The 288,358-nt window shown below is 32.1% G+C and overlaps 3 protein-coding genes across 12 annotated transcripts; 2 read left to right on the top strand and 1 right to left on the bottom strand.

Moving 5' to 3' along the window:
• Positions 1-74,931: 74,931 nt before the first annotated feature.
• On the top strand, positions 74,932-188,137 carry LOC118182087 (fasciclin-2-like). 5 transcript variants are annotated; one of them, XM_035351372.2, is made up of 19 exons: positions 74,932-75,244; positions 135,354-135,525; positions 139,406-139,557; positions 142,935-143,204; positions 146,217-146,332; positions 147,371-147,530; positions 151,929-152,068; positions 152,589-152,745; positions 154,516-154,700; positions 159,124-159,229; positions 159,329-159,502; positions 161,553-161,809; positions 161,895-162,084; positions 162,903-162,947; positions 165,253-165,490; positions 173,657-173,722; positions 178,810-178,866; positions 179,448-179,543; positions 186,156-188,137. In XM_035351372.2, the coding sequence occupies exons 1-19, from the start codon at positions 75,196-75,198 to the stop codon at positions 186,253-186,255; spliced, it is 2,730 nt and encodes a 909-aa protein (XP_035207263.1). In that variant the 5' UTR covers positions 74,932-75,195; the 3' UTR covers positions 186,256-188,137. The 5 variants fall into 5 exon arrangements, with proteins under 5 accessions (XP_035207263.1, XP_035207266.1, XP_035207264.1 ...); XM_035351375.2 differs by lacking the exon at positions 179,448-179,543; XM_035351373.2 differs by lacking the exon at positions 162,903-162,947 and having other exon boundaries at positions 74,933-75,244.
• A 23,821-nt stretch (positions 188,138-211,958) lies between these two features.
• LOC118188220 (uncharacterized) lies at positions 211,959-227,705 on the top strand. 3 transcript variants are annotated; one of them, XM_035358612.2, is made up of 2 exons: positions 211,959-212,113; positions 214,058-227,705. In XM_035358612.2, the coding sequence occupies exon 2, from the start codon at positions 214,065-214,067 to the stop codon at positions 214,992-214,994; it is 930 nt and encodes a 309-aa protein (XP_035214503.1). In that variant the 5' UTR covers positions 211,959-212,113; positions 214,058-214,064; the 3' UTR covers positions 214,995-227,705. The 3 variants fall into 3 exon arrangements, with proteins under 3 accessions (XP_035214503.1, XP_035214508.1, XP_035214515.1); XM_035358617.2 differs by lacking the exon at positions 211,959-212,113 and adding an exon at positions 212,123-212,390; XM_035358624.2 differs by lacking the exon at positions 211,959-212,113 and adding an exon at positions 212,624-212,773.
• Positions 227,706-235,576: 7,871 nt separating this feature from the next.
• On the bottom strand, positions 235,577-263,455 carry LOC118188236 (NADH dehydrogenase [ubiquinone] 1 alpha subcomplex assembly factor 3). Of its 4 annotated transcripts, XM_035358648.2 has the most exons (5): positions 263,328-263,455; positions 259,874-259,980; positions 249,039-249,130; positions 237,699-237,773; positions 235,577-237,533 (listed from the first exon to the last, which is right to left on the bottom strand). In XM_035358648.2, the coding sequence occupies exon 5, from the start codon at positions 237,530-237,532 to the stop codon at positions 236,924-236,926; it is 609 nt and encodes a 202-aa protein (XP_035214539.1). In that variant the 5' UTR covers position 237,533; positions 237,699-237,773; positions 249,039-249,130; positions 259,874-259,980; positions 263,328-263,455; the 3' UTR covers positions 235,577-236,923. The 4 variants fall into 4 exon arrangements, with proteins under 4 accessions (XP_035214539.1, XP_035214544.1, XP_035214525.1 ...); XM_035358653.2 differs by lacking the exon at positions 237,699-237,773 and having other exon boundaries at positions 235,577-237,563; XM_035358634.2 differs by lacking the exon at positions 237,699-237,773.
• Between the last annotated feature and the right edge of the window lie 24,903 nt (positions 263,456-288,358).

The raw sequence follows: 288,358 nt of genomic DNA, 5'->3' as shown, positions 1-288,358 counted from the left end.
TATTCTTTCATAACATATGATTAATTGCAATAAAATTCGTACAACAACAACTTTGTTTAGCTTTATTATTAAGCATTATTTTATCACAGCGACAAAGACTTCATTCTGTTCCATAATGTTTTGTGATACACTGATGACGGCTATTATCTAATACCTGTTCCAATCCACAAATGGCGGATCACATTTTGTCCTTAGAGCCCACTGAAGGTACCCGCATCTTATAATCTGAAAATGAATTGAAAGGATGGTTGACGGCTTAATGCCAATTCACCCCGCTGAAGGGGTCGAATTCAGTAATTTTTATTTGCAACTCAGCCGGTTACAGCTTTATTTCATCAGTCTGCAATTTTAGATTTTTTAAAAAAGGATAAACCGATAGAGTCAGTGCTATTACCAACTCAGCATTTTCTCAATATGATTAAAATCTTTTTAGCATATATTGTGCATGAAAATAATACCACGTAAGAATTTGGGTATCATTTTTTTTTTTGTGTTATTTTAAAAAGCGTTTTAAGCCTCATTTTACTCGTTTTCAAAATGTGCTAGAAAAAGATAGCCCTTTACCATCTTTCAAAACGTTTACGCATAAATATTATATTGCTATAATTTTAGAGTTATAAAATAGCTTCCTTTAATTTCCTCTTTTTCGAAGTTCATCTTTGAAATCTCCCGTTTGAAAAATATTTCTGTGTAAGAAATCTGTTGCTATAATAAAAAATCTGGCATTTTTTCTTGCATTTCATTTAAACTTATTGGATTGAATTAAATCTACTTCGCCGACAGCGCATAAACCACAATGGAATAAATGCATTCTTTAAAATTCACTCTAGTATTTGTTTACCATAGCGACACTCTGGCGCTAGATTCACTTAACAGTATTATATTTCGTTCATATTATAACTCAGAATGCACAAAATTTATATCATTTAAAGAATAGAATTATCTAATCGTTGCCACATGTTCTATTCAAATACTGAAATAAAGCTAGAATGATGTATAAAAGAAATTAAGCAAACAAAACAAAAAAGAAACAGTTTTTCACAGACGATTGAGTATTTCTCATTCAATTAATTCAGTTCTCACTTCGCGAGAAGGCAAAAATACATAAAAACTTAAAATATCTATATTAAAAATTACGAAGTATATCTTAAACACTTATTTCCTTGAAAAAATTCCAGAAAGAATAAACATGATTTAATTGGCAATAATAAACGAAGGCGTTTTCTTTGTTGTTGCGAAGCTAAGTTTTTCTAAACTGGCAACAAATCCACTAGTCTGCTGTTTCAAATGTAAACAATCAATGGCCGCCATAAAAAAAAAAAAAAAAAAAAGCTTAGCGGCACGTAAACAACTTTAAAATTGTTGATAATTCTAAAAATATTGCATACAGATTTACTAAACGCATGAAACCTTTAGAAAATAATTTCATGTCTCTGCTTTTTTTTCAAGTATCTTGATTTAAGTGTAAAATAATAAATTAATAATAATAATAAAAAAGAAACCTGAAAGGTTTCAGATTTTATTGGTTGCTCAAGAGGGTTTGTTAGGGTCTTTTATGCTCTGGTTCAGCTCACTGTCTTCCAGTCTGCTTTTGCACTCACTTCTGCTAACCCCCCTCTTTTAGCCCAAAGAGGCAATTTGCCCAGAAGGGCTATTCATTTCGTTTTGGAATTTTGCGTGGTCCCCTATAAAATATCCTTTCACTTCTCAAATTAGAGCCCTGCATTATATTTAAAGAAATTAAGAAGAATCTGCATGAATGTATGTATGTTTCTCACACTGTGAAAAAACAACCGTACTTAGAGACATCAAATTTTGAATAACGTAGTCCTCCACTCGAATATGGGCATCTGGAAGCTCAAATTTGGAATTTGTTTTATTATCTATTTCATATTTTTAAAACATTAACGAATTTTAACAAACACAGTGATTTCAAATCGAGATATGGCAACACTGTACGAAAAAAAAACATTTTTATCTCCAGCGCGCGAGACTGTGCATCGGAAATTCTAAAGATATGATCTTTTTAAATTATATTGTGATATTGCTGTTGAACTAAATTACATGGTTTAAGTGCGAAAAACATGATATTTAATAAATAAAGGGGACACACAAAACGTTTAAAAAAAACGCCCCTTTGGCCATAATATGAAAGCTGAAAGCTTTCAAATATTTTACTTTTTTAGCTTTATTATTAAGTATCAATTTCTTAGCACATACGCAACCTACAGTTCAGGAACAAAATCAGAAAAACTTTTACAAGCTCCATAGTATCATATGTTTAGAATTTCCGATGCAGTGTTAACCGTTTTGTGTTTGATGTGTAACCTTTTTTGTGTTTTGCTAAAAAAACATAGTGTTTTTCAGTCTTTTCTCAGTTCATCCTATCAATATTTAGTTTTCTTAGTTACGATGGCTAACAAAAAATTTGTCCTTTTATTAACTTTTTATGTGTTAACATTTTATTGAGTGTATTTATTATCATCATTATTATTTTCAATATTATTTACTCAATAATATGATTATCATATCATTATTGAGTTAGTGCAAAGTGTCACTAACGCCACGTAAAATTCAACAGAAAAAAAAAAAAAAAAAAAAAATTAAAAACAGTCTATGTTTAGAGTTCCCGAGAGAGTGTTAAAGGCTACCATATATATTTTTATATTCGCTTTATTATTGCTTAAAAACAAACAGTTGCGCGCACGGTCAGCCACCTAAAATATTATCACAGAAAAGAGAAAGGAAGTGAGGATTTTAATGACACCAGATAGCATAATTTCTTAAAAATATTGAATATTTCTAATTAACCATCTCAGGTCTTTAATGCATGTTTACTTAAATCAATCACTTAAAAAAGTTGAAAAAACATTTTTAAGAACCGTGTTTATTGCTTTTAAGTCACTTAGTTCATTACTCGGTAATCTTCCGTATTAAACTGTAAAGTATTTTAGAAAGGCAAAACGCTGGCGCGTGGAACATAAAAGTATTTTATTTCCGGCTGCGATAACATGATGCTTTCATAAAGACAAGTTTGTTAATTAAAACTGAAAAATAAATAGCCTACATTTTTCCAAATGGTAACAGTCTCGCGTGCTGGAGATAAAAACGTTTTATTTGAACAGTGTTGCCACTCCTCGATTTCAAATCTTTGAGTTTGTTAATCAAAAATTCATTTTTACAAAATATCAAATTACAAAAATCTGATGTGGACACCATATGACTTCCTTATACGGCCTATTTGACCTGTACAAAATTTTTGCTACATTTAATTTAAACTTATTTCCTCGAATTTCATTAGAGATATATTTATCATGCAATTAATTCAGTTCTCACTTCGCGGTAAGACAAAACTATATAAAAAATCGAAACATCTTCATTAAAAATTGTAGACTACAGAAAAATATGAAACACCAAAAACAGTTAAAAAGAGTTAATTTTTTAAAACTAAAATTAGAATTTTTAGGCAGAAACAAACAATTCGGCCAAGCTGCAAGAAGACAGATTTTTTTCGGTGCACAAAACTGAAAGTTTACTTTTGGTCGCCCTCGCCAAAAACACAATGAAGTTGGTGAAGCAAATGATTTAAATCACTATTCTACTAAGAGTTTCAAATGTAAATAATTGGCGGCTTCGTTAAGCTGAGTAGCACTTAGACAACTTTTAAATTGTCGGTAGTTCTACAACTATTGCATGCAGATTAATTAAAGGCCATAAGAACCTTAACCGGAACATAAGAACAACATAATTCAACCACTTTTAAAGATGGAAATGCACAGTTTACTAACATATAAGAATAAAAAAAACTGAGCTTACTGATCCGGGTAGCAGAGTGGGTCTTATATATACCCCACTTTCGAGACTTATAGTCCCTTTTGGGCTAATAATATTAGTAATAATAAGAAGAAGAAATGAAAACAGAAAAGCATATTAAGAAAAGATTTATTCACAGAAATCTGACTAAATTTAAAAGGCCATAACTGATAATTTCATAAGGTAACTAGTTTCCCATTCCATCATCAGTCTTTTAGTCGCTCATATTACTTGAGCAGTACATTATCTAATAACACGCCTTTCACTCGTTTTATCATTCATTTCACTTGATAAATTGCCAACTCTGCACACTGTTGCTATTATACAAAGAATAAAATTTTAACTTACCTTTCAAGATATACGCTGTAAGATTTTGAGATGTACCGCTTGTAGCAAATTAGTCGATATAAAAATAATATATGCACTTAATAATATTACTAAGGTTAATAGCATTGGTAAAATAATAAATATTAATTTCAGTATATTATATCATTATTATAAATTATAAATAATCTGTGGAATGTTGAATAGGTACTCTTCGAAATCGCTGTGATATTTATTAAATTCAATAAAACGAATTGAAAAAACTAGCTGAATGCTTATATCAAGCTCATACTTTTTCCTAACAAATATGCTTTGGATTAAATAATAAATGCAGTTTATTAGGAACAATACAATAATACTATATATATTATATTTTTGTTTTTAACAGATATTAAATCTACATATGGCTCTTTTGAGGCATATTTTTATAGAGCGTTGGGCCAAGCACTATGTAGCCTCGTTTAGATATCAAATATTTTTAAGTTCATCTTGATAGCAAAACTTTAAGGTATTATTAATAATATGACCTAACATTTTTACTTTACCTAATTTAACAATTAAGCTTTTAGCAATTTAATTTGCATTTAAAGTATTGTTGGTATCTCCAAGAAATATGTATAGTATCTAGTAAGAAAGTGTAAATAATATCTCTTCAATCTTACATTTAATTTTTTCGAAATTTTGAAACGAATAAACTCTTTTAATGACATTGGCAAGAACTAATTAGCTTTAACTTAATTACAAAATTTTATTGTGGGTGAAAGAATGTATTTTAGCAACGCTATTGTTCTAAAGCTCTTATTATTTTTAATTAATAATTAATTAAAATGCAGATATCTTTAATAATTCTAAACTTAGAAATTCGAATAGCGTATTTTAAATGTCATTAGAGCACATTTTAAATAATTAGATTTAAAACTGCATACAAGACTAATGAGTCTTATGAACTTCAGTTAATTAAGGTATAAATTATTTTCGTTTGTATTTCAAAAGTAAGAAAATATTTCCTTTATTTTTTACGCGTTTTTCTTTATTTAGACAGTAAAAACTTAAATAATTAAAACAAAAATTAACAATTTTATGCTGACATTACTAACAGTTCTTTTATTTTATGAAAAGGGAATCAGACTCCTTGTGATAATAAATATGGTTTCTACAACTATACGATCGGAACAAAAAGTGTAACATTTTAAATTTTTTTTCTATTCCTAAACAGAGACAATTTTTAGGATATAAATATGAATTAAATTTATTCTATATAGGAACATTTATCTCATTATTAAATAGTTTTTCATTTACAAATAAACTGTGAAGAAAAGTTAAAGGAACAACAAGAAACAAATACATTAAGGTTTCACGAAAAGTTTCCCCGCCATCGCAAATTTCGTCTGAGCAAACCGTTCGCATTGGCGTGTTTAATCATATTTTGTCAAACGATTTTTGGCATTTGAAAGAAAGAGACTTGCTTTAGAACACTGTCTTGCGAAATCTGTAAAAAAAAAATATCATTACGTACAAAGTTAATTACAAACATATCATTAAGTGTCTGAAATGGAACTATCACGCTACCAGATTAGAAAGGTCATTTACTTCGAGTTCAGCTGCAAAAGGCCGTCACCAAATCATGTGTACAGCTTTAGGTACTAATGTCGTGTCATATGACACTGTGGAGATTTGGTACCGAAAGTTAAAAACAAGGACTATGAGATGCAGAGCGCTCTGGCCGGTCTACTGATATTTGATGAGGCCAGCATGCGAGAATTAGTGGAAGAAGATCAGTATGCAAACACTCGAAAGCTTGCTAAGGTGTTAGACGTAAGTGCCATGTCCATTAGTCTCGCTTTGCATCGCATAAACTTGACGTACAAGTTCAGTCGCTGGATCCGTATGAGCTGATTCAAGCAGATAAGGACAGGCGTGTTTGGGCCTGCACTAATCTGCTCGAATATCAAAGCAAGGACAAACGTCTGGATCGGATTATCACTTATGATGAAAGTGGATTTACTTCAACAGCACAGACCGAAAAGGAGGTTGGTTTTCGCCCGACATCCCGTCGGCAGCGTCTCAAAGCGCAGTTTGGTTAACAAAAAGATCATCCTTTGTACCTGGTGGAATTGCCGTGGTATTATCCACAAAGATTATCGGGAAAAATTTTAAATCCTTGACAGTAAGGTGTACAGCGAGATGCTAGTCCGCTGCTATAAAGGGAAAACATCGAACTGAGTTCCGGCGGAAAAGGGTAATGTTCTATCGAGATTACCATATGTCTGCATTCACCGGGTAGACTCTGTACGGTCTCGAATGGGATAACACCTGCAGCTACATCTTGCTGGTGCTATCTTTCATTCTGCACAAGACGTTCGAAATGAGTTTGTTCTGTTTTTGGACTCGCAGCTATCAAGTTTCTGGGCCGAAGGTTTTGGAAATCTACCAAGACGGTGGCAGATAATCATAGATTTGGGTGCTGATCACTACCCGCACTGCTTTCATGTTTTTTCCTAACTTTATTAAGATCGTTTTCTTGGGTAAAACTTTCGTTACCACCAGATAATTTGTTTTATTTTGAAGATAATAAAACGAAATTTTGACCAGGCTTTTTATTTTAGTATATCTGACATACCTTCAAAGCATAACTTCTTATTTTGAACATAAACTATTTTTAAATATTCAAAATTACAATAATAAACTGATAAAACAAATATTTAGATAAACAATGTTTTCCAGATTTGTGAATAGTTTTATTAGGGTATAGAGGCATCCTTATCGAAATGTAAACTTGCTTCAAGTTTTTTTGCTTTTGATTAGATTACGGAGAAGGGCTTCCAGAAACAAAGCGTACTCATGTTGAAATGCGTTCTGAAAGTCCTGCTAAAGATCAGATAAGCACTGCAGTGATGCAACTTGCTATCTCATACACATCGATTAGAATGAAGTTTTCACGCGCTGTTCCGCTAAAAATCTTCAATCAAGAATGAAGAACATCATCTAGATATATTTCAGACCTTACAGTTCCACCGGTGAAAATGTGCGATGGTTTTTCTGATTCGTACTACGCGATTTCATCTTGTGGACAAAATCGTGGTGATTCATCGGCTGGTTCCCCACCCCACCACATCGGTAATTTCCGCTGACAAAATACTTCCCATCTCATACTCTTTTCAAAAAGTTATTGTTGAAAGAGTTGTTTATTAAAAGAGTGAACTTACCTTAGAATTCTCATTAGTTTGCTATACACTTAACGATCTGAGCACCAAATGCAATAAAGTAATTTTAGAACGATGCACAAGCATTAAATGCAAACCTGTTTTGATCTACATGCCATTATTCAAAATTTGCCTAAATTGTTTATGCCAGTTAAAGTTTCATGCCAGTTTTAAATTCGGTATCTTTAAGTATGTTTAAAACATGAATATGAGTTTATAGAAACTTATTGAAACCAAACGCGGTCATCCAACTCTAATATTCGAAACAGATCATGTACATTGAAAAGAACTATGCAAAACACAAAATATATATTTAAAAAAATTGTGAAATATATAATATATTTATAAAAAAACTATAAAACAATGAAAATATGTTGAAAAGAAATTCTTAAAATAAATGGTTGAAAAATATTGCTTAAATATTAGAGATCAAATGCTAAGTCAGGTGAAAGCAGTAAAACTCAATTCGTCTAAATATCTTTAATTTATGCTTACATATCTCAGAAACTGTCTTTTCGAAAAGAATATGAAACAGTAACGAGTGAATGGATGGGTAAAGGCAGTAGATGAATTGGCATGATTTGAGCGGCGATGTGACGCTTGCGTCTGTGGCAAATCGACCAAAGTGGCATTTGCGCATATCCATCCGTATTGGAGTATGAAATTTTATAACAGGGGTGTAATCAATATGAACAAAAAATGACGTTTCCGCCAAACCTGTCTGAAATAATCCATTAGCCTTCTGATTTATCGACCGGATTTTTCTTAATGAGTACCATTCCTGCTCTGATGGCCATTCAGAATGTTTCTTGTTTATTATTAATTTTTCTAGAATTCTTTTTAGAACATATGCGTAAAGTGCATTTCACCCTTTGAAACATCTTGTAAAGTATTAATTTATTTTTATCAACCAGTTATTTTATGTTAATGATTTTCATTGTCTTTCTTACTTTCCATTTTTCTGCCAGAATGCTAATTTCTAGTCACCTCTTATTGAAATGAGGTAGAAAAAGATACTATTTAAAGGAAAGTTCTTTAGATTCACCTTTTCATATTTTTGTCCCTATGGATTGTACTTTCAGGGTTTATACAGCATGAAGAACCGGAGGGCCACACCTCTTTTGAGCTGCTAAAATTGCACTTCGCGCAATAGTCCGGCAATAATGTATTTTGTTATATTCGCATTTATATTCGAAGGTTTTAGATGATAGAATCAGAGCGTGTTCCACCTGCTGAAGGCCATGTTACTAGTTTATTCTCTTGAGTTCAGTTCTATGGGAAACTGGTTCAGATACACGTTACACATGGGGAAAAGCACGAAAACGCCCATGCAGCCAGCCCGTTCGCGGGATTCGAAGATCTAACTACTCAGATCTAACTACCACTGTTCAGCAACTTTACCGCTTGGCCGCTGTTTGGCCCTTCAAAACACCTATCGAATACTTTTGGTGACACGATTTCTATAGAATACTTTTTGTACTTTTTTTGATACGATCTTTATCGAATACTTTTGATACTTTTTGACATACTTTTGATACTTTTTGACATACATTTGATTTCTTACATCAGTTGGTCGAGGTCAAATTATTCGATTCTCATGTTTAAGAAGAAATTATTCGCAATTCACATATTTTATATGGTAAGCGTATTATATGTGGGAAAGAAACCCTGGCTTCAATACCCAAGCAAGAACTAAATCTTTTTGTATGCTAATCACCAGGTTACAAAATTAAAAATAATACTTTGATTTCAAATAGACTTCGTTGGGAACAGTATTGCACAATAAATTGTTAACACATTGAATTTAGTGAATCATTTAAAAAAAAATCAAACTTAATAGTTACTGATGAACTGTTTAAAATTTAGTAAGTTTCTTCAATATATTTTCCGATCTTTTCTGGTAAACATGTAGAGCCATTAGGTTATTTTTGAAGCAGAAAAGATGTGAAAAATGTGCAGTGCTCTAGCCGGGACTCGAACCTGAGCCTCTCGAATACTCGCCGAATGTGCTACCGTCACACCATGGAGGCTTGCTGGAAGGAAGGAGAATATACCTTATATACTGGTCCTTTTAAAGGGCGACTGGGAGTTAGGGTCCCAATCACCAAATCCTAATCATTCCAATCAAAAGGTGGTGAAGAATTATCTTTCACCATCTTTTAGTTCGGGCGCCGCTGTAGAGTCATTAGGCTATTTTTGAAGCGGGAAAGATGTGAAAAACGTGCAATGAACTCACCGGGATCCGAACCATGACCTCTCGTATACGCGCCGAGTGTGTTACCGTTATACCTTGAAAGCATGCTGGAAGAAGGGAGAAAATACCTTATAAACATGCGTGGCCTGTTATGACCATAAAACCAACATGTTTGGTTAGGTGGGTCGGCCTGCGCCCACTTCAGGTACCTTATAAACATATAATCAGCATTCTTGTGTGGTCCACTCGATGGGGGATAGGGAGGGAAAAAACCGTCTTCATTTCCACCATTTGCGCTTTTAAAATTGAATTTCAATAATATTCTCGTTCCTTACTCACGTTGAAAGCTTTTATCATCAAAGCCTCACTTGAAGCAAGCATAAACTCTTAGACAACTTTTTATTTAATTAAGTCTAAGTAAGTTCACTTACCATGAATTCATAGGTACACTTATCTTCACTAAGACCGGGGAATTGTAATGTAACATGTAAATGTAACTTAAATAAGAAGCAAACATAATTGCTAATGCAGCAGAAAGCCTTTCCTTTATGTGCAGATTTTATAAAAGTGCCATTTTATAAAGAAACGATACATAATGGAACAGTTCCCCTTTAAGTAATAAGGCAAATAGCAAACACATTAGTGAGTTATACATCTTTAATTCGTCTGGGGAATGTAGCGCAAGTAAGAAAGAAAACTCTCTTAACAATACCGCATTAAGGAATTACACAAAAGACGTAATTTTATGGTAAACTGCATCTTCTTTCTATGGTTGTAGTTCCATATAATAGCTATTATTGCTATGAAAATGCAGTCACTTGATTCAGTAAAAATTAAAACTCGTATTATATTTTCCTTGTATGTGTATACAAATAAACGAATTTCATATTTAACTGAACGAATGCTATAGTTTTATTTAATGCTTTTGGTTTCAAAATATTTGGTCATTCTGAATTAGCTGAAATTATTCTGAATTAGAAATCAAAATTAGCTGTATTTTCGAAGAATTAAAATTAGTTATTTTGATACAGTTCCCATTTCTTTACAGTATTGTATTCAAATACAACACAATAGTTATATTAATGAATTAAAAAAAATATTGATCCCAATAACGAGCAATTTGTTAACTCAAAACTCATTTTTTCCGTTTAATTCTCGAAATTTAGTTCCAGTATTATTTGGGTGCAATCTCAGGATAATATTTAAATGCTATTTATCGAATAATTATATATGAAAATATATTTAGCAGTAACTCGCCAAATTCAGTTGTAGTTACAATTTTACAACTTTTTAGCTCAAAGGGCAATTAGTCTCAAAATGGCACTTTGCATCGTTTCACATTGTGCGTTGATTCACTTTTCAAACTGGTGCCACCAAATGTTATCGCCATATATTATATTTAAACAAACTAAATAATGAACAATCTGCATGAATGCATGAATGTTTCTAGCACTGGGAAAAAAACAACGGTACCTAGAACTATCAAATTTTGAATAACGCAGTCCTCCAACCGAACATGTGAACTTGAAAGCCCGAATTTTGAATTTCTGATATGTTTTAACATCTATTTCAAACTTTGTAAAACTTTAATGAATTTTTAATTAACAAATTCAGCGATTTCAAAGCGATCAATAGCAACACTGTACGGAAAAAACATTTTTATCTCCAGCGAGCGAAACTGGGTATCGGAAGCTCTAAAGATACGCTATTTTTGTATTTTTTTAACATTTTGAGATATTGCTGCTGAATTGAATTTTATGTGGTTTAAGTGCGAAAAACGTGATATTTAATAAATAAAGGTTGTAGCGTTGCGCGCCTCCAACTTGCACGCAACCAAGAGGTGACTGTTGAAACTGGATAAAAGACAGAGTCTTGTTAAGGGTTTAAGTCCCTTTTTATTCAACGTAATAAATTACAAGTGCGTGCTCTTGACGCTCACAAACTACGCCAACTCGGCGGTCAAATAAAAATAATAACCTGAAAAGAAACTAAAGACAAGACTCTAACTACGAGGCTCTCTAAAAGTAACTAACCTTACCGCGTTTTACAATACCGCTGCTAATTCAGCAAACTTGAAGATCACTTGAACGATTAACAATTCTTCCAGGCAAGCACACAGGCCGAAACGCGGGGTTCTTCAATTTCTGGCTAACTACCTCCGCGCTCGTGAAGTAAGAACAGCACACCTCGAACTCGTTTCCTTTCTATTTAACTCAGAATACTTCCGCTGATAATTTGAATCCTTGCGCGTTCTACTAAAATTTACATACTCTGGCATTGGCAGTTCCAGGGGAAAGTAAGGCTTGACAGGAAAGATAGTTTAAACTTAAAATAAATGTTAGTTAAAATAAATATAAACCCTACAAGGTAACACACAAAAACTTTAAAAAAATCCCTTTTGGTCGGAATATAAAATCTGAAAGCTTTCGGATTTTTTTAAATCTTATCATACAACTATAAAAAAGAATTATATGCACACTGGCCAATCAATTAGAAATCCAAGATCAATGTTTTATTGGAACACCTTTTGCACGGATAACTGCTCTGATTCGTTTGGGCACCGAATCTGCATGCTTCTGGAGTGCATTTACGTCCATAGAACGCATGGCAATGCAGCTTTTTAGATCTTGCAAATTAGATGGAAGAGGAGAGTACTGTCGGATGCGTCTTTCCACCATATCTCACATATTTTCTACGGGGTTATGATCCGGGCTATGCAGTGGCCAGGGAAGGTGATGGAAGTCAAACTGATGTTCAAGCCAACCAATTTTGAAGATTTCTGGCATGACTTCATTAATTGTGAAAAGCACTCTTACACCTTACTCATACTAGCATTCTAACTACGTGTAACTCACATCATAAAAATTTTGCATACTTCATTCCTAGCACACATTCAAATGAAAATCTCAAAGGTTTCTAATTCATTGGCCAGTATGTGTAAGCTAATTATTATGAAAACTTCGACAGAATTCTTTTTTTGGGGCGCGAACTTTTTATTTGGTACAATTTAATTCACACTTACTATTTCTCTGAAGAACATAACGCTACCAATGAAAAACCTGACTTCTAGAACACTAAATTACCAAATAATTTTATGTTAAATTTTGGAATTAATTGTGTTTTTCCTGTGCGTCTACGTTAAGATATTTAAAAGGAATCTCAAACAAACAACAAACTCTATCTAGAATAAGTGATGATGTAATACTTTCTTACTGAAGTAAAGCATTTGTAAAAGTTATTTCGTGAAATCCGAAAAGTTATTCAGTGAAATAAGTTTAAAAATCTATTTCGAGCTTTTGATGAGGAGTTCTATGTTTTTGAGGAATCGCTCGATATTCTACCATTATATGATACAACGACTAGAATTGTTTGCTTCTGTAAAACTGGTAAATTCGTTTACCTTTGTCCAAGACGGCTTTCGTAGCCTATTTAGACAAAAAGATAAGTAAGTTTTGTGAAAAAATTAGTTTCCGTCTCGTCCATATCCCAAGAGCTGTTATATTCGAAAGGCATTAACATGGAAAATGTTTCGAGCTCAACAACAAAAAAAATCAACTTCGTTAGATTCCATAACCTAAATCGGCGACAATTTTCTGCTTACCTGAAAATGTGGAAACGCTTGACTATAAGGAGCATATAAAAATGTTGATACTATGAAATATTTGTCAGATTTGAATTTGAAACTGTAAGGAAAAGGTATAAATTTTAGGAACATAAATGATTAAGTAAAAACATTCGAATGTGGTTGCTGTGGTTGAAACTATTTAAGAACAAAGACTTAACACACTTCCCAACTTGTTGTCAAGTACAAAACAGGTTTAAAGGAGTCTATTTTATATAAAACATACGCTGAGAAGCTTCAGTGTTCGAAGACTGAATTCTAAGAACGATGTCTAAACTTGAAGAGAAAAATTTCGGTGAAGTTGGGCGTCCGCGAATTTTATAAATTTTTGCCTGCGCGTTTCCTAAAAAGTCGCAACTCCGTATCGTATGCTATTTCCATGTTCGATAGTGCGTATCAACATGAACAACTTTCCTCACTTACCAAAGGAACAAGTTCCCAACGAAATCCAGCTTAACAGACATTCATCCTGACCTCTATTCTGAAAATCGGTTGTACAAGAGGCTGTCTCCAGACATCCGAAAGCTGGTTGCAGGAAAATGATCCCGGATCAGGGAATAAACAATAGATATCCATCTACTGGATTTTTTTACGTTCCTTCTATTTTTGAAGAACTGCAATGTTAGGTAAGATTTTATGTATTTATTCTTTTTTTAAATACATCATTAAGTATGGAAATGGCCTTTTTTTCTTCTTTTGAAGCGCACTTCAGTATACTAATGTCTATTTTGTCCATTTCAGGTAGAGTTTGAGATGCTTGCTGCAAAGATTGCAAGATTGCTTCTGTGGAAGCTTTGGTGAATGTTTAGCTAGCGATTTGGAAATCCAGAATTCGATTAACGGGGAGAACACAGGTTTTTGTTTTTAGCCCAAAGAGCGTTAGCCCAGAAGGGCTATTAATTTCGTTTTGGCATTTTGCGTCGGTTCGCCACAAATGTCGGTTCACTTTTCACATAGTAGCCGCCAAATATTAGACCTCGGCATTATATTTAAAAAAAATTAAATAATGAAGAATCTGCATGAATGTAAGAATGTTTCTCGCACTGTGAAAAAACAACGGTACCCAGAGACATCAAATTTTGAATAACGTCGTTCTCCATTCGAATATGGGCATGTGGAAGCCCAAATTTGAAATTTGGAATTTGTTTTACTATCTGTTTCATATTTTGTCAAAGATTAAAGAATTTTTGATTAACAAACTCGACGATTGCAAAGCGAGCAATGGCAAAACGGTACAGGGAAAAAAAATCTCCAGCAAGCGAGACTGTATTGGTTTCTAAAGATATGCTCTTTTAAATATTTTGTGATATTGCTGTTGAATTGAATTTTATGGTTTAAATGCGAAGAACATGATATTTTATAAGTGAAGGTAACACACAAAACGTTATAAAACGCCCCTTTGGGCGTAATATAAAATCCCAGCTTTCAGATTTTATTTATTTGTTATTTATTTTTTTTTTAATATTCCTAGTTCACAGTAGGCAAATGCTCAAGAATATTGCTTAGAAAGTACTAAAATTGTACGTCATTATGTTATAATGTTCTGATATGAAGAACCGAATTTGCCCTCTGAAATTTGTAACAATGTTGCGTTTACAGCATGAGATGTGTACTTAGATCAAAATACGCGAAATGTGTAGTACTGGGTTCTTAGAGCAAAATTTGTTTTTCGATACGCTTAAAATCATGTTAACCCATGAAAAAATAATTAGCAAATGACATATTCCAAATAAAAAATATCGAATTAAAGCATCCATTGAGCTCTTAAGCAAAATTGCTAAAATCAAAGTGGTTTCCTGTAATACTTGCATAAAAAGTTATGTAAGAACGAATAAATTGTGGACAATGTAGTTCACCACTGAACAGACGACTAATCCACCTGTAGCATATATTAACATCTAGTAAATGAAGCGTAATTGTTTCTTCCTGTCGAGCCAATATCTGTGAGCTATGATGAATCGGAAAGGCGTAACAAAGAAAGGGGAAAGGAGAACTAAAGCCAGACGTTCGTTATAATACAGTCTGGTGATAAGTGCTTCTACTGATCGAAATCCCGAAAAAAAATTTATCCTATCTGCAGCATCATTAAAGTTTGCGAAATAAAGAGAAAAATATCAGTGGATCTATTTAATTGGAATTCTGTTATTTATAATAATGATTTTGAACATCAACAGCAGTGAATTTGTTATTGTCTACTACGTGTTAGCAAAATTATTATGTTTCATCCTAGTTTAATCTTTCATTTTATTTAGAGAAGGTTCACATATATTCAGATGTGATTAAAAAGTAACTGAACAATTTAATATATTCATACTATCATGGTGTGGAACTCTTCTGAATTCTGCCATCCGACAGTTGACGGAAGATGGAGACATCATCATTCTGCCAAAAGATTAAGTGGTATTGTCCTACACATTTAGTATTAAGAGATATATCAATTGACATTGCAAGATTTGTTGCCGTTATGGCTCAGTACATAACTGCATATACAGCAGAACATACACTTCGAATAATACACATTACAAATACACTTTACAAAGACAACGCTTAACAAACTTTACAGAATTTTAAAAACGTATATTAAGGAACATCCAAATACAGTAGCAGTACAGAGAGTTAAACTTCTTGAGACAAACTGAGTGAATATTAAATTCTTACTCTAGGCACTGTTTCTATTTTTTAAAAGATGCAAAATAAAATAACATTTAATTAAAAAAAAAAATTATACAGTGAGGCACAGGTCGGCGCCGAGAGATAATCTGGGCGATCCTTACAACCAGACGACGTTGTTTTACCATAAACTTGCAGAAGGCTTGTGCATTGTTACTGGAAATTTTAAGTTAGTGTTCTTTGGTAAGTGGACAGATGGAAAGATATTAGTCCGTGGTACCGATTTCTCCACAGGCACAGAGGTCGGTGCTGCTGACGCCGTGTCAATTAAAATATTCGGGGAAAAGACTATGTCCTGTAATAAATCTTGTTAACTGAGAGCAAGTGATATTGCGTTTGTCGTCTACTTGTATAAACAAAACCGAAAGAGCAGGAATATCGTCGCCGGTTTTATTCTCAATTTTATTGTTTTATTGTCGCTAGTTATAGATTGAAACAGTTGAATACAGTGGTTATAGAATACACTGGTTATAGAATACAGAGTTTACAACGGACTGCCGGATACACCGCTACCGATACCGTGGAATTATACGGAATACAGGTTAATTCTGACACTGAATGTGGTCTTTAACAACGTGATTTCTTCCTTTTGAATTGTTGAGTCATTCATTTTACAATAGGTGCCTTTTCATTATTTATTAAAAACAATAACAAACATGATTTAAACAAATATTAAATACCTTAAGCGGCACACAGCCGGATCAATCTATACATCCCTTCATAACATCATTCCATTCTTCCATTCTGTTCTAAATATATTTTTCATCCGTCGCGGGAAAAGTCAAAAGCAGTTTATCCCTTTGGGGAATTTTAGTTGGAACATCTTGTATGTTTGCAATAGTATATGCGGCGGCCTTGTTCACACTCATGCCACTCTATTTGCCATTTGATTTGTGCCTTGCGTTGAGCTGTTTCTCGAAGTATGAGCGTAGCCAGATTTCTGGTTGTGGATAATGAATACTTCCTGATGTTGTCTCCTGATCTGTCGGCAGTTTCATTTCAACTCACCCCAGCATGCGCTTACACCCAGCAGAAGCGTGATGTTATGCTGCATGTTGTTGATGTTTCCGTAAGTCTCTCTGGATTTGTGTAACTATATGAGATGTGTGGCCATGGTTGAGTATGGACAGAGTTCTGGAAATTAAGAGTTTCAAAGCTAACTCCCTCCCTCTAAAAACTGAACACATTTTTTATCATGTATTTAAATTTTATGCAAATATCTCCGCCTGATTTTAATAATTTAAAATCGTGAAAAAGAGAAAACTGAAGCCAGGTTGCCTGGAGGCAACATGTATGGAGGATGAGACAGAGAGTCAATTGGCCTCTGACGCAGAACATTAGAGTTAATGAAAAGTTCTGTTTAAAAAAATATTTACTTCGATGGAGAAATTTTGACTATGGATACCAGCATTGCAAAATACATAAGGAATATTAAAAATATTTTATAACAAAATCCTTTTTGATCAATAGTCAGTATAAATATAATTTTACTTTATGCTAGAAAAATAACAATTGCTAAATTAATTCTCCTTGAGACTAACGCATACTCTTTTCTTCAGAATAAATCAACAATGAATAATTACTGACATTATAATATTAAGTGACCATTGAATATAATTGAAAATATTTCAAATTGTTATGCTCCTCTTAGAAAATGAAAGATGCATTCACAGAATTTGAAACGTGTAATTGATATTGATAAGTCTAATAAATAACGAATCAATTCACAAGCACTTACGATATAAATCAAAGTCTGTGCTTCTGTTTCAGTAGTGGAATTCAGTTTCAATGGGAAATAGTAAAACACATTTATTGCTGAGGCATTTGAAAACAATACCTTATTTTCCCATCATTAAGTTATTTCAGGAGTTTTTAAACAAAGTATTTCAAGTAAGCAAATGGCAACATTGTGTTCAGCTGAATGTGTTTCTGTTTCTCTACTTCAGAAACAGATGCTTGTAACAGCTAAGAATACGTAATGTTTGCTTAACCTTACTTAAGGAGGAAGGGAAAAACAAGCCAGAAAAATAAGTAAACTACATTTAACATGCTGCCAGACATTACACGTTTTGGGTGGTCGACGCACCAGCTCGCTCAGACAGTGCGAATTTTTTTGCTCATTCTGTTTTGCTGACTTTTTATTGCTAACTTTACTTTTTTTTTAACTTACCGAATGAAGAAAGAAAGCTTTAACTCTTCAAAGATTTTATGGTAAAGAGATTTTGTATTTTACAAATTAGGGTTGTCCTTCCAATGATAACAAGTGAATAAAATCAGTACTTGGTTCGAGATGCTTGTTTTTTATATCGATAAAGCACTGCCGTGTTATCAAAATATCGATATTTATATGCAAGTAGATATGATTAATGATCCACAGTTAATCTTAAGTCAAATTTTATTTTTGGGCTCAATCTTTATTTTTTTATTATAATTTTCTTAAGAATTAGAAATAATCCTTTCGAAATTCATATTATCATGCGATCCAAGAGATTTTCCCTTTTCAGGTAATAATATGATACCCTTGTGTTTAACGAAAAATATTAATAAGGGAGTAATCAATTCAATAATGAGTTTTGCGCGACTGAAACTGAATTGCCCTGAAAACAATCCGTTCGAGCTAGCTGCATGGGATCTTCATGGTTTTCCATAAGTGAAACGAGAATGTAGGCTAGCCCCCCCCCAAAAAAAAAAAACCCTCTACGAAGGATAATTGTTTGGCAAATATCCTGGAATTCTTTTCTGTAATTAATAAGCAACTACACTAAACGGGGGCAATACTTCTACCGGTATTTGTTTTTCATAGGTCCATCAATAATCGAATGGATAAGACAACTAAACTAATTTATAAGTCGTGCCGGTTCAGCTCCCAACCACTGAACGGGCTGTTGCAGAGATTTTCGAATTTTTTCTCATGTCTAATGCAAACAAATTGGTTCATGAGCGAATTTTGTCTTCTTGAATGATGAACGGAAAATATCTTGAAAGACAAACGATGTCTCGAGATACGAAAAAGTAAGCTAGAAACAGATGATACTCCCAAATGCAGTTTTAATGTCAGTAAAGGAAATTTCTTCAAAGAAGATCGCAAGAGGAAAGATGTTCTAGCTATTTGATCTACAAAATTTTTACGATACGGGGAAATGTGCAAACTTCCATTTAACTTTATCACACTGTTAAAGCAGCAGTAAGTCGCAGCATAAAGATTTGCATTGAAAATACTATATTTAGGCCCACCAGCGACCGAGCGGTAAAGTCGCTGAACACTAGTAGTTCGGTTCGAGATTCGAATCCCGCAAACGAGCTGGCTGCGTGGGCGTTTTTGTGGTTTTTTCCCATGTTTAATGTGTATACGAGCCAGTTTTCCTTAGAAAGTCCTCCTAGAAAGCATCCTTTCCCTTAGGCAGATAGCTCTCGAGGCTTTGCCGTAATCACATAAACCAAACCAATACCATATTTTGCTTTAGGAACCTTTTAACACATGGAAACAAATCGCAGCGGACCAAATTTTAGGTGAGAGAGGTGTTTTTAGAAGTTAAGAGAAAAAGGAAAGAAAAAACTGCAGAAAGTCAGTAGATACCTTTTATTTTTAAGAACAAAGAGTCCCTTTCAAACAATAATATTCTGGCTTCTTCATCGTTTTCTATTTACGCGACCAACTTTCCTTCATAGAGATACGATAAAATTTAATTAAAGTTTCTCTATTTTTTACGTGTTTAGTATTTTTTTTAATATTGCGTATATGTTAATAGGGACTTATGTTAGATTTATTGAATTCCATTGGGTCTCTATTACCAACTTACATTCAAAGCACTCTTTTTCAAACTTCATTTGGGATTCTACAACGGATTGATTCATTTTTAATTCCTATGAGTAAAATTGTTACGCTTTACGAATACTTCAGCTGACGAGCTATCTTTATGAACGAATTAAATTCTTGAACCAAAGTTTCACTGGATTTACGTGAAGGATTTAACATTAATTATATAACACTAATTATGCAACATTAATTAATAACATTAATTACGTATTTACTGACAAATAAAAACAGTATAAAACATTCTTTTCTACAGAAAATTTAGCTGTGTTTATTGGTGAATGAGACACAAGCAATATATTAGATTTACTGCTTCAGTTATTTCAATTATCCGACTGAACTTACATAAAAGTAAAAATTTCTGTTACTTCAACAGTATTCTTCACTTGCTGGCTTCATTCATTTGAAATACCCTCTTTTATTTTCCTTCTGTTATCCCTTGCTGACGAGAAGTTAATTTTTTATACTCATTAACTTTAGTTTCCTTCGGTTTGTTCCGCTTATTTTCAGCTAAAAGTATTTACCATCGCTTCCCAGTACTCTGGAAGATAATTTGAACCTGTCTTTCTTTCCTAAATATTCTTCAAAGAGACTGAAATGCCGAGAAGGAAAATTCATTAGATAGATTTAAAGGCTTCCATTATCCTTTCCTTTTTTTTGTTTAGGGATCTTAGACATTTCGGTTTGTTCCTGTTTCTTCCAATTTTTCCGTTCTGTAGCGTAGGGAAGATACTGAGTGATCAGCAGTTTTGTATTATTGTGGAGCTAAGAGGAAATAAAGTGAGTTCTCTGAGCATCTTAAAGTTGCATTCTTACTTAGTAAGCAAATCATTTGAAGAAGTATGTAAATAGTTTAAAATTTTGCAACCTGGTAAGTAGGATGTGCAAAGTTTTGCTGTTAAAAATTACTAATAGCTTGTTTTAATTACATAATTATATATACCCACAAATCATTTATATGATAATAATAACGGAATATGGGGCATGAGTCAAACAAGCGTTAATCTGATGCTATACTGAGTTTTGCTTTAGACCCTGCTGTTGAAAACTCCTTTAAAAAACCAAGAGTTAATATATTTTAACATTTTATAAGCATATTTCTTAATTTCTTAAAAAAAATTTTAATCACTAAATTTGGTTTGACTATAGAATTTTTAATGGTGAATTTTCGTCATTTGAAAGGAATTTATAGCAATTACGCAGCCAGTCGTTAGATTTTATACTTCCGATGAAAGTCTCTGAGCAATTCCGGTAAAAGTTTTAATTCATTAATATTTATTTATTATATTTTGATTTTTCACATGTCTTATTGTTTTCCTAAAAGGAGTTCTTCGTTTTCCTTTTTTTGGCAAACTCAGATAGGAGAAATAGAGTATGTAACTGCATTTAGAATTAGTCATAAGCCTTTATGTCAGATATGAAAAGAAGTGCTACAATTAATTTTTTTTTTCGGTTTTGTTTGCGACAGTAACAGTGTTACTGCAAGAAATTTGTGCTTTAAAAGTAAGAAGTTCACAAGAAGTTTATTAAAATATCTTTGCGCGCAAAAATGTGTACCTAAGATAAACAACTCTGAATTTTAAAATATAGTTCTATTTCAATAACTATGTATAAGAAACGAATTGGAACTGAATGTTCTTTGTATCTAAGCCTACGATCACGATTAAATGGTAAAAAAAAAAAAAAAAATGTGTAAGAAATCTCAGCCAGGCCAGTGAAATGATTCAAAATGTAGAATGATTGCATATTTGGGAGTGTATCATATTTCGAAGAACGATTCCCCCCCCCACACACACACACAAACACACACTCTGCAATGCTTCTTTTCCAATGTTCTCGAAATGGTTTTATTCCTTCTTCAAAAAAGGCATTTGATTGGGCATGTATTCTACCCCTGAACTGGTGTGATCACGCTAGGGAATACTAAAATTCATATCTAGACCATAGTAGAGTTATGACAGCACGTTCCAGCTGCCAGTATTTTTTTTTTATTGTCTGCGAATGCAGACAATATAAAAAAGGGTAAAATTTGGAAACTTTAGACCCCCTCCTCAATAAAAAAAATTTAAAGCTAATCCTTTGTTTTATGGTCCGAAGTAGTTCTTGTTTACGTTATAAGGTATTTTCTCCCTCCTTCCTGCATACCTTCGTGGTGTAATAGTAGTACACTCGGCGCGTATTCGAGAGGTCAGGTTCGAATCCCGGCGAGGGCATTGCACATTTTTCATGTCACCAGCATTCATTTTTCATATCTCCTGCTTCAAAATAACCTAATGACCCAGAGCCCGAACTAAAGGTGATGGATGATGATTCTTCACCACCAGGATTTGGCGATTGGGTCCCCAAGTTCCAAGTTCCGCTTCATACGCCGCTGATTAACTTGAAGAATTGCAAGTCTTATTCCAGCTGTTTGAGTTAGTTGCTAGGAAGCTGCAAGTAGGAGAATGAGGGAGACCGTCAGTCAGGATTGCAGATGCTGGGAGGACGTGACTACCTTGCCACGTGAGGTGTGAAACAGTCGTTGATACGTTGTGAGATTTCAGGTTAGAAATGTTGAAGAAAACATTGAATATATAAAATTACAGTAATAAATACATGAAAGGAAATTTTTCTAGTAATCTTCAGAGTAACTTATGGAATAAAACAAATTTCATCGTTAATACAATCTAAAAGTCCTGTATATTGTTGAGAAGTTCGAAGTCCGTGGTACTGTGATGGAAGTGGTGTAAACAGAATCATGTTTACATTATTACGTTCGAGGACATTTCAGGAAAAATAACAGAATGAATGCAGAACAAAATAAATGCTAACACAAGATACATATATACAAGTCCAAGATGTGTATCCCGGAGCACACTTAGAAAAAGTATTCACTTGTCACGTGAGCGAATCAAGCATTCTGATTCGGTTACCGTATACTAGTCCAGAAATGATGAATAGAGTAAAATAATTGGCTGATCTTTACAATATGGTAACTGGTAGTTTGGCGACATTTTGGAGGCGATAAAGGTTACTACCTGGGACTTTGGTAATAATGTGAGCAGTACTCAGTTCTGATTACGCATTATTTTGTGTGAGGGAAATGAGAGATCATGTGATATGTCATGTGATATTAATGGACGAATTACGGTTCTTTAATCCGAAAAGGGGGGAAATCGGGAAAAAATCTGGAAATTTTGTATTTGCCTTTATTCTGTGTTGTGTGAAACAGTGTTCGTTAATTTTTGGATCCTATGGCCCTAACTAAAGTGAATTCGAAATGGGTATTTAGTGGGAGTGAAAGGGGTAATAAGTGTTTCTTTAAGGTTGTGCGAGATAGAAGTAAAGATGTTTTATTAAGTTATTTATTTTACCTGGTACCTTGGTGTGAACTATAAGTATCATTTTAAAGATCCTGAAACAGAAATAAGAGAAGTTTATCACACGTAATCAAGATTCTGAAGAAGAATAGGTAAGTTAGTATTTTTAATTATTTGAGGATATTATTTTTATGCATTGTTCTAAATGTAAGGTGGAAGTAAAGTAATTTGCGTAAACGTGCATGGAAATAATTTAAATATTTGACACTAAGTATTTGTAACCATTTGTAATGAAGTAAAGGTATGAATTAGTTAGTGACGTTTGTAATATAATAGATAATGTAGAGGTAAAAGTTTTTGGATATTTTATTTATTTTATACAGGGAAATGTTCATATTTGGAAAGGGTATGTACTTTTTCGCGATCAGGTAATTTCATATATGTTCTTTTTACCGGGTTTAAAGATTCAGAAAATTGTTATGCATTTTCGTGAAATTTTTCTAATTTATGAGAAAAAAGCAGTGTACATGGATATAGTGAAGAGTGTGCGCAATGCCATTTTTGTGCAATTCTGGGATTTTTTTTAAGTAAAAATAAGTCGACGTGTACATGGTTTAGTGATATTTTAATTAAATGATAGTTATTTTGTGAATTTTATGTTTGTAGGAATTTGGTATACGTTTAAGTTGAAGTAAACGTGCATGGAAATAATTTAAATATTTGACACTAAGTATTTGTAATGTTTGCGGTATGAATTCGTTGGTGACGGGTATAATATAATAGATGATTAAGAGGTAAAAGTTTTTGGATATTTTATTTATTTTATATGTGGAAATGTTCATATTTGGAAAGGGTATAAACTTTTTCGCGATCAGGTAATTTCATATATGTTCTTTTTACCGGGTTTAAAGATTCAGAAAATTGTCCTGTATTTTCGTGAAATTTTTCTAATTTATGAGAAAAAAGCAGTGTACATGGATATAGTGAAAAGTGTGCGCAATGCCATTTTTGTGTAATTCTGGGATGTTTTTTTAAGTAAAAATAAGTCGGCGTGTACATGGTTTATGTGTATGTGTTATTTTGAAAAACGCGTAAGGAGTATGGTATTGTGCACTTTTTCCCAATTTTGCAGTGAATATTTGTCATGATTAAGCAGTTTTGTTAGATAAAATTTCTAGCATAAGTGTAATTCGGGTAGTAGATTGTTGGAAGAAGTGTTCAGTAGATAAAAAGAAAAGAAACATATCTTTACTTCGTGAAGACAAAATGGCGGCGGGGAAAAAAAAAAAAATAGAGGGTTGCTGTAGGAGAGTTAATCGCCAAATTTTCGCCAAATTTTCGCCAAAAAAACGCCAAGTTACCATAATGTAAAGATTAACCAAATAATTAAATAACGGGCTGCAATGAAGAAAAATTGCCATTTCTTTCCATTTTCTTCAATACAATAATCATAAGGAACATCAGAAGTTTCGGTCCTAAAAATGCAGAAAGTCCTATAATAAGGCTGGGGAAAAACACACACACACACACAAGTCCGTAGGTCACCCTCTTAGTTGCTGGCTTTTTGAAATGCTTCTTGAGTACTGAAGAAACATAATAATTTGGAGTAAAGTAAAAAGGGTAAAAATAAGAATAGCTCCAGTCGCTCTTTAAAAGGAGAAGTACTTAAAAGGAGGAGTATTTTCTCCATCTTTTCTGCATGCCTTCGTGGTGTAACGGTAGCACATTCGGCTTGTATTCGAGAGGTCCAGGTTCCAGTCCCAGCGAGGTCATTGAACATTTTTCATATATCTGTTTCAAAATAACCTTATGTACAAAGTGGTACTCTCACAAGTGCCATGCGCGATTAAAAACATCAAGCTTCCACTATAATATACTACTTAAACGATGACATGGATCACTTATGTAGTCGCAAAAAGCATGGCACAAAATATTGAGCAACCTTGATGATTATTTATTTCTGATTACAAAAAGAACATTCAAGTCATCTTTTGAAATAAATATGTAGTTGCATAAATATTCAAAGAAGTGATAAGATAAATAAGAAATTTCTAATGTTCCTGCAGGTGAATACCAAACTTTATGAAAGTTCATTTGGAAAAAACTGGCGAAACGTTTTTTTTATCCAAATTTTCAATTTCATTTCCTTCCTCATCTTGTGCTTTTTTCGTTGACAGCCATTTCTTGCTCTTTACCCAAACCGACTTTTCTTCGACCTTTCTATTTCAGGTCTCCTACGCCTCTTCCCTAAAATTTTTGCGTGAAAAACTTTGAAGAAATGGTTTTGAATTCTACAATGATGAAAAGTCGATTTCATCATTGTAGAATTACAATCATGAAAAGTTAAAAGGAGTCGCATATAAAAAATATTAGTTATTTTCCTAACTTGTGTAAACAGATACGTTATATTATTGCTCATAAATTCCTTTAAATATTAGGTAAAGTTTTAATTTGTGATATGTTTAACTAAATGCATATTGAAATATACAATTTTAATATGCTTTGAAATATTATGCAGATTTTTTAAATTCCTAGAATAGCAACGGAACCTATGTTTAGAGATTACTTATAGGCTTGAGACGCGAACTCTTTTATATATTCGGTTATTTATTTATTTATTTATTCATTTAATACCTCATACTCCCGAGATCAAAGATTCGTGATTTTTATATATTCGGTTATTTATTTATTTATTTATTCATTTAATACCTCATACTCCCGAGATCAAAGATTCGTGATCTCCACTTTTATTATGTAAGATGTTGTTGTTGATTCAAATGGCCGAACACGTGCAAATCAATGCATTGTTTGGGAATGGACAAATCCATCAATCATTTAGCCTTCTCATAGCTAAAAAAATTTTCTCAGAGTGCACCTTACAGGACGAACGAATTATAATCGAGAGAAAAAGGAAGATTTGTGCCAATTTTATTTGAGAACATCTTAGGGGAGGCAATCGAACGCCTCCACGCCTCTTTCTTTACAAACGAGATGATTTTCGTTTCGACAGTATTTTAAGTGTCCCATACCGGCGAAGCACTACACATTTACAAACATTCATGTCTTCTCCAGCATTAGAACATGGGTTCAAGCTATGGTAGCAAGCTGCCTTACCACCATGAAAACAGGAAGGCATTTTGTAAGATACAATAAACAGAAGTTCCAACTAATGCAATAAACTACTCAAACTTCCATTATATTTTGACAGTTTATGCAGTATTTTCTTTTGCTCAAATTTTAACACATAACTTACTGATTTATTTTACAATGTTAAAATTTATATAATTAAATTAATTAACTATAACGGATCTGAAATTAAATGCCAGTAAAAACTAATCAATTATAGTAATATCTTTAGAAGGATATCACTTACAACTAGTTAAGCGCTTAAAATCTTTTGCTCGAACTCGAACATCACAGTCCATTGAAATACCAAAATTATTGCTATTTCTATATTATTTCATATTCTGAAAGCATTAATATCTACAGATTTTTGATTAAACTCTAAGATAAATCAAGAGATTTAATGAAACTGAATTTTAACATTTAACATACTAAGTTATTAGGATGTAATGCAAAATGCTTAGGTATACTGTATCAGTTTAAAACTGACATTGCTTATAACATGTTCTGATTCATTTTTCTTATATAGCTATTAGTAAAGAACATCATGTTTCCCTGGCCTAAAAGAACAGCTGAGAAGATATCACCATAGCAACTAAGCATTGTTTTATCTTAATGAGATGTCTATTTTTAACAAATTTGAGTATCCAGCAGATTTTGAAAAATAGCGTATAAGGCTGGATCTTTCTAAGCGTTACGCTTTCTACCTGTGTTTTCCAAACTAGTATGATATTAGTAAAAATCCTTTCCTCATTTCAATATAATGGATATTGAACCTTGTAGGAAGAACAAAGCTAAATTTTCAGAATGAAAAAAATACTTTTATTTGAATTTTAAAACAGAACAAAAAAAAAAAAATAAAAAATAAAAAAAAAATAAATAAATGCTGCAGCTCTTAACTATCAAAATTTTAAACTCTTAACTACTACAGTTAAAACTCTTACAACTATTAAAAAAGTAAAAATTAAACTCTCTAAACGAAATATATAAAAATCTTCCGAATCTTCTTCTTTTTGCCCCACCGTAAAATGCAATTTCTTGTCCTATTATTTATATTTCACGTTCTCTTTAAGTCACGATCTTTACAAGTCATGATCTTTACAAGTCACGATCTTTACAATATTTACATGCTATTAATGTTTTTACTTATTAATATATTTAATTAATATATATTTATATTAATAAGGTAAAAAGGAAATTCTTTATGCTATTGCTTTAAAGCAAATGTGATACTGTGGTTCCCGTGAATAATTTTTAACACTAAACTAAAATTAATTGCAATTAAAAGTTTAAATACAAGAAAAATGAAAAAATTCGTCAAAGTTTTAAAAAATAGGAACAAATTTCAAATTTGGTCTTCCACATGCTCATATTCGTTGGAGGATTACGTTATTCAAAATTCGATGACTCTATGTACCGTTGTTTTATCACAATACGAGAAATATACATACATTTATGCAGATTTTTCATTATTTAATTTCTTCAAATGTAATGCAGGACTCTAACATTTTGTGGCAACAGTTTGAAAAGTGAACCGACATTTATGAGTCCGACGCAAAATGCCAAAACGAAACTAATAGTCCTTCGGGATTCAAATCCCTTTGGACTAATTATAACAAGCAAACTGACAAATAAAAAGTGAATGTAAAACTCAAAATAAAATTTTAATGTTAAAAAATGTTGATTAAAGCTTTCTTAAATTAATTTATATTAATATCTATTTTTATGCGTTTTAGTATGCTTAATTTATTTTTCTAAAATTAAATAGCAAAAAGGGACAAATAATATTAAATTCTAAATTTTTATTCACGCTAAGCTTCCTAAAAACACCCAGATAATGCTCCACGCTAATATTTAAATATGAAGATCTTAAAAAAGATTTAATGAATTTGACATAACAATCGTTTTAACTTCCAACAATAAACTGTGTAACTTGTAATGACTGAGCGAAGAATGATAGAAAAACTTTATTTATTTATTTATTTTGAGAGTTTGTTTCATTTTTTTCTCTAGTGAGATAAAAGTATTTTAATTATTAAAATTTTATCATGCAATTTTATCATGATTGTTATTATAATTAATGCTGTCTTTTTTATTATCCACTGGAAAATAATCATTTGATCAATATTTGAAAGAAAGAATTTAATTTTCAGTAAAAGCAAGCGCCTTTACTGGCCTTTACTGAAAATTAAATTCTTTCTTTCATCATGATAATTTCATTTATTTTTTTCGCTATTTAACCACGGTTAGAATCCCAAGTAATATTTGATGTTTGTGATCATAATTCATGATTATTCTAAATCAGGATGCATAAAATCTGTCAGTAATTAAGTCCTCTCGTTTAGACAGTGGCTATAAATTCTTCGAATGCGTGCTACTTTGCTGCTCTCATTCAAAATAAGAATAGTATGTTCATTAACTGTAAACACTATAGTGTTTTAATTGTTACACTATAGTGTTAACCTATGGGTAAACATTATAGTGTTTACCCATAGGTTAACATGCATGTTAATCTCCAGTACAGATCTTGCGCGTTTATCTTTCCTGTGCTTTTATTTATCGCCTAACAAATTATCCTTTATAACTCCTAATTTAAGTTTTCTTTTCAAATATAGCTGAACGAACAGATATACTTTCTCACAAATCTCTAGGATCTTTCCATTTTTACTCGAGATGTAATGTATTATTGAGTGGGTATGGGTTTGTAATGGACTGAATGCATACAGAACCGATGATCACTTCATAAAATTTATTTTACCAAAAGAAAGATTTTACAGTTCTGTAACTTTCCAAAAAATTATTCGTACAAATCTTCTTAGAAACACAGAGCATCATCAGTAGTTGCCTTCAAACTAGTAAGAACGTTAAACACAACGAAGGGTAAAGCGCTTCTAAAAGGTGAAGCTCTCACGGATATCTCAATACTCCGAATTCAGCTCTCAACTAAACGAGAGCTCCGGTTAGTTCTCTCCGGTCTTGAACAGTTTCAATCCGGTCGCCGAGAAATCTCTTGCACCTTCTAACTCTCGAAATTACTGAAAAGCATATACGGTTAAAGTTACATCTAAGGACTGGATACTGTTACAGTTACATGCAGCTACTAATTACTGTATCAATTAGGTATACAGGCACCAAACCGAAATGTTGCTGAATGGTAGCCAAGTTTGACGACTTTCGGCGATTTTTCGTCCAATTTGGCTGCAAAAATTAGTCGCAAAAACTGCCGCCAGCTTGACAATATCTCGCCAATTTAGCGAGATAGCTATTTATTCAATGTTAAAAAGACTTGCCCCTGTATTCGAATTTTTCCGGAGAGCATTTATCTTTTTCAAGTATTTCATGTTTCTTTATACAAAAAATACAACATTTTTACATATAATTTCCATAAAATTATTTATGTATGTACAAAATTCTTAATAGTATTTTAAAATCCAAATTTTTTGTTAAACTCGAAATTCAACTATGCAGATGAATGCAGTAACATTGTATCTGTTTTAGTTTTCGATTGCTTGGTGGATGCAGTTGCTCTGGCGAGATCAAAGACCTTCAAATAGCATTCAGATGCTTAAATCTACATATTATTAACTTCTCTTACAGAGATATTTTTTTACATAAAAAGTTTGGTTTATTTATGAACAAATCTTATATGAATTCTGAGATAATTTGCAAATCATTGTCTATGCCTCTTCAAAAGAATTATCCGGGTATCATATTTCAACGAAAATATCCATTTTGACCACTATCGAACGCAATTTAACGATGTTTTTGCGTGACATCTGTTCGTAAGACAGAATAAAGCACTAACGAATTATAAAACTAATTTTAAATGGATTCAAAAGAGATTTTTTTCGTGGTGTCCGTATACATATGTGCGTATGTATGTATCTCGCATAACTCAAAAACGAGTAGCCTCAAAACGTTGAAATTTTGTTTATAGGACTGCTATAACACGTATATGTGCACCTCACTTTTTGGTTGCAGTCGGCTGCACCAAAAGTATATATATAAACTTAAAGCATATAAAGTTAAAATTAAATTGGAATCATATATATATATATATATATACACCCACTCTGTTACTCGGCACCGTGAGGTCAGTTTTTTTATTCTTATAAGTTGGTAAATTGTGCATTTTTTGCTTTTAAAAAATATGTTGTTCTTATCTTCCGTTTAAGGTTTTATGCCTTTGTCAATCTGCATGCAATATTTGTAGAATTGTCAACAATTTAAAAGTTTAAAGTTTTTTAAATGTTTAAAGTGCGGCTAAGCCTAATTTTTCTTACCATAGCAGCCATATTTGTTTACATTTGAACAGGGAAGCAGAATAGTGAATTAAGTCTTTATGCACCTTCAGTGTCTTTTTGCCAGTGTTTTTTCAGTGATTGGGAACAAAAGAAAACGTTTGTGCACCGAAAAATCTGCCTTCTTGCCTGTGACCGAATTGCTTATTTTTGCGTAGAAACTGTAATTCTGATTGTAAGAAAAAAAATTTTTTTTTATTGTTTTAACTTCATTTGGTGTTTTATGTTTTTCTCTAGCTTTCAATTTTTAATGAAAATATTTTGAGTTTTTATGTATTTTTGCCTTGCCGCGAAATGAGAACTGGATTAATTGAGAAATAAATCTCTAACGAAATTCGAGAAATAAGTTTAAATGAAATGCAGGAAAAAATGCGTATAGTTTAATATTCCGTACAAGGAAGTCATGTGGTATATGCATCAAATATTTTAAAAATAGCTAGTTGATAATGTACTTTTCCCTGCGGTTCTGGAAAGGCACTTTACAAAGTTATAATTGATGTTTGATGATTCTTTCCACCGTTTCTCATCTTAGAAGTAATACACAATATTAAGCACTAACAGCAATAAGCAGTAAGTCTTAAAGCACTTTCACTTTTAATTTCTATTTTTGATTTACAAAACATTATCCGAAAAAACTTCTCAGACTAAAAATTAACGTCTGAAATCAAATCAAATTTTTCGTTTCTTACTGATAAGACTAAATATAAGCAAATAATAATTACTCGTATAAGTAATAATAAAAGATAAAAGCATAATAAATTATTATCTCATACAGATTTTAAAATCTTCAGGAGTAAAAAAAAAAGAAAACAAGAATTATAATATCAATTTGTTTTTTCAAACTGAAGTGAATACGATAATCCCAAATTGAGGTTTTTTTAATGAAAAATAGCAAATAGTATTTCCAATTTAAAGCATGAGAAGTTTTCCTATTTTTTAGTTTATTTGATAACAGATGTGTTTCAGAGTAAGCTGTTTATTTTCAATTAGTTCCATTTGTCTTATATCTATTGAAATAAAATTCGCAATGCAATACGAAATCTGAGAGCTCAAAATCAAATTTAACAAGTCTTATTAAATTAAAGGCTGCAAATTAGCATATTAAATTCTCAATGCCTGTCTAAATTAGTACGAATTATTATGTTTTGGTGTAAGTGAAAAGAGAATGAACATCTAATAACTAACTAACTTATTTCACAAAGTACTGCAAACGGTGAAACAAGTAGAAATAAAGAAAGTTGTTTAAATTCCTTTTAGAAACAAAAATGTTAAACGAAATTTGTTAGTCATTTGTTGAAAGCAAAATTTGTTTTGACTTTCGTTATAAAGCTGAGAATGAAAGTTTTGAACGCAATTTTCTCTTATCATATCCAGTAATTCGAAAAATTTTTTTTTTGATATTTTCCTATAAAGGATGGTAGTAAATATTTGTCTTTTAGAGACAGACTATTATTTATCCGAATTTTATTTAATTGTAACTTTCGTATATTCTGGTGTATGACACGCACTTTTAATGTAAAAAATACGATCGAAATTTACGGGTACGCATTATAGGCCAGATATAAAAATGATACATTTAAAAATAAGGAAAAGAACATATATTATATTTCATATACATACGTATATTATATTTCTACACGATACCTAAATGTTTTTTGTGTAAAAGAAATGATACAACTCATGAACATAAAAATTTTCATTATCGTACAATTTCCTTTACGTAAAGCATATTAATTATTGTGCTTTCATTCATTCGAAGAAAGCATCTGACTCTTAATTCCGCGAAATCATTCGAGTCAGAAGTGCATTTTTACCCGAAATTATGTCTCGCTTTTCTCGAAGCTGTAGAATAACATTCTTGTGCACACCTGCATTGAATACCACCTTTGCGGAATTATTTACTCACTCAAGCATTTCCCCACAAACATATTGTTCCCTTATCGCTTATCGATTCAGCATACTATTGTTCAACAGTCTGGGAAAAATCTTCAAATGAATGACTTTAAAAGGTAAGAGCATCGTATATGTATCTCTGGGGTGTCTTCTTAAAGAAATGGGTTCGCGTTATACGGCGAATGTACCTAAACATTTGAAAATGTAGTTTGAAATTATAGATGAGCGTTATCACCGGAATGTAGGATAAATTCTTTATATTTTTGGAAATAGCTGATATTTCATGTTATTTCATTAATCTTTAGTAAGTAAAAATTAAAATTTTGCTATCAATAGCTGCATCAAATTCTTAGTGTGTTACTAAAGTCTTATTTAACGTATTACTATAACGAACTTCAAGGGACCGGCAGTTTGGTTCGCTATAACCGTTGGTTCGTTATAACTGATTCTATAAAAAAGTGGATCATCTCACAAATTACGATGTATAAAGGTAGTGAAGAATAAGGGTTATAAATAGAACAGTTAAAACATAAAAATTTTAGTTAAAATATTTCTGTGATTGCAACGAAAATCGTCTAAAAAATGTGCCAGCAGCTACTGTATTGGATTAATACATATTTGAAAGATAATTAAAATACTTAGTAGAAGCAATTATGCTAAAGGAGGGATAAAATACCTTATACCATTATTTTTTTGGGGAAAAAAAGGTGTATTTTATATCGTTTTATGGGTGAAAATTATTTCATTTTTCAACTATATAAATTTATAACCGTTGTTAAAATATAAAAAATAACGAAAATATAAAACTCCTGTCACTCTAAAAATAAGTTTTTGTTTGTCCTACAGTAAAAGGCAGCACGATTATTCAGAGTTTTCAAATACTTCGAATGACGCTCCAGGAACTGGCTTTCTGCTATATACGCGTATTCATTTTTTATAGAGAGGCAATAATGAAGTCTTTATAAAGATGCCTGGAATTTAGTTTTTAAAAAAAGACAGATCTATCTGGCTTTCTTTTTCATTCATGTTTAATTTGCTATCTTCAGTGTTTGCTGAAAATGAATCCCTATTGTCCACATATTTCATGCCTAGGATCTTCTAGCTTTAGGTAATAAAAACCAAAACATTCTGTCAGTGACTGGAAGTGCTGTTGAATAATGGATACCTCTTGTTGGTTGAGATCGTTCTCTCCCATAATTTGATTAAAATTTATAAGCATTCGTAGATTTCCTTCTACAGCGTTTGCCACGGTCATATTTTTTTAAAAGTATCTATTTTACTCGTCAGTAAACAAGTGCTTAAATTGTCCTTGCATATGTTTAGTTCGGTTAACAAAGGAAAACCATCTGCCAGGTAAGCAAGCTTGGCTACCTACTCAAAGCGGCGGACAAGAGTTCTTGAAATTCCGGATTATTTTGCTGCTGAAAAATAATTTTATTTCATCGCTCAGGACGAACAGTTATGTCAGTATTTTGCTTTGCTCCTCGAAAGCCATTTCACCTCAGTGTGAAGAAGAAGGTGAACCCATTTCTTCAGTTTCAAATAGTTGAGAATTAGCACTTTACGTCGAATTTCATTTGTGATATTAATAACATCTGATAATACTTGGTGTAGTTCTGGGGACATTTTTTCCACCACAAAATGCTGTGTGTAATGCATTGTGTAGACAGAAAGTCTGGGTGGCTAACATTTTTCATCTTTGCAACAACTTCTGAGCGATGTCCAGTCATGTTTAGTCACTTCTTCAATTTTGGGCTTTAACAGTGTTAGCAGACTTATTACTTTCAATTAAGAAAACTACTTTCAGTTTCTGTACAGCTTTTTTTCACAAAACCTCTTCACAGGCTTGCAAATTCTTCTCCTATCGTATATGGCCTTTTGTTTTTCTGTATTTGAAGTGTTATCAGATAGAAAGCCTTTGATAGGGACTTATCTTAAACAATCACATTTTTAAGGTACCTACTTATTTTTGCATATTTTCTTCTTAGCTAAATCTGGGTGTTTTGATTTCAAGTGTCTTTCGAGTTTTGAAGGTTTCATGGCATTATTAGATAAACTCTGAGAACAGATAATACCAAAAGACCGGGGTTATGGCTAACTACCGGATTCTGGAATAAATCCAAATTTCAGTTAGTCTGAATCACATTTTCTTCTTCTTCTTCTTCTTCTTATTATTTTTCTTTGCACTTCCAGTTTGAACTTTCTTTCTAATGCTGTCTGACCGTGATGAGGAATGTGGAGGTTTTGATTCATTGATCATCTCACTGTTAAATGAAGTAATACTAATTCATTAGTTATTCTAACTTTAGTTTTACTAAAGAAATACAGAATATTCGCTTGCTTTTTCTCATTCATTATGCGTCTATTATCTATTTTGTTTAAATAGATAATAGACGCATAATGAAAACCATACAAAAATTTAAAGAAAATTATTAATGAGGGAAAAATGTCCGCAAAAAATTCATAAATTATGTCCTAATTTTTCTGCGGACCATCAAAAATTTTTTACGGACCACCGATTTACGACCGCGACTTTAAAGAATCAATGTTTTATAATATGCAAATTCATTTAGCACAGTGAAATTTTTAAATTGCTTTGTGAAAGATTCCTTTCTTAATTTTCCTAAGATTTTCAAATATGATTGCAGAAATAAACATTCTTTCATTGCTCATTCTGCAAATGATACATCAAAGCAAAACTAGATGTGATTACGTTAGATAATAGAATTTCTAAATTTCTGTAAGCAAAATAAAGTATCTTGTTCGCAGAAGTGGAAGAAATTCATCTAAAATAAAATTATTATTTCGGATAAAGCTCGCCAGCGCGGATTAAATATGCATTTCGATTTATAACAGCTTTTATTATATTTATAAAATTTTGTACAAAGGGTTCAATTCTGTTAAATTAACAATTTCAAATTCAAATTCCTTATAAAATGAAGTAACTTGTATTTTGGCGTACGAATTAATAATAATTTACACTTCTATCATAGGTGAGATTTTAACTTGTATAAGTAATGTTGAAATGTAATTTCATACTGTTCTCGCTTAAATAATTAATGTATCCATTTAAAAATTTAATATTACTATAATTATATTCCCTTAATTTCTCAAATAAGAAAGGCTTTTGCAATGTTGATTTTTGTGGTTTTCATGAGTTGAATAAAGTTTCGTAAGGTGAATACGAGCCAGTTTCCTTAAAAAAGTCCTCCACAAAGGCATCCTTCCTCTTAGATAGCCCTTGCACGTTTCGTAATATTCAAATAACCTAACTAAGAAATATTTTTCTGTGACTGAATTCCTTAATGAAGGAATTGGGTTACTTCAACAACACAACTTATATATATATTACATATAAGGTCACACAGCCTTTGTTTAGAAAAAAAAAGGGAGGGGAAGATAACTAAGGGTTTTTCCCTGTAAGGATGGAATGCGGATCCTAGTATTTTAAATGAGATTAAATTCAACGATTATTAATTTTTTAAACTTACAGAAATTCCAATAAAAATATGAAAAATACAAAATATTTTTTACTCGAAGATATCTACACAATTCTTTACATCTGATTTTTACTCTTGGAAGTTCGCTATAACAGTATAAAATAAATCCGCATTAAGTGTATATTCGCATTAAGTGTGTTATAGGGTTACGCTTGATTTAGAAATGCTATTTTAGTGCTATAACCCTAACAGGAGTGAAGCGAGTTACCGCGTCATCTGAGATAAACGAGAAAGTCTTAAGAAGGTCGCAATAACCTTTTCATTTCAACAGAACGTGGAAAATAAGGCTCCATTCAGACAGTGGTATAAATGTCATAACTGATTTAAGCTGAGTTTCGTAGCTAGGCAACCAGACCTTGCTATGTCACAAAAAATGATGTAGAATTCTGGCATAAAATTCGAAGTTTTCAGCTTTATGCCGACCTAGTAAGAGTCGACCAATCACAGCGAACGCAGGAAACCTATTGAGCGGGAAAGCTGTAGACACATCCACGCATCCGCGAATTTAGCTTCTCTAATTGGCTATGCCTTAGACCCTATCTCGCAGGTGTGAACGGAACTCCCGCATTTTATGCCTTATGACTATGCCTCTATGACATTAAGCCACTGTCTGAACGGAGCCTAAGGGCATGTGCTGGTTTATTTACATCACTACTCATAGTGATGTAAATAAACGGAAGAATCAAATTTAAATTAAATGCTAACCAGTACGCTAGGGAGAAGGGGCTCTAAGACTTAGAGAAGTCCTTACACGATTATCATGCCCTAATTCCTAAAGGAGATCCGAGAACGCATAGCCCTCCCGGTCAACTCAGGAAGCAATTTTGACTCTGGTAATAAGAACGCAAGTCAGTGGTGGACGGCAGGCATCCAGAACAAAGAGGACATAGATACGTCGTAGATTCTCCCCCACTGTTGACCAAGGGGAGCCAAACCCCAAGGATAACCTTCGATATCTATCCATGCAACGTCCCTACAAAGAAGGGGGAGACAAAAGGATACCAGTACGGTCCCTGCCGAACCTGAACCTACCACCGAATAAACGATGGTTCTAGTCACTGTGAAGACTGATTATTTACTGCAGAAGTCGAGTCTGTTCAGGTACAGGTCTCAATAATTCTGTGGGCGCATCCGAATTAAAGTATCGGCGGCGAAAGGACCTCAGAGCCGAATAATACAACTGTTAGAGATAGCAAAGTGCCAGAAACACTCTCTGTCTCAAAGCCGAAAACCTCAGTTTAAATACTCATAATAATTTGAATTCTCATGAGGATAATGGAAAGGAGAAGTTGTAATAAAAATTGAAATTATATTAACTAGATAGCCTACAGTATAGAGATCCCTAGAGTAAAATAGGTACTAAATGGAGCTGGAATGAGCTTATTCCATACGGAAACACCACAGAGGCATCATTTCCCTTACGCAGGTAGCCCTTGATTGCTTTTCCTAATTCAGTTTTTACCTGTCTTTATAACATGAAAATAAGCCATTTCCCTATGAAGCTTCCCCACGATGCTATCAATTTCCTTAGATAAGTAGGCCTCCAGTATTTTAATAAATTTGTATCGTCAAAAAATTATTAATGCTACACATAAGTAATTCTGTTGTTATTATTGTTAACGAAATTCATTGCAGATTCACGTTCTGCATACATACAACATGATTATCTCAGTTAGCACAAAAATTTATTTTTCCAACCAGAAATACCTGCATAAGAAATTTCATACGGTATGAACAATAAAATTATTCAAGAGCAATTAAAGCTGTTAATTAAAAACCTAACTGAAAATAAAGCTTGAAGCCTTAAGAGAAGTTATTGCACTCCCTTTGCTTAGTTATAATGCAACTGTATAATTACCTCATTTAGTCATGCATATCTCTACATATCATAATATATTTTGTTCATGTGGGATTGAAGTTGAAATTGTCATAAGCTGAAAAAAATTTAAAATGTCATGCCCTGATTCTACTATGTTCAATATAATTTGTAAAAAGACGATGCATGAAGTATTTCCAGCAAGATTTGTGACCGTATACATTATGCAATACTCCTTCATCACAAGCAGGTTTAAAAAACAAAACTGCTTAGAAAAATTATTACTTTCTTACATCAGTTTTATCATTAAAAACGAAGAATATAGAATATTTTTTCTTTGCTTATACAATTTTACGTTCGATTCCAAGAAAAATTGGTGAAGTTTGTATCGTAGTATATCCCTCTGTTGTAAACTGAGCAGTTTTAGTTTTAAATTAAACAGAATGCTAGTCTTACACCTGCTTTCAATTACTTAAATTGCTATTTTAGAACCACTTCAACGTTGTTGGCCGTTGTAAAAGAAAGGTAGAATCTTCCAATTTTTCTAAATATACAATTAAAAAAGAATTGCGAAGCAGTAGTAGGTAAAAGAAGGAAAAAGAAGATGATAATATGATAGTTAAAGACACGTGCGGTAAAAAAGACAATGATAGGGACGTTCACAGCCTTTTGTCATTCTTTGAATATTCTTAAAAGTATCTGAAAAGATTGCTAAAATGTACTTTCATAGTTTATTAGATAATCTATAAAAGAAACAGAAACATATAATTATCATTGTTTCCTTTGGATTTCTCAAATGACTCTATTCATTCAGAAACTAAAAACATAAAAATGAATATAGAAAAATATCTATATAAATTATCAAATAAGTATAGAGAAGCAAATTGACACTATTATTTTGTGTCGAACTACGTATAATGTATGATGTTTCATGAAGTATGTTACATATAACATAAAACATTTTACATTATATATGTAAGCTAATATGATTTATGATATTTTATCCACATCTTTTACGACATATCGAGGTACTTAATGTGTGGTGTTTGTAATACATTTTGAAATTGTATTGATTACAATAACAGTACAAAGGCTTATGGAAATTATCATTTACAAATTTTATCAGTTATATATGCCATTAAAAATAAAATTGAAGATTTAAATTATTAAATAATGCATTTGTTGCTTTTGAATTACTCAGTTTGTTACAGAGCTATAGTTACTATCTGAAAAATTAATTAAAAATTTTATGCCATGTCGAATAACAGCTCTCCAGAAATTGGCTATTTGCCATGCTGCGTGGATGATAAATGGTAGCATAACATAACGTACCGTGATGTAGATATTTCTCATGTAGAAACTGTAATGTGGTTGATGCAACCCAAAGTGGGAAATGGCTTATCAATTATTTATTGGTTGATTAGACTGATCTTGCCTCTACTACCAGTAGATGTATAAAGTAATGATATATTGAATTAAATCTTACAATTAAACAATTAGTTAAGCGGGATGCTATTTTAATTTAATCTTTAGATTTTGTTAAAACATTCTCTTAGACTTAGTTTTACTAAAAATCTATTAGATGAAATTAATGATGAAAGGAAAATTTTAGTACGATGGTTAAAATGGTAGTGGGGGTGATGCAAGAGATTTGGAGATTATGAAATTCATTCTTCATCTAAGTCGATGATGACTAAATGCTTTTACTTTTATGGAAAGGCAACGAAGTGTTCCGACACAGGGAATAAAAAAAGGTTAGAAAAGATTTTTTTAGAAAGACAGAGAGAGATTGTAAGAGAAGATGTGACAAAAAAAAAAAAAAAAAAAAAAAAAAAAAAAACAGTTTTTATAACACGGTGACCAGTGTGCAAAGTTGGATTTTGCTTGGACAGCTGTTTCAGTCTATTGCATGCATGTATGTTGTTTTACAGATCTTTAAAATTTCATGTTAATTGAAAATGAAATTCTTTATTTATTTGTTTGCTTCTAAGTAGACTCAATTTGTATTCCTACATCATCCAATTCGTTCAGAATATCAGACATTAAAAGATTAAAATATAAATAGATAAGAGATTAAAATACAGGAAGAATTCTTCTTCTTTTTCTTTAGTTCTCTTTTGATATAAATTCAATAGTAATGAAATTTGTTAACTATCTCGGGCTATTACTTTGCATTACTCTACTTTGCCATTTATCACCCATACGTGTTCCAAGTGTTGACATTGAAAGATTCACGAAAATTTTCATTCATCTTTCTTCCTACCTGGCAAATAGCACTTTCCAACGTGTTGATGGTCGATAGAATATGAGATCTTCAGTTTATATTTAAATTGTAATCGCATTGCTTAACAAACGCATCGTTTAAAAATAATCCAACACATTTTTCAATGATTGAAATAATTATTACATTTTTTTGATAATATAAGTAAATGGTAAAGTGTAAAATACATTTTATTTATTGTATACTCATCGAGAATTATAAGTATTTGAAGCATAATTGTATTTAAAGAAAGCTATTTCTAGACCAATTGGTTCTCAACTTTTTTTGCCCCATGCATCCCTTTCGCCATTGCTCGAAGATCATTTTCCCCTCCCTTTCCCAAACTTGAAAAATAAATGTACATTTATTTAGATTTTGTTAATTTTTAACAGCACAGCAAGAACTATGTGGAATCAGGCTGGCCGCATTTCTCTCCCACTGAAACTATGAAATTCCCCTACGGGGAATCCTAGGCCTGGTTGAAAACATCTAGACGATACTTTACACATAGGTACAGAATCGTTTGTTTACCTTAAAGAAGAAGTATTTAAAAAACGAAGGATTAAACGATAAACACTATCGAAGAGGTGTTTGTTGTCTTCAGGCGATGGATTTCATGTCTTTGCATAGTAAAAAAGTATTTTCACTTGAAGGAAAATTTTGTTAGCAAGCCTCGCATACAAGCAATCGAATCAAATAAATGCACTGCTACATCTTCAACAGTTCAATCTTTTATTTATTAACAAGTACAAAGTATGTGACATTGATTTATAACGAAATAATACTGTTACGAACTTTGTATAAATGTAAATAATTTTAGTGAAATTATACGTAAAATTATGGTATCTTGTATAATGTAACATAAAATGACTTGAGAAAGCGAAGCTTTGCCGAAAATATAAGATTCAGAGAAAAGTCTATTTTACATTGAAGTAAATAACTGGCTCGCCAAGCTGGCCATAATTTTGGCGACTAATTTTTATCGTCAAATTTGTCATGAAATCGCCAGAAATCACCAAACTTGGCGACATTTTAGTCCAGTCAACTTTAACCGTATGTATCTTCTAGTAATTTCAAGAAATGGAAGTTAGTAGAGATTTCTCAGCGGTCGGAAGAAAGGTATAAGCCTAGAGACAGCATCAGTTCTCAATTTTTTAGTTTAGAATCGAATTCGGAGTACTGAGATATCTCCGTACGAGCTTCGCTCTTTAGGGACCCTTTGCATTGCGTTGTGTTTAACGTTCTTAGTAGTCTGAAGTGGTGACTACTGACTGTGCTGTATCACACTGAGAAGAGCTTTAAGAATATTTTTGTAGAAAGTTCCAGAACTGTAACGATTCTTTTGGGAAAATAAATTTTATTAAGCTATCGTGGGTTCCTTGTGCATTCAATTCATTACGAACAAGTACGCACGTAACAATACCATAGCAATTTTTGTTCTTATAATTTGGTGTTGCCATCTTGAACAGTTCATTTTAAATATGAAATTTTTTGCTGTAAGCTTTATTCTGAGAATTAAACTAGTAGGCCTAATGTAACTGTACTAATGTAAGTAGTAATTATTTTAAATTTTAAACTGAAATCTGCAAACCTAGATCGGACTGAAATTATTTTTTACTTTTATGATTTTATTTTCTTGATTTTTATATGTATTTTTAAATATATTTTGAAACTTTTTAAATATATTTCCAAACTTGGCGACTCTCAGACTCCAGGTGGTTCGTTTACATATTTTGACTGCTTACTCACTTCCCGCCTGGAACGCGTGTGTGACTCGATTATATTATATATAGATAAATTTATTGAGGATTTAGAATGTAATCTGAAGTTTTCAGACTGCAAATTATTTATTTATTTATTTGTAAGGTATTTGGTATGTTTCTCTATTGTAACTTGTGACCTAAGCTCAATACACCTTAAACGGAAAGTCTTTAAAGTACTACAGAGGCTTAAGAAGGGTGAAAATTGCACTTTATTTTTCAAGTAAACTAGAGGAACAGAAGGCAAACATTGTGCCTACAAATCGGCCAGCATTTATGGTAAGAACTGAAATTAGAAATTCAAACGTAAAACTAAATCTAGATATTTAATATCTAAAGGATATGCAGAGTAAATTAATCGCGAAGTTGGCTCTAAGACTTTCTCTGCAAATATAAATACACTGCCGAAGACAGAAACTGTTATGTTAGAATAACAATTACAGCAACGTAGCCTTCTGTGGACAGAACACTCTTTGATTTCACAATTTCGAACTTCAGATTAAATACTCGCGAGCTAATTTGCATTCTGGTGGGACAAACGAAAAGAACGAAGTGTCAGTAAAGATTTTGAACATAAAATAACTGGTTAAACAAATTAAATAAACCATACATATTTATTTTTTAAATTGAAGAACTTTCTCATTGTTAGCATTTGGTTCGCTGATTCTTTATTTTTTTAAAAGAAAGCATTGCTCCAAAGCGTTCCGAAATACAGGTAGTTAAATGTTTATCTAGTTAATAATTATGAAATCAATTTAGAAAATTCGTTAATGCATTTTATTCATGCCAGTTTACAGATTCCTCTTTGGAGAATCACAGTTCCTTGACCTACTATTTGCTATGCTTAATCTAACTTATTTGCTCAATTTCTGCTCCAAAACTCAACATTCACCTGCTTACAATTACCTTTCTACATCAAAAACTGTACATTCCTTACTTTGCGACTCTCAGACTCCAGGTGGTTCGTTTACATATTTTGACTGCTTACTCACTTCCCACCTGGAACGCGTGTGTGACTCAATTATTAAGTTTTGTGCATAGAAGATTCAGATGTGGCTGTCACATAATGTCCTAGAGCCGCAACGTCTAGCGCAGAAGGAATCGATTTCCGTTTACTGGCAAATAACATCGCCTTTCGCGGAAAAAAAGTAAAAACATTTAAATGGAATCATGTCAGCGTCAGCGTGATTCCCTGCAAATCAAATACGTTACTGTTAAATATTTATCATTCTACTTAAAGTTAAAAATCTTGTTTTTTTTTTTTTTTTTTTTCCCAGAACTTTCTTTCTTCTCAGCTTCGTATAGAAAAGTTAACCATTGGATTGAGAAGCTAATGCAGTAATCTTTCACTTTATTTTAGAATTGCTGACTATTTCTAAGTTAAAAAGGAATATTTGTGACTCATCTTAGTATCCGTAACTGTTACTATACATCAAAGGAAGATAACACAGAATATTGCGTAGAAGATTTAAAAAAAAAAAAAAAAAGACATTCGAAGTCAAGCAATATTTTATATCATATTGAAATATTCGCCGATTTCTGGAGAAAATTTGAAACACTAATATTTGTTAGTGGAATTTTTATGCACGCAGCTATGAATCCAGTTTAAAAAATTAATTTAATAAGATAGCCCTTTCAGACAAACTGTAGGCAAATATTTCTAAAAACAACTACGCATGCTGAATTTTCGAATGCAAATTCCTAAAATATATTCTTTATTCAAGAACAGGTTAGTAAAGATGCGTGGGTTTGAAATTTTCATTTATAGCATATCTAAATTTCAAAATGTTATGCAAAAAAATTCAGCAATTTTATAGTCTCCCAAATCATTAGTTTCTCAATAAAATCAGTGAAAGTCATAAAATTTTGAAATATTTCTAAGGCCAGTTTTTCAAAATATTCTATAAGCTATTTTCTCCCTCTTTTCTGCATACCTTTGTGGTGTAACGGTAGCATACTCTCCGCATATTCGAGAGGTCCAAGTTCGAGTCCCGGTGAGGGCATTGCTCTCATTTCATGTCTTCTGCTTCAAAAATAACCTAATAAATCCACAGTGACGTCCCAACTAAAATATGGTGGATGATGTTTTTTCACCACTTCGGGTCCCCCAATCCTCAGTCGCCCTTTAAAAGGGGAAGTATGTAAGGTACATTCTTCCTCCTTTTTGCATACCTTCGTAGTGCAATGGTATCCTAATCTGCGCTCATTCAAGAGGTCTAGGTTCGAGTCCCATTGCTCATTTTTCATGTCTCCAGCATCAAAAATAACCCAATGACTCTAAAGTGGCCCCGAAGTAAAAGGTGGTGGATAATGATTCTTCATCACCAGGATTGGACGATTGGGTCCAGTCGCCCAGTCGCCGTTTAAAAGGGGGAGTATAGAAGATATTCTCTCCCTTCTTTCTGCATGCTTTCGTGGTGTAACGGTAACACACTCGGCGAGTATTCGAGAGGTCCAGCTTCGAGTCCTAGAGAGGGCATTGCTCATTTTTTGCGTTTCCTACTTCAAAAAATCCTAATGACTTTACAATAGGAGCAGGTTTTCTTCTAAAAGACATTGCGTAAGATAAGAGAAAACTTAGTAATTAGGATTTTCTTTTTAGTTAGCTCTCATAAAAACATGACTTTTTTTTACGTATATTTTTCTGCGACCAAGTTTCTGCTAATCAGATAACCTACTTTATTTGATTAGTTTTGTAGTATGGGAATTAGGGGCCTACAGAGGATATTTGATCTTGTTATAATTTCAATTACTCTGTGTAATCGTTAAATCTGACACTGTGATGTACTTTTACTAAGGAGCATGAATATTATTCATATCAACTAGTGTGTTTGAAAGAAGTCTGTAACGGCTTGACAACACATGAAGCACTATTATGTAGTATTTAGCATTTATATAATAGGTACTTATTGGTACAACTAACTTATTGCATATAGGTATATAATAGGTACTTATCGCTACAACTACTTATTGCATATAGGTATATAATAGGTACTTATTGTTTAAAGTAAAGCAAAAAGAACAAACGATAAAAGACCCATGAGGTCAAAGGTACCTATAGGTACTTATTGTATATAGGTACTTATTGCTACAACTTCAGCTGCTTCTTACCTTCACAATTTTTGTAGGTAATTTTGAGACCTCTATGCCTTTCCCTTTCAAACCATTACGGTGAAAAAAGAAAGCTTAACTGGAGGGACAGCTTAGATAAGAAGTTTTAATGAACGTGACAAATTCTCCTCCAGCATATTTCCAATTGTCTGCTTCACTTCATAACTCAAAATTCTGGGACAACGTCCGTAAATAAAATTGAAACATTCTACTGTTGTAAAACAACAACCTGATGCCCACTGCATAGCCTGCAGTTGTGACAGAGTACATGTCCATTTCCATTTCTGAGATTTTCAAGGAGTTTTCCATGTCTTGTAAGACATCAGAACAGCCATCCTCAGAACAGGATGTAACCTAACAATCAAGAATTTCACTGAGTTTTACTATCATCACAGAGCAACAAGGTGCGTTTCAAAACCAGAACACTCCAAAATGTTTGAGCAAAAAGCAAGAGCACAGCTTCAAGAGAAGTAGAGAGATTTTCATTACCAAATCTCTCTAAATCAAGAACTGAAACTAACATAACGGTAGCTCGGGAAGCCATTTCCTTGCATGCGAACCTTTTCGTGATTTTATTTTTTCTTCTCGGAGAACAAGCCCAAACGTGGCAATTTGATACTCATAAGTCTTTTACACCTCCAACTTCTTCTTGTCCCAAAAGAAATTCCTCTGTCAGCAAAAACAGAGAATTAATGAAAAAAACCAACAATTTAATACTAGAAATACTTAATGTACATAATCTAGAAAATTATCAAATAAAAAATAAAAAAGGGGCTATTCCCCCCTCTTTTTTTTTCTCTTTTCCCTTTTTTTCGTGACACTATACGAGATACATAGTTTGAATTTAAACAGCTACCAAAACCTCCAAATTTGTATTCTAAATGTAATAATTCTAAAATACCAAATAAGAAATGTTAATTATGAGACAAATTATTCTCCAATAGTTATCTTATTTCATTTGAGCCCTCTAAAAGTTAAAACTATATTAGCTCTGATTCGGCCCTCGATCCCATAAGAACGAATGGAATAGCTGCTTGGAGAACCTAAAATCACATTTTACACTCTAAAGAAAAGAAAGATTGTGAAAAAGAAAGATTCTCCAGAAAAAAAGAAGAGAAAGATTTTCCAGGTGGAATCACATATATTCTTAGTATCCTAGGTCAGTTTCCAAAATTCATAAATCATCTATGAAATTATTTGATTAAGTCATTGTTCTAAGCAGCAAATACAGAGCATGCATTCTAAATACATGCAAACTTGTGGACACTTTCATTCATTCAGGGTCTTCATAATCATAGTATCACCGATCTTCATAATCATAGTACAGCAGATTCCAAATCGTTTCAGCGTGGATTCAGTGATTCAAAATTAAATTGATCAAGTATTTAAAACATGAAGATATTCAGAAATTTTGCCATTCCATCACCTTAACGGTAACGTGATAATACTTTCATAATAAAATAGACTCGCTTTAAGCGACCTGTTCATGCCTTCGTTTCACAACTCTCTCTGTCTTTTAATTATTGAATCTCTCTCAGGAGATACACGAACTCTCTCTTTTGGTTTGCTAATGGCTTAGAGATTAAAAAATTATTTAATCCTACAACGAGTTTAAATTTAGAGAGGAAACTTCATGGGTAGTTTCATATACATAATTCTTACATTTAATGGGTATCACTTATGCCTTTGATGTCAATAAATTACGATTCGTAATATCTTTTGTTGATACGGGGCAGGAATGAATGCAAGGGACTTTTCATAGCTTCTTAAACCATACTTTGTTTCATGTCGAATACATATTCATCACATCTTGAGCTGGAAATGGCGTCCGTCCACCACCAAGCACCACATGTTGATGTGAAAAATGCATGTTTTTTTTTTTTTTTTTTTTTTTTTTTTTAAGGATAACTTGGATTATCACACTTTCAATATTTATCTTCTTGTTCTTCTCTAAGTATTCCAGCAACCTGGACTTATATGAAAAATTCCTTGAGCCCCATATCAAGGTATGATGGCCACAGATTCTTAGAATTATGCTGCTGTTAAAATTCCTCTATTCCCAATATCGACTTTCAAGATGTGTAGCACACTTCAAATCTTTTTAGAAGTATTGCCATGTCAGCCAGTTTCTATATAACTAGTAAGCCCCCAATTCTCTAACGAATCAAATAATAATTGAAAATCAAATGACCAACCTGTCTCCTGTTTAAACCTTCCTCCTTGTATTACATAACCTGTGTCTTGTTCAATCCTTGTTTTCAATCCTCAATGATCAGCCTCGAATAATATAATGTGTTTCTTTTCGCCACTTTTTTTTCGCCTTTCTGAATCATATTAATCAAGATGTTGATATCACTATTAACACTGAAAATAATAAGTAAAATAAACAATAAATGACAACTAAGTGTATTCATTCCAGTCGATAAACAATAATTAAAGCAAGGAACTTATGCTTTAAAGCTCATCCATCTTATAACATCAAAATAGTTAGCAGAATGCAAATCACAAAATTAGATCATAATAGTGAGGTTTATAACATCCTATCTGCTATTTTATTCGAATCTTATTCACGATTTTAGATATATAAAAATAACAGCTTACCTGTTTTCGACGATAAAGTTTTAAAACTTAGGATATAATTTTAAATTGCCTTACAAATGATTGCCATCCACAGCTTCAAAACAAAGAATAATTAAATAAAACAATTTTTCTATTTTCCATTGTTTAAATTACGGAGTTTAGTGTTTTTGTATATTTAGAGTTTTGTATAAATTTTGTGAATAAACATACTAGAAGAGGTAGGAGCAGCTAAAATCTGAACCTTTTTTATAACTCCAAGCAGTAGTAATTTTTACAGGTGAAGATATCCGGAGCCTAGATATCTTCAACAATGGATACTTTCATCAATTAATATTCAAAATATAAGTAATATCCCGAACATAAAAAAGTATGGGAAAACTTAAAACCCTGTGAATGGGAATACGATCAGCTGATTGCATCCAAGACACACTTTTTTTTTTTTTTTTTTTTCTTTTCGCCTTTTCTAGTATAATATTGTTCTGAACTTTCTGTGAAAATCATTGTGCCGTGTTACCAAAAGCAATAACTTTCGCTTCGCTATGTCTTTAGGGATATTTGATTTACAATGAACAAATATATGATAGCATGAATACCATTAGATGAAGTAAGCTTCCATAAATTCTTGAAATATTTTATCTTTGAATCCGATTTACATTAGAAATGTTTATCTGGGTTCGATTCCATTCAAGAGTCACTCTAAACTAATGTATAAAAAGCCAATGTCCAAAATACTCGAATCACATAAAAATAAAGAACATCATGGCAGAAAAAAGACCCACTATTAAATTCTAAGTTAAGTATATTTCTCAGAAAAGTGCGATATACACGTTCAAATAAAAAAAAAACTAATTAAACTGAATTTTTTAGCAGGGCTGTGGAGTCGGAGTCTGACAGATTTGGAGGTAAAAGGAGTTGGAGCTGGAGTAGCTAAAAACAAGTCGAATCCGACTCCAGATTTTGTTGGACAGTTTGAACTTGAAATTAAAATGAATTGAAAAACATTAATGGCAACCTGAGTTATTAGCTTTATTTATGAACTATATAAATTAATAAATAGTTATTTTCTAGTTTATTGACATATTAATAAATAAATATAAGGGAGGAGGATGGATGTGATATTTGCCATTAGTGATTAAACTGATTCTTAGTTACAAATCTGACTGGTAAATTTAGGTAAGCAGCAATAGCAGCAAGAACTCCCAAAATTGATGCTATTAATGGAAGCGAGCAGAAAAAGGAGCAATTATTGATCAAGTAACGTGATAAGGAAGTACATATTTGATGATAAAGAGGTTTTTAGAATTAAGAACTTTTTAGAAGATGTAGATAACCCTAATATTTCACTAACAGAAACACTGTGGATTGATCTTGCAGAATTGGAAACTTCTTCAAGAATTGAAGAAAGGGATGTTTGTTCTTTCTGAAATGGAGGGTTTATTGCAAAAGGAATCATTTCTTGGTAGACAATAGGATCTTGCTGCGTTTAATATGTAGATCCAAAACAGCGAATTTTCTTGGATGACGAACAAATTATAAAGGCAAGGAAAGCCACCTATAAACTTTCATTAAGAACGAAATTATTCTCAGAACAATTGGAGAATTCGAATCAGGACAGTCAAACTGCAGACATTGCAATTGAGTCTCTATCATCCTCTTCCAGTGATGAATTAGATTTTGAGAAATGTTTTTGGATGATATTGAAAAGGCTAAGGCAAAGTGAATGGAAATAAAGAATCAAGAGCCTTTAGATATAAAAATGAAAAAATACAAACAAGATTTCTACACGGCCTTTGAGGAAATAAAGAAATATGATTGCTCTTGCAAGACACCTCTTTTAGAACTTATAAAAATCTAGCCTGAAAAGTTAAAAGAAGTAGCCCTAACAGTAACAACTCTTCCTCCTACTCAAGCCCACCAGCGGCCGAACGGTAAAGACGCTGAACACTGGTAGTTCGGTCCGAGGTTCGAATCCCGTGAGAGGGCTGGCTGCATGGGCGTTTTCGTGGTTTTCCCCATGTGTAATGTGTATCCGAGCCAGTTTCCCTTATAAAGTCCTCCCCGAAGGCATCCGTCCCTTTAGTCAGATAGCTCTCGTGTGCTTTGCCATAATCGAATAATCCAATCCTCCTACTCAAGTTAGTGTGGAAAGTTCTCAGCTCTGAAGTTTATCAAATCGGATTTATGACACTTCAACAAAGAAAATCTTGCCGAAGCTATACTGTTTCTTAGAAATACTCGTAACTAATACCAGTTTTTCCATTTCATAATAAATGTTAATTAATATAAATAATTTGCTATGCTATCAATTTTTTTTTTATATATGAGGGAGTCAGAGTCGAGTCGGAGTCAGAGTCGGAGTCGGAAATTTTCCCTACCGACTCCAAAACCCTGATTTTTAGGAATGTATATGTCATCGGCAAAGTATAAAACAGCGCCGTTCTATAGAATGCCTAGACATTGTCTATAATGCCGGAAATTTTTAAGCAACGTATGAAATTACATACAGAATTATTACATATTTTCTCTAGGTATTATATACAATGCAGTCTATGGAATGACAAATGCTATTTTGGCAAAGTATGAAAAAAGGTCTTAATAAGGCCATTATATATGTTACGGGCAAAGTACCCTTGTCGACGTCAGGAATAGGAATTCGCATAATAGTTCCCAAAGAAGAAGTTATAAGGTATTTCCCCCACTTCCCTAGCGTGCCTTCGTGGTGTAACGGTAGCACGCTGGGCCGGTATTCCAGAGGTCTGTGGTTCGATTCCCGGTGAAGGAGGTTGCATATTTTTCATCTTTTCTGCTTCCAATTAACCTAATGACTCTACAAAGTGGGAAATTGTTTTTCAGAATTCAATTTCACTTTTTCGGCTTGTATTTCCAGATTAAATTTAGAATTTATTTTACCTTCAATAGCATTTTCAGTTTTGAAACAAAGGATGCACAAAACATCCATTTTATTATCTTTTCTAGCATGACCACAGAAGGTATGAATTTTCGACATTTTTTACATGCAAGTGCATCACACGTTTCCTTTAAACACACACAAAAGGCATCAGAAACGGAATGTATGAAATATTAAATGAAATGAAATACACATGATATTCGAAACGAATCGGAGATGTATTTTATACTTTGTCGATTCTCATTTAGAATTCTATAGAATGCCTAGGAAATGTGTGAAATATGAATCGTTTCATACATTGCCGGCTAGTTTTAGGCTAGTATTATATACAATGCCTAGGCATTCTATAGAGTGCCGGATTTCAAACTTTGATGGTAACATATATATAAAATATGGAATAAATTTGACATTTCAAGCATAAAGAAAGAAGTAACCACTAGAAAAATATCTCTTTGAATTTCAAAAACTTCAAACAAAAATAACCTTTTTTTCAAAACTTGCCAATAAGACATGGCCCTTTGGGTAAAAAAAAATACGAAATTATCCTTCATGAAAATTGCTTTCACAACTTAAATGTTACTATATTTTCTTGGAGTTTAGTGTTAATCAAGGATACATTTGAGATCAATATGGAATCTATGTTTCATGCTAAAAATTTCAGATAAAATTAATGAAAAGCTGACTGTTCCAAACGGCCGCTGGGGTTAAATACATAGGCTGACTGTTCCAAACGGCCGCTGGGGTTAAATACATAGGCTGACTGTTGTTTTCGTGATTCGTGAATTTTTTCCCCCAAAAATAAATTTCTGTTACAAAATGTAAACAATATTTATTCATGTTTGTATACAATTTCTAATCTTAAGCATTTTATTCAATACAGGACGATGATATGTTTGCATACATGTCGAACTCTTCATTTTAGCATTTTGCTCGCTCTTTGAGCAACTTATTTGCTCGCACTTTCTTGTATTTTTCATTTACCTATACAGCTGCTCGCTGTTTTCTCCGTTTCAACAAATTTTTTCGTTAACTCATTTTAAAATTTCATTAATTTTAGGGAAAAAATATCACACATTGTGCAACCATTCACGACAGCATCTGCAATAAACAACTTCCAGCTGAGCCGGAGCCACCCACCAGACGAGAATACGCAGATGCACGGCCACCACTGTACTTGAGCACAGCGTCCGACGTCATCAAAATTCCCGTGATTTTCGCTAACTTTGTGACTCAGCTGTGGATAAACCGTAATTCCGAATTTCAAAGTCTTTTTTGTGGTTTGTAGCGTATACCTTCATTTACCAAAGGGAATATAAGCCAACTCTTTATTTATATCTCGTAGTTGTGGAAAAACTAAACGTTTCCGTAACTCGCGAAAGCATTGCAATCTGTCCTTTCCCCAGTCCACCATGGAAGAAAGCAGGTCTACGTTAGAAAGGAGAAGTCACGCTTTAATCGCATTTTCAGACTACAAGGGGATTGAGGTAAAACTGCTTATACTTTGTTACTTTTAACGTTAACTGTGCCACCCAATCGGTGTAGTGATTAACGTCGCTGACTGCCGTGCCGAAGAGCCCGGGTTGGAATCCCGGAGAAGGTATGGATGTTTGTAAATGTATAGTGTCCATGAGGCATGGGGCACTCTGAATATGCGACTAGCCGAAAGTCCTCTCGAGAAGTTGCTGGTAGGGGGACCCTCGGACCCGTCCCTCCCCGAATGCTCTCCATCAAAATTGGGGCGGAACTGAGCTAAATCGCACTGTCATCTGTAAGGTGTTCAAGGCAGTTGCCAACGACAGGCGTAAACTTGAGCTCCTGGCGACGAGAAATTTCGTTAGCTTGGACTGACTATAGATCAGACAAATGAGCATTAGCAACAACAACAAGTTAACTGTCATTTTTCAGCACAGTATTATTAACTTTAGTAGAAACTCAATGTATCTGCATCCTCTGTCACTTCACAAATCACATGATAATGCAGTAGTTATATTGAAAATAATCAGTTAAGCTGTAAAAAAGAAATCTCTATATTTCAAGACATTTTAAAATTTCAAAAGAAACCACTGTTTTTTTTAAGCGATCTCGGATAAATGTTTTCTTAAAATAGTTCTGTTTCTGTAACACATGTGCTTCTTTGACAAACAAAATCATTGAAATGCATTACTTTATCATACATTGAAAGAGAAAATGCGAAGTCGAGAAACACTGCTCTTCTTTCCACAGTATGTATGAGAAAACTTTTGTTTTCCCTTTGCCGTGGATGAATGCACATATTTATTGAAACAAGAGAATTTAAAATATAAGGAAACACATTGGAGGAAAAAAAAAAAAAAAAAAAAAAAAAAAAGAATATTTTATGTTTTCAATAGGGCAGCAATTTTTAATACAATTTAATACAATGAAATGCAAGGTTCAATTCTATTTCCTCCGCTTTATTTTTAAAATTCCTTTTTTTTATTTGAATTCGTGACATCTTGGAAAAAAAAAACAAGTAATTTTAATGAGAAAAACTTATTGACTTTATTCCAGGTACATAATATGTAGCGTTAGAAATTCCTTTTATAAGTACCAATAACACGACAAATATTTACAAAAATTATCAGTTAGATATATTGTAAATTAATTGTATTTTAAAGTATATAAATTAGGTAAATTATTAAAATAAAATTAAATAATATTAAAATTAAATTAAGTTATTAAAATAAATTAGCTCATTGGTGACCTAGGGAGATGATGGTCACTACTGACTTGTGAGTGGGTTGTGGGTTGATAGTCATCGACTGGGAAGCCTCAACTGACTACTAAAACTAATGTTTAAAGCTCTTAAATCATTAAATTTGTTAAGCAACTGAGAGTGACCACACGAAAAGTAAATAAAAGATCTTATGCCATGTTGAATGGCAATACTTTGGAAAATGTTTTGTCAGATTACACTAGAGACAAATTACAGATTTTATGTCTCGCGCTACGATATGTGTAGATAGGTTGCATTGCTAATGAATGTGCTTGTAGGGTAATGTAGCGTAGTACAGTTGTCTGAAACTCAAAGTGCATGCGGGCCCAATGCACGATCTAAAAACAGCTAGAAAGCCAGATATTTCTTTTTAACAAAATGAAATTTTTTAATTAACAAAATAAAAAATATTTAAATGAATTTTAGGTTTCGCTAACTAAATATTTATGAAAACTTGCATAAATAATAATTGAAGGGAAACATACATGAGCACAAGTACAAAGGAAATAAGGTAAAAAACCGAAGGTAAAAAATTCAAATTTATATTTATTTTCTGTCTAAAATTTAAAGTTTGGTATATGTAAAACGGTTTTGTTGGTTATACTTTAACAGCTTAATATTAAATTCTTAGGCTAATTCCAATATGCTTAATTAATCATTGAATAAATAATTTTAATTTAGACTAAAACTAAAGAAATTGAGAAACCTTTTTAATTTTTCAAAGAAAATTTGTGAGGCTGGAATAAACATCAGAATGAATAATAGCAATTTAATCTCTTTATCTTATTTATAAAAAAAATTTTCGACGCATAAATAAAAATACATTTGCTTGTATGCAAATAATTATAAACTTCTTTATTTCCTTTTACGTCTTGACACCTGGTGGCGTTTCGATTTTGATAACATTTGTAGCCTTGGAAAGAAATTATTAGAAATTGTCTTCATCACGGATTGTACATACATATTCATCGGTCAATCTGGTTCTTATTAATTTTTAACTGTTAAAAAGAGCTGTTCCCATATAAATGTATTCCTAAACAAAGGGATTGTTCTTAAATCAAAAATTCGTAAATAAGCTTATGTTTTTTTTACAAGTACGAATAAAAGTTAATAATAATAAAATCATCGTCTTCTAAACTTTGAATAAAATGCTTATCGTAAACTAATTAGCTATATTTTTAGATTTTCTGGTGCGTTATTCATGTTCTTTTTTAATGGAAATGAAAATAATGTAAACTCAGATACTTCAAATAACTAAAATACTGAAATATTTTCTATATCATATTTGATTTTCAACAAATACATAATTGAAATTTTTTCGCGGGTTGCTTCTGGAGCATAAAATGACCCTCAAGCCACTAGTTTGAGACTACTGACGCCACAAAATGACATGTAAAGAAAGTTAAATGATTACTCCGAAAATATTTCTAATTTTAAATTAAATTTTCATTCAAAAAATGGAAATATAATAGAATAACAAAACTATCAGAAGAAGCCAGCCGTTAAGATGTATTGCTACAAGTAAAAGTAATGAGGAACACCAGACCGTCACAATAAATCACCAGATATTTTTCCAGTTAGCAGCTTTCTACAAGAACTTCCCCATTTAAGAAAGGCCGCACTGGAACCCTTCTGAGTTAAAAGCCAGGTTTGTTTCAGGCCCAAGAACTTGCTCGGCAATCTTCAACAACCCATCATGAACATTCTAGGCGATGAGATCTCGGTATTTTTGTACAGCTGAATTATACAAAATGTATTGATACAGCTCTATATTACTGCGAAATCGCAAAATAAGGGATAGGGATCATTAATCCCAAGGTTAGTGACAGGAATAGAGTAATGTGAAACCCCCCAGGTGCCGTCTCCTGCGGTGTTTCAATCAAGTTTAGATACCTGCGTAATAAACATTCCGTCACCGTTTGTATTCAGGCTTTATGTGGAAAAAAAAAAAAAAAAAAGATGCGCCCATTACTCTGAACCACGGTTCTTCTTCGGCTTGTCGGTTTATCCATGGGATGCGACATCAATAAACATTGGGGGATTTTTGCCCCTAAACATTCTGTTGGTTGGTCTTTCAGAAGAGTCAGTGCAACCGGCAAATGCCTGTGGCATTTGTTCATTGCCGATTGAGAACAATGGCTGTGGCTCAGCGAAGTATAGAATAGCAAAGAGTAGAATACTAAGCACAAATTTAATAACCAATAGCCAGTGCTAAATTAAAGCCTTTCAAAGAGACTAATATTAAATGCTAGATCTTGGTAAATAATGAAATAAATATACAGTGGAACCTGGAGATACAAGCGCCTCTATATATGAGAAATTCAAGATACGAGGAAAGTATGAGCGAAATATTTCTCTCTAAATACGAGCACTGACTCGGAGTAACGAGCAATGAAGCAAGCTGTTATGGTATGCGTGGCTCTATTTCCCGGTCTGGCTTGACTCGAGAAAACCCCTCGTCAGATCACTCAGTTTTCTTTGATCTACGTGTTTGTGCGCTTATGAGTTAATTATTTTTTACATTTAATGTGAAAATAATTATTTCGCGATGCCTCCCAAGAAGATTGTTGAGTCAGATAGTGCTGCAAATAAAAAGAAGGAAGCCATGGGCCGTTGAAATTAAGAAAGAAATCATAGATAAACATAAGCGTGGTGTGACAGTGACGGAATTGGCGAAGACTTACCTTCGACATTGACAATATGCACTGTTCTGAAGAAAAAGAAGGAAGAAATTAAGAAAACTGATGTGGCCATATAGGAGTTACTGTTACTTCCAAGCAACGTCCAAAACTTCTGGAATACATGCGGAGAAGCTGTTGTTGGTTGGATTAACGAGAAGCAGTTAAAAGGCGATTTGGTTTCGGAAGCTATCATAAAGGTAAACTACGGTTATATTATTTACCAGTGTTATTTATTATAAAAATTGATTTTTATGTTGATATTTTTGGGGATGCGCAACGGATTAACTGGATTTCCATTATTTTCAATGGGGAAGTTTGTTTTTATGTACGAGAAGTTCGCTATACGAGCTCAATGCTGGAACGAATTAAACTCATCTTGAGGTTCCACTGTACTGACTATTCCAGTTGTACAACTTTCAAATTCACGCCGTAGTCTAACTCAAAACTCATAGCAACGCATTCTAATTCCTACTGATAGTGTGTATTCAAGCGTGGAAGCTTGTGAGAGATTTAGTCACTTAGCTTTCCTTCCCGAATCATTTACTACTTATCATCGCTATATCGCGAGCTTGTGCGGCAAAAAATTAAAGTATAAATAAAATAAAACTGGTTAGTTCACACTAATTATTATAAATAGTTTTATTTTAGCTGTGCTTAAATAAAAATCCAATAAGCTTGAAACTCAATCGACTTTCTCTGGAGACTCTTGACTTTTTAATGTCGGTGAACATTATTAAAATATGTTCTCACATATTCAGTAAGAAATGGAAAAAGTTTTCTTGAAATATGGTATGCATACCCCATTTCCTAGTTTACTTTTCAAATGGCTTTTACTTTTCATATGACATATTTTTGACAGTGTCACATTCAGTAAAGCATGGAGAAAAAGACATAAAGCCAATATTCTTTCGTTATATAGTACCAAGTTTAATGCAACTCTCCTGCTACACTTATTAAAAACTAAAAACAAGTCTGAATAATCTGATATTGCATTTACCGGACGAAGTAGAGCTTTTATTGTTGTCCGGTTTTTATTATAATGAAATATCAGTTTAATTTTTAAATTACGTTTCTTCGTCACATGTAAAATAATTCTTTTCTGCCCAATAAAGTAAATGTGTAGTAAATTATTATAAACGGTTTTTCTGTCACTTACTATGAATGAATGTTTTGTCACATATAAACATGTTGACAATATTTTACGGATATTCCTGGTCAAAAACCATTTACAAAAATTTACTATACATTAATTTTATTTAGCAGAAAAAGCATTTTATATGTGAAGAAGAAAAGTAATTTAAAAATTAAACTGCTATTTCCAGAATGAACAGTTTCTATTATAATGCTTTGATTTATAAAATATTTCTTCCTGCTTTCTAAATGCCTTCGTGGTGAAATTGAAAGCATATTCGACGCCTATTCGAAAGGTCTAGGTTTCGAGTTACGGTGAGAGCACTGCATATTTTTTTCACCTGTCCTGCTTCAAAATAACCTAATGACTCTATAGATTATTATATTTTAGATATCTACAAAATTAAAGCAATGATGTTTTACATAAACAGCCTCTAGCTTTAATATTTTATTCTCACGCATTGCTCATTAACTAACTGATTCTAATAATGCTCTTAGAGTTTTAGTTTTAGTCACAAGTGTTAGTCTGTAAATTTCATTCTCTCAAACAGTACTAGATGAGAAAATCCTTTCGAAGACATCTTGATAGAATCAGCAATCCCCGCAGTATTCGAGCTCATACCTAAATCTCTTAAGCTGTAGAGTCATTAGGTTATTTTTGAGTAAAGGAGACATGAAAAATGAGCAATACCCTCTCCGAGACTCGAACCTGGACCTCTCGAAGACGCACCGAGTGTACTAACCATTATTACACCACGAAGTCATCCTGAAAGAAGGGAGAAAATCTTAACAATAAGTTATGCTAAAATATGGATGTTTATATTCGTGAATCTTCTGAGCAGTGCCTATGCGTTAAGACACATACATAAGGTACTGATCTTTTCTTGATTTCATGAAAGTCTGTAACAGCCCCCTTCACGAGTTCTTGCCTTAAAAATAGCGGAAAATAAAAAGAGTGAAAACTGTCTGGAAGACACAACTGTCCAACAGAGCAGCACCGAAGCAAAGAGGTGTAGGTAGCAAATAACAGTTACGAGTTACAGTGAACCGAAACTCGTCCCTCACTCAACGACATCGAGGAGCATTTCTTGCCTTCTAGGTTTTTTTTTTTTTTTTTTTTTTCATTGAATAAAAACGCAGACCATCTATCTAACTTACGTGAGAAATAAACTTAACAGAGTCGGTGAAGAAATCAAATAATTCTACCTAGGTAGATCGGACCTTGAAGCTCGGTTGTAATTGAACGAAATTCAAGCGTTGGTGGTTGCAATCATATATTGCCCACAACCAAAGATATGCATATGAAATAATGCTTACTGTCTTGACTTTAAAATGTATTTCTATGATTTAAAGTATATTCCAAAATTCCTTCTTAACCTGAACGTGAACCCGCAACATGTAGTTGTAAATCTTTGTCTTTGCTTTCTTTAATACGGAAAAAACAAATGAAAATAAACGGGTATTATTAAAGAGAGGTTACAAAACTAATCCTCTTTTTGTGAAAGAATAATGGGATAGTTTTTTTTTTTTTTTTTTTTTTTTTTTTTTTTGTTCGTTATTAACGAAGAGAGGATTATCTACCTAAGGCAAAGGATGCCTTCGGGAAGGACTTTTTAAGAAAAACTTGATAGTATTAAAATGCATTTGGGAGAAACTCATGAAAATGCCCATACAAACAACCCGCTTATCGGCATCGGTATCCAGGTTGAATTACCATTGTTCAGCTGTCTTAAATTTCATGTTTTGATTTTATGTCATTACGGAAAGCTCTGAGGTATATCTGCTAAGGGGAAGGATGGCTTCGTGGAGGTCTTTCTAAGGGAAAGTGCCTATGCAGCCAGCCCGTTCGTGGGTTTTGAACCTCGGACCGAACTACCAGCGTTCAACGACTTCACTACTCGGCCACTGGTGGGCCTAAACTTCATGGAATGTATGAAAATTACAGTGCTAAGGTAGCACATTTCTCCTTAGGAAACTGATGAATATTTAGCATAATTCAAAATGCGTTCAAAACTGAAACTGATTTTTATATTCTGTAACACTTATTATTTTTGAAATCTAAACTATTTCTTAAGGCAAAATGGCATTTTTAAATAGAAAGAAACACTGTTTTCGAGTTAAATTTTATTACAAGTCTGTTACAAGTGAACAGTTACAATTAATTATAGAACGAAGGATAATAAATTATACAGAAAATTCAGTGCGAAATAAAAAAAAAAGAAGAAAGAAAGAAAGAAAGACAGTTTGTTACTTGTGAGCGATAATTTTCTATTATATAATATGGAAAACTGGAAACTTTTCTTCGAGTCATGCAAAATAATTTTAAATGAAGTTTTACTTCCCTTAAAATTATTGAAGAAGGATTATTAAGGAAGAAGTAAATAAATTCATTTCTATACTCGAGCACTACATTAATACATTGTGACGACCGCCTGTGGAATCCTTTTGCTAAGCTCAAAGCTTAATAGGATTCCAACTTATATAGTTTATGCAAATAATCGGATAAGAGATCGTCATTATAAATATGGTGAAACTGAGCTTTGCCTAAATATACTGTATCTGATGAGAAAAAGGTTCACTTGAAACCATAATGGGTAACAGAAAAATTTATTTACTTCATATTAAATTGGGTATCATTAAGTTGTTTGTGAAGGTTTACGGGAAAAAAAGGAGAGGAATTTTTTATTTAAACGATAAATTTTCTAGAACAAGAACGTCTAAGCTTTGTGAAATCATAATTTCTAAAATATATGCAAGCGAAATTGCAATAATGACGCATATCTCCCTGTTGTATTGCTAGTACATTTAAAAGAATATAACATTTAATAAGAATTCAGCAGTCTGAGAAACAAGTAAATTTAAAAACAAAAGATGCTATACTTTTATAATTGCTCTACTTAAAATTAAATATAAATCTGGCATGATTACAGAATGGAAAATCTTCAATCGCAGTAAAGTGTTATCATTTTTTTTAACCGACACAGTAATTTGCTGCAGTTATTAAAATTATGATATACAGATTTTTTTCGCACTCAATTTAAAAATACTTTTCGATATGCACAATTCATTACCAGAAACAAAAGCCCACCAGCGGCCGAGCCGCAAGTCGCTGAACACTGGTATTTACCTAGAATCGAATACCGGCGATCGGGCCAGCTGCTTGGTTAGTTTTCGTGATTTTCGCCATTTGTAACGTAGATACGAGCCACTTACCCTTAAAAAAATTCTCCACAAAATGCAGCCCTTTCTATAGGCAGATAACCTTCGAGTCGCTTTGCCCTAGTCAATTAACTTATCCATTTCCAGAAATTATCAACCCCTTTTCAGATTGAGTTAAGTATTTTTGTTTTTTATTGCTATGGCTTCTTAAAACCCTTGACCGCATCTAAGAGTACTTTATAAATCTTTTGATGTTTTGGCCAACTTCCTCCAGCCGTTGACTTTAGGATCTGAAGATTCTAATTCATGCAATTCAGGCACTTTTTTAATGGCCTTCTTGTTTTCCTTACTTCGCAAGTCTTGCAGAACATTAACTTTTTTTTATTCTTTCTTACTTAAGCGCATAAAAAAATATAAAGTAAACAGAGTTCAAAAGAATGTTTGTTGTTTCTTCACCTGACAACACATTGCTTAAGGATTATTTAGAAAATTAAGGAAAGTCTGTCTAGAAAATAACTTGTCCGTAGCTTGTACTAGACCGGCTACACGGAAAATTGAACAGCAATTAACAAAGGTCAGTTAGGAGAAATCTTACCTGATTAATGAGTGGAAGAGTATCAAAGCAATAATTAAATGATAAAACAACCGACCGATGAAAGTCTGAAGTTTACTGATTCAGTGCCTATCTTAAACATTGCGGCAATAAAATAAAAGCAAGTGAAACAAACACTGAAACAATAATTGCAAAAATTAATGTGAAGAAATGAACCGCAAAACTAGTGATTTAATCATCAGAAATAGAGCTTCTAAAGATAAGTGCAATGCTATCCAGAAAAAAAATGGGATTCCAAAGTTTCTGTTTCAGCTTCAGCTTTATAATAATTTGAATCGCATTCCAAAGCTTCACTTTCAATGGTCGTATTAATTTGAATGTTCAGACATTTGTTTATTATTAGTCCAAAGGGGCTTTGTCCCTGACGGACTATTGTTTTCGTTTTGCGATTTTGCGTTGGTTCACTATAAATGTCCGTTTCACTTTTCAAACTGTTTCTACCAAATGATAGAGTCCTGCATTATATTTGAAGAAATTAAATAATGAAAAATTTGTATAAATGTATGTATATTTCTCGCATTGTGATAAAACAACGGTACCTAGAGCCATCCAATTTTGAATGACGTAATCCTACTGCGAATATGGTCATCTGAAAGCCCAAATTTGAAACTTGAAATTTGTTTTATTATCGATTTCGTATTTTGACGAATTTTTGATTACTCAACGGTTTAAAAGCGAGCAGTGGCAACACTGTACGGAGGAAAAAACACCTTTTTATCTCCAGCGCACGGAACTGTGTATCGGAAATACTAAAGATATGCTCATTTAAAAATTATTTTTCGACACTGCTGTTGAACTGAATTTTATGGTTTAAGTGCAAAGTACATGATGTTTAATAAATAAAGGTAACACACAAAATATTAAAAAAAGTCCCTTTGGACGTAATTTAAAATCTGAAATCTTTCAGATTTTTATCTTATTATTATTATTATTATTATTATTATTATTATTATTATTTTATTTTTAGTCCGAAGGGGAATTTGCCCAGAAAGACTATTAATTTCGTTTTGGCATTTTGCGTTGATTCACTACAAGCATTGTTTCACTTTTCAAATTGTGGCCACCAAATATTATCATCCTGTATTATATTTAAAGCAATTAAATAAGAATCTGCATAAATGTATGTATGTTTCTTGCACTAAGATAAACAACGGTACCTAGAGCTGTCCAATTTTGAATAACGTAATCCTCCTGCGAATATGGGCATCTAGAAGCCCAAATTTGAAATTTGGAATTTGTTTTATTATCAATTTCATATTTTGTAAAACTTAACGAATTTTTGATTAACAAACTCAAGGATTTCAAAGCGAACAATGGCAATGTTGTACAGAAAAACCATTTTTGATCTACAGCGCGCGAGACTGTGTATCGGAAATTCTAAAGATATGCTCATTTTAAAATTATTTTGCGATATTGCTCATGAACTGAATTTTATGGTTTAAGTGCGAAGAACATGATATTTAATAAATAAAGATAACAAACAAAATGTTAAAAAAAAACGCCCCTTTGGACGTAATGCAAAATCTGAAGCCTTTCAGAACTCTCTCTCTCTTTTTTTTTTTTTTTTTTTTTTTTTTTTTTAATAGCGAAGGATGAGTATACAATTGCAAAACTTGTAGACTTGTCTCTGAAAACGGAGACTTAGCTTTCTTTGTTTTCCATTACTCTTGTTCAGCATTTATCTCTGCCGTGTTATGGTATTGCCTCTTCCTCCTATGATTTTAAATTGCTCTTCAAACATAATGTCTCTTCCAGAATATATCTAGTTCCTCCTCTTAATATTAGTTTTCAAAGATCTTTTTTTATTATTATTTGCATTATGGGCTTAGATGGAACGCTATTATTATTGTGCCTCATTGTGGTAGCCCTTTTAATATTCATATTTTCTCCATTCGTATTTCTCTGATCCTTCTATACCGCAATTAAAAATTTCGTGTGGACACCAGATGACTTCCTTGTACGGCCTATTAAATTATACACACTTTTTTGCTGCATTTCATCTAAACTTATTTCCTTGAATTTCTTTACAGATATATTTTTCATTCAATCAATTCAATTCTCACTTCGCGGCAAGGTAAAAATAGATAAACTCAAAACATCTTCATTAAAAATTGTAAAATGCGGGAAAATATAAAACACTGAATATAGTTAAAAGTAACTAAATGTTTTTTACAGTTTAAATTATAGTTTCTATGCAAAAACTGGCAATTTGACCAGCGGGCACGAGGACAGATATTTCGGTGCACAAAACTGAAGTTTGCTTTGGTCCCACTCGGCAAAAAAAAAACAGTGAAGTTGATGCACAAACTGACTTAATTCACTATACTACCAAGATTTTCATATGTAAACAAAGTTGGCTTCGTTAGATTTAGACGTCACGAAAATAATCTCTTCTTAAATGGATATTTTAAATTCATTTTACAATCCGTTTTGGGAAAAAGAGTCCTTTATTCTGTTTATATATACAATTGTCACGCAAACATATCGTTCAAATGGATTCGAGAGCGGTCAAAATAGATATTTTCGTTGAAATATGATACCCGAAATTTTTCGCGATTATAGAACTTCTTTTAATTTCATGCAAGGAAGATCGTTCTTCAGCAGTAGTACACACGCTTGAAATTAGTAAATTATTAAACGCATTGAACTATTTTTAAGGAAACTTGAATAGATGTGTAAGCATATTTTACTATTTCTGCTCGCCTGCAATACTGTTTCACCAAGAGAGCTAAAAATAGTAATGTGCAGTCCAGGGTCGTTAGCTATCCATTAACGGTAAGCGAATATTTTTTAATCCAATATTGACTTAATTTTGATTTTCTCTGCAGAATTTACATCTACTTTAAGTAAAATAAAGCAGTGAGATATTTACTTCTTTTGGTCAACGTACAAAATGATGGAAAAAATTGTAAACATAAAAAATTTATTTCAGTGAGTTTTCAATATATTGCAAATCATTCATTTTCAAGGAGTTTTGCTATGAAAGTTTTGCAACTAAGTGTTCGTCAGATGCTTCTTCAACTCTAAAAGAGCATAATGATTATAAGAAATGCTAACCATGGTAGCCACCGTTAGTGAGCATTGCTCGAAGGTTAGAAAAGATGTATGAACTGCCAAAACAGAATTTATTTAGAAATCATTGATGCATATCTTCAAATATAGTCTTTAATTTTGCAAGTGTTATACGTTGGATAATCTTTGCAAGCCAGTGACTCAAATAATCTCATTGTCCCACAATCAAAACACGCGGTCAAGTCTAGAGATTTCCTAACCATTCACAGTGAAAATGATGGATCATTGTTCCATTTAACCAAGCACTGAAAACAAGAGAAAACGTGGAGTGATGCACCATCACACGTGAACGTTACTTCCTTCAGGTTAGGAGTAAGATGTTTTGTAATGGGATAGCATAAACGCAAACTTTTGACAGCGAATTCCAGTAAAAAACCAATTAGTCGCCAAATGGATAAGATAATTTAATATTGATAATTATAGATCTAGGTTCGAATATCATAGCCATGACTCTTTGAGTGTTGTTGTCCTAGTTTTCCTAACATATGACGTGAATGCGAGCAAATTTCTTGCCGATAGACCACTACGAAGGCGATCTCCTCTTAGGCAGATTTTATTCAATTAAACAAGCAAGGTCCAAAGCTGCTTGTTCGAGTTTTTTTTTTTTTTTTAAATAATAATAATAAACCTGATGTAGACTCTACAAGATTTCCTTGTCCTTGTACAGCCTAATAAATTATATACATTTCTTGCTTCATTTCATTTAAATTTATTTCTTCGAATTTCCTTAGAAATATATTTCTCATTCAATTAATTCAGTTCTTATTTCGCGGCAAAGCAAAAATACATAAAAACTCAAAACAGCTTCACCAAAAATTGTAAAATACGGAAAAAACTTAATTTCCCAAATACAGTTAAAACAGGTAATTTTTTTTTTTTTACTATTAAAATTAATCGCAGAAACATGCAATTCGGCCAGCGGGCAAGAAGACAGCTTTTTTTGGTGCATAAAACTGAAAGTTTACTTTTGATCCCAATCGGCAAAAAAACATTCAGAAACTGACTTAATTCACTATTCAGCTGAGTTTCAAATGTAAACGGATGACAGTTTGTTAGGCTTAACTCGCCACTGAAAATTTTAAATTGTTGATAAATCTACAACAATTGCATGCAGAATAACTAAAGGCATAAAAACCTTAATCAGAATATAAAAACCCCATAATTCAACCCCTTTTAAAGCAAAAAATGCACAATTTCCCATCATGTAAGAATAAAAAAAACTAAGCTCACCGAGTCAGAGTGAGAATATATGTATTGCAACGAAACCCATTGCAAGAACAAGGGGAGATGCATAACTACATGTTATAGCAGTCGCATATACAAAATTTCAGAGTTCTACGGCTACTCGTTGAGTTATAGGAGATACATACATACATACGTCAAGAAATAATCTCTTCTGAATCCATTTTAAATCTAATTTACAATCCTTTCTGGCAAAAACAGCCTTTATTCTGTCCATACGTACAGATGTCAAGCAAAAACATCGTTCAAATGGTTTCGAAAGCGATTTAATCAGATTATTTTTGTTGAAATACGACACCCGAAATTTTTCTCGATTACAATACTTCCTTTACTTCGTTCAAGGAAGTGGAAAGAACCGTTAGTAATTTTTCCGTTAAAACGTGCAGAAATTCTGGAACAAGTATGAAAAATACAGAAAAGTTTCAGTCGAAGTTATCCATACAGTTACATATCCGATTCTTCACTCTTGGAAGTTCGCTATAATAGCATAGAATCGCTATACAGTAGAAGTCCATTAGTCCGGCATCTAACAGTCCGGAATGCCCGATAGTCCGGCATCGCTCCGGAAAATTGTAAAAATTTTGGTTTTCTCCAAAAGTGTGTGTTTAAAGCAAATAAAACCGCTCGAGAGCTATTCGGAAGTTTTCGGGGTAGTTCGAGATCATTCGGAAGCGCTCGATATTGTTCGGAAACATTTAGCGGCCGGCTAGTCTCAGCTGTCACAACAAATTCAGGTGAAGTGCAGCTCCGTTAATCAATCACGAAGCGTCTTCGCCATTTTTTTGTGCGTTGTTGTTTTGTGTCCTTTCACATCGCAGTAAACGTAACTTTTGAAACTGTTTATAAAAAAAGTGATTTTCGTTCTAACTGTACAGTGACCATGTTTTCAAAACCTAAGCCTTCGAGTTCAAAAGGAGAGAAACGAAAACACGTAACACTGACTCTCAATCAGAAACTAGAAATCATCAAACGGCTAGAAAAAGGCGAGAATAGAAATGTTTTAATGAATGAGTTTAATATTGGCTCATCAACTATTTATGACATTAAAAAACAAAAAGATGAACTAATGAAATTTGCTTCTCAATCGGTAACAACTGAAAAATTGGCTTCTAGACAAACATTAAAAAAAACCAAAACTGGAACAGCTAGATAGTGTATTGTTCAAATGGTTTAGTGCAGTACGTTCTGAAGGAAAGCCGGTAACAGGGCCAATGATTGTTGAAAAGGCAAAGAAATTCGGCCAAGATTTAGGAGTTTCTGAAAGTGAATGTAATTATTCTGATGGTTGGCTCAGAAACTTTAAGTTTCGGCATGGAATTCGAAGACTTGATGTAACTGGAGAAACCCTTTCAGCAAACCAAAACTCTGCAGAAAAATACAAAGACGAGTTTAAGAAAATTATATGAAATGTAAATTAAACTTTGTTGTATGTATTTGCATACTGTATTTTTATTTTAATTATTAACCTAATTGTTCTTATAATTACCGCCCGATAGACCGGAATTTTCGGTAGTCCGGCACCGAGCCGGTCCCGAACGTGCCGGATTATCGGACTTCTACTGTAACAGCAAAGCGTATAGAAAACTAAACGGGACGAAAAGGTCGTTTGTTATATCCAGAGGTTCGTTATATCCGGTAGTTCTTTATAAGCCTGATTCGTTATGATGGAGTTTGACTGTAATATTGAAATACTTCTCATTTTGAAAGATAGTTTAGTTTTGGGACTGCAGCACCTAATAATCTGTAAGCAAAGAAATTAATTGATTTCGCTAAATTTAACTGTGAGCTGTGTTAATAATGCCCTTCCAACTGGTTCTTATCTGCCAATCACTAGTAAAACTTAGCGACCCTATTGGGTTAGCCTGAAGGTAACCCGGATTGACTTTATTTTTTAATTATTATTTTCTTATTTTCGTACACACACGATCAGCTACATTTAAATTAAACTTTTACTTTGAAAACGTCTCTAGCGGTTTACCTTGACCTTCGACGCCACTGCACGGAAATTCTGTGAGACAACTGACATTCCCGGAAGACCTGCTTCAAAAGTGCGTGTTTCCGTCTTCGCAGCTTCTCCTACGTCAGAAAATCCTTTCATAAAAATTGAATCAATGAAGGAGTCACCCCATGAAAACATAGTTTTTAGGTGATTCACGATACAAGATTTGTGGCAACGTTCAAAAGGAAGAACACGAAAACGCATGACCTCACCTAAATCGTTGTCAAGCTGTGGGGACAGGAAGTGGTTGGGAAATCTCAAAATAAAATGGTTGAAGTTGTTCAATTGACTGTGAAATATTATTGGTCAATTGATTGTGAATTTGTTTCATAAGGCAGAAGAAATAAAATGACTCCCTTTCTCCACCGCAATTAATCAGTTAGATAATTAGAAAAAAATTACTTATAATCAATCTGTTTCCTTTTAAAGTTTAGTCGAAAGATTTTACTGAATACTTACTTACTCTAAACGTAAATTTTGCGCAGTAAAACGGTTTTCATTTTTCGTGAACGAATCAGGATTTAAAGTGGCAAACATTCAGAATAAAGAATTTGGGAAGGGGGGAAAAACTAGTCTATAACACTTTTTTTATTAGCAGTGCACATTGTTCGCTTCATTTGTAGATTAGCTACTTTTTTAGTTACTGAATTCTTCACGGGTGTGAGATTGTTCCCCCCCCCCCGTGATGTATTTTTTTCTCAGCAATATGATGGCTAACTGACCGATGGGTGTTGGCCATTTCCGACGAATGCATTAATTGAAAATATGCTAACATTTCAAACAACAACATTTAATTAATTTCAGGCCGCCCAACCGGAATAGTGGTTAGCGTCGCTGACTGAAGCGCCCGGGTTCGAATCCCGGAGAAAGCATTAACATTTGTAAATGTATAATGTCGGTGCGGTATGGCGGCACTCTAAATATGCAGGTAGCCGAAAGTCCTCTAGTGTGGTTTGGTAGAATAGAAGAGGGTTCGGAGACCCTCGGACCCGTACCCCCTCCGTGGGGCTCTCTCTCCATCAAGATTGGGGGCGGAACTGAGCAAAATCGCACTGTCACCTAAAAGGTGCTCAAGGTTGTTGCCAACGGACAAACGTATCTTGAGCACCTCCTTGCCAAGAGGAATTTCGTGGTCTTGGACTGATGTAATCAAACAAGTGAGCATAAATAACAATTAATTTCAGTTTTTTGTAACTTGCTCCATTTGTCTCATTCCTGTAATTCAAAAGACAAAAAATAAAAATAAATAAATAAATAAATAATAATAATAATAATAATAATTTTAAAAAAAATTTAAAAAAAATAATAAATAAATAAATAAATAAATAAAAACGAGTTTTCAGATTTTAAATTACGTTCAAAGAGGCGTTTTTTTTAACGTTTTGTGTGTTACCTTTATTTATTAAATATCATGTTCTTTGCACTTAAACCATGAAATTCAGTTCAATGACAATGTCGCAATATGATTTTAAAATGAACATATCTTTAGTATTTCCAATACACAGTTCCGTGCGCTGGAGATAAAAGGGTGTTTTTTTTCCTTCGTAGAGTGTTGCCATTGCTCGCTTTTAAATCGTTGAGTTTGTTAATCAAAAATTCGTTAAAGTTTTGCAAAATATGGAACCAATAATAAAACAAATTTCAAATTTCAAAATTTGGGCTTTCAGATGACCATATTCGAAGTAGGATTACGTCATTCAAAACTGGATGGTTATAGGTACCCTTTGTTTTATCACAATGCGAGAAATATTCATACATTTATACAGATTCTTCATTATTCAATTTCTTGAAATATAATGCAGGGCGATAGCATTTGGTGGCAACGATATGAAAAGTCATACACCGTTTATAGGGTTCTGACACAAAATCGAAAAAAAAAAAAAAAAAAAAAAAAAAAACAGTGGTCCTTCAGGGACAAAGTGCCTTTGGACTAATAATTAAAAGAATTAAAGCTATGTTAGAAAAATTAAATTTAATAGTTAAGGAAATTTATAATGCAAGCGAATTATAGAAATTATACATATATTTCAGTGTTACTTATTAAGTTCATTGACAGTACTGTACGTAATTCTTCAGAATTACGTACAGTACAGTGTCAGTAATTACGTACAAGAGTTAACTAGTGTTCCCCCCAGCCCCAGAAAAAAAAAAGCTATATCTTGCAAAATTATAAATCTTGTGCTAACCTGGAACAGGCTAGAGTATGAAATTTACTCATTTGCCCTCTAAGAAATAATTAATTAAAAAGAGTTAAAATGCGCGCAAAGGAGACTGTAGCTATGGATTAGAATTCATAACTATTAATAGGAACTATTAATTAATAAAGTATTACCAAATCACGGTAATTGAAAAGTAAAAATATTTTTAAATTAACATTTGTTACGGTGAAACACCGAAATCTGGAGAATGTCGACTTTCACCGGTGAATGTCAACATTCACATAGTCGCTTGGTGTGTGTCCGAAATATTTTCCAAATACTCTTATTTCTGACTTACACCGGTGAATGTCGACATTCACCATGTACTAATGGTGAATGTTGAACATATAAGAATATTATATTTCCTTCTTCGTAATTCATTCGCGAAAAACGCACTTGAGACTCAGAATAAGAACTTAAGAATATAAGATACACAGTACATTCAAAATGAGAAAGGAAAATAATAGAAGTTATAAACTTACCAAATTATGTGATTCAAATCTTATTTATTGCAACAACTTAAACTATTATGACACTTTGAATTGCACAAGAGGCCCTTGCTTTTACAACTGCATTTATTTGTGGAACACTTCCTTTTGGAATGGCAGAGTGTACATATAGTGCTCTCTTTCCGACCTACACCAGAGCATATCTGTGATTGTCGGTGAGGGTCCGAGTGTACAAGAATGTAAAGAAATATTCGATCTTTCACCGACGTATTTGGTGAATGTTGACATTCTCCGGTGAAAGTCGACATTCTCCAATTTCGGTCTTTCACGGTAACATATTCACTACAAAAATAAACATGAGGGATAAACTGAAGTTCCAGAAAATTTTAAGTATTATAAGAATATTTATCTGCTTCAGTAAAGCATCTTACTCATAAAATTAAATAAATAAAAAAAATTTAGTTTGCAATCTGAAAATATCAAGTGACTTTTGACATCTCCCAGAAGAGTTTACGATTAAAAATGTTTGAAAATTATATATATATATATATATATATGTATATCATTCAAATGTTTTAACTTCTTATCTTAAATAAAATTAATATCTACTGTTGTTAATTCATAAACAAAATCTTCATTCAAGTTAAAACTCAGCTTAAAAATTTCATTGTTTAAAGCAAAATTGTGTTTCAAGTTTCTTTTCCGAAAGCAAATTTGAATTAAAAAAATCTGATGTGTACATCACATGACTTTCTTGGACGGAATATTAAATCATACGCATTTCCCCTTGCACTTTATTTAAACTTACTGAACTGAATTAAATCTACTTCGCGGATAGTGCATAAATCACAATAGAATAAATGCACTGTTTAAAATTTAGTTATTTGCTATAGCGGCACTCTGGCGCTAGGTTCATTTAACAACGTTACATCTCATTCATTTTATAACGCAGAATGCACAAAAATTATATCATCTGAAGAATTGCCACATGTTTTATTCAAATACTATAATAAATCTAAAACGATTTATAAAAGAAATTAAATAAATAATAAAGAAATAGTTTTTCACAGACAACTGAGTGCAGTTACCTTATGTGCATTGCTCTACTCGTAAACATTCTCCTCGGTCCGAGACATACAGGCGATAATATTTGCTGCTAAAACGAAACACTTATTTCCTCGAATTTCATTAACACCCATTTCTCAAACAATTTTTACAATTAAAATTACAATTTCTGAGCAGGAACAAGCAATTCGGCCACCAAGCAAGAAGGCAGATTTTTCGGCGCGTGAAACTAAAAGTTTTCTTTTGGTCCCACAGGGCAAAAATACAGTGAAGGTACAGAAAGAGAATTGCTATTCTGCTAAGTTTCAAATGTAAACTAATATGGCTGCTATAGTAAAAAAAAAAAAAAAAAAACAGGCTTAGCTGCACTTAAACAACTTTTAAATTGTTGAAAAGCCTACAATTATTGCACGCAGATTAACTAAAAGCATAAAAACCTTAACCGAAAAATAAAAACAACATAATTCACTCATTTTTTTTAAAGCAAAAAATGCACAATTTACAAACACGTAAGAATAAAGAAACTGAGATCACTGAGAGGAGTAACAGAGTGGATATATATATATACATATATTTACATACTTTTGGTGCGGCCGATTGCAACCAAAATACGAGGTGCATATCTACATGTTATAGGAGTCCTATATACCAAATTTCAACGTTCTGAGGCTACTCGTTTTTGAGTTATGCGAGATGCATACGTACGTACGTACGCACACACGCCACGAAATGTTCTCTTCAGAATTCATTTTAAATTTGTTTAAAATGTTTTTTTTTTTTTTTTTTTTTTTTTTTTTTTTTAGGGAAAAGAGTCCTTTATCCTGTCCTTACGTACAGATGACACGTAGAAACATCGTTAAATTGCATTTGATAGCGGTTAAAATGGATATTTTCGTTGAAATATGGTACCCGGAATTTATCGTGAACGCAATACTTCCTCTACTTCGTACAAGGATATAAAAATAGCATTCAATAGCGATCAAAATGGAAATTTTCTTTGAAATATGGTACACGAAATTTTTCAAGATTACAATACGTCCTTTATTTCGTACAAGGAAGTAAAAAGCATATTACCAATTGACTAAAACTAAACGAAATCATACACGAAAAAAATCGTCGCGACTGTATTCTATTCTGGATGCAGACAGCAGAGAACAGAAAATATTGTCCAGGTATCAGGGAATTTAATAGGCTTTAGATTTAATAGGGTATTGCGTCTATCACATATATAGTACAAAACAATATTTATTGCAAAATACTTGTGTTAAAAAGTGCAGATAAAATAATTTCTTACCCTGATTTACAACGCACTTGTATAATATCGAAGATAAATAAAAGATGCCAGGCACCTTCAGTTGGACTTAACGTGTCCTCGTGTTTTTGATCTTTATATATCATGGACAAAATTTTATAGCTTACTGGATGCTATAACGTCTCTGATTTTATAGCTTACTGGATGCTATAACGGAGTTAAAAAAAAGTCTGAAGGCTTTCAGATTTTATATTACGTCCAAAGGTTCTTTTTTAACGTTTTGTGTGTTATCTTTATTTATTAAAGATCATGTTCTTCTCACTTAAGCTGTAAAATTCAATTCAGCAGCATTATCACAAAATAATTTAAAAAGAGCATGTCTTTAGAATTTCAGATACACAGTCTCGCGCGCTGGAGATAAAAATGTTTTTCATTTTTTTCGTACAGTTTTGCCTTTGAAATCGTTGAGTTTGTTAATAAAAAATTCTTTAAAGTTTTACAAAATATGAAAAAGATAATTAAACAAATTCCAAATTTGGGCTTTCAGACGCCCATATTTGAGTGGAGGACAACGTTATTCAAAATTTGATGTTTCTAGGTAGCGTTCTTTTTCACAGTGCGAGAAGTATACATACATTTATGCAGATGTTTTATTATTTAATTTCTTTAAATATAATGCAGGGCTTTATCTTTAAATATATTACAAAAATTTAAATATATTTGTAATAAATATAGGCAACAATTTGTGAAGTTAAACGCCGTTTATGATGGTTGCTGAAATACTGGAAATACTAAACAAATACTGGGAATAAAAAATACTGGAATAGCTGAAAATATTTGTATCGAATATTGTATTACGGTCTATTTTGTTGACTTGTTTTCGTTAAGGTTGACATGAAAAAGTGTTAATTGAACATATGATAATGCACCTAAAATTCGTATAAAAATGTTAACGAGTTTATTTACCAGATTGTGATTATTGCATTGTAACTACAGTAATTGCGCAAAATCATTTTTCGTAAAATAATAGCTTATTTCTTGAATTGTTATTTAATTAAATGTTTATAAAATTTAAATTGTACGCAGGATAAAATAGTATAAAGTTACCTTTGGGGGGGGGAGAAGTATAACAATAAATAAAAATTTCTTAAAACTAGGTGATCGGCGATTTTGTGGCATTATAATTTAATTACAATCGTAAAAAATTCTATTTGATATCTGCTTTCCAAGTTTCAAAGTGAGGATAATAATAAATAATCAGCTGTAGTGGAAGTTACAACATTAAAAAAAAAAAAAAAAAAATTACCAACTAGAAAGCAAAGTAATTCATGAACTTGCTAGAGAGATGCCAAGGGAATTTTCAGCTTAATGTTCATTTAGTAATCAATTATTTCAACATAAAAATATTTTAATATTCTGATGATTTTACTTTTCTATGAAATATTTTAACAGAATTCCCATTTCTAGCCATTTTATATACTTGATTGTTATTCAAAAAATGAATAGTGATAGTTAGAAAATAAAGTATTAAATTAGTAATTTATTAAAATGTTAAGAAATCATATAAGCTTAATTTTGCATTGCCACTTGCGTCTTAGTTCTCCTTGTAGCATTAGGTGTATAAATACTTTTTTCGAGTTCTAAATTTTACCGTCAGAAACTCCAACATAATCTGCTCTTGCTTTAAATGGAAAGAAAAATATGCATTTCTGGAAAAACTTTTACCTTTCTGATTATTTTATGTTTCTACATATGTAAAAAATTTCTCCACTGCTTACAACAGCGGCTAAACCGAAAATGCCGCTAATGCATCATCCGGATCATGAAAATAGAAGGACGCTCACTGCGTTCAAATCATTACGTTTGAAATGTTGCAGGTAGCTGTAGATATCCGCCTCGCTCAGAAGATATAATTATTTTTATATAATGCATGGAAACAATTTTATATACATATAATTTTCAACTAACTAACACCCTGTTGGAAATATACAAAGAATATACCTTAAAATAACAAGTTTTTGTGAAGAACTACATTTTACTGCGGTCTGGCACAGATAGCGCGGAGTGTTATAAGGCTGAATCGGAAATCTAGGTTTGGCGACTTATTGCTCTTTTGTGAAAGGGCTTTTCAAGAAAAATTTATATTACCTAATACTTTATTTTCTGTAGTTTAGAGGGATATAGCTACTTGGTATGCTTTAAGTTACATGAATGTTTGATAATAAACTCTTTTTCACAAAACTATATAGAAATTATGTAAATAATATAAAAAATTGTTTATTTTATACATATATTTTTGATAAAAGTATATTCAGAAAGGATACAGCTTTTAATTCAGAAGAAAACTAACTATTGATATTAAGAACACCTGCACACAGTCTTATTGATCATAAAAGACAACTACAAAGAGAACGAACTGATTTATGCAAACCCTCATATATTTTCTGCTATAAATTTGCAAAACCTCGCTTGTTTCCTATAAATAAAAATGCCGTTCTGCTAATTAAGAGCAGTTTAACATTCTAAAAATGTTTTGGTAAATTTTTATCGAGAGATATTATTTTTTTGGAATATTTACTCTGATCATAATTTCACACAAGTGTACAAGGGAAAAAATTTAAAAAAATAAAAGGATCTGTATAAAAAGCAAACTAAATTGTAGAATTGTTGTGATTAGAAAAAATAATTAAATTAAAGGAATAAAATTAGAATATTTTAATAACTGTTAATAATTCTCTTTTTTAATAACAGGTTAAAAATCGTTTAATTAGCATTAAATTTTTTAAAAAAATTTCATGATAGAGATATGAAAAAAAAACATATCCTTACAAGTATTGCTTTTGTAAATCTCCTCCTGCATAACACATTTAGAAATTACGAAGGAAACAAATCCATCAAATTTTAAACTATTATAAATTTTTTGAGAGAGTTAATAATTAACTCAGATATACAGTGTATATAATCTGAATTCAAGAAAAAATAATGTTAATCAGAATTTAGAATATTGGTGATAAAATTCGTTATTTTAGATTTATTTGTTATGATTTAGAATTTCAAATTTTTATGTTAGGCGATTTTTGGCATCATTCTTGCGAATGGCGATGACAGCGCGCTTTGCTATGGCAACCCGCTTTGACGCTTGCACCGGTTTTTCACAGTGCAGTGGGAAGACGAAGAACTATTGGTGATCGCTTAGCTTTCTTTCTACTGTTAGAACAGTGTTTTTGTTCTTTGTGCACAGTAAAATTACTAGTCTGCACTGACATTTAAATATAGTGCCCTCAGTAAGGATTATTCTTAACACAAAATTCTGTTCTGTATAAATTCATCCCAGCTTTTGTGATTCTTTGAGGTGTTTATTGTTTCATCAAAACTGGAGAGCGAGTGGTAGCAGACCTCTGGAAGAAGGATGCGGGATTTCAAGCGAATAGGATTGTTATTGTTTGTCGCAGTCTCAGGTAAATATTTTTTTAAAGCCATGATTGTTGTCATAGGTTGAAATATATTATCCATCCAGATATTAATGGAGCCTATTTTGTAATTTTATAAGCACGGAATCGTATGGTCCGTGAATATTCTTCAGAATGTATTTTTCTTCTTTTTTTTAAACTCGTCCATAATAACATTTTGTAGCAGTGTAAAATACGTATTCTTTTAAACTGTTTAAATATTTGTTTTGAAAGTGAGTAAAGCAATTCAAATTTTAGCCTTTAATAACCATTTTCTATTTACTTATTCTAAAGCACTATTTAAGATGAAAAACAGTATAAATCTGTATACATAATGTATAATATACTGTTTTATGTAGTTATTGCTGATCTGTTTAGAGAAAAATGTTGTTTTATAAATAACTTCACTATCGTGAATCTTTGATAAATACGATGTTGAGGGGAATATGCTATGGAATTTTAAGTTCTATTTTTAAAAACTGAGGGGGAAAACTGTGCGGAGCTTCTTTGCTCCTTATTTATAATGTTTTCTATTTGTTAATTGTTTATTATTGGCTTGGAAAATAAAATACAAGTTTTTGCGTATTTTAGAACGAAACAAATACTATAATTCTGTTACATAATAAATATTTCGAATTTTAAAATTATCATCATCTATACACAAAATTCATTCACATTTGTTCAAAAATTCAGTTTTCAGATTTATTTCCGGTAAGAAAACATGCGAAACGCTCAACATGACTGGTAGTTTTGCTTCGAAGCTGTATCGTTATAATTCCAGTTCTCCGTTTATTACGTTACTTTTTAAAAACTTCACTCAGAATTTTATTCAATATAAAAGAATATGTATGAATGGGTTCGTGTTATATATTAGGGAGCCCTCGAACATAAATTTTGGTATAATTTCATTTGATGCAGCGTTTGTAAAGATCGGTCTTGCTCATTTTATTTTATAATGCGATAATTGTCGTGCAGAATTCGTGATACTGTTTTAATGTTTCTTTTTATGAATTTTGAAATTACATTTTTTGCACATAACTAGAATTTGATGAGGGATCGAAATTTAAATAACTTTAAAATTTAAATTAGAGAAATTGGTAATTTTGAAAGACCTTGAATACTTGTTTGACTTTGTGTTACGTATGTTCTAAGCAACGAAAATAAGAAAATCGCAAATTATAAAGTCTCTTAAGCGATTAATCAACGAACAAATTCAGATTATAAGTTGCACTGATTGTTAAACCGATTGAAAATCGATGAGAGTCAGAAAAATATGTATTGAATGTAAAGTTCTATGCCTTAGTACTGTGGTACATGCAAGTACTTTTGCGTAGAGTTCTAGACTCCTAAGCACTAAGAATTCCCCCCCCCCCTCCAGTTTTTCTTGTAGTTTGACGACGAGAAAACAAGCCTGTTGTTACATTTGGAAACTTCCGTGTAATTCATTTTTGAAGAGGGCTTTGAGACTGCATTATTGCCATCCTTGAAAATCTTTCCTACTATTAAAATGAAAATTGAATAAATGCTTTGAATTTGAAATTCTAATAAACGCTTTGAAATGTTAATTCGTTTGATTACTTAATATTCCTTATTACAGTGTATGCTTCTTCCATCAAGGAAATATTTATAAATCTTTAAGATTTTATGTTTCATCTTAGGGAATGAAGAAGTTTGCTATGAATTTCCATTCGTGCTTGGATTTTAAGTATAACTAGTTGCAGTGACTACTTTGATAAAATTGAAATTTTGTTCCGGGACATGCAAAACATCTGATGCAGTAGCTTGTATGTTATAAAACTAATTTTAACAGAATTCCAGACTTTAGAGACAGGTGTTTAATATAAAAGTATGGAAAAGACGAGATATAAACCTATTGGTGAATAAATTTCATCGTCATTTATTATTACAAAGCTTTGGAAAGTCACTTAAGTTTTAAATGGAATTTAAAAGATAAATGATGTAATGGCATAGTGGTTCTGCCGATCGAGAAATCCTGAATTTGATTCCCCGTCATTAGAAAAACAGTGGCGCCATCTAAAGTAGAAAGAACCTGGCCATTGACTAGCGTAGTGCGTGCTTAGACAGGAACGTACCCCAGCCACACTGACTTAGACAGTTCTGTATTACTTAGCTATTGCAGGCGCAGCGTTGCCACACTGTGTGATGTGTAAAGTTTAAATAGAAAGCGATTAACAGCTTCTATTTAATAAATTAATTATTAATTGCGTATTTGGTTGCATTCGCCTATATAACGAGAATTTTTTTGAAGCAGATCTTGAATAAGTTAATAAATTTCGAAAGCAATTCAATAATTTTCTGATGTTAGTTATTCAGAAAGAAAAAAAGTAAATAAAAGAAGTTTGAAAAAGATTATTTGTTAAAAATTACTAAAAAACGTAACGCTTGTTAGAAATAAGTGTGACTAATAATGGATATCTGAGCTTTGTTTCGGTTGGTTATAGAAGGTTAAAGAAAGTTTCGGTTTTAAAATCGTAAATTATGTATTAATTAAATAATTAAACTCAGAAATCCGTAATTCCTAGATGTTTCATTGAAAATTTTGAATTATTATTAAGTTCCTCTCTTGGTGTGAACAGTTATAAACGTAAAATTTCTGACGCTATTAAGACATGTAAAACAGATGAATTAATAAAAATGGCTGGGATTCCTTTATTTTTACGATGAGTGCCTCCTTGTAACTGCCAAAACTAGTTGGGGTAGTTGCTGCACACTAGAAGTCTTTCATCGTCCTCCTAGTCCACTAGAAGTCTTTCATCGTCCATATTTTTCTAAGCATATGAAAGAAAATCGCTGTTTTTTTTTTATTTAAGTACTACTGAAGTGTTCAAAGACTGTAAAAAATTCCTGTATTGTAGTTTAATAAATATTTGTATAGAAATCTAAATGGAGAGTTGTTTTCAGCGAGTTTATTTAAGCGTGTTGTCACCTAAAGAAAATCCTGTGACAAGAGGAAAAAACTGAGAACATATATTAGGTCTTTTATGCTACTTTATTTGTAAAACCAAAATATTATCTGAATAAATTAAAAAAGCCATCAGTTATTTATAAAATGTTTCATATTTTAGAACAATTGGTGGGGGGAACTAATTATGAAATATTATAACTATTGTGTTGCCATGAGCATAAATATGTGCTCCCGATATCCAGACTTATATAAAAAATAAAGGTTATATGTGTTTTTCATGAGATAGCGTCCTTCCTCATTTATTTTCTTCTAACCCGTAGCAATTTAATAATTAAAGCAAAAATTATTTATTGCCAAGTAAGATCCCATTGACGATATCACCACATACTCTTCTCGATGACGAAGTCACATATGCAGTACCAAGGCCCTACCCCGTGTGTAGCAGATGAAATGGAATTCTTGTGCTAGCATAAAATACCTTACTAGATCAGCTCGTACCACCGCCTTTTTCAATTCTCTCAGAAGCCTGTTTCTAACGTGAAAAATTTTTGAACGGTCGAAGAGGTTTGGCAGAATGCCAGACAGGGATGCGTTATTCATAGTCTAATAGTGCCAGCTCAACATCATCTCTGTTTAAAGGTGTCATTGAAAAAAATCATCATTTGAAAAAACATCTGTTCCTTATTTTCCGTATTAATTATAAACATAATAATCCGAATTTTGTAGGTTTTGATGAAAAATAAATATCATTGGAATTTTGTTTTCATGTTATATTTCGCTGTAGAATTTACGCATGGTTAAAACTGGTTACTTTCTGTTTTAAAGATCAAATATTAAATTTAATGCGAATTTAATACATAAATTATTGAAACTCAAACTTTTTTGTATTATATTTAAAAGAAATAAATTTCTTTTATAATTATTAAGGAGCGGGAAGGATCTTTTTATGAAGATGCTTATCACCCCGCCATCTTTCTTCTGATTTTGCCATTGGTCGTATTTAATCGCCGAGTACAAAATAGAGGAAAACCGGTCTTGGACAGCCGTCATAGATCTGGAAAATTATTCATCCGTATCGTACATTTATCCAACGGTCTAACATTAAATAAATACGAAAGTTTAAAGGATAAAATCAACTCTTTAGCCCAAAGGAGCGTTAGCTCGGAAGGGCTATTAATTTCGTTATGGCATTTTACGTCAATTCACTTTCTGCGTTGATTCACTTTTCAAACTGTTGTTACCAAATATTATCGCCCTGTGGTCTATTTAAAGAAATTAAATAATGAAGAATTTGCATAAATGTATGTATGTTTCTCGCATTGTGATAAAACAGCGGTACTTAGAGCCATCCAATTTTGAATAACGTAATCCTCCTCCGAATATAGGCATCTGGAAGCCCAAATTTGGAATTTGTTTTATTATCTATTTCATATTTTGTAAAGTATTTATGAGTTTTTGATTAAAAACTCAACGATTTCAAAGCGATCAATGGCAACACTGTGCGGGGGAGGGGGAAATTTTTATCTCCAGCGCGTGAAACTGGAAATTTTAAAGGATATGCTCAGTTTAAGATTATTTTGTGATACTGCTGTTGAATTGATTTTATGTGATTTAAGTTTTTGATTTTATGTGAAGAATATGATATTTAATAAATAAAGGTAACATAAGAAACGTTAAGCGCTCCTTTGGGCGTAATATAAAATATGAAAGCTTTCAGATTTTTTTTTTTTTTTTTTTTTTTGCTTAAATACGGTTGATTCATTTGTTACAATTTTATACATGATTTACAAGGCATGACTGGCATGATTATTGCCATAGGTAACACTAAAACTACCATGTAACACAGAAGTTTCCTATTATGGAAATTATGTTCTTCACGATGATAGCAAACTTTGCTAGTGGATGAATCTATATTTTTTTCATAATAAATTATCAGCCTACCTATTAGACTTGAGATATCATGTATTTTGTAAATGGTTGTACCAAAACTGATATTTGTATAATCCGTAAATCGGGTTGTTTTGTGTGGAGCAAAACTAAGCAATTTATGATAATAGGTATGAGCATATAGCTATCATAATGTATGATATTTAAATTTGTATCCTTTTTTTTGTTTTATAAATATAAATATAAATATTGAGAATTATTATTTTTTAAATTTATATGTGAGAGAGTTAATAGTTAATTATTATATGCCCCACAATGACAATAAAAGAATAAGCTATGCTCTTGTGTAACTGTCTGCTTCAGATTTACATTTCGTATCAAGCCGTTATTAGGCACCTGCGGTTCCTAGACCCACCTGGTTCAGCACTGTATTAATTATGTAGTTTTTCTTGTCGCTCGATTTCGAACGGGATAGACAGTAACCAAGTCTAATTCAACCGGACCCCACGGGAACCCGGCGTCTACCCGGTGACGAATTCATTCAACTTTTTAATGATACTGTAATTCCAGCTGGAGGCCTAACTAAGAGGATCTCCGATTACTTAATTTGTTATTTAATTATGGTTATTATTATGATTTTATTTATGTATTCTCATTTAATTTAATTTTAGGTGTAAATTATTTATTTTTGTTTATCTTTCCTGATCGCTTTCCACAGTTCTGCAGCACTTCTGGCTGTAGAAATTGAGCTGCTCATTGTAACCTAATCACTGCAATGGCAGCTATTCCTGTCAACGCAGACCGTAGTAAACCTCTTTTATTTTACCTTAAGGCAATTAATAAACAATGATTAAAAATACTGAATTTAGACTTTTCATACATTTGTGTTAAATCTATATCATTAGTTTTCGGTTATTGATTTCTAATGGAATTTTTCTGTATCGTTATTTTAAATATATTTTGTAAATTTAAAGAGTGACAGTGCCGTTTCAAAAGTGTTATTATAATAAGAGTTGTTATTCATATTTGCAATATTTGGCATAAATGAATTTAATAGCAAATTCAGGACTACTACACGTTTAAAATGAAATGCCACTAATGGGCAAAAAATTATTTATTTTAATCATTTTGAATTTTGAATCTGTTGAATTGCAAAATCACAACATATCTTTAATCAGTTGTTAAACGTAATAAGAAAAGAAAATCGAGGAGGGAAATATTTGAAATTCTTGGCTTTGAAGTGTTTGCATCTTTTGTATTGCGATTTTGTTCTGTTACTATTACTTTTCGCAAGTTTTTTGTAATGTTATATATATGTTTTTTATTGTAAGAAAAGATTATTCACGTCAGCAGGGGTGGTCTTTGTGGGCGTTTTCTGAAAATGCTATGCAGAAGAAAGGAAAGAAGGCTGAAGGAACTGGCTGCTCAGAACACGAGCATATAAATTTCGAAGTCTTTTGGAAAGCTGCATACGCGTATTCAAAGCTGGTTATACTTAGTTTTAGGTCGAGGGGGAACCTGAAATTCCCACACTTTGCCACAGTCTGTGTCGCTTTCTCATTGGAAGCTAACAGCCCGTGGTTCCCCACACAAATGCTTTACCTGTCTAGTGTTCCCCGGCCATTCATGCTTGGTCGGTAGAGATAGGGAGCAACTAGTTTGGCGAGAACGCGCCATCTTCGTAGATTACCAAAAAAAAAAAAAAAAAAATATTTTTAATTTGATCTGTTTGGAAAATTTTGTCTTGCAAGTATTTTAATGTCTGCTGTCCTAAGAGCTTAAAACATCGTTGCTGATGAATTAAGAATCTATTGTTTGTTGCAGTAACGGTCTTCAGAGCTCCAAGTACCAAAACTTCCGTCAGTGAAATAATTGTGCCACTTGAATTCTAAAATAAATTGCATTTATTTTTTAAGAGAGTGAGCAAAGTGTCAGTAAATTAAAATAGATTTCTTTAAGACCAAAAAAATGCAGAAATTTCCAATAATACGTAGAAAATCCAGAGATACTATATCATTTCATTCTAAGTAGAAATGAATTTCTATCTTAAGTTATTGAATCAAAATTTAGTAAGACATTTTGAACTTTTTTAAATACTAATCTTCTGGTTGAGATTCACTGATTACTGTACGTCAGTGTAATTTTTACATATTTATATTCTAGATGTATTACTAGGAGACTACAAGGATTCTTCAGATAGATTGTTTGCTAATGTAGAATGTTGCCTTATTTGTCGACTTAATAATACTTATAGCATAGTCTGTCGTCAAAGAGCAATAAGTAAAATTAGAAATATTCAAAGAATATTTTGAATATATGAGTTTTAAAAACCATTCGACCGAGCTATTTTTTTATTCGCCATAGTTTTTTAGAAATAATTAAGTAACACACACATATATATATTGAAAGGAAAATGAAGATCGGATGCATAATTTACACTTTTGCGGAGAATCGTCGTGATTCATAACACTTGTTAACCTTTGCCTGTTTGAATTTCTTCTCTTACTAGTTTCTGAACTGTGTATTTACTTCTTGGTGAATGCTTTTAATCATATGTGCGTACAACATATATTCAGTTCCCTTATCATAATACCAACATCTTATTGATGAATGAAGTGTGATAAGAACTTTCTCCAAACCTCTGCCTGCTTCCAGCTTATCTCAGATGGAAATTCGCAAGAAATACTGAATTCTCTGACCTACTGTTTATTTTTGAGCCTGTGCCTCTTTTACCGTGTGGTTGGTATCTTTTTATTTGTGAAAAAAAAGTTGCGAAATTTAAAACTTAATGTTTTGTGTGCAGTTACGAATGTTATTGGTTTGTAGGAAAGTGTCTCTACCACTTTTAAGAGGCAAATTGAATTTTACTTCTCTGGAAGTGTAAATTCTGTATCTTAGTTACGAAAATACGAAGAAATAAAATAAACTGGAGTAATAAATTTCGAATAATTATTTGCAAATATTACTTTGCGTTTTATTTAGTTTTTGAAGCTATAGTAAACCTTAAGGTTAGTAATATTTGCTCTTCCACTCTAGGTGAGAACAAAGGAGATATTTTTGATGATGAAGTAATGGGAGAGAATTTCAAATATATATATATATATATATATATAAAGGTTAGCTTTCATTGAAATTATATTTATGAAAATCTAAGCATTACATATTTAGAAACTTTTTTTAAATAATATCAGTCCATCATTTCGTGTTTGTTTCTTTTTATAAAAATGGCATGAATATGGTATTAGTATGCGATCTTACATTGTTATTTTATACATGAAACAATAGATTTGCATATGGAATACAATCAAGTATTTCAGTACTTTTGCATATATTCAAACATCAGTTAGTGCTTCTATAAGAATTACTAAAGCGAGAGCATGCTCAAGTCTTAACCTTGCGTAGCTTATACATAGAATATCTCCTTAGAGATTCTTTGGCTTATAGGTGCTGGCGATGGTTTCTAGTACTATATTTCCTCATCTTTCATTTACAGTAACCCTATATTAAATCTACCTGAACAGGATAGTTCTGTGCAGGCCGAGGGCTGGTAACCTCCATTACAAAAGATTTGGCCTTGCATTCTGAATCTGCAGCCCTCCGTATGTGAATGGAGTAAAAGAACGTAAAATGGAACTTACAAAGAGAAAGTCTTTCTCCTTGTGCATTCCAAGTACCCATTAAAATTCTCCACTAAAATTCCTGCAGTAAAATATAATTTGACAGTATTGTATTTATTTAACTTCCTGCTTTATTTGAACAACTGAAAATTCCAAAGGCACTATTAATGTCATAGCCGCATTATTATTAATATATGGGATATTTATTTCCAAAAAAGAAATCGTTATTATTAATTTTTGGGGTCTGAAAAACGTGCAGAGTAAATTGGGTGTCATAATGGAAATAACTAAATCATATAATTTTTCCCCCACAAGGAGGTTCATATGTACCCTCTTGCACTGTTTGAAGTTCTTTTAGTCCTATTATTAATATTTTTCTTTTATATTTATCCCTAATTAATGTCTTGACAATCTTTTAAATAAACTGTTTTTTATCTGTTTTACTCTACGCCAGGAGTGGGTAAAAGTAGGCCCGCGGACCGAATGCGGCCCATTATTTGCTTAATTCTACCCGTTATGAAATCCTGGCCAACTGCATTTTCATTTCTTTCCTACCCGATTTTGTACGCAAACTACAGAATTGCCAAATTTTTACATTTGCTACTACAGACTTGTTTACTACAGCAGCACGAGTGCATATCTATTGTTACCGTGGCATATGCTCATGACTATACGAGCTGTTAACCTAAGCTGAGATACACTACATATGCTAGAAAGCATGTGCATTCGCCGAAGAATGTAATTGTCATTTGTAGAAGCTTGGTGCACTAAAAGAAAGATCATCTTGGTCGCACCTCTTGATGCATGTGTCTAGGGCCAAGGATTCTCAACCACGGGGGAATTCAGTCCTCATTTTGAGCTGTTTGAGTGTTTGGTTTTAATTTATGAATATGAAACTAATAAATTACTTTTATTCAAATGTTGGTAATTATCAACATTTTCTATACGTTTTGTTGTTTAAATTGTAAAACACATTAAAATACGTATCTAAATTAATGTGTATGTATTTTTTGGGTTTGAGAAAGCAGGATAGGATGATGATTGAGAACCACTTTTCTAATCTCTTGCGCTATTTACATGTATTCCGTATTTCAATACTTCCACTGCCTTAGAGAGCCATTTAAAAACTTTGTGTGGCGTCTATAAGTAAGTCCACATTGAAAACTGTTCATCGAAATAATTGACTACTTTTTATACGATATGAATATGAAAAAGGTCGTAAGACAGATTGATTGTTTGTTCTACCTTAATAAACTACATAACAATTTAACTACCTCTTTGTGTACGCAAATGCATGAATGAGAATTAATTGGTAAATCTAGCTTGCTTATCTTTTTAGTGGTTACTTCACACCTGTACTAAAATTTAATTCATTTGTTTAAAGATATTCTTGGTCCTTTCCCGTTTCCTTGTTGATGAAATTGCAACTTCACTGCTCTGCTTTATGTATATACATTTTTCCTGTTAATTTTTATAGCCGTCAATTTTTACATTAGTCTGTATGTATTGATTTATTAATAGTTTCTCTTTATATCTTTATTTGGCGTAGAATTTTGATCAGACTTATAATTTTCAATTTGTTTTTCCAATTTTGACAGCTTCGAAATTTTTCTAGAAATAATTAACAGAAATATTCTCCGTTTCGATGTAATTCGTATTAATTTGCAATACAGTAAAATTTTCTCTTATTTTCGAGTATGAATGGAATCAAGCCAGTTTCTGTGAATATGTGGAATATAACGTTGAAAGATACCAACTAATTAAAAGATGTAAGATATGTTTACAAGTCTAAATTTTAACAAATAGATTTGTAACACGTTTTTTTAAAACCTATTAACATGGCGTTTGTCTTCAAAATTTATTCATTCCTTTTCAAATGAAGCTTTTGGCAAACAAAGGCTATGTTTTTATTTTATTTGGAATTTAATTATAAAAATAATTATTAAAAAATTACTATTATTTCGTAACAGATTAAAAACGTGAACCTGTATTGTTCTCAGACTAACAGAAACATGTGGATACGCCTGAAATACTAGACCTATTATGATGGTGTCATGAATTGTTCAGGAAGTATTAGTTTTCTTTCGCAACTTGGCATAAAAGATGTATCGATATTTATAAGTGGTGCACGATACTTAAAGATTTTACGCTGGTGCGAAAGTGCAGGAGTTACTTGTTTCGGATTTCAAATCTTGGTCGTTACCATATTAGATTATGACGCATGCAACATTTATGAGTAAGGATGCCGACAAGCAAATTAGAATCTGTGTGTTAATTATTGAGAAATTATACCGGGGGCTGCAGTCAAAACTCGCTATCTCCTGAAAGGTTTTTATGCATATTAAATTATGAACACTTGTCGGCATCTTCTGCCAGCAGCCCGAGCCTCAAAGAGAGTGAAAGTAATGATCTGTCTTTTATCATCGCAACCATTCAAAAAATTTTAAGATTTTAACCATTTTAGACCCAGTCTATTAGTGACCACTCGCACAATCATGTTTATTAGTTTCAATAAAAGTGTGTCAGGTACTAAATACTTCGTTCTCTATGTCAAATGAATGCGCTGAGCTACTAAGTGTTCCACGCGTATTTAAACTGATATGATTGCATCCAAAGCACCTGAGCAGTCGCGTTTTGCTGAATGGCTTGTTTTATAACTTCATTTCTTCAACATTGAACATGTGTGTTTTTAAAATAAAATTTGTATTAAAAAATAATTTCTTCCAAGAACTGGTTACATATTTGCAAAGTGCTTACGAAAAATATAATTCCATTAGGATGTGGAAAACCCAACCATACTAGTTATCTAAAAATTGTTCTGTATTTGGTAGGTACTGCATCATTTGATATTATACTGTCAATTTGTTGTGAGTTATCAAACAGTAATTATATTTTAAGTCGAAGAGGTTGGTGGTAAGAATTCTTGGTTTATTCCGGGATCGTACTCTTGTCCCCCCATGTGCTTGTTTCTCTAAAAACTGAAGTACTAATCATAACAAACGAAATTAATAAATTAATTATTACTGATCTCACAAAAAAAAAAAAAAAAAAAAAAAAAAAAAAAAAAAAAAAAAGGGGGAATTAGTCTTTTTCCGTAAAGTCCACAAAATTTAAGGAACGATCGTGCCTATCTGAATACGCATCGTGCCTTCGCCTATCTAAATGAAATTCTCTTCAAAATGTTAAACAAGCAGAGAAATATATATTATTGCATCGCGTCAAAGAATTATCTTTGCTTGTTTGAAAATTTCTTAATTTAAATCCAAAAATAATAAAAATGTTTCTCCAAAATAAAATATATATATAATACTATTTTTTTAAAACTACTGTACTACTACTTTAAATGGGCAGTTTTTTATCAACTACATTATTGTATAGAACTTTCCTATTCATTTACTTGGATTACGAGACATATTTATGTACGTCTTTCTTTTCCTTTGTCAGTTCATTCTACTAATTGGCAAATGCAACATAAATTCATGTTTTAATAGGGGTTTGGATTTTATCACTGTTTTTTTTATTGAAAAACTCTGAACGTAGACTATAGAGCAGGCATGGGCAACTTTTTTTGGCTGCGGGTCAAAATCAATTAAACTGTGTGTATTAAAAAGACATATCCGGTAAACGGTATTTTCATTTAAAGAAAATTTTCTGGTGAATAATAATTATAGTACGCTTTAAACTTTAAACATAAAAATGAAAATTATAATCCTAATTATTATAAAAACAAGCATAACTTAATGAACTTGTTTTTTCTCTTCGATATAAATGAATTCCCTGATGCTGAACTTGTGACGTTAATTTAGTGAAGTTTGGCTAAGATAAATACAAGCATCTAAATTTTAGCTTAAGCTGCTCCTGTTCGTATTTAAAATAAATTTCAGGTGTGAAAATATTTGCTGCCATTTGTAAATTGAACCGAATGTGGACAAAATGAGAAAGCCAATCTTATCTATTTCTCCTTGAAATTATGCTACAGTTTTATACACTGAAGTGCCGCTGAATTAGGGATAGACATGGCTATGCAAATTTTATAGCTCTGCTCGGTATCTGTGCTCACGTGAGAAAGCTGTAGTAAATGCACATACAGCTAGTACTATGGTTGTTGTTAATCAGTTGTTTCAATTACCAGTATGGGTAAAACTTCTGATTTAGACAGCTTCAGTCTAGGACAGATAGTAGGCACTCGACGCAAGGGCCATTTTAGTTTCAAAATCCTCAGCGGGTTAAGATTTTCAAGGTCGACAGTGTCAAGAGTATACCGAGGATATACGGATGCCCTGACTAGCGATTGGGCAAATTGCAAAAGACAATTAACCTACAACAAGCGTGGTGTGAGACGGCTCAGCCGTATTGTACATAGTCAACGAGGCCAAATATTAGCTCAAATTACCGCCCAGCTGAATTAGGGCGTCAGTCGTGCAGTCAGTAAAAGGATCGTGCAACGCTCGTTTCACCATATAGGCTTCGGAAGCCGTAGACCCACGAGAGTACCTTTGCTGAATGCATGCCATCGAGCTGCTTTTCTTGCCTGGGCAAGATAATACTGAGAATAGACTAGTGGACTTGAAATGAGTAGCAAGGAGTGATGAGTCTCGATTTCGACTAATTAAATACCGATGGAAGGCTCAGAATATGACGTCAGTCTCATGAAGCCATGAATCCTGTATGGCGGATTAGAACTGTACAAAGCCAATGGTGGCTTAATCATGGTCTGAGATGTTTTCTGTTAGCAGTGTTTGAAATCTTTGGCGCTTGTACCAACCTACCTCAATATGATTCGGTAAGTAGAGTTGCTGGGCGATCATGTCCATCCATTTATGTTGTCCTGTCATTCACACGGAAATGGAGTATCCCAGCAAGATTAATTGCACCTCTCCCCACACAGGTCCCGGTTGGCTGTCGCCTGGTTGGATGAGCGTTCTTCTATGTAATAAATTGGCTACTTAAAAGCCCTGACTTATATTCTACTGAGCATCTTCCGGACGTTTTGGAGGAAAGGTTTGAAACTTCATAACACAACACTAGCAACAAAAAAATGCCATTGTTATTATTTATTAGCCCAAAAGGGTTATTAGTCTCGAAACGGCATTTTGCGTCGGTTTCTAAATGGCCGTTTCACATTTCAAATTGTTGCCACTAAGTATTATCACCCTGTATTGTATTTGAAGAAGTTAATGAAGAATGCATGAGTGTATGTATGTTTCTCGCATTGTGAAAAAACGACGGTACCTAGAGCCATCAAATTTTGAACAACGTAGACCTACACTCGTATATGGGCACCTGGAAGCCCGAGTTTGGAATTTCTTTTATTGTATATTTTATATTTTGTAAAATTGTAACTTACTGATTTTTGATTGACAGATTTTTGATTAACAGATTCAACGATTTCAAAGCTAGCAATGGCAGCACTGTACGTGGAAAAAAGCAGTTTTATCTCCAGTGCGTGAGACTGTCTATCGGAAATTCCAAAAATATGCTGCTTTTAAATATTTTTTGCTCAAAGGGACATTAGCCGTAATGCTCTCGAAACGTGTATGTGTGGGTATGTAAATAAAAAACGCCAATTTGGACATACTATAAAATCTGAAAGTTTTCAGATTTAAAAAAAAAAGTTTAATTTTTTTTATATATTTGTGTTTTTTAAATTTACTTATATGTATTGTACTTTATTTTCGGATTTCGACACTCAGTCATCCGTGAGTCAAAGATTTCCGTGGCCTGTTGTAGAGTAAACTTCTGATTAACTGGCGCTTTTGTGGGATCCGACCATGAGACGGTTAAACCAATGACCGGTTAATCCAAAAAGCTTGCGAAATATATTTTACATCGTAAAAAATATGTTCGATATGTTGTATTGGAATATTCATCAATATTGAAAAATGGATTTCGTTTATCAGTTCTTGTTAGCAAAATCACATTTTACGTTCAATACGTACTCAAAGTGCGTTAGAAATACACATTTTGAGTTCTGGAATTGTTTTCGGTAAAGGAAGCACATACACAAGGTCTTTCGCATAATTTCATAGAAAGAAGTCGCAGAAATTTCGCGGCTGTCTTCCGGCCTCCTGGTTATGACACTCTTAGTTGGAATTGGTGCCTTAACCTGAACACTATCATGGAAGACATTCGTAACCATCGAGCAACTTCCACGTAATACTGATCAGTGTCAGGCCTGCTGATGGCTCTCCGGCACTCTTAGTTGGAATTGGTGCCTTAACCTGAACACTATCATGGAAGACATTCGTAACCATCGAGCAACTTCCACGTAATACTGATCAGTGTCGCCTGCTGATGGCTCTCCATTATCGGCTAAAGGATTGCAAGACCTCATTTTAACTGAAATCAAACATTGTAATATTCGTTGCTAGAAACCCAGTTAACCAATATAAAAAAATAAAAGTGGTTATAACCAATTAAAATTAGAGTTTGCTTTCATATTTTTTATTTTACATATATATGTATATACACGTAGATCATGGGTCTAAACGAGGTTTAAATCTTAAAAGAATGATGTTACTGATTATTTTTCAGGCGATTAGCTCATTTAAATTGATGTTTGTTAAATTCTATTCCACACATGATCTCCTCTCTGAGCTAACGTATTCCTGAAATAAAATTTATTATATGAATAATGTTTTACTAATATAAAACGAAATTTTCTTCGAATAGGCTTTGTTTTCATTAATAAATATGTCATTATGGCGCAATATTAGGTCCAAGTGGAATAGAAGCACATGATATCTGGATATTTATTAAATTGAGTAAGACCATCTTTCGATATGATCACGCTGAAAACATTGACCATCTTATTTAGTAATCTTTTTTTCTCTTATATCTTTTTAACTACTATTTTTTTACGATTTCTAATTACTGTTATATTTCATTGCATACTGTGCATCAAATGTGTTAGCAAGCTGTATGAAACTTATGAGCACTGTTTTTGCCGAATGCTTCCCTTACCCTAACAATTAGCCACTATTATATAGGATTTGATTATTTGAATAAAGCAAACACACGAAGGCTTCAGCATTTTCTCCATCAAGGGCTTTGATTCTACTTTTAGGTTTTACTGCTTCTACTTTTAGGTTTTATTATTTTTATTGACCGCACTTCTCTGAAATTGGATTTTAGGATCTGGCAATCCTCTTCTCCTGTCACAAACTTCTAAAGAGTAATTTCGGTTCAACAGATTTTAAGAGCGTCACTTGCTAAGATACTGTAGTGAGAAATGATCGTGCGTTATCCGAACCTAGCGACATGGCCAGTTAGTCAGCCTCAGCCAGCCATAACAGCATCTGAGGTATCAAATTCATATTAGAGCTATGCACAGTTTTTACTAAGTGTTTTCGTAGTTTTGAATAAGTGTTTTTTAGCGATTAAACATCTGGTTCTGCGTCTTTCAATTGCGCTATGGAACATTCGAAATCATTACCAAAATGCATGCTTTACAATGATCAAGAAAGGGCCGAACCAATTACATAGGAGTAGTACATTTCCGGTAAATTGATTAACATTATGATGACAAGAATTTGAAAAAAAAAAATGTTTAAAATTTTAATGGAGTCCAGTTTCACATTACTTTCAGTTCGATTACAAGTTAACGTGAGTGAACGCCCAGAACTATCAGAAATATCTATCAGATCAGGAGTCATGCAGAAGCCAGTTTCAAAGTTTAATTAAAAAGATAAATTTGTTAAAAAACACATTTATTTATTTATTGGGGGGAAGGGGTTAGGCCCGTCAGCTGCTTTCATGCATTCAGTCTGCTACATTACAGACAAATCTTACGCCAAAAACTTTTTAACTATAAAATTTAAAACAAATCATGCAGTAAAAGGCTTAGAATTTAGATTTTTAAAAAATATAATTAAAAAGTTTACGATTTTCTTACTCGCTTAATACTTTCAAGTGAATATTTAACTTTTTAAAAGAGTGATAATATTTCTTGTTCATTTTCGAATCAAAGAACCCGCTTATTTCTTCGATTCTTCCAAGTTAGATTCCTAACGATTCCTTCCAAGTTTGAAAATGTATTGGCCTTAGGTTCGAGTAGCCAAGTTTCTTTTCATAACCTTCGGAGAAACGTTTTGCTGTCTGTGTCAAGGCTTTCGTCCAGTATGGTGAACGCGTGCATGTTGGTAGCTGTTCGTGTGCTTTTCGTAATAAGAGCTACTGGTTATTTGTTTGAAGTTTAAGATTATTCTCAGGTTCCCGCGGTTAATTATGCAATTATTTTCAGGAAGTTGTGATTCGTGGATTATCTTTTTGATTATGGCAAAATAGTCCTAATGTTTCACTCCCCCCTTTTTTTTATTTATTTTTTTATAATTTTAGTTAATAAAAGTATTTACATAATTTGTTATGCATAATTATTTCAGGATATTTTTATTTGAGTGATGGAACGAAAAGATAGGTGAAAGGTAGGTGGGTGGTTTCATTCCATTATTAGGCGATAACTTTCACTGTGAAGAAGGGCGAACGAAAAACGGGTCGCCTCTTTTTTCAGATGGGAAGGGACCATCTTTTGCTAGAGTGGAAAATCACTCTCGAGGTTGCTGCGTTATGAGAAAGGAAGGTCGTATGTCACTCCTTACGAGCCCATTACGACTCTTTCAAATTTAGAGGATAAGTCTTAACAGTGAAAGAGAACTGTAAAATATACTGATTTAACGCTTAAGTTATTTTAAATTGCTGTGGATATAATCGTTCGCTCAGTATTTTTAAAATGAGCTTACCTCCCAGTTCTTGTAACTAACTGGTGGATTTGGTAAACTACGCATGTATAAATAAGGATGCAGTTAGTGCAGCTGTACATAGCTAAATGAACAGAGCGGTATGTGGCAGATAAGCCTAGTAGTTGTAATAGCTGGTGGCTGTTTTATTGCATCAAATATTTCGTACTGATTAGTAGCTTTTCCTAAGCATATTTAAAATAAACCATTATTTTCGTTCCAACAAACTTTAGAGTTATTTATCGCTTTCGTAGCAGAGCGTGGTTTTTCTTCCAAGATATAAGTTGCTAAATTGAATACGCAAATTGTTGTATTGCTCGAAGTTATTTTGTGTGAGCAATGACAATGATAAAAAGACTGGTATGCTGTTATTCCTTTCAGTTGGAAGAATTATAATAGTTAAATTTAAGAAAAAAACTCATGCAGTATTAATTTTAAAAAATTTGTAATTAAATAGGTCGCAATTTTCTTAAATTTTAACAGTGAAAGAGGATCTGTATTAAATTATACTACTATTTTAATAACAATTATTTTGAATGTGAAATATTTTTCATTTCAAGTTTTCTTCTCATTATTATGACAAAATAATGAATATTAGCTCTCGTGTTAGTGCAGAGAATAAATTTCAAGATATTTCAAATGAAAGGAATTTTCTTAAAAATTCGTGATTTTGAACATGATTCGTGATTTTTGTAATAATATGTTCTGTTATTAAAATGCTTTTGTTATCAAAGTAAATTCCTGTATTACAAGTTTTTTGGTTTAGTTGCCAGAAATAAGAAAATGTTTGCTGCATTTTAAGATAAATTAAGTGTTTTATTGCTTTGCTAGATGCACCATGAAAGAATATTATTATTTTAATATGTGTGAAGCTTTCAGGTTAGAGTTCAAAAACTAGCAAATACGATGGTATTCTGAACAATCAGTTTCACAACAGAGGTAGATGACCTGAGGAATTTTTGCTATCTCACGACTTCATGCTGTATACCTTTAAAAAGCATTTTAGTAGAGTGGAAGACATATTGACAATGCAAAAGTCTTCATGGAGAAAAGAAAATCTTAAAAAAACCCGTTGTTAAAAATAAGGCATGGTACTCACGTTGTAAAATTGCTTTCTTCAAGAAAATTGCATCAGTGCACGGAACAAACACATTATTCTTTTTTCCTGTTAGAGATGCGTTTCTCCGAGCATTGTCAGCGCGCATGTATTTTGGGGAAAGTCAGTTTTATATTCAGTCATTTATTTCTTTAAATGTCACTCTTTTATTCGCAGTCATCTGGTGTGAAAAGTTTATCGTACACCTAGTACAAAGCAGAGCCGTATCGAAAAAGGGTGGGTAAACCTTTTAAGAAATTGGTGTAATAAATTAAACATTAGTGTCAAAAATGAATAAAAAATATAGAGAGAGTTCCGAGATTTGTCTCGGATATTAAAATTCGGTAACAGGGAGCATTATTTGTTTGAAATATCTGCATTAAAAAGGATTTCAGATTCTAATAACCAAATTTAAAGATGTAAAAACTAGAAAATGATTTCTCATGCCACATTTATGTGTACCCAACATGGAAAGAAAGAGAAATGCGTGCAGAGATAGGGTAGAAAGATATTTTTACGTTTTTTTTTTTTTTTTTTTTTTTTTGTGTGTGTGTGTGTGTGTAAATATCGCATCGATTATAGTATATCCAAAGTCCATCAGTCGTGGTGAGTTTGCGCTTAAGAAAGAGTTCATTTCAAGAAATCAAAGGCATAGTAGTCCGTAGGTGAAACGCCAAGGGACTTCGTAAGAACATGTTGAAAAGGTATATATGCAATACCTACATCACTCTTCGTTTTTTGCAGTAATACTTTTTGAAGTATGATATGTTGCTTTATATTGGTTTTTTCCATTTATCTCCTTCTAAACAGTTTTCATACAGTACTATACAAAGAGTTCAGCGTTGAGCCACATGCCTCGGCAAAAGCTGTTGAACATTGCGTATTTTAGCTTAGCTTTGCATTATAAATATTGCATTAATTTGTTATGTGTTTTACTTTTTTTCGTAAGTTTTGTGAATTCTTTATTCTAGTGTTTGCACATTTTTATTTGTCAGACTGGCTCTGGATGAGTGAAGCTCACGCTATTAAATCCTTCTGTTTACGTGTGCGTTAATAAATGGAAAAAAAATATGTGTATGATTCATATTAAACTGAAAGAAATTGAAATGAGTGTTTCTGATATATTCTGGCAGTATGACACATTTTCTGACCTATGTTTTCTATCTACCTCGTGTATGTTTTTTCCCCCATAAAAATACGCCAAATATTTCCTCTTTAATTTTCCCTTCAAAAAAGTAAGCATTTATTTACTGAGAAGCTCTCTGTTTTTGAGTTCGAATTTTGTTTATAATATTCATGTAAATATTCACCAACTATTTGTTTTAAGGAAGGTATTTAAACAGTAAACCTTAGAAACAATTTCTGTTTTCCTGTTTGGAAATACAGATTTATTTTCTGGGATATATAACAAAGGAAAGTTTTCTTACTAAGACGTGGACTTGAGAGTGGTACAGTGCTGTCTGTGGCTTTTTATACTATTATCATTTGTTTGTTACACTGATCATTCCAAAATATTGAGAAGTTCACTGCTGAAGGGACGGGATGCATTCCTAGAGGTTTTATAAAGGAAACTCGGTCGTGTTCAAGTTTACATATGAAAAAAAGTGGTGAAAATGCCCGTGCAGCCAACTTATATGCCGATACTTCAACAACGTCAAAATTTAGCGGTCTTACAATTTCGGCTGTACGCAATCAATTGAATTGCATGATCATATAGTAAGCACTTTTTGTACGAGTTTCTGGGGATGGTTGTAGAGTCGGAAGTGAAAGCACAGGATAGGTACTGTTCGAGAGAGGGAGCAGAATTCTTTACGTACTTAAATTTTTTTAATATATAGCCTCTGACAAGGCTAGCCATTAATTGAAGGTCGATTCAGATCTCCTAGAGCCTGATTGATGAAAAAACATTAAACAATTTTATTTAAGAATAAAAATTTAGAGCAGTTTCGAATTCATCCAATTCTGTCATCGCTATTGAAGAATTAATATATTAGTGGCTTACGAAAATCTTTCCCAACTTTTACAACTATTTGTTGCAATTTTTGGGTGGGGAACTTGCTTGCCTACAGTTTTTCTTCTTTAAATATCGTATAATACATTTTTTTGGTGCATAATCTACTTTTTTTTTTCTTCTTCTTTTTTTTAGTTGAGTTGATTTCCCCCTATGGTCAGTATGTATAATAATTCCCTCCAACCGCCATTCGTACTGTCGGAGGGGGCTGAGAATGCAACTTTCATTTCTCTGTTTTACATTACTTAACTTCTTCCTTTCAAAAATCAGTTCATGCATGCGGAATACATCTTGCGCTTACTATAGCCATACATACTATGGTCATTTAAAGCTGTTTTCAGGTTCAAGATGGTTGCTGAAACATCGAATCAGTGGCAGAATTCTTGGAATTTTGCTTATCCAGCCCCGTTACCGCTTCAGTCGGTAACTCGAATCAGGCACTCTACAGAAGCCATTTTTCTGTTGCGTTTTCAGGAGAGGTCATTTTTTCCTCTTCTAATAGGCTAAATTAACCGAAACACGAGGATCTTAACAATAATTTTTAGAGTAAAATGTTGCGTCAGGTAATCTGCTTTTTAAATCAGATCTCTGGGAGCATAATTTCTGGGAGAATTAAGTTTCAGTTTCGGTTTAGTTGTTTGTGGCAAAGCACTGTAGCTAGAAGAATTTGCTTCTTTCTCTAATGCATTCAAGTCTGATAAATGGCTCCAAATTTGATTTCAAAAACAAACAGTAAATTGTTTAAAGATAATTTTCTTTTGTTGAATGGTATAGAAATGTACATAAAACTTTACAATCTTTTATTTTTTTTTTTTTTTTCAAATATGATTTTCTGCGTTTGAAAATTCGTACAAATAAATGCAACTAATTTCTTTGGGGGGTGAAAGGCGCCATTAAATTTCATTTTTAATAGAGCGAACTGGAGAAAAATTAAATTCTAATTTACAGATTGCTTCAAGAAGTTTAGCATTAATAGACGTAGTACAACTGATAATTGGAAATTTATCTTTGAATTCCCCCCTCGCCTAAATATGTTTTCGTATGCCTTGTTCTGATACTATTCATTACGTCCTGTGTGTTAAATTTAACCCAAAATTTCGCAAAATCCAGCCTGTTTGCAAACAGCTTATGAAAACAAAATTTGCCTTTGTACGTTTACGACATGTAAGGGCATTTACAACAGTGAAACTCATTCATGACGTCGCGCTGTTTCTGAGTGTTTGACGACACTGTGACATCCTGCCGTGCAAATTCAACCAGGCGCGAACTTTCCACGTGTTGCATCACTGCATCGCCTGGGCCCCAAGTACCACGCTCTCTATTGTAGAAAGAGGAAACGCCGATTGTGTTTGAATCGTAAGCCAGTTAGTTACCCATGCTGAGCTTAAATTCTGTCTCATTCACTACTACAGCAACAAGTGCTCGAGATTCTGATTTACGAGATCTGCTTTCGTGAAGTGTTTTGGTTTCACAAGCATGCATGTGTGTCAGGCTGAAAAAGTTCATTAGTCTTTTACTGTCCAAAGTACAGACTAATGTCCGCTTTCTGAACGGTGCCGTAATCAATTTACCGTAGATGGCGCATGAAATGAATTACTTGCATATTAATTTTTTCGTCTGTGGGATTTTGTTAAGGGTTTCCCTAAGGCACGATTTCAGTGCAGCATTACGTTTATTGAAAGGATTTTTTATTAAAAAATTATTTTATTTTAATATTATCGTTTAATATTAAAAAAGGGATTAAACTTTTTAATCAAAATTTTAATCATTCAACTAAATTTGTATGAAAATATTCAAAAACTGTTAGATTTCTTTTCTTTTAAACATATTAAAATCCATGTCTTTTTTGCATTATTGTTTGATCTATTAATCATGTACATATTATACATGCGGTTAAGTTAAATTAAGTAAACGTAAAACTTACTAAAAATTAAAAACTTTTCAAAACAGTATTTATTTATAATATTAAATTACATAAAAGTATATATTTTCTTACGAGTGTTATTCTGTCCAGGATTGTTTTCGGCTCTAAAAGTGACAAATGCTTTTGTGTACTCTTACATCCGGTTGTTCCATTACTCTTGGAAGTCTTCCTCATACCGAAAGCGCAACTGTATGCAGTAGAATGCAAGTCTGTTTTGATTCAGTGTCAGGCCTATGTTTATATTATTCTATTAAGCGATTTGTAGCACGTGCGAAGATCATAGGGTCACTAATGTTTAAATATGCTACTACAGATTGATTACTTAAATTATTGAGTTATTTTGAATAATAAACGTGTATTTTCATTTTATGCAATTGTTTGTTAGTTTTATATAACTTAAATATAATAACATCAGAAATACTCTGAAGGTACCATGGAAGTTATTACTAATGCAAATGCTGGAACTTGTCTGTGTATCATAATACATTAATGGTTAAATTCAACAGCACCGGAAATTTTAGTTTCTGTTATATGTTTTCCGATTCTTGTTTTGGAATCATAGTTGAGTGTTTATACGAGATCCTTTTCTCGCAGTGTTGTTAATTTATTATTCATTTTTGCCTTGTTCGGGTTCGTTTTGTTTATTTTATTATCTTCGATTATTCGGTTAATGAAGCCGTGTCTTTCGTCTTGAAATATTTTATGATTATTTAAGCCTCGCAAAGTTAGAAAGATTTTTATAAAATTCTTTTATTATGTGCTACTTAAGTACACAGTAAGAAAAATGAAATAGTTTGCAGAGTTCTTTACTTGTAGAAATAGCAATTTATACATCGTAAATATAATAACTTATGTATCTCATGAACCTTTTTAAAAATTTGTTCTGCCAATTTTGGTTTCAGCAGCTGTTTTTCATTCATTTTATATCTGAATCATCAAGACAGTAATAGAAGAGCGCTATTTTTGTGTTTTTGTTGTAACTTCTGGGCCCTTTCTTCCCTGCATAATAAACTGTCTGTCTCATGGGATTATATGTACGTGATAATTGATTTTTTACGGAATAAGTACCGAAAAGGATTTACTCACAAGAACGATATTTGCTTTTTAGTGTTGCCACTTTACCACTCGGCCGCTGGTAGACCCCCTTACCACAATGAATTTCACGGGCTTGTTCTGATGTTACTGTCAGACAAGTGAGTTAAGTCACAACAACAAAATTGTTATGATTAATTTGGTACCAGTTTATTTAGCATTTGCACAAACATTCTAGTTTGCTGCTGAGAATTGGCTCATTATTGAAAAAAATATGTTGGAAAAAAATTGCTGCCGAACTAAGACACTACTGTTAAAACATTCGGAGTGTGAAGTTCCAGTTTTTACGTATGGTTCGCTGTTTCATGGTATCCACTTTAATCTGCCTGCTAATTAAACTGTAGTAGATATATTTTTTCATGTGTTTTGAAGTTCGTTCCTGTTAAAAAATTTACATATTTATAGAAATGAAGTGAAAAAAATTTAATAATTGAAATGAATTAGCCGTCCTTTTTTTTTTTTTTTTTTTTTACCTGAAGCGTTCTTATTTAAAGTTGTGGGTCTTTCATCGAATTATCCTTGCGGATGCTAAGGAAATGAAATTATTGTCTAGTTTTCGAATAGAAATTGACTGAGGTTAATTCGTAAAGTATCAGTAGCATTCAGATAATTCGAAAATAAGTACTTCAGAAAGTAGATCTTAACTGTAAATTACAGATTAGAGATCAGAACATTTTATTCATTTGTAAAGCAGGTAAAAAATATAAACAAATAAATAAATAAATAATGAACTAAATATGTACGGTTTAAAATATTTTTTTTGCGGTATATATAAGGGGAATGAAATGGCAGTAAAGTTTCAGATTAGTATTTCAGTCAACTTACAGTGGTATACTAGGGAAGAAATGCATAAAATATATGGTTTCTGTTTCATTTTACTTTTGTTAATATTTTAGGTACACTTCAAATTTGTACGAATTAGACGACGTGATTTGGAATCTTGACTAGTATATAGCTCTAGTTCTAAATTATCATGTACAAATAATCAATATTTTGCTTATATATTACGAAACAGCATTTATTGCATCTGAAAGAAAAACGGGCGTTGAATTTTTTAACATTAATGCAGAAGTAGCGTAATTCCGTGCGTCCTATCTTGTAACTCTCACTGTCAAAGTATTTGATCAAGTGGAAACAACAATTCAGTCGAGTGATAAATAAAGCACTCACCACACAAAATTATGTGACTTTCGGCTAGGGGATCAGTGGAACTCAAGAGACTTTTACTGGAAGTCACCGTATATAGAAATCACTCACTATCATTGCCAATTTTAAAAGACACTAGCCGACGGCATGCATCAGGTATCCCTTAAGAAATGATGCTTCTGCGATCTATACAACTTATCATCCTCTAGTTATTCAAAAACGGCGATCGCCATACTCAGCATTTATTATGAAGCATTGTTTGTTCTTTTATGGGTGAATGTGGAAGTTTTTTCTCTCATGATTTTTTCCCACTTTACTATAGTTACAAAATTTTTATAACGAGAGAAAGAAAGTGATATTATGCATTTCTGTGCTATTTGTATTGCGATGCTTTTTTTAATATTCATTGAAATGCAAATTTTATAAAAGTCTTCTGACTGTTGTAGCACACTGTATAAAAAGTAGTAGTCATATTGAAAATCTGTTAGGATTTTTAGCGTAATTTTGAGTTGCTTTTAAATTTTAATTCGGAGAATTAAAAGCTTATTAATGGCCTGTGTCTCGATATCTGGACCATGTTATAGTAACGCATATTTTGAAAAAAGTGTAAATTTTTGCATAAAATGGGTGCTTGCAAAATATAAGCTTTCGTATGCACGCAGGAAATTTGTATTTTTACCCACAAATTGGTACTGTAGCTGCCTGAGAAACTAGCATTTCATATGGTAGTTTGTGACGATCACCCAAAATCGTTCTCGGAATGTATCCTTGCAAAATTCAACAGGCACAGGAGCTGAAGTCAACCAGTGATGTCACATGCATTTTCGAATTGGATTTTTTAACAGATGGAAAATAGTGCGGAGTGACGAGGCGCACTTTTCGATTAGGAAATGTAAATGTGTAAGCAAGTGCTGTGTCGAGGCAAGGGGGAGCTTAAACGGGATTGGAAAAAATTAGTCAAAGGTGGCAGTGTGGTTCGGGTTCACCGTGTTATTCATTATAGATCCCTTTTTCTTTGAGGAAGTCCACAGCGAAACATGTCGAACTGTTTTTATCTCAGATGAGCGTTATGTAACGCTTTTAAGAGACTGCGTCATTCCCACCTTGTAACGGCGACCAGGGTTAGAATGGTAAATCGCTGAATACTGTAGGTATGGGTTCGATTCCAGGTCAACAGGCTGGTTGCATGAGCTTTTTCTTAGTTTTCCTTCTGTGTAACAGGGATACAAACGAGTTTCCCATACAAAGGTCCTCCACGAAGGCAACCTACCTGTACGCAAACTAACCTTAGCGCGCTTTGCCATAATCTAATAAACTAAACTAAACATTCCCATCTCGCAAGAGAGGCAGGTGCTGCTTTGTGTTATATCATGCAAGATGGATCGCCTTAGCACATACCCTGCTCAGCACCTACTGCGATTAACGTTTGACGATGATCATGTCCTTACTTTGTCTTTCTCACACGAATGGCCGCCAAAATCTCTGAACTTTGCTACTTCTGGTTATGAACTATTTGAAATCACAAATCTGCAGAGATCGACCGACGTTATTGGTATTGTTAAAAAAGTTATTCGTTATTATGAGACGAGAATTACAAATGCACCCTTTTCGATGCTCTCGTGCCATGTTTGATGGTCTTCTCATAAATGATGGTCATGACATTGAGTATTTATAATCCTAGCTGCATTGCAAACTGTGCTAAAAGCACCATCCGTGGCTGAAAAATGTAATTAATCTGGTAATAAAATCTTGCATTATTAAAAAAAAACTCATGTTTTTCTGCGCATTTTTGTGGAAACCGTATCATGCTACTCTCTGTTCTTTTTTGAATTATTCAATTTTTGCTTTTTTTGTTACTTTTTGATCACCCGGTATATCGTATATTGTAATATATCTCTGGCATATTGCAACCGAACTTTCAATGCGCAGTATTACTGGCAGTTCTTGATTTATTTGGCGTAGTAACTAAATCAAGGATTTGTTTACGCGTCGCATATAACCGTAGAAGATTCTCTTCTATTCTATTCAGAGCTAATATGCAGAATGCGAAACGCGTCCGATTTCAACGATTGCGTGCAATATTATGCATTTAATAATTCTGTATATCTGTCGTAATTTTAAGTCACATAGTCCAATTTCACTTTTTTCAAAAATTAATATTTCTAAGTAATTTTTGCACATTAATTAATAATTGATAAATAAATTGCGAAGAAAATCCTTCGAAAATTCATTTTGTTTAATGAGAAGCAATTAGAAAGTAGCTAGTTCGTGAACATTTATCTTTTGCATTTTGCCGCTTATGCTGAATTTCCAAAAGTTCAGAAAGTTTAAAAAAAAGGCGGCATTCTGCTTGAATTATAGTAAGTTAAGTAATCATTTTTTAATTCGACGACGTGTTTTGAAATCATCGTAAGACGACCACATACAGTTCCATACAGTTTTAATCTTTTGTGGAAGATATTTTTGTTAAGAACATGAGTTTCGGTGGTGTTCGGTTACGTTATTTGCGCTTTCAGAAATACTGGTCACTTTCAGACCTGGTTATTATAGGTCATTTTCATGAGAACTATTTCTCTGCCTGAAAATGATCAGTTCCTGAATGAGGTGCCGTGATCTATATTTCACATGAAATTATGACGCAAGGAAGGAGGTAATGTTTTTGGTGATTAAGGGCAAAGTTATTTCTATGCTTAAATCTATGTAAGGAGAACCTCAATATTTCAGCTTTTTAAAAGGGTATTTGGAGGGGAAAAAAAGCCCTCTTCGTATGTCTGTTACTTTTCTTAAAGAGATATTTCTTCTTCCGAAATACAGTGGGCATATATACAATCATTATAACTAATGTTCAATTTTACGCTGATTAGCGGTATCTATTTCAGGGCCTCCGATTACGAGTAAGTGTGCAACTGCCAGTGTTTCGCTGCATTTTTATAAAAGGAAATGAATAATTGTAATAATAATAATTTTCTTTACTAAAAAAATAATTGTTATTTCTGTAACTTTTTGGTCTGTTTAATTCTGATATTTTTTATGGCTCATTAACTTATTGCATTCCTCTCAAACCGACGCACAGTTGAAAATAGATTTTTTTCCCCCATTGCATTATACAAAAGCGTTTGTATTACTATTTATGAAGGCATACTTTATTGATTTAAAATTAAATATATATCTGCTTTTGATACGTTTGATTAAGACATGGAGTTTTTACATATAAATTATTATATATGCACATTAACGCAGTTTTAATAATAATGTTTACCATTTTTATTATAAACTCCGCTAAATGAACTGTGTAGAATTCGAAATTGATATTAACGTAGAATTTCCTTTTACTGCTTGCAGTTACAATTTGTCGAAGTTCGTTTGTATTAAATGCAGTGTGTTTATAAATAATTGGTGCGATTTGAAAAAATTAATAATCGATGTGTTACTTTATGTAGGTAAGCCTTACAGCATTAACCAGCGGCAACTGTTCAAGTTTTTGATGCATTAATCAGAATCCTTCAATATGTTCACCCTTGTTCACACTACACACATCTACACGGTAATCAAATACTTCCCATACTCGGTGTAGCATGTCCGTCTTGACTACACACATCTACACGGTAATCAAATGCTTCCCATACTCGGTGTAGCATGTCTGTCTTGATGGTTTGCAGTGCATGCTTTATCTGATCACAAGTGCATGCTTTATCTTCCTCAAGGGACACGGACGTTGACGGAGTTTATGTATAAATTCGGTCTCTAACAAACCCCCAAAGAAAGAAATCGCATGATGTTAAATCCAGTAAATGGGATGGCCAGAGGAGAGGATTGTTGTCTGCTGTTGCATAGCCCAATCCAGAGTTAGTGAAGAACACGATTAAGAAACTCTCGTACATTAAAAAAAGTACCTGTAAAGAAGGACAAAGCACCGATCAGTTGCAAGATGCAATCATCATTATTAGTGTTCAGCTGGGGTAGCAACCAGGTTTCCAGCATGCCTAGAAAAGAATCATCGGTCACAGTTTCTTGTTCGAAGAAAAATGGGCTGTGCACTTTCTCGCGGGACACCATTCAAAAAACGTTCACTTTTGGAGAGTCACGTTGATGCCTGTTTTCTCGGTTTCCTAGATACGGACATTGTACACCTTGCCACTTATATGGAAAGAGGCTTCATCGCTGAAGATGACAAGTCTTTCTACAAAACTATGTTCCTTCATTTTGAACTCCATCTGTTCACAAAATACGCAACGCCTTCCACATCATATTCTTTGGCATGTCCAGTTCCCTGCTTGCTTTACTGATTTGCGAGGACTTGGCTGCAACACTTCGCGCACTCTTTCAACGTTTGCATCAGACACACGAAGTCGATCAGAAGTCCAATTTTCATGACTGTCGGTACCACCTACTTATATTATGTTATTCTTGTGTGGTGGGTCTTTCGTAAACCATGAACGAAACTCATGCTGTACTCTAACCACAGATTTGGACACCTTAAAACGGAGCACGCTGAGAGCTTTTTCCTGTTGCGAACGCCATCTTGGAAACTTCGCTGCGGGTGTGCAGTAAGCGTGACAAGCAAACACCAGGTAGTGCATAAGAAATTAGACTGTAGCCAATGCTAATGGTGTAGGTTTTACACACACACACTCACCATGGGTAAGGTAAAACATCGATTTATTTCTAATTTTTAAAACCGTACCAGTTGTTAAAAACAGCGATTTAAAGTCTTTAACATGCATTTGACTTTAAAATGGCTTAATATATTTATTCTGCATTATTTGTTTATTGCATCAATTTTCTTAAGTACTTTATATATTGATTTGATTTGCTATAAAATTAGGATTTACGTACTATGTTTTTATCTACAAATTCCTTTGAAATAACAACCGCACCATGCATTCTAGAATACTTCCATGCTCATAGATATAATTTTGGTTGAAAACTCGAGAAATTTCGTGTGTTAAAACGAACACCATTTTCCTGTGTAATCAATTCTGAAATATTTCAGCTGTGTCTGCTTTACTTTATGTTGATCTTTTGAACGTGACAAAAATTTCTCCTTTCTGTTAAGAAAGATTCATGTTAGTTTTCGTCTTCACATTCACTGAAAAATAAATTTAACTAAAAAAAGTGCAAATTAGTAGTTTTTTTAAATCCCCACTAATTTAACGACGGGAATATAACTGGTACACACAGTCATAGGTACACTGAAATAAAAAAATTGCTTTATGATAAAAGCTAATGAAATGAGTAAAAAGGCAAGTGAAAGCATATTTCTCATCTACTTCCGGAACAAAAATTTGCTGAAATGTCTAAGATAATCTGGTTGTTTGAATTTTTAAACCGTCAAAATTTCTTTCGAAATGTCTTAAACAAATTACGATCATTTCTTGTTCGTAAAACATAATCAGAATTGCAATTGTGTTAAACAATTCAAATATGTAGTCGTTTTTATGGAACAGTTCTTGAGCTGTTATTTGTAACTGAAATTAAAGGAGTAAGGTAAAAACGAGGGAGGTAGAAATTAATAAAGGAACATAGTAGCATTTGGATGTACATTCAGACTTTGCACCTATTTGTACTTTAATGCATATTTTAATGACGCTTATTTCTTGCAAATGCAGTGTCAGAACTTTTATGTTGAATTCCTCTCAATCAAAGAATGCTTTTAGAGCAAGTAGAATTCTGCTGAATTTCAGGTCATGCGGTTATTAATGAATAAAGTTCTCTCAAATCCATTGTTATAAAGTAATTTAAAAATTTCTTTTACATCCAGCATTTAATTTAAAATTTAAAAAATTGTTTATTATAATAATAATAAGCATTTTGATTTTTAATCTGCTGTGAGCTTGAATAATAGGACATTTCATTTAGATTCTCGGATATAGTATTTCATTTTCTAAAATTATCAGGTTAGGAAGTTGCATAAGCTGTATGATAGTAGTTATACAGTGCTGAGAAAATATTGGAACTTTTCAGAATTAGTTCGGTATGAGCCTGTATTTATTTGCAGACAAATCTGTTTTGTAGCATCTCAACTGGTCGAAGAACATCTAGATAAATGTTATTCATCGAACTGAGCAGTGGATTCTTCCTTTCTTTTATTATTGTTACTAGCGGGCTGCGACCAAAGCAAAATTTATAAGTTCTATTCCCTAAAACATTTTACTCTTATTTAGAAAAGACGGATGGCAATTTTTAAAATGCCACCGTGTATGCGCTTCGACGCAGCACGAATTACTTCGAACAGCAGTCACGTTCAGAAAAAAAAGTAACTTTGAGGATGTGAAAATTAGCGTTTTCAGAGTTTTTAATTAATATCTCGGATGAATAAAGTCGTACGAAGATGAAAATAGTCGAAATGACCTCTCACGAATTTTTGGAATACGGGAGTGTTCTCTCTCGAAATTTGACTTACAAATGCTTCTGTTGAAAGTTGTTGAGGTAATTTTTACTTCTTTGTACGACGTAAAGGAGGTATGGCAATCGCGAAAAATTTCGAGTATCATATTTCAACGAAAATACCCATTTTGACCGCTCCTGAATCCATTTGGACGATGTTTTTGTGTGACATCTGTACGAACGGACAAAATAAATTATTCTTTTTTTCAAAACGGATCATAAAATGAATTTAAAATGGGTTCAGAAGACTTTTTTTGACGTCAGTACGTACACACATACGTATGTATCTCGCATAACTCAAAATCGAGTAGCCGTAGAACGTTGAAATTTTGTGTATGAGATTTCAATGACATCCAGTTGTGCACCTCGTATTTTCGTTGCACCAAACATATATAAATATACGTATTACTCGTATCTATTCCCACTTTGTTACCCGGTTTGGTGAGCCCACTTTGCAATAGCTGTAGAATTATCGCCAATTTAAAAGTTTAAGTAGCGCTAAGCTGAACAAGATCGGCATTTGTTTAGCTTTCAAACTCTTAGTAGAATAGTGAATTAAGTCAGCTTGTGCACCAACTTCAGTGTGTTTTTATCCAGTGGGACCAAAAATTAACTTTCAGTTTTGAGCACCGAAAACTTTGTCTTCCTACCCGCTCGCCGAATCGAGTTTTAATTTTAACTGTAAAAATTGTTTTTTTATTAACTGTTTTTAACTGTATTAGGTTTTCAAAGTTTTTCTGTATTTTGCAATTTTTAATGAAGATGTTTCGAGTTTTTATCTTTTTTTCGCCTTGGTGCGAGGTGAGAATTGAATTGATTTGATTCATGAAAATTCATGATGAATTTTAAATCATCGCAGTCATCACGCTGCGATGAATTTTAAATCATCGCCTGCTCAAAACAATTAAAGGATATTGTAAGTTTTATATAAAATAAAGATATAAGCGAAACTTTTTTTACCGAAAATGGAAGAAGAGAATCACAAATGCAAATTTTTGTGATTTTCAAACTGTGGAGTATGCTAATTTTGAGTTCGATGTCAAAAACGTCGCTTCAGCGGCAGCGAATGAAATTTGACTTTCAACTGAACAAAAGACAAAAAAGACAAGGATGATCGGCATTCAGTGACTGCTTTGTTTCGATATGAGTACGATGTCTCAGCGAAGTCATTTAACCAATTTAGAAGCTTGGAGAGTTGTTGGTAGGTTAGAAGGGGGCCAAACTCAAGCCGAAGTAGCGCAAGCCATTGGAGTGTCACAAAGTGTGATTTCCAGGATCTGGAACCGTTTTTTAGAAACTGGAAGTGCAGGCCGAAAACCAGGGCAAGGTCGTAGACGGGCAACAACGCCCAATGAAGATCGTTATTTAGTGTTAACGACTCGGAGACACCGAAATATGAATGCTACTCTTCTCCAACAACGCCTTCGCTCGGCTACTGGCACCACGGTTTCAACTCAGACTGTTCGAAACCGACTCCATGGTGTAGGAATGTATGCTCGCCGACCGATGGTATGTGTTAGGCTAACATCAAGGCATCGTCGCGACCGCAGGGAGTGAGCAACAGAGCATGTGAACTGGAGGAGAAATGAATGCAGCAATGTTCTTTTTTCTGACGAGTCCCGTTTTTCTGTTCATCCTGATAATAGGCGTATTTTCATCTGGAGGGACCGTGGCAGTAGGAATAATCCTGCGTTCGTGCACGAAAGTGTCAGATTTGGCGGTGGGGGAGTGTTGGTGTATGGCGGCATCTCCATTGACGGGCGCACAGACCTCTACATCATTCGAGATGGACCTCTGACTGGTCGCCGATATAGGGATGAGATCCTCAGACCTATTGTAGTCCCTTACGCGCAGCAATCGGAGATAACTTCATTTTAATGGACGATAACTGCAGGCCACATCGTGCTAACCTGGTGGAGGGTCCTAATGTACAAGAATATAACCAAATATTCGGTGTTTCATCGACGTATTTGGTATGTGTTGACATTCACCGGTGAATGTCGACGTTCTTTAATTTCGGTCTTTCACAGTAACATATACATATATACATTTGCCCTATTATAAAGTGGACCAATCTTCATAGGATTCGTACTGCCTGAAGAAGCAATATACGGTTTCCATTTTCTTTCGTATCCACATTCTCTGTTTTCAACAACAGACGTGCATATAAGCCAAAATTAAATCGTCAAGAGATGGTTCTTGCAGACACCCGAGTGCTGACTGATTTCATAATGTTAAAGAGCGAAATATGAGATTTTTTTTTTTTAAAAGCTTTGTCTTTTACTTAGGTATATGCTGTATCCCATTCCAAAAATGTTAGAATTAACGCACTTAAGCATTGAAAATCACGCATGAAATATGTGTCATTCAGACTTTTTTTTTTAATGTTTTATCTCGAAACTTAGATTTTTTTTTTTTTTTTTTTTTTTTTTTTTTCGGGTGGGCAATGGGTAGTAAGTTCATAGTATTTCCCTTAATTCGTCTTTAACAATCGTCTAGACTTCATGATGGTAAAGGAACTTTAAAGGTAGTGAGCAAACTTGTTTGGGTGATGATTTGTTTTCACTTGGGGCAAAAACAAGATTGAGAAAAGATCGTGGTTTTCAAACACCATTTAAGAGTTCATGAACCTTGGGATTTCCACCCGCTCTCAGATTGCGTTGATTTTAATCATTCTGACCTCGAGACGTAGTTTTCATTGAGACTGTTGCTGAAATGTTCTTGAGCGGCACTGTTTTTCTCTAAGAATATCGTTAATTAACTTATTACGTAGTGTAATTTTTAAAGCCCGTGTTTTCGAAAAATAAAGATATAGAGTTTTTTTACCGCCTAAAGATGAAGATTGGCATTCCTTTAAGAATCGCAGCTTTGTGAAGAACTGAAATCGTCGAAATTGTAACCCAGGCCTTTTCAACTACGTACTGGTTGCTTTGCATCTTAAATGGCATATTATACGTATATGTTATAGAAAAAATCTTTAATAGGTCATTATGTAGTATTGGCCGAGTCATTAAGCTTGTTACATCGACATGCATTGACTTTTGTCATACTATCTTTCTCAATTTTAGGTATGAGAAAATATCTAAAGTGTTATATTTGAAGAGTTGCGGTAGTATGAACTAACGCTCTAAATTTACAGAGCAAGGGGGGAAGAGGTCGGAATATTTGTTTTTCGGTTGTAAATGTAGAGGATCGAAAAGCATGGATTGCTTTTTGTGTATCATGGTTCAATAATAAGATGTGTATCATGGTATAATAATAAGATGAAGAAACCCAATGTTGGATAATGAAATTTGATAAGTGGGTAGTGCAATGACAATGTTCTCGAATAATCCAAAAAGCTTCGATCTGTCTACATAAAAATATACAATAATAAGCGTTGTAACCAGTCTCTCGAATTTGTGGAATGGAATATGCTAAGAGCTGCCAAAAAATCTTACTAAGAGAATTTTGCGAGTAGTCAGCGTTGGATATGGATAATGGCTGCCTAGTCGGTATTGTGATTAGTGTCGCTGACTGCCGTATTGATGTATCCGGATTTGAATCCCAGAGAAGGCATGGATGTAAAAAGGCGTATATTATCTGTCCGGCAAGCAATACACGGCAAGCCGAAAATTGTGTCGAGAGGCTGGTGGTAAAAGATGAGGAGGCGATCCTCGCATCTACCCCAGGGATGCTTTCTCTCAAACTTCGGCGGAAGCTTCACAGCTAGCTAGGTTTAGATATACCTCAGTCGCGTGTGGTTGTTTGTACTATCACCTTACCACAGTCACGTGTGAGCACTACAGAAGTGCTGGTCTAGTTACTAGCTGTAACTGTGGATAATGTAATTTGTTTTTGAGAAAGGAACTTTAATTTCCTTTTTGTCAATAGAAGGGCGGCCGATCTGCTGGGATGTTAGCATATTGGGCGAAAAGTCCCCCTGTTGTAATTAATTATCTGTAACGCTGTGCATAAGATGCATATGCTTAGAACAGAATCTGTGTCGATTATATGTATACTCCAACTGTCGAAAGTAGAGTATTGGAAAAGATTGTAACAAATTTCTAACAATTAATGGTCGAAAGGGTGGATAAACAGATACAACAGAAATAAACACGCTGAACATTCAATCATTGTTTTCCTTTTCCATGCATTCCAAACAGATCTCTCTCAAAAGAAGACACCTTGGCATTTCCACAAAGCTGTGGCATTTTCCCCTAGCAATGATGGTTTCATTTCGTTTATTTTACTATAAATGTCAACGAATACATGGTTTTACACACATTGTCTTTATTATTTTAAACTGCCTCCAATACGCCATTAAAATGCTGCCCCGCTGTGCATAGAATTTCATCTAAGATGTCAGCGCTATTTCTCGATGCAACGACGGTACTTATTGTGTAGAGGAAGGACTTAATGTGGCTTCAAATATTCTTCACACGATAGTTTAAAGAAATATCGTGATTTTGTACAGTTTGTTATTTCTATTATTATCTTTATAAATGAACATTTATTAGCTACATTATTAAACTTCACAAAGGATTCAAACGCTTAGGAAAAATCGCTAAGAAATTGCAATATATTATCACCATGGGAATTCACTGTAAAATGACTCCAAACCGACCAGTCATCCCTGCTTGTATGGGATTAAATTTTGAGCGGATTTCAAGAATTCTCGAATGATCGAGAGTGAGCGAGAAGTTTTTCGAGTGTGCATTTGCAAAGAATGATCAACCGTCATCTACTAGAGGCGCGGAATACAACGTGGCAAATTTCTGCTCTGTAAATTCTAATTCGCTTCTTTTGAATCTTTTTTTCTTTCTCTTATTCTTTAATTTCATTCAATTTGTATTTATTTTACTTTTTTGGAGTGGCCTAGCCCTTGTAAAGAGTACAAGTTGGGAACCTTTTGAATTGTTTCTCATGTTTTCTGAAGTAACTATTTGTCGTTCCATTTGGAAAATTATATACGAAAGGAATCCTGTCCCGAAATAAACAGTAATGCTCAGTTGATTTTTGGAATGAATCATCCAGCTAGTTAAGGAAATAATGAACTCTGATAGAAGTTTATTATTAAAATCTGTTAGTCGTATAATTCTTAGAATCGAAATTTCATTTTTAATTCTTTTTTCGTTTTTAAATACGATTAATTGCTTCACATTAGTTTATATCACATCTCAAGAAATAATTCTATTGACATATTTCTCTGCGTAATGCCTTAAAATGAATCATAGTATGTTTACTGTATGTGCATTTTCAGTTATCGAAGAAATTTAGAAAGCAAAATAAAACTCTAAAAGGCGTTTTCTTCCTTCTTACGGCTTGCTTTCGTGTCGTAACAGGGTAGGACATCCGGCTAGCAGTCGCCAGGTCTAGTGTTGGAATCCCGGTGAGACATTGCACATTTCTTATGTTCATACATCGACATAACCTAATGACTGTGCAAGTGGCACCTGAGCGTCACTTGCACATTCATTGAAAAGTGAAGTGAAATTTTGGTGGTGGACGATAATTCATCACCACCAAGATTTGATGATTAGGCTCCCTTTTCTCCATTCACCCTTTTAAAGGAGGAGTTCATAAAGTAGTTTATCCCTCCTTACCACGGTCCTTCGTAGTGTAACTCGATAGTACATCAGGCTAGCAATCGCAAGTTTCGGTGTTCGAATCCTGGGGAAGGCATCGCACATTTTTCATTTTCCCGCATCGATATAATCTAAGACTCTACAGCATGTTTGGATATAGACTTGAGAATAAATGCGCATTTTTCGAATAATCATTTTAGAATGCGTAACAGATGCGTTTTCAGTTGCTTGAAAAAATGGGCACATAATTTTTAAAAAATATGCATGCATTCTTAGAAAGCGGAATTAAAATTTAAAAAAATTATGCATGAGGTTTGAGAATAAGTGCTTTATTTGTGCAGTAATTGCTAACCGAAGTATTTATCTTACTTTTTATCTTTTACCTTCTTTCGTTAAAGATAGGTATGAAGGGTGTGATTCATCGAAAAAAAGCAATATTTTGCACCTTTGAATATGTACTGTTTTTATCAATCCATCTGTGGAGTGATTAAAAACGCAAAACATGGTGAATTATTAAATTCATCACGAGTTCTACTCTTGGTTGACGAACAGAATGACTTCATGGAAATTTCACCATTTTCTTTCCGTGCAAGATAAACACAGGTCATTTTTTTATTATAAAAGCTCTTCCCCATATAGATAACCGTAGTGTACTTTGCCACAACCAATTCAGCAACCTTAGTTTGCAAAATTCTTTTGCTCCTGAGGAAGAGGGACCTGTGTGTGGTTGGCCTCAAAATCGATAGAATTTTATAATTAAGTCTAAGACCATTGTGTAAACGTAACTTTTCCTTAAAGTTGCTTTTTACAGTTTAGCAACGCAGTATTTTTTTTTTTTTTTTTTTTTTTTTTTTTTAAGAAGGCAGAAAATGCGGTATATTTTCGTACTGAGGTAGATTACCTGTTTTAATTAAATGACTTAGGTGATCACTTATTCCTTTTTTATGGGAAAACCGGTTAAATGAATGAAATTCAGGTAGAGTCTCCCAGCAGTCTGTTTGAATGTTTTGAAAGATAGCTTTAGATAACTACTAAACTTAATGCGGACTTCTAGTATGGAAATGTTCTTGAAAGTTTAGATGTTGACCTTGAAAGAGATGAAATTGTCAAAGTTATTTTATAGTTTAAAAACTAAGGGGGAAAACTTTACGGTTATAATTTTTGAGAGGCGATTACTCCGTGTGACGTGTCTTGGAAATGGATAAAAATGAAATTAAAAAATTTTAGTTATGCAATATCGTTTTCGTTCTTAAATAATGTCCTAAAATTAAAAGCACTGATTCTGCCTTTTATTTAATTATAAAAGGGATTTAAAAACGCAGACTGTGTTGTAAAGGAGGTGAGAAGATATTTCTAGATGGGGCTGGGTTGAAAATAAAATTACAGAATCCTTCCTTCTGAGGACTTAATTAAAAGTAAAATTGTCAAGACTTAGTTGAGAACGGGCACTACCATCAATGTTTGTCTCGGTGATGATGGCGACTCAGTCGGCACCAAACCATCATTTTCATATTAAAAATGTTTGCCTCATATTAAAAAAGTGAATGTCCGTACGATGCACTCAAAGTAACCGTCAGGAGAAAATGATCAGGGATTCGAGATTCGATATCAGAGTGTCTTCTGATCAGGGATTCGATATCAGAGTGTCTTCGCTTTCTTCTGTGGGAAAAAAAAAAAATCTAACTCTTTTTTAAATCATTATGCTGATATTTTGGGAGGTACTACTTTGCTTTTTAAATTTTCAGTTACTGATAGTATTTATTTGCATTATTTTAAATGTTTAACCTCTGTTACTGAGAGTATATTTTTATCGTTGTTGGTTAACACCATTTATTTTAAATTAATTTACATCATTATTTCCATGTTTAAATTATAATTTTTATGGCTTTATGTCTATAATACCATCGTATTAAACTTTTAAAAACATGAGATCGATAAAGGCAGTTAGTTAAAAGATAAAATTATTTTTGACGGTCGAAGTATTTTGTGTAAAAATGTCGGATAGCTTCCTTAGCATATTGTTTATTTAATAAAGAGCTTCGTTCAAAATATGAGAGGTAACTATGAAAAGATAGAAAAGTAGCACCAAATTTTGTAATTCGCTTCCTCTAAGGAGAAATTCAGCTATTTAAGAAATTGACTGCAGCCAGTATACCTCTTTTACGGAAGATTTTCCAAAGAAAACTGGCGGCTTCACGTTAAAGAGTATGAAATTAGACTGGTCGCCAAGAACCGAACCTGCAATTAGACTGGACTTGAACCATAAGTTTTGTAGAAGAACAAGGCAGAAGCCCTGTTTGTTCCATGTAACGAAGAAAGTCTGTTTTTAGACTTATATAAAATATTATAATATATTTGTTTTTAGACTTATATATTTATAAAGATTTGCAAAGCAAGAGCAAGCAATCTCTAATGATTTTAAAACCTAAATCTACCGGAAATGCAGTGGAACTTGTCGAGGAAACAAGCTTAGATCTTGAAATAAGGACAGGCAAACGGTCTTCGAACAACTGTAATAAGCGACATTGAGGAATCAATTTGTGCATAATATTATGTTTCTTTCTGATTTTGACTTGAAATCATAATCTTTTTAGTTTTTATATGATGTTAAATTTAATTTTTTTTTTATGAAATGCTTTTATGTACATAAATTTAAAAAATGATGAAAATGTTTCACCATAAAAAGCAGTTTTTCTTTTTTCGGAACCAAATTGCAGTTTTTGTTTCCATAACGCGATCTCCCGCAAAGCGGTATTTTCAAAGGACGTAACTACCGCGATGTAAGGAAGCCTACCTAATGCGAAGATTAAAAAGTAAATGAAATAAAATAAATTTTCCACGGAATTTTAATAATATAACGACCATCTTGTTGCAATTTTTTTTTAATCCTTGAATAATGCTTTCCTCGGACGTGTTATTTTTTTCTTTGTGTTATTTCGGACATGTTATTTCTTAACCTCAGTTTTTTAAATATGTATCATACTTTCCCTTTCTCACCAATTTCTCCTACTCTATCAGGAAAAAGATCTTTCTTGTTTGGTTGTTCTTTACATTGCTAGAAAGTATGAGAATTAAAAACAAGTTCCGAAGAATAGCGCTAGTGATTTTATCCAGTCTGCAAAGATTAGTTAAGTTCCTCTCTGCAGTAATCTGACAGTGGTTGATGTGCAGAAAAGTATCCTAGCAAACAGCATTTGCCACCAGTGACACAAAGATCATTTTTGATACATTTTATAGGCCAACATGGCTTCAAAATGGAAGGAAGGCGAAACAAAGTTTTCAATAAAATTGTATTCGTATCCACAGGTACAACAGTATACGTATCTGTATCTACAACTACAGGGCTTTCTACAGCGCGGAACCTTTACAACGAGTTTTCGTCCCCCCCCCCCCCCCGCAAAAAAAAAAAAAAAAAAAAAAAAAAAGTTCGTTTGGAAAAAAACGCAAATTTTCGTACAACGCAGATACAAGGAATCATAACGACTTTTAAATCATAGTATATCCGTAAAACAATTGAATTAATTTTGGAGAAAATAAATTCTACAGATATTACAATCAGTGAAGTTTGGAAACAGTTTTTAGTTTTAAATTGTGTAGAAATTATGGGCTTGTTCCTTAAAGAAATGCCCCAGTCAACTAACTGTAAATGTATCCTGGAAAGCTTTATTGGGAACGGTCAGTTAAGAAAATGTTGTTGAGCCAATTCAACGTGATTATAATAACGCAGAAATTCTTGCGCACGAAATAGGAGGCTGTGGATTCATTGAAATAACTATTATGGTATTCTAGAATTAGTTACGGAAAATGAAATAAATGAAGCAGATTTGGTGACAGTTGTATACCAAACATTACCGACTGAAGATCTTTCCAATGAAGAAATAAGAAACTTCACTCTGTAAAGTACAGAAAAGTGTTTGGACATGGCGAAACGGATGGAATCTTACTCTTTAGAGAACGATCATCTGTCGGAGAGAGTGGAAATATTTAAAAGAAATCTTCAGAATTGCCTATCAAGAAATTTATAAAGATTTGCAAAGCAAGAGCAAGCAATCTCTAATGATTTTAAAACCTAAATCTACCGGAAGTGCAGTGGAACTTGTCGAGGAAACAAGCTTAGATCTTGAAATAAGGACAGGCAAACGGTCTTCGAACAACTGTAATAAGCGACATTGAGGAATCAATTTGTGCATAATATTATGTTTCTTTCTGATTTTGACTTGAAATCATAATCTTTTTAGTTTTTATATGATGTTAAATTTAATTTTTTTTATGAAATGCTTTTATGTACATAAATTTAAAAAATGATGAAAATGTTTCACCATAAAAAGCAGTTTTTCTTTTTTCGGAACCAAATTGCAGTTTTTGTTTCCTATAACGCGATCTCCCGCAAAGCGGTATTTTCAAAGGACGTAACTACCGCGATGTAAGGAAGCCTACCTAATGCGAAGATTAAAAAGTAAATGAAATAAAATAAATTTTCCATGGAATTTTAATAATATAACGACCATCTTGTTGCAATTTTTTTTTAATCCTTGAATAATGCTTTCCTCGGACGTGTTATTTTTTTCTTTGTGTTATTTCGGACATGTTATTTCTATTTTACCTCAGTTTTTTAAATATGTATCATACTTTCCCTTTCTCACCAATTTCTCCTACTCTATCAGGAAAAAGATCTTTCTTGTTTGGTTGTTCTGCGATACATCCGTAATGTTTTGTCTATTGAAGCATAAACTTGAGTCTATTACTTGCAACTTACCAGGGACATTATTTGCGAACATTGACTTTATGTCTGTTATCATATCCACAAACTAGTTGCAAAAATTTAGGATCGTAGAGCCGGTGGCTGGAAAATATGTAACAACATCCCGCACTGTGAATAATGTCAAGGCCATAGCAGAGTTTCGCTGAGTGAATCGCCATCATCATCATCGAGGAGTGAAATTAGCTTCGAGTTCGGAAGCAATTATTAACAACTTAGCCCTAGGGCTTGATTGCATTGCTTTTGGGGTTGCCATACAGAAAACAGCACATCATTCAACGGAAATTTTTTCTTGAATAAGAGCTTCCATGCCAGATTAGATTCTTTATTGGTGTTCGTTGCAAACTAGGCCAGTGTAGATGAATTCACATCGTTTAGCTCGAGGCTTCCAACACTCACTTAACATTCTATCAAAGTTTTTTATTCGAATGAATATACATGTAAATTTAAATGTGTGCATTACAGAGAGACAGGAGTACTGTTTATTACATTGGGACTCTTCGCTGTATTTATGTAATGTTATATTTTATGTTCGGTAGAATTTTCAACAATGGTCATCATCCAGAGGTTCTAAATGGTGATCAGAATTGCAGTTTTCAAACTTACGCCAATATTTGAACACCTGATCAAAGAAATCAAATTCATTTTTAAAAATGATTGTCTGATTTAATGCAAGTACCATAAAATTACATGTTGATAAAAATGTCCTTTACTCAAATTTTTTTAATAAGCATATTAATCACATTTTTTGATTAGTTTGACTTTTCACTTAACGATTTAAATAAATTTTAGCCCGTCTTTAACATTTTCCTGTCACGAACTCGGGGGAGGGGGGAGTGTTATAACGTGTATGTTCAAATATTTTTAAGATGAGACTGCTACCAAATATATGAAAACGTATGCTTGAAAAGATTATTCAGTGAATTAATGCTTTTCTATATTAGCATGCATTTAAATTTATTTAACAATCAGATTTTACTTTTGCGAACTGTTCAATGTAAACAAGACCAAAATAAAGAGCGCCGGATATTAACAAACTAAACAAATGCAAATTGACGGAAGGGAAACTTTAGCTGGCTATTAATTAGCTTATTTAAGAAATTTCGCTATCCACTAACTTCATGGTAAAGATATACTATATGCCAAGATCATTTGATTTCATTTTGAATGAAATGTGCATTTACATCTGAAAAAAGGGAAAAAAAAAAAAAAAAAAAAAGTGTATTCAAAATTATGTATAAGATGACTTGTTTTTGAATTCAGTAATATATTATTATTCTTTCTGTGTTTGAATTAAGCGATGTTCTGTAGTTGAATAATTGTGAATTCCCAGCCTGAAGATGACTTGTTTTTGAATTCAGTAATATATTATTATTCTTTCTGTGTTTGAATTAAGCGATGTTCTGTAGTTGAATAATTGTGAATTCCCAGCCTGATATTTTTCCTTCATTTTGATATGTATGAAATTTCCAGCGATACGTATGGAAATACTTACCTATTAAACCTCAAAATAATTTTAATAAGTGTATGAAATATGTGCCATCTTTTGATTAAAAGATCTTTCTTGAAAAAGATCTTTATTAGATTAGGCAAAATTATTAAGATTAGGCAAAATTCAATCTTTAATTGGCAATATTTAAAAAAAAGTATTGTTTAATTTTGGACCGTATTATTTTGTTTACCGATTATTCCAGTCTTAAGTGGTGCACCTGATAAATCAAATCTAATAAGTTATTCTTTAGCGGTATTTTAAATCCTATTAATTTATTAGTAGCAGTCTGTTTTCCTATTAAAAGGTCAGTGAAGTGAAGGAACATTTTGAAACGTTGATTAGTATTATCTTTAGGAAATACTGAATGTATCATTACTTTCTGTAATACTTTCTGCAAAAATGAGCTCATTTAAGAAGTATCAGTTTTTTCGTATTATTGAAATTAGTAATAGTTTTCAAACAAAGAACGTCGTTACTTAAGTTCATATTTAGTATGCGGTCAAAATAAAAGGAAATGTTCAGAAACACTTTTATGTCAACAAATTTAAATTACTTATAACAAATGTCTTGTAGTTATTTATTTAAATTGAAGTATGTGTTTCCTTTTAATTATTTGATTCCTCTCCAAGAAATGAAGTTGTTGGAATGGAAAATAAATTTTTATTGGATTTGGAAATCAATTTATTTATTCGGCGAAGTCGTTTTTGTGCGAGAAACCTTCGACGATATTTAAAAAAAAAAAAAATTGGTTTATATTAATTTACATGCATAGAAATATTCTAAAACCAGGTCCGGAAGTTTAACCCTGACCTAGACATGTGATACTTACATTGAATGAATTTAATCATCCGGATATTAATATTTTTTAAGGTAAGTATTATAAACTTTAAATCCTTCTTTATACATCTTTAAAATTCTTTCAATGTTAATAATGCTTTTATAAGTTTTTCAAAGCCTTTTAACTTGACCTCGTTTTTATTGCGTTTTCTATCAATTATTCTTTATAGAATGTTTGCGATCGCCAGAAACATGTAAATTTCATTTATTTGCATTCGTTATGTGCTGTTGTATATTCTGTGTCACGATTATGATAATTATTTATAACGTTTAGAGTAACTCGTCACATTAAACTGCATGGCAAAAATCTCCCTTTGAATAACTGCGTATTCGTATTATAAACTATTTATTACAATAAATTAAATTTGTTCTTAGCCGGTTTTAATTTCTTCTGTTAGTTTAGCATTAGTCACCAATAGATTTGCATTGATCATTAATGCAATATCTGTTGAGGATATAAACTAATTTTATTTTTTTTCTTGTATATATATATATAAATTAAATACAAATTTTTAACGTATGTTTTTGAAATTATGTTTAGTTATATTCTTACGTCAACGAAATTCGTGTTTACTCCATTTCGTTGGTTATAGAAACACACAGTGCGAATTGTAGTTCTCTGAATGCTGGTTTCAAAAAACGGAATAATTCATTCTTGAACATTTTTAACGTCCGTTTAACTAACGTAATGTGACATATATTATGTGAACAAATGGTTATTCAGAGATATACATCTGTTTCATCATGCTGCATATTGCAATGGAATTTTCCATCTTAAAAATGTTTTAAATTTCCTGTTATAGCTTTTCCCATTTGAAACTTAGCCGAAATTCTTTTTAACTATGCTAATAGCTTCTTCATACATGACATCATTTTTTACTTTAAAATGTTATTATTTAAAAAAAAAATTAATAATAAAATAAAACATGAAGTTGCTTTTATTTGCGTTTCTTTCGCACGGAAAGCTGAAAACATTTCCTTTTCCCTCTAAAAAAAAATTCCTATTGTGACGTCAAAGCTTTGTTTTAGAAGGGTCTCCAAGACGGAAATAGTAGAATTATTAATGTAGACATTTTTTATGCTTAATTCTGTTCATTGTCGTCTTAAAGAATCGTACAAACTGCATAAATTAAAAGTTGTTTTCCTTAATACCTATAGAAAGACAAAGCTTCTCATTGAGCTATGCTCTTACATTTTTTTACATGTTGTGAATAAATTGTTTAGCACATTTACAACTCTTTCTGAATTGGACTTTTCCTGGGATTCTCTTTGTGCACTTTAGTTGAACAAGAATAAATTAATTTCATTTTGAAAGGCAGGGAAGGGTTCTCGAGGTAATTTCATGCAGGAAATGCGTATATTCATTTTTGTTGAGGCATCTCGGATCTGTTAAGTGGTTTAAGGCATTGTGTCTTCAGCAAATCCTACAAGTGTGGGTACGAAACATGCTTAAATCATAGCTTTTATGATCGCGAGACAGTTGTATTTTGTTTAGTCTCATTTGAATACCATTGTATGCTAATACCGTTGTTAAGTATAATTAATAATTTGCGAATTGTGTAAAATTGGATGTTTATTTTCATATTCATTATTATATTTTCCTTATTTATTTACTTTGTGCAAAAGCACAAACATGAAAAGAATGAGCAACGGCTTAAACATCTTATAATTTCAATAAAGTAATGGTTATCATATAGTGTAAAATTTATTGTTTATATACATATTCCGATTCCTCTTATACTCTGGTGTCCAAAATTAAGAAAATGTTCACAATTGGTCGATTATCTTCAGAACTAATGAGCAGATTTTTAATGGAATTCTCTATAAGCATAGGTTGATATATATATATATATCTATAGAGAGAGAGAGATAGGTTGATATATATATATATAGAGAGAGAGAGAGAGCGATAGGTTAGCCAGACCTAAACCCTATAGAACATATCTGGGATGCTCCTAGGAGGGCAACTTCAACTCGCCTTCCTCTTCTCAATATCCTCCAGGACCTGAAAACAGCGTTACTGCTACGATGGATTCATCCATGAACTGCCTCATTTCCAGTATGAAATCACACTGTGAGACCTATATGGTAGAGAGGACCATGCCATATATTAGCCTTCTTTTTCTCCAGTCTTGCAGCCTCCTCTCTCTCTCTCTCTTTTTACTTCCTTGCACGAAGTAAAAAGGAAGTATTGTAATCGCGAAAAGTTTCAGGCAGCATATTTCAACGAAAATATCCATTTTGACTGCTATCGAATGCAATTTAACGATGTTTTCGCGTGATATCTGTACGTAAGGACAGAATAAAAGACTCGTTTCCTCAAAAAATTATAAAACTGCTTTAAAATTAATTCTGAAGGGAATTTTTCGTGGCGTCTGTACGAACGTATGTACGTACGTGCGTATGTACGTATCTCGCATAACTCGAAAACGAGTTGCCTCAGAACGTTGAAATTGTGTATATAGGACTGCTATAACATGTAGATGTGCACCTCGTATTTTGGTTGCAATCGGCCGCACCAAACGTATATAAATACTATATTTATATATATATCCACTCTGTTACTCGGCACAGTGATCTCAGTTTCTTTACTCTTATATGTTTGTAAATTGTACATTTTTTGCTTTAAAAATGATTGCATTATGTTGTTCTTATCTTCCGGTTAAGGTTTCTATGCCTTTCGTAATTCTGGAAGCAATATTTGTACAATTATCAACAATTTAAAAGCTGTTTAGGTGCGGTTAAGTTTTAAATAACATGGCGGACATATTTGTTTACATTTGAAACAGCAGAATTGTAGATTTGTTGCCAATCTAGAGAGACTAAGCTTCGCAACAACAAAAATAACGCCTTCATTTATTATTGCGAATTAAATCATGCTTAATCCTTTCTGGAATTTTTTGGAGGAAATAAGTGTTTTAAGATTTACTTCGTAATTTTTAATACAGATATTTTGAGTTTTTATGTATTTTTGCCTTGTCGCGAAGTGAGAACTGAATTAATTGAATGAGAAATACTCAATCGGCTGTTGAAAACTGCTTCTTTTCTGTTTTATTTGCTTAATTTCTTTCATACATCGTTCTAGCTTTATTATAGTATTTGAATAGAACATGTGGCAACAATAAGATAATTCTTCAAATGATATAAATTTTATGCATTCAGAGTGTCGTTATAGTAAACAAATATAGTGAATTTTAAAGAGTGCATTTATTCTATTGTGGTTTATGCGCTGTCGATGAAGTAGATTTAATTCAATCCAATCAATTTAAATGAAATTCAAGAAAAAATGCGTATAATTTATATTCCGTACAGGGAAGTCATGTGGTGTACACATCAGGATTTTTTTTTTTTTTTTTTTTTTTTTTTTTTTTTTTAATCTCGGGACAGCTAATGGGTCCTTTTCGATTTCACTGTATTGATGCACAAATTATGGAATCATTTGGCGGTGCATGTTAAATGCATTTATTGTAATAGCTTTTTTGCGCTGTTTGCTTTTCTCTACGCATTTATTGTTACTTGAATGTTTCATATTTTCTGAATTTAAATGTATAATATTTATTATTGTTTAGAAATAAACATTAATTTCCAAATATATTAGTTCTGAATTTGAAATTTTCAGAATCGATGTTTTTGAAAACGGTCAGTTCAAAGCCGCTTTGGATTTAATAGCTTCATTTCGGGTTAGAAAAGCTTTATTCATTATTCACAAATAAAGCTGGTGCTACATGAAATTAATTCTACTGAAACCAGCAATTTTCTTAGAACGTAAATTCTTTGATTGTTTATATATAAAGCTACTCAAAAATACTTACTTAAGTTTTTTTCTAAGGTAAAAGAAATTTTGAATTCTTGTAGTTTCATGTGAAAGTGACATAATCGTGGTATTTTGAAATTTTAAAGAATTGTAATGCTGTACTTTTCAAAGGATTAAAAAGCGATGGATGATCTAATTTCAACAATTGAATTGCATCGTAATAAACCTGAAATAACTGTCTGCATAGTCCCTCCTCAGTTGTAATGTTTAAGGATTTTTCCAAAAGTATTATGAGGTGTTTTAGTTATTGTTTTTAAAAGCAGGAAAATATAATGCAAAGATAACAGCTGAACGTTTATATTCTAAAATCGTTTTATTATTTTAATGAATCAAATTGTGATAGCACTTCAGTATGGGAAAGGTATATTTATTACTTTTGATACGGCACGCTAAACGTTACGTATTACAGTTTTCGTATTTTGCAGGTAACTAATGTGCGCATTTTTTCTGCAGTTATTCAGTTTTTGAACTAGTTAGTACATTTTTCACCTTTTCCATACGAGTCAATTTAGAGACAAGCATTTAAGTGTTAAAACTCCTTAAAATTTGTATATAAACCACATATTCAATCAGTTTATGTGTCTAAACTTATTATTTAGTGTTTACTATTATGGTACTCTCTATAAGAATTGAAATAGCGCGCTGACAAATAGTCTTTATGTGCGTTGCCCTAACTGAATAATCTAATCCTCTTTATCTTAGCTCGTATGCTGAATTATGCGGTTTGAAAAAATAATTAGATGTGCAATATATTGTTTAAATCAAATTAAAGATTAAGAGCTCCAAAATGAATTGTGAGTGACCTTAAATTGTTGAAAACATAATTGTAAATATTGATTACTTTCACATTTAAAAAATGCAGAAAATATTATAAATAATTATTGCTTTGAAAAATTCAGTTCTTGGTATAGTTCCCAACCTTTTTTTTTTTTTTTTCCAGGACGGGGATGAAAACTATTTCTCGCAAATACATCGCTATGATTTTCTGAACCAAAAAATGAGTTCATGTTTTAATAGCATAATCAAATCGTATGATTAATTTTCTAAACGATGTAAAATAAAATTTGAATAAGCAGTCTAAAAATTTCAATGCATTTTATGTTAATGCGATTGCTTAATAATTTCCTACATTCCTAGAAGTTAAGACTTTCAAGTTGTGATATTCTTTGATCGAAATCTTATGACATCATTCTGAAGATATTTTGATTCTTAAATGATCGTGGAGCTATTTAATAATATAATCATCAACCTCATTTAAAAGTTGATGGCCGTATGAATTAGTTCATGGTCACGATTGCGTGGTTAACCTATGACTTTTGAGTGACATGGGTTTTTCACATCATTAGTCACTGTTTCTTCTCTGCATTTTCTTATCTAAACAATATTTTGCGTACAAAATTTTAAAGGTAATTACATAGGAGATCGGTACATCCTGCATTATTCATCACGTTTCTGAAAGCTTGGTCAGTTTTATTGTACTTCTCATCCGTCATATGGTTTAATTATTGTATATAATACGAAAATTATATCTACGAGATCTCGTTATACCATTTTTGCTTGATTGTATAAATATATGAATTCGATTGGTAAATGAGATTTACGGATTAGGCTTATTAAGGAATTTTTAAGAAAATATCTACTTTCCCACAACTATGAGCGATGATGTTTCTTTTGCGTGTTCACTAGTCTGTTTTTCTAACAGATTTGATATTAAGAAGCATCAGTTAATGAAATCATTGTTTCCTGTTTTGTGGTTAAAATGTACATTGAATTGACTGTAAAATACGGATATGATATTTTAAAAAACACAACTAGTCGTTTTCACGTATAATGAATATGTTTTTATATCGTGGTATATAAATACGATTTCAATACACATAGTAATTTAAAGAGGTTAAGGTCATTCTACTTCTCTCACTTAGAAAAGTTAAGAGAGTTGTCCTGTTCGTATATGAGTGATGTTTGTAAACATGTTAAAAAAGAGCCGTAGTTACATGTGACGCAAAGTTTTTTTTCGCACTCATAAAGAAAGAAATTACTGGAAGAAAAAAAATTCTTAGCAGTACGTTAGTTAAAATACTGCTTCGTATTTAAGAGCGGTTACTTTTGAAAATGATCTATGACCCCGTACTTTTCATATTTTCCCTTCAAGGTTGCATTCTGAGAAAAAATAATGATGAAATAATTGGTGGGCTTTAATTTATTAAATTAAGCAAGAAAATAAAACGATGATCCAACCCAGAGGTCTCAGTGGTGTCTGTATTGACCCCATAGATATCTATCTATTTCGATCGATGAATTTTCGATGAATTTTTAAAAGGGATCAGCGATGATAGCGGGGCGATTGGAGGGTCAACAGCTGACTATGCACGTGGAATTGATCGGTATAAAAAAGATGCCATTAATTAATATTGTAAAACTGATAATTAGTCGTTTACTGTTACAAAGCTATATCACGTAGAAAGGGAAAAAATATAATATATATATAAGGGGAAAATACAAAAAAATTATGTAATGTATTTAAAAAGCCAATAATGTTCTTAAAAAAATTTTTTTTTTTTTATGTAAAAAGTGCAGTATAAAAAACTGAAATGCGGGAACCCAAGAAAACACTTTGCTGCCCCCCCCCACTTCAAAAATCGAAAAACACAAACTTTCTAAGGAGTTATATTGTTATTATACAAGTCGCTTACAAAATATTAAAAAAGAATTTTAATTTTCACTTCCAAGACAATGAATATTTGAATCTTCCATTATTACTCATAGAACAGTAGTGTTGCCATATATTTGATCCTGATATTATAAAGTGCAAGAACAGTTGCTTACAAGGAAGGAAGAGACGCTCAAGTATTCAAAGTACAAGGAAACGCTAAGTTTTGAAATTTAAAAGTCATCCAAGAGAAATGTCCCAAAATGAAAGTTGTTGCCTGAAAACATTAATGACTCAAGATTTTATGACTCATAGATTTTAGTCAAGTCAGTAATCTACTACAGAAGATAAATTTAAATGAAAATGAATATTTATAAACGATGTAATTTAAGAATTAAGCAATATGATGCTGAATGCTAAACAATTTGCACCAGCTACGGAATATTATAGTGCGGTATGACCTGACATGCGTGCAGTTTTCGGCTGAATTCACAACCTTTTTATTGACCAAATATTGCCCTAACCGGTATACTGATTAGCGTTGCTGGCTGCCGTATCGTTGGACTTGGGTTTGAATCCAGGAGAAAGCTTGGATGCTTATGAATATAAGTGTCTGTGACATCTTAAAATAATGGCGAGGCAAACCTCGACTGTGAGGCTCGTGACCTCAGAGCACCACTTAAATTGACCCAGTATAGAAGTTGGCTACCACTTCTTATTTTGTGTGAGCCATCGTAATAATTGCTAGGATTGCTTCTAAGCTGTTAAAGTAGTATTTTCGCTATCTTTAGCTTGTGATTAATAAAAAATAACTGAAATTCACTTATCAATGCGGACGGATCGTCCAGCTATGTATAATAACATTTCGAGTGAATTGGGTAGTTTTTTTTATCTGTATAAATAAAGCACGAAGATAATCAGCCAATTTCATAGTGCATAGCGAATTTCACTCTTGTTTTAGACAAGAATTTGTTGAAGTTTTCATATTAAAAAATTTTATACTTTTCATTGCTATTGAACTGCGAAGTATGTAAATACATCGCAAGGGCCGAATTCACTTTTGCCGAATTGATTGAATGAGTGCAAAATTAAAGAAAAATTTGATGTTTTCCAAAAAAATTTTTAAAGTGAGCATTTGAATGTGATCACTCTGAAGAAATGTTTGTTTTACTAAGATTAAAATGGCCATATTACTAAATGTTGTTTTTCTTCCAATAATTGTCGTTTTTTGTATGTGTTGATATCTTTTTCTCATCTATTCCTGTAAAAAAGGCATAAACTTGTAAAGACATTTTTCCTTCCATTGTTGTTGGGATGTAATTATCAGTACAGCCAGCTTATTGTAAAGTTCCATGTTCAGTTCGGGTGAGATTTCTCACTCTGAACCCTCTAGTGCTGTTCAAGAACTGGTACAACATCTTCAGCACAAACACTGCTTTTTGCGCAGGAAAAAGCACGCTAAATGTTCTTCAGCAAATTCTTTTTTTAGAATATGAAATTTTAATACAGACATACTGTTTGAAAGATAGTATCACCTGATGCGTAACCACGAGAGAAAGAGTTTGTAAAATAGAAACTGACTGTCTCAAAATAAACAAGCGACGAGTCCTGCCCTGATTCAGTTAATTTTCGATGTTTAAATCGAATGCTTAAGTAGAATTGCTATTAGTTTTCTAATATGGGTTATTATAAGTAATGATGATGTTACATCTTCAAATAAATTTTCAGTTTATTTTAGCTATTAATAGTAGTGTTCCATCCCTTCCGCTTCATAAAAGAAGTCTTAAATAAATGCGTGTAGAAATAGGGATTTCAATGAATCATTGAATTTTTTAATTAGAGAATAAATTTTGAATTCTAGAGGATGTGGAAGTTTCTCCTTTTTCTGTACAAGAGCATTTTTATTTCGTTATGGCCTTGAGTATTATAGCATTTTACGTATTTTTGAATACCATACTTTTGTCGTTATGTTCTTTGATTCAGCTGTTCAAACAAAGCTGCATTTACTCTAGTAGAATAGCGGAACGCTTTGTTTCTGGGCAAAGATTTGTTACCAAAAAAGAAGAATAATTTTTGCTGCTGTTAAATCATAGTGACGATTTGACAGTCTGAGTGGGATGAAAATAAAGCTTGTCTTCATGAACATTGGTATACTTATTTTAAGTAATAAAGAAAATATTGCTTGTTGAACATAAGTCAATAAGAATATAGATTTAGAACGAAGTCGTTGGAAAAAGTCAGCATGATTAAGACATTGTTTTAAAAGACCTAGACAATTCGTACATAAGCATCATCCGTATGAAGAATTTTATAAATCTTTAATCCTTTGCAGGATAAAAGTACAATTCACTAAAAGTTCAAGCAAATTATCTGTAAAAACAATTAAATAGTGATCAACTTTATTAGCTTTGCATGTCATGATCCCAGGAATTCATGTCATATAAGCACTCCTACGTGCATAGTGAATTATAGTGCGTATCGCAAACCCTGAGAGATTAATAAACATATTCTAAAGCATGCATTCATTGCTGAAAATAAGTTTCGACCTTAATAAAATGCAGCACTTATGTGAATAACAAAACGTTCTTTTAAAATGTCTACTTACTACACGCACATGTTTATGCTAATTTTGTAAGTTGTTTTGTAGCCATTTCCAAGAAACAAAACTAGCAATAATTATTAGTGGCTAAACGGCATTAACTAAGTAAAATTAAATAAAAATACGTATAAAATACAAACTACATGTCATATGAAATCCAACAAATAAAACAAATCCGAAATTCAAGGTTCGGGCTTCCAAGTGCCCATATTCGGATGGAGTTCATATAATTCAAAATTTGATGGTTGTAGGTGCAGAAGCATTCATACGTTCGTACAGATTCTTCGTTATCTAATTTCTTTAAATATAATAAAGGGCGATAATATTTGATGACAACAATTTGTAAGAGTGATATAGCCGTTTATAGTGATTCTACGCTAAATGCCGTTTCGATACTAATAGCCCTTTTCGGCTAACACCTTTTTGGTTCAATAATGAAACAAATTCAAAATTTGGGCTTCTAGATGCATATTCGTGTGTAGGAGTACGTTATTCAAAATCTGATTGCTCTAGGTACAGTCTTTTTTCATTATGCGAGAAACATACGTACATGCAGATTCTTCATTGTTTAATTGCTTTAAAAATAATACAGGGCGATAACATGGTGACTACAATTTGTAGTTATACGCCGTTTATAGAAAACCGATGCGAAATCTCATTTCTAAACTAATAGCCCCATTTTGGGCTTTAAAAAATAAATGAAAAAATGTAAAAGAGTGAATCCTGTCGTGATAACGCTTTGTTCTAATCAACAGGATTTAATGATGGCTTTTGAGAAAAGCTGTAATAAAAGTTTGATTTTTTTTTTCTGTCTTCTTGTTATATGGAATCTCTAATCAGTCGCGAGTTAGCTGGGTCATTGACCCGTAAGAACTTGTCTTGTAAGTTCCTCATAGCGCATTTTTTGTTTTTATTTTTATTTATTTATGTTTTTAAGAATTTCATCCTTGAACCTTTTTGAAACCGGTAAAGGGTTTGATTGTTTGATGTTGTGAAATGATACTCAATGGAACTGAACCCGGCTCTTCACATTTGCAGTCTTATTGTAATATATTTCGTAATTCACCATTCAGAATGTGGGTAATTCGTAATACACCATTAATAAAAAACCTACAGATGTTATAAATATTTAATTCAATTTTGTATTGTTTTGAGAATTAATTTCTTTAAAATCAAACCATATCCTCCAAAAACTTGTCAAAGAGAAAGTCCTACCGTATTCTTTTATTTTTATGTTTTCGGTGTATGGCGCAATCCTTACTTCCTTTTTAGTTATTTATTCATTTATTTTGTTTATTTTATTTCGTCCCGTCTGAGTGACGTAATTCTGGCCGATGCCGAAAATTTTTTATTAATTCTGAAAGAAAGAGAACCGTGTCAATTTTCTTAAAATGCGTAGTGCCCGCCTTAAAAATTTCAAAATAAACTTCTAGGGCGGTGGTTTTCAACCTTTTTTGGCTCATAGCACCTTTCACGATTGTTAGGAAACCATTCTTCCCCTTTCCTTTCCAAAATCTGGAAAATACATATATACACTTATTATTTTCTAACATGTTTCATAAATCAAACTACAAGAAATATAGAAATTATTGGTAAATACCAAAATTTGAATAAAAATAGTTTTTATATTCATAAACTACCTAACAGCTAAATGAAAGGCTCTTTCCCTGAAATTCCCTCCCCCCGTGGTTCAGACTCCTTTGCTCTAGGTGCGCATTGTTTTTAATTCGTGATAAATTGAAACGATACGTAACATACTTCATTTATCTTCAGTATTGTGTAAATAGATTGCTGAATATAGGATTAATCATTTAAGAAATCATTTTACCTGAATTTCGTAATAGAATTTTACAAGTATTATTTCACAACAAATCTCTTCCGATTTTCTAATATAAAAACTGCGCAAAATAACTTCTGTATGCATAAAATTTCATGAATATTTTGAAATTCATAAACTAAACACTCGAGTAACTGGTTTCATCGACATCCCGGATTATTTGAAATTGGACTGTTCGATAAAATAATGTCAAATTAAAATGGTAATTGGATCCGAAAACATTTTCTTATGTATATGTTTCACACATTTCATATAGGACATATTCTTGTCGCCTTTTGACGACACAATTCAGAGTCTATCGTGTTTAAAAAAAAAAAAAAAAACTTTAAGTATATGAAGAACTGAAAAAATAACGTTTGTAAATATGATTAGAATAGTAGTTCTGTGTTTTGTCTCTATTTGGAATGTGATTACAGTTTTTTTAGGAAGAGGAATTGAATTTATAATTCAGGATATTTTCTTTTTTACTTCTGCTGGTTTCTTCATGTAACGTAGATTCGATACACTTTTGCTTATAAAGCTCTCCACGAATGCATCCCCTTTTTATAGTATTACTTTAAAATTGATACTTGAAGATCTTCCGACCCTTTCCTATGTGCTATCTTACTTAGCACGTGTCGTCATCACGGGCCCAGCACTTCTTTTATCCGCTTCATTTGAGACTGTAGTTGAAATCAGCTTTCATTCACGCTCTCTTCACATAATGAAACACACTACAGGGAATCGAAATAGGGCAGAAATCAATTAGCGGTCAATTAGCCTTCCGCCGCAGCTGTCATTTCGTTACCATGGTTATAACGGGTAAGTTGAAAATGACCCTGAAGTGCCTATTCTTTAAAATAATGGGCTGTTGTTCGTTCTGCCATATCTAAATAACCAAACCTAACCTTATATTTCTTTAGGCTATTCTGCATAATGAAGTATGGAATAAACAACTCACGGTCCTTCAGAATAATTCTTTTTTCCTTTTATACTACACTATCTCTCTTAAGATGCTATAAACTTAATGTCTGTTTGAACTAGCATCTATACCCATACTCTTTAGCTACAAATGAAATTTGAAGTTGGCAATATTGCTTTGATTTTTAACTAGCTTTCGTGTTCGAAGGACAGTTTTCGCGTTAGGCAAAATCGTGAACATAGTTTATTATTATTATTATTTTCAGAAATTTTTAATTTACGGGTGGAGGAGCCCACTTCAGAGGTATATTATCTATTTGTGTTTTTTTTTTATTTCCATGTAATAAATACTCTTCATATCAGCGATTCATCACTATACTAAACGAAAAAAGGCTTACATTTGTTTGTAATCCAATAGCGTTACTCCTAAGCTAGAAAATCAGTCTTTTCTTTGCACAGATATTGTACAATCGAGAGATACATGTTTCTCCGGGATTCGAACCCGGCCCCCATCGATACAGCAATCGGCATCACTAATCATTCTATCTGCTAGTGGCTATCTTAAGCGACTTTTCCTATATTTTGTTTCCGTGGTTTGTTGGTCAGTTTTTCTGGATGGAAGGGGGGGGGGAGTTCTCATCACTTGCGCTTTTACATCTTAACTTCATTATTAATTTGTATCCCTTTAAAAAAAAGGCTGACCAATAAAAATAGAGAATCGATTCCCAACATTTTTCTCGCATCAACTCTTTTAAAAGAGTGGTGTGCTTTATTGACCCCCGTCTCTATGATCGTGATACAAATGACTTTTAAGATAACAATAAATTAATGATAATAAAAAGATAGAAAAGTCACTAATATTAGTTTGGTATCAGCTTTTATTTATGGATATATTTTATGTCGGATGACTTTTGAATTCCAAATCGTACCGTACCCATATGCTTTAAATAAGGCATGTGCTTTTGAGCATCCTTCTTTAGAGGGAACTCAATCAGGAATTTTCTAATACCAGGCTCCGCATGGAACTCCTTGCATGACTGGGAAGTATTGCTCCGGCAATAGAAACCCAGTACAATACAGTATATCGCAGTATCATCCTTCTTTAAAGCAAATTAACTCTTTTTGCATCTCTATCGTAATGAGAAGGCTCGCATTTCAGCGGTTCGAGCTATGCTGGTACAATCAAGTAGTCAGTGTCTTGGAAGGCAAATTTTCAAATTTCTCTCTCTCTCTCTCTTCTTTCTTTCTTTCTTTCTTTTTTTTTTTTTTTCTTTTTTTAATTCTGCAAATGGCGTGTATACAACAATATATCTTCTGAGCAGATACAATCCTTTTTCAATAATGAATTAAATTATTAAAACAGTGGAATTATTTTCGATTCGGTGCCGATATAAACAAGTTCATTTTAGAATAAAAACCGAAGATAATCATAGTATAGCTTTAAATCAATAAATAATGAATTATCAGGTAATAATATTTGCGTAATCAATGGGATCTTGATAATGGCTATCAACTTGCGATGCATATTTGCGTTGCATATTTGTCTATCGACTTCTTGATCATCATTGACCTCCTTTAAAATTTGATCGATCTCATTAGGAACCCTCATCTAGAGCATAGAACACTGCCATTGTACGACGTCTTCCGCTTGCTTTTATGATCGATCGCAAGCAAAGCTAAATTCGTGATGGGAAGAAACTCATTTGCACAAAACGAATTATGAAATTAATATATATAATATATATACACACACATCCCGTCAAGAAGTGTTTTCGTTCAAGATTTATTCTATATTGGAGAACTGCCTCTATATTGACTTTTTTGGTTACCAATTTAAACGCTATCAGCCGCCTTTCCATCTCATCGTATGAGTTCGGACAGGTGAATGAATCATCCTACGCACGGAATCGTGTCGAACTTCTGGGAACCGTGACTATAATTTTAGGTTCACTGATCATGCTAGGCATCAGATTTGTAAGAATTTTATCACTTTTTACGGCTTTCGTTTTATCAGATACATAAAAAATTCGATAATGAAGTGATTTATTTGTTTTGCCACTGTATAAAACCTGATATGGCTGAAGTGCGCCTAAGAATTTCGTTATTTCAAGTGAGTAAATATGCAAATAATATGAGAACATGCTTTTATATAACAAACATTAAATTTATTGGGGAAAAATGATTGACTTGACATTGATTGACACGTCTTCCACAGTTCCCGAGAGCTGATTTATGTTACATATGGGGCTTTGAGAAGTCTTACATTTCTGGGGATGTTTTAAATTGTTTTTTGTATCTAAGTTAGTTAAGAACTCATTTAAAAAATGTGCATGTCTTCCTATGCACAAAAAAATTATTTTTGTATAATATTGTTTATTATTGAGTATTTATTTATTTGTTTCTTTTTTTGTATTTGATGGATGTGGTTGAATCTGAATATTGAATTGCTTTACATTCAAAGAAATAGTCTTCTTCATCTTTCTAATACTTGAAAAGATCAGATTATTACAGTACAAGTCCGAAATCCGGAGTCCAATATGCGGAATGATCTAATAAACAGACTGCCAGCCAAAAAATAAATAAATAAGTAAATAAAACAAAAGAGAGTTTTACCTTACAGCGCCATATGCCAGTGAGCCTCTTTATCTGTAAAATCTTTCTTCACCACTTTTTGCTTTTTTGTTTTTATTTATGTTATAAAAATATAAAATACCCCCCAAAATTTAAAAAATTAAAACATACAAAAAATTATAAAAACCAAAAAAATACAAAAAAGATCAAAACTTATAATTTTTTTCCTATACCTAAACTCTCAAGCTAATGTGGCTCCCTCTAGCGTGCATCAAACTAACTATTTATTCAATTTTCCTATTTCTGCTCACTACTTAGATATTTTTATGATGTGGAGATCTATGGTTTAGAACCATAGGTACTTCGAAGTACTTAATCATTGGCATTGGCCTTACAAAATCTAGGAATGGAGAATATAATATTACACGAAAGGAAGCAGATGAACGACTAACTTTTCCCCCGGCTAAAACTGAGATTCCTGCAAATCAAACACCTGCTGGCTATGGCGTTACACCGTAGTCAAAACAATACGTTCAGTGACACTGTATTATTTATTTATTGGCCAGGATCAAACTTTGGGCCATTGAGTGGTTATGCGAGAGAGGCAATATAGGCATTTCATTGCAACCCGATGTTAATCATTTTGCAGTCTCGTACAATTTCGGGTCCGGACAACACCCGAGTAGTCATTGTAAGCCGTCAGGGTGTCCGGCCTTGCTGTCACCTATCACCTGCCTTGTACAATCTCTTCGGGCTTTGAATTCTGCTGGCCAGTGTACCGCCATAAATTGTAAAAATGTTGCGGCCTTTAATTTCTATTGCCCTAAATTCTAAAAATTTTGCCATCTGTAATTTTTGCTGCTCTAAATTCTAAAATTTTACCGGCTCAGTCGCCGGCCAAGTTGGGGGTTAGCATTTTACTATTTAACATAAACAGTAAGTGAAGACCCAGTGTTCCCCATTCTTTATCTTAGTGAATTTAAACTGATGATCTAAAATCTGAAAATTTCCGAGATTCGGAATCGCTCACGATTTCGGACCTCGGACATTGTAGTCTACAAAATATTTTGATTGCAGTATTTTGTAGCTGATGAATATTAGTGTTGCTTGTTAAAAGACATAAGGATTTTCAGTTCTTTTCTTTTCTTTTCTTTCTTTTTTTTTTTTTTTTAAGAACCTATGTTGTCTCTATTTTTCTATACTGCATGACTGGAAATAGAGGTTTGTCCCCCCCCCCCAGATAACATTGAATGTCTTTTTTTTTTTTTTTTTTTTTTTTTTCGAGTAGCAATTAAAGCTGGCATCTATTCCTTAATACTCCTGGTAGAAAAAGAACCTAAAGATCTGTCTAATCTAACTTCTTGGCATCTTCTTTCTTTATTATTATTATTAAAAGATTTGGCTAATCTAACTTTCGGCATAATTTGGATGACAGGAAGTTTTTTTTTGTCTCTGTAGCCAGCTTGAAAAGATTTATTACTACATTATGCACAGTACTCAAAAGCCTATAAAACTTTCAAAAAATAATAATTTAATGTATTTGAACTAAGCTAAAACTTTGAATGAAGTTACATGTATTGTCTCACCGTACATGTAACATTTGGCAGTTTACAAAATTGGGGGCATGAGGTAAAAATTTGTTGTTCAGAATAAATGCCGTGAATTATTTAAAATATAGTGGAATTGTTTTATCCTTAAAATTATTTGTAAGTATTAGTGAGCAAAATAAAGTGGTATGGTGCCAGTTTAATCTCTGCAAATATAAAATGTTGTAATTTAAAGACAAAAAAAAACAGCTAGATGCCAGTGGGTGATGTCAGTTTTATACTTTTAAATGTGTTCTTGTATAATGTTAATGTTTTCCCTATGATATAAAATTACATAAAATGCTTAACCAAAATATTATTATTAATAGATATAATAAATAAATAAAAATAAAAACCTAAAATTCATTAATGAAATATAAGTCTGTTTAACTATCTTAGTATTAATAACAAGGGAACTATTAAACTTATTATTATAATTTAACAAAGTTCTGTCTTTATTTGGCATTAATAACTCAGGAGAATTATTGAACTTGAATAATTTAATAAAGGTCTTTCATTATTTGCCATTAATTACAAAATGAATTTGGATTAAAAAAAAGGAATTTGAAATATTTGAATGTATTTCAGGAAGAAATCTTTTGTTTTATATATATTTGAGATGTTCAACATAATGCATTTAATTGCATGTTTACTTCTAATTTTATAAATCTTTTTTTCTTTTCAGGTTATTTATTAGAAATTATTCAAGGAGCTAAACTTATTATTAATCCAGCTGGTGATAAACAGAGTCAACCTGCTGGTAAAGGTTTTGGTTTAACATGTCAAGGAGAAGCAGAAACCACAGATCTTTTTTCAGAAATGAAGTGGTTTGGCCCCAAGGGTGAATTAGTAGAAGGGTAATTATATTGAAATAGTTTCTCAGTTCATGTAAGAATTTTAAAATGAATCAAATGCATTTATATTGTAGAAGACCAGAAATCTGCATAGCTTGGAATCAGAAGTAGTGCAGATTTTATAGAATTTTGTTGATTTCACATCATGGGGGGGAAAGAAGTGTTAATACTTATATTAATTTTAGTTATTATTCTAATTATAATACTTGTATCATTTAAAAAAAAGTTAAAAATGCTCTTAAGACTGAAGAAAAAATAGAATAAATACAGACATATCAAAGCAGGCACATAAAAGGAAGTGATGTTCATTAATAAAGTGAGCTCGGAGGGGAGAGTTTTTAATTGCAAATGTTTTGTATTTTCCCAATCTGATTTAACTGCAAGTTGAAAGGCTGTGTGATGAGTGAATTCTTGATCTTTTACTGTATTTTCTAATCTAACAAAACATGCAGTACAATTTTATTCAATAATTAAAAGTATTTTATAACCATCCTTACAAAATGGTATGATATAAGTTTATATCTTTATTATTTTTATCTGTGAATTAAAAAACTGTATTCTCCTTTTTTTTTTTTTTTTTTTAATTTGAAGTAAATAGAAAGTCCATCTCTAATATTTAACAATGGTTGTTATATAGCTTAATTAAAAACTGCGGAGATTTCTCTTGTTTATACATATAAGATTAGTGCCATTGTGTTTTATAGCTAAATTTTATACAAAAAATTTCTTTATTCAGAAGTAGTTATTCTGCTTTATATGGTCTTTAAAAGTTTTTAAAGGTCCTTAGAAATTTTTGCTCCTTAAAAGTCCTTAATTTTGATTCAGATTGGCAAAAGGTCCTTAATTTCACTCATCTGAAATTTTTGTCTATTTTTTATGGCTATCATTTTGAGCGTGAATGAATATTTTGGAGAAATATTTTTCAATTCTTTGACAAATATGTATCTGACGGAATATCATTGCAATTCTTTCATACTAAATAGGCACAAGGAATCCTGCCTTGGTCGAAACATTAACTTATCAAAATTATTTCTTTTTTGAGAATGAAAAGTTCACAAAATATTGCATGAGAAACATCCTTTCCCTTTATGAGATATGTATTCTTTTATTATGCAATATTGAAATAGACAATTTATCAACATTTTGGGGTTTTGAGGCAAATTTATGTACAAAATTTTTTATCCGGATATTTTGTGAATGTTTCAATTTTTTTTTAAATAAAAACCTGATAAAATTGATAAATATCATTTGAAAATGGTATATGTGAAAACTGTATCCAAGAAATTGCTTTAACATAAAACATTTTTATTTTCCAATTTCGTACTTTAAAATGACATTATTTTCCATTTTGGCGACTTGATTCTGAAAAATAAATAAGATAATAAATGCTAAGAAACACAATTTCTGAAGCACTTCTTAGCAGAAGCTACTTTTGTTATTTTAAAATTAATTTCATTTTACTTCTTTTGTATCTTTTCATTGGAGTTTTTCCTCTCATGTAGTTGTTTTAGAATATTCAAATGTTTTCTCTTAAAAATTCTCTTTACACTTTTCTGAGATTTTCATTCCAAAATCCTTTGACCTTTTGCTCTTACAGAACTGGCAGAGATACTTTTAAATCTTGCACCTTGGAAGGTTTAGAAGGATTTGAAAGCACGATTTACAGATCAATGATTCCAGAAGATTTCAGAAAAATATAACTAAATGTAAAATAGTTCCAGTGTATTAATGCATAATGAGAGTGGGTTTTAAGAAATTTGATTTTACAGAAAATTTTCGGAAGAACAATGAAAGCAGTTATTTGAATTATACCTTTGATCTTAGAAGTCTTTCTCTTTAATGTTTATCTTTCCTTTATTATCTCATTTTTTTTGCTAGACTCAAGCATGAAAAATTGCAAAAATAGTTCTTATCTTGTCACATGTATAAGCACATGTAGAAAAGAATTTTTTTGTTGATAAAGAAATTGAAAACTGAAAACTTAAAAAATTCATCTTCACTGTACTATAGACTGGACATTTTGCCACTTGGTGCAACATCTGTGGGTCCTATATTCTGCTGCCCAATGTCTGTCCCAAATTCTAAATATTCTGCCATCCCTAAATTTAATTGCTCAATTGCTTCATAAACTTCTGGAAATTTTGCAGCTCTGGTACTGCAACTGGCCATGTATCATTTTATATTTATTCCCAATACTCATATTATTAAAGAAATTAAAATTAGCATCTTCTATGCATTCTAAATGCAGGCAGGTCTTTAGAATAACAGAGATCTTCAATTAAATCTCCAAATTCTAAAATATAGAGGACACTTATCGAGAAAGAAATTGTTTACATAAGTAGAGAAAATTATTTTTCAAAGGTATATTGTAAACCATTAACAAATTAGGGGATGAAGCAGAGGCTAGTGAGAACATTGATTTGTTTATTGAACCAAAAAAAGAGAAAATTGATGTAAATTAGCAAAAATATCTTGAAATTAAATTAAAAAGATGTATAAATATTTTGTTATGTATTATTGCTACAAAGTATACATGTTTTGTAGCTTTTTTGTGTAATTATACTAATATTGTTTTAGAATCAATATGATAAATTAGATGCATAATTATCTTTGTTTTAAACTATACAGTGTTCTTAGACTAAGATTTGAATAATATTTTTTAATGAATATGTTTTAAAAATAAAAATAATTAATAGTGACCATGTAAATCTGTAATTACTCAGAAGTACTACTAACTACAAGTATTTATATCTAATTGCTCACCCTTCGAAATTATCTCGTATTGAGTTATCATGTTTTCTTAATCTGTAGACATAAAATAGAACACAAAAATATAAAAATTAATAAAAAAATAACATTAAACAATTTACTACCTGTAGTGCTTCAGTGGCTTATTGGAACTTTATGTTTCAAAGCTACTGCACTAACTGTGTCAGACGGACAAAGCACAACTTTAGACACTTACTAATCTTGGCCATAACCATGGTTGCATCTGGCATTCAGCAACTGTCTCTCTCTCTTACTAAGCAGCAGCGGTGGCAACAGCGAAGTTCCTGTTACGAATCATGCTGGTTATGATTTTATTTCTCAGTTTAACCTATGCCGCTTGACATAAAATTTTCATAAACCTCTGAACTGAGAGAATACATGATGAAACGAGACATAAAATAAAGAATCAACATTTAACTAATTGCTAGTCAAATGTCACTAATCTTCTTTCAAATATGTCGAACTGAAGGATTTTATTGTCAAATTTGTTTTATAGTTAAGTATTAGATTATTTTTTTATAATAATATATTCTGCTTCCATATTTATTTTATTCTCAGAATGGCATTACAAAAGTGAAGTTCAGGTGTAGATAATTTTCCTTTGCTGATAGGTCCTTAATTTTTTTCATTAATGGACCTTAAAAGTGCTTAGTTTCAATTTTCAGGTATTAAAAGTTTCCATTATTTTTTATTAAGGAGATATACTGTAAAAGCAATTATTTTTGCTAGATTTTATTACCTAGGTTATTTTGCTAGGTTCACTAGGTTATTTCGCTTTATTTATTTATTATTATTTCGCTAGGTTTGGCAATTATTTTCAATTTTTCCCCCCCAAAAAATGCACGATACAGAGGAAAAAAGGGGTCTTTACTCAAGAATAATAGCTACCATGTGTAATCAAGGTTACACTAAACCCAGTGGGTTCGAAGAAGACTATACTATGTTTTGGAGAAAAATCGCATAGTTTGGTGTCTTTTTCTTTATAGGCAAAAATGGTCGATGGGATTTTCCATAAGTACCATGCTTTCTTGTTTATTTGCTAATCATTTAATTTATAAATGTGAATAACTTTGACAATGTTTAGCTAATGATCTTAATCATTTTATTTTAATAGTACTTCAGGTCCTATAGAAGTTTCAAAAGCTGGTAGTGCACTTCTTCTTATGTTTAAATCTCCAACTGCTGAAGATAGTGGAATGTATAATTGTAGTGCTGTGTATGATAATATTGACAGATTAAATGCTGGATTGCAATTAGTTTTTTATCGTAAGTAATTGAAATATTATTTGTATTTATTTTAAAAAATTTTCTTTGCTATATTTTAATATCTAATATTGAGTATTATCTTGTTTCTTCATATCTAGAAAGAAAAATTTAACCATTCCAATGTATAGTATTCCACAGTTAATAAATTCTTGGGGAAAGGAAAACAAATTTTCTGTTACATGAAATTAGAATATTTTAAATATAAAACTGTTGCATTAAGCACCATGTCTATTAGTGTGGGCTTAATTCCCACCTTTGACCACATTTCTCTTCTCCATATAAATTCCGCTAGATAAGTATCTAGCGGAATATCTCTTCTCCATATAAATTCCGCTAGATGACCCATTTGGGGGAAAAAGAAATTGAAACAATATTAAAATGTTTATGCATCTAAAGTAAAAAATTCTTAGAACTAATATTTGTTAACATTTTTTCATGTGGATTGTGTGTGTTGTTGCCAATTTAGCTGCTTGGCGACGTTTGCGGCGGCGAAAAGTGGTTGTGGAGGAGTTAGCATTTTTATCTCTGACTTTAATAATAAGTGAAGCTGTAAGGCATATTTATTTGCAGTGGGATATTGCTCTGTTGGTTTTCTTTTGTTGACAGCAGGAAAGGGGGAAACAATCTGATTCCATGAAACTTAAGTTTAGTTAACATAGCAAATTGCATTCTTCTTTAGATTTCTAGTTTGATCCAAGTTATTATTTTTTTAAAAGCCATTACTGTTACTGGCATCTTATCAAAATTAAAGTCTGAATTTTCAATCTTAACAAAAAGAGTTTCTGAATTTTAGAGTTGTAGCAGGTTTTGCAAAGCAAAAGCATGTTTTGATATCAACCGAACAAAAAGTTGCATTGCTAAAAAAATTGGATGGAGGCATATGTGTTTAAAAATCATGCAAGCATTATCACATTAGAAAATCAACAGTGTGTGACAACGAAAGAAAGAAGAAATAACTTGGTGAATCTTTGTGGATTCGAACATTCCACTTGCAGTGAATAACAGAAAAGTCATTCATTATGCTAATGACCATGAGAAAGTGATGATTGAATGAATGAGATGGTATCATAATGAAGGCATGCCATTGATTGGTCCAATGCTAATGGTTCAAGCCAAAATATTTCATGAGCAAGTGGATTTAAAAATTGAGTGTACATATTTGACAAGTTATTACAAAATTGCCATGTCATAAGGCTAAAAATTTCAGGTTTAAAATCTTTAGTTGATACTGAAGAAGCTTAACAATTGGCAGATGAATTTATTGAATTCATTATAATGCTGATGAAAATAGTCTTTTCTGGCAATAATGTGCCCCAAAATACATTGGTGGCATCTGTAGAAAAGGCCTCAACTGGTGTCAAAGATTCCTAAGTGAGACTAATGATTTTAGCATATGCAAATGCTGCAGAAATGCATAGGTGTAAACTTTTCATAATCCCTCCCCCAAAAAAGCATTACTTCCACCATTTAAAGAAATAAAGGTTTTTGTCTGTCATCTGTCGTTCAAGTAAAAAAGCATGGATGGCATAAACATTGATGAATCATACCCGTGTATAGGCGGGCGACATTTGAAATCGGTTGGTTTAGTTGATGATGCAAAAACTGTCCTGATTGCAGATGACTGTTTGGCTCATATTTCATTTTTATTTTTAGTAAAAAATGATTCTTCTTATTCTTTTCTCCAGATGGTACATCTGTCATTTAACCAATGGATATCAAAAAATGCTGTAGGCTGAAATGTAGATAAGTAACCCTTTAAAAATCTGTAATAAATTTCCTGATCAGTGGCAAGACTATTAATTTTAAAATATTTTGTCATAAAATCTGCTGTGTGAAGCATTGCAAGGTTTTATAGGAGAACATATTTGTAGATATTTTTTTAAATGCTTGAAACAATTTGTCTAACTACCATACTTTATAATGATGATGATAAAAAGGACTGCTGTGAATTTGAAGGTTTTTGGATATCACAAGGAAAAGGTTACATCTTCCAGTTAATGGGAAATTTGTGATAAAATGTGGAGAAGTGATATAAGTGAAGTTGATACAATAGAAATTTTCCTTTTCATTCCAATTCCAGTCAACTAACAGAGAGAGAAATATGTAGTATGGCTTTTAAATCCAGAAAATATACTAATAGTGGAAGAAAGTGGCTAATAGGTTATTGAGAATGGAAAGATTTCAGTTTAATGGAAATTCTTGACATGGCGTAAGGATTCTTTAACAATGGAATTTTGTAACTTTGCAAGAAATTATGTCTATCTGAAAAATTAGAGCAAAAGATATTAATGTAAAGAAGAAAACAAAGGGGAAGAAATTGCTTAAACAGCATTATATTGCAATAAATGTTATAATAAAAAAAAGTAGATTTTATATGATACACAAGAACATCTTATGCAAGGGAGAATAGCTAGCAAAGGCTAAGCAATATGTTGCCAGCTGGTGGGCAGAGTGGTGAAAGAGAATGCATATTTAGTTGCAGTATTATTTATAAGCTTGGAAAGACTTTGTTTTAAACCGGAGCAGCAAATGGGCAAAAGATTTGCCGTTGTGGTTATTGCAATGAAAGCGCAGTGTAAAGATGTAATAAGATTAAAGAATCTTCTTAAAGAGGAGATGCAATTAAATTTAATTATTTAAAGGACCATTCCAGTTAAGTTTAATTTGGTAATAAATTTTTCTTCATATTTTTATATCTTACATGTATTGCAATTCCCTTAAAGTCATAAATGGTTCATTATTTCATAAACAACTATTTAAGATTTTTAATTTTATAATTTCTGTATGTCATATAAAAGCATTAGTTTAATTTTTACTTTAATCCTCTTCTGTGTAAAGTATATATATATATAAATTTTGCTTTCTGTAATGTCATTATTAATTCATTATTTCATAATTTCTACATGCCATCTTACTAAATTAAAACTGATGATTTAAAATCTGGAATGGCTGAGGTCCTAATGATTTCAGATCTCAGACTTAATGTTTAAAATTGCTTTCCAATTTCAGATATCAGCAGCATTATATTATATGCTGAGTAACTGTTTTGATGATCATAATAATTTGGCAGTTTAATAATATATGTTTTGGTGAGAGCATGAAAACGGGTTAAATGTAACAACTTTGGAAATGGACATGCTCTCTGTAGTAATCTTGATGCTGTCAAGCTTTTTTTAGTATAAAGAACAATCATGCAAATGTAATTACAGCATGTGAAAAACCACTGAATTTAAGATTGTTTTATTATGTAACCTTAATATAGTCACAACTAGCATATACTGCAATGAACTAAAGAACTTTTTTTATTTATCTTTTATGAAATATGTTATAATGTTTTCTATTAACATAAATGTATTGTTTTAATGTAATTAATATAGGTGACATAACTTGGGAAGACTGCCCTACTAAACAAGCCCTTGTAATTAGTAATAATGGCAAGATTAGATGTAGAGTTTCAGCTAATCCACCAGCAACTATATCCTGGTTTAAAGATGGTCAACCTGTCAATCCTGAGCAATATAAAATTGAAGTTGATGGTGTTCAAGTCACAGGTGTAACTGAAGAGGATAAAGGAGATTATTCTGTCCGAGCAATGGTATCACAGACTGGTCGATTCCAGAACAGAGAAATTAAAGTTGAGGTTCATGGTGAGTAATTTTGGGGGCGTCATTGATATAATCTTTTTTCATGTGTATGTGCTGAGTAGTTCAGGTATTAGATGTGAAAGGCATTTCTTGATTTATAAGTGCATATAACAATTGTAATTTTTCTCAATTATGTATCAAAATTTCTCCTTATGCTATAGCTTAAGAGAAAAATACTAAGATGAACCCAAAAGTAAGTAAATGTTTGGCATTATTTAACAACATGTTGCCGTGAGACCCAGATCCTTAAATTGCGTTGGCATTCGTTATGAAATCTCTGCTATATAAAATGAGCATGCAGTATCACACCTGCCAGTTTGTAGGGTACAAACAGTATGAAAATGGTCTCATAAATTTTACTGATGAATATCATGAGGATGAGTCATTAGTCTCCATCACTTTGGATCAGGATTGTTGCCAGCATTAAAATGATAATTCAGTAACAGAAAAATCACAAAAATTGTCAGTACGTTGAGCATTTCATACGAAACCTAAAAATGGAAAATATCAATAGAAGTTTGTATTTCATCATTCATGGTCATCTGGGATTTCTTAAGTTGTATGTGAAGTAGATGCCGCAAGTTTTGGAAGACAAGCACAGAAAATGCCATTTCCTGTCATGTTTGATTTTTCTGCTAGATTACACTGCTGAGAAATGCTTTTTTTTTTTTTTTTTTTTTTTTTTTTTTTTTTTTTTTTTTTTGTGTGTGTGTGTGTGTGTGTGTGTGTGTGTGTGTGTGTGTGTGTGTCTCAAATAATAACAGAAGGCCAATCATTGTTTCATCACGTCATCCTTACTGCAAAGCATACATCAGTGGAATGGTTGAAGATCATTATTAGAAAACACTAAATGGGTATCTGCCTTAGAAGAAGTACCTTTGTGAAAGATTTTAACAACTTCATTGCCAAGCATGCATAGGTATTATCTGGAAGACATTCATTTACCCTGGCAATGAATGCATTTACATAGGTAACTTGCTTAATATCATCATACATGAGAAACAAAACTAAAACCTCATGTAGCTAGCTCATTCAATCACCAGGAATTGAACCCCAGAACAATATACCAGTATTAGTGGTCTTGGCTGTTAGCAAGCTTTAGAATCCTGATTTTGCCTAAATTCTACACAAGCATAACAGTAAGGGAATGCATTTCTGAAAATCTTATTCACATTTTCTTAAATAAAAATTCATTTTAAATTTATTATTATTACTTTAAATGAATTTTTTCTAATTCCCAAAATTTGGCTAAGTATGTATGTGTACTAGTAAAAGCTAAGCATTTAGTTCTCGAAATATGTCATTTTTAGCCCCAAGTTAGTCTATATTAGATTAATCCCCCGGTTATGTCACTTTCCAAATAAAATGATGTTATCATTAGCTGCTGTCACCATGTATTATTTTTAAGTAAACAACATAGTGGATTTAAAAAATATCTGTCAATTCATTTTTTATACTCGTATCCACGAAACTGGCTCGTATCCACGTTACACATGGGGAAAAACACGAAAATGCTCATGCAGCCAGCCCGTTCGCCGGGACTCGAACTACCAGTGTTCAGCGGCTTTTACCGCTCGGCCACTGTGGGCCCTTTAAATAATATTTAAAGCCTAAGAATAAAATTATTTTTGGTAATTTTCCATTTTGCCGGCACAAACGATAAAGTCACCCACAATGGTACAGCTGATGCCAAACAGAATATTTTCGCTGGTAACCTTTTACGCCTCATTTTCAAAGCAAGTTGCAGCCATTTCTTATCAGATTGATTGTTTCTTTCAATACTGCCATACAAGATAGTTAAATTTTATGCCCTAAGACCATTCGCGGTAATTAAGTCAATTAGAGTGCAATCACACTGCTCACCCGAAGGCGAAAATAAAGAAAAGGCAAAATCTAGGGTTAAATTCATCAATTCTAATGAGAATGCACTAGCGGTTAAGCACTTGGGGTCACGTGATACAAATCGGTGAATCAGGATGTTGAACCATGAAAGCATAATAAATTCTTAAATTAATGTCTTTTTACAAATTTATTGTCTTTATTTATTGGCTTTTTACAAAATTTTAAACCGTATTAAAATGTTTATGCCTTCAAAATAAAAAATTCTTGGAACTAGCATTTTCTATGTGTATACTACTGTATGTTGTCGCCAACAAAGTCTGCTTGGCGCGATTTGCGCCGGCAAAATGGAAAAGTATCTAAATTTTTTTTGTTTTACTTTATTTGTAGGCTTTGAAAAAAGGATGATGAGAAACAAAAATTTTGAGAATGTTGAATTTTCATTTATTTTGATCGTATACATTGAATTTCTGAAAACATTTTTAAAATTCCCAAGAAAATATTTATCATAAAAATGCTCAAGTTATAACATATTTTTTTCTTTCATGTATATTGAATTAACAGTGGTCTACCAAAATAAGTAGCTTAATAGCTAGAATAGGTAGCATAGCTGATAACTGGTAGCAATAGTAACCAAAATAGGAAAATTAGTTTTCAGATTTGAATGTTATTATTGGTTGAAATATTTGTGTATGTACATGTGTTGTGAGCATTATATCAGAATCACATAACAAGAATTAATCTTGAAATGACCCAGCTCAGAGAGATTTATTATAAGCATGTAACTTTTTATAGGATAGAAAAAGGAAAATGATAAAATTAAAAAGGAGACTTTGCAAATTAAATGTAGAGTTTTATCTTACATACTGAAAATCATAATCTTAAATTACGTAAATAAGAAATCCAAAGATCGAAGAAAAATTTGTAATCACTAAAATACAGTGAAAAATATAATCAAAATAAAAATTTAAACAATAAATTTTCACAGAAAGTTAAATTGAATTGAAAAGGAAGGCTACTTGTAAAAATTTTTGAAAAATTAGCCTTAGTCAAGCTGCTTTTGTGCTTACAAAAACAGCTTGCTCTCTTACCATTAATCTCTTTTACTACATTTTGTATGATTTTTATTTACTTTTATTATTTATATATACTTATTCAATTTTTCATTCTTTTTAGTTCCTCCTGAAATCATAGAATTAGATGATAAACTGGAAGCTACAGAAGGTAATGAGGCTGTAATGCGGTGTCAAGCTAGTGGTTTTCCTCGACCTGTTTATGCATGGTTTGATCCTGTAAGTGTTCATTGTTGTATTAGACTTAAATTTAAATAATATCATCCACTGGTGTTTGATTTACCTCACTTGGACTCAGAAAAGGCCCACGAAATTCATCGTGGCAAGGAGTGCAAGATAACACCTGCTGTTGGGAATAGCTTTAAACACCATACAGATGATAGTATGACTTTGCTTAGTTCCACCCCCAATTTTGAAGGAGAGCACCCTAGGGGGGGCGGTATCGAGGGTCCTCACTCCTCTTTCCTTACCACCAGCTTCTCGAGAAGACTTCAGATGGCTGCATATTTTAGAGTGTCCTCATGCCACACAGATATTATACATTTACAAATGTCAGTGCCTTCTCTGGAATTCGAACCCACACCCTTCAGTACAGCAGTCAGAGACACTAACCACTATCCCATTTGGGTGGCTTAGCCAATGGTAGATTTATGAAATGTGAGGCCCATCTTACTTGAACATCTGGGATCCCCTTTCTTTTAAGACAGAGACTTCATAAACCTGTCTTTAAAATTAGCAGTCAAGACACATATAGTACTTTTGTCATGTATTTAATATTAACATGTGTTACTCTGTGATAATTCTTGTTAAAACTTAGTCCCATTTTTTTTTTAATAATTATTCTCTATGCTGTTTAAATTTATGTAAGTGGAACTTTGTAAGTTTACGTATTTGATATAAAAAATTCTGGAAAGCATTAAAATCCTTTATCTACTTAGAAAATGTTTGGGCTTAATTTAGACAAAATGTTTTTGGATTGACATATCTTGCATCTTAACTAAATTATATTTAGATTCATTTATTTGTAGTAAGAGAGAAAAATTGATTACTTTATCTATGATGCAGACGTTTTCCATATCTGCTTAAAAGCTATTTAAATTGATCATCATTTGATAATAAATTATTGTACATTAAATTATTGACAATAAATTATTACACTGCTTACCATCACTTCACTTAGTATAAATGCTTTTAAAAAAATCTTGCATCTAATTTTATCTTCTGGACATCTTTAAATATCTCATTTTTTCTCCATAGGATCAAAAAGATTTGAGTACTGCTGAAGGACATGTTGTGGATGCTGACACTGGTACTTTGACTATTAATAATGTAAAACGAGAAAATCGGGGTCGCTACACTTGTTTGGCAAAAAACCCAGCTGGAGATGCTAAGCGAAGCTTAGAATTAACAGTCATAGGTAAGATTACTTATCATAAAATATTAATCATCAGACCATCTTCTTATAGTAAAACCGTTCCAAAGTTATGACCCTTGCAGACTGATGTTCTTTAAAATCCCTAACCTTTTCTTTAAGGGAAGGAAATGTACTTTTTCTCCCCTCCCTACCTGCCAAATAAATAGATTAAAAAAATTTTTTTGTGGTGTTTGATACTGTAGAGTTCTATATCTGTAGTTCAATTAAATATAAAGTTATGTGCCAGATACTAATCTATTTTAATATTTTTTTACCAGAAATTAAATGTAAACAGCTATAAAATGTTAAAATTGGGGGGAAAAGAAAAGAGAAAGAAAGAACATAAACACTTGAAGAATGCACAGGTCATTATTCACAAAGAGAGATGTAAACAAACAAAGCTATAATATTAAATTCTGTTGGTATAAAGTTAATTACATGACAGTGATATTTTCTGTGGTTATATATTACACTTCAAACTTTATTAGAAATGGGAAATCTGTAATAGCCACGCAGCATGCCGCTATTACAGATTCCCCATTTCGTGCCGCAGCTTCCGTAATCAGATTGATGTTGGTCAGCATGGCACGGTTCCAGATGGAAGAACAATTCGTCGGTGTATTTTACACTTCAGGGAAACAGGTTCTGTGCTTAAACAAAAATTTACTGGCCGACCAAGGACAGTAAGAACACCGGAAAATGTGAATGCAGTAAGAGTTTCTGTACAACAGTCTCCAAGGCGTTCAGCTCGTAAGCATGCAGCTGCTTTGGGAATTTCCGATAGAAGTGTTCAAAGAATTTTACACAACTCACTCCAAATGTATTCGTACAAAATGATGGTAGTGCAGGAATTAAATGAAAGAGATTTTGAAACCCGTACAAATTCATGCCAGGATATTCTTCAAAACATTCCCTGAGGTGCTGTATTCATGTCTAGCAATGAAGCTCACTTTCACCTATCAGGTACCGTAAATAAGCAAAATTTCCATTATTGGTCGGCAAATAATCCACAGGAACTTCATGAGCGACCACTTCACCAAAGTCCGAAGGTTCTTCTGGTGTGCAATATCTGAGTTCGGCATGTGGGGTCTTACTTTTTTGAAGAAGATGGAATAATGGTAACAGTCAATGGAGATCAATATTTTGATATGCTTAACAATTTCCTGCATCCTAAAGTTAACAAGTTGAACAATAATCACCAAGAAAATCCTGCTGGAACATCTTTGGTTCCAGCAGGATGGTGCTACTTCGCATACCACGCGTTGTTCACTTAATCTTCTTCAAGAAATGTTTCCAAACAAAGTGGTGTCTTTACGGGGTGATCTCGGCTGGCCGCCGCGTTCGCCAGATTTGTTGCCCTGCGACTTTTTTCTTTGGGATTACCTCAAATCGAGAGTTTTTACACATCGTTCCCGGACTTTGGAAGAATAAAGGCAACCATAAGACAAGAAATTGCCGCAATTCCCCATCAAATTATCCATTGAGTAATGATGCACTTCCGTAAGAACCTACAAGAGTGCATCGACAATAATGGTTATCATTTAAAAGATATCATTAAAAAAAAATAACGTTCCTAAATGGCATGAAATGTAGATTTAAAAAAGAAATAAAAAAAAATATTTGCTTTACGTGTTTCGGTTTTTATTTGCATACCAAATAGTACCTATCATTTTGCCGCACCTTGTATTGGGTATTTGCAGAAAGTATTACTTTATATTTAAAATATTGTAAATTCATTATAATGATAAGTATTAAAGTTTTATCCTTCAAAAATGTATATAAAAAAAGGGGTACTCCTGCAAATACAGTAATTTGAGATCTAGAGATTGCGTTCATAAGAGCAAATGTGGCCAAGTTTCAAGATACTGGGAAATAGAAATGAAGACATCTTTAAAAGATAATATAGTGTTAATATATTGTGTATTTTTATTGCAATAGAAGTTTCATTTTAATTAAATAATATTGTGGTAGTTGCAGATAGTTTATCCATAAATATTTTTCATTTATGTTCTTACTGTAACTGCATCTTTTGGAAATTAAATTATTCATATAATTTTTCCCTCTCTATTTTCATAGGATAAAATTAGTAAAAGGGGAGGGGTGGCTACTCGAATGAATACGGTAATAATACAATATATTGCATTTTTTCAGTGTTTTCATCATTTCTATTTGTTAGTGGATGGCCAGATCATACCAGTCATCATTTGACATATTGCCGTTTGGAATATGGAAAACCACTCATACACTTAGGATTTAAAGTTTACTGAAAGATAACAACAGTCTTAGTTGCAGTTTTCTCGCAATAAATAAATAAAATTTTGCACACAAATTGGTGGTTGCACATCAGGAAAATGGCAAAACATTGCAAGCTAGTGAACATGCAAATGAGCACCGAGGATGAACCACTCTACTCGAGCCATTGCCATTGGTGCAGGAAATCATAAGCTGACTAGGCCTAGCACAACAATCCTTAATTATGAAATGCTCACATGCAGTGTTGTTATTCCAATTATTTTTTAGTAGCCTTTCCTAAATACTATTATTCTAATAAAAAAGTTGGAGGAGATTCCAAGAAGAAAATAATTTAATATTGAAGTTATAAGAAATAAGTGTACACAATCTTTAACAATCTGTTGATAGGTATAAATTAATTTGTAATCACAGGTAAATATCTATAATTGTTCAATATAAAAAAAGCATATGCAAACTTTTTGTTAACATACTTAAGGAACCGTTGTTATACACCATAAAAATTTTATAGAATAATCATACATTAGCTAAAGCTACCATGAATTAATCTTATTACTTGCAATTACATTTCTATTATAAGGCAATCTTATTGCTTCTTCTTTGTTATCAATGCTTTAATTTTGGTATTTGAGATATTTTTAACATTACTATTTCTTTCTAATGTTAGTGATGCAAGCAATGTCTGCAGCAATTTTGTTTCGTATGTTTGTGAGGGTGAAAAGAAGATATGTCATTGAATTATAATGCAGCATTTTAAATGTATTTTTTATTACTTATAATTTTCTACCCTCTGAAACATTTAAATATAAACTAGTAACATGCAAAGTATATGTTATCAATAAGAGTACTAATCAACAGCAAATTGGCAGTAGCTAATTTTGAGATACCACAAATCATGCACAAATTTGTAATATTGTAAAATATTGCTGTGTTCAAGCTATGCATACTTCACATGGGAAGTTTAATTTAAAATAATTTTATATTTAAAATATTATATATAAATATTATTGATATATATATATAATTCATAATAATTTATAATAAAAAAACTTTCCATATACCATCTCCAAGGAATACAAATTTAATTTAAGACCATGAAAAAAAATTTTTTAGTCAGAATTTAAAGAATTATTTTAAATAGTAATTTCAATCACGTTTAAAACCATAAAAAACCTGCTAAAAAAATCTTTAATCACCAAAATACGAAAACCAAAAGTAAAAATTTTAAGTATTGAAAAAGTAGCTATTGTCATTGATCGCAGATTAATCAACCTATCAAGGGGATAAACCAATATACCATCAATTAACAACAACTAAATTAACAGAGAGTGTTTCGTCTTACTTCTAAGTAAGCATCAAATTATTTGCTAGATCCAAACCATAAGTCACAATTAATACTCAATCCAAATATAGACATTATTCATTTAAGCCCAAAGAATCCTGTTTAACAAAATAGCAAATAATCATAAAATTAAAAGTTTCTCATTAAGAACACAATTAATCTGAACAAGATGCTTACTTTAGAATACATATCCCATGCACTCTCATTTTAAAACTCGAAAACATAAGTAAACATGTTAGAACATTAAAAGTTAATTCAAAATCAAAAGTAGATCAAAAATGATACAATCTTAAAATTAAAGTTTAAAACAAGTAGTTAATTAGAAATTTAAAGATCAAACTAGTAAGTTAAAATTAACAAACTTGCTTTCAAAATTTTAAAACCAAATGGCTGGAAATTCAAGTGTTAAATGATGGAAGTAAAAGGGTTGTCGTAAAGTGCAGTTTTCTATTTAAGAAAGTTAGCCTAAATTGATGAGAAAATTGGAATTCTTCTTGGAGATAATACATAGAGAGTAGGCTGTTACTAAAATATCGCTAAATAATATATATAAATTTAATTTAATATAATAATTGGAATTCTACACATATTAACTACTGTTGGTTGAAATACTGTGAACACTGTTTTATTTTGACCTTTTTGTGCACTTAACATTGTATGACATCTTGTATTCTAGTAAAACTCTCTCTTACCTCAGATTTCATCCTGCATGTGATATATATCAGTTTCTGCTATAAGTTCCTGCAGCAGTTAATAATATATCTTTAGCATATTTATTAATATTTGTTTCATTTTTATTTATTTTTTAGTTAAGCCAGAAATAACAGTATTTAACAATTATACATCTGTTGAGAATAAAGAAGCTAAGTTGGAATGTTATGCTACTGGAGATCCACTGCCTGAATTAACTATCAGAAAAGAAGGACAAGATAAGCCATTTGATGATGAAGTATTTAAACTATTCTGCTATTTTTTCTTCATTGTAAATTATAAAATCCAAGAATTTATAAAATATAATATGTTGTTATTGATAAAACAGATTTGTAATTCTTAATTCTTGTAAATAAATAACACTATTTAAGCACTGGCATAAGATTTTCCTGGGGTATTCGTTTCAGAGCTTAAAATTTCAGTTAATAACTATTATTAAAAATGTTCAGATATGAGTAATATCTTGCATGACTTTTTAGAATTTCAGTGCATTTAAATTTTTACTTTTTTAATCATACTTCTTTTGAAAATGAATATATTCATTAAAGACTTACTAACTTTCATACTGTGATTAGCTGCTATTGATTAATGCATTACTATACTTACCTTAATGACTTTTTTATTCACCATTTCATGTATTTAGATTACTGACCCTTTTATACAATAGCAGCTGTGGAAATATTACTTATGATAAAGATTACCTTATTAAAAATTAACTTTTCATTAATAATTCAAGGATCATATTTTTTGTGTTCCAGGATGACAGAGTGATTCTGACCAAAGGTGATACTGCAGATGAAGCTGTGTTAACTTTAGAAATTCAAAGAACTGTTCGATCTGATGATGGTTTATATTATTGTGCAGCTGAAAACAAAGGGGCACATGTTGAACGAACTGGCCATCTGACAGTCGAATGTAAGAATAAAGGCTATCATTCCTTCTTCCTTATGTAAAATATGCTTTTGGCTTTTATAAGTTTTATTGTTAGACTAGGCATCTAACATCTGAAAATGTAATAAAGCTTAAGGAGGATTTGTTCCTTCCTTTCTTATATTTATTTTTATATGCACACACAAAATACTTTTATCGTATTTTACACCTTAAGATTATTCTTGTTTCAACAAGACTGACCTCAGTGATAAGGCTTTAATTGATAATCTTGTAAAAGTAGCTCAAAATTCTTGAAATTAGGATATATTACAAATAAAAGTAAACTGCATTAAATAGCAGTATGCAAAAGAGTGGTGCTGCTAGCACTTTACGTAAATGCATTACATATTTGAACCAGTTGTTTAGGAGTGAATTGCTATTCAGGGAATGACAGTATATTAAATAATTTCAAGATATCCAAAGCTTCTCGAAGACCTAACAAAGGTAGACCAAGAGCTGTCACCTCTGCAGATAACCATATATGCGACTTGGTGCACATCACAACTGGACTGCAACTTCATCTCAGCTTAGATCCACGCTACAGGAAGGACAGTATCAACGACGACAGTATGCAGAAGTCTACATGAAGAGGTCTGTATACTAGGTGACCAGCATTCTGCTAACCACTTACCTCCTGCCACTGGAGGAGCATTCTAATTGGGCGTCTAGCAATGGAAACTCAATTAAAGTGGAGGTGTGCTCTGTTCACTGATAAGTCCCACTTTGCTTTCCAGAGGGATTCTCAACCTGTTTATTATGGAGAGGAGTGAACACTTGCTATTTGTCCAACATATAGGAAAGGGATACCATGCAGGGGTAGTGTTCTTGTATGGGAAGGAGTGTCTTTCAGGTGGGGGCACAGACCTGTTTATGCTGCCACATGAACTCTATATAGTCTATACTCTAGACTATTGTTTGTCTATATGCTACCTCAGTTGGCAATACCTTCATTTTGCAACCAGATAATGCCTGCTCTTACACTGTTCTCCTCGTACAACAATTTTTTGAAGAAGAAACTGTGGTCCAAATAGAATGGCTAGCATGCTTTCCTGACCTCAATCCCATTTAACATGTGTAAGATGCTCTCAGAGCCTTCAATCTCCTCCTCAAACCCTAGATGGGCTTAGAACTGCTTTATGTATCATTGGGCACTGCTACCCTTGTAGCTCATTCACAACATCATGACAATGTGTGACATCACTCTCAGGCCTGTATTGCTGTTCATGGGATCATACTCACTAATAAGAATTTTTTGGGTATTAAATTTGTATGTCTGAATTTAAATTTTATGTTGCTGCTGATTTCACATATGTTTTGTATTTTGTGAAATATCTTTTTATCAATGTGAAAATGCTTATAACTTGTGTATAAAAGAGGATCAAAATAAATTTCATGATTTTGTATATGTATGTCTTAGAAGCTGTCAAAAGTGATACGATTACTCTTTAGTTTGTATTAAGATTGGATGAAATCATAGGATGCTTAATTATTAAAAATATTATTATATCTTTTACTTTTGCCTATGTGTGACGCAAATACTAGCCTTTTTTTCTCCAAACAAAAATATACATGAATGCATACCTTAGATAAGATATAGTTAGTATATTTTATGGTAATTAAATTAGATAATCTGTCTCTAGCATGACTGATTTTATATATTGATTTTCATATATGTATCCGAGTACAAATTTGTTTAATACGTCTAAATATTTGCTTTAACTTTCATGTGAATTAATTTGTTTTTCTCCTGCATAGTTTCACCAGTTATGAGTTCGACTCCTAGTACATCTGTAAAAACATGGAGTGGAAATCCTGCAAATTTGACTTGCATTGCTGAATCTATACCAAATGCAACTATAACATGGTCATTCCAAGGTCAAAAGATTCAAGATGATGAGTTTTACACTATATATGGACGCAGTGCACACAGTAATTTGATGGTTCGTTCTGAAATATTAATTTTTATATGATTCATTTTAAACATATGTACAATAATGTGTAATATTTTATCAAATTGTTACTGTGTTTTTGCCATTAGTCTTCTTTATTACCATAAGAAAGAAAAGAACCTTTTATTCCCAGGTATCGCATTCTCTTGTTCAGAGTCATTTGAATGATGATGTCTTTTTTCTTCCCCCTAATATTTGATTAGAAACTTTTGTAGAAATTCTGTAGCTGTATGAAGCTAACATTTTTTAAAAAAACTTATTTTCAATAATATGGCAAAAATTATTATTTTAGCTTTTTGTTATTGTTAGATGATTAACTGTGGTTACAAAGTGAACTATGATATTAACTATGCTAACCATGAACTATGATTAACTATGTTAATCCTGATGAATATTGTGAGGCAAGAGTAACATTTGCATTGTGATATTTTTAGTTTACCTCTAATTACCACAAGCGGTCATATTGACTGTAATTTAATGAGAAACTCAGACATTTAAAAAAAAAAAAGACATTTTAAAAGTTTTTCTTTTAATAAGATGAGTTATAATTTATTTGGATTGCAGGGTTGAAATTCCTCAAAAAAAGTTATTTATTTTTTATTCTACCAAATTATATTTCAGCAATTTCTACAGCATAAACCCTTAATATTTATACACTAGACAAAATTTTTTGAATGATTGACTGTACCAATATAACTCTTTTAATCCTTAAATGTTTTTATCATTTCAAAGAAGTAAAGAAATTGACTGTAGTAATATTTCTTGTAGAACCGATAAATGACATGCTTCCTAGCAGTTCCTTCAGCTAGTCTGCTTTCATCTTTTCCCTAATAAAGATATCCATTTTATTCAAGTATTAGGCCAAAATTTTATTGCAAATTTATCAGGTTTTTCAGCATATACTGAATAAAGTGCATCTTACCTTTTTAGAAACACAGAAATTGTGATATTTTCATCTGCTTTGTAATATAATAAGCAAGTTTCAATAAAGATATTCCATACCTCTGAAGCAAAAGCAGATAGATCAGTTTGTAACCTTTGTCATTTAGTCAAAGCACAAATATTTTATCATATCCAAAGGTCTGTCCCTAGGCATTGTTTCATTAAAGAATTTTGGATCATTAACTCTAAACAGAATCTATTATTTACTGTCTCCGTTATATGCTTGTGGTTCTTTATCTCCTTTGGTGGTCAAAGTGCAATAAGCATATAATAGAGAAATAGCTCATCAAGTGGCAAGTTCCAGGTTAGATTTCCCAGCATTTGATGTGCTTTAGCTTCAGTGCATGTGACATATAACTAAACTCAGCGGTGCAACAGCCCTAGTGGTGCATGGCCTACAGTGCCCCGAAATCCTTTTCATGACTTTGGGCTCTGGAGTGCCTCAGCATATGCCCTGGGCAAGTGGCCAGCTTGTTGCAGGACCCACAATGTTTAGTATGCAGCGAACTTGGTATTTATTTTATCGACCCATTCAAGAGATGAAAGGCTGAGTCAACCTTGCCCAGCCCGGGAATCGAACCTCGGACCTGTGGAACAGCTGTGCAACGTGCTAGCCATTTCACTACTGGGCGGTGCGTGCTGCTTATGATGTGATGTTTTTTCATTGATAAAAAGGCTTCATGAGCTACCTATGTTCCCATAAATTATTTTTCTCCAAGCAAAAGTAGTTGGCCCACATGCTTTTTACAAAACATTTTGAAGAAGAAGTCTTCCAAATAAATTTGGTGAAATAATTTCCTTTCTCCACACTGTACTGTCATTTGATATTTCTTCATCTTCTAACTGATTTTCTTCATTTTCAAAACATCTAATTTGCCTTTATTTTCTTATTGGAATTGATGTAGTATGGAAATGATAAATGAGCACCATTCTTTCTAGGAATCAGACAGTAAAATATTATGACATTTTCTTTTTGAAGGAATAATACAGCTATCATTTCATGAATCTGTTTCACTTGTTGTAGTTATAATCCAATGTTCATCAGATTAAATAGAATAAACTCCTATATCAGATTCATCATGGGAACTAATTTCTGAACCAGAACTGCGATTGGTTAGTGTATATAAAACTTTTGTAAGTCTTTTCTAATAGATATTTTCTTTCAAACATTTTACATGGCATGATGAATAGGAAATAATTATAGACAATAAAAGTGGTCAGAATGCTCAAACAATGGCAAGCGAAATGAAGGTGTGACACAAAACAAGGAAACCCATTTGGGTCCTTACTGCTTTGGGAAGGAGAGCACCATAATTTTAACCAGTTGTTGAATAATATGTAGCATGAAAACAGGAAGAAAATTCAAACAAATGCATTAAGATGCTTGTATAGCAAGCCGAGTTAACCTTTTTACTAAATAGGGAAGAAAAGCAGTCAAAATGACTGCTGGCCATAATTCTAGGTATATACAATTATATACAAAAAAAGAAAAAAAGGAAAAAAAAATCATTTAAAACAGGCCAAATAAATTATTGTCATCTTATGTATTAACTTATAAATGTATAGGAAATATAAGGAAAAAATATCAAAATGGGGGGGGGAGTAAAAAAAAATATTAAAAAATTTAAGAAAATTTTAAAAATTGAACAATTTAATTTCGTTTGCAATCAAAATGACCACTTCTATAATTGTAGTGTTAAGAGAAGTCCCTAATGTTTCATTCTTAATGCAGTGTTAAATAATTCTTTCTATCAAGCTCAAGTTACATTTTTATTCATTTTCTTGGAAGTGCATTATTGTAGGATCATTGGCATCCCAAAAGACTGTTAATGGGATTTTTCACAACAAACTCTGTGCTTTGAATATTTTACTAGGAATATATAGCAAAATATGCATAAATATATTTTGCTTGAATCACTAGAAATAATGGGTATTTCCACTGCATTAGTCCCCCCCTCTCACTCTGTAGTTAATAATGGGTATTTCTACTGCATTAGTCCCCCCCTCTCACTCTGTAGTTAATAATGGTGTTTCCAGGACTCATTTCTTTTCATAATTGACCTAATCAATGTAAAAAAGCATCTCTTTCATGAGCATAATGACTAAATGGTGCTAATAAATCATCTGCTGTGTTCACTTATCATTAGATAGCAGCTTTGCAACTTGTCTTCTACATTTTTCTTACACTTAGATTATCGTGGATGATGCCATATGCTGAGTTGTATCTTACATTGAATTCTGCAGTAATTCCATTAGTGTTAATTTGCCTATAGTCAGGATTCACTATCTCAAACTAATTGGTTTCACATACCGGATTTATCATTAATGTGTATTTGCATTTTAAAATCATATCACCCATTCATACATTCTCTTAATTTAACTGGCTTTATCTGAAACTAATCATCATTTTCTGAAGATTCTGAGTTTCACATCCCTCTGACAACACATATACATATGTACAAAGGTAACTTTTTTTACTCCTCCCATGATGCTAGTTGACCAGTAGAGTGGCTGTAATGTATGAGCTACTATTACAAACGTGCATACCATTTGATGGCCATGATCCCTATGGAACATATTGCTAAGGAGCCATTTTGGATATTAAACTAACATTTACATTATACATAATCTTTTAAACAATGGAATTTTAAAAAATGTGATCTGTAATGATTGAACCTATTTAATTGAAAGGTGGCACTTTTCTTATTTTATATAACTAACATGCTGACTGATAGAATTTGAAAAGTTCTAAACATGTAGTATTAACAAAGAAAATGAGTTAATAGACACAAATTCATTGAGACAGCAATCTTAATCACTGTATTCTGAGGTGCTTTGTATATGCAGTCTTTCAGTGTGAAAATAGGCAGAGGGTAGAGTTCAGTTAATAGGGATATGGTGCAAGACATAGTTGTAGTGCAGAAAAAAATCAACAAAGCAGTTGGTAGTGCATGGAATATGCCTAAATCTCTAGAGAAATTTGACCAATATTAGCAGATGTCTTAAAAAAGGGAGAGAGAGAGTGTGTGTTCATAAGAGTCCATATTTGTTCTTTAGAATAATTTTGAAATGATAAATTTATGTAGTTCAATAAGTGAATAAAGAAGTATGATATAAAATTCAGTACAAATGAGTTACATATTGAAACTGCACTGGCTGCAATTTTGCTAGAACTTAGTTGTGTTTTATCAAATCAACATCTTCACTTCTTGCTGTCTAATGTTATTTATTGATTCATTGTGCAGACTTTAAGATCTGTTGATAAAATAATGTATAAGGTAGTTATTTTAAAAATAGGTAATAGATAGGAGTTTTCTACATTTATATTGAGATCATATTTTTCAACTAAAACATCTGTTAATTAACCTTTTTTGAAACCATACTTACCATTCTCTTCTTAGCCACATGCAGTTTTTTTCCTCTTTTTCCAGTGACTGATACTTAGTTGAAATTGTACTTTTGTCTCTTTCAGGTTCGTCCAGCAGCAGAACGTGGTCAAAGTGTGTATGGAATATATAGATGTGAAGCTGAAAACAAACATGGAAGCCAGTTTATTAACATAGAATTACAAGAAGCACGTAAGTCTCCCGTCCCCAAATAAATGTACCTTTCTGAGAATAAAGTGTGATATATAGTCAAAAATTAAATATTTTTTCTTTATATATATGTTTATTTAGGTAGACCATCTGGCTTAAGAGATGTAAGGGCTGCAAAAGAAACTGCTACAACCATCACATTTGAATTTGATGGCCCTGGTGATGATGGAGGACTTCCCATTCGTGCCTTTGTTGTTAAATATCATGAAGAAGATGAGCCTTATGATCAACCAGTAGTTCATGAATGGAGTGAAGGTACTGAAAATTGTTATTTATTTGCTACCTTCTCATTAAAAGAGCTGTATGCATATAAAATGAAAATTTACTGTACGATATACAGTACATTGTCTAAAATCTGTATGTATATTAATTCGAAATAATCTATTATCCCCAAATCCCATATTTTTTCTTTCTCACACGATGTAAGAGCAAGTAATATAAAACTGAAGTAATAGTATGTGAGCCATAAATGAGTTTTTGTTTCAACTGACTGAGGTTCCTCCCCTTCCATAAAAATGGTAATACTATTAAATCATCCTGCATGTTGTTTTTGACTGTAATATTTGCTGGCTAATGAATTTTATTTTCCTTTTAGACTCTCAAATAGTTGTAGAGAGTAGCATTGTTCTGTCTCATCTAGGTCTGTACATAATAAAATGAACCCCAAAACATGTGTTTTGAGTGGATTGTTATATAAACTTTTTTCTTTTGCTGTTGCAACAAGGAAGAAAAAAAAAAAGAATTAGATTGCTATGGTATCAATTTTTGAAAGGTGCCAGATAAGTTGTTCCCACACATGACAACTAAATATAGGTACATTTTGCTTTAAATTATGAATATGTTTTATTTATGCAGGCTCTTCACTGTATTATGCAGGAGGAGCACTGGAAAGTGTTAAAACCAGGTTATACCCAAGCTTCCGTCATGATGATGATAGTGGTAAATTTGAAAATTATCCAGTAATATCACAATAAAAAAAAATTTAGTTAATTTAGTTAATAATAAGCTGAAATGGCAAATAACATCACCATTTCATCTTTAACTAATATTTTATTCAGGAGGTGGTAATTCAAGCACAGTCTTTCTTTGTGCAACATACCCCCCCCCCACCTTTTTTTTTTTTTTTTTTTTTTTTGAAGAAATGGGATAACTGCTTGTTCATCTTCTGGCCAATTTTAAGTCATAAAAATATATTCCAATAAAATAAAAAAATAAAGATGCAAAATGTGGTTGCATCAGGAAAGAAGCCAAACTGCTGGCACCAAGAAATTGTGAAAAGGCATGGATAGAAAGAACCACGAAATTTTCCAATTAATTCAATATGTGTAAAAATGCTAAATGAAGACTGCATAGCTGAACTCTTCATTGTATTGACAATGCCTCAATCATCAATCATAGGTGGCAAAACCTATAGTATGGTTTTAAATCTAGAAAATATTTCCTCGAATTGATTTTCGTTTTTTAATCCAATGGCGGACATTTGCCTATTCTGCATTGGCCACCCCTAAGGCCAGAAGTGGTGGCCATTTTATTGTGAAGGCACTTAATAAGCTGCCATCATTGCCTTCAATGAAGGGATGGGCAGTTACAACCACGCCTGGATTTGAACCCAGGCCATTCAATACCACAGTAAGCTCCCGTAACTGTATGGTCAGCTTTCGCCCAATTGTGAAGAAAGTGATAATGCTTCAATCTTTAGTCAATTTATAGATGGCAAAACTTGTATGGTTTTAACTGCAGAACGTATTGTCAGCAATTGTGAAAAAGGGGTAAAGAGTTGAAAATATTTCAATTGACTGTTTAATAGGAGTTTTCTTCAGAGCAGTTACTGGATTTGAACAACAGAACTTCATAACTGAACAAGAAATTGTCTCTTTATAAAATTTGGAGAAAAATTAACACATTATTGAGTATTAAGAGAATTAAAAGTATTAAGTAAACTAAAATTGCTTAAAGAACTTATGTTAGAAAAACAATTAATGAAACAAAACAAATGTTAACATTGAGTTGTTTTTTTATTCTATTAAATTTTTATGCTTTCCACTATGGAAGTTATATTTTTTAATTCATTTTTTAGATTTACGAATGTTACACCTTGAAAGTTCCTTTTTATTTGGTTTTGGCTGTAAGGTGTTTTAATTTTTTTTTTAAAAAAATGTATATTCTTCTGTTATAACACATTAACTGTTGTTGCAATAACAAACAATAAATGAACTTTATGGATTTTTGTACTTTGTCTTATTTTGATTTTTAAAAATGATATATATATTTCTTATATTTTTAAAAGGGATGTTGATGTTTCCAGGTTTTCCATATGTGCTTGAAAATTTAAAGCCTCGAACAGCATACAAATTCCGTTTTGCTGCAAGAAATGAAGTTGGTATTGGTGAATGGAGTGATGAAAAGCGAATTGTTATGCCTGCTGAATCAGCTCCAGAACCTCCGAAATTTATTACACCTGGAGGAAATGTGAGCATGTACTCTGATCGATTTCAGATTCGTTGGACTGTACCATTAGATAATGGACGTAAAATTGATTTCTTTGAATTGCGTTATTTTGAAGTAAGTGTATGAATTTCTATTTGATTGTGATGCTTTATTTTTTACATTATCCAGAAATGAAATAAATTACTGAACTTCTTTTTAGGCGGAAAAGAAAAATGGAATGTGGCGTAGGGTAGGAGAAGTAGTACAGAAGAAAATTACAGACTGGGAAAATGCCCCTTCATATGAAATGAATAAGTTGAAATCTAATACATTTTATAAAGTAGAAGTTAGAGCTCACAATGATATTGGTTTTAGTCAGGATGCAACTATGATATTTCAGACAGCTGCAGGTATTTTATGGATGTACAGTTTGTTCCCAGTTTCTTTGTTTTTCTCTAATAATCACTAACTTTGTGAATGATGTTTCCTGTTTTGCACATTTACTAATTTTCTACACCTGCACTTTCATTTACCTCAGTGCAATGTTTTGCAAAATTAATAGCTTCTTGGTAGAAGTGAATAGTAAGTAAAATTTTGATAGTGTAATATATTTGACAATTAGTAAAGATTTTGAGGTAGTAAATTTAAAAGAGTTAAATTAATTACAAAATAACTGAAAACAGCCTCAAGTATTCAAAAATGCAAAATTTTCTTTAAAACAAATCATGAAACTTATAGGTAGGTTATTTTTAAATTATATTTTTCTTTAAAAAGTTAGGTTGTTATAAGCCTACATGTACCACTTTTTGTATAGTTTTAGTGTAATGTCAAAACTATAATTAATACAAACATGCACAAAAAATTAATTAAAATACACTGTATTAAATATTCCTTTTATCTATTTGCTTATTATTATTCAGCCAATACCATGAATTATTGAATAAATTAATATACTAAACATACATGCATAAAAGAAAAGTTAACTTTGAAGCAGACTTTCCTTTAGAAATGTATTTATTAAATTAAAAGAAAAAGAAATTGTTTTCTGTTGTTGAATAATAATTAAGTTATAGAATATTGGAATTTAAAACATTATGTTTATTTGCTGTTAATAAGCATGACTTGCACTGAGCCTAACATTTTAACTTCATTTGTGGTATTTTATTGCCATTTTAATAATTTTCATGTATTGATGTGTTTGCTATTTGTGTCTTTTTTTCTGTTCTAGATCCCAGCAAAGGTACACAAGGTCGCTCTCACATCCACATGCCTGGTACTCTACCTTGCTGTCCTTTCTTAACCCTGCTGCATGCTAACTCTCTTCTGATATATTCCCCCCTTTTGAAAATTTGCTTTTTTTAAACAATAAATTTGAGTTTATTTTAGCATGTGCATGTTGGAATGAATGTTTCAACACTTTAAAGCACTAACCATTGCAAATTAACCTTTTGTAATCTGACTTGCTGTATATTGAAACCATATTATTTTATATTTTATCTGAGTTGATCTAAAATTTCAAGTTATTCTTATATTAGTTGAAATTTAATCATTTTTAATAGGACTTACAAACATCACTTATTAAATTAGAACTGAATATTACTTGTATAAATTATAAATGTCCAGCTTCTTTTGTTTTTTTTTTATAAAAAATGCCTTAAAAATTACTTATAGGAAAATAACTAATTTAATCAAAAAATTTTATTTATTGAGGAATTTCATTTTGATAGGGACTAGAAATAAATTTAAATTTATTATCCTAAATTTGTTTCAAATTGTTTTATGTTTATTTCTGTAAGCCATAAATGAAAACAAAATATTGAGTAATCTAAATTTTTGTTTTTATTTCATTAACTGCTTCTTTCCTGTTCCATTTTGCACTTTGAAAGTTTAAATTAGATTTTAAAGACTTAGAGTAAAACAGTGTTATTTTATATAATTTGCATTTTCTGTATTAAAATAGGATAATGATTTATTAAATAATAATTAAAATTAACTGTGTTGAATTTTTATCATAAAAATATTAATTGATTTATCTACAAGAGAGAAAATAAGTTAGCTAATGAACTGAAGTGACACATTTTCCAATGTATAATAAGAACAGTTTAATTGAGTAATGTTATTTTTTATACTTGTGATTAGTTTTACTTTTTTTAGCACTGGAGATGCTATTAGTTTCAATCCTTCCTTTTTTTTATCCATGTTACTTTTCAAATAAAAGGATATTGCCATCATATGTTATCCACATGTATTATTTTTAAGGGAATAATATAGTGAGTATTTAAAAAAAAAAAAAGAAAAGAAAAGAAAGAAAGAAAGAAAGGTGTAGCAATGCTTAAACACTGTGCAAGAATTCTAAAGGTGTGCTGTTTTTTAAAAGAATTGTGATTTTGCTTTTGAATTTTTGTGGCATAAGTGCAAAGAAAATGGTGTTTAATAAATATGGTTAAAAAAACGAAAAGTTAATGATAAAAAGACACAGAAGACTGTGTAAAACTGAACATTTATATGAACTGAGAAAAAACTGGGATAAAAGTCTGAAAGAATTCAGATTGTAATGGTTACCCATAAAGTCTCTTTTAAATTTTAATAAGATTTGTCACTAAAGATTATCAATAATGATGGCTGTGGTAGAATAGCAAAACATTTTATAGGATACTAGATTAATATAAATTTAAACATGAGAACATTATTTATCTTCTGCACATTTGAAAAGTGAAAAAATATATAATGTGTTTCTACAAAATTTTTTCAATGTTTTTAATTAGACCTATTATATATTAAATTCATTTAAATCAAATGAGATTAATATTTTTTTAATTCTTAAGAACTGCATCTATTGCTTTTAAATAAGCTTAGTTTGTTAATCAACAACAGACTTATTTTGCGAAATGACAAAAGATTTGAATGAAAAGTGAAACAGTGCAGAATCCTGTTTTGATATTAATAGCCCTTTATGGTTAAAAATAGAAAAATTATGGCAGCAATTAACACTATATTGGGAATACTAAAAATAAGCTGCTTTAAGAAGTTTTGTGATTTATCTGTTGACATTTATATGGTGTTAGTGATTTGAGTTAAACTTTAATAATAAAGTTACAAAGACAAAAAAGTTCTGTTAGCAGGTGTGAGTCCAAGAGCAGAAAAAAGCTTAACTAACTCTCTGGCACATTAAAATTTGAATCCTTTCAGATTTTCTATTTTATTTCTCCCCCCTCCCTCTTTTTTTAATCCACTTACTTTTATGTAGGGCCATAAGTGTGTGTTGCAGATACAGATACATGCAAACAGAGAGAAAAAGGCAAATATTTAAATAATGTTATTATCTTTAGATATAATACAGTCTTTTCCAGTAATACATTTTAACATACTAAAATCTTTTCATCCTGTATGTGCAAATAGATATTTCATTTTAATCTCTGAAGCGATATTATTTTTATCATCTAACTTGCTTTTTTTAAAAAAAAAAAAAAAAAAAAAGATGGATTGAGATTGTTATGTGTAACCATCAGTATTAAATTAATTTGTTTTTAATGCTTTTCTCACCTCAGATTTTTAATTTTTTGCAATCAAACATCTAGGTTCAGAGCATGATCAGCTAAGCAATGGTTATTCTGGCCAGGTACCAAGTTCATTATCCACAGGTGCAATTCTTGCCATCATTATTGCTATTGTCCTTGTCATTCTAATTATTGTTGATGTGACTTGTTACGTCCGATACCACTGGGGCCTCGTCTTTTTCCTTCGGAGTCGTGTGTGTGCTAAGCCGATGGTCAACGAAAAGGCTAAGGAAGCTGCTTATGAAGATGGAAAAGGAGGGTGAGTGATATAGTTGGATGTTTATTTTTTCATAGCATATTTAAACATTTTTACAGTAGTGTATGTAAATAAAATAAGTTTTAGCAATAAATTGATTTTTCCCCAAATGATTGAAACAGAGTAATGCATATTTATTACAACTAAGTTTCATACATTCCATACCTTACTACAAAAACTGAAAAAAAATTAATTTCATAACTAAAACTATTCATATACTTGTTTTATTTACATGTTTTCAAGAATGGATGAAGAAAATTTGCTATTCCATCATGTTGAATAACATGGTCTTGTCATTGTATCCCATCACTGATTTAATGAAAGTGAAGTGAAGTGAAACTAATTTATGATCATTAATATTATTATCACAGAACTATACACTGTTGGAATGATGAAATTTTTAACTAAATGATATATTTAACTTTTAATATGTATACTGCTACATCAGAGTTTGTACGATCCTTAAAAGTCCTTAGATTTTTTGGAATCGATTTTTGGTTCTTAAAAGTCCTTAATTTTAATCATCTGAAATTTCTGTCTGTTTTTACGACCACCATTTTGAGCGTGAATTAGCATTTTGTTGGAATATTTTTCGTGATTCACTGACATATATGCTTATCTTTTGAATGGATTCATGGGTTATAATTTGTTTCTATTTCTAATATGAATGGTGGGATACTCGAGTTTCTAAACATAAGCATTTCAAAAATCATTTTTTCTAATAAAGAGCTTTTAAACAACTTTTCGCTTTTGGGAATGTGAATTATTTAATTAAACGGTTCTAAATTTGGTGACTTATCAACATTTTGGCGATTTTAAGATCAGTTTTTATAGAAAATTTTTAATTCCGAGATCTGAGAATTTTTCGATCATTTTTTTTAAAACATCGTAACATTGATAAATTTCATTAAAATAATGGTAATGTATTGAAATTATATTTAAAAAATAATATTAAAATAAAACATATTTATTTTTTGCTGTCATATTATAAAGTTTCACTTTAACAACTTATACAAAATTTTGAATCTGAAAAATAAACAAGGTATAATGCTCTAAAGCACAATTTACAAAACACCTCTTAGCAAAAGCAAAATTAGCTATGTAATTAATTAAAAATGTCTTCTTTTTAATTTTTTCATAGTAAAAGTTTTTTCATGTCATTGTCTCAAAATATGCGTCAATTTTCTCTATAAAATTAATTTTACGTTCCCCCCCCCCCAAAAAAAAAAAAAATATTTCTGTCTTTTTGCTGTTACAGAATTGGTAGGAATAATTTTTCTGTAGGATTTTAGACATTGTAGCTTGGAAGGTTTAAAAGGATTTGAAGACAAGCCAACTTTCTTTCATCCCCCTTTCTCTTTTACATGACCCACGATTCTAGAAGATTCAAGAAATATGTGACAAAATGAAAAATGTCTCCATAGTATCAACATGTAATGGATGTATTTTACAGAAAGTTTGCAATGAATTTCTTACTTTTGGGAGAACGTCTAGAAGAACAATGAAAACATAATATTTGAATGTTATACTTCTTATATTAGAATCTTAGCATGTGTATCTTCCCTTTATTTTCTCTACTTTTCACTAGACTCAAGCATGGAAAATATCAAAAATGTTTCTAATCTTATGACATGGGCAGGCATTATAGCAAAGGATTTTTTTATTAATAAATAAATTGAAAACTTACAATTTAAAATATTCATCTAATATGTCTTAATGCATCATACGCATAGATGGCTCTAGGCATTTTCCCATCTGATGCAATCTCTGTGGATCCTAAATTCAACTCCCTAGTGCCTTTTAAATTCTGCTTCCAGTGTCTGCTCTAAATTCTAAAAGTTTTGCCATTTCTAGATTTTGTTATTCGATGTGTCATTAAATTTTAAAAATTCTGCCACATCAACTCTGTAACCGGCCTTTACCATATATATTTCATTTTGCTAAAGAAATAAAATTAGCCTCTTTTTCTATACATTCTAAATGCATTTAGTGTTTTTTAGAATAACATAAATCCTTAATTACATTTGTCTGGATCTAATTATCAAATACTTTTCATGTTTTCAAATTTTCACAATTTCAAATCCAAAAAAATCTAAAATGAAAGGAAATGTGTTGAAGAAAGAAACTGAATACATAAAGAAAATTATTCTTGAAAGATATGTGCAGTTATTATTGCAATTGCAAAATTTGGTGATTACAGTACCTCTTTCAGTATTTGGCACAACACTACTGTTAGGTTTCGAAGAACTTATGACCATATCTGAATTTGAAGTACTTCAAATCTTCATGGCTTTCATTTTCATAATGGTTTTGCATTGCAAACTCTTTGCAATTAGTTCCTTTAAGAATATCTCTTCTGTTTCTTTCTACAATTCTTCTGTCTGCTCTTATAATCCTATATGAACGTGGTCTTTCTGCTTCTTCTATAATTTTCCCACTTTCTTTCTTCCCCCTTTCTCTTTTACGTGCACGTGATCTCCTACCTTTAGTGGTTTTAATGGTCTTGCATTTCTGTCATAATAGCTTTTTTGTAAAGTTTTTCTCTTCAGTAAATGTTGTTTATGCTCTTTATATCGTTTAGCTTAGACGAAATTCTCTTTTATAGGCATCAACCCATTTACTTTTCTTCCAAACATCAATTCTGAAGGTGACTTAATTTCATCTGAAATAGGTTAGTTACGATATTCCAGTAATACTAAATATGGATCCTTGTTGTCAACTACAGCTTTTTCTAACATTCGCGTGACAGTTTGAATATGTCTTTCAATCATTCCATTAGATCGTGGGTAATTTGAACTAGAAGTTCTGGTTTCAAAATTCCATCTTCTTGCAAAGTCTTTAAATTTCCTGCAATTATATTGTGGACCATTATCCGAATATACTATTTTCGGAATACCATGTCTTGCAAAAATTTATTTCAATTGCTTTATCACTGCTACACTTGACAAATCTTCCAAATGCCCAATTTCAACATATTTGCTAAAATAATCTGTAACCATTAGATAATCCCTTCCTTGAAAGTAAAAGAGATCTGTTCCCAATACTTCCCATGGACCATTAGGTATTTCTTTAGATATCATTGGTTCTTTAGTATTAGCTTTTTGTTGCTTGACAATTCAGTACCAAATCTTCAATTTCTTTCGACATTCCTGGCTAATATAATATTTCTCTTACTTTGATCTTGCATTTTACTACTCCTAAATTACCATAATGAATTCTGCTTAACATATCTTTTCGTAAACTTCTTGGTACAACAACACAGGAATTTTTAAATATTAATCCATTTGCTTCTGATAATTCTTCTCTGAAATTAAAATATGGTTTTTCCAGTTCTGGAACCATACATTTTTCATCTGGCCAACCAGTTTTAATTAATTCTCTTAAAACTTGTAGTTCTGCATCTTTTTCTGTTTCCAGATGAAAAACTTCCATTTTACCTTTAGACATTGGTATACATTCTACATCCAATCCAACATTGGCTTCTATGTCTCCTTCAAAGAAATCAAATCCTTTATCAGTAAATGATCTTAATAATTCATCTGCTATAAAAAGTTCTTTTCCTGGTGTATATTTTATCTCAAACTGATATGACTGCAGTCTTGTACGTATTCTTTGTAATCTTACTGGGCATTTATTTAATGTCTTTTTGAAAATTGATTCCCATAGTTTATAGTCACTTTTCACTGTAATATATTTTCCAAATATATACTGGTGAAATTTCTCACATGCAAATACAATGGCTAAAATTTCCTTTTCAATTTGAGCATAATTCTTCTGTGTATCTTTTAATGCTTTAGACGCATATGCTACTGGTAAATTATTCTGCAGTAAAACTGCTCCTAGTCCTTGAGATGCATCTGCAAACTACTGGCATGTTTATATCATAATACTGTAAAACTGATTTATTTACTGGTGGCATCTTTTAGTCTTCTGAATGCTTTTTCCTGTACTGCATTCCAGTTCCAAATAACTTGTTTTTACAACAAATCCCTTAAACATGATGTCAATTCTGATACATAAGGTATAAATCTAGAAACATATGTAATCATTCCTAGGAAGGTTTCTAATTCCTTGACATTTTTTGGTGGTTTAATATCGAGAATATCCTTAATTGTGTCTTTATCTGGTTTTAAATCATCATTGAAAATATATGTCCCATGTATTTGACTTCATTCAGCCCAAATTAACATTTACGTAAATTAAATTTAACATCCTTTTCTTTTGCTTTGTCCAACAATTTCTTTAATTTTAATTTTAAATTACGAGGGCTATCCAGAAAGTAGATTACGTTTTGGAATAAAAAAATAAACAAAGTATAGGAAACAAATTTTATTATATACAGATGAAAGCCACACTCAAATACTACTTTTCTACATAGTCACCATACAAATTAAGGCATTTATCGTAGCGATGTACGAGCTTGGAAATTCCTTCGTCGAAAAATTCGGCCGCCTGCGCCTTCAACCACTTCGTTACCTCTTCTTGCCTTCCATCTTGCACAAAACTTGTGGTAACCAAGCTTTTCGCTGATGATTTCGTGCAACAAACTTCGCGAAATTTGTGGAAAACTCAAAGAAAGTTCCGTTATTGTGAAATTTCGATTTTCACGGACTTTAGCATCGACTTTTTCGAGAAGTTCGGCGGTCACTATGCTGGGTCTCCCACTTCGATCTTCGTCGTGAACATTGGTTCGGCCATTTTGAAATCTTATGACCCACTGACGCACTCCACCTTCAGTGATAATGTTGTCCCCATACACTTCACGAAGCTGCCGATAGATTTCTATCGGTTTACAGTTTTTTGCAGTCAGAAACCTTATTACTGAGCGCACCTCGCAGCTCGCGGGATTTTCAATTAACGCAGACATTTCAAACCGTCACAGTATCTGAACGGAGCACAGCACGAACCTCTCACTAGCACGGCTAGATGCAGACTGAGCTGCGCAATGCTCTGACCCCAAGATGGCCGCGCTAGCCCCGCCCCTAGCGGACACAGACGGAAACGTAATCTACTTCCTGGATGGCCCTCGTATGTTCTTTTTTATCTTTACTTCAAACTAATAAGTCATCTTAATCTAATGATGTATTTGAACTTTTAAATCACTAGAAATGTCATAAAATCTTCTTTGAAACACTTTTTGTGATGAACTCTTTCAAACTTAAAAACAATAGCTACCAAACGGAGTATTAAATGTAGTAAATTCACAACTTGAATGTGACAGTTGAATTTGCCAAAATGTTTTGTTTGCGTCTAAAATACTAAACACCTTTGCATTTGCTAGTTGAGATGACATTTCTTCAAAGATAGGTATGTGATAATGTTTTCTCAGTATATTTTGGTTAGGATTCTGAGGATCTAAACACATTCTTAAATTACCATTTTCTTACTACAACTAATGAATTTGCAAATTCTGTAGATATCTTGATATCCTTTTAAAGATTCTGGTAACTTTTAATTAGATTTAGGATTTACTGTACAAAGCCTTTGTACTAGGTTTAATTTTTGCAATATATGTAAACCTAAAGTAGCTGGAATAGTTTTATCACATGCTACTACTTGAAATTCTACTTCATTTTTATCACTTTTAGATGTTTCATGTAAGAATTTGCATTTTCCAACTACATCAATTTTAGAACCATTGTAATTATTTAAAGTGACTTTCATTTCAGTCAGACATTTATCTCTTAAATTTAATTGTTTAAATTTAAGAGGTAACAAATTTAGGCAATGGTAACACATTACATTGAGCACCAGTATCCAATTTAACAAATAAATATTTAAATATGTTTAGCCTTTCAAACCATTCTGTTGCATTTTTAGAAAATGGATTTTTGTCTTCTACTGATCCTAAAATATATTCATTATCATTATAATGCAACTCGTGCTCTAAATTATTCTGTAGTACATTAATATTTTTATAATTGCACATTTTCGAAAAATGATTATTCTTTTTACAGTATAAGCAAATCTTATTATAAGCAGGACAACTGTATAACTTGAGAATTTCTACATAGTTTTGGATTATTGTTGTTATTTCCTTGATAGTTTGAAGATGATTTAATACTTTGTTGCTCTTGCTTTAAATAGTATTTTTTCTTACATGGCTGACATTTTTCCTATAAAGGTGGAATCTTATTCCGCTTGATCTTTTCTATTTTATTTTCTTCAGTTAATGTTTTCAGCTGAAGTTCTGCTAATTCAGGAGCTTTACACATTTTAATAAATTTCTCCAATGTTAACTGATCTTCCCTTGATAACCTATTGTGTGTCTTTTAAATAAAACTAGTATATACTCCATTTAGTGTTAAATCTATTAATATAATATAATGGCTCATTCAATTTCCAAGACTTACCCCTTTGATGATTTTCTTGATGCTGGATTACATTCCGAATATCTGCTAAGAAAAAATTAATGTCTCCTTTAATAAATCATTCATAACCTAGAAATAATCATCAGATATAGCTTTTCTTAGTTTTATATTGTCACAATATTATTTACATTTCTAGTTTAAAATGATAATGATTTAAACAACAATATTTGATTACAGCCGATTCAAAAACTTCCAAAAATCGAGTTCAAATTAAATAAAAATCTGTTATATCTAAATAAAAATGCTAGTTCTTCAGTTGGTTTTCTTCTGGTTTCTCTGTGTTACCAAAATGCTCATTCAATAACTCTTTTCTTCTTCTCACTTTTTTTCTTTTTCTTTTACTGGAGTAATTGCCATGAAGGTATTCTCAACAATTTGAAGAAGAAATATGGTTTAACTATTACCATTTCCCACAAACCTATCTTTAAGATTTTTATTTAGAACTCCACTTACTATTCTATCTCAATTAAATTATTTTTTAATTCTATGTAATTGGCAGTTACTACTTAATTTCTTTAACTAAAAAAATCATCATATGATTCACCTACATGTTGTGTCCCACAGAAAAATATATGTCTGTCAACACTTTAGTTTGCTTTCCTTTGGGTGTGCAATAATTTTGGAAAGCTTCAATTACTTTGTCAACATCCTTCTTATCTTCTTCATTTAAATTAAAAATATTAATCTTTTCAAGTGTTTCTTTATAAGGTATTTCTCCCACTTTCCAAGCATCCTTCGTGGTGTAGTGGTTCAGCACACTGGGCCAGTATTCCAGAGGTCTGTGGTTTGATTCCCGGCGAAGGCGGTTGCATATTTTTCATCTGGCCTGCTTCTAAAAACACCTAATGACTCTACATCTTCACCAATAATATGCAATTAGTAATACTACCAGATGCTAACATATAAATCTGGAATTTTTGTTTCAGTTTTCGCTTAAATTACCTTAAATTTAGGTTATTTGGTGGCTTTAGTCTATCCTTATTTAATTTAAGACTTAGTTTATTGTATTTTTAGCCACTTCTAATAAAAATAAACAAGGCACTTACCAAAGTGAAAGTTTCTATTTCACAGTAAACAACTTCCTATCATGTTTCAAAGTTTAGAGTATCTTCCAGGTTATTCACAAGTGAAGCTGCATGGTTCTTTAAAAAAAAAGATATTTTTCCTTCTTTTTCCCTAAACTAGGCTGCACCATGTATCCTTGATAGTTCATCATATATGTTGGATAGGTGCTACATGATGATTATGATATCTACAAAAAACATGGTTTATTCTACATTGCTACTCTAATAATCTATATCACAATTATGGTTAATAATTAATAATAATAATAATAAATACAGTTACATATATAACAGTTATCATTATAAAGTCAATACTAATGCTCCATAGTAAAAACATTCTAGTGTTTAAATTGTAAATGATATTATTTCTTGACAAAGACAAGCTATTAAAATTTGAAATTTTTTAAATGAATATACAGATCTGTAATGTGAAATCAAAAAGGGAAAAGATGAATGATTATGAATTTGCACTTGTCTGATTTTAAAATATATTGCAGCTATTGCATTTTACGTGTAATTTGTAATACTTTTATTTATGTTTAATTATTTCATTAGAATTTATATTTCAGTTTTGGAACTAATGCTTAAGAATTGCTGACTCCATTTTTACTGCTAATGATTTATTTTAACTAGCACCTATTTTTGTTTATTCATCAAATACTGTTGGTACAGAATTTTATATAATCATATGCATTAGCTATCATATCAGTTCATCGTAACTATGTTTTTTACAGAGGAAATGAGGCTAATACAAACAATGGAAATGTTAAGATAGATGTGGACAATTCAACTGTCCCTGAGTAAGCGTACTACGTAACAGCATTGTTACTGATATTTAATTTCAGGTTTAGCTGCTGTCTATCCTGCAGAGGAGCATGAAAACTCATGCATGTCTTTTTCTAGGTTTGATGTTGCTTTCTGCATGGACTTCTCATTGTCCTCTGAAACATGCATTACATGTTTCTTTTCTGCTTCATTGTTGCGAATTTCTATATATTGTGGAACAATTCTATATGTTATTTCACTGACAATTATTATAATTTTAATGTAATCTTTGTGTATGGATTCTTTATTGTCACTAGTTAAAGCCGTAAAGTTTTGAGAGCTTAAATTTTAGCCATCATTATATAATTAGATGGTAGATGTAACGTCCTTCATGTTGTGTGAGATGCATTAAAATGCTTTGTTAAAAGCATATTCCTCCACCAAACAGTTGTCTTCTCATAGCTGTGCTTATTCAAAAATTATCTTTTAGTTTGAGTTATTAACACATTTCTGTTATGATTAGAAAGTTATAAAGACTTCTGTTTCATTTTTCTAATCTATATTCTAAAATAAAGTAATACTGGTGTCTATGACAAAATCATGATTCTGAAATAATATTGCTTCAAAAGAAATGTGTTTAAACCTTTGGTTTTGAAAAAATAAAGTTACGACTTCTGCATAATTGTTCTTAAATATTTATCTCTTTCTTTAACTCTCTGAGCGGCACGACTGGCTTTATCCGGTCATAAGATTTTTTTGTCACTTGATAATATTAGCGTATAACTTAAGATATTTTGCTTTTTTACTTTCTTCAATAATAAAATAATAATCTTAATGAATAATAAAATAAATAAAATCTTAATGAATGTTAAGTTTATGAAAACAGAGGCTAAATTAAGTAATTATACTAATTTAGCTAATAAATGCTGCACAAATACAGGTCTTCATGTCAAATCCAAAAACCCCTGCCGCTCAGAGGGTTAAATAGCATATTAATCAATGAAAATTAGTGCAGAAATTTATGCAAGTGAACACTGTAAATGTTCAGATTTGTGATTTTGACATGGACAGTGGCAGATTTGTTGAATGGAAAGGCCATTTCACCTGCATTTTTTTAAATCCATAGTCTTAAGACATGTGGTATGTTTATTATAATTTTTAAAAAATGATCAATAATTTGCAGGGTCTTTGAATGCAGGGCCTTCAATGATTTTGACTAGCAAGACCTTGTAAATCTGCCTCTAGACATGGAAAAATCCTCCAACAAATTTTTTGCTGAAAAATGTAGCAACATCATAACCTCATAGAACTAAATTTTAAACCTTGTACTACAAATATTTTAGCATGCTTCTAAGCTTTAAAGGAACCTGTGCATTTTCTTTGCTTGTTGTCTTATATCTTTTGGAGCTTCACATATGTGCTAAATGATTGTAAATTTAGGCTTCCTTGTATCTAAATATTCTGACAACTTTGGTTTCTGGTATAATGTGAAATAATATTTCACAGTTGCTGTGTTATTTGGAAAAAAAATAAAACTGTACTGCAATTGAAGTTACATTCATCAGTAATGCTGAATTATTACATAAATTATTGTATATTCCCTAATCATATAATTAATTTCATCTTATTTGCTTGCTAATTATTTATTTGTAATTATTTTTTCTCCTTGTTGTCGAAGATTTTTTAATTTTTACTCTAGCTTTAAAGGAGTTTGAAAAGGGCCTTCTACACTGTTATTATTATATCAGCAAAATCAATAAAATAGGCTGCTAGTGTTACCTTTATTTGGAAAGCATTCAGTTTGATAAGGATTAACATTTGAATATGAATGTTAAGCATATAGGGATAAATTTTGATGCATGCAGGGGCAGATAAAGTGAAGCAAAATAACATGTGAATTTTTGTAACAGAGCAAGGAAAACAAACAAACTTATTATTGGAATATAATTATATTCAAATATATTAGTATTCATTTATTTATTATTATTATAATTGTTTATCTTATACATTATTATTCAATTTTTTTTCTGCTTCCTTCATTTTTGCCTCATCAGAGTTTCCTTGTGTATATACAGTACATTGGTATCCTATAAGGATTAATATGTACTTTTTGAAACCATCTATTTTTATTGCTAGAATTGTTTTTGAATGGAGTAGCTAGAAATACCTGAAATGTTAGCATATATTTATTTTTTGAAATAATATGTTTTTAATATCAAGTTTTACTCTGGTATAACTACTTACTTCATAAAACGTATGTCAAATATTTTCTCAGAATAAATTTGGATTAAAATAACACACCAAATAATGATTATTAGAGATGCTAAGGCAACAAGAATCAGAATAATGTTTTATAAATTTTCAAGGATAATTTTTGAAGGTTTGAATAGAGAACTTTCGTCAGATGCAGGAAAGCGAAAGATTGTTTTTTCCTTTACCTGCAGCTGAAGAAAAATGCTCTTTATTCAAACCTTCGAAGTCCTGGAAAGTTATTAAACATTATGTTGATTCTTGTTTCCATAGTATCTCAAATAATGAATAAATTTGTCAGCATCTCAGCTTTTAAGTTAGAGAAAATATTAATTTAATTAGACAAATTTCTAAAATAGTAAAGGTGCTTGTGCTCTCCATCAGTACCATTAATAAAATGTATAATGTACTTATTTTATGCTGAAAAAATAATTTATCTAAATATGGTAGTTTTTAAAATTATTTTAATATCCAAAAATTGCAATTTAAAGTATTTATTAGTATTTTTATAATTTATTTTCATTGCATCACAAATTATCTTATGAAACAGTAACAAATTTATTTTGTGTCTGTGGATTTAAGAAAACCTACAATAGTTTAAAAAGAAATAAAGAATTCATGCAGTGCAAAGTCCGAAATCCGGACATCCATTATCCGGAATGATCGAAAATCCGGACGTCAAAGCCGTAAACACTTTTTTCGTATGCTTTACTCATGCACATTTGATTTTTACTTCGATAATAAAATATGTGGAGATTTTTCACTAAAAATTCCAATTCTTAATTTCACTTAAGCACTAAATAAAATACCTTATGGGAAAACAATTATGTAAGAATAAATTTGTGAGATTAATAATTTGGCTCTGTAGCTGAGTGTCTGCTTGACATACATCACGAACCAAAACATTCGCCTATTTTATATCCTTGACGCTGACCTGGCGAGTCATTATTTATTATATTTTGCTTTCATCACCATATGTTTATCAGTACATGACAGCTTCAGTAATAACTCATGCAGTGATGTCTAAACATTTCTTTTATATTATTAATTGAATAATAAGAAGAGTATGGCAATCTTTTATGCTAACATTATGCTCGGTGATAATTATAGATCTTTAAATGCTCTAAGAAATGTTGAAGAGGAAAAATTCAACAAAAATTTCTTTTCATATGCTAAAAATAGATTTTGTTTATGAAACTCATTGGCCAAAAGATTTCATTTAGTGCTATTTTAATTAAGAATAACTGATATGTTGTTCACCTTAAACTCAGAAGCGGTGGCAGAACATGTCGGCACCGGACAGCAGAATTTAGGGAAGACAAAATTTTTCGAATTCAAGGAAGCACTGAGCAGCAAAATTAAGGGATGAGAAGTTTTTTATAACACAAACTTTTCGTAATTGGAAAACATGCACGACCTCAAGCATTTAAAGGAGTAACAATTTTCCTCATTATACATTGTGCAAAGAAAAAAGCAAGGATGACACAAGCATTAATGAATGATTAGTTTAAAAATCATTTTATACCCGAGGCTCGGCAACATTTGAATTCGGTTGGTTTACCTGATGACTCAAAAATAGTCCTGATTGTAGACAACTGTTCGGCTCATACTTCACTGTAAGTTTTAGTGAAAGATAATGTATTCGTATTCTTCTTCTCTCCAAATTATAAGTCTGTCATTCAGCCTATGGATATCGGAATAGTGCACATGCTGAAATGCAAATATAAAGTGGCATTTTTAAACAGAAATATAAATCCTAGATTTACTTATTGATTGATTGAAGCATGCTGTTACTTTTTGTCTATTAATATGTTTTTATTTATTCATGTTAAATTTCTTCAGCAACGGCAAGACTATTCAAGAATTTTTGAAATATTTTAGCATAAATTTTGCTGTGTGGAGCATTGCAAGATCATGGAAGGATGTATCTCCAGATACGTTAAAAATTGCTTGGCATAATTTATGGGCAGCTACCATATGTTATGGTGAGGATGATGAAGATGATAGCCGTGAATTTGAAGGTTTTCGGATATCACAAATCAAATTAAAGGTGAAATTTTCCAGTTAATGTATTTTGTAAAGAAATGTGAAAAGCAGTAATAAATGAAGATGATATAACAGAAATTTTTCATTGCGATGATAGTGCCCCAATCATCAATCAATTAACGGATGGCGAAATCTGTAGTATGGTTCTGGATCCAGAAAATACTGCTACTGATAGTGAAGAAAGTGACAGAGAGGTTATTGAAAACAAAAAAATTTTGATTGACAAGTTGGTCGGTATTCTCAACAGAGCAATTAGAGGACTTGAACAGTGGAACTTTGTAACTGAACAAGAAATTATGTCTGTTTATAGAATTAAAGAGAAAGTATTAACACAAAAAACAAAGCAGCTTAAACAATTAACATTAAAAGAGATGTTTGATAAAGTAAACAAATAAATATTAAGTTTTTTTTTTTTTTTTTTTTTTGTAAATTTTGATGCTCTTTAAATCATAATTGCTCTTTATTTCACAAATTACGATTTCATATTTTTGATTGTATAATTCCTGCATTCCATCCTACCAGATTTAAATTGATGATCTAATATCCGGAATTGCCGAAGTCCCGACGAGTCTGGATTTCAGACTTTGTATTGTAATAATTTATTTCACATGATAAATTTTGTAAATTGTGCTACTTTAGTAAATATAAAAATGGCATGGCAATAGTTCCTGCATTCTTCGCATATCTTCTGCTCTGCCTTTTCTGTCTCAGTTACATATGTATATCTAGTGTATCTAATCAAATATGTCATTATTAATTATGTAAGTTTTAATCTGTGAAACTGTTGTCTTTGCTTGCATTTGAATTTGTGATATTATTCCCTCAGAAAAGGCGATAACCCTGAAAAAAAAACGAGAACAGAAGTGGATAACCCAGCATTTGAGTGAGTAATCAATCAAAGAATAAATTTTCCTTATTTTGAAATATTATTAGCATGACATTATTTTGTCATTTCATATACCATTACAAACCCCTTAAAAAAATCCTAGATTTACTTATTGATTGATTGAAGCATGCTGTTACTTTTTGTCTATTAATATGTTTTTATTTATTTATGTATATTTATGCTTGTAAATATAGGTACTTTGTTTTTGAAATATGTAGTTTTGTAATTTTATTGCATGGTTATTAACTCTAAAAAGTGTTATATTTTCTCATCATATACAGAATTTGAAAAAAAAATTAATAAATTTTTGTACAATACCAAAAATTCACAAAGTAGAAACTGTTAACTGCATGTGCAAAAATTGCATGAATTTATGATTTCTTTTTTTTAGCATGTGTTAAAGTTCTAGGGGAACTCATCTAGAAGACTAAAGCACTATTGTAACCATTTTTTATTTTCTCACAGTATCTCTTGAGGGAGCTAATATTATCTAGGATCATGATTTCCGCAATTACTCCTTTATTGAGGTGTTTCCTTAGGGATATATAGATTTGAGTAATATTTCTCTGCCCCTTTAGCAAAGAGAAGGAGCCTCTCAAGGTCACTGAAGAAACTGAAAAAGATAATGATGGGGAAGTTGCTAATGAAGACACGCCCATGATTCAGTCAGCAGGGTGAGCCTCGGGAACAATCATATGCTCGATAGCTTTTTCCCCCTCTTTTGTCTGTGTTCATTCTCGAATGCACTTTTCCCTTTCTTTTCACTTGTGACTGAACTCAAAAGTATGTCATATAAAATCAAAAAGCCTTAATTATGCTTTTTTAAATTATTATTTTACTTGATTATTACTTCTACCCTTTTACAATATAGCTGTACCATCAAAACTGATTCAGAAAGATTAAGTATATTAATGTATATGGAGAACAAAGAAATACCTTTTACAAAATAAAAATGTATGCTGTTTTAAAACATAATTTTTGTTGTAAGATTTCTGAAAAGATCTTAAAATGTAAAGTTTTTCTTTTGATTCTGTATGTGTTGCCAAAATTTAAGCTTTTGAAATTATCTGATTAATCCCGTTAGTATAGGTACCAGTCATTTACACAGAGTACAAAAAAATTTTAAGACTTCTTCCCCCCCCCTTAGAATTTGAATTTTCTAATCAATCCCCCCAAAAAAAACTGCAAAATAATAACCAGTGATATAATGATTGTTAGGCTATATGATCTTTGGAGAAGAATCCTGATTTAAATGGAATATTAAAATGATTCACTAGGATACTTTTCATCCAAGGAAGAATGTCCACCATTTTGATGTATCTGTGATTCTAATCTTGAAATACTCTCTACTTATGAGAAGAAATCTTAATAAAATATTTTATTTTATGCAGTCTATGTCTGCTGTTATGGATTTAATTAAACAATAAGAATCCAATCAATTTGATTCCCATAATGTATTTATTGTCAAGCAGCTTATTGTAAACAAAAATGTTGCTATTGATAATAGCCCCCCTCCCTTTTTTTTTGGCTGAATTTGCCACATCATATTACTTTTTTCCTTTAAAGAGAACAATTCAGAATTTAGAAAAACTTAGATGACAAGTTGAAAATCTTTCAAGAGCTGCATTTTGTGAAGTGATCTAGAAGCTGCATCTGTTTTGCTAAGAAGTTTAATAATATCAAAGAGCTATATTTAAAAAGTAAAACTGCATTAAAACTATTTACATTTTAAAATTTTATTAATTTCATTTTAAACCATTGTAGGATACTGTATTTGGTCATCATTATATGTCACTATGTAAACCCATTCATTAATTACTAGAGGAAAATAAAAAATCCTGTTGCAATTATCATCATCATCATAGTCATTATACTTACCATGTGAATTTAACGTGTAATGTTTTCTCATTAATATACTTTCACCTGATATGTAGTTAGTTATTCAAAATTTTTGAGTCATTGTGCTGTCCTTAGTAAGAAATAAAAACATAAAATTAATATATTAAAATGTAATTATTGATAATATCACAGTATCTCTTGAGGATTAAGTTGATCTTATTTTGGGGATTAAGTGTTGAACTTAAGTATTTCTATATTTCAGTATAAATTAAATTCAAATATAAATATCCATTTATGTGTTTAATGAAAGTGCATCAGGCATAATTGCACTTATCTTGCTGAATTGAAAACTGAGTAATTCAAGTGGGGGTAATTATTCAGTTGTCTTCAAACCTATCCATTTGTGAAGGAAAGAACATCATGTCCTTATTCATAGACCAACATTTAATTGTGCAAATTACTGTATATTAATAACTATTATAATGAGTTTAATATCTGTTTGTATTAAATAGTGGAACATTTACTTTCTAAAATTATATTTACTGTTTTAAGTCTTAAAAATATACATGGCTATAGCATCAATATTTTACAAACTGTAATGATTTTGCATTGTTTATTTTAATATTAAGAAACACAAAAGTGTTTAATTTATAGAAAATTTATAATACTTTATGATTTGTAAAGGGTAGAAGTCTATTGCACTGGGAAGTGATTTGAATATATGTATGTAAATGTTGTGTGACATACTTTTCTTCATTTTTCATGTAATTTCAATTCTCTCTCACTTGTCTTGCTGAATTCTATCTCTTTGACTTGCTGATCTCTTCAAAATATCATTGAATTATTATTCATTCTTCTGATTTTGAATGCTGTCATATCTCTCAAATCACTTTTGGATGTTTGCCTGCAGTCTATCTTGCCTTTATTTCTTCTTAAAATATGAGATAAAGTTGAATTTAATTTTGATGCTGTACTTTTATTCCTTTCTGAACACACAATTTTCTTTCAGTTACTCCAGCTTTGATTATAGCTTGTGTAAATTAAGAAGATTTTAATCTCTTTGACATTATATGACACTTTATTTTCAAAATAAGCTTTTAAAATCACTTACTACTATTGACATAAAATACATTATTTTGGGGATTAAGTGTTGAACTTAAGTATTTCTATATTTCAGTGTAATTTTCAGTTTCCTATTTAAACAGACCTTTTTAATATTATTATTGTAAAACTGTGGTAGTTTTTAGAATATTGATTTTTGGCTCTGTCTTAATTGATCTGCATTTCAAAAACACATTTTAAACATTGTTTAAAATGCATATGTATTATCCTCATAATTCAACAAACGTTTTTTAGCACTAAAGTGTTAAATGACTGGCAAATCTGATAGGGGAAAAAATTCTCTAGTTCCTTGAAGGAATTATTTATTGTCTATTAATTTCCTGAATAAAAATATAACAAGGCTGAAAAACATAAGTTGCAATATGTTTAATACCAAGCAAACATGAAAATATATTTTCCATGTGAGATATGTAATACAGTGTTCTCCCTTGAGGAGGTAGGTAATCTTGTACGTTAATTAGGCTAAAAGAATCTCCATTCCCAAATGGCAGACATGAAATTTTTGCCAAGAAACCCATTAGTTATTTTACTACATGATTGCTGAGAATATAGCCACATTTTAGAAGAGGAAGAAAAACATATACAGCTGATCAAGCTGAATGTGAGTGCAGTCAGCCTTTGCCATCTCTTGTACTGTCTAGAGCACCAGTATCAGTAGTGAAATATAAAATGTCTTTGAAGAATTCGGGAAACTGCCAGTGATTTAGGGCTCAACCCTGTTTTGTTATAACATTAATGGAATGACCCAATTTTTTACAAAGTACTTCTTGATGAATGAAGCAATACTGAAAAATTATTTCATACTGTGGTTGCATCTTTTATATTTTATTACTGGCTCGTTTTAATAAGCCTGCATTTTTTTCTGTTAAACAAGGGTAGCCATCTGTGATGATGCTTGAAGTTAAATGCGTTTAATTTAAACGCCCCAGCAGCCATAAAGTGTCTTCTCTAGTGGTCATATCTTTCAAATGTTGCCTTATGAGCTCCTTGCTAATTCCAAATTTCTCAACTATGCCATGAATAATGATTAATAATTGGTTAATGTCAGTAATATCTTGGGACTCATCTAAAGCAAGAGAACTATAGTTACAATTAGCAGTTTTTGTTCCTAGCTGATCAAGTAAATTCTGTAAAATATTTTCAATTTGCCATACTACCATTCCTCTGGAAAAAGTTACATTTTCAAATATTTGTTTTTTTCCAGAGCAACCTATTTTTGCAATTTTAACTATGCATTGCTTGTCAAGCTCTGCCTTAGCAACATGTACAATTAAGAAAAAAATAACAATTCATTAACTAAAACTAAATATTCAGCAGCTAAATAAAAGGCTGACTGCATTCTGCCCCTGAAATTATAAAATTCACCCCCTGGTTGAGAAATCCTGATATAATGTAAATAATTTTAACTCTTCCAGAATTTGATTATATAATATTACTTTAACAGAAATGTATTCAAAGTAAAATGAGCAATTTGCATGCATTCACTTATTGTTTTGGTATGATTATTAGTCAAAGGTTTGAGGTTGATGTAATTTGGCATTTTTTGCATAACCAGGTAATTTCATTTTGAATGTTATATTTGTTGCACACATGATGTCTTCTAATGGAATGTTGTTTGTTCATAGTTTTCAGAATGTGTACTTTATAAAGAATTCCCAGTGTTTAGCCTACAGTGCTTTTGATATAAACATGTATATAGTAAAGAGTTCCCAGTTTTTCTTTCAATGTATCTGATAATTCACAATAAATATACACGAAGGTTATAATTAGGTTCTGATAGTTTCACCATTTATACTTAGGTACATTTTGTGATTCTCTGCTAAATACTATCTTCATTTCTGTGTATTATTTTTTCGCAGTATGTCTGAAACTTTCATCATCAATTACACGTAAAATTTCTCTTCTTTTAGACCATATCTGTTCTTTTATCTTCAAATTAAAGTGCTTGCTCACATTTTGTTATTAATGTCTTTTTCTCATCACTGTAAATATAGTATGATTGTAGGAACTCAAGTATGGCAAAGCTGTGTTTCAGATTTCTTAAAACCTTAGGCAAGCATCATTATGTACTTTGTCCTGAGAAACAAATGGCATACTAGAAATATAATTTTAGACGAAAATAATTTCAGCTTTGTTTTTCTAGTGTGTGAATTTAGAATAGTTTATCTTTAGTTTTTATCATGAATGAATTCATATCTTTATAAAGAAGGACATGTAAAGAAATTTTGTATTGGTGAGGAGATACAATTCAAAGTAATAACATTACGGATTTATACGAAGGATTTTTCACTATAAGTCAATCAGCATCAGTATGAATTCTTACATAATAAGCAGGCTAACCAATGGCAAAGTAACAAAACTGTGAAACTTGGGTGTTACACATTATGTCTATGCCTTTGAATGGGCTGGCTGTGAGTTGTAATGCAATGTAGGTACAGGCTAGTTTCTTTTAGAATATTCTCAATGAAAGTATCTGTTCCTATAGGTATTGATAACACACTTTGCATGACCAAATAATTCAGTCTTTAACATAATAAAGAATTTCAAACCAGGTATAGTTATTTGAATAATAAATATATAAAAATTCTGAGTAAATATAATTTTAGAGTGATTTATTTGTCAATGAAATTTTTTCTTTTTTCACAGTGAGAAAAGATAATTGGGTTTATTTAATGAATATTTTGCTAGAGCAAAAATCCCCAGCATTTTTTTCATTTGGAACTAACTAGAAATTCAATTATTGAACACCAGACAAAAATACTGGATTATATAAGACTCTTTACAAACACATGAACTTGATTTTGGGGTTAAAAACATATCTTGGTTTGCAGTGTTTATTATCTGAAGCCTAAAAAGAAAAAGTTCTTGCAATACATTTATTATAGTTTAAGAAGTGATTTTCTAGTTAGTAGACTTGCAGTTTTTCTCAGTGTACATGTCTATGGTAGATACAAAAACAAACCAGTCAGGACTTATGACTATAACAAAATTAAAAACATACAGTTTTTGCATCAGGTGGAAAAAATGTAATTAAAAAAAAAAAAAAAAAAAGTCTCCAATGAGCAACCAGTCAAAGACCACTGAATACTGGTAGCTCGTCCCAGGCACAAAGGTTATCTTCATAGTTGGGTTTCCTCATGTATAATATGAATACAATCCAGTTGCTTTTAGAAAGTTCATGAAGAATTCTGTCAGAAGATAGTTCTCTGTATGTTTGCCATGTTCAAATTTCTTAACACCTAATCTATCTAGTAGGCAGAAAGGTAAGCAGTGCTTATCGAGGCAGTGTATTCGATTCTGTGGTAGAAAAGAAGTAAATAATGATTGTAAATAAAACCAAGGAGGGAGTGGGGAGAACACTGTGTCATTAACAATTTATAATTCATGGTTAATGTTATTAACAGTAACATTTCTAGTGTGCATAAGGAAACTGATTTTCTCATGACTTCAGCCTTCTTAATATGCAATCTTATCATTGGGGATGAAAGGAAATGTAAGTAATTTTGCTTTTTCAAAAGTCATGGCATTATACAAATGTTTTGTGCTCATTGAGTCTTAGTGATGATTTTTGGCTCATTCTGAGTTCATCACTTTATGCATTGCATATTCTCAGTAGTTTTTCCAATTAACATGCCACTCTTTGTCTTGTATTGTGCAGTTTTTCAGAGTTAAATTTGTGGATTATATATTGGTTTTGAAAGTGTTTTTTACTGCCTTCCATATGAAAATGTTTTATGCCTAATTGCAGCACCTCCCCAAAAAAATTTTGTCCTCCGAAATAATATGTGCAGTGTGACTTTAGTTCTATAAATTTGATTTAAAAACACTTTTTTACAAGCAGACAATTTGCCTGGTCTGGGGTACAATTGCACATCATTATAATTTTAAAATGGCATGTTTCTGTGGTCATATTTAGAAACAGCTTTTAGTAGCCTTTTTGAAACAAATTCATTTCTCATAATATTTTCCATTAGTTAGTTTTCTTGGTCTCACTTATTTTCATCTCACCCTGCAACTGTGCTACTAATATTGATTTGCCTAACATCTGTCAGTTTGCATCTGCACTGCCTTAATTCTATTTTCATATTAAGCCTTTATTAAGTTAAAGTATTTTTATTGTACTTTTTTATGCCTAGTTTGCATTTTAGTTTAATAAAGTAGTTTATAACTCACATTTGCAATCTAAATATGGTAAAGGTCTTCTTCTTCATTTTATTATAACATAATTAGCATCTAGTCATCATTTAACTTTTATGCACCATTGTTTTGTTCTTGCTGGAATGTGATGTACTCAACAATTTAAACTTTTTTCGTTTTCCATTTAGTGCTAAAGATACCAAAGCAAGTGATGGTAATACAGATGATGTGAAAAACAAATCTCCAAAAGGATCAAAGTCTAGTATTGCCAAGGATAGTTTAGTGTAGACTGACCAAAGAAGTTCGTCTCTATCACCAAAATTAGCATCAAAATGAATGCTAACACAATTTCAGTTGAGAACTGGAACTTTATTATTGTTGTTTGACAGTTGGTACAAAAACATTTACATTCAGCTGCTTCTCTCGTACCAAAAAAGAAATATATATATATATATCTGATTTTTGAAAACTGTGTTCAAAGGACTGAATTTTTTGGCAGTTTTGTCTCCTGTAATTGCCTGTATGTATGTCTTTGGGCCTCCTTTTGTCATAGATTTTCAACCATTTCTACTACATAAAGTTACAACGAGGTTGGAAGTTGTAGCAAATGGCCATCATATTGCCATTTTTTCGCTTGTCGTACTTCAGTGGGTTTAACACAAAAAAATTATTTTGTGAAGAATATAATTACATTGCTGAAAAATATAATTTTATTTACTACAAAATTCAAATATCAGGGAAGAGGGGTCAACCGTATGTGTATTATTTCTTTATTATAAGTGTAAAAAGTCATTTGCATCAACATATGTTTAGTGAGTTGAGTTGTGTGGTTCATACTGAGCCATCACTTTTGAGATTATTCATTCCTGTTGTATGTTCACAAGTCATTCCATAATATTTTTTAAAGAAAACTTTGTTATTGTTTTTTGTTAGCTTTCTTGATGGTGTATTTGTATTAGAAAAATATCATACATCTTGCCACCAAGTCAACAGAAGATCAACATATTGTGAATTTTGCTATTGTTATTAATTTCTGGCAAGTGTATTTCTTTTCCAGTCTTTCCATAGTGTTGTAACTGGATGGACCATTATCATTTATTTTCTTCATATTGTTTCATGTCATTCATTTTTCTTTGTTTTACAGTTGTAAAATGTATATATATATATAAATATATACACACACAATTCTATTGCTGTTTTGTTATTGTCTTTATTTTCTTAAGGTATTATCTTGAAACATTTTTTATAATTTCCATCATTTGATGTAATTATAATATTTTCTATTTCTTCATTTTGTTTGTTTTACATTGTATTTAATGTATGAACATTTTCATAGATAAGTATGAAGTTTTAAACTATGTAAATACTGTGGTTATAATGGCAGATGTGTTTAGTTTTATGTGGGCTTTTTAAAATTTTTCATTACATTTGAACCTTTTTATTGAAAAAACAAATGCTTTATAAACATACTGAGCAATATGACATATTTTGCTCATGGCTGATATATTAATTATAAAACTTGAGTCATTTAAAGAAGCACAGTTTAACATAGAATACATTTTTAATGTCTGTGACATTTTTCATACCAGCTTCTTTAGTAATAAATTTTTAATATAAGATATTTGCTTCATTTTATTCTAAAATTTAAAGTACATTTTATCATAGAAATTTATGAAAAATATTTTAATATTGGATGTTTTCTTTATAATGATATATAAAGGAGTTTAAAATATAATTTCATAACACATAATTCCATAACTGGCATACTTTGCAAAAAAAAAAAAAAAAAAAAATTCTCAAAATCAGTATTGGTGCAGCACCATTTCACACTGCTTTGCACAGCTGATATGGAATGAAATTTGATTACATTTTTGTCATATATCATTACCTTGTAATCTACGTAATGTGTGCTGCAAATTCTAGCCTTCTTAGTTGCATGAAAGCATTATTATATATGTATATATATGATGTAAAAAAAAAGACAAAAACCAATGCAGATATGGGGTGCCAGAGCCTTAACATCAATGTGAGCAGCTATTTTTCAGCAAATACAATACTTGTATAATTAAAATGTGTTTGTTCTAAGACATATTGGAATGCTTGCTGCTCTCTTCTTAACTTGTGATGTTGTGTGCATGAATCAAGAATAAAATCTTGTTCACAAATGTTATAGTAGTTTAAATTCATTTTCAGACTGTGTCCATAGATAATTATTAATACCAAAATATATTTCTCTTAATGTATAAGTCATATGCTCTTGAATGAAATTTATGTGAGTATAATTTATATATGAATCAAACTAATCTACATAAAATATTTCCAAGTGTTTGCTTATTTGAGCAAATGCTTTAATTTACTCACAGTTCTGATCATATATATGTTCACTGTGCTCAAAAAGGACTGGCTACAAATGGCTTTATTTCATTAAACATTCTTCCTTTATACACAGTGTGAATAGGGGGGGACTACTCTCATCATTCACTCTCTAAAAAAAAAAAAAAAAAAAGGCAGGAGAACAGTTTTATATAGTGTAATTTAGGATATATACAGTACAAAGTCAGAAATCGGGACTTTGTCAATTCCAAGTTTATAGTGGTTTGTGAAATAATAAAGCATTTATGACTTTAAGGGAATTAAAATTTACAAAAGTGCTCAATATTTATTTGTTTGCTTTATTAAACATTTCTATTAATGTAAGTTGTTTATGTTGCTTCACTTATAATGCTAAATTTTTTAATTCTATAGATAGACATAATTTCTTATTCAGATACAAAGTTTTATTTTTTGAGTCCTGTAATTGCCTTGTCAAGAATTCCCAATAAATTGTCAATCAAAATTTTTCAGATTCAGCCAGAGCATAAAACCATGCCTTTATTAACTTATAATTACATAAAATTGTTCATCAACAATCACATTTATATTTCAAAAATTGCATTTGTCATATTGCCTATAGTTTTTATTATAATAATAATGGGAATATTCACAAAAAATTAACAAAATTATGAAAAAGAAAATTTACAATAGTTAAACTTGATCTGCTAACAATAATCACTAACATAAATGTCTTCTTCGGCACCTTCTGTGTGTGCCCAGTCCTCACAAGATATGCACTGAACCCATTCGTCTCCTTGCAGTGTTGTGAATAAAATGTTTCCAAAAAATGCACTTTCCATCATCACTTCTTGGTGCATTCGCAACAAAATCTTCATCTAATGATCAACCCTCCTTCCCCCTTTTTTTTAAAAAAAACTACTGTATTGTCCTGGGGTGTGATTTAACTGTAGGTCCTTCTGCCTTCAAAGATTCTTTTCATGTTACCTCAAAGTTGTGACCTATTCTGTCTTCTCCCTCCTTCTTTTTGTGCATGGCAGCAATTAATTCCGCTTTTATAATGATTTTGTAATGATGCTTGATTTTGAAGCTTTATGTCTTGGAAAGGCTCTTGAAAAATAAAGGTTTACCTTCGTTGGTAGCAATTAGAGGTGCATTATCAGGGATATCTTGATTGTCAGCATCTTCTTGAGCAGCTATGAATTCTGAATCTAAAAACACTGCATGATTCAGTAGATATAACCCAGTTGTCCTGAAAGCATTTATAGCAATTTCTGCTGTCTGGATTTGATGTAAGCTTGACCAAGTAATTCCATAATGTTATGCCGAGTTGCTGGTTCTCCTTTTGATTGCATTGTCGCCATGAAGGTTTTTTTTTATTTATGAGTTGTAGCATATGTTTGGTAAGTGTAAGAAAGGAAGTTATTTTGGCAAAATTTTCCCAAGACAAATTGATAGTTTTAAATCCTTGATATGGAAAAAATGCTCATCCAACAGGAGCAGAACAGTATCCTATGAGTTTGGTTTCGTTTCCTTAATGAAATGCTGGAGCCAGTGGTTTGAAAATGTACTCAACCTGATGTATGGGCAATACCAACCAAATCAGCAGCAATCCTTCTCATTATCAGTTGTGATATGTATTTTCTAGAAAATATGGGAAAGTGGTATGAAATCTTAAGTGGTATTCAATGCACAAATGACTGCTGTCAAAAATCCTCTTTCCACTGATGAAATAACATCAATTTGTTGCATCCCTTTCCTTCCAATAACTTGCAGAACTTTAAACAATTGTCAACCCTGTTCTTATGTTGTAAATTCAATAGATGGATTTAATAAACTAATATAGTTAACTCAAGAAACCTGTCAACAGAATTCTTGAAGACCTCTTTCCTTGCAAAAGAAGTTTCTGTCAATTCGCATTTAGGTAACTCTAAATGTCTCTAAGTGAATCCAAGATTTTCCTGCCATAATGTTACTGAAAGAATGCTTGATGTTATCTCTAACAGCAAGTTGCAATGTGTTCTGTGTAGATCCTTTCTTTATTACTCTGATGGAATGATAGCCTGCTTATAAGCAGCATACTCAGGTATGTCAGTTTACAGACACCTGTGAGTGTTGGTTTATAGAACATTACAATTCTATACTCCTACTATTATTCCACTAGCAACGATTAGCAATTAATTAAAAATTACTATAGTGATTTGAGAAGTCCAGTATTTCAGCAACAAAAGACTATAGTGAAATAAATTTCTTACCTGTGATTTCTTGCAACAATAAGGTCTTGAAGATAGCAGAATAAAAACCTTTCTACATGACAATGCAAACTGGGAACCTATTTCTACTATGTTAACTCCAGTTACGGCACACAGCAGAAAAGGTTCTTATTTTCTCTAACAGAGTGCAGCATATTACGGTAGAAAAACTAGTATGTTAGTTTACCATACCTATGTAAGTTGTGCCTTTCCTCTGCTAAAACAACTTGAAACTACATATTTTAAAAATAATTAAGATGCCAGAAAAATATTTCAACGATTATCTAGAAATAAAACTTCTTAAAAATTTCATTCATTTACAAATAAAATATAATACTTAAGATCGCTTGCCTTGCCATGCCAAAGATTAAAAATTTGAATTTAATACGTGATTAAAGCAAGAAAAATATATTAAATTAAATTTTAAACAAGTCGGAGTATAATTACTGCAGTTCACTGAATACATATATATTTTTAAAATTTGTATGAAAAATTTGGTAAATTAATAATTATTGGCGGAGTATTTATGTATTATTAAAATAATAGAAAATTATAAAGGGCATACGCATATATCTTGTGGCAGTCATTTCTAAAAATCATGATTAAAGAATATCTCTCAGAAAAATAATTTTAAAAATTAACTTGAAATGTGAACAGATTAACAATTCACAAAATTCTGAAGTGGACACCACATAACTTCCTTGTATGGCCTATTAATAAAGTATGCATCCTTTTTGTTGCATATCATTTAAACTTATTTCCCCAAATTTCATTAGAGATATATTTCTCATTCAATCAGTTCAGTTCTCATTTCACAGCAAGGATAAATACAGAAAAACCTAAAACAAAACCCTTAATTTTTTTTATTTTTATTTATTTATTTTTACAATTAGAGTTTAAATTAATTAAAATTAGGCAAAAAGACAGATTTTTTTGGCTCTACTTGGCAAAAAGAGTCCAACAATGGTGCAGAAACCGATTTAATTCACTGTGCTTCTATGTTTCACGTGTAAACAAATGGCGGTGTGATTTAGTGGAACTTAAGCAAATTTTAATTGTTGATAATTTTAGACTATTGCATGCAGAAAAATTAAAGGCATAAAACCTTAACCGGAACATTACTACTAGTAACAAAGTGTCTTCACATACCTTTTTAAAAGACATTAGAAGTTGCTCTATTTTTCAAATACTCAAAAACAATATTCTTTTACAGAATTTCAGTTGTTAATGTAAAGGTTAACAGTAGTCCATTTATATAATTTCAGAAAATATTAACATACCAAGGAAATATTTAAAATTAAACCCTTATTCTGCCAAACATTTTCAAAAATACAAAAACAGTCTTCTTTAATCATAAAATAAATAAAATATATCCTTTCATGTCAAGCTCCCACTCCCCAAAAATTGAATAAAATCTCTTATATTATTTCATCACTTCTGATACTTGAAAAACATACAGCAGTATTTTAAAGTATAATTATGAATACTTTTATGTTCTAGTACCAAAATTTCCTTTACATCATTATATATTTTGTTCAATGAAATGGCTCTTTCTAGTAAGCATTAGTTATGTTGTCCGAATAAAATGCTTCAAGCGTTCAAGCATGTCTGAAGAGCTCTTTGCTAATTATACCTTTTAATAGTTTATTATTAATTTGAAATTGTATGTTTTATCCAGCAACGAATAAATTACCTTTTACAACATGTTCCACAATACTTTTTCATCTCCCATGCAATCAGTTTGTCATGTGACGAAGCAGGATTTTGGAAATTTAAAAGCCAGGTCAACGAAGCATGATCCTGGCAGAGTAGGAATTTTCTGTCGTAGAAGATAATGATGGAAATGTTGTACGGCTTTAAATATTGCGAGCAATTCTTTCCTGGTAATGCATTTATTCCTCTCCGGTTTTGATAGGCACTTGTTCCCAGTAGGATATGACATGTTCTTGGCCATTTATTTCTTGGGACAAAACAGCACTGACTCTTTCATTGCTCGCGTCCGTGTCGAGAATAAGTGGTCTGTCGAGCTGAGGATAAGTCAGGATTGGAGCCGATATTTGGAGAAGCGGAAGCTTCCTTCAAGTTGTTAAATGCATTCTCACAATCTTTCGTCCTCGGGAACTTTTCTTACTCTCGGAATCAAGAAGGAGGGAAATTGATTTGTGGCTATCTCGCAGGGTGGAGGTTGCCAGATAATGAAAAGCCCGTTTAAAGCGCTTCAGATTTCTGCAGTGAGTGTTGGCAGTAATGAACTTTTCATCATAAGACACATCAATGGAGCTCCTAGTTATATAACCATTGATACAGGAGCCAATGTTACCATCATTCGAAAAGATGTGCTCAACAATTAAAAAGCAAACTCATCTAGACGCTGCCCTACGTTACCCTCCAGAAGATCGACATCGACGGACACAGCATATGCGGCAGAGATTTCAGACCCTTGCATACTCGGATTGGACTTTTTAAGGAAATACAAGTTTTCCTTGGACTTTAAGAATAACGAACTGCATTCCGCCTCTCTGATGACATAGCCCGATTCGGAATTAATAATGAACGAGTGAAATCTATCCATAAAATTATAGCTCAAGATGATATCACAATACCCACAAGAACAGAGTTTTTACTTCCTGGATCCACAATCGAAAATAAAAATTTCCCCTACGGCATCGCAGAATATCCCAAGAACTGTAACAACCTAAAAGGAGTATACTAGTAGCCTCAGCACTCGTTGACCTATCGCGAACCGTTATCCCGGTGAGAGTTATTAAGAAAGGTGGTGGTTGCAGCATGTACTCCATTCCGCCTCTCTGATGACATAGCCCGATTCGGAATTAATAATGAAGGAGTGAAATCTATCCACAAAATTATAGCTCAAGATGATATCACAATACCCACAAGAACAGAGTTTTTACTTCCTGGATCCACAATCGAAAATGGAAATTTCCCCTACGGCATCACAGAATATCCCAAGAACTGTAACAACCTAAAAGGAGTATACTAGTAGCCTCAGCACTCGTTGACCTATCGCGAACCGTTATCCCGGTGAGAGTTGCCAAAGTAACTGAAAAGGTGAGAGTTATTAAGAAAGGTGGTGGTTGCAGCATGTACTCCAGTGACCAGCGTTAAACGAAACATTAACACTCCACAATCCGTGTATTCAGAGAGCATTATATCGGAGTTATTGCAGAATGCGCCATTAAACGACGAAGAGAGGAATGCTGCCGAACGTGTCATTCAAGATCTTCAAGAAGTTTTCTCCCGCTCGTCTTCTGACATGAGTCGAACCAGTTTGATGCAACACAGAATCGATAAAGGAGATCTTCAACCAATCAAGCAACATCCAAGACGTCTACCGATTGCTAAACAGAAAGAGGTACGAACACTTTTAAAGGACATGCAAGAAAGCGATGTCATAGAAATTTCAGCAAGTCCATGGGCATCTCTCACTGTTCTCATCAGAAAGAAAGACGGTTCGACTAGATTTTGCGTTGACTATCACTGATTGAACATGGTTGCAAAAAAAAAAAGACAGCTACCCTCCTCCCAGAATTGATATTTTGGACACTCTTTCAGGAAGCAAGTGGTTTTCGACGCTTGATCTAAAGAGTCGCTATTGGCAAGTAGAGATACATCCTGACGACCGAGAAAAGACAGCATTTACTACGGGACAAGGACTTTATCAGTTCAAGGTGCTGCCGTTTGGATTCTGTAATGCGCCGGCAACATTCGAACGCGTCATGGAGACTGTTTTGAAAGGTCTTTCCTACGAAGCCTCTTTTGATATACCTGAATGACATCCTCATCGACAGAAAGAGTTTTAAAGAATCTGAGAAAAGTTCTTCAGAAACTAAAAGACACCAATCTAAAATCCCGCTAAATGCAATTTATTCAGACAGGAAGTGTCTTAACATAACAATAGGGCGCTTCCTTCTTATGAAAAGAAGGAAAGGAGTTTAGGCAAAATTGCCCATTACTCTTCCGCCATTTGATCATTTAAATCAAGGGATTTAAATGGTAATTCCCGTAAAAGGTAAATAATAAATAGATAAGATCTCAAACTGACACCAAATCTATAGTATCAGCAAAAGATCCCATCTCTAAAATCAAGGTGTCGGCTGGATCGTAAAAACTTGCCTATTGGATGGAAAACCGATTCAATCCCTCCCAAACCACCAAACGCAAATTCTTGACCAAACAAGAGTGCGATGGAGAGTCAAATAAATAAATAAGGAGGGCAGAGGTGCATTCTCAAGCCAAATGGCCAGGTAGTGTATAAAGATTTGATATCAATATATTCCAAAACACAGCTATGAGAGGGAAATCCCTGCATAGTTTCTTTTCAAAAAAAAAAAAAAAGAACTCATAGGGCGTCTCAATGCTTGTTTCTTGTGGTTCCATATTCACCTTACCTGTAGGTGTTTAGTATACATCAGAAACCCTATTATGCCAGAGAGCCCTTTGTATAAAAGGGCTTGATCAAAGGTAATATAGGGAAAACCAAGGAATTTGTTTCTAGGGACAGAGAACACCGGACATCGTCCCAGAAAGTGAAAAGGTGTTTCCTCATCTTCTCCACAAGCTGGGCAGAGAGGAGATTCGACAAGACCACATTTGTGGAGATGCTTAGCTAGATAAGCATGTCCAGTAACAATTTGAATTACCTGGCGTAAGTTAGTTCTACTGAGGTGTATGAGTTTACCTGAAAAGTTAAGTGTACTGAGCACCAATTTAGAATGAGCACAGTCTGGAAGTTTAGACCATATATCATCATGTTTGTTCTTTATCCAGCTTCTTACTTCTTTTTTAACCGTTTGATATGAAACTGGGTAAAATGGTTCTGGGCCAGACATGGGTAGTTGCGAAGCATCTTTAGCTACTTTATCAGCTAGTTCATTTCCAGCAAAATCACAATGACCTGGGACCCAGACTAATGGTATTATGGGCCTGAGCCAGAGAATTGAGATCTTGAGTACAGTTCAAAACACAGTTTTGTAACTTGACACGATTAGCCAGGGCAAGGATGGCTGATTGGCTGTCAGAGAGAATATATATATACTTATCAACTGTATTTTTAGCTAAGAGCTCCCTGGCGACCATATTGATCGCCAGAACCTCGGCTTGGAAAACAGTTGTAAATTTACCAAGGTATAGATGAAATCTTCTTCAGATCCCTTGGTCCTTATAATAGCTCCAGCTCCAGTGAAGTTGGATTTTGATCCATCTGTGTAACATTCAATTGAGCCTGTTGGAATTAGGTCAATTAGAGATTCTATCTCATTCCTTTTTGGTATATGAGTTGAGAATAGTTTATCTGGAACTATTGTTTTAGTAATTGCATCTTTGGGCATATAGATTATAGGGATCTCATTGCCCAAGTCCAGACATATGTCAATGTGGCTTTTCAGGTGGCTTTTATGACCAAAACCTGTCCTTTGGCACCATGTGCCATTTTTATTCAATCTATACATGGCTTTAATTGCTTCTCCGCTCAAGAATAATTTCAAGGGTGGAATTTGCAGTAAATATTCTAATGCAGCAGTAGGGGTACTATTTAAAGCCCCACTAATGCTTAGGCAAGCAAGTCTTTGCACCTTTTGTAAAATGTTTAAATATGTGCTTTTGTTAAGAACATTGATCCAGACAACGCATCCGTAAGAAAGCATTGGCCGTACTGTGGCAGTATAAATCCATAGAGTAGATTTTGGGTTAAGGCCCCATTGTTTACCAACGATTCGCCTACAAAGTACTAGAACATTTGTGGCTGTTTGTGCCTTTTCTTTTATATGGGTGATCCATGTAAGTTTAATGTCCAGGTAACATCCTAGGTATTTAACGCATTTATTACGTCTGATAATCTGGTTACCCAGATATAAATCTGCCAGTTTCCATTTCCTTTTCCACGTGAAAACTATGACCTCAGATTTTTCAGCAGAGAAAGAAAAGCCATTTGTATCACCCCAGTGTGAAACTTTATTCAAGATCTGCTGAGCTTGATTGTGTAGGATTTCCATATCGAAACCCTGTAATAACACAATAAGGTCATCTGCATAAGCCTGTGACATGCCAGATTCCTCCCGTAGAAGTACTAAGAGTGAGTCGAATACCAGGTTCCACAGGAACGGAGAAAGAATACCACCCTGCGGACACCCTTTAGTAATATCTCTCTTTACTTCATAGTCAGTGAGACTAACACAGATATTCCTGTTTTTAATCATAAAGATGACCCACCTAGTTAGCATAGGGTGAATATGACTTCCAGTAAGGGCCTTATGTATTTTCTCGAAACCGATGTTATCAAAGGCTCCTACAATATCCAGTAGAATCCCAATGGCAAAGTGTCCGTCTATAATTGTTTTTTCTATTCTCCACACGAGTTGGTGTAAGGCCGACTCAATGGAGAGGCCAGGCCTAAAACCGTGTTGGTATAAGCCAAAGGTATGGTTCAGATTATTATCTGACTGGAGGTGCCAGAAAATCAATCGCTCCAACAGCTTAAGCTGGAAGGATGTTAGCGTGATCATTCTAAAAGAGTTTGGTTTCTCATATGTATCTTTTCCTGGTTTAGGAAGAAACACACCTCGTGAAGTTCTCCAAACCTTAGGAACATATCCTAAAATCAAACTGGACCTGAATATGTCCACGAGAATGTGACCAAAAATATCCCAGCCTTTCTGAAGCAGAATTGGGTAAATGCCATCGTTCCCTGGAGATTTAAAGGGAAGAAATACATCAAGGGCCGCTTTAGCCTTTTCAAAATTCACAATTGTCTTAGCAAAATCCAGATCTAATGGATTATGAAGTAGTTCCAATGGATTTTCCTGGGGGTCAGAGGTGACACTTCTGTCCCCCAGATGAAAATTCAACATGGTCGAAAGTGTATCCAAAGGGTTTGTAGTATAACTGCCATCAGGTCGCATAACCGATGAGAGTTGAGACTCCTGAGATCTTTTAAGAATCTTATATACTCTGGCAGTCTCATGGTAGGACAGAATATCTGTGCAGAACGATCTCCATGAGTTGTATTTAGTTTTCCTGATTTCCCTTTTAAATTTCCTTTGTAGAATTTGAAGTTAGACCAGTTAACTTCAGATTTATTTCTGACAGCTTTCCTGTGAGCTCTCCGAACCTCTAGGCGGAGGCTTTCAAGCTCCTTGGTCCACCAAACTCTCTTGCTAGGAGAGTACTTCCTTCGTTTGAGAGGGCATGATGCATGATAAGATTCAATAATGATATTTGTCAAGTTGTTTGCTTGAATATCAAGCTCCTCGACTGTACAATTATTGTCTAAAACCTGAAGGTTAATGACATTAGAAACCAGGAAATCCTTATAAAGGTCCCAATTTGTGTTTTTAATGTTTCTGAAATATTCAGCTGGAATTTCATCTCTAATACAAAATTGTATAAGGCGATGGTCAGAAAGTGAGGGATTGTCACTTACATGCCAATTCTCAATAAGGTTATAAATATCAGAAGAAGTTAATGTGAGGTCAATGACTTCTTCTCTTCTTCTGTTAACAAAGGTGGGGCGATTTCCCCTATTTACCCAAGTTAGGTTGGTATTCATTATAAATTCCATGAGTTTTTCTCCTCTAGGATTAGTATCAGAACTGCCCCATGACAGGTGGTGAGCGTTAACATCACCACCAATAACCATAGGAATATTGTTTATTTCACAGAAGCTCACAAGATCTATAAATTCTTGCGGAATGTTAAGGTCATAAGCCATGTAAACCGAGCAAAAACAAATGTTTCCTCTCAGTGAACTGTTTATGTCCTTAATTACAATAGCAGTTAAGTCCTCTGATGTAAATTGGGATAATTTCATAGCCTTTATATTTTTAGAAATGTAAATGCTAGTTCTAGGTCTTTTTTCAGGTCCTTCTGTCGAAAAGAAGTGCGCGTTCATGGGCCTACCAAGGATTTTACCCTTGTACACCCAAGGTTCTTGAATTAAGGCAACAAAAGTGCCTTGCTTACCTAATTCAGCAGCTAAATTGTATGAAGCTGCTCTGCTATGTTGCAGGTTTAACTGACTAACCTTAACCATTAAAACAGGTTAAATGAAAGAAAAGAACTTACCCTGAATGATTTTAGGAGAGACTTAGTTAAAAGCCGCATCCTTAGCATACTACTTCAAAGGAAGTAGTGACAAGGGAGACCTATTCAGATGTCTTCTCCAGAGCCTCCAAAGAAAGCTCTGGTTCCGACTCCTTTTCGGTCTCCCTTTCTTCCGTCAACTGTTTCTTTGGAGGATCCTTGGGCGAAGGAATTGATTTCTCCTGTTGCCTTGGTTCCTTCAACTGTACACAGCCACGGGCACCACAAAAAAGTTTGAAATTCTGGGCCTCCAGATAATCCATAAGTTCATGTTTTACTCCCAGCACCAAGGTATTACCTCCGTCTCCAGGGATAACTGCCTTGATGGCGATCTTCTTAACATCAAGGCCCTTGTTACAGGCATCAAGGAGCTTGATATTATCTTTTGGTGACCTGTTACCAGGAAACAAAGCGAAAAACCTCTTCATGGGGAGTCTGTCTCCGGGAGCCATGGCATGATAACCTGGATGGTTTTCTTCAGGGCCGGGTAGATCATTAATTAAAGTCTTCAGGACGTCCACAGTCTCCTGGTCCTCACATGCAATGTTGAGGCCATTCGGCTGCAGGACTGTCTTGTGGACCCTGCAGGTGGTTATAGAGCCATCTATAATTCGGTCATCAATTATAGAGGTGATGAAATCTGAATCCACCGATGTTATGTCTCTGGAATCATCCTTGCAGACGATTCGCAGAGTGATTGCCTTTCTTGCAGCTTGACTATATAGCCGTCGTTTCTTGAGGGCCATTTCCGGGGTGTCACCAGCAATGCGTTCTCTCTTACGAGACTCTTCATCGCTTGGGTGGTTCTTCCTCACCGGTTTGGAGGTTGCTCCAGAGGTCCCAGCTTTATCTGTTTTCTCTTTCGCTCCCTTCTCCCCAGAGATCGAGATCCCTTCCATGGCCCTCTCCAGTCGTTTCCGCTCTTTCTGGCGTGGCCTTTTTTCTCTTCTTTTATTTACAACCTCCGTCATTGGTGACTGGTCATCCGCTTGCGCATCTGGCACAGTACTTCTGACAGAGGAGTCAGTATCCATCCCCACTGGTTTCAAGGCGTCCGTGTCCGAAGGCACATTCACCCTTTCACCAGCGGTTCTGGTTTCTGTAGTCCTGAAGAGAAGAGCGTCCGCACCCGAGGGTACATTCACTCCCTCAGAAGGAATTACAGTGGTTATAGTGGGGATTTCAGAAGATGCGTTTTTATCTAATTTTGTATTGCAAGCATCCATTTTGGTATAAGATTGAAGGAAGGGGGAGAAAAATTCCTTCCGATTTTCTAAGAGCCAGTTTGGAGGGACCCCAGATTCAGCAGCCAGTAGTGACCTCGGAAGAGCCCCCCGCTCTGCCATGCAGGACCCCACCCAGGCACCACCTGGAACTACAAGGCAGGCGAGATTATACACCAGCTGATAGAGCAGCCAGGACATGCTGGTTAGGCTGCCTCGGGCTCCTGTACTATCTGGCGGCCTGAAACGCAAAACTCAGCTTTTCTCCTGTATCCTCTACATGGCTGCTTCCTCCAAGACCCCTCCTCTCCAGATCAAAGGTCCTCGGAATTTCAAATCCTCCCCACAATCGCCGGTTTTCCCAGGGAAGAGCGGTCCGTTGGGTCGTCATAAGATTACTCATCATCAGACCGAACCTCATCCCACTGAGCCCCAGTATGCCACAGGACTTTATGACAGTTACCCATTTAGCACCACCCAGGGGGCACGTGTGACTTAAGGATAATCACGGACGCGGGTAACATTACCCCCCCCCAGGAAGTTTCTTACCTCGGACATCTCTGCTGAAGGTGTGTGCATGGATCCTGAAAAGGTGTCAGCCGTTAAAGACTGGAATCGTCCCGAAAGTGTCCATCAGCTGAGAAGCTTCCTAGGGCTTTGCACCTAATATAGGAGATTTGTGAGTGACTTTTCTTCCGTCGCAAGACCCCCTTCATAAGCTGAACGAGTAAGAAAAGTTGAGCACATCTTTTCGAATGATGGTAACATTGGCTCCTGTATCAATGGTTATATAACTAGGAACTCCACTGATGTGTCTTATGATGAAAAGTTCATTACTGCCCCCACTCACTGCAGAAATCTGAAGTGCTTTTCATTATCTGCCAACCTCCACCCCGCGAGATAGCCACAAATCAATTTCCCTCCTTCTTGATAGGCGCGGTCTTAATATCCGTGCCCTGGGGTGTTCTGCAGTTTCTTCATATGTGCCTTTCAGCTCCACAGTTCCAGCACTTTACAGTCGGTTTCTTGTCACCAATATTCCGTCTCAAGGCATTCACTTGTCTGGTTTAATCGTCTAGACGAGCAGCCATTTGATCCCCTGGCTTTTGGACTAGAGCAGCTCTGATTGGGTGGCGGTCTCTATGAGTGGCTTGCTGGGCTGCCTCAAATTTAATGGCATACACTAGAGCGCTTTTCAAGTCTTTGGCATCTGCCATTCACAGAGATTTCTGTATTTCAGGATCCTGGATGCCGTCAAAAATGAAGTATTGCAGGGCAGGATTTCCCTCGTTTCTCTCGGGCACTCCGTAAAGGCCACGTGAGACAGCCTTTCAACGTCCGTGGCTAGTTCCTGGAGTGTTTCCGTGTGCTTCTGTTGATGTGATTTTAATTGAAGCCTGTAATCGTTTAAACACTTCTCCCCAAAACGCAGCTCCAACGCGCCGGACAGAGCTTCAAAATCTAGCCTCTGGTTTTCTGGGAGAGTTTGAAGGGTATCTGATGCATCTGTTCTCAGAAAAGCGGTGAGATAACATGCTTTAGCTTGGGAATCCCATCCGTTCGCCTCCGCCACTAAGGGAAATTATGTCTTATATACTTAACAGGAGGTCTTCCCATCATATTTGGCTAGCTTCAGTGAAGAACGAGCAAGAATGGGTAAAAATTTAAAACCATCCTAATTGCTCCCTGCCGTCGCTACAAATTTCTTTAAATTATAAACTTCCTTTCTTCCAACTGTAGAAACCTTGTCATGAATTCATTGTTCGATATGTCCTTGGATGACAGAAACTTTCTTCAATATGTTGTTCGATTCGCTGTTGGAGACGGCCGAAACTCTTCATTCGATTCGTTGCTCCACAGCAGAAACTCTTATTTTTCTTTAACAGAAGAAACTCTTTCTTGAATTTCTCCAACGTTATTTTCAACAGTGTGTATTCTGCCTTCCATAGCCTCGAATTCGTTTTCTATTATACAGGTAATCTCTTCTTTAACGAATGCTTTGCCAGCTCCATCTCTTCTTCAACTGAATTGACGGCCCCTTCCATCTTTTCTTGGAATGAAGTCATCAACTGCTCACCCATTTGTTCTTCCATTACTCTTGTGATTAGCATTCAAATCCCACTTCTGACACCAAAAAATGTTGCGTGGATACGGTTTCGTAATGGATTGAATGCGCAAGTCGATAAAAAATAATAAAATTTATTCTTATCCCAAGAAATAAAACAAAATGCTGAAATTTATTCAGAGATATTCGTCCAATATCTCACAGTAGTTATATTTGAAACTACTAAAACTCAATTCAACTAAAATAGAACTCATTTCAAAACAGAGAAAGCTAATCCGACCTCACCGCGGATTCGCTATAATCAACTACAAGAACTAAGTAAACAACTGAAATAAGATGTTTCTGTCCGGTTTTTATAAGCTTTTTAATCATGCACGAGAACATTCTGGTATTTTTTCGATAGGAAAAAACTACACTTAAGAGATATCTATTTATTAAATGTTAAATGTGCGTGCACCAGTATTTTAACTTTTCCGGCGTAACTTTCTCTCCAAATAAATATCGTACTGCATTGCACGGTGATATAAAACAATTTTAATTCCAATTCTACTAAAATGTCAGCCAATGGATTTTTTAAAGATACAACGGTCGCTTGTTTTTTGCAAAACAGATACCACTTTCTACTTGACGTTTGGTAAGTATATTGCTCTTTGTGCCATTTAATTATTTGCTTGGTTCAACGATTCACGTACGATGGAAGGAAAGGAGATCGATATTAATGAAAACCAGATTCTAACAATTGAATCTGTCACACGCAGAATCAACTCTCTTAAAATGGCGAAGTTTTTCAACAACTGGCAAATTCTTGACGAAGAGCCTGAGAAAAACAGTCTAATCCGTGCCAAAAAAAAAGCCCAGCATTACGACATCGAACTTAATAACCTGAAATTACTCCTAGCGGAGCTATAAAAACCAAAAGATGATTCAATTCAAATTAAAACAAATGAAAACTTAAAAGCTAATACTATCACTGTAGAAAATGACTCGTGCACTTCTCAGACTAATCAAACGCGCTTTCACTGATAGTGAGGGATTTACATTCTCACGTAATTCTATCAAAAAGCCACTTGCAACTCCACCGCAAAATGAGATAAAACAATCAAATAAATTTGTGAATCTCAACCAAGACGACAGTATGGTTGATAAAAATTCGAGGCAACCTCCATTTCAACCCAAATTAACATGGCGCTCTATTATCACGGCGCAGTGGCTAATCGCACCGACGGTGCGAATAGCAAAGAGGCTTTTCACTTCACCTACGTTCGCGCATGCGCACAATCAGCCCAGTTACCAGCATTTTACACCGATTTCCGTAAAAGTTCTAGCATAAGCGTAATGCGGCTAGCAGGTTGTTGTCAAAAAATGTTCAGTTAAAAAAAAAAGCCTTTACTTCGTGAAAACACAATGGAGTCCAAAAAAGAACTAGCAGGTTGCTGTAGCAGGGTTGGTCGCCAAAAAATCGCCAAGTTACCATAATCCGAAGATTAACCTGATTTTCTGTTTGCATTTCAGCTGTAGAGCAATCTATTGGACTGAAAACGCCTTTGCTCTATCCTATCGAAAAAGGCGATTTTTCCGTCCATACATACACTTCGTGATAAGCAGCCAAATGTCAAAAATAACAGAAGTCCAAATATTCAGGGTGCTGCAAACGCAATGGCCCGAAAACGCTAATTTCTTGCAACTCAGCTTTTCTGATGCAGATATTTTTTTAAAAAGTAATAATATAAAAAGACGGTTTCTTTTCTTGCTAAACTCATTTTAGAATTTAATTTTTCCCGAGATCTGAACGTTTGTAGCCTTGTATACGAAACTTTCTTTTTGGAGATTCATTTATCACTCCGATTTTGATATTTTTGAATCTGATTATAATTTCAGAATTACTTTAATATTATACTGCACAGGGTAACCGACCTCGCTTGAAAAGAATTTTTAAAAACCTTTGTTAAATTTTTGAGATAAGGAGATTTTTTTATTGAATTGCACTCACTCTTAAATAGAATAGCTATAAATAATAATTTCTGATATAAAATGTGTTATTTTATAAAATTTATAAAACAAACTGAAATATTTCGATCGAAATTAACAAAAAATCAATCATCTCGGAAAAGAAAATAATGTTAATAAAAAAAATTTTGATTTATGTTATATATAGTAACATAAGCCTATAGTGAAGTACCCTGATTGAAAAATATTCATTCATTAGTATTATATGGTCAAAAATATTTATCAACACTCAAAAATTAAAAACGTGCATACGGTATTGAAGAACGAATGATAGAATATAATTTCTATAAGGCTAATCTTTTTAACATTAACACTGTATCCCTCATAATGATATACGAGAACTTCAAGAGATTATATGCGGAACTTTTAGAGTTATCACGGTTAGTGTGAACATAAATCATAAAAAACAATTGATGAAAAATAAAATTTTGAGATTAACGTCACGAGACATATATATACACTCTTAGACAAAAAAAAAAAAAAAAAAGGTGCACCAAGAAGGAGCTATCCGAATGGGACGAAACTCGGTAGAAGTGATGTGCATGTACAGAAAAACAAATGATTACAGTTTGATAAAAAATTGGATGATTTATTGAAGTGATAGAGCTTCAGAAAGTGAAAAAGTCAGTAACGCGTTTGTCCACCTCTGGCCCTTATGCAAGCAGTTATTCGGCTTGGCATCGATTGATAGAAATTGCGGATGTCCTCCTGAGGAATATCGTGCCAAATTCTGTCCAACTGACGCGTTAGATCGTCAACATCCCAAGCTGGTTGGAGGACCCTGCCCATAATGCTCCAAACATGCTCAATAGAAGAGAGATCCGGGGACCTTGCTGGCCAAGGTAATGTTCGGCAAGCACTAAGGGAAGCAGTAGAAACATGTGCCGTGTGGGGGCCGGCATTATCTTGCTGAAATGTAAGCCCAGGGTGGCGTGACATGAAGGGCAACACAACGGGCCTTAGATGAAATAATTTTCTAGTGAAATAATTTTGAATCCACCGGCGACGGGCAAATACAAATCTTTAAAAAAAATTCTGTTTATTAAGAATCAGAGACAGTTAAAATCAAGCAGCTGTTGCACGATTTACAGTTGGGTGATATGAGGTCTACTCAGTTGCTGTCTAAAATGTCAGACTTAACCGCCGGTAATCTAACGGATAACATTCTTAAAATATTATGGATGAATAGACTCCCATCTAACATGCAAGCCATTTTAGCGGCCAGTAGCGAGCCACTTAAAAATCTATCCGAAATCCTGATAAAATTCACGAGCTGGCCATTCCAGTGCAAATACAAGCAGTGCAGGCTCCTGGTCCAGGTATTGTGGCGTTGCAGGCAAAAATTGATGATTTGTTCAAACACGCAGTGCAGGCTCCTGGTCCAGGTATTGTGGCGTTGCAGGCAAAAATTGATGATTTGTTCAAACACGCAGTGCAGGCTCCTGGTCCAGGTATTGTGGCGTTGCAGGCAAAAATTGATGATTTGTTCAAACAAGTTGCTTAGTTAGTAGCCATTCAAGCTGAACCTTTTCAGCGCAACCGCTCCACATCACGTGGTCGAAATACACGTCTTAGCCCACTGAGGAAACGTTATGAAAGCCCTCCTCCGGGTGTTTGTTTTTACCACCACAAATTTGGAAACAAGGCGAACAAATGCTGCCCGTGTCGTTATAACGATCAAGGAAACGAGAAGGGCCGTCACTCGTAGTCGTAAATGACAGCAGCCGGAATTTTGCACGCGTTTTCATCATCGATAAGAATTCGGGCTTAAGGTTTCTGTCGTTCCACCACATTTTCACGAAAAAAACACCTTACCAAGTTACAACTTTATGCAGCAAATGGAACTCCTATTCGAACCTTCGGTGAATGCTTGATATCTGTTGATTTAGGATTGCGCCGCAACTTCCAAAGGCCATTCATTATTGCTACTGTCTCAAGACCTATGATTGGCGCTGACTTTTTACAAAAATTTTCTTTGCTTGTCTATCAGAAGAATCGCCGTTTGATAGAGTCCACAACCAACTTAACTTATCCGGGAGTAATTCGCAATAGTCAAGATTTGAGCATTAAACTAATTTCGGGTAACTCCCCACGGCATCAACTTCTCAGAGAATTTCTTACAATCACGCACCCAGTTATGGGTATTTCTGAACCCAAGCACAATGTACTACATTATATTGAAACTACCGAACCTCCAATTTCCTCTAAACCAAGACGCTATTTTGATGACGTCTTAATCGCCTCCTCTTCAGAGCAAGAACACCTATCACATTTGAGAACAGTTTTTGAACGTTTTCAAAGGTATGGTGTCAATCTTAATCCTTTCAAATGCGTTTTCGGCCAACCAAGAGTATCCTTTCTTGGTCATGAAATTTCCGCTGATGGCGTTCGATCCCTTCCGGATAGAGTCACCGCTATCCGCGATATGCCCGAACCATCTACAGTGAAGGACTTAAGATTTCTTGCTTTGCTCAATTTTTATCAACGTTTCTTACCTCATGCAGCGACCATACAAGCCCCTCTAAATTCGTTTTTGGTAGGAAGCAAGAAAAACGATAAACGCAGGCCATTTTTTCATTTGCAAGCATAGGCATTTGGACAGAATTTGAGCTAATGTCCCTCTGGGTTAAAAATATTTTAAAACAGCGTATTTTATAAATTAAAAAAAAATACCTTTTCATACATTTGAATAAGTATTTATGAGGCATTATTAATAAAAATGTGAATAAAGGAAACGCTATGAATAATCCTCAATAAAAGTTTAGTTGGAAATTCAAAATTCAAAATAACTATCGCAAATCACTGAATACAGGGGATGTTCAGGCATTTTTTAAGGATTTTGCAAAGATTTATATATATGAACAAGCCTTAGAATGTTATTTTCTAATATATTCAGTCTGATAGCCCTTTTGTTGAGCTATCGTATTACATCTTGATTTCCAAGAGCAAAGTCTTTTTCTCAAAACATCAAGATTCATTTCATGCCACTGCTTCTTCACAATCTTCCAGAGTCCATCCAATGTTTGGGATGCCACTTATAAAGAGATTGTTTTAAAAGTACAAATGCACATTAATCCGTAGGAGACACATCAGGAGACTTGGGCGATATGCATCTAGAGGGAATAGCTTAAATTCCGGTTTCATACCTCATTTTTTCAAAACATAGAGCAGTAGATTTAGAGGTATGGTTTGTAGATTTATCCTGATTGAACTTAATACAGTGAAGATTGTTTGGATAAAGAGATGGAAATTCGCCTTTTAATATAAGTGTTTAAAATTATTTCTGATTGTAATCCGAATTAATTTTGATTAATTTCTCTCATTTATTTGGCATTCTTTTGTTGAACAATTTAAATACTTATGTAATATATAGAATTCCTTATTAAAGGGGTTTCCAAAACTGAATCACTAATCAACTGAAACATCTCATTGAAACCTTTCCACGTATTTCTCATACCTCGTTACATGTTACATCTTGGTTGGTTAATAATTAAATTTGGGAGACATTTTACTAAATTTTCAATTTTTTTGTGAAACTTTTACATGCAAATAAACATAAGGCATGCAAAATAGAGGACGAACTAACAATAAAAATTATATTTAAATCAGCAATACTGAAGCATTTAGAAGCTTAAAATTTCTATTTGCAAGGATAAACTTAAGCTTAGCATCTAATATGATACCTGACAATGTGATGCTAGTAATCAGAATCTGGTGAAGTAAATAATAACAACCCAGAAATCAAATTCAATGAATTTATTAAAAAGTATTATCAGCAGTGGTAAAAACTGAAGTAAGAAACACCAAAGAAATAAGCATAGAAAGTGTCATATTATAGAAATAAGTATTAAAATTAGGAGGAAACCTCGCTAACTGCTTCATCAGTGAAGTGTCTACCAAAGTTGTAAGAATTGAAGTAAGAAACATGATAAAAGAATAAAACAACAAGTCCTTAATACATAAGCAATAAAAATCCTGTCGAATACGAAATAATATGTATCATGCCATATAGAAGCAATTAAGTTGCGACCAACGCAATTTTCATTTTGAAAACTATCAGCTGCAAAAAACATTGAAACAGGAAGAAATTAATTAAATTTCAGAGCACACCAATTATGCTTTTATCTTTTTCTAAAACCAAAAGTGCAGAAATTTAAAAAAAAAAAAACAATCTCTAGTTTTCATATACAAATGCTCTGTATTTCTGATAAAACTAGTACACAAATACCTCTTTTCTCTTGAACTTTCCTGCGATGATTCACCAAATACATAACTAGTTCGCTTAGTGGTTCCTTTAGTCAAATTAAAAATAAATTTCGTTGGCACAGCATCTGCATTTAATGACCTCCTGTTTGTGAAAGTTGGTATGTGAAACATTCTTCTTCAAAATGTTCAGAGCAAATTCTGGTAGTGGGGGTTGGATTAAAGTTTTCCCTTTTTATTCTTACTATCCACTCCTTACGCAGATTTTAATTCTTAGGAAACAGATGGAAGGAAATCTTATTTTCTTTACATTTGTCCTTCATATTGTTATTTGAACAACCGTATGCACAACATGTAGTAGGCATTGTCAACACTCAGAAACTGGAAATGTAAACAGGAATTTAGAAATCAAACTAAAAATTAAACTATAATGGGAAAATGATAAATGAATTATCAGATCAAGGAAAGAATTCATAAATAAATATTAACAATCAGAACATGGTAAAGCAGCGAATAACAGAGTATCATGAAGATAACAATAACATATAAGAGTTGCAAAAATTATACTAACCAAATGAATGAACAGTTAATTAACGTTTGAAATAATAATTAAAAATGAAATTCAAATTTTATAAGTAATTAAAAATAAACAAAGTTTCCGATTTTTCAACACATCTACCACAGCACAAGCTTGTTTGTTTACATTAGTAGTCCTTACATCACGTGACCTCCAACGTCACCGGAATGTATTCATGGACCTTATAAGAGATAGACTAACCCAGTGGGCGGGGCGCGCATCACCGACATGTCGGCAAGAAAGAGTAGAGACGATCTGGTTTACTTTAATACTGAATACTATGGCGTTTGTATCACATAACTCTTTTTAATTATTAAATGTGATACATTGTATAGTGATGACATTATGAAAGCCACAGTTTTTTCCAAATAGGATTTAATATATCTCATTAAAGCACTTTTTACTGCATTTCGGGCATTTTTTTTCACGCATAATTCTTGTACAAACATCTTTACTTTGGTAAAACGGTAACAACTCTAAGCACAAAATTTATGAACTTAATTTTGCGTAAAAATAAAGCAAAATTAAATAAGATTGATAGTACGCGATGCTTTGAAATAAATAAGGTAAAATTAAACAAGATCTGATAATTTTTTTAAAAATTTAATGAACATTGTCAGGCAGTGATTTTCTAAACTATAATAACATTACAAAACGATCATATTTATTTGATTATATGATCATTAAATTATTAACATTAAAGTGGATTAGTTGTTTTAATAATTCATAAAATTCGGAGCATAAAATTTTCTGAGCGTAATGAAGAAAAAAAAAGATAAAATAAAATCTAGAAGCTCTCTTTTTTTAAAGTTTTGTGTGTTACCTATATTTATTGAAAATCATGTCCTTCGCCCGTAAACCACATACATTTGAAAACAGCATATCTTTAGAATTTCCGCACTGGAGATAAAACTGTTATTTTCCGTACAGTGCTCGCTCTGAACTCGTTGAGTTTGTTAATCAAAAATTCGTTAAAGTTTTACAAAATATGAAATAGATTAAAACAAATCCGAAATTCAGCCGTCCAGATGCCCATGTTCGAGTGGAGGATTACATTATTAAAAATTTGATGGCTCTAGATACGGACGTTTTTGTCACAGTGCGAGAAACATACATGTATTCAAGCAGATTCTTCATTATTTAATTTCTTTACATATAATACAGGGCGATAATATTTGGTAACAACAATTTGCAAGGAAACACGGACATTTATAGTAAAACAGTGCAAAATGCTGCTTCAAAACTAACAGTCTTTCTAGGCTACCGCCCCTTTGGGCTAATAAATTAAATTAACAGTAAATAAAAAAAATCTTATACAGAACTAAAAATAAATAAAAAATAATCACTATAAAATACAAGCAAAATTAATTATTACGGTTAAATACAATTTTAATATTAGAATTAAATGTATAACAATTTTTAAGGAGTCAAAAGTCTTTATTACTCTGATGTATTATGAAATATAATTGAAATAAAATTCCTTTATAGAAATTGTGCTATAATACTCATCTATAATTTTAAAAACGCAGCACAATTTAGAATTTTAAACAAAACTTTCAAAAATTCGTTTTTAAATATTTTAGTATTTTTTACTTATTTACACCAATAAAAAACATAAAAATTGCAAGAGAAAATTGCTTGTTTGAAATTTTCTATTAGTTCAGATTTAAAATATTATTTTCTAAAAGAAGTAGTTACAAATTTCCTTACAGCATAGGAAAAGCTAAAAAAAAAAAAAAATCCATCCTGAAAGCATGCAATAGCTTTATAATTATTTGGAACGTTATGCTTGATAAATGTACTAAATTTTTAAAAACCAATCTCAATTTCAAAAATAAAAATATGGAGAAATTCTAATTTGTGAAATGAGACGCTACAACCAGCTTTTTCTTGACAATTATACACACCAATGTTAAATTTCTGCAAGTCGTCCCTACTTCTCCGGATGTGATCAAGGTGACAGCCGGCAATGCCTCAGACAAGGGAGCAAACCCGTTTGAGTTAGTCTATTTCTTATAAGGTCCATGAATGTATCTCATTCAGCATATTAGTTGAAATAAATGTAACACAAAACGTAAATAAACATTTCTGCACGGAGAAAACGCGATCTTACATTAACGCCTCTGCGCTACTAGTCGGACGGATAGACACAGCTGCCGTTTGTTTTTGTCATAAAGGATATCGAATAATCGTAAACGAAGGAGGGAAGGTTCAACTCAAACGGTGAAGCTTCGCGGCCATCTTCCTGTTATCACCGTGACTTGTGCAAGGAAGGCTGTCATTGCAACATTTTTTTCTTTTCTTTTTGAAGCATGTCAGCTTGTATTGCATATGGATGCACAAATAGATTCTCGAAAAAAATTCCGGGCATTATTTTTCACACGTAAGTATTAATTTTCTTTTTTTATGTAATATGACAACTATGTCAAAAAATATCACAATGTCATGTGGTTTTCTTTCCAGATGTGAAAAAAAGGACTTAAAATAGGTTAGTTAATATAACTATAATCAAATTATATTAAATACATTTTAATGTTTCTGTTTATAGCTGGTATCTTCGTTCCTTAAGATACAATGCTATATGGTAGGATTTAAATTGTATAATTTGAACGTTTTAGTTAATTCGTTTTATAACTTTCATGAAAAGTAAGAAATCAATTGTTACTATTTTTATTAATTGTAAAGGAAGCAATGCTTTTCTTTATATATTAATTATTATTCATTTTTTTAAGTTAAGATAAACTGTTCTGTTGTTAAAAATTTTTTGCATAAACTTACAAATTTCTGGGCAGTATAGTGATAAAATTAAGTAAAATATTTACACAATTGAACATGTGGAAAGATGTATCCAAAAACTTATATAGGTGTATTTCTGTAATTCAACTTAATTAAAGGCAGTTTCTTTGAGATTAATAAATATGAAATGCGCATAAACTGAAATCAATGAATTCACATAAATCTGTTTTATTTTATTAAGATTTATTTTCTAACCTAAGCAAATCCGTGAAATATGCAGAAACATCATTTTTTAAAGGCTTTAATGTTATGCGCATGCATTTAGATTTCGAACTTTTTCTTAATAATTTGCTGTACATAGTAAATTATGGATATCATCTTTATTACTTTAAAACAAAAATTCAACAATAGCGAGGGATTTCATTATAAATTTAACATATTTTTACTGGAAAATAAATGCACGGAACAGCTTAGAAACACGTACATGTCACTGCCGTAATGCAATGTTTTGAAGTCACAAACATGGACGCCGCTTGTTCGGCGTAGTTTCATTCCCCGATAGTGGAGGAAACTGCGAACCCTCCCTCCTTCTATTCTAACCTCCTTGGGAATTTCAGTGTTTGTTTATTTTGGTAGCTGAAAGGAGTATTCATGTGTGAGTTTAATTTAGTGCAAAATTATACAATGTGTGAAAATTCATAAAAATGAATACAAGTTTAGGGATGTAACTAAGAATATATTGGTGTTTTGATTCAAAATCATTCTTACATATTTTGAATATGGCTAACATATATATATTTTTTTAATTTTTATTTTAACGTCAGATTATATCTAACGATTACAATAGTGGAGAATTGGAAAGAGTAGTTTATAACTTTTTTTTTTATCTTGCATCATGATTTAACGAAAGCAGGAAAGAATTGCCTCCTGAAGTAATTTTATGCGTTCTCTGGCTCTAAAATATACTCTGATGTATTGTAGCTGTATAAAAGTGATTATATGTTATTTTTTGAATAAGCTGCATTTTTAGTTGAGTATTGTAACGTTAAACAAAATAATTAATTTTAAAGCAAAGACATCCTAAATAAATATTTATTGATAAAAAGTGATAAATATTGAGTTTAATATTGATTAATTTTCTTGGGTATGAAATTATTACATTAAAATTGAATGAAAAGCTCGTAAAGATGTTAAGAAGAGGTTGCATGTGGATATCATATCTGTCAGATATGTGTATAACAGGTGTGAAATGAATTTTAAATGAAATAAATGCATTTTTATACTATTATTCAGGAGTAATTTCATCTACTGAAAGGTAATTCAGTATACTATTTGAAATATATTTGCTTCTTTCAAATAAACAGAACTATAATTAATTTTAACTATAATTAATCTTTCAAATAAACAGAACTATAATTAATAAACAGAACTATAATTAAATTTTAAACTAACTTCCATACTTATTACATATTATCTAAGAAAAGTAACAGTTCAACAATTTTGTATTGTTCTGTAAACAATATTATCAATACAGTCATCTTTGTCAGGTCTCCAGTAAAGGCTAATTCAATTTGAGCCACTTCTTTTAAACATTCTGTCATATTTTATGTTCAGCAATGTTAGGAATTTTGTTATTCACATCTCCATAAATGTTTTACTTGAATGAAATAAAAATTCACCATTCATATTGTTAAAAACATCTTGGAAGACATTCATATGTCAGAAATCTGAATTATTAATACTTACATACATCAACCAATTTTGATTACATACCTTTATTAATATATAAAAAACATTACACATGCCAATGATTGTGTATATTATCAGAGGTGGTATCTGGATGGAAAGAGATATGAGATACATTGGTTACTAGAATTTTAATTTTTATAGCTGCTTAATCAAAACTTACCAGTGTGCCCATCAACTCATCTTTAATCTAATTTAATTAGATTAAATTAATTTTAAGATTACTGTGTATGTGATTTGTGCAAAGTGATGCTATTCTACCCTCTTTGAATGCTCATTCTTTGATCCCTAAGGTAGTTCTGCAGTGTTGATATTGCAATGCACTTATTGCTGTTGTTGTAGAAGCATAAGTGGAATCATACATGGAATTTAAAGCAATCATAGATGAAATATAAAGTGAATTTATAATTAGATAATTTTCCACTTTTAAGCAGTTTCTATTTTCAATGAAAAGATCAGTTTAAAAAAATGTACCAAATTTAATGATAAATAATGGATGAATAATTGATGAAGTTTTACTTAAATATGTTAAGCACAACAAAATCCCTCAAAAAACTGCTAGTTAGATAACAAATTTAAATTTTTCTTACCAAGTATAGTGTATATGAATGAATGTGTAACTTTGCCTCACTTTTTAACAATAATATCATTTTTTGTGGGATGTTAATTGATTTAATGAATGATCTTTTAGGATCCATATGTTGCTGTTAAGTGTATAGTATTTATATATTATTATACCAAATAGGCAGAGCATGACTAATTTATATTTAATTAAACTTTTCTGTTTTAAAATAATGTGAAAATTGTATATATATTTTAAATTTTACTTACTTATTTATTTTCTAAATTTAAGGCTCCTGATGGATAGTATGGGAACTTGTTACATCATGGCAAACCAAGTTCTTAAATCTTTGTGGGAAACACTCGCATCAAATGTGTCAAGTATATTTCGCCATGCTGAAGATTCATATCGCAAAAATGGAACCATGGCCAGTCTCATCAACCAAGTTTTATTTTTTATGCTCTGTGATTGCTGGTTTTGTCCTGAAGACAGGCTGACTGGCTTATATTGTCTATTATTTTATAATGTTATAGGTTATCTCTTTGCTTATGCAGATCGCCTTCTTTGTCTACATGACTACTCGCCTGTTATTCATGTTTCTGAACATTCTAATATAAGGCATCTGGCTATGACTGCTACGAAGATTGTTTTAGATCTAGCAAAAGTGGTAACTTTTGCAATCACTGGGGTATTTGTATTACTTGTATTTGGTCTCGAACAGGGTTTAGAGCACTTTAGTCCAACATGGGGTTATATTATTATTACTGCTATATATTACATTATAACAGAGCCGACTTGCCATAAAAAGGCCAACACATTATTAATAAAATTGCAGTTAGATTGCTTAGAAAATTTAGAATTATTGTGGTGTCCTATATTGTTACGTATATTTTCATCTCTTGCATCTGTTTTAATGATTACTATTGTGTGGTTTTTTACTGATGGAGGTTGGCTTCTAATATTTTCATCAGGTTATATTAATGTATATTTATGTCTGAAAGAAATGGGTGATCACTGGAATGTTTTGCTAATGGAAAAATCAGTTTTGGATAAGTATCGCTATGCTACCAAGGAAGAAGTGAGTGAGAGAGATGATGTTTGTGCAGTATGCTTGCAATCAATGAGAAGAGCACGAGTAACACCTTGCAAACACATGTTTCATGGTGAATGTCTGAGGCGTTGCCTGAAGCAGCAAACTATATGCCCAATGTGTAAGCAAAATTTGTAATAATCTGTATAATCAAAATGCTTAGGACCATTTAAAAAGCTGATTTTTTTTTACATCATGTGAAAAATATAAGCAATGATGAATTTGAAGCAAAAATTGTAGTAATTGTCACCACTGCTTGTTAAGAAATATAAGAAATCTAATTTGCCTCTTTCGTGTTAGAGAGGCGGAAAAAAATCTGGTCTTTGATTTATGATTTGTGTTGTAGATCACTGATGCAAAATTGCATTTGATATGATAAATTTGATAGATAGTGGTATGTTTTTAACAAAATGAATGTAATATAAATTTACAAATTTCAGTTCAGTTGAAAATCTTGTGTTTTATCTGGAAGAAAAAAAAATATATATATATTGTGTCCTTTAGTTTTGAATTTTTATGGTGCATAATTTTAGTTTACTTAAGATACTGTATCATTTTTAAATACATTCTTCTTGAAATAAACTGCAGATTTTTTTTCTAGTCAAGGCCATTCAATGCAATGTATAACTTGCTTGAGAACTAGTCTCTATTTGTATATTTTACCCAGTAATAATTAATGTTTAGTATGTATGTTGTTCTCTCACTTTAGTTCATGCTTCAGCAAAATCATGTTTGAAACAATAGTCATTTAACTTTTATACACTAATATCATAAGTGAAGAAATATTTAGCAATGCTGTTTATGATTGCAGTGATAAATATGAATTCTGAAAGTCCTTTTTTATAAAAATAATTGTTGATTATTTATTTTGACACTGAGTAAAGAATTTTTGATAACAAAGTGAATATACTGTAGATTAGAATATTGAAACAAAACAAGCTATCATATAACTAATTGTGTTATGACAGATATACTTCTAATCTATGGAAATGCCATTGCATGATGTCATTGTTGGTATTCCCAATGAAACTGTCACCTGTAGTCTCTGTTTTGTATTCTGATACATGACTACTTATCTGTGTAATCTTTCACAAAACATAACTTTTGAATTTCTGTAAATAGCATTGTTATACATTTGTCAGATACCTGAGAATGTGCACAGTTTATATCGTCTTTCCAGCTTGTGCACAAATTTCATAATTAATTTACTTAACTTAGAAATTAAAGCTGATGAATAAAGAGCAAATGGACTGGAAACATTTTTTTTTCATAATGTTTTTCTTAATTTTTTAAAAATATGTGATCTGAGAGATAATATTAATAATATAGGCAAAGAGAAATATGTGGTTTGAAATATTTTAAAAATTCAAATTCTTTTAAGTTGTTTAAAAATATTTCATCCTGTTAAGCTAAGGTAGCGGGTATGTGATAGTGACTAAAAATATTTTGCCATTTTGCTTTAATGTTTCTCTAACCATACCACTGAGACATATATTTCTTGTATACAGTTCTGATTTCATTTATTTTAGAACCAAGCATGTGTTTAAAGTGTACTTAAAATTAATTCAGTAATTTTAAACAACTTTTTATGCTTTAGTGGATTAATCGAGCATTAACAATGACAAGAACAGACTGCTCTTTAGATTTTAACCTTTTATGAAAGTTCAAGTGTGAATATATTTTTCAGTTGTAAATTAAATTATATTTAAAATTTAAAAAGACTGCTTACTTTTATTTGATTTATATTTTAAATATAAACCTCTTTAATAATTTAGCCAAAAAATATCTGTTTTTTTACATATTTTGATCTCAAGATATTTTCTTAAATTTACAGTAGTCATTTTACTTAAATTTTTAAAAGAATGAAATGCAATTAGTTGAATAGTAATATTAATCATGTAATATTAGAGTGCTGAATATTGTTTTATGTAGGAATAATTACATTTGATCCTTACATATTCATGAAGTTCTCTAATGTCTTAAAGTCAAATTTGCTGTATTTTAGATATGCAAAAGAGCAATTGTTTGAAAGACAAATGCTATGTTTTTGCTAATCATTATTAATTTATATTATGATAGACCTTAATATGATAAGAATGTGGTTGTGCATGTTCAAATTAAGTGAACTTTCAGTCTAGAACGCTGAAGAAGGAATGATTCCTAGAATACTTTCGATAATTTCTACCAAAATTAGACAGTTTTATTACTTATAGATTCATATTAGAAGAATTCACCGTATATATTTTTGCAAGTCTTAGTATTTTGTAATCATAATGCTTTATTGTATGTGTATTATGTTGGGATATGAATTTATACTATATCATCTTTATTATAATTTATTTAGATATCTTCAGCTTGTTGAAATGTTAAAAAATATCTATCTTTTTAAGCATCTAAAAGTTTTATAATTTCCTTCAGATTGAATTAATTTGAAATATGTAAAAAGGTTGTAAATTTTATTATTTTCCATACATTTATTTTTCTTAAGTAAATATATTACTGAGGAGGATACTGGTGGTTTCAAATCAGTTTTGAATATGTAGAAAAGCAATTTTTAAATTCAAATATATATATCATTAAGTTTTCTGTGAAAAGATGCTACATAACTATATTATTATTGCAGGTATGGATTTTTATATCCATTCTTTAAAAAATAAATTTTGTATTGTGTAAGGCAATGGTGTCTAACTGGGAGCTCCCGAAGTAGTTTTATGCAGCCCATAAATGCATATCAATTATGTATTTGTTCTAACTATGGTGTTGCAAAATTTCAAGATTTTAGTTATTTCAAATCCAAATTTACAATATTTTCATTATCTTTTTGAAAATTAATAAGAAAAAAAAACTAATTCATGATTCTACAGTTTAGAAATTACTGGTAATTTGTTTATCTTTAATTTAAATTAAGTTATTTACTAAGCATGTTAGAATTATTTTGAAAGAAATGTCATTCTGAAAACTTGGTAGTTAGCTGTCAGTATATTTGAATTACAAATTGTAACCAACAAAAATGTCTTGCAAATACTAAACTTTAGATATCAGATAAAAAATAAATTTGAATATTTTCCCCCTTTGTAATATTATTGTTAATGTCTGTTTTAGTTAAGTATTCAGCATGTGAAATTTAAAACATAATTAAAATACTTTTTCATTTTGTTAATAAAAAAGTTCATTAAAAAAATTTAAAATAACCTCTGGCCTATAAGTTGTTTTCACATCATGCATTTGGCCGATATGCAATTTGAATTCAAGACCACTGTATTAAAAAAAGTCTTTATTTTCAGTGTAATATTTCCTTCTATGTATATTTAACTAGTATTGTGTGTGTTTAACATGTATTTTAAGATTTTGCATTTAAATAATTGCTTAATTTTTATTACTGATGTTATAATGCATTACAAAGTAATAGGTTTTCTGTTGGAATGCTTTCTACAGAAAAGTACTACAAAGCAGTTTAAAAAAGCGTTAGTGTTATGCATGCATTTTTCTGTATTAAAAATTTTAATCCAGGAGTAAAAACGTTTTTAGTTAATCTATATGAGAAAACAATATGAATTGTATGTGTTATTGTTAAAAGTAGTGATGCAGTTAAGCTACTTTGAAAATAATATTTCATTATAAACGGATGCAGATTGCAGTATAACTATCTATTCAACTGATGAAATGTTTGTGATATGAAATTTTAGAAATATGTACAAGGATCTAAAATGTAATAAATGTTTGTCTAAAAAATTTTTTAATGTTTTTTTTTTGTGTTACTCATTTAAAATGTTACCAATAAAAGTTTTGGAATGTTCTCTGTGTTTCAGCTATATTAGAACCTATATAATTAATCTTTTGTATTAGATATTTGAGTTTTTGATTTTATATAAGTTTTGTCTATTTGCATATTTTAAGGGAACTTTCATTAGCAGCAAAAATGTTTTTTCTAATTATGTTAGTAACATTTCATTACATAAATAAACCAATAATTAATGCAAAAATGTAGCATAAAATTGCTGAATAATTATGGCAAGTACTTGTACAATTAAATATTTCACATTTCTTTGATTATATATTTTAAACTTTTATAGTAAATTTAAAGTTTGAATGTACAGTTGACAGTGTGGCAAATACAAAACATAGGGCTTGTATTAATGAGAAAATTAAATGTTTAATTTTCTGTAATTTTTCATCAATGTTATTAGTTTGTAATTATTGTTATTACTATTTTGATATATTTTGGTTTTATGCTAAAATAGTTTGCACATTATATAGAGCAGTATACAAGGTAGTTGAAAAATCAGTAAAGATTTAAAAAATTATATTTGAGTGAATTTATAATATATGGTAATGCAGTTAGCATAGTATGCATGAAATAATAAGAAAAAATAAAAATACAGTTATATCTACTGTGACTTATCTTGGAATTATGACTGTATAGTTACTTTTAAACTGTCAAAGTGGCAAGTCAACATAATGCTAACCTGTTATAAAAAAGTCATTTTCTCTATTTTAGAAGAAAGGGAAGCATAGAATTTTATGATAGTCATGCAAGATGAACCCCTGTTACTTTTTTATTGGCTAATAAACTCTTGCTCTCAACCAGGGCTTGATTTTCGCAGGAACGAATGTGGCATGTGCGTCTCCTTTCTAGGAGCTTTCATATTCTTCCATAGCGTAAAATTTTATATATTTTTATGGCTTCCTCTAAAAATTAACCTTTTTCTAACATTTTCATTGGCTAACAAATTGTTTCATTAAAATTCATCCATTAAAATAATTATATTATGCTAACTTATATAGCTAACCAGTCACCATTATTGTATGCAAGGTAAGGTCTCAATCATTATAACTTTATACCATACAGACCAAATTGTCACGAGAATAAAACATACAGAAATATGAAATATACTTTTATGTTTAAGTAACTTGGAATGGAAAGTATTTTATTATAATGTTATTTCACAAATACTTTAAATGAAATGCACTTTACATGAAGTGATATTTGCATCAATGTTTCTATTATACTGAAAAAAATAGAGGGAAGGCCTTTCTAACAGGTTTTGTTTTGTGTTTCCAGTTTTATATACTGGCTCCTGCTTTCAACCACTGGAGAGGGCAAAGTGATAAAGAGCTGTCTGAAATCAGGGCATACAAACATCATGCTTCCCTTACAGTTATAAAAAATGTTATCTATGAAGTATCCAATTTCTGCAGTCCATATATCATAGTATGGAATCATCAGTACTCAGTAATGATGGTTGCCACAGTTAGTATTTATTTTGAGGTATTTGAGCATAACAGTATAAAAAAAATGCATAAAAAATTCATATTCTTCAATAGGATTTTATTCATTTTTGTATTAATTGCATTACTTCACAAATTCACCGAAATATTAATTTTTGGAAATCTTTACCAACTTTTGCTTCATCTTGATACTGTATAAAAAGTTTATAGGGTACTGTACTGGACATATTGTTGCCTTTTGTTTAATGAAAAAAATTTATATTTGTTTTGATATATATTTTATCATATATATATATGTATGTGCTGATGTGCCATATTATCTGTAAAAGTTAAATTATTGACATCTTTAATATTACTCATAATTCATGAAAGGATTAAAAAATCTTATTACATTGTATATTATATCTAAGAAAATGCTTTTAATCTCTTGTTTAAAACAAATATATTATCCTTGTTTTTACTTAAATTTATGCCATAAAGTTTATGGAAATTAAATTTACTTTAAGTTAATATTAACAGTGATGGTATGAATTTTTTATTAATGCTTACAGAAGAGAATTGCTTTGTAAAATACTTACTCCAAGAGAATTTATAAAATAACTTATCAAAATTTCAGTTAAATACTTGTTCTATTTTTTATTTGTAGTATTTTTAAGTCTTGAGAGCAGCTCATAACATTTTGTGCTTAAAATTACTAAACTATATTAAGGCATTTAATGCACCATATGTTATAGCATATTATTTTTTTGGTTTTATGCAAACTGAATTATTTTTTATTATCACAAAATATAATTATTTTATGATGATATGTATGGAAATTATGTGTAGTAAAATATAAAATGATTTTTATATAATAAATGAAATAAAATGGTACTTTTCCGTTTTGCCGGCGCAAGCGATAAAGTCGCCATTAATGGTACAACTGATGCCAAACGGAATATTCTCGCTGGTAATCTTTTACGCATCATTTTCAAAACAAGTCGCAGCTTTTTCTTATCAGACTAGTTTGTTGTTTCTTACAATACTGGCATATAGAATACATAGACTTTTTATCAGATATTTCAGTTTATGTTAAGCCATTTTCGGTAATTAAGTCAATTGGGATGCAATCACAGCGCTTATCCAAAGCCGAAAATATAGAAAAGGTAAAGGTCAAGGGTTAAATTCATCCATTCTAATGAGAATGCATTAGCGAAGTAAAGCACTGCAGTTTTACATAATTTCTGAGTAAGTTATTCGTACGAATTGAAATGTTTCTTGCATTTAAACTTGTGTTCCAAATTAAGATTTAACTTGAAATGGATGTAGATAATTATTGAGAGCATTAGATTTTTGTAGAGTAGTTTACGTGAGATGAGATCGCTTGGGGTCACGTGATATGAACCGGCGAATCAGGATGTTGAACCATGAAAGCATAGTAAATTCTTAAATTAATGCCTTTTTACAAATTTATTGGCTTTTTATAAAATTTTAAGCGATATTAAATGTTTATGTCTTCTTTTTTTAAACGAATTCTTAGAACTAAAATTTTTTTAATATTTTTTATGTGTATACTGTATGTTGTCGCCAATAAAGTCTGCTTGGCGAGATTTGCGCCGGCGAAACGGAAAAGTACCAATAAAATTCTTATGCTTATACTGCCATTTCGTAAATGTAAAAATATTTATCATACATATAGATATCACTTCCAATCTCTTACTGGAAAAAAAAAAAAAAATCTTTCAGTTCTTAAAACTTTGTATACAAGTTTGAGAATACATTGATGACCAAAAACTCCACTGCACAAAATTTAGGAATATGAAGTTTTACTGATAATTCTTGATTCAGATGGGTGTAGGATATACTTTAGTCTCCTAAACTGCTTATCTAATGCCTAAAAGTGATCCAATGATTTACTACTCAGTGTGTTGTGGCTATCTGTTTTTCCATGCTGTTAAATTTTTTTAATGCATCATTCTGATTTTGAAGCTCATTATATTGTTGCCATCTTCAGTTTTTACATCCCTCTTCCCCCAAAAGACCTGGTAAACATGCAAGCATAAAAGATTGTTGATTTTCAATTTAGTTAGAAGCATAATATTGAAAACACATTGCATGTTATGGTATTAATTATAATATTTATAATATGAGCTTTTGTTTATATTTTGTTGTAAAACTTGCTATGAATAAAAAATAAAAAGGAATTTAATTTTATGATCAAACAACAGAATAAAATCTTAAAGAACAGATAATATAGAATATGTTATTCAAGATATTGCTGTTAATGTGAGATTAAGTTTGTGACTGTTTTTTTGCTTTGCTTGTCAGATGTAAAATTAGCACGTGGCTTATTTTCTGGCAATAAGCCTGATGCTAAAAATCCATTTAGTTTACAATATGAATCTGATGAATATCAGCGTTTCAGTAATTTTTTAAGAATGAAATAATCTTAAAAAAAGAATTGTATTGATGTAAAAATTATTTTAGAAAACAGGGAAGTTACATTTTTATTGTGAATAATAATTTATAAAATTTTACACTAGTGAGTGTTAATTTGTCTCACACCCTTTTGTGATGGGATACTTAATTAGTCAAGAATTTTTTTAACAATATTTTTGTCATATCGATATTTTGAAAATGAAGCTTTATACATGATGTTTTAATACAGTGTTTTTGTTAATATATAAAAATGTATTAAATTATTCCTCAAATATTTGTAATGAAAAACCATTTATGTATAATTCACTATTTGGAGTAATTTTGTAAACACTTGCATGATGTTTAAAACTAAGCATTTTTAGATACAAGATTTCTATCCTTTAAATGTATTATCCAGAATTGTATTAGCATTTATATGCAAGATAATTATTTCCTTTTTTATATCATATCTTCATGAACTTATTTTTTTAAACACATTGCAATATAAATAATATTTTCCTATACAGTTTATAAATACATTATACCATTTTTTATCTAAGCTAGCCAGATTGATATGCAAATTAACAAAATATATTATTTTTGACGTTAGATATGTCTACAATTGCTGATATCTTTCTGATTTATGCTATTGAAGTATTTATTATTTACTTAATCTGGCAAGCATTGTAATTTAATGAGATCTGACAAATAACCAAGTTTTAAGAATATTGTGATGTGGCATAATGATCTTTAATTTATTTTTCAAGTTGTATAACACACTGAGCAATTTAAAAATATATCAATTGATGATGTTTATGACTTATGTAGAATTATTGTAATTACTAAAAAATATTTTTAATGTACTTTTATTTTCCGTGGTATAGAATAATTTAATCTGGTTACCTATAACTTTTCGTTAGAGTAGAAAACACATACACCCCTTTCAAAAAACAAAAAAAGGGGGTAAAACTGAGTTAATATTTGTTGAAGACTGAGCTGCTACTGTTATGCAAGTCTGCATCATAATTATCATAATCTAAATAAAAATGCTTTTTAGTTTTCTAGTAACAAATTTTTACATTTAGGGCTGTTTTTATTTTATCAGAACTTAGTTCAGATATTCATTTTATAATACACTCTTAGACAAAAAAAAAAAAAAAAAAAAAAAAAAAAAGACGCATCAAGAAGGAGTTATCCGAATGGGACAAAAATCGGTAGAAGTGATGTAAATGTACAGAAAAACAAATGATTACAGTTTGAGAAAAATTGGATGATTTATTGAAGTAAGTGAAAAAGTCAGTAGAGTGTTTGTCCACCTCTGGCCCATATGCAAGCAGTTATTCAGCTTGGCATCGATTGATAGAGGTTACGAATGTTTTACTGACGTATATCGTGCCAAATTCTGTCCAACTGGCATGTTAGATCGTCAACATCTCGAGCTGGTTGGAGGGCCCTGCCCATAATGCTCCAAATGTGCTCAATAAGAGAGAGATCTGGTGACCTTGCTGGCCAAGGTAATGTTCGGCAAGCAGTAGAAACGTGCAGTGTGGGCATTATCTTGCTGAAATGTAAGCCCAGGGTGGTGTGACATGAAGGGCAACACAATGGGCCTTAGAACTTCGTCGATGTATCGCTGTGCTGTAAGGTTGCAATGGATGACAACCAAAGGGACAGGTTGGTATCACACCGCTGTCCGGGGCGTCTCCAGACTTGCCTTCGCTGGTCATCGGGGCTCAGTTCAAAGCGGGACTCATCACTGAAGACTATTCTACTCCAGTCAATGACATTCCAGTGCAAATGAGCCCGACACCACTGCAAGCAGGCTTGACGTTGTACAGAAGTCAATGGTAGTAGGTGCAAGGGGAGGCGTGACCTCAACCCCCTGTCTGTGAGCAGTGTATGAATGGTAATTGCGGTCACTGAAACACTAGTTGCACGTACAATCGATGATAATAATGCATCTGGGGGCTGTGAGTGCTGTTCTGACGATTGCTTGGTCTTCATGTTCTGTCATTTCTCTAGGCCTACCACTTCCTTCTTGACGCTGTGTGTGGCCACTATTCACCCAATCCTGCCAACATCGTCTAATAGTGGCATCGATCCTGCTCAAATGTTGAGCTATTCGCCGATGAGACCAACCGGCTTCTTTGAACCCAGCTACACGACCTCTCTCAAATTCCGACATCTGCGCATATCGTTCGTGCACCTGTATGCGAGGCATAGTTACTGTCTACCAGAGTACACGGAATGAAATTTGTGAAGAATTTATTACCTGGGATCGTAATTTCTCCTCTTAAATATCCTGCCAGTTGTGCAGATTAGGTGTGCTGTAGTGACAACCGTTCATTCATTTGTAGCCAAAATGTAAAATTTTGCATTTTCCGTCAAAACCTGTACGCATATCAATTTGTGTCCAGTTTGCTTTTATATCTTCTTGTTGCGTCATGTTTTTTGTTTAAGAGTGTGTTTACTAATTCATTATTATTTCTTTTGTTTGAGTCTTCTGATTTTTCATGTACTATAAACAGTTTTTTATTTTAAATTATTGTAATTTATTATCTCTTGTCATTATATTTTCTACTGTTTACACTTTAATATTTTTATTCAGTTTATCAGAAGTTAATTTTACTTTATTCAATATCTTCCTAGTTTTTTTATATATCACTTTATCCCACAAAATTTCTTTTCGAAATAGCATTTTAAGAAGTATATATAGCAATAGAATCGTTATGATATATAAACTGCTGAAGTGAATCATTATTTATACAATATGAGTAAGAGCTGATCATGGGGAAAATGGCACATTAGAAAACTTTTAAGCCCTTAGCACTTTTGACAAAAATCTTGATGATGAATGAAAAGAAACTTTTAGCATACAAAAATATGGGATGATAATATCCCACAAAATGTGTATAGCCTGTAAGTATATAAATTGCATTGATAATAAAATGTAGCTTATTTTATTTAATAGTTATTATTCAATTAGTTTCTCCATTATTTATAAATTATACTTTGCAATAAATACCTATACAGTTTTGTGTATGTCTTCTTGGACATAATTTATCAGTTAAGAATAAAGTTATAACATTTGTTAATGCATATTATGATTATGAAAACTTGTATTTTTATTTGATATCATTTATGTGTGTATGATTTATGTATACGATATCATTTATTATTTAAACTCCCAAATAGCAAATTTTTCTTGTTGAGAAATCTTTTCCTTTTTTCCAAATTAATTCATTTTAATGGTTTATGTACTACAGTTTTTATATTTTTAAAATTTTATTGTGGTTTTTTTTATTTATTCATTTATTTCTATTAAAATAATAATTCATCTTTTCCTGAGAAATAAAATTTATTCTATAACTGAAGCTTTTTGTCAGTGAAATAATAAGTAACTTAAAGTATTGGATTGAACCTTTAAAAGTTTTGCTATTACATAGAACTAATAATTAATTTTTGCTGCAATTGATTAGCAAAATTTAAAAATAATTAACATTTATTTTTAGACTTTTAAACATCAGAAAAATATTTGTTATGTACCTGTATCTTTTCCTCTATATACTTCGTACTTCATCTTTGAAATAATAAGTAAGACAAACCTATAAGAAAATTATTAGTTCTATGTAATAGCAAAACTTTTAAAGGTTCAATTCAATACTTTAAGTTGCTTATTATTTCACTGACAAAAAGTTTCAGTTATAAAATAAATTTTATTTCTCAGGAAAAGATGAATTATTATTTTAATAGAAATAAATGAAGCAGATTAGCATATTTGATATTATTAAAACAGATTCCAGTTGATATAATTTACCTGTTAATTTAGTCAAAGATATTAGCTGTATATATTTGTTTAGAATTTGATTTTTTAGTATGTGAATTTATTTAGTAATATGCATATTCTTTCATTAAAGAGATTTACTTCTTTTCTATAATTATTAAAAGTAAAAAGCTGTTTAATTATCTGAGGTACTTGTAAGACATATTGTATTACTTGTACTTGTATTTATCATATGAATATATATATATAATGTTGTATAATCGTAAATTCACTTAGTGCGAAATCGAGTTATTCTACTACTTGTGCAATTGCTGCAAAGTAAGTTAATAATAATTTATTTACTAAAGAATATTGATTATATTATCCCCCCAAGAGTAATTTTAGTAGAATTATCTTAAAAGAGTGAATCCATACTTAAGTTCAATTTCGAAAAATGTTATATATGTATATATATATATATATATACGAAACTTTTTAAAAATAATGGCACAATCACATGAAACTAAATCTTTGCATAAATTTATTTGCATCCATGTAGCTGATTTTAGACATTCTTGAGTTTGCACTGTTTTATATCCATTAGTGGTGTAATTTCCATAGAGATTTAAAATACTTTATTATTTAAAATAGTCTGCCTTCAATGTAATTATTATTAATTTGAGGGGGAAAAACTTTCCTTTTTTTAAAATACTGCATTAAAAACAAAATTATATAAAATTTTCTGCATAATTTTTATTCATTTATGTTAAAATGAAATTACTTCTCTTTCGCTTTGAAAATATTCTTGAATTATTTAGTTCTAAAATGAAATCGACTTCTCTCTAGTTTATTTAAAAGCATTTTTAGATATTATACAAAAAACAGTGCTTACTTTTTTTGTAATTTTTCATATTTTTTTGTAATTCAAAAAAGTTTTCAGAAACTGGAATATAATGCATATGAAAAACAATTGCTGTAATTTTATTTTTAATTGGCTTAAAAAATTCAATCGCATTGTTTTCCATGCAATTATTAAATTTAATATATTGGCATGTAGTGACATATTTGCACAGGAGTTTGTTTTGGAATTATAAGTCCACCTAAATAATTTTCTTTCCCTTTGATAGATATAAATGTTTATTGATTGTTGGTATTTTTTGTGTCAAATTTTTATATGTAATTTTTAACTCTTAGAGGTATAACTTCTTGGGAAGAAGAGGGGGATTCAGTTGTAATAGGACATGTCAACACAAAAATTTTGTATATTTCAGGAAAAAGGTTCTTATTAAAAGGAGTGTTATTTTAAAGCTTTTCACAAGTGCCTGTATCCTGTAAATGGTTGGAATCTAATACTGGTGCTATGTTATGTTCTGAGAGTATAAAATTTGTCTTTATTTGTCACTTAATGCAATGTGCTTCACACATGATATGTATAAATGAATAAATATAGATAAAAAGAGGTTGTGATCATTGTCTGAAATGCATACACACTGTTATTTTATTAAATTCAATACACTATTTACTCTCTACACTGACTGAAATGTTTGTCAACAGTTGGATATTTCCGAGTACTGAAAATTTTGACTGGTTTTTATTTGAATGAATCAATCATATTTAAATGTTCCTCAAGTTCCTGCGATAGTTATAATAACTAAAGGATATAATCAATTACTAGAGTATGGATTACAATACAGTATACAGAGTATACAGTAAAGTATGGATTACTCATTTCTCATTTATACATCAGTTCATCTGTCCTTCAATATAATTTCATTCGTGTTAAAGTAAAGAGATAAGATGTATAAATTTTGTGGTATTCCTGATTTCAAACATGTTCTCTGAAAACCAATTCTTTTGGTAGCATTTGTAAATTGTATGCTGGGAATATGAGGAGCAGAAAGAGAAGTGGGATACCTCAGACTGGGAAAGGCACTCAAATCCAGCTGGTAAAGGAGGAGGGGATAGAATCCACAATGAAACAGACTAGACAGGTTCTTTGATGAAAGACATTTCACTTCTGTATCATTTGGCAAGCATATATTAACTGGATTGCTGTTTGCTCTTTAAAATCTTAGTTGAGCTTAGTAGAGCTCTAAAAACTCTTTAAAGCTCAAAATCATATGGTATGTTAGACAATGCTTGAAGAGTTTGTTTTCCTCAAAAAGTAAAAAATCCACGTTTATTCAAATTTATCTGGAAAAATGTGTTATTTATCCAGATCAGAAACTGTAATAAAGTTATGGCCATTGTTATTTTTATATTCAGTATTATACAGTCTAAATTCGATTTTAGAAATGAAATATTTTACTTCTTAAAAAATGCAGCTAGTATTTTTAAAGGAATTAAAAGCAGAATGATAAAATTAAATTTTATAATAGTATTAAAATTCTATAGCTATATACAACTCTGATTTACATACTTTTTTTGGGGGGGGGCAACCCCTTGCAGTACATATAAATGATGCTTTACTATCATTTTGTTTAATAACAGATACTTTTAGAGTTTTTAAATGTTTAAAAAATTTCATGGAAGTGAAGAGATAATTCGTTGATTAAGAACTATGTTTCCGAGTCTCAGTGAATTAGTCGGAATGAAATTTGTCTTGCTATCTAATTAATCAACCAGGTATGGAGTTTCAAAACACTTTTCCTTTGACAAATTCTGTTATGAAGCTCCAAACAAGGGAGATTAATCTCTACTTGGTTGTTTTTCATATATTACATTATTTGGCAAAATTCATGTCTTCTTGCTGATGAGTTGGATCATGCATTACCTTTGAACTTTTTTTTTAAACATACGTTTTAAATGTTATTTAAAAAATTATTAAATTTATTTCTATTTGAATATTATACATGAATAATATTAGATAATGCTTCCAGTATTGTTAGTACAAACTGATGTTTCCTAAATGGAATTCAGTAGAATCCAGATTCCACTCCAGGATTATCTTGGAGTTGAGTAAAATAAATGATTTAAAAACAATTTATGCATAAGCATTTAATATTAAAAATACTGTATATACATTTTGTGTCTCATAGACTAGATAGCATGCAGATTAAGTCACTTTTACTGCACAACTCAATTTGCATTCGTAATCCCTACCTTGCATTTTGCATCAATAGTATATTAATGTTAATGTACGAGGTGTGGCTATTAATTTTCAGGACTGCTGTAATAAAACCAGAGCAGATGATGTGAAAAACGTAACCTTTTAATATGTTTTGAAGTAATCCCCATCTGCCGTAAGACACTTTTGTGCTCGCCTATATAAGTTGTGGAACCAAGTCCTCTTTCGGAAGGCTCTTCAATGTCGTCGTCGCGTTTTTCTTGATGTCTTCAACATTCACAAAGCGTGTTTCTTTGATCATGGTTTTGAGTCTGACTCTCCTGATTTGGTCCCTGCAGACTTCTTTTTGTTTCCCAAACTCAAAACTGTGATCAAAGGAATACGCTTTGTGAATGTTGAAGACATCAAGAAGAACGTGACGTCGACATTGAAGCGCCTTCCGAAAGAGGACCTTAAAAGTTGTTTCCAGTACTTATACAGTCGAGCACAGAAGTGTGTTACGGAACATGGGGATTACTTCAAAACATATTAAAAGGTTATGTTTTTCACATCATCTGTTCTGATGTTATTAGAGCAGTCCTGGAAATTAATAGCCACACCTTGTATATTTCTGTAACAATTAATAAATATAACTACTTGCAATTCCTATACAGAAATAGCCTTTATTTTCAAGTTGCAGCTTTCAAATTCGTTAATAATTAGACAGGCCCTTATGTTACATATAACGGTGTGTTTAATTATTACAATGTAATATAAGTACAGTGGCACCTCGGTACATAATTCCTTTCTGGATTCTTCTTTTAATCCAGTCCAGACTTTTGAATATAAATCAAATGAAATTTTCCAATAAGAAATAAAGCCTGTATTATAGCACTGCTTAATACTTAAAATACAAATGCAGTGGGTGAAATATGTATGGTATATAAATGTTTTTATGTTATACAGATCAAAAGCAATTTCCCAACATGCTCTAATATCTCTGTTTGGTAATTGGTCCCCCCCCCTTGGCAACACTGATTTAATAGCATCTGTTTTTCACAACTGTAGATACCACTGTTCTCAACATATGGTATGCGATAGCCAAGTCTTAAATGTGCATGCCATCTTCTTACTTCTCAATCTCTTTTCTTTTCACCTCCATGTGATCCTAAGAATTTTCTACACTGCTTGACTCTTCTCATTAACTTTCTTACTTACTGTTAATGAGCTCGCAAAATATTTATATAAAAAAACACAAAATCATGTGAAAATTTATAGTGCAGGTTGTTTACAGAATAATAGAACAACAGGCTTATTCTCATGGCAAGTCATAAAATTATCTTAAAAGAAGTAAATAAGGATACTGCGCACAGTCTTAAGTCGTATTCCAAGCAAATATTAGATACCAAAGAAAAATTTTTGTGTCTAGACAAGATTTATATCAAGTTGGACTCGATATGAGTGTGGATGGATTGATTGAAAGCAGAAGTATACCAAGGTACCAGTTTTTTCCAATTACTGTATAAATTGATTTTAAAATTTTAACCTGTGAATTTTTTTCATAAATTCAATATCAATTCTTACTTTCCAATAAAAGAAAAATGAAACTGGAAATACTTTTGTAAACTTTTAGAAATATTTTTTTAAAGAAATTATTAAGGCACATCACATCAACATTAATATTTCAGAGAAATGTTATTACTTTGATAGCAATCCTATCTGGGTAAAAGGATAAAAAAAGAGTTGTTTTTGATTCAGTAGGAAGGTATTTTAATTAAGAACACTGATAATGTTCGAAAGAACTACTAGCATAAATGCTGAAATGATTAATAATAAAATCAGAAATCAGCATAACATGAGTAATATTGGTTGTTAAAATATAGACATGTAAGCATATTACGGATTTTATTTTTGAAGATTTACATTGTTACAAATTGTACAGAATAATTCAAATTGAATACAGTAAATTCAAACAGCTTAAACTATTTAATTAAAAAGATTTTACTAATAAGAATTACACAGAATGTAAAAGGAAGTTCAAAATTTTGTTTATATACTTTATAAATGTTCTGTATGACTTCACTTAGTAAAATGGACATCAAAGCTGTACTCTGTTATATATGTAACTGTAACTGTATCTATTATTATCTTTAACTATAACTGTAATATAGAATAGTAGATGAGCAATGTAGAATAAAAGATGTTTGTGTACATCTTGTAATCATCACTGAGCACGTACCCAACACATATAAAATACAACACATACTCCATTTCATGTCATACATTCTGAAGAGTATCTGGAGTCACCAATGCTAGTGCACATTTTGAGTTCTGGAATTGTTTTCAGCAACAGAAGCACATATACAAGGTCTTTCACATAACCCGATAGAAAGAAATTCCAAAGTGTCAAACAATTTACAAAGAGGCACGAGAAGCTTGATATGTAAAAACTACTTACTTCACCAACTGATGTTACAGTTAGTGATCCAGTTTCTCCAATTTATGCCTCTTTGTAAGAACACTGTTTTCAGCAATAAATAAATTATCGTAAAAAAGAGATCTAATTTTTTAATAGAGGGTCTTTTTTTACTTCCTTGTACAAAGTGAAAAGGAAGTATTGTAATCGCGAAAAGGTTCAGGCAGCATATTTCAACGAAAATATCCATTTTGACCGCTATCGAATGCAATTTAACGATGTTTTTGCCTGATATCTGTATGTAAGGACAGAATAAAGAACTCTTTTCCTCCAAAAAAATTATAAAACTGCTTTAAAATTAATTCTGAAGAGAATTTTTCGTGGCGTCTGTACGAACGTATGTACGTATCTCGCATAACTCAAAAACGAGTAGCCTCAGAATGTTGAAATTTTGTACATAGGACTGCTATAACATGTGCACCTCGTATTTTGGTTGCAATCGGCCGCACCAAACGTATATAAATATATTTATATATATATCCACTCTGTTACCCGGCTCGGTGATCTCAGTTTCTTTACTCTTATATGTTTGTAAATTGTATATTTGTTTGCTTTAAAAATGATTGAATTATGCTGTTTTTATCTTCCGGTTAAAGTTTTTATGACTTTGTAATTCTGGAAGCAATATTTGTACAATTATCAACAATTTAAAAGCTGTTTAAGTGCGGTTAAGTTTTAAATAACATGGCGGACATATTTGTTTACATTTGAAACAGCAGAATTGTAGATTTGTTTCCAATCTGGAGAGACTAAGCTTTGCAACAACAAAAATAACGCCTTCATTTATTATTGCGAATTAAATCATGCTTAATCCTTTCTGAAATTTTTTCGAGGAAATAAGTGTTTAAGATTTACTTAATTTTTAATAATTAGTAATTTAATTTTTAATACAGATATTTTGAGCTTTTATGTATTTTTGTCTTGTCGCAAAGTGAAAACTGAATTAATTGAATGAGAAATACTCAATCGTCTGTGAAAAACTGTTTCTTTTTTATTTTGTTTGCTTAATTTCTTTTTTACATCGTTCTAGCTTTATTATAGTATTTGAAAAGAACATGTGGCAACGATTAGATAATTCTTTAGATGATATACATTTTGTGCATTCTGAGTTATAATATGAGTGTAATATAATACTGTTAAGTGAACCTAGTGCCAGAGTGTCGCTATGTTAAACAAATAGAGTGAATTTTAAAGAATGCCTTTATTCTATTGTGGTTTATGCGCTGTCAGTGAAGTAGATTTAATTAAATCCAATAAGTTTAAAAGAAATGCGAGAAACAAATGCGTATAATTTAATATTCTGTACAAGGAAGTCATGTGGTGTACACATCAGATTTTTTTCAGTTTATGTGCCTAAATATAAAATATATTTAATATTTTATTAGCAAAGAATATCTTAAAAATGAAAAAAGTTACATGCATCTTTTTCAGAAAATTCAATTCAGCTGAATGGTAGAAAAGCAAGCAGGTAAAAAATTTCTTGGCATATAGATTTGTGGAGATGCAGCAACTCATAGCATACAATTACTGATAGCTTAGTTTTGACTTTGGTTAGGCACAAGAATATGACTGATACATTCCCCAGAACTGAAATTGCACAGTTTAGAATAATAAATCTGAGATTTCAACTAATATCAAATTATAATATTACAAAATAGAAAGACAACTTTATCTGCAGTACATAGAAATGGATTGCTTGGGACTCATTTCATATGAAAGCTTCTGATAATATTAATATCAAATCTATAACTGAAAGGCTAAAGACATAACACGCTAGTCACCATCAGGAATATAACCTATGCCCTAGCTGCTTGCAGTTTCCTTCAAACATTATACTAGTAATGTAAATATAAATCATGCTAGTTTACCTTAAAAAGCATCCTTTCTTTCCCATATGCAGAGAACCCAGATGCCTTATCATAAGGAATTTATCCAATCTATCAAATATTATCATGTACTTGCTGTACTGTGAAAATGCTGTATTTAGTAATGCAGCATCTCAATTCAAATATTAAACCAAATGAATCTACTTTAACCGGCTGCTTATATCTTGAGATAGCTATGAAATAGTAAGGATGTTTGCACATTTTTAGAATGATGTCGATAGAATCTTTAAAAAAAAAAAAAAAAAAAAAAAAAAAAAAAAAGTATGGAATAAAAATTTCTGGCAGCAGCTTATTATTTTAAATGAGAAATACAGTGTGCTACTTTTAAATTTATTCCTCTTTCAAAATGTTGCATGTAAATAAGCTGTGGATTGAAGGATATGTTTTTGAACTTTCTTATTTCTGATTCCTATTTCATATATGTTGCAAAGTGCAAAATAAGTAACATTATTAATCAGAAAGGGAAAACTGTCAATCATTACATTTATATGGAAAGGAGACTCCAAACAAATACTCCAAAAAAGTATGCACTGTTTCTAAAGTTAAATTATTGGTAACAAGAGAAAATCTGATGATACAATTGCAAAGTGTTTAAATACATTTGTAGAAACAATAAATAAAATAATAATAAACCAAGATTTCAACTTTAAAAAGCTGGAAAATATAATGTTCACCAGCTTTCGCTGAGATATAGGGCTTGATGAGAAAAATTTGTGGAACCTCGTATAAAAACTATTAGGAAATACTTTGTAACCCTTGATGAAGCAAAATGACTGCGATAAAGAAATATCTATTTATTATCAAAAATGAAGAGAAAAAAGTACAAACCTGGTTCTGTCAATGCAAAGAAAGTTTCAATAAAGGGTTTATGATTGTCACAGGATTCCCTTGCAACTGGAAATTAAAAAGAAGAGTGGGGGGGGGGATGCAAGTCAAAATCAACTTTATGTACTATCAAGAGAAAGATTACATCAATGTTATCAATATTAAGAGAAGAAATTCCCCTAATCACTTTCAGAGAATGAAACTTCACCAAAGAAAAATTAAAGACACACTTCGAAAAGTATCACTGCATTCCATGAAAAAAAAATGAACAGTGATACAGGTATTGCATTTATACACCTTTTCAACATATTCCTGAAGATCCCTGTGGTTTCACCTATTGATTATTGAGCCTCTGATCTCTTGAAAAGAGCTCTTTCTAAAAGCAAACTCATTATGCTTGATACTCTGTAAAATAGTGGAAGAGGAATAAAAATTTTACAAAACAAAACAAAACAAAAAAAAAAAAAAAAAAAAAACACCTTCTGTCATGGAAATCACAATGCCGATTTAAAGTCTAGAAAAAAGGTATCAGATCAAACATTTAAAAAAGCATTCTTCACATTTTAAACATTCACTAAACAGTTTCGAAATCGTTCTAAAAATGTGTAAACAGCCTCTGTAATATTTGAATACTATATATTTTAGGCTTTTAAAATTCATATCTGCTAAACTTAGCTATGTCAACTGAATACAATATACAACATGTTAAAAAAAAAAGAGGTGTTATAGGCTTTATTCACTTAAAAAAATTGCCAAAATGGTTAGAACACTGGGAAGAGTGTAGAAATGTTTCATAAATACAAAGTCTACCTTTCTATGTGATTCCTAAACAGCAAAAAAAATCCAATATGACATCCATCAAGCTTTAGTAAGTTAAATATTAAAAAATTCTATATATTTACACGCAAAGATCATAGAAATTTTAGCAATTAAAGCTTTCATAGAATCAGCTAATAAAAATTTCATGGCAAATTAGTGCTATTTTACTCAAAATGGAACCATAGTTGACAAAATGAAGCAATTTTCCCAATCAAATCAAAATATATTACCAAAATTATTATTATTTTAGATATAAAAACATAATCTAAGAAAAACGAATCCATGAAAAGCAAATTTATTCTCTAATATTTCCATTAATTACAGTGTGAAACTAATTTCTTAAAAAGGTATTTTTTAGATTGAACTTTTTGTTTGTATTTAGTATAAGATGACATTTAAGGAAATAAAGCCTGAAGTTTCCTTTCTCAGACAACATGCATAAGTTTTCTACAGAGCCAGGGTTTACCTGTATAATCACTCTTATCAGAAAAACAAAGCTAAACTTATAAAAGATACAGGTACTATTCTGTTTAGAAGGCCGTAAAAAAATTGCAGCGAAAATGTATGCACAAAAGCACCAAATCTAGCAAACACGCCCATCTAACAGCTCGCCAAATCTAGTGTACGCACTGATTTCAGACTGCATAAGTTTATATAGTTCTATATTTCTTAAGACGCCATTGAAATACTAGTTTAATTTTTAAATCCTCTTTTGATATCCTATGTATTTAACAATTTGGGAATTGCCCATGATGAAAAATGTGCGATAGAATTTTGGGTAAAGTGCAGAATCACCCACTGCTTGACGTGTTTTTAAGAATTGCACATATTCGGTATCTATGTACACATCAACCTATTTTCACTTAGAAAGTATAAGAAAATTGACAAAAATCCAATTGTTTTTAACCCTTGTAAAAAGCGGCAAACAAATAAGTGGGCGATTCTGCACTTAACCGAGAATTTTTTCAAAGAAAAGGCATCATTCATTATAGAAAATTATGTTTGAACAACCAACAAGATGAAATTATGCTTTAGCGATAACTCGGTAGCGAAATAGCGATGCAGGCATCCATTCAGTTATGTTTAGCAATTTTTATATAAATTATAATAATGATCTGAAATAGTTATTTACTCTTATGCTTCCATTCAGTCATGTTTAGCCTTTTTTATATAAATTATAATAATAAAAATGTACTATATGAAATTAACTTTTCATCTAAATTAAAACATCAGTCTTAGATAGTTATTTACTTCCTTTCTTGCATTAGGGTTGCCACAATTATTTTTGGCAGCACTGGCATCAACAATAGTTTGGCAATTTTTGACGGTCCTCAAAACCAAATAGTACCCAGATACAACTAATTCAATCCATTTCACTATAAATCTTTGCTCAAATGTCTTCTACAGAATTCTATTTTAGGAGATCTTGTTAGAGAATTCACTGATTTCTTATATATTGCAGCATACGCTATCATAGTTTTTGCAGTTATTTATTGTTTCAGAAAGTGATTCATACAATCTGTAATACACATATTAAATTAATTAAACAATGAAGGTTTTTAAGTTCATATGCACCTACAATTTTACAAAAACTGTTAACATGAAAGACAACATTATACTTTAAAGTTACATCTTATTTTTATCTAGGGCGATTTGATAATCATCCATGGCCTCAACTTTGTATACTAATTCCAATTCCTCTTCATATACTGTAACTCTTTCTGGAGGTATAAAAGCTCCAGCAACGCATCTGCCTTCAACATTTAGGAAGTTAAATATAGAACAAGCTTGATCAGTAGGTAATACTTCAGTACTTATTTTATTTGCTTTCAAATATTCAAGAATGTCCCGACTTGGCTGCACTCTCTTGCTTCCAGTACCAATCACCAGAAGATCTAGTTTAGGTTCCAGCAAACAGAACAAAGTTAGAGATTCTGGTTTTAAATTTGTTGCATCTTCAACATTCCATTGCATAATAGACCTTGGAAACACAGCCACTGGTCCCATAACAAAGATACCTTGATTTAGACGGAATCCCATATTGCTGTAAGAATCAATCATAACTAAATGTTTATGTTCCTTGTTTAAAACTGTTACAGTAGTCTTACCATCACCTTCATAATTATCAAAATGACATCTTCCAATACTTAAGCTTCTTTGCATGAAAGGAGGTTGCACACAGTTTCTAGAAATTTTCTGTGATAGCTGGCAAATTCTTCTTAATAAGTACGCCATTCTAAAGTTAAAAAATGAAAGAATACAAGACCTACAGAATTTCAGTAAGGTTACTTAAAACACTGTTTTAAAAATTTAAATTTACAAGATGATATATTAATAATTTTGGAATACATATATCTAATATTCAAAGTAAAAAATGCAGTTAGGCAGAAATTAAAAATACTTCAAATTGTCTCGAGCAGTTGTGAAATCTTTAGTTCTAAGTTCTGCATAAATTCTAAAAACTTTTGCAAAATTCCTAAAATTAAATGAGAAAGAACAGAACATGATTTCTGCTATGGCATAAAAAAATGAAAAACAGGAAGGTTTTTGCCATTTTGACAAAATTTCACTTTATAATGCATAATTTATATTACTGAACTATTTATAATATGATTCTGATATAACATATCTTAATATTTAATTAGATATTCTAAAATTTACATTCTTTGACTAATTTCATTTTGCAAGCTTCTTACACTTTTATATACTATGGAAATCCTGAGTATGGAAAGAAAGCTTTTATTTATCCAAGTACTTTTAATTACAATAAAAAGTAAAATTAATAGTTAATGTATATAAATTTAGCAGTGTACTATGTATTCATATAAAACAAAATTAAATAAGAATGTTAATTGATTAAACTCAGCTTAAATCTTCATAAAATTTCTACATATAGATTACAAATAGTACAATAGATTAAGATAATTCAGATCCAATAAAATTTACTAAAAAACATCTCAATCACTAGCGGTTAAGGAATGGAATTTAAGTTCAGTACATAATTTTAATTTCATTAATTGAATAAATTTATTTCTACAAAAATTTTCATTAACAGAGGCTAAAAATTAAAAACTGCATGATTTGGAGACATACCAGGTAACAAAGAGATGTGATTAAAAAAATGGAAGAGTAGAGAGCTATGAAAATAATAGCAATCAATTCAGATTTTTGATAAGCGTAATCACAAAATATAATTAATTTTAGATTACTATTCTTCTTTAATTTAACCTTTCTTTTTGAAGTTTAATATTGAAGAAAAATTTGAAAATTTCGAATTTCTGAAGTTTAAATTTTAAAGAATTAAAAATCTAAATTAAAAGAAACCATTGCTATTTTTATCAATGGATTTTAAATTTTTGTATTAAAATTTTCCCGATAGTTACTGCTATTATTTTTTTGATAAAAATGCAAATTTGCATGATTATGTAAAAGCAAAATAATATAAATTTGGAAATTTTTTTTAAATGATTTAAACCTTTGTTAAAAAACACACCTTAAAATGCAACCTGCCTAACTTGATGCATATAACTGATCTCTCAACTCTCCACCAAAAAAGTCAACCAGGAAAACAGAGGCAATGATCCAGACTGAGAAAAATGCAGCAAACATTTAAATTTCCACTTAGGATAAGTTAAAAAAAATAATACTGTATGCATTGTCATTTCTTATCGCACATGAGAGTTTTTGTATGCTACTATTAAACATATGAAGCAGTCAACTATGTATATGTTAAATGATGATGTGACAATAGAGATGAGGGTGATGCTTTTTTAGTAACATGCCAACTCATGGCATTTCCACAGATAATCTTTATCCATGTATGATTCATTGAACAATAAACATAAAGAAATCCAAACATCAAGATGGATGCATATGCAAAGTTTGAAGCATAACATTTTATGCATTATAGCACTGCAATTGGAGGTAAAGAGAATCGGCATATTACATGTCCGAGAACAGCAAGGTTATATTGCTAATGTTTGATTAAGAATGATAAAATTCTTTTAGTTCTCCTCTTTACTGTCATCTTACAACTACTGACAGTGTCCAAATATGTTCAGCAATATTGAAGTCTGGCGAATACAGATGGTGTTCGTACATTTTTGTAATAATTTCGATTTTCTCCATGTATTTAAATATTAATTTTAAACTACAAATGTGACTGACATCAGTTTGAAATAAGGTTTAATTATTGCCTGCAGCATTAGAAATATTCTTTTCTTTAAAATGTCGCTGAAAAATAAACAATGGATCGAAGGCTATATTTTTTGCAGTGTCCGAAGAGAAGTATGTTTATTAATTATTAAAAAAAGATGTGAAAAGTGCAGTTTTAATGTTTCTACATGTAAAATAAGTGACATAATTTATATTAAAGGAAAGAAACATTAAAGTTTACATCTGACTAGGAAAAAGGCAAAAAATGCATACCCAACAAAGGTACATACAGCTCTTATTAAATCTAAAGTCCTATCTCATGTTTTAAAGGAACATCCAGCACCCCAAAGAGCTATTGCAAAATCTTTAAATATCTCTATAGGAACTGTGAACAAAATTATAAAATCTGATTTAAAGCTAATAATAAAAAAAAAAAAAAAAAAAAAAAAAAAAAAAAAAACACGATGTTCATGATGTTAATGCCGAAACATGTTATTCAGAGTAAGACTATGTGCAGATTACTGTATGAAAATTATTTGGCAGGTGAAAAATGGAAATATATAGTTACAATTGATGAGGCTTGGATATACTTATTTGATTACAATAGAAAAAGATTGATTTACTACCAAAAAAGAGAAGAAAAAGTCTATATGTTGGTTCAGAGAAAATGAGGAAAGTTTTTATGGTTATTACTGGAGTCTCTTATAACAGAAAATTTGAAGTAAGAAAGTAGAAAAAAATGTCAAAATTAATTCAAATTACTATGAGAAATATGTTTTAATACTTATTTTCAAAGAAGAAATTCTATCTCTTTATCCAAACAATCTTCACTGCGTTAAATTCCATCAGGATAAGGCTCCAAGCCACACCTCTTAAATCTACTGCTCCATGTTTTGTAAAAAATGAGAAATGAAACTGGAATCAAAGCTATTCCCTTTAAACACATTCCACCTAAGTCCCCTGATGTGTCTCCTATGGATTACTATGCATTTGAACTTTTAAAATAATCTCTTTATAAGTGTTCCAAAACACTGGATGGACTATGGAAGACTGAAGAAGGAGAGAAATAAAATCAACCTTGATGTTTTAAGAAAAAGACTTTTATCTTAGAAATGAAGATGTAATATGATAGTTAAACAAAAGAGCTATCAGACTGAACCTATTAGAAAATAAAATTCAAAGGTTTGTTTACATATAAATCTTTTCAAAATCATTACAAAAATTGCTGAAAGTAGATAGATCACATCTTGTGGGTAGTAGTATCAACTCCCAATATTTCAGTTATTCTTTTTTTTTTTTTTTTTCCTGAAGTTTAAGACTGATTAAAAACAGAAATTATTGACAGGTTGAATGAAATAAAGATATTGATAAAAATCAGCAGTTCCTAATAAAAAGTAAAACTGATATTAAATTTCCTAAAAAAAATAAAACAAACAAACAAACAAAAAACCACTGGATTATAGCTATTGATTCAGTGCCCTTTAAAAATGTTATACAACTTAGTAAAATAGATAAAAATCAATGGTTCCTAATAAAAAGTAAATCTGATATTAAATTTCCTATAAAAATAAAATAAACAAAAAAACCACTGGATTATAGCTATTGATTCAGTGCCTTTTAAAAATGTTATACAACTTAGTAAAATAGATATTGTTAATGCTGTTAAAAATTCAGAGAAATTACAAAATGTTACAATTGTTATGATTTTGACTACACTAAGAAATTTTACAGAAAACAACAATGCGTTAAGAGTATTAAAACTGGCCATTTAGTAAATAAATGATGTTTATGGTAACTGAATATAGGTTAATTGAAAATTTGGATCAAACATGGAATTAAACTGAAAAATAAATTAATTCTTGAAATAATACTGCTTTAATACCTATGAACTCATTTTTACTAGGCATGGATGTCCTATTAAAAAAAAAATAATAAAATCATTATGTAATCTCTTACTTCTATCTATCACAACATGCTTTTTCCACAAGAAGTGACTGTAACTTTTCAGAATTTTGCTCATACTGGCATTTCTTAGCTCTTTAAAACTTTGCATGTCCATGTCTATAGGTTACATGCAAAGGGGAAAAACAGACTCACAGTTGTATGAAATACATTTTTCTACGTCCATTAAAATCCTTTTTTCCTAATTTGAACTATTGAATCTTTACAAGAGCAAAATACAGAACTTGCCGATGCAATAAATTACACTGATAGAATGTCAACACTTTAAAAAAAGGCCATAGGCAAAATTTCAATTACTTCATTTGCTAAATTTAGTGCTGTTTTGACTAAACACAGTGGCTTCTAAACTGTATGGAACAGATACATCATTTTGAGAGAAGAAGCAGACTCATTTGAAACTGACGAAAAGTTAACAACAAGTAATGCAGATTTTTCAAATACACTCCAATAAGTGTAGTTAATGTTGAAAGAAGCTTCTCGATATAAAAACTAGTATACCATTAAAAGTTGAAAATTTAGGTCTGTGACATATCTGAAGAAATTTTACTTTCCCTCTCTCTTTAGAATTTCACTAGTTTAGATTGTAAGTTATGTACAAGCGAAATGGGTAATGTACAATTCACTGCGATATTCTAGCCTGTTATGAGTGCTTATTTTCAATGCAAAAAGCTCGAACTTGCAGGGAACTTGCTAACTATAGTAGTACTATAGCTTAACTATATGCTTGGTGTAAAGACACCATAATGCATATACTTTCTGCTGAACTGCATGGTTATGTCAACACTCTCCGATGACCAACTTCTTTTTAAACGGCCACAGAAATTTTTATTTCCCCAAGTTCTGTGTTCTTTTTTGCATGTAATACACTGCTTTGTGGCTTGCTTACTGCTTATTTGTTGCACTGTTTACTTTATCGCTTATGCTTTTGAATTTTTTAAATTATTATTATTATGGCATTTACTTGAAGAAAAAGTTATACAGCTGCGTTTTTGCTTTTAGCAAATGAAGAAAGTCAAGAAATACGAAATCGGGCTGCAACAGAGATTTTCAAGTTGAAGAGAAATGCATTTAGCGACGGAAGTTCGAATAAGAAAAATTGGGGAAAATGCCTACAAATAAAAGAATTTTTTTGGATCTTTTTTGTCTCCCTTTGTCAGATTTTCTTGGCATCATAGGCTGGACTGTTTTGGAAAACAATTAAGAGAAATGGGCAATACAGCAGAGGAAAAAGATTATACTGAGGAATAATTTGCAACACAATATCTGCTGAGTTCGATTTTTGAGCTGCTTTACAGTTAAATAGGCATGATGATTTCAAAACTGAAGTTAGTTTTCTTCTATCATGTCAAGTTTTTTTCTCCACACCTTTTGTGAACGTGACCACACTCTATGGCATCAAACATGGCTCATAGGAAGTACTAACATTTTCCTATTGGCTGACATAAACCCTCTGATTTGGTGCTGAGGGAATGACACCACAAGAGACTAGCAATAGGAGCATACATATCCAGCCTAGTTCAGTTACACCTGAGATACTGTAGTGAGATGTGGAGTATGAGTTCTTGTTTGTATACAGAGTTAGCATTATTTAGTTTTTGTTTATATATAAATTGAAACCTTTCTTCGTCTGTCTCTGCTAGTTCATGTCGCAAGTGTTTAAACAGCCCAGTTTCGTTTTGCTACATATAATGGCAGTTTTACTATTCTCAGTCGAAAGCTGAAGTGAAAACTGGTGGTCAAGATAAATCGTGACTTTTAAAAAGTGTGCAAGCAGTATGTCGAGAATTTAAGGATTTGGATAAAGGAAGCACATTCTGTTTTCCAACTGGCTTACCTATGATTTGGTGAGAGCTCAAACATCATTCAAGGGATTATTAGTTTTGTATAATGAAAACACCAGGACATAACAAGGGGGAAAATGTAAAATAGAGCATTCTAGTTTACCATCATCTATACGCCCAGTACCTCACTCAGCTGAACTCTCAGCGCCAGTTTTCAAAGAATTACCCTCTTTAGAAATACAAGAATATAATTCTGGTGAATACTGAATTGATGAAGATTTTGAAACTGAAGATGATTCCATTCATAATGGATTTAACTAGCATGAGTTAAATAAATTGGCACAAGATTTGGGATTATCCAAAAAAGCTCCAGACCTGTTAGTGTCAAGACTGCACGAGAATAACTTGCTGAAAAAAGAAGCTAAAGTATCCTACTTTTGACTTAAAAAAAGTGTGTTTCTGCAATACTTTGAAGTGATGATATATTTGTGTATTGCCATAACATATATGTTTTAAAAGAAGAGTTGGGAATTTCAGCCTATAATGCAACTCTATGATGAGCATTCATTGATAGCTCAAAGTACAGTTTGAAGTGTGGCCTCCTCAACAATGGAAATTCATTTGATGCAGTCCCAACAGGCCATTCAGTTTATTTCTGTAAAGAATATGAATACATAAAGAGAGTCACTGATTTGTTACAATATCACATGCACCAATGGATCATCTGTGTTATCATAAAATGGTCTGCTTCCACCTTGTCCAGCATTGCAGATATACCAAGTATCTCTGTTTTTTGTGTACATGGGACAGCAGAGGTTGTAAGAAGCATTGGGTGCAGTTACACTGGCCGTCAAGATTTGTCCTGAACTATGAAAGCAGTCGGAGGAGTGGATGCGAAGTAGACTCCATTCTTTTACAAATTCTGGAACGACGAGAAAAGCTTTGTATGAGGAGGCTGCCTTATGGGGTGATAAAGCGCTGCAATCAGTCCGAGCTGATACAATAGTATCAATGGTTAGTCTTTATTTTAAGGTACCCCTTGGATTATTGCCAAGTTGTTGTTTCATTTACGGTAACCTGAGTAGTTAAATGTTATGGAAGCCCTGTCATGATGTGGTTGGTTGTAATGTATGACTGTGGTGATTTTGACTGATGGGAAAATATTTGTAAGGGTTTACTTGGGTACGAATGTTGGTTAGGAAGTACGTTGATTATTCTTTGCTTTACATCGTAAAATGCCTGCTGATGGTACAATTAACCTGAAGTTTCTGTATACTTTGGAATGATTGGGAAAGAAAACATTGATTGACTTATGTGTAAATGAAGGTTTAAATGGCTTTGATCACCTCTTGGTAAATTATGTAGTGAGATTTAAGGATTTTGAAACTGGAGCTCATATCATTATGGAATATATAAGGGGTGTTTTAAAAAGGTGATGCTAGTTTAGATAATTTTAAATAGTTTTGGGATGCTGTTAAGGAATTCTGTGTGTCGCACATATTAAAGAAACAGAAATTTTTAAATAAGTCAATATTTCCTTTTTGTACTTCGTAGATTAGATAACATGTATTTCCATTTTTATGTTATTTCCTTGTTTGGTTTAAAATGCAGTTTATTGAGATTATATATTTTTTGTTTTAATTATGTTTTATTGCATTGTTTTGGACACCATTTTACTGGGAAGGGCATTGGACATAAGACAGGAATGGTACCAAAAAATCGCCAAGGGGTACCCTTTTTACCGTATCAGCTTTCATTAAGTTGGAAATCAATGAAAAAGAAAATTAAGATGGAGAATTTGAGAGACTAATGAAAGTGACTTTAACGGCCATTTGTTAAATTTATTTAATTCTGAAACTGATGAGTTGGATTTTGAAGATTTCGTGTAAATAATAATTATAAAATTCTGTTTGATTACCTAATTTATGTATTCTTTTTCATAATATGATAATTTATGGTGATAAACAAGGTTTGCCGAATTCGTGAAAGTAGACTATAGCAGTGGTTCCCAAACTGTGTGCTGCTCCAGGAAGCTGGGGCTTTTTCGACAGGGGTGCCACGAAATATTGTAAAAGCTAATCGAGCCAAGCTATTTAGCCTCACAAACACACACACACACACACACAAAAAAAAAAAAAAAAAAAAAGAAGAAAAAGAAGCTACAAATATCTGGATATTTTGTGTGGCTTGTTTTTACTTGACTGTGTATAAAGTCACCAGGGCAGAATATTCTTGCGAAGCAAGCTGGCAACACAGTGCATTCTTGATTGCACTGTATCTCATGAAAAATACCAAAAATAACCTGAGAGCACATACAAGGATAGAACAACATTTTCAGGGCTTATTCTGGAAAAAGAAATGGTAAAATTTTCTTTGTATTGCTGCTAAAGTTAGCTCATCATGTTTGATTTGGGTTTGTATGTACTGACTTTCAGAAATCAGTTTTCCCCAGGAGTTGAAATTCCACCATTTTCTTTCACGTTGCATTTCATGTGGTTTTTGCTTGTCACAGAAATGCCACTCAAATCAGCATTAATAGTAACCATTTCGTTACCTGATTTATTAGGAAAATGCTCCCACAGTTTGACAAAAGCATTCATAATGATAATCTTAGCGGAGCGGTATACAGTCAAAAGTCGTTAATTCGGACACCCATAATCCGGACCTCAAAGCTACAAACTTTCTGTGCATGCGTCGCGTTCACGCATGCGCACAGGCATTTAAGAGTGCGCGTAAGACCTTTATGGCTGCGAATATGTTTGTGCACATGCGCGTTTAATTTGTAACGGAGGTATAAGCTAAGCTAAAATTATCTAATTCAGTTAATGTTGCAGATTGCGTTGTTCGTTAATCTTCGAATTGGATCTGGCTTATTATTTTTTGCAGACTGTTAGAGCAATTTCATAAAAGTATGCTTGAACTTTCGATTATGTCAAATAGAATTTCCGACATATATTTACTAATATGTAATTTGTATCTACAAAGTGAAAGTATGTTTTGAAATCCGAAATCTGTTTATCAATTTCATGCCGCGGATTGGAAGTTGATCTGTCAGCACTATCCTTATCTTCAGGGCAGATGTTTTTATTTTATTTGGCTTATAATTCCTTACTAAGTGTAGTATTTTATCTCGATGTACTCCGTCTTTGATATGATTTAAATCAAGTTCCTCGTCATTATAATTCGCTTCCGATAGTGAAGAAAGTGACCCAGAGATTATTGAAAACGAAAACATTTCGATTGACAAATTAGTCGGTATTCTCAACACAGCAATTATAGGACTTGAACAGCGGAACTTTGTAACTAAACAAGAAATTATGTCTGTTTAATAGAATTAAAGAGAAAGTATTATCACATGAAACGAAGCAACTTACATTGAAAGAAATGTTTAATAAAGTAAACAAATAAATATTAAGCTTTTTCTTTTTGTAAATTTTGATACCCTTTAGATCATAATTGTTCTTTATTTTATAAATTACGGTTTCATATTTTTAATTTTGTAATTTCTGCATGCCATCTTACCAGATTTAAACTGATGATCTATAATCCGGAATCGCCGAAGTCCTGACGAGTCCGGATTAACGACTTTTGACTGTAGTGGTTTTTCGGCCTTATAAAGTTCTGAAACTATACACATTTGTCAAATGTGAAGTGGACGTCATAAAAGCTTTCTTCTCTTCTTACTCAGTGAATGACTGAGTTCTTTAATTGCTGTTCTCACCGAGGTTGGGGCTGCTGTGATTTTCAGTTTGGTCAATAATGCCAAAAAAGGGATCTCTTCCTATTGGTCATGATATTAGCAAATTTTTAAATAAAAAAGTGGATGCAATGTAATCTATCTATATTTCCTTCCATTTACTTTGCTAAACAATATTTATATTTCATAGCATAATTTTTACAATATGACATCTCTAAGCGGTAGAATTATATTCTGTGACAGAATTCTAATATATTCACTGTTCTCAACTTAGGCTGATCATTAATATAGACGGTGCACAGACCCTTCACGACAGATTTGAACTGTTCTGGAAAATCTTGCAGAAAGCATATAAGCAAGCGCTTTCGGCTAGATTCAGTCTTTTACACTTCTTAAGAGTAGTAAAAAAAGTTTTTAAGTCTAGTAAAATAAAACTTGGTGCTTCAAATAAATAAACAGTAATATAAATTACTTCATGTTGTATAGTTAGTGTTATATAACTTCTTGTTTGTTGTCTTTGATAAATAGTCTTTTGATTTTTTTCCTGATATATCTTTGGGCCGATTTCGGAGCAATAATAAACCAGTTATTGATTTTGGAGCAGTAATAAATAATAGTGCAGATAAAGTATACTTTCAACCAGTGGCATGACTGTCAAGAAACAAATATATCACAAATATGATGATGGTAACTTAGAGTTTAGTTTTACGTCAACAGAAATGAATGTTGAACAGAGTCCATAATGTATACTGTGTATGAAAGTTTCGGCAGTGGAGTGTATGCTTCCAAGATAACTGAAGTGCTATTTAAAATCTAATCTTCACAGCATGGCTGGTAAACCTCAATGATTTTTTGGCCAGAAAGTTAAAAGAACTAAAACTACAACAACTCAAAAAAAAAAAAAAAAAAAATACTGGATGAATAGTCAGGGTGGCTTGTGGAATTGCAAAATGTAAGAAGCCTCATAACATCACAGAACTTATTTTGCCGCTACTATAGATATGGTGAACATCATGGTTGATGAGCAAAGCTGCTTTTAAAAGTGTCTTTGCTCATTAACACAATTAGAGTATACAACATCCGGCAAAGGATATCAACGATCAATTAATTGAAAAAACTTAAAGGAGTGGAATTTGGATTATAGGTAGATGAGGCAGCGATAAGCTATGTATGGTTTATAGATGATAATAATATTAAAGAAGACTTTTGTAAAAATATTACTGCAAGAGAAAAGGCTGAGAACCTGTTCGAGATTCTTGACACATTCATATCTGAAAATAATTTGAATTGGCCTAAGTGCATTGGTGTCTGTACTCATGGAGCTCACTCTATGTCTGGCTGCTATGAAGGATTAATTATATGCACTTATTCTCATTGCACTTAAAGTAATTCGCCAAGTGCACTGTGAACCCATTGCATTATTCACAGAGATGCACTTATGTCACAGCATTTGAGTCCTGCACTGAATCAGGTGTTAAAATGAGCAGTGAATCTGGTAAATTTTATAAAATCTCATCCACTGAAAGCCACGTTTTTTTAAAAAACTGTGAGAGAATATGACAGCCAAACATTCATATTTGTTACTTCCTTGTACAAGGTAAAAAAAAGGAAGTATTGTAATAGCAAAAAATTTCAGGCATCATATTTCAATGAAAATATCCATTTTGACCACTATCGAATGCAATTTAACGATGTTTTTGAGTAACATCCGCATGTAAGAATGGAATAAAGGACTTCCCCCCAAAAAAAAAATTAAAAAACTGATTTAAAATGAATTCTGAAGAGATTTTTTTCGTGGCGTCTGTAGGTATGTACGTACGTACGTATCTTGCATAACTCAAAAACGACTTTATTTCTATTAAAAGAAATCTTTTTAATATGTATATTTACAACATATATGAAGGAACAAAAAACATTTTTTAAATTTATATGTCTGAATTAAATTATTACTCACTCTTAAAAAAAATGAGCAACTAACTAAATACTACAATGCATTCTTCGAAAGGATTATACTGAGAGTAACTAGTCTGTTTATTTAGTATACCACACATTTTTCAATTACGCTAAGAAATTTAACATTATTAACTTAAAGAGAATAAAGTATGGAATTTATTCACATGCATGTATATAGTTGTAAAAATATTACCTCTAAAAATTAATTCAGATTTTATAAATAAAATTTCAGGAGTCTTGAAGTCAAATGAATCATTTAACTTATTACAATATGATCCTTGGAGCCTGTAAAAATAAAAAGAGAACATGAAAATTATAAAAAAAAAATAAAATATTAATACATAATCTGATTAAAGTTGCATTCTTATTAATCAAAATAATATGTATTTTTTAAAGTAAAAATATAAATTTATTAGCTCTCACATACATTACCTGGCCAAAAGTATCTAGAGACCCCCTAAAGAAGTGAATCTGGCAGGTGACCTGATATGATGCATAACCAAAAGCTATAAAAGTACTGGTAATAGTTTGTCAGGTCATATTTATGAGATTGTGAGATGATGAGTAAGTTAAAGGAGCTCAGTGACTTTCCTCGTGGCAGAATAGTTAAGATTCCACCCTTGTGGGAAATCAGTTCGTGAAATTTTGGATATTCTACAAAAGCCCAAATCCATTGTGAGTGATGTAACTGTGAAATGGAAATGCTGAGGCAGTGAAACTGCAAAAAAATGAAGTGGCAGGCTGAAAAAATTAGTGAAAGCAGCTGTAGAACTCTGATAAGGGCAGTGAAAACAAAATTGCAAGTTCTCAGTTGAAATAATTCAGGAGTTCAAAAATTCCTCAGGCGTTAGAAGTAGGACTGTTCATTTAGAGTTAAAAAATCTGGGATTCCATACTTGTGCAGTCATTCATAAGTTGAACATTACTTCCCGGAATGTGAAGTGTCGATTGCAATACTGCAAAGCTCATCTTCACTGGACTACAAACATGTGGAAAAATGTTCTTTGGAGTAACGAATCTTGCTTTATAATCTGGCAGTCCAAAGGACACATCTGGTTTACAAACTGGTTGGTTCTTGCCTGACAAACGTTTTTTAAGTGACTGTATTTGTGATGACTTGTAAAGTTTAGTAGTGGCAGCATCACGGTGTGGGTTTTTCAAGTTTAGTAGTGGCAGCATCATGGTGTGGACTGTAAAGCTTAGTAGTGGCAGCATCATGGTGTGGGCACACAGTTAGTACAGTACAAAGTTCGAAATCGGGAGTGATCAAAAATCCGGACCTCAAAGCCATAAACATTTTTTTTTAATTAATGCTTTACGCATGCGCATTTGATTTTTTTTTCCATAATAAAACGTGGAGATTTTCACTTAAAAATTTTGATTCGGTACAACTCTAATATATGCCCTAATTTCACCAAATGTGGCGATATGTGTTCTGCGCTGGTTTTGGGCGCGATTGCGTGTTCTATGGCAACCCTGTTGACGTTGAAAAATCTTTCGCTGGAGCTCATTGGTTCGCCTCTGTGTCTAAGAAGATGGGAGGGAAAGATAAAATGGTAGTTGTTGAATTGAAGTTCGGCAAAAGGAAATATGATTGTGGCTATCCTGTTGAGGGGTAGTGGGTATTTGGAACTGTGGAAAGAAGGTCTGGGAGATTATTTTTAATGGCAGTGCATGATAGAAGTAGGGATTTGCAATTTTATTTATTTGTGAACCATAGTATAAATTTTCTGGATAGTGTGTCTGGCTGTCATGTAAATACGATAGTGATTATGTGGCGGCATGTTAAAGGCGGTATGAAATTTATATTTCTGCTATTCGAAAACGCATTAATTCATGGTAAGTGCATTTTATTTTATCCTTGTTCTTATTTTGTAGAATGTTATGTTCATTGGTTCTTTAGTATGAATTTCTGTCGTTATTGTTGTTTTTTTAAATTTTTTGAAATTTATTTTAGTTTATTTTGTTGTTTAGTGTCTAGACTGTACAATTCGTAGATGTTTTTTAAAGTTGAAACAGAACGCTGTGTACATGGTATTATTTGAAATTTATTGTTGTTATGTTATTTTATTAAAGCGAGGAGTGCGTAGATCGTAGATTTCTTCCTTGCCTAAATTGTGCAATTCGTAGAATTTTTTTAAAGTTTAAACAGGATGCTGTGTACATGGTATTCTTTGAAATTTATTGTTGTTATGTTAATTTAAAGCGAGGTCTGCGTAGTTTGTAGATTCGTTCGTTGCCTACATTGTGCAATTCGTAGATGTTTTTTTAAGTTAAAACATGTCGCTGTGTACATGGATTCTTGTCAAATATTTTTGGTTAGAAACTTTACGTTTTTGCATACCTGCCAACCTCTAAAGATAAAAATTCAGAAGATTTCTCCCCCAAATTCAGAAGAACACGAAGAAATAATATCATGCTTTGATATTAAAAAAATAACAATTTATACAAATAGAAAAAAGAAAATTGTACTTACTAGTAAATCTCAATTAAGTAGTAACTAAAAAATTTATTAGGAAACATAAAACAAGAACTTAATGCTACACAAAAAAATTATTGCAATGAATTTAGAGTGCATTTTTTGGCTTTAGCCAAAAATTCTTTGGAAAATTTCCTGTCATAACAATTAGTTTCCTCATAACATTTAGCAATTAAAATGATTTCTAGCGTTTTTGGTGAAATTGAAGAACGAAACATAGTTTTGTTTTTCTTCACGACACTGAAGACTCTCTTGCACTCAGCATTACTGTGTGGAAGTATGAGAATAGCACATAAAACTCTTGCTAGTCTATCATATTTTGGTGTTCCATCAGCTCGTTTTATTCTTTTTAAGGTACCAACGAGGACATCAAGTCTATCTTCTCCAGAACTGGCAAAGTCTTCAAACTGTGTAAACAAACATTCTGCCAAAAATTACATCGGCATCCGAATTCGTAGCCGAATTTGAAAAAAAATCAACCACTTTCTTTGACGTTGTCAAAGCCGAAGCATTGACTTCATGCTTTTTAGACTTAACATGCTTCACAATGTCGCTTCTTCCACCGTGACTTATTATGAAGTCAAACACGCACACGTTGCAAAATGCATAGTTATTTCCTTTGAAGGATTCTTTAATTGTTGGAAATTCGGCTTTGTAGGCAGGCCGAAAATATTGAGAATACGGTTTTTTTGAACTCATTTCGTAATAACGACGCATTAAGAAAATTTATAGCACGTGCAAACACACACACACACAAAAAAAAAAAAAAAAAAAGAATGCGTCTATCCACGTTGAAAAAACAACCTGGCGCCCACAAAGAAAAGAGTGGGAGAAACAAGTTCAGCACATTGGATTGGCTGGTTAAGTGGCGAGTTGGGAGAAACCGCAGGTTACTGGATTCAAGTAGTCGGTAGTTGGTGGTAAAACACGATGCAATTGGCGAAAAATTCTAAAATTTCAACAAAAATCACTAAAAACACTTGAAAAAGGAAAAAAATCGTAAAAAATGGATTACGATCGTAAAATCGTAAAAACAAACGCATTTTCGTAAAAATTACGTAAAATTCGTAAAAGTTGGCAGGTATGTTTTTGATATCTAAATTTTTTGTTTTTGTTTCGGATTTTTAGCTAAATTGTGTGTTCAAAACGTAGTTTTTTCCATGTGCGAAAACCGCGTTTTTGGAGACATTTTAGGCTAAAAGTTCAAAATGTAGACAAAAAATTTAGATAGTAATATGGCAGCGTGAAGTTTCTCGCCAAAAATATTTGGCGACTTGAGGGCGCATATCAGAGTAGTTCCTTTGATTCTTAATTTCATTTAGGCACTAAATAAAATACCTCGTTATGGAAAAACAATCATGTAAGCATAAATTTGCGAGATCAATAATTTGTCTTCGTAGCTGAGTATCTACTTGGCATACATCTCAAACCGAAACATTCACTTATTTTATATCCCTGACGCCAACCTGGCAAATCATTATTTATTATATTCTGCTTTCATCACTGCATGTTTATCAATACATGGCAGCTTCAGTAATAACTCATGCTGTGATGTCTAAACTTTTTTTACATTAGAAATTGAATAACAAGAGTATGGCAACCTTTTATGCTAACATTACACTTGGCGATGATTATAGATTTTTAAATGCTCTAAGAAATGTTGACGAGGAAAAATTCAACAAAAATTAGGGTCCCTTAGTTCTTGTGATTGGAAACTTGAACAATAAGATGTATGTGGACATTCTGGACAATACTGCTCTCCCAACTCTATGGCAGTATTTCATGAAAGATCCATTTCTCTTCCAGATGGATAACTTCTCCATTCACACACTGAGACATGTGCAGCCATAGTCTGATAATGCACAGAAACTGGGATGGCCTTCTCAGAGTTCCGATCTAAATCCCACAGAACTCTTTTCGGATGAATTATAAAGCCGATTACATAGCCAGGCAAATTGACCAACCTCTCCAACAGCACTCACTCCAGCTGTGATGGATGCCTGAAAGTTTATTCACATGTCACATATCCAAAACTGAGGAAAAGTCCTTCCAGACCTGTGCAGCTATCATCGATGTAAAGAGGAGACCACCATCATATTAATATGTGCCTTAGGACTTTCTGAGTCCGCATACTTTTGGCCAGATAGTGTATAACGCCTATGTGTTAGGACTATTTTATAAGGCCATATATGTTGCTAATTCACAGAGTTGTAATACATATACCAAAAAGAGTAAATTTTTACAATTTAGAGGTGGTTAATTTTTTAGAATTTACTGACTCACTGTATACACACATGAACAATTTTAGGCATTATAAAATAAAAACATATAATGAGTACTTAATGTAATCTGCCTCAATCAACTGCTTACACTCATATGATTTTTAAGCAAGTACAACATATATACACTTCAGCTAATACAATTCAAGATCTGGAGCTGGTGGGACTTCAGATTTTAGATCATCAGTTTAAATCTAAGAAAATGACAAGTAGACACATACAGGTAGAAAAAGGCATGACATCAGAATTTCACCACTGGTCGTACAGGAATAATCCCACCACACTAGCTGTGCAGTTATGCATAGATTTTGAGGGGAAAAGCCTCAAGGGCCTGCTTCGGTCTATCGTTTTTGGGGGCACACAGTTAGTACAGTACAAAGTCCGAAATCCGGACCTCAAAGCCATAAACATTTTTTTTTTTTTTTTTTTTTATTAATGCTTTACGCATGCGCATTTGATTTTTTTTTCCATAATAAAACATGTGAAGATTTTCACTTAAAAATTTTGATTCTTAATTTCATTTAGGCACTAAATAAAATACCTCGTTATGGAAAAACAATCATGTAAGCATAAATTTGCGAGATTAATAATTTGTCTTCGTAGCTGAGTATCTACTTGGCATACATCTCAAACCGAAACATTCACTTATTTTGTATCCCTGACACCAACCTGGCAAATCATTATTTATTATATTCTGCTTTCATCACACTGCATGTTTATCAATACATGGCAGCTTCAGTAATAACTCATGCTGTGATGTCTAAACTTTTTTTTACATTAGAAATTGAATAACAAGAGTATGACAACCTTTTATGCTAACATTACGCTTGGCGATGATTATAGATTTTTAAATGCTCTAAGAAATGTTGACGAGGAAAAATTCAACAAAAATTTCTTATCATATGCTAAAAATAGATTTTGTTAATGAAACTCATAGGCCAAAAGACTACATTTAGTGCTATTTTATATACCTTTCAAAAATAATTATTCAACCTGATCTATGAATGAATTTACCCTAAATTAATGAAAGCTATGGGTATGCATTTTACTACATATTTCCTATATTTTTGTACAGAAAACACATTTGTATTTTATAGAAGGTAAAAATATACAGTGCAATTTATATATATAACCTGTGATTAAATTGGACTTAAAATCATTCACTAAACATGCTAAATGCTTGTGAATATGAAAAGCCTCAAGAAAATCCAATTCACCAACGGAAGAAGCCTTTTGCATAATTTTTGCAGATCCAAAGTCAAATTTATGATTACATTTCCAACTATGATACGCTACTGAAGACTTGTTGATTTCGCCTTTTCGGACATTTTTTGTTAAACATTGCCAAACAATGTTTAACAAATACCACACCTAATAGTGGTATATATTTCTTCTCAATAGTGGTATATAATTTTTCGCTATTTCAAAGTTTGGAATTTCATTCGCACATTTTAAGTTTCATTCATTCAACAAATTTCATTTATTTGTGAAAAACACTTTCCTAAATAAAGGCTGTAAATTAAAAACTGGGAGACAGAGATGTGACTAAAAGCTTTCCAGTAAAACTGGTAGGTTGCAAGTGCGAGTAGTTGGTACTTGGAGTTGGTAGCTAAGCAAGTGCATATTAAATTTCACATATTAAACTAAAATTTAAATGTATGCATGTAATACAAAATTAAATTACTTATGTAATATTAAATTTAAATTTCTACATTTGGATACCTTCTCACAGCTGAAGCGACACCGAAAGAAAATTTAAGACTATTTGATGAAAACCATCAAATTTTTGGTTGCAACTTTTTTTGAAATGAGAAAATGTATTACACATTGGGGTAAAGTACAGAATCGCTCACTTAATTGGCGCATTGTGTTTGGCGCTTTTTACGAGATTGATAAGTGTGCCAAATACGGTATCCAAGTCGATTTTGCCATTCTGGAAGGCAAATTTCAGAGCATTTTCGCTCATGTGCAATATGTATTTTAAATTGAGAAATTCTTTTGAGCGTGAAATTCGGAGCATTTTTGCGCATGCTCAGTATGTATTTTAAAATTTAGAATTTCTGATTGGTGTAGACGATAATAGATGGTAGAGGAGCAGTTATTTTAAACAATAATTCGAGAACATTTTGAGAATTCATTTCTTTTCGTTCATCGGCTGAGCGAAGTAGATTACTCCTTTTCAGGTAAGTGAAAGTATTTTAATTTTTCAGTGTTTTGTAACGATTTTAAGTATTTGAAACTTACTATGGTTTGGAAATGATTTTTAGTTTTTAAAATTATGTTTTTGTAAGGACTGGATTTTCATATTTAAAAATTTTTTGGAAGTGAAAGATTAATTTTTCAGGGTTTTGTAATAATTTTATGTTCTTTAAACTTACTACGTTTTTGAAATGATTTTAGTTTTTAAAGTTATTAGGTTCTCTTGAAGGGATTTCCAGTTTTAAAAATTTCCTACTTATTTGTTTGGTGTTTTTTTACAAGAATAAGAAGAATTGAATGCTTGTCAATTTTCTTTGACTTTTAAAGTAAAAATAGGTCGATGTGTACTTGGATAAAGTCAAGAGAGTGGGCAATGCTATTTTTGTGCAATTCTGGGATTTTTTTAAAATTGAAAATAGGTCGATGTATACATGGATAAAGTCAAGGGAGTGCACAATGCCATTTTTGTGCAATTCAGGGATTTTTTTTAAGTGAAAATAGGTTGATGTGTACATGGATAAAGTCAAGGGAGAGTGCAATGCTATTTTTGTGCAATTCTGGGATTTTTTTAAAGTGAAAATAGGTTGATGTGTACATGGATACCGAGTTTGTTCAATTCTTAAAAACGCGTCAAGCAGTGGGTGATTCTGCACTTTCCCCAATTTTTTTATAGGTGAATGTATTTTAATTCTTCAGGGTTTTGTAACGATTTTAAGTTTTTGAAGCTTACTATGTTTTCTTAACCATGTTTGTATTTTAAAATTATTATGTTGTTTTTAAAAGATTTACAGTTTTCAAAATTTTGCTTTAACTTTTATTTTGTATTTATTTTACCTGTTCGCCATTGTAAATGTCGTGCCTTGCCTAGCATCTTCTGGAGGGGTTGCAAATCCAGGAGATAAGATGCGAGAGCATAGCCAACTTATAGATTTGGAAAAATGTGCCAAGCAGTGGGCGATTCTGCACTTTCCCCACATATTGCACCTGTGCAATTTCTTACTCCTAAAGATTTCATTTTTAAATCATGGAAATTTATAAAATTTCACACAATAATTGGTAAACTGGATTAAACTCTTTGGTGGGTTTAGATTGTGGACTGCAAGGCATACAATAAAAAAATAATGCATTATACTACTATATACATTGCAATACAAAAAGTTCTTATAAAAAATGTCTTTGCCTCTATTTTTATGTAAATTACTATAAAAATTATAATTGCAAATTATAGTTATGTTTACATTTTAAAGACACTATAAGAGTTTATAACTCTCTTAAATTTCTTATGCCAACTTACCGCAGACAGATCATATCACCAACCAACAGATTATAAGAGATTTTGCAGTTTAATTATAAAACTTGTTTGCAGAAGTTTGCACTTAATTACAGTATTTGACGGCATATAAGAAGGCCACACACAAGGAAAAAATGTTTCATTAGTCCGCAATCTCGCGCGGTACCACAAATAACTTAAACTGTGGTTTCTTTTAGTTCTCATGTTTCGTAAAAGCCAAATAAACAATCATTGAATGCAATTACCAAACATATTTTTATTAAGGAAAATTAACAAATGGCAAGCTATTTTGAACATGATATGTAAATTTCAATAATGAATAAATGGCAAGTAATCAAACATAATACAAAATAAAGCAAAAACAACAACAACAACAAAAAAAAAAAAAAAAAAAAAAAAACACACAGATTCAAGGAAAACGTTGCCTATCACGAAATTAGACTTTAATCACTTTCAAAACCATAAAAATCCTTTTCACTATCATCGAAAACGAGTATATTGTCATCACTACTGTTTCCGTCATCGCTAGTATCACCTTCTTTGAATAATTCGTCGTCTTCTGTTCCGTCAAGAGCATTACTGATTCCACATTTCTTAAAGGACTTAACAATTACTTCAGCCTTTATGTCCTCCCAAGATCTTTTTACCACTCCCATACTTGTGAAATAGACAACCGCTTCATTCTGCCTGAGGGTGTGATGTGGCTCTCTCTATCCACTTGTTCCATTGTTCTCGCACTTTTTTCTTAATTGCCTTATTCACCGATACATCTAAAGGCTACAATTGGCTAGTCAGTCCACCAGGAATGACAGCTACCTGAGTTTTTAATTCTCTTGCTTTATTCTTTATGGTTTCAGTTCTATGGGTGCTAAACTGATCCAAAACCAAAAGAGAGGGTTTTCTTAAGAGTCCACCAGGTCGCCTCACCCATACATTCTGTAACCACAGTTTCATTCCAGCTTCGTCCATCCAGCCTTTTGGATGAACATGAACAATTACACCCGTTGGAAGTTTTTCTTCTAGATGAGTTTTTCTTTTGAATATGAAAAACGGCGGTAGTTTTGTGCCGTCAGCACAACATGTTAGAACTACCGTATATCGGGTTTTTTCATGACCTGTGGTTTTTATGGTTATTGATTTAGACACTTTAATACTCACAGTCTTGTTGGATGGTAATCAAATGTGAGTGGAATTTCATTCACATTTCCTATTTGACCGAGCTCAAAAAAGAAGTTTTCTTGCATACATTTATAACAAACCTATGAAACGCTAATATTTTTTCTTCATAATCTGCTGGCATTTTCTGTGCAATAGTTGTTTTTGTGCGCATTGATAAGCCTTGCCTTTTCATGAACCTGTAGCACCAGCCCTCAGACCCTAAAAAGTTCTGATTCCCATGTTTTTCTGCAAATCCTTTGGCCTCATTGATTATCATTTTAGTTGAAACACTTATCCCAGATTTCCTCTTATCTATCACCCACATTTTTACGGCAGTTTCGAGTTCAAGCCAAGATGGAGCTGGGCATCGAAGGTTACATTTTTGCTTTTTAGCAGTTTTCAGTTGATCTTCTTGCAGTCGCCAAGTACATGTCATTTTTTCGGTAGGTGGTGGACCGAAATGCCTTGCTGCTGCTGTTTCCATGCACTTTGGCGTAGTTTAACACTCCTAGTTTATACTGAATTGTATAGCTTAATCTCTTGTTTCCTGTAATGATATTTTCCAAGGTATTTTTTTTTTAAACAAATAGTTTTAAGCACCGATACCGACACGCTTATACAGAGTAGTACCAATACCGATATGTTTACATAGAGTAGCACCGATGCCGACACGTTTATACAGAGTAGCATCGATACAGACACGTGTGTCGGCTGAGTCAAAGAAAGTCTATGTAAAGAAGGAAAGGCTCCATAGACGTAATGTGACCGTCGAACCTGTTCGAACTTCGACATCAGCTTCGAGCTTTGGCACTTTTTGGCGACAGATATTTCATGCATGCACAAAATAATTATGGCAGATGTAGAAAAAGTTATATGTGTCTAGACCTTTATCCGGGGTAAAAATAGCATTCAGTATTGAAAGTTAACCTGTGTCCTTCACGTATAAGATGCAGGTAACTATTTTGAGACCAAATTTAGGAAAAAAAAGTGCATCTTATATGCTGTCAAATACGCTAATCAACTTATTTGCAGATGTAGTATCTATGTATCCATTAATATTTTTGAACCTCTGCCCTGTTCATTAAAGGACACTGCTGGAAAACAATTGAAAAGTAGTATCACAGCACCTGTGGACTATGGCAAGCCACTAATGCAATAACAAAATCCTGAATTTTCTGACAGAGAAGAGATAACTTCCTGCATTCTTATCACTACAACAATAGGAACAATTAAGTAAAAAATGCATAATTTTTTTTGAGATTTTATCATATTGTGATTGATATATATTGGTTACTGAATATAAAATTCAGAGGATGCACGATTAAAATTTTTTAAAATAAAGAAATATCATTTCAACTCTAAATTCAATTTTTTTGTTTTGTTTTGTTTTCGCAAATATTTGTCCACACTTGGATTCCTTTATCAGTTAGAAACACATCACAACTGCAAGTATTAGGTGCTCTTAGGCTGTCTTTAATCATGATAGATCTGAATGATTAAGAATTTAATAAGATGTTTAATTTTTCTAAAATGATAAAAGCCTATCATGACACTTTTATAGTTAAATAAAATTAAAAATAATAATAATAAAACAATCTCATGAAATCAGTTTTGTAACATACTTTTCAAAAACCACAATTAACTTCAAAAGCTTTACTAGCTGCAATTTTTTTCCTGGTTTCCTAAGACTTCTGACAACCTTGGTTGAGAGCAATGCATATTATCATACCTATAAAAGATAAGATGAATTATTATAGTGTTTACATAAAACAGAAAAAACAGGTATTTATGGTATGAATTTGGCTAATATCAAGTTTGAAGTTTTATTTCGGAGGAAAATGTTTAACAACAGCCCTTAGAATGGTTAGTATGGCATCAAACATATCATCATCATCATCACTTGAGGCTTTTTTTCCTCTCCTTATAAACTCTGTAAAATAAGATTCAAGGTAATAGCAATATATTCCTTGATGTTTTTTATTTTACCATTCTCCCTTTTCCCAGATGAGTACTAGATTCTGTGCGTGCATGCCAGTTTAAGAATCAATGAAATTGTATCTGTGGTTGATTTGGCAATGAATATAACCAGAAAGTTCTACTTCTTCCATCTTATATCCCTTCAGAAATTTGAAAAAACTGTCAATTTAATTTTTTTAAAAAATTTTATTTATCATTACCATAGGACTACCATTGGGAACCACGACAAGAAATTCTTGTTTCATGATAAGTGTCTCACATATGGGAAGGGAGTATTCTTTCAGCATTATTTTTATGTCTCCTGAACATGCTTTCATCACCTCCACAATACAACACCTACTACTCCCATCATTTAAAGGACATATATCTCCCATAGATAATTATTCCACTCAGCAACCATTTTATCTGTCATTCAAAATTGCTTTTGGTAGAAATAGATTGGTATTAATTTGTCACACCAAGAATAAATGAAACGTAAAGCTGTTGCATATGTCCCAAGGCTTCCTTCGAGCCAGTTTTTTACATGCACTCTGATACTTTTAATATAGGATTATGCTCTTCTGATGAGAAAGCAAAGATTAAGATGGTATTTAAGGTGTGTGCGAAATATCTTTGAAACTACCAAATGTTACCATCAATCTAAATAAATCACAATATAAATGAAAGAGCATATTAACAAACACACAAAAATTTTTACATTGGACAAAGGGTATATGCATTGCAATGCATCAAAAATAGTGAAATTTTGGCCACGTCAAAGCTCTGTGCACATGCGCGACTGCGTATGAGTGGCAAGGTCATTTGGTACACAGTCACTGTGTTTTATTTTACTTCATCAAGTGGCAAAGTCATCTGATATACAGTCAGTATATTTGGGCAAAAATAATTAATAATAAATAATAGTGTCAAAAACATCAAAAATTTGGTGACTTCAAAGCTACATGCACTGCTGTATTTTATTTTATTTTATTTCACCAAAAATAATAATGAATTTCATCAAGGTGCTCGAGGCAAAGAGCAGCAGAACAAAATAAATGATATCACAATGTGTAACAAAAGAAGAACAAAAGGAATGTTTGCAAAAAGGATGTAATAGATGATACAATGTGAAAACTAAATAAAAGTCATTGACACTCTGTAAAATACTTTGTTGTGGAGAAATGAGCATCAGCTTCATGTAATAAAATAAAACCTGTCAATTTGCAATTGCCACTTGTGGATACTTTTAGTGAAAATATTTAAGATGCCAGCAGTTATATTCCTAGTAAATGTTAAATATATAAATGATCTGCCAAGTGGTATTTGAATAGTTACTTGGCACCATACTGAGATTAAAATGTTTCATAAAATCAAATGCCTTTTATTTTGTCTGATGTCTACATTAAAATCTCCCATCATAATAATAGGAACATCTGTAACTACAATAAACTCTTCATCGATCAATAAAGAGAAATTATATATCTTATTTCTCACATCATCGACCAATTTTACCTAGGGTTATTTCGAATGAATAAATGTAAAAAAATGAAAATTAAAGGTAATCTTCTGTTATTGGGACTGGATTCAGAAACATATGTATGTATGCATGTATGGATGGGTGGATGTGCTCATGCATGCATGTATATATATGTACAAACATATGTATGTGTATTATTACATATATACATTTCTGAAACGATTAAAGGTCATTTATCTTTCTAGGGCTTATCAGCAATTAATTTCTAGCATGTGGTTAATATGAAAATACTGAAAGATGAGTTTCTTTTGCTATCCATTGTTGCATCAACATACATTAATAAATACTAAGCACAAAACCATATACATTTAAAAAGGTCTTTTACACCTATGGCAATTATAATTATTTAATTAACTCATTTAGCATAAGCTTTTAAGATATACAGAAGCCGCCACTTATTAAAATCACTTCCGTTCAATCATATCCAATTTATTTAGAGTTTATACAGTGGATTTGTACATTATAAATCATGATAGCCATTTTAAACTTTGGAGTAAAGTGGTACCTGGCAACTAATTCAATAATTAACCCTAAAATAATAATAAAAATTTAATGCTAAAAATTAAAGTACTTTTGAAATTTTGAAATTCACTTTTTTAATAGTTATACAGTAGTATTCTGGATTTCATTGAACTGCTAGTTTTTATGATCAGCACTTCACAGTTAAAAAATTTTTCTTAGAATTTACTGTGCGTTTCCAGACTCAATTGATGCTGGGATGTTTCTCTGAACGACTTTCGCTGTCAGTTTCTGCAGTCAATATTTACAGTCTTTATCTCAATATTGTTATGAACTGACATATATTCTATAAACGATTCTTCATAACTTATCTTAACTGATGTCTGGAACATCACCTATAATTTGCAATTCCTCTAACGCTTCTTCTACATAAAAGCCACATTTTAAAAACAATTTTTAATTAATAGTAAGACTATAACATGCATGGCATAGTAATAGTAAGACTATAACATGCATGGCCTCTAGCAGAGATATCGACATACTTATCTCTTTCATTTTCAAAAAGTCCAGTTTTTTTCGTAATTTTTTTTTGCATACCTTTAAGATAATGACAATTGAAAGCTTCTATAATACCTTGATCTAAAGGCTCAATGTTAGAAGTTGTGTTTACACAAGAGACACTAATGTTGGATGGATTACAAAATGGACTCTGTTGAATGAAGTATGGAGAGCTTAGGTGGGTATTTTAAGTAGAATATTTCGATACTAAAGAATCGGTCTTTTGCCAATCTGAGTATTATAAGCGGCGGAGATGAGTTTAATAAACGGCGGCTTTTTTTATTGAGTAGTATGTATTTGTTTTGATTCCTGAAAATTTGAACGTAATAAGCGGCTGAGTTTATTAACCAGTGAGTTTAAAAAGCGGAAGGTACTGCACTATTTCATGAAATACAAAGCAATAAAAATTTAAAAGAGACGAGTTGATAATAATTAGTTCTTTGAAAATACGGAATGTCCCATAGAACAGCCACTTATAATAAAAATTATCTACAACACATGCAAAATATGGGTACAAATTAATTCTCTTAATACAGCTAAATATTACAATAAAACGAGTTTATTACTTCCCCGTTTACCTAGTGACACCAGCGAATTCGACGCAATATAAACCTATATTAACCACTGCGACCTAAACCACGGCCATGAAAAACGTAAATAAGTTAGCTTCACTTCATCTCTACTTATTTGCCAGTGTTTGGATAAAGCATTTATTTTTATCTAGGCTGAACTTCTGACTTTTGTTTTGAATGGGATAGCACAATTTTTTTTTAAATGTTAAATTTAATTTAAATAAATGTAAATTTGGGCTGAATGAAGTGAAATATATGGGACATATATTTTCTAAAGATGGTTTAAAACCAGATGAAGACATAATTAAGGCTATTATAGATATAAAAACCACCAAAAAATGTGAAAGAATTAAAAACTTTCCTAGGAATGATTACATATGTTTCTAGATTTATACCTAATCTATCAGAATTGACATCATGTTTAAGAGATTTGTTGAAAAAACAAGGCCAGTAGTTTTATCTGTAGATGCATCCCAAGAAGGACTAGAAGCAGTCTTACTGCAGAATAATTTACCAGTAGCAAATGCATCTAAGGCATTAACAGATACACAGAAGAATTATGCTCAAATTGAAAAGGAAACTTTAGCTATTGTATTTGCGTATGAGAAATTTCACCAGTATATATTTGGAAAATATATTACTGTGGAAATGACCATAAACCACTGGAATCAGTTTTCAAAAAGCCATTAAATAAATGCCCTGTAAGATTACGAAGAATGCGTATAAGATTACAGCCATATCAGTTTGAGACAAAATACAAACCAGGAAAAGAACGTTTTATAGCAGATGCATTATCAAGATCATTCACTGATAAACGATCTGATTTCTTTGAAGGAGACATAGAAGCTCATGTTGGATTGGTTGTAGAATGTATACCAATGTCTAAAGGTAAAATGGAAGTTTTTCATCTGGAAACAGAAAAAGATGCAGAACTACAAGTTTTAAGAAAATTAATTAAAACTGGTTGGCCAGACGAAAAATGTATGGTTCCAGAACTGACAAAACCATATTTTAACTTCAGAGAAGAATTATCAGAAGCAAATGGATTAATATTTAAAAATTCCTGTGTTGTTGTACCAAGAAGTTTACGAAAATATATGTTAAGAAGAATTCATTATGGTAATTTAGGAGTAGTAAAATGCAAGATCAAAGTAAGAGAAATATTATATTGGCCAGGAATGTCGAAAGAAATTGAAGATTTGGTACTGAATTGTCAAGCATGTTTAAGTTTACAAAAAGCTAATACTAAAGAACCAATGATATCTAAAGAAATACTTAATGGTCCATGGGAAGTATTGGGAACAGATCTCTTTTACTTTCAAGGAAGGGCTTATCTAATGGTTATAGATTATTTTAGCAAATATGTTGAAATTGGGCATTTGGAAGATTTGTCAAGTGTAGCAGTGATAAAGCAATTGAAATAAATTTTTGCAAGACAAAGTATTCCGAAAATAGCATATTCGGATAATGGTCCACAATATAATTGCAGGAAATTTAAAGACATTGCAAGAAGATGGAATTTTGAAACCAGAACTTCAAGTCCAAATTACCCACAATCTAATGGAATGATTGAAAGACATATTCAAACTGTTACGCGAATGTTAGAAAAAGCTGTAGTTGACAACAAGGATCCATATTTAGTATTACTGGAATATCGTAACTAACCTATTTCAGATGAAATTAAGTCACCTTCAGAATTGATGTTTGGAAGAAAAGTAAATGGGTTGTTGCCTATAAAAGAGAATTTCGTCCAAGCTAAACGACCATAAACAACATTTACTGAAGAGACAAACCTTACAAAAAAGTTATTATGATAGGAATGCAAGACCGTTAAAGCCACTGAAAATAGGAGATCCTGTTTACATAAAAGAGAAAGGGAAAAAAACTAAATGAAAGAGGGAAAATTATAGAAGAAGCAGAAAGACCACGTTCATATAAGATTATAAGAACAGATGGAAGAATTGTAGAAAGGAACAGATGAGACCTTCTTAAAGAAACTAATCAGGAAGAGTTTGCAATACAAAACAACTGTGAGAATGAAGTTATAGATGAACCCGAGATACTTGAGAATAGCAGGAGCACTACAAATTTAGATGTGCCTGTAAAGTCCTTCAAAACGTAATAGAAGTGTTGTGTCACCAAATAGTGAAAGAGGTATAGTATCATTAAATTTTTCAAATGGACATAATTACGTTACTCGATCTGGTAGGACTGTTAAGAAACCTTATTATTTAAAAGAATATGTTTAATTTTACTACTATTATTATTTTTTATAAAAAAGGGAGATGTTATATATGTAACTCTAAATGTATCTATTATAACCTTAATCATAAGTGTAATATAGAATAGTGGTAATTGTTGAGGAGGCGCTGTGATCACGTACGATGGAGGCAGGATCTTGGAAGAGCTCCTGAATTTTCAAAGGTATTTTCCAGAAAATCTTCATTTATTTAAGAAAATTTTCGCGAATATCCTCTGCATTGTCTCGTTCTCAAGGCCGGGAGTTCTCCTGTACCTGGGGGGTCTTGTCTTCCTTGCAATCTTTTGCAGCACTAAGACGGAGCGTTCAGATAAGTAGAACTTCTTTTCTCTAAGCTAAATCAAATATCTGTCACTAAAGTACCTTTAAATTCATTTATTTATTATGATCATTATTATTATTATGCTCATTTTATTATGTTCTGGCATTAAATACTTAGTAATTGCTTTAAATCATGTGGTTCTTTTTTGGTTACCATCTCGTAGGGACGCTATCCTTATCAGTAGCCGTTATCAATAGTGTTAGCACTACCCATTGGGACCCCTTTGAGGAATTTCTCGAGAGGGAAAAACACGATCTCGGGCCTCAATGAATGTATAGAGTTGTAGTTTTTGCTCCTTTAATCTATATTTCCTATCTATTTAAATTAAAAGCATATATTAATACAGTGTGCCTCCAATTGATAAAATAGTACACATATAATAAATTATGACCATTAACTTAATAAATAAATAAAATGCTTATTTAAAAAAAATAAATTAATATTAAAATAAAAAATAATAAATAAAAACTAATTTATTTACTTATTTATTTTTGCTGATATGTTCTCGCCTTGTTTTGGATTTATGATTTTATCTGATGGTGTTTTCTGAGTATATAAATATGTTGGAAACCGCAATAGATGATGTTACTTAGTTTTAATGTTTTTTTTAAACAAAATTCTCTTACTTCCTTTCCTTTTCTTTCTATAGGCCCCCTTTTTTTTAATTATAAATGAAATTTTTTTTTTCTCTCCATTACTTTTGGGCCATTTATTTTTTTACTTTATTTTGTCCCATCTTTTCTTCCTGGCCTTTCGAACTCGTATAAAATATACGAAGTTCCTTTTTACTTTCCTCTGAAATACGAAATTGCCCCCCTTTCTATATACCTTTCCTTCGCACTTATGCTTGATTTTTCGCCCATCGGTGCAGAAAGACTTAGCGGGTGCAACAAAAGACATCTGTCTACTTTGTCTGTCTGTCTGTTGATTATAGCGAATTCGCGGATTAACGTTCTTTAGCTGTTTTGAATTACGTTCTATTGTACATTTAAGTAGTTAAACGATAACTACTGTGAGATATTGTGATACTGCATGATAATTTGAGAAAATTTAAGCATTTCTGTTGTGATAATAATAAATTTTTGTTTATTTTTCATCGGACTTGTGCATTCATTTCATAACGAACCCGTACGCACGCAAAAATTTTTGGTGTCAGAAGTGGGATTTTGAATGCCAATAACAAGAGGGATGGAAGAACAATTGAGACAGCTCATTACTGCTTTTGGTGCTTTCCAAGAAAAGATGGAAGCTGGACAAACATCTTTTAAAGAAGAAATGAAATTGGGCCAGGAATCCCTCAAGGAAGAAATGAAAACGGCACAGGAACAAATGAAGTTGGGCCAGGAATCCGTTAAAGGAGAAATGAAATTGGGCCAGGAATCCGTTAAGGAAGAGATGAAATCTCTTAAAAATGAGATGAAAGCAGGTCAGGACGAAATGAAAAGAGAAATTACCTGCGTAATAGAAAATAAATTTGAGGCTATGGAAGGCAGAATAGACGCGGTTGAAACTAAAGTTGGACAAATAGAAGAAAGAGTTTCTTCGGTAAAAGAACAAGTAGAAGAAAGAATTTCTTCTGTAAAAGAACATATAGAAGAGAGAGTTTCTGCCGTCGAACAACAAACTGATGATAGGGTTTCTGCTGCCGTCGCCAAAGAAGTTGACAGCCTAAAGAAGTGCATAGCGACGGTAGGAAACAATTCTGAAGGTTTCAAATTTTTATCGATGCCTGCTCGTTCCGTTCTGAAACTATCTACATATGATGGGAAGACCTCCTGGCAGGTGTACAGGACACAATTTTCTATCGTTGCGGATGCAAATGGATGGGATTCCCAAGCTAAGGCCTGTCATCTCGCCGCTTCTCTGAGAGCAGACGCAGCGGATATCCTGCAGACGCTTCCCGAAAACCAGAGACTAGACTTTGAAGCTCTATCCGGCGCATTGGAACTGCGCTTTGGTGAAAAGTGTTTGAAAGACTACAGCAGGCTTCAACTAAAATCCCGTCAGCAGAGGCCCACCGAAACACTTCAGGAGCTCGCCACGGATGTTGAAAGGCTGTCACATCACGCCTTTTCGGAGTGCCCGACAGAAACAAGAGAAATCCTGTCGCTGCAATATTTCATCGACGGCATCCGGGATCCTGAAATACAAAAAGCTCTTCGAATGGCAAATGTAAAGGACATAAAAAGCGCTCTGTTGTACGCCATGAAATTGGAGGCAGCCCAGCAAGCAACTCTTAGAGATCGCTACCCAGTCAGAGCTGTGCGAGTCCACGACCCAGAGGACCAATTGATGGCTCGTTTAGATGATTTATCCAGACAAGTCGAAGCTTTGATACGAAGTAGGAGCGAGAAGAAAGTGGCTCCAAGGTGTTGGAGATGTGGTAGTGAAGGTCACCTAAGACGGAATTGCAGAACGCCCCAGGGTACGGAATATAAAGCAGATGATTTTACCAGACAAGTCAGTGGCTTGAGACGGAACAGAAGTGAAAAGAAACTGGTTCTAAAGTGCTGGAACTGCGGAGCTGAAGGCGACGTACGAAAGAATTGCAGAACACCCCAGGGTACGAAAATTGAGACAATTTCTGAGCAACGACGCAGGAAACAAATTAATGACCATATCAAGGAACGGAGGTTGCCAGATAATGAAAAACCCTGTTTTAAAGCGCTTAAGATCTCTATAGTGAGTGGCAACAATAACGGACTGTCCATCAATGGGAATATCGATGGAGTTCCTTGCAATATGATCATTGACACAGGAGCTAATGTTACCATCATTAGGAAAGATTTAGCTGAACAGTTTAAAGATAAACTTATTTGGACGCCATCCTGTGTTACCCTTCAGACTGCGTCTGGTGACAAGATCGACATAACTGGGAAGTTAAACGTAAACATCACGTTTGGAAGTGCCGCCTACCATCACACGGCATATGTGGCGGATATTACAGATCCATGCATACTCGGATTGGACTTTTTAAGGAAATACAATTTTTCCTTAGATTTCAAAAACAATAAGCTGCTTTCAGCATCTGATGGCATGACTATCCATCCTCAAAAGGGATCCTCGCCTGGAAATGTCGACGCCTTGTCCGAAAGATCGAGCTCGGGAAGCTGCCGAAATCATACCAGGGTCGAAAAGAAACTCAAGACTACCAGCTATTCTCCATCCCAGAAGCTCTTCGGTCGAGACCTTCGTCTGCCTTGTGACCGCCTGTTTAGTCGCCCTACGGATGCGCCTTCATCGCCTGAGGAACACATCCAAGATGCCCAGGCCCGGTTTGAGGGGATGCACCGTTCTGCACGAAAGCGAGTCAAGTTGGCGACGGAGAAAATGAAGATCAGATGCGACACAAGAGCTACTAGACAGAGATCCAACAAAGGAGACAAGGTGTGGTTGTGGAACCCAATTCAACGAAAAGGACTGAGTCCTAAATTACAGTCACCTTTGGATGGTCCATATACAGTGCTGAACACGAATGACGTCGTGGTTCGGATCCGTGAGTCTTCGAACTCTTACGACAGGTTAGCTTATTACTATGGCCATAGTACATAATGTAAATAATTGTAAATAGTATCAGACCATGGTCCTTTTTGTTTATAAATGTGTATTTGATTTGATTTGTATTTAGTATTTGTTTTGTATTTAGTATTTGATAGCATTTGATTTGTTTAAGTTAGTTATTACATTTATTGTTCGTGTTGTTTATTATTGTAATGTTTATGCCTCAGTTGCATTTATGTCACAGTTGTAAGTTTAGCTTCCTGTCCAGGGATTGTACTGCCCGGGACGTGCAGTCCTTGGGAAGGGGGCAGTGTTACGAATTTGGTATTTAAAAAGCTAATGTTAGTTCAATTATAAATTAAATGGTTTTATTTCTCGCGCAGTGCTGCGCGTGACGAATATTAAAAGAAAGCTAAGCCGGAAAATTGAAAATACAAGAGCGCGTGCATTAAATAAATAAATATCTCTTTTTGATTTCGAGAAAGTACTGGAAAATTCTAGCGCGTGATTTTAAAATCTTATAAAAGGAGGTAAACATCTCAGTTTGTAGTAGTTGCTTAGTTTGTTGTTGTTTAGAAAACTGCCGTTGTTGATTATAGCGAATTCGCGGATTAACGTTCTTTAGCTGTTTTGAATTACGTTCTATTGTACATTTGAGTAGTTAAAAGATAACTACTGTGAGATATTGTGATACTGCATGATAATTTGAGAAAATTTAAGCATTTCTGTTGTGATAATAATAAATTTTTGTTTATTTTTCATCGGACTTGTGCATTCATTTCATAACGAACCCGTACGCACGCAACAATATGAAGCTTTTGTTGACTTATTTAAAGGCTTGTTTGGCAGAAAAGATATCGTTGGTGGAACCGATGAAAATACTTCCAGCATTGCTATACTATATTGTACGATAAATATAAGGTTCAAATATGAAATTTAGAAATTCGTAGAGTGACATGCGGATTTTAAGTGTATTATTTGTGTCCTGTTTTGTTAAAATTGATACCAGAAGATTAAATTACTTCAATAAACCCACTAGTTTTCACGATAGTAGTAGAATGACAATATACACGAATAAGCAGAAATTACGTATTGTGGCAGTTATTTAGTCTAATAAAGAAAAGAACTGCTTTGCGCTATGAGAAACAATCAGATTCCTCTACAGATTGTTATCAGGCAAATAACTTTAATTAAAAAAAAATAAGTTTATTGAAAAAGAAGACAGCGTGTTTTCTTTGCTTTAAGATTTTGGCATATCTCCAAAATATTCAATGCTCAAATCAAATGCTCTTTGTTTTGCAAGAGACATCAAACTATAGCGTTATCAAAATTAAAACGATTCTTTGATTACAGTGAAGATAAAACTTCAAAACAGAATGAAAGTGAAATATTGACACCACGTCAAAATCAAACGCTGTTACAAATCTTAATAGTAAATATTCCTTGCAAGAGAAAATTTTAATTAGATGAGGTATTGTTAAATTCTGGATCATAGAGGTCGCATCACAAAGCGACCACAAATAGATATGCAATAAATAAGCTTGGTTTCGAGGGAAAAAAAAAAAAAAAAAAAAAAAGGAAGAAATTCTAATGCATCGTCAGCTTAGAAGGATAAAGGTTTATTAAGTTTATAAAGTTACTGTAAAATATGTTGATGACATTGTGTGCAATGTAGTCATGCTAAGTCAAGAAAAATACCTAACTCAGTTCCTTGACTAGAAATCTTAGACTTTCCGTTTCCTAAGAAGCAAGAACATATATATATATATATATATATATATATATACCTGATATAGCATAAGGAGTTCACGAAATAACAATAGTATTTGGTGTTGAAATAGTATGGCCATTATTGACTGGGGCCATAAAAAATTTAGAAAATTATTTGACTCCATTAAATATTAAATTAAATTGCGCTGTGATGGGCTAACGCAGAAACGCTGTGATGGGCTATTGCAATAAACACAGTTACATTATTAAATGCTTTTAATGCGGCAAATTTATGGAAACTGGAGAGTAGAAATCAAAGTTTCAATGAAAATAAAACTGAAGAAAATATAGAAAAGGAAGTACTAAGGTTCTTTAGAGAAACTGTGAGGATTAGTGCATAACGAAGATACGAAGTTCCTTTGAAAGAAGGTCACCCACAGTTAATAAGTAAAAAGGATGGGACAACGTAAATATGATTTAAAATCACTGCGGAGTTAACATCAAAAATTTACTATGAAGAATATGATAAGGTTTTTCAAGAATAGTTGAAGCTGAGGATTATAAAAATATTCCTTAGGATGAAGAAAATTTATGACATAAACATAATTTTCAGCATTGTCTAACCCAGTAACAAAAAGGAGTTACTTTCAGTACCGCAAATGATATTAAATACTATCGAATTTAACTGCTCAGCGATAGCCAAAATTATTATTCCAAGAGATCTGCGAGTCGAACTTTCAATGAGATTTACCTATCTGTATAGCAGACAAATTCAAGATGCGGATGAACTAATTCTTGAGCGGGCAAATAACGGATCTCGAGATTACTTTTTTCTGAAAATCTAGAACCAGATGACCTAACTCTTCATGTTTTTTGCGATTAAGCAAGAATGAAAATGCCGCTTCTATCTTCCAGTGGACAAAGAAGGATGCCAAGGTTTATGTTCAGCTACTGAAGGCTAAAGCTAGAATAGCTTCAATCAGTCCTCTAGCTGCATAACCTTTCCAAGACTGGAATTATTATCAACACAAATAACAAGACTAAACTTATAGGAACAATAGAACTGGAAATATAGGAACCCGGATGCACTGCTATGTAAAAGCAGTCATGGAACTTGGCGAATGCAAAATACATTTTGGGAGGGATTCAATTTTTTGTATTAACTTGAATTAAATGAAAAAGTGAACAGAATATTTTTTTTGACAACAGATGCAAAGAAATAAGCCAGTATAGTAAACCTGATGATTAGCATTAATTACCCAGGACTTTAGATCCAGCTGACCTGTCTTCCCGTCCTTGCAATCCAAAAGCTCTTTTTTAAGTAAATGGTGCATATATCCCACAGAGTGGCTTCAAGACGACTGCAAAGTCTCCGAAGACAATGTCAACTTACATAAAAAGAAGACTATAGTTACAAGTAACAAAGGCTGTTTGTCATGAAAAACAGCTTACTGCTAGATTCTTATATTCTCGGTATGCAGCAAGATAATTAGGACAGAGTCGATAGATTCTACTATAATTGTCCAGGGAGGAGGGAGGAAAACGAACGAAACAACAACGAAATTCAGAAGGCTGAAGTAATCTTACGTAAAATAGTACACTTTGAAAGTTTTGGAGGATATAAACCTTTTGGAACTATGTAAGTATTCAAAGATGAAAATGCTTGTTGACGATCAAGACGAAACTTTTGAAAAACAATGAAAGTGAAATATTGAAAATTCCGATTTTACTGCCATTTGAAAATATTGTAGGTCGAAGATTGATTTTAAAATTGCATCATAAGTCTCTTAATTAGGCTTATAAAACTTGTTTACAAAACTGAGAGAAAATCACTGGATTGTGTAAACATTAAGATCATCAGAAAGGTTTGGTCACGAAGGTGCAGTCACACCACACCACCACAGTAACGATACAGATTCGCCTCAATTTTTGATTGAGAACACATTGAGAGACGGATTCGAGAATTACTCACCCTCTTTACTTACCACCAAATAACTCTAATGGACTTTATGCTCATCAGTATTTTAAGTGCCTCCATGCCATATAGACTCTGCATAATTACAAGCATAAATGCCTCCTTTGGAGATCGAACTTGGGCACAACGATATGGCAGTCAGCATCGCTAACCACTATGCAGGTAAGGGCGATATCAGTGGTCATATATATGATGTATTTAAAACTTTCTGAAATGGGTCATGCCTGTTCGATTTACTCGAATTTTTTTTTTAAAGGCTTGTATAGTGTTCTATACTTGCGCTGCTTGCTGTACAGTGAATTTGGAAGTTGCATAATCCTTGTCTGCCAGTGCTTTTGAACAGCTCTAAGAAGATTTATTTTTAGGAAAAGAAGGAATCTATTCTTTATTTTGACAACTTGACCGATTTCAGAGGCACCGGTACTGCTTGAAAGTCGAATAATTTTAGAAAAACCTAGAACGAAATTCTAGGTTTTTCTAAAATTATCAAGTGGATAAATAAAGTGGACATTTTTCTTCTCTTCTGAAAGAGGTTGGAGATGGGGGTCGAATGATCAAGATGTTTGCAGAATTATTGATATGAATCTTTACTAAGATTACCATTATTCATGAAGACCATTATTCATTCTACGGTACTGTGCTATTTCGAAGTCGTTATTAATTTTAGACCATTGACTTATACATAATGTTACAAACCACTTAATTCCGTTATTCCTAGCAATGTTTGAGACATTTCTGATAGAGATGTTCCAGATTTATATGCATTTCGTAGGTGCATTTTGATTCGCTGATTCAGATTTTCGCAAAAAAATTGTGAGAAGACTTGAAATAAAGATTCAGAAATGGTACTACTTGGCTATCCATTATGGAATGGTACTACTTGGCTAAAGAAGTATAGTGATAATTAAGTCGGCGATGTCTTAAAAAATAGGAAATGATTCTACAAAACGCATTAACTGGTTGACTGGTGTTGTTTTGCAAGTGCATCAAGGTAATGAACCTTGCGATTCGTAAAATTAAGGCTGTCTCAGAGGAGAAAAGACAAGAGCATTTCAGAGACTTTACGTTTCAGAGGTGACTTCTAAAGCTTTTGATTTTCTTACAGGTATTCCAGTGTTACCGTCGTTTTCGTCTGACATTCTTGCTGAAATAAACTTGAAAATTTGCCATCAGTTTTTTAAACACCTGTAGTTAACCAAGTCAGGAAGAAAAATAAAAATCCAGGTATAGTACATTTGTAAGACTTAAGAACTATGTTGCAATTTAGAACTGTGCGTTTCACAATTGCAGGATGGGAGTACGTAAAGATCTGAACTTTAATTTAGACTTTTTTTTAACAATTGGCAGCAGCTGGTTCTTCCTATCACGGAGCTTTTGCTGTAGCGTATTATAGTCTGTTATTTTAAAATAGCAACTTCAAGGTAATTTTCCGTCTTTCGACTTGCCTCGTAACCATGGGAACGACAGCTGCAGTCGGCAATTTATGTCGCTATTTTTGTGCTCCACTTCTTTTCCATTTAGCTGCTTCTCTTCATAAAAAGCGGGAACAAAAAGGCTGTCTTCAGATACATTCTCAAACGAGGCAGAGATAATAACGTGATGACGCAAATGAAAATGCAATGACCTTGAAATGTCTAGTTTAAAGTAACAGACTAAATTCTTCATTCTTCGCCTAACAAATGTTTTGTTATACCTACTAAGCATTCTTTTTCATCCCATAGGAACAAAACAATATTTAAACACCTGTTGCAATACGAGACATTTGCCTTTGATGAACAATTAGAAGGATAATAATTTTGGTACGAAAAGTTAGAAATTCAATTCACAAAAGAAATTATGAATTTCAACTTTCACTTTTCAAACACAAATGCACCATCTTAACATATCATATTTACACTGAGAAAATTTTATTAACGGTATTTATGATTATTTAAAAGCACTGCATTCTTGACACTTTTTTCTCTGTCCTACATGATTACGAGACCGACTGCCTGATTCTCACTAACTATTATTCGTAAAAAGTTTCTCAGTAGGCATGGCGTCTTTGCCAACACCACAAGTAAAACTAATTTATTCTAATATAAATAACCGTTTTACTCTGTTAGCTTACTGCAGCAAGTTTCTTTTACCCGCATTTTTGAATTCTTTGCTTTTCTGTTAACTCTTAGAAAGGGGTTCAGAAGAATTTTGTACAGTAAACAATCCAGATGAATAACAGGAGAGTTAAATTTTTTTGAAAAAAAATAGTTAATTCAAATAAAGATGTAGTAACTTGGCGTCAGCTAAAAAGAACTCCAAAAGTTTAACTGGAATAGCCCATTCGAGAATACTCGTATCTCTCTCCCCAAAGGTCATATTTGGTCACAGCGCGCATTAGTGAAAATTTTGCAGGGATCTCTGTTGTTGCTATGATATGCTAATACGGATGGGTTGTTCTTCTTTTACCAATCTGTTACCAGTAGTAATCTTCGGAGTTCCTTTGGCTCGTAGGTTGATATCTCGGCGATCGAGCACGTCTGCTTTGCATCACAAAGCCCATTTTTCGCAGAGAGTGATGTAGCTGCTTTCATTGCACGTATTTAATGCAACGTAAGTGGACAAAATTAATTGTTTCTTAATTTTATTTCATTTTAATGACGTTTACACATTTAAAAACAGTTTTGTGTCTGTATAATAAAAAACAAAATACCTTTACTCGACAAAATTAAACAATAAAATTATTTTTTGCTCTTTTAAACAGTATTTGAACCTGGTAGTAATATTGACTTTATATTTTATTTATCAGAAAGTCCATCCTTCTTTTCCAATAGCTTATTAATTTAATGGAAAAAATCTCATACTTAATACTTTTGTAAAATTGATTTTTTATCTTCAGTATACGAAATTATACTCAATACTAGAAAACAATGTGACATGCATCAAAGGTTAGGCTGTAAAGACATTTTTTCAAAGCAGGAGATGTGAAAAATGTGCAGTGCTCTTGGGACTCGAATCTGAGCCTCTGGAATACGCGCCGAGTGTGATAACTGTTACACCACGAAAGAATGCTTGGAAGAGGGAGAAAATACCTTATATACTTCCTCTTTTGAAGGGCGGTTGGGAATTAGGGGACCCAATCGCCAAATCCTGGTGGTGAAGAATCATAATTCATGTACCATCTTTCAGTTCGGGCGCCACTGTAAAGACATTAGGTTTATTTAAAGCTGTAGATGTGAAAAATGAGCAATGCTGACGCGCCGGGACTCGAACCTGGACCTCTCGACTACGCGCCGAGTGTGCTAACCATAACACCTCGAAGGCATGCTTGGAAGAGGGAGAAAATACCTTATAGTTTAGATTATTTGAATATGGCGAAACACTCGAGAGCGATCTGCCTAAATGGAAGAATGACGCCTTCATGTAGTATATTGTAGGAGAAACTGGCTTGTATTCACATTGAAACACAGAAGCACATTGAAGCAGAAGGACAAATCCTGAATATTTTCAAGAAATATATAAAATATTTCAAAATCGCCGACAATAAATGAATTATTCAAGAAACAATATATCACTAAAGAAGATGGGTTAGTGGCCTCTTCTCATATATAAATTAATTTCAAAATGTGGAGAAAGTTATAACATTCGAGAAATTTTAATAATGTCCTTGTAAAAGAATTTAACTCAACAGTAATGCATCAGGATTTACTGCAAGCCTTAAAAACGTTGTCTTTAAGTCAGTAATTCGAATACTCCTTAAACAGTTTAAGGGGATACAGCTGGATCTCAACTTTCTCTGTCCCGTGCACCCCTTTACTGTTATTAGACAATCAATTCCCTTTTTCAAACTTGAAAAATACGTAAATTAAACAAAAAAAAAAAAGTATAGAAAGTGTTGATAAATACCAAAACTTGTACTTCTTATATTCATAAACTAAAACCAAATAAGTAAATAAGTACGTAAATAAAAGGCTGATCGTATTCCTTCTCTGAAACTATGAAATTCCCTCCGAGAGGAACTTCTTCCTTGGTTAAGAAAGAACCCGTGGTTTAAAGGAGGAGCCGAGAAAATGGCCGTTGACGGTTGAATATAAACTTATAGTTAATTTCCCAAACTCTTCATTTTATATAGAATTGTACAAGCCAACTATCGGAGATAATAATGTTTTATTGATGTCATTTGCCCGTTATTTTGATGAAAACAATACACTACATGAAAAAATGCTATTCTCAAATAGATCTTATTACACATACTACAAGAGTATCGATAATGAATGTTGTAAAATCATATTTTACAAAAAATAACATACTCTTTAACAATATTGTTGCATGTATTATTAATGGAGTACCATCAGTGGTAAGCAGGTATCGAGGATTTATTACTTATTTAAAGAATATTTGCCGTATGTTTTGAGTATGCATTGTATGGTGCTAAGACAACATCTTGTAGCAAAAGTGGTACAAGAAAGTATAATAATTAAAGAAGATCAAATCCAACAGCAGACATGACAGAATGTTCCGACAGCTATATCAGGACAATAATTAGGGTTTTGTTAAGTACTTTTATATGTACTTATGCAGTATAAATTCGATAACTGTCAAAGGGTATATGCTTGTCCCTTTTTATAACATTAGATGATAGTATCATACACTCTTTTAACAGCATTAATGAGATCAATCTTTGTCAAGAATTAAAAACAATTAATATTAATGCTTTTTATTTACAGATATTTTTAAAGATATCTAACGAAATTAAGTTAGTTTCAAGAAGCCAAGGAAATTCTTATGAATTTCGAAAGCAATGTGTCATTTATTAGTAAACTTAATCTTCTATATCACAACCTACTGATGGCAAAATTTCCTCACGTCCCGAATTATCACCTATACAATTCACATTTTATAGGTGTAGCACCTGAGAAGACTGAGAGATTCAGTGGTCATGTTACTGAATTTAACAAGGCTCGGAAAAGCGATTTGAAGATATTTTGAATTTGAAGGTGTATGATTGGATGGAAAATTATTTTACCGCAAATGATGCTGAGACTGATATTACTTGCCAAGAAAAACTTTTAGAACTCGAAAATGATGAAGACAGTAAATATAATTTTGATAATGAAAGACACGAAAACTTTTGGTGAGATGAAAAAACGCTTGCATCATACCTAAATACGTCGAAAATTATATACCTTTCCCTACCTCATATCTTGTAGAATCAGCTTTAGTGCAGTTAATTATATTATGGCCAAATAGAGAAATCGTCTGAATATTTCCGAAAGAGGAGATTCTCGTTTGTTTCTTACGAAAAGTGAACTGGACAAATATTTCGTCTCGTAGGATCAGCCTCGAGGATCCCAAAAATAAATAACTAATCAAAAATTTTTCATATAATTTTTTCTTCAATTTTGACAGGTTTTTTTATTTTAATGCATTTTCTGCCTATTATTAATATACGCAAAGTATAAATAAATGAATAATTTTAATTATATATTTTTTACTAAATCTCCACTCAAAGAATTACTTTGCAGTTGTGCTAAATTACGTAATTTTGGAGTCGGTGGGAGATTAGGCAATTTTGCTTCCTACAAAGTAGGCGGTAGGTATGTAATAGTTGAGTACCTCTGGTCAAACAAATAAACAATGTTTTAGACACTTTCTTGCAACTTAATGCAACTAAGGTCACTAATCCTAGCTTAGAAACCCCCATATTAGCAGGGAAAGGTCACAGTTGTCTTGGTCACAAAAAAACTCTCTGATTCGGACTGGAGATCTCGATTGTCTCTTTCGGATAAACCCCAATTTTTAGCCGCAGCCTGATCAATCGAAAATTCCGCTTAGGAGGTCAACTCAACTCTATTTGTATGGAGATCCGGGCCCCAATCCGGAACTTAGCCGCAGACTTATCGACTAAAAAAAAACCCCCTCGACGAGTCGGGGCCGAGGGGTCACCACTCTCTGTTCTCGGCTTTTGGTGAGGGGCGTGACCTGAACACCTGAAGATCTGACTGGTCATCAAAATGCTTCTTCTAGTACTACGCGGACTGCACATCATATTAGGACATAACCTAGCAAACTCGGTGGCGTTACAACACCGCAGTGTCGTTTCATACCGAGCTACAGAACCATCAGTTCTAGGTCTAAGGCAAATACCCCGACGTCAAACTGTATAGACGTTCCAATCTCGGGTTCTGAAACCGCCAGCTTCATGAATTTTACACCTTTGAAGCCGAGACTGCCTAGGTACAGATCTTAGCTAGTAGCTTCACAGAGTTATCTGCGTCGATCCCGGTGGAGCACCCTTGGTCAAGGATATTTGATTTTTGACTCCGATTGAATGCACACGGAATACACTATATCATACCTCGAATCTATATTGAACATTTGCTAAAAGGAAATCCTTAGTTAAATTTTAAAGCATTTACAATTTTATGTTTTTATCAAGGAACTAGCACTAGACTATGCCACAAAAAGACACCTCTGAGTATTTTTATTTTGATACTTATGAACATGCAAATCGATAAATAAATGCTTTCTATTCATCATACTTAAAATGACAATTGTTCGAATGAAAAGATTAAATTTTAGATAATTACTCTTTTCTTTCTTAATTACTGCTGACCATTGGATCGTATCAGCAGATAATTGTCAGTCTGACTTCAGATGTGTAGCATTTGCATAGCAGTTAGCCTTTTATACATAAGTATAAATTGGTCATAAAATTCTGCTTTTTGTATTTTAATATTTATTGAAAAATGAAAGAAATGAAGAGGAACCTTCTCGAGCTCATTGTATTTCTTTTGTGCAACAAGTTTGCACAGAAGATCTTATTAAAATACTGCCATTTTTAAAAGATAATTTTCATTAATAATATGCCTACCAAAATGTAATTCAGAATAAAGTTTATATTTCTTTCTAGTTAACTGCTCAAAAACGTAACTTCTTAGCAGTTACCAAAACTATGCAGACATAAATCTTGGTTGTAGTATTGGCAAAAAAAATAATAAAATGGTAAATCATGTACAATTATGTATTTTTAAAACCGAATTTTTATATAAAAATCAGCATCAGAAAAATTTAATATAATCTTGTATTTCAACTTAAGAGATGATACGTTTATAACATAATAATATTACACATATTCATATTTCATGTCGAGTATTAGAATTAGCTTTACTTGTTATCGTTAAGCGTTCAAACCAGTGAGCTCAAAATCACTCTGTTTCGAGAAATCGAAATGCAAAGATTTGTCAAATTGTAGTGGGATTAGAGATTATAGTGAATTAAAATTGATGTTAAGTAAGTATCTATATATAACAGAAGAAATTTTAACTAAAAAATTCATGAATGTATTACTTCCACATTGAAAAATAACACCTGAAATTGGCTTTTATGAATTTTCCAATTATGACTTTGACGATTAAGCCAAAATATTCTTTAGAGAAAAACCGGATACCTACTGGATGCTAAATAAAGCAATCGGAACACAAAGCAGAATTTTTACCTCTGAATAAAAAAGAGAAACTGAACATCAAAACTGCATCCTTCTTTTGAAGTATTTGTTAGAAAATATTATCTTATATACTTTGTAAAGACTGTTAATACGAAGTTCTTTAAAATTTTACTGCAACATAAGCAAATGTAATCTAAAGTAAAGCACTGTTTAGATTGTATTTACCATATCCTCAGCTATGTTTATAGTATCAATATATTACAGCGTGGCAAAGGCCATTAAATTTCTTGTATGGATAAGAGACGATTTGATTCCCTCGACCAGTAAATGCTTTGACAGTAACGATGATGCCAACAGAACCCCAGTTCCCGCATTAAACTAGAACTGTTTAACATAATCGATAATTTGAGAGGAAGTATAGCTGAAAAGCGCACGTTAGAGGCATTTGCGTCGCTAACCGTTATTCCGTCCACAATATTATTATAAAGAATTAAAAGAACTGAAATGATAGGCAGAAGCTTTTTGGAAATTAGTCTAAAACTTTTATCGTAAATTTATCTAATTGCTAATTTTTGAGCATGTATTTATTAGCTAATTTAATCACGTATTGGCCAAGACGATTGATAGGTCTTTATTAGGGCAGTTGTAATACTGGAATGTTTAATTTAATATTTCACAAACCGTATTATCTTGTAATTATACCTTGTAATTCTTACTTATATACGTATTACCTTGTAATTCTTACTTATATACGTATTACCTTGTAATTCTTACTGTTTTGTCAAAATGATAATTCTTTCTTTCGGTCTTTAGGTCCATACAAGCTACAAAATTTATTTCATTTATTCTGGTTATATCGTCATGTTTACATGGCGATATAGCCAGAATTTTAATTTATGTATAAGCTGAAATATTTAACTTGAATATATCTGCTGAAATAAATATTGTAACTTGTATGGAACTAAAGAAAAAGAAAGTATAATGTTCATTATGACTGTCACTATTTAAAAATGTTATCCGAATAAACAATTAAAACACAACTTCAAATCTTTAGAACAGCCATTTTCTTTTCATTTTTAGCCATAACTACGGTAGCGCAAAAACTGGTAACCATGATATGTTTTTATTTTATTACTATATCAGGGTTCGTACACATTTCTGCACATAGAAATTAGTACTTTTAAGGACCATTAATAAAAAAAAATAAGGACCAATTAGCAAATGGGAGTGAATAAATTCAATCAAAATTCAATCAACTTATGTCTGAACTCCATTTTTTGTAATAACTCTCTAAGAATAAAATAGATCAGTAAGTAGGATGCATTATTATTAAACATAATTTAATAAACATAACTACAAATCAAATTTGAAAATAAAATCCACTTTATAAAATTTATCAGGTATCATTAAATATTTTACACGTATAATAGTTGGACATAATTTGAAGATAGTTTGAAGTAAGTAATAGTTTGAAAGAATATTGGGGATATTTTATTTACGTTTTGCCTAATAGTTAGCTTTATGTTGATTTTTTCTTTTATGGATCACTTTGCCACGTACTTAGTCTAGAAGTTTAGTAAATAGCAGGTAGATTTTATGTCAAATGGCATAGGTTAAAATGAGAAATAAAATCATAATCAGCATGATTCGTAACAGGAGATTGGCTGTTGCCAGTGCTGCTCCTTGCTTAGAGAGAGATCTGTTGATCAAAACAAACCTGAAAGCCTGATGTAGCTTTGAAGTTGCCAAATTTTGAAAGTTAGTTATGCTCCATCTGTCTGACGCAGTTAGTGTTATAGCTTCATGTAGAGTTTCTGGCGTTGTAACCTAGCTAATACATTTTAAGGTTCCAATAAGCAACTAATGCGCCAGAGGTGATAAGCTGTTTTGTATTATTTTAAGTCTCACTAGATGTAAAGTATAAGTTTTACATTAATTTTTATATTTTTGTGCTGTATCTTGTGACGATAGTAAGGATTAATGAAAGGCATTAACTTGTTTTAATATGCAGAGATAACATTTAAAGGTGAGTAGTTAGTTACAAATAATTACATTAGGTAGTTAAATACCCTTAATCGTTATAGATTTACATGACCACTATTAAATTTTATTTTATTTGTTTTTTAAAAACGTTTGTTGAAAAAGCACTATTAAAATGACACTCTAATAACATTTCACAGTTTAAATGCATGTAATTTTAAACTGTCAGTTTTAAATCAATGTCATAATATTGATTCTTAAACAGTATTAGTGTAGTTCCACATTAAAAGGTACAAAACATTTATGTTTTGTAGCAACAACACATAACAAAATATGTATTTATGCGTCTTTTTAATTTGAAGCTTTCCCTGACGTTTTTGTATTAATTTATATTAATTTTCTTCTTTTTAAACATCTTTCCTAACAATTAAAAATCTGTTTCAGTACACAAATCAGTGTTCCCACTAGTTTCTGTGGTTTTTATCTCCTAATTTGCCAGTCTCTTAACAGTGTACGTAACGAGGTTTTACTTGATCTGGTAAAAGTTAAATAGTCCAAAACCTCTTATAGACATAAAGCAAATTATCTCTATGTCTGAAAGTAACTACAAAGTCACACAGAGGTTTAAATATACCTTTTATTTAAAAAGAACTTGGAACATACAGGCACGTTCCTATGTTGACAAAATCAACTACAGCTTGTAGTGATGCAATTAAACAGGAACAGTCAAATTCAAACTAAAAATGTGGACTACACAATTTAATTTTAGTTTAAGCTGGCTCAGTAACTCTATCGTCGCAACAAATTCAAATGTTAGCGGCGATTACGCAAAGAATGAATAATTACAAATTATCAGAGCTGGCAGAAACTAATGTAACATCCAATTGGAGGGCAAAAACACTCTGTCTTTCAGTCCCAAAACCCCAGTTTAAAAAATATGTGGTTTGCATTATCCTGAGGAAACGGAAAGGGGAACTTACAGTAAAGGCTAAAATTACAAACTGGTTAATTTACATAATAATAACTGTACATACCATCGAAGAATAATTTTTTTCGCGCTTTCTTTCTTTATGCATTCAGTTTGTTTCTTCGATTCGTTTCCTCTTCACTTTAGAATTTTTGGAATTAATTAAGATTTCTGTTATTCTAAAAAACCAAGTGCATTTAGAATGTAAAGAAAAAGCTGATAAATATAAAATGATGTATAGTAAGGGCTGGTTTACAGGGCCGGTGAGGCAGAATTTTTAGAATTTAGTGACACACCCAGCAACAAAATCTAGAAATGTCAAAATTTTTAGAATTTAAGACAGGCATTGGGAGCAGAATTTAGGATCCACGGAGATTGCATCAGGTGGGAAAATGCTTTATATCAGCCTTGTGTATGATTCATTGGGACATATAAGGTGAATCTTTTAAATTGTCAGTTTCCAATTTCTTTATTGAAAAATAAATTCTTTTTATAAATTTTTAGAAGATTCCATGAGAAATGATTAGAAACATTTTTGATACTTTCCATACTTGTGTCTAGTGAAAAGTTAAGAAAATGAAGGGAAGATAAACATGTTAAGAAAAGGACTTCTAGTATCAGAAGTACAACATTCAAACATTATGTTTTCATTCACTTCTTGTTCAAATTGTGAATCAGGTTTGAAAAGATTGATTCAGTCACACATTTTTTAAAGTTTTTAATTCTTTTTCTCATTCTACATAGTAAAAATCATTACAATAATATATTTCTGGACATGGTCACATTAAAATATTCTTTTTGTGGTCACAGAAACAATAAAAATATTGTTTATGAAAACTATTTTTTTTAAATAGAGCCTGCATTTTCTAAGGCACGTCTTCTACCAATGATTTATTTTTACACTCTTCTTACTTCTAAAAACAAAGCTTTAACGCAATGAAAAATGGAAAGAGGAAGCAAACTCTTACTTCGATGACTTCGAAATATTCGAAAATTTAACTTAATGGCTTTTGAAAAAAAAAAAAAAAAAAAAAAAAAAAAGACAGCAACAGTTCAATTTTCAGAAACTTTAATAAATAATTTTGTATAATCAAATTGCATTATAGAAGTGAAATGGTAGCAGTTGTTTTATCGGATAACAATATACTTTTGCCTTTAATCCGCTAATTATCAGAAGAGAATGGAAGATGAAAAGTTAATTTTACAGGACTTTAAAAATTAAGTTCACATTGATCTAGACACTGTTAGCACTGGAATATGTAATAACATCTGGGTCAACCCAAATAACATTAACTACCATAACGCACGTTAGTGCGTTATGGTAGTTAATGAGTGATATTCGAATATTATTCGAATATTAGTTAATGAGTGATATTCGAATATATTAGTGAGTGATATTCGAATTTCCGTGCAATTCGTTTTCAAGGATACAGCATTAATAATGAAATCAGTACAATTTTTCCGAAATTTTTAGCTGTTTTTTACACATTAGATACATAATTTTAAGTTGAAATCCAAAACATAAAAATGCAAAATTGCGGCACAAATTGTTATTTCCTAGTTTTACACCAAATTTTATATAAATATAAAAAATATATAAATCTATATCTATAATATTATATAAATATAAAATATATAAATCTATATCTATAATATTATATAAATATAATATATAATAATTTTTATAAAATATGTATAAAATATATCTTTATATATAAATTTGCGAACTTTGTTTCTTTTATTCGTGACTCGTGAACTTTATTTTTTTTTAATCATTTACAAAAAGTTATTTGTATTAAATATTTAAAATTTCTGAAATAGAATTAATGATATCGATTGTTGGAATTTATGGTGTCAGCCCCTTTTTGCATTGCTGAAGTCCTGAAGATAGAATAGAATACGTACCAAAAATTCCTGCGATGCTGATCCTTTATTAGCACTGCAAAGAAACTTTTAAAATTCTAATGCAGATTCGAAAATATCTTTCCTTTTCCTAAATTTTCAAACTCTCGACGAAGATTGGTATGTAATATAAGATCTACAATGAGAGAAGGAACCTAAACAGAATTACGCGATATTCCATTAAGACTAAATGTCAGCGTTTCCGAAAAAATATCATGTTGGATTTAGCGTCACTACAAGACAGTCCTCAGGGCGTTAAAGTTGATGGCATTCAATATTTAATCCGTTTTTCTTGAAATAACCCTACTGACAAGGTGAACAATGACTTCCTCTTCTTTAGCCGGAATAACCATTTACTTCGGTTCTATTGTATGTGTTTGTTCAGACCAAGTCCGGAAGCTCTAATGACGACCTGGGGCTCCACATCTTTGAAGGGAAAAGCGGCTTTAAAAGAGGAGAGGGCATATGTGTTAGAGAAATTGTACGTTTCTTCTAGATCTTGTTGCACATCGAATTACCTAGTTAAGTATCCAGAAATTTAAGAATTAATGTAACACAGGTTCTTCAAGCAATACCTGTTCCTTTTACGTTTAAGAAAAGGAATATGTCAGTTTTTAATTGTAATTTCTTATCAGTAACATTCTTCTAAATTTAGAAACACGATTGTTAATTTTTAAAATTATTAATTGTTGATTAACTGAGACCATGATTTTGCGTTGTGTTTCAAACGGAATGTAGTTTATATAAAGAAATTAATAACAACGTAATATGGAATCAAAACTGAAAGTTTCTAAAAAATCATATATTAAAATGGAAAATGATTAGAAACACCTACTTATCAACGCTATGAAGCATCTTCGGACTTAAAATTGACTCAGTTGTATGTAGCATACCAAGAACAATGTTTTGAAAAATATTCGTTTGGTATATAACCAGCAAATTGTGCTAGTTCCCATTAGTTCAGCTAATACTGATAAAGATTTAGATTCCTAAATTTTAGGAATTCTGTATTTTATATGAATAAGTGCTATGCTTTTGGACCAGGGAGTACGAATCTATAGTTATGATAAAATGCATTATCTTTGTAAAACAAATCTCTATCAAGGAAGATGAGCTAAACCAGGAAGCGCCTTCATAGCAGTGCGCCGGCATAGAGGTATCGTACCTTTATGCAATTCGATCATTGTTTGAGAAGGCAAAAATCTTCATAGCGGTGCCGCGGCCTGAGGAAGCGCTAACAAATTGAAGGCCAGTTTCTCGCTTAAAATTGATTATCGGCACCCTTATGTCCATCCTGTGTTTTTATTATTATTAAAAAAAATGTGCGCACAATCCTTGTGTAAGTCCGATTTTCGTTTCAATTGCTAAGCACGGGATGAAATAAATGTTTTACACATTTATGAAAAATGGGGACTTTGCATAGACGAAATTCAACTTGCGTTTTTCATGTCTCGAAAGCGTGACTTAGGATATGTATTAGATTTATATATAGCATTGTTATAATCTAGGTATTCTGACACAAAATCAGACTTTTTCTGAAACAGCATATCAATTTTTTCCATATTTCCATTCTACGACTCTAATTACGTCAAACTACCAAGTTTTGTCAAAATCGCACGAGTAGTTTTTAAAAACTTAGCTCTCAAAATTTTAGCTGCTCAATGTTAACTGAGTTTGGTATATATTTATTAATCTCTCTTTTTTATTAAACGTATTTGATTCTTCCTTTCACATTTCGAAATTCAGTTTCATTCCAAATAAAATTCACCCATTTATTATGATTTATTTTAAAAATTTGTATTTTAAAATAATTCTTACAAATTTTTCGAAAAACAATTGAATTATAATCTATAAAAGTTTTACCATCATCTGAAAGTAGACGTATTTCTAAGCATACCTGCAAAAAATTACAGTTTTTTATTCAAAATTTCCAAAGATATACGTCAATTTATATACTGGCGCTTTTGAAAGTTGGCATATTTGTATAACAAAGCTTTAGTTCTGTAAGAAATTTATGCAAAATTAAGATACAAAGCTTTCTAGCAATAAAATCACGCTGATAAAGAGGTAGCAAGCTAGAATATAAGAATTTTCAATAACAATGGTATATCTCACTTTAGAAACATTTAGAAAGTAAACAACAACATAAATTTTAAGTGAAACAGAGACAGTCTCTCTTCCAAGGATTTTTCTTTCTCCAAAGATTGCCATCGGATTTGTGCAATCAACTTGTTCACAAATTACTATTGTAAAGTTTAAATAAGCAATCATTTGTGGTTCAGGAACTGATTACTTCTTTTAAATTAATTCTTATGGGGAAGATAGTTTCGCTTTACGAACATTTCGAATGAAAAACGGTCTTCAGAAATGAATTATATTTTTGAAATGGGATTTCATTATGTGCGGAAACTAAACATTAAGCAATTCACGACAATCCACCAGTTGTAGAGTTAGGAGGAAATTTTCTGCTCGGTCTTGCAATATTTGACATACAATTCAAATTAATATTAAACTAATGTAATGTATGAATATTTAAAAGGATTACTAAACTAAGCACAAGAATAATAAATTGTTATAATAAATTAAAGGACTCAAATATTCTTCATATAAATAAAATAAGAAAATTATTTTATATTTTTATTATTATTTTATTACCATATTTAATATTTTTATTATTATTTTATTTAGTATAGCAGAGGTAACAAATACACGTAAAGGAGGTTCCCAGAGATGAGAACACCCTTTTTTCCTTTTTACTCCTTGTACGAAGTAAAAAGGAAGTACTGAAATCGCGAAAAGTTTCAGGCAGCATATTTCAATGAATTCAATGAAAATATCCATTTTGACCGCTACCGAATGGAATTTAACGATGTTTTTGCGTGATATCTGTACGTAAGGACATATAACAGACCCTTTTCCTCTAAAAAAATTGTTATAATAAATTATTATAATAAATTAAAACTGCTTTAAAATGAATTCTGAAGA

Source organism: Stegodyphus dumicola, chromosome 1 (genome assembly GCF_044657685.1).
Source record: "Stegodyphus dumicola isolate Sdum_Otavi_A_Nest chromosome 1, ASM4465768v1".
In the NCBI taxonomy this organism is placed as follows: Eukaryota; Metazoa; Arthropoda; class Arachnida; order Araneae; family Eresidae; genus Stegodyphus; species Stegodyphus dumicola.
Note: the sequence above shows the minus strand (reverse complement) of the source record. Positions and strands in the feature narration are given on the sequence as shown.

What these genes read in the sequence shown, in the direction of transcription:
- LOC118188236 (XM_035358648.2), bottom strand. Translation starts at nt 237,532, where the DNA reads ATGGCGTACTTATTAAGAAGAATTTGCCAGCTATCACAGAAAATTTCT.
- LOC118188220 (XM_035358612.2), top strand. Translation starts at nt 214,065, where the DNA reads ATGGATAGTATGGGAACTTGTTACATCATGGCAAACCAAGTTCTTAAA.
- LOC118182087 (XM_035351372.2), top strand. Translation starts at nt 75,196, where the DNA reads ATGCGGGATTTCAAGCGAATAGGATTGTTATTGTTTGTCGCAGTCTCA. An exon ending in AGTTCATGAATGGAGTGAAG is followed by an intron (nt 159,503 to 161,552) that starts GTACTGAAAATT and finishes TGATGTTTCCAG; the next exon opens with GTTTTCCATATGTGCTTGAA. An exon ending in GTGGATAACCCAGCATTTGA is followed by an intron (nt 178,867 to 179,447) that starts GTGAGTAATCAA and finishes CTGCCCCTTTAG; the next exon opens with CAAAGAGAAGGAGCCTCTCA.